General features: G+C 37.9%; 5 protein-coding genes and 1 long non-coding RNA gene across 17 annotated transcripts; 3 read left to right on the top strand and 3 right to left on the bottom strand.

The window, feature by feature from the left end:
• Positions 1-59,775: 59,775 nt before the first annotated feature.
• LOC121666003 lies at positions 59,776-145,656 on the bottom strand. The gene is made up of 4 exons (XM_042031052.1): positions 145,638-145,656; positions 144,956-145,597; positions 112,064-112,140; positions 59,776-59,928 (listed from the first exon to the last, which is right to left on the bottom strand). The coding sequence occupies exons 1-3, from the start codon at positions 145,654-145,656 to the stop codon at positions 112,085-112,087; spliced, it is 717 nt and encodes a 238-aa protein (XP_041886986.1). The 3' UTR covers positions 59,776-59,928; positions 112,064-112,084.
• PKN2 (protein kinase N2) lies at positions 145,588-201,071 on the top strand. The gene is given in 23 exon segments (XM_042030261.1): positions 145,588-145,702; positions 145,704-145,886; positions 169,741-170,041; positions 177,934-178,085; positions 182,479-182,596; positions 184,154-184,299; positions 184,395-184,608; positions 187,401-187,586; positions 187,874-187,983; positions 189,928-190,071; positions 190,210-190,285; positions 190,609-190,783; positions 191,029-191,158; positions 191,620-191,756; positions 191,848-191,923; positions 192,006-192,097; positions 193,073-193,249; positions 193,831-193,893; positions 193,989-194,065; positions 195,415-195,557; positions 196,816-196,923; positions 198,517-198,597; positions 198,679-201,071. Coding segments are annotated over 23 exon segments (3,141 nt in total). The 5' UTR covers positions 145,588-145,654; the 3' UTR covers positions 198,883-201,071.
• Positions 201,072-203,629: 2,558 nt separating this feature from the next.
• Positions 203,630-229,031, bottom strand: GTF2B (general transcription factor IIB). Of its 4 annotated transcripts, none has more exons than XM_042030275.1 (7): positions 228,575-229,031; positions 223,085-223,191; positions 212,978-213,111; positions 206,854-207,000; positions 206,588-206,717; positions 205,723-206,004; positions 203,630-204,129 (listed from the first exon to the last, which is right to left on the bottom strand). In XM_042030275.1, the coding sequence occupies exons 2-7, from the start codon at positions 223,113-223,115 to the stop codon at positions 203,996-203,998; spliced, it is 858 nt and encodes a 285-aa protein (XP_041886209.1). In that variant the 5' UTR covers positions 223,116-223,191; positions 228,575-229,031; the 3' UTR covers positions 203,630-203,995. The 4 variants fall into 4 exon arrangements, with proteins under 4 accessions (XP_041886209.1, XP_041886207.1, XP_041886208.1 ...); XM_042030273.1 differs by lacking the exon at positions 228,575-229,031 and adding an exon at positions 225,613-225,720; XM_042030274.1 differs by lacking the exon at positions 228,575-229,031 and adding an exon at positions 224,708-225,374.
• A 415-nt stretch (positions 229,032-229,446) lies between these two features.
• Positions 229,447-254,988, bottom strand: KYAT3 (kynurenine aminotransferase 3). Of its 9 annotated transcripts, none has more exons than XM_042030264.1 (15): positions 254,796-254,988; positions 250,373-250,473; positions 247,131-247,189; positions 245,795-245,939; positions 242,967-243,116; positions 241,673-241,759; positions 238,833-238,955; positions 238,621-238,741; positions 234,607-234,683; positions 233,706-233,795; positions 232,942-233,128; positions 231,863-231,936; positions 231,353-231,439; positions 230,309-230,385; positions 229,447-230,041 (listed from the first exon to the last, which is right to left on the bottom strand). In XM_042030264.1, the coding sequence occupies exons 1-14, from the start codon at positions 254,971-254,973 to the stop codon at positions 230,323-230,325; spliced, it is 1,542 nt and encodes a 513-aa protein (XP_041886198.1). In that variant the 5' UTR covers positions 254,974-254,988; the 3' UTR covers positions 229,447-230,041; positions 230,309-230,322. The 9 variants fall into 9 exon arrangements, with proteins under 9 accessions (XP_041886198.1, XP_041886199.1, XP_041886197.1 ...); XM_042030265.1 differs by lacking the exon at positions 230,309-230,385 and adding an exon at positions 252,374-252,418 and having other exon boundaries at positions 254,796-254,811; XM_042030263.1 differs by lacking the exon at positions 230,309-230,385.
• A 4,412-nt stretch (positions 254,989-259,400) lies between these two features.
• On the top strand, positions 259,401-261,179 carry LOC121665687. Its single transcript, XR_006016456.1, has 2 exons — positions 259,401-260,328; positions 260,726-261,179. It is a non-coding gene; the product is annotated as an uncharacterized LOC121665687 (long non-coding RNA).
• Positions 261,180-276,476: 15,297 nt separating this feature from the next.
• Positions 276,477-282,634, top strand: LRRC8B (leucine rich repeat containing 8 VRAC subunit B). Its single transcript, XM_042030262.1, has 4 exons — positions 276,477-276,534; positions 277,350-277,449; positions 278,108-280,266; positions 281,229-282,634. Exons 3-4 carry the CDS (start codon positions 278,134-278,136, stop codon positions 281,499-281,501), a joined length of 2,406 nt encoding a protein of 801 aa, XP_041886196.1. The 5' UTR covers positions 276,477-276,534; positions 277,350-277,449; positions 278,108-278,133; the 3' UTR covers positions 281,502-282,634.
• The last annotated feature ends 5,724 nt before the right edge of the window (positions 282,635-288,358 follow it).

The following is a 288,358-nucleotide window of genomic DNA, read 5'->3' as shown; positions in this document are numbered from 1 at the left end:
TGAAATGCTCTTCCCAGAGACCTTTCAGAAAGGCCTTTCCCTCTACACAGCTTCCAGAAGAGTTCCTGACACTCCAACCTGGTTACTGTATCCCTGTGACTACTGCACTAGCCCTGTTTCCTGCTTCACATAGCCCTGCCTCATGTCACCAGAAGGGACAGAACTGTCACTGAGGCTCCTCTTGCTTCTGAGGGAGTTGCTAGACCCAGGGGCATCAGTGATGTCTGTGCTGCTTAGAGAGTCTACTCCCATTCCCATCCCTCATCTTCCATTATTCTCCAGTTTATAATGCAGTCTAAAAACCTGGCCTTCATATGGCACTGTATCTTCTAGGGAATTTACAGAACCACTGCCTGCACAACCTGTACACCTCAGCTGGTCCCTAAATGCTGGTCCATGTATAAAAGAATGGAAAGAGAATTTGCAAAACTGAGTCTTGAAAGAGTTTGAGTGTACTAATGTGCTCTCTTGAAACTCCAAATACAGCACAGAGTAGAACCACAGAATAATTGGTGTTGGAAATCACCACAGAAGGTCACCTCATACAACCCCTGCTCAAAGCAAGAGTCAACAAGACAAGGCTCAGTCAAGATCTAAATCCTGCAAGGAAGCAGGGTAACTTGTTCCAGTATGTGATCTCTAGCATGGGGAAAAAAAATCCTTATATTTAATGAAAATGGTTTATATCCTAACTTTTATCTTCTGCCTCCCATCCTGCCACTGCATCTCTCCAAGAAGAGTCTGTCTCTGTCTTTTCTAGATCTTCCCATGAGGTAGCTGCAGATAGCAATAAGATACCCCCTTAGCCTTCTCTTAGAGATGAGCAAATCCAACTCTCACCCTCTCCTTGTATGTAATGAGCTCCAGAAGGCTTCATATGTAATGGTTCTGATTACTAAACAAAATTTAATTCAAAGAAGCTTTGGTAGAAGACGATTTCTGAAACTATCTAAAATCAGAATTGAAAATCACTTACCAGCATCATTTACATTTTTAAAGCACAGCTCACAGCTGTCCTAGTTATGTTCTTATCAATCTCTTCTGGACAAGTATTCTCAAGTCCTCTACCTCATCTAATGTTTTCTAATTCTCCTCTCAAGAAAATTTACTCTCAGGAAGTCATTGAGAGTTCACAATCTAATTAAACAAAAACGCTGTATGATAAAATTTACCACAGATGCATCAACAACGCTCTTTAAGTAGAGCTAAGATTCTCAAATTTTAAAATTCCTGATCAAAATCTAGGCCACTTTGGAAACCTACAAACAGTATGTCCAAAGCAAGGAATAATGAGGTTCTATCCTTGTAAAATCTTCTGGATCTCAACACAGTTCATTACCATTATCACTTAGAACAAACCCATTGTTTTAATCAACATGAAAGCAATGAAGAGTTTGTCTGCTATTCAGAACATTTTACATGACTGATATTATGTATGCACTTTGCTTAGACATTTAACTCTCACTTTTTACTTCTCAGGGAAAGGTGACAATTTAAAGTTCACATTCACTGGAATACTATCAGGTGTAAAATTCCACACCACTATAAAATTGCTCCCTTTTTAAATAGTATCTTTATGTCATGTTCCATGCTTTTAATACTACTAAGGTATTAGTAAATTACTAATTACTAAAAAAAATTACTAAAAAAATATTTCAGCCTTAGATATCAGAATCCCAGACCACATGTTAGATGCATTACGGTTAGATGTGGTCCAGTGAAATGCTTTTATGCCGTACCCTCTTTCAGTAGATCTTCATTTCAATTGTATCAGATTTAGATGTAAAGTTAAAAAAAAATAAGACATTTATAATTAGATTTGCTCTGGTCTATTCTATAAATTCTAAATATTGTGCCACTAAATTTTTTCCCCCCAATATCTCATTTTTTTGGTCAAGCCATATATTCAACAAACAGCTGGAAATCCACACCCTGCCCTCCTTCCCAATACATATCAGTTTAGAGACAGAAGACTAACAAATGAATTTGCCTTGTAGGGTGGAAGAAAACCAAAATGTTGCCACCATTTTATTCTGTGTGGAGAAGCAAAATTCTTATATTAGAGTAAGAATAGACAAGGACATGGAGGCACAGTACAACAGATTACAGACATGACCCTTTAGTGTCCAGCTGCAAACAGGAGATCTAATGTTGGGTTCGTGAGGCTCTTAATTGAGACCATGAATCTCAGGTGTGGAACTGGCTATGAAGAATGACCATCTTCTCTTACATTCATCACTACTACCCACAACTGCTAAGATCTTTCCTAATTTTTCTAAGCTTTTTCTAAGATTTCCACTCACTGTACAGACAAGAATGAAGAAAGCTTCAGGACTGGGGGGAAGGGGAAATGAGTGCTTAGAAGCCCTGCTTCTCCTTCTCCTCATTGTAAACTGCTGTAGATTGCCCATCCAAAATAACTGATTAATCCTCAAAAAGCACTGAATGATTTCAAATGTATTGATGCACAACCCTTACCAGTGCTTTTATTTAAAGCCTCAAAGATACACAAATTGTTATTTAAAGAGTACTTCCTGGAGAATTTATAACATCCAAATCTCCCACATAGAGAACAATAAGGTTTCATGAAAGGAATGAAGAAATATAGCCATTTAAATTGTTCAACATCGTTAAGATACTCCTAACTAGATACTCCTAGAAGAAAAATACTACAGTTTCACAGACAAAATATTAGTTCCTCCTTAGACAGACTTTAAATAAGGCTTAAGTGCGATACCAATGACTGAAATATGCTCATGTTTCCTTAGCTTCTCCAGAGAGCGTTTCCTCTGACTCTAAATAGGAGTAGTCTAACGGCTTTGACTTAACTGTGTTTTTGAACCTTGAGAAAGTAGGCTCTCTTCTCTGATGTCTTCTTTTGATCTGATATTAAGAGATGTTCAATTGCCTGTAAATTCTTTCATTAGCCACTACAGATCAGATTTTCAGAGGTACTGTGTACCAGAACTCTGGCTTCAGAGGGAAGGGAGTACACAGGAAGATGGTATCTATGTACAGTCCAACATCTTCATCAATTATATATTACACTGAAAGGGACCAAATCATCAATATCAAGTATCCTGCAACAGGAAAATCATCAGGCCCATTTTACAAAAGTTGATGTGCTGAAGTGCAGCTGTGCCCAGTTGCCCAAGCAAGTAAATTTCTTTGCTCTAAAGAGGTGAACTCAAAGAGCAGGGCTGATGCCAAAAGCCAAAGGGCAAAGCTGTGAAGAGAGCGCAGAACTACCAAGCAGTAGTTCTGGAGTTCAAAGCACGGGGAAGGATTAGTTCCATGCTGGGCACGTGAGGAACAGCAGTTGCAGTGGGCTAAGGAGATAAAGACAAGGATACAACTATTTCCTAGGCACAGCACAACAGTTTCTGGAGCAAACATTCTTTGAAAGCTCATGCAAGTTCCTATGAAGTTCCTTTCACAGGAAAACACTTTAGGTATTTCATTGAATACACTAGTCACATCAAATATTACCCTGGCTCAGGCTGAAATTTTGCTCAAATTCAACTTTCTGTAATACTTAGATGTACACGGACCCTCTGAATTTCAATAAAATGGTCCAATTTCTGCCTCCTTGAACCTCTCTCTGCAGTAGAATTTCATAAAAACATCACACTCGTCAAGACTATCCTCTGTATGTAAAAGCAGATTTCTGGGAAAGCACAGAAGGCTATTGGTGAAATTGCCATTCTCTCAGGCCCAAGTTCTGTAGACAATAAATCAGTTGGTTAACATGTAAGTCAACCCACAGACAGCTCCAGGCTGCCACAAGCAGACTTTTCCTAGTACTTCCACTGGTTTAAAGTTTATCTTTGCTCCCTTGCATGTCATGGTGTGGAACAAAAGCTCACCTATGGCAAGCCTGCTCTGCTTGCTGCTTACTTTTTAAAACTTACCTTCCCTTTTTGTCCCAGCAGCATCCTTCAAATTACATTTCTTCTTAACATTAACAACAAAGCTGATATAAAACTGTTCCCAAATGGTTGGCATCAGGTCCTGCCCTGTTATCTGAATTTCTCCTGCTATGGAATACCCCTAAAAATATCTTCTTGATAGATATAAAGGATCTGAGTGTCCAGAGCTGCTCCTGCTCAGATGAGCTGGCATAACAGCCCAGAATTCTATTCCACAAAACTTACAACTTCAGTTTAATATATATCAATACCTGTGATTAAATGGTACCTCAGTGTTATGAAAGGTTTCACACTATCAATACGCATTCATAGCATGGATTCCAGGATACTCCAGTCCAGTTGCTTACTGCTGCTGATCCCACTTAGCATGCTAATTCCAGCTCCTACTAAACCAGTAGGAAGACAAGACCCTAACTTCTTACAATTCATCTCTATATTGCTGAGGCCATTTCAGCTCACTGAGATGTTCATTCAGAGAAGTTTTCATTACTCTTTGGTTAATGTGGCAGTTAATGTCCTTGAGCTCCATGTTCCTGTGTCCATTTAAAAATGTGGGAAAAAAATGGGTTGCCCTTATTAAGGATACAATCTCATAGTCAATCATTTGAAAAATCTTCATTTGCAATTGCTTGAGTGGATAGTGAAACCATTTCCTGAATGATGCTGCTTGCCTTTCAGATTCATCTCAGTATAGAAAGGCTATGTTAACTCTGGATCAGTGTTCTTCAATAAAACAGCACAGCAGTAAACACCAAAAATAAGAGTTTCATGCTTAAGGTACTACACACTAGAAAAATGTAATGTTCTATCAATGTTTCGTGCTGTTTTATAGTTACCTGATATATGTTGGGCTTTCAATCCTTTCTATGCCCTGAGCATTCATTACATTTACACATTTTACAGTTCTCTAGTAATTTGCAATACATTTTCCTGAATCAGCTGATTACATTTAATGGAATGTTTAAGACACAATATAAAACCATAAATGCTTTTGCTTATTCTGGGGAAAAAAACTGTGCACGTAAATTGGTTTTCATATTAAAAACTATGTTGGTGTACCCAGCATTTTTGCTTCTGCTATACATATTAAAATATAACTAAATGCCTCTTATGCAATACTGCAGCATAAGTACAAATAACAAGCATTTGTACTTTACAAGCAAGCTATATGATTAAGGAGCTATTAATGAAGTGAAACAAAACCTCAGTGCTAGAATGTAATAGTCCATGAAATTCTTATGGGGAGAAAGAGAATCTGCAGTGAATAAATATTAACCTAAATGCAAGAGAAAACAAAAAGCAAACGAAAAAAGAAAGCATTTTTAAAGCCAAAATTTTGGTCAAAACTGCTGACTACTTAAGGAAAGTCTATTTGCATACCACAGGGCTCCATCTGCTGTGGAAAATATAGGCTGCAAGAATGATTTAATATTTAATAGAAGTAGTGGCCGTTGTTAATTATAATTTGCACATTTACAAATCAGCACTGATAGCAATACAAATTATGAAATATAAGGGTGTTATGCTGGATACTGGGGAAAATAAGATGACAGACAAAGTTAATGGAGTATCCCTAACAACAGCTCTGTCAGAACATATCAGAGAACTAATCCAGTTACAAAGAGCCTGCAATGGAAAATCTATTTAAAATATTAAAATGCTGTTTGGTAAAAGCTTTTTCCTAGTGCATTTTACTTAAACAGTTGGTTATTGCTCACGGGTCATTAGTTGTACACCCAGATGCATTCTGCAAACTGCCGTTCAAAAGAACAGCAGAAATTAAATAAGAAATAGATTTCTACATCATTTTTCCTGAAATCTAGAATCATCTTACTGCAGATTACAGACAGAAAAGTAGTATCAGCTACTTCCAAGATAGGTGGTGTTGCTGTTACAATAACTAGAACTTTCCTTTCATTAAAAAAAAAAATAAAGCAACATGCTATAGAGAACTTAACTCATTTGAAAAATTTTCCAGCCCTGGAACTCACTCCAAGCAGATTAAGAGACCAATATGCAGAGAAAGTAATTCCAATACTGAAAACTTGGTTCTAATTTAAGACTTAACATTACTTTGATTTCAACACCGAAACTATAAATTGACTCTTATTTAGTAAAACCACAGAAATTACCATTGATTGTTTTCATTAATCTCACTTTTCTCATCATCATGTAATATGGATTACAGATAGAAACCATTAATGCTTTAATAGCAACTCTGCTCGCCAAGTCATTCATGCTGCTACTGAATTCTATGTTTTAACATCAGGTAGGTGGTCTGTAATATAAACCATGAGGCAACCCTAACCCCATTTAATTCAACAGGTATCTTAGCATTTATGTCACCTACTAGATACAAGGCAAAACTATATACAAGGCAAGAGCCTGTAATATTCACAGTACACAGTTCATTGTAATACATTTCAGCTAATTGTGCTCCTATGGTACAGACAGATCATATTCAGTCTGCAGAAAGAGATACAATAGCTGTCTTCTTAAAGCCCAACAAATTAGGAAGTACATATTAATCTGAAACTCTGGCCATGGGTCACCCTAGACTGATCTAGCAGTGTTCAGCTCAGATTCTGCTGGAAAAAGTCAAGAGTACCACATTTTAGCTGCAGCTTCTTTTGTCCATGTATTGGATTTCTTTTTATTTTGTGTCCACCAAAGGACGGATGTGGAATTAGGCAATTAGATATGCTGATGGAAATGGTCTGGGTGAACCAAAACTCTTGGGCACAACACACCAGTTATGATAGAATCATGAACCTACAACCATCTTTCTGTTCCTTCTTTGTTAGTGAATATTGTTTGTTCTCTGATCAGAAGAGTTGCATTTTGTCTTCACCTGGTTACTCATACCACTAGCTGGATAATTAAACAGTTAACGCTTGTTTTGCTGGAGTGCAATTTAAGACATGCTTAGGTGTATTAACTTGAGTTATACAGTGTCAGTTCCCCTCCAAAAAATGCTATTTTTGAGCATCAAGTGAAAGCCAGTGTTTTAATGGTAAAAACCGTATCTTCTGCTGCAGAATCAGTATCTGCCCATTTTCACCTCCTCAATTCCTCCCCTTAGTTGTGATTTCTATAATGAAATCATTCTCCCACATCTATGCCCGCAAAGAGGAAAAATAGCTTTTTCTATTTATTAATCTGAGTCTCTATTTATTGTGCAATCAGAAAGGTGATTATAATATTGTCAAAATTAATGCCCAACAATTGCATAATGTACTCACATTTGGATTTTTTAGCGAACTATTTCTTTGTGCTTTTGGGGCTCTATAAGGATCACCAGATCTTTTACAAGATGTGTCATGATGGGGGAGATTATCCAAAATTTTAGGCAGCCTGTTCTACAGCAAGCTGCCAAGACCTCATTTGACCACTGATGTCCTAGTCTATAGTAGTTGAGGGCAATCTCTGCTTTTTGTTAGGCAATAATTCCACTTCACAAAGAAAAGATGTCGCAAGACACAATAATGATTACTGCAAGTTCCTCTCTTTTGCAAAACACAAAAATCTCTGATTAGCAGAAGAGCTAAGAAATGATAAAATAAAGATAAAATGGTTCAAGCAGAGAATGCAATTCTGGTCTATGAAAACCAGGCCAAAATAGCATCACTTTCAGATATTTTTACATTCTTTTTGTGTCATGCCAGCAGTGTAAAGACTATCTTAATACATGGCTGAAAATACCCTTGTCACCAGCAGCTCCTCAGATCCCTACAATACCTAGATCACCTGATCTCAGTGCATGAGTACTATGCAGAACAGGCCAAAGAAGAAACACAGCAAGAATATGAAATATCTCTTTGGCATGGTTAGTGGAGCAGTTCTTCGGCAGCTGTTACTCAGTTTAGTGCTGTTATCTCTATTTATACTAGAGACTGTTTTTTCCTTCAGCAATCTCTAGAATCAAGACATCAGAAAAGCCTAGAAAAATCATCCATTGTTTTTTCATTGTGTGAAGTGTTGATCTGGTAAGCACATGAGATTCCATCCTAAATCATTAAAAAAATACCATAAACGGTTTACTAACTCATCATTATTTCATATACACTGAGGAACAAACAAAGCAGTGTACAATATTCTGTGGGGGGTAGAGAAACAAGAAAATTAAACTTCCTACAGGTAACAAGTACTAGCACAGCCTATGCGTGTTGTTCATCCTGGCCCGATGAGTCTGTGTCATTTTAACATGTACATGCTCATTTATTACATCATGGCTCAGATCAAACAGCCACCCAGATTGCAATTTCCAGAGCTGAAAAAACATATAACTCCCATTTTTTCTTCAGAAATCTCTTGTAGTAATAATTTTCACTCCGGGTCAAATATACACTTAGCAAAACACATCTAACAAATTTATGGGTTTTCCTCTGGAGTCAGCAAAGCATTTTCACACAATAGTCCATAATGAGTATAAAGAACCTGCTCTATTTACTAGGCATTGTAATTTCTTGCTCAGAAAACATGAAAATAGAAACACGAATAGTAAATTTCCTCCCCTACTTGGTCTCTTGATAGCAGCACAAAAGGAATAAATGATTGCACGGATGGCAAAGATGTCCACTTTTGCATAATTACTGGTCAGGAAAATGAAAGGTTCTGTGACACAGACACCACTATTTCCTAGTCCAGTAGGTCAGTTTTTCCTGAAAGGTACCTAAAGCTCTAGCTCAAGTACATTTTGTTGTAAAGAGTAAACAAAGTAGCTAGAATGGTACTTTCTGAAGAGCAACAGTTTTCTGCAGAATGACAGGCAATCAGCTCCATGGAAATTCATAGCAATGTGGCATCCCACACATAATTATAAACATATATATAATAATCATAATTTACATAGTCTTTGCTACTAATTATATTTGGGATCCCAGAAAATCTTGGAATGCCTCAGAGCTGGGAAAGTTCGACATGTGGCCAATACCAAGTTAGAGAAAAAGTTGGGCTTGAACAGTGGCAGAAACGGACTTGAATGTTGGACGTGAATGCTTCCTGCAGGCCACAAAGCAGTTTGGAGGAGCCTAAGTTAGGATGAGGTTTGCTGGTAGTCACTCCAGATTAGATATGAATGGTGTTCTGAAGGTGAAAAAACTCATGAACGCCTCTCAGTACCATGCCACTGGGAGCTGTGACAACTGTTATTTCAATGGTCTCTTGAGTAGCAAATATTTTCTCTGGCTTTCTTGCTTTTAAGTTTCCCAATATAATGTTTTTGCTCTTTGCAACAGAACCCAATGTGAAATTTCGAGTTACAATACAATATACTTTAAGATATTAAGGAAAAGTAAAATTGAATTAATTCCATTCACAGATTATTTTAAACTTGCAATGCATGGAGGAAAGACTGACCTGGGCTCTTTATTTCACTGCAGCCTACCAAGGAAAGAGACACAAGGGACAGAAGAGAATCTTCCATTCAGGAACTACAGAGTTAAACCCAGAGCTTTAAGTATCTTCTGCATTACACATGATTACCAGCTCAGTTTGAAGCCACTCCCCCTTGTCCTATCACTACATGCCCTTGTAAAATGTCCCTCTCCAGCTCTCTTGCAGGCCCTCTTTAGGTACTGGAAGGTGCTGTGAGGTGTCACCAGAGCCTTCTCTTCTCCAGGCTAAAAAACCCCAACTCTCTCAGCCCATCTCATACAGAAGGTGCTCCAGGCACCTTCTTGATCTCTGGAGAAGTTCTGTTCTAATTCACAGAAAGTATATAAATAAAAGTACCTGACAGAGAATGTCTTAACTAGGCACAGGCACATGTGGAAAATACAGCAAAAAGGAACATATCCAACTGGAAAAAAACCAGAATATACAGCATCATAAAAATAAAATTATGGCTGCTGAAAGCATGTCTTTTTATTATTGTCAGTGAGTTTCTTCTACATGCTTATTGATACCTTCACCTCTCATACTGCTGCCATATAACTCTAGCCATGACATTCGTCCATGTTGTTTACTCGTGGCACCCTTCCCTTCCTAATGGGTCTTTTCTCTTTATTTAGATCCAACATAAAAGCATCCTTTCAAGTTTGTTTTTAAAGTGAAAAAAAATTTTCCCCAACTGAATCAATTAAACATCTAATATAGGTGTCTAGCTTAGTGCTTTAGGCTTCTTATCTAGTCATACATACAGAGCATACAGAGACACAAAAGAGTTCTGAATAATCCCCTTGAAGTTTCACTAAAATTTTACTATGCCCATAAGTCTCTCACTTATACCACACATCTGGAGATAGACCCCTAAACAGTGTTTGAAAGGACGGAGTGAGATTTTCAACAGCATTGACCTAACTTTACTGCAATTTAAGTCATAGGAATTTTACCATTAACTTAAATGTGACCATTTAAGGCAATGCTAAGTGCATCTGAAAATCCAATCTGTAATCTTCTTTAAATTGATGGCTAGGCAAACTGGACCAAAAAAAGAGTAGCTTTACAATCATTACTTATTTTTAAATCTATACATCAGCCACGTGTGAACATGATATAGTCTATGCACATGTAAGAATAAATGCATGCATACATATAAATGAACTGAATTTTTGTGTTGACAGATTATTTGCCAAGTTAAAGCCAAATGTGATTTGAAATTACCATGATATTACACCGAATAAAGAGGATTTATAATGGAAATACTAAAAGAACCTCTGTAATAGTGATCCTGCCAGGCACTCCTATAACAACATATATTTCATTCTTTTCAGTTAGTGCTGTTTTTCTCCTTTCTCTGAATGTTTGAGAACAGTAAGTGAAATGTTAATTTTTTTAAGTCAGAACCATCTAGCTAAACCATCCAAATCATTTTTGTATACAGAGATTTTATTTGTAATCTTTCTCTGCAAGCTGCTTTGTTAAATCCTAATGACAACTTTTATGCATAATGCATAAAATAAACTTTACCAATGTTTAACACACTTTTATAAACATGTAAAACCCCTTCAGAAGTGAGATGACACACTGCAGGGCATGCAGTTGCAGTACACTGGGAAACCACACTTCCTAGATGACTGAAGGCATCTGCTCCGTGCCATTAATTTCTCAACATCGAACACATGTAGTTATCTTAGAACAGCGGTGCATCAAATTCTGTACTTTTTTTATTAATAGACAAGTGCGTTTTACTGCATGTGTAATAAGTGTGCTGTTCACATCTACAATCCTTTTCTTTTTTTTCTAGGAACATTTGTATTTTCTAAAGGAATGGGGAGAGAGGAAGATAGCAAGATAGCTTCTTACTTTATCAAAACACTTTATTTTAGCAAATAAGTATCTATAAAAATATATGCTAACAAGGAATCACTCAAAAATGGATGGTATAAATCTTCCTTATGCACGAGGCAAAGGAATCAGAATAATAATAATGTATCACTAGCCCATGTCACTGAAATGATTTGTTTTACTCCTTTAATCTTTACCATATCTAAACTGACTATAATAAATGAATAATTACTCTGAATGCAGTAGAGTTAATTGAAAATCTGCTTGAAGTATAAAACCAAGAAATCATAACAACAAATACAAGGTTTAGCCAGTGTTTAGGAACTTGTCTTTGTCAATAATTTTTAAGGTTCAGTGTAAATGATACTGTTTACCATCGTACATCATCTAACATTACTTCAGAAAGTCATGAATTATTTCAGACTTCCATGAATATTAACAGTCTTTAGAGTCATGATATTTCATCAGCATACACCCAAGTATTAAAGTCTTATGGGGTTTGACTTTTCAAAATGAAACCAATTTAATTCAAGTTTGTTTTATTCTCAAAACCTGATTTCTAAGTCCAGAGAGGTGTATACTTTCATGCCTGTGAAGCTCAGGCTTTTCTCAAATGTCAAAGGTATGGCACCTAAAACAGGGACAGGCTGATTCTCAAAGCACCCATCTGGACATGCACTTCCTATTGTGTGTCCAAAACAATTGGAATCATGAGAGAAGCATACACTAGCAAGGGGAAGACAAAATTTTGTGTTTGCTTCCTGCTTAAAAACATAACAAAATCAGTCCTTCCTTGGAAACTGTACAGTTACATACTAATTAAGTGGCCAAAAAAAAATAAAAAAAAGAAATATTGTCTGAATGAAAATCACTGCTAAAAGATAAACCATTCTCCTGGCCAACAGAAATTACCTGTTTCACCATCTTCTAAAACCTGTACATCCAGAATTTGCAATGAAGCTGACCAGCATGGATTTCTCTTTCTTGAAAACAAACACTTAGTAATAAAGGCTTACAAGAGAGCAAGTGCACTCACCCAGTTCTGTCTCCATCGAACCTGACCTGAAGATTGCTTGTTTCACCCCTACAACTGTTGTCATAAATTTGACTAGGGCTGAGATTAAAAAGAAACATGATGCATAAAGTAGCTTCAACACAGAATACACAAGAAGAAAAAAAGCTGCCACCCTTCCCATACACACTCTCGTGCAGCATTGCTGTATCACTTTATTCATAATGCAAATCAGAGGCACCAGATTTGAAATTAGGTTACCACAGCAGAGGGCAATACGGCTCTCAGGCAACCACATATGTCCTTGGCAAACTGCAGCATATATACAATTACTGCACAACAAAGTCACTATGTTGGCTGCAAAACAGGTTCTCTATAATCAATAACTTCACTCATGTAAAAGAAGGATCATATTTCAAGTGTTGCTATTATACTACTGTCATCTCGTACAGTGAACTCCCTATTTACATAGTATTGCAAATACATCTATATATCTATATTTATATTTACTGTATAGGTTATAACCAGCTTGCACTAACATTATAGTAAATATTCCATTAAATAACTGAGTTAAAATAACAAGCTATGAGACATGGCAGTGCCAAAAGTTCTTGCTGACAGTCATCCCAGGCAGATGCTGATTTTTGCTCTGTGAAGGCTTTCCTTTCTACTGGTCGTATTTTTGTCATCTCTCTCATGGTAGCCTCTCACTTTTCGAACAGTGATTCCAGGTTTTGAGTATGTCTGCACACAGGAAGTATCTATTATCGTATGACAGGTGCCTGACAAATATACATAAAGCTTCTTGGAAAATACACATTTTACAAAATTTTGAATAATCAGAATGTGCATCATGGAAAAAGAACCAGTGCAGTGTGTGTAAACTCAGCCTAAGCAGACCAGACCTAACTAAAACTGGCAAGCTACAAATACTGTCAGTCCTACTTCTGCAGTTGAACTGGGAAGGGGGATGGCTGAGGCAGCAAGGTTATCTTATTCCATTAGCCAGAGAACACGTTTTCTCTCACTAAAGTCCAGAAGTTGGGCGCAGTCCTCTGACCTAACCTGTATCCAGATGGCACAGCAAAGGAGATACACGCTCTGCCAAATACTTGCTGATGGCAGAGTCAGGAAGAAATCCAAGACTTTTGGGTTCAAACCCAGGTTTGTGGAGGAAGTTCTAGCGTCTCACAATATGACTACCTATTGTTCTTTTGCCTCAAAACACATTCTATTCCTTGTTGCCCTGACATGTCCATGCTACTCCTGCACTCCCTTTCTTAACATCCATCTTCTTCAGTTCAAATCTCATTTCCACTACAACAGGTTTCTTTTTTACTCCTCACCTCCAGTTCTCATGCTTCCAGTTCTGAGTTCAGCATATTCTTCTGCTTTTCTCCATGTTCTGTTAGATTGACCTGGCAGAAATTTCCCATGCCCAGGATCACAGTTGTACCTGTAGCTGTGGGGACAATCCTGTTCAGTATCCCTAAAGGCCTGGACCACGGCATGCTCATTGGAAATTAATTCTTCAAGGAATGTAAATAGCAAAAATAGAAACATATTTAGGATAAATTTCCACACCAACCAGCATGACCCTGACAAATTCCAACATCCATGGCAGAAAAACAACTTTTCAAGAAGTAAGAATATTCTTCAAGCAGACAGAGAAACTGTCTCCTCATAGCCTTGTACTTAAAAATGACTTGAGTGTTAGAGCTTAGTCATCAAATATAATGTGTTTGGGACAGATGCCTGACATGGAAAATACCAGATAAGATAGGGAAGTTTGGTAGAGTTAGAAACTACTAATTCAGCAACAGCAAGAAAAGACCATTAACAGTGGCTTATTTCTAAACTCTGATGGTTGTGACAACATGATGAGAGTCACACGTAAATGTGTGACTTTTCAATTGGCAGCAGGGACTCAGTGCTTGTAACTAGAAAAGAATGAAGACCGTGCAATCTAAAGCAGACAGAGAAGGAAGAATATGTCTTGTGTGGCACTGTATGGGGAGCCCTGAATCCTAAAAGGCACAGACTGTGACAGTGTGAGCTACAGAACCACTGGCTGGCACTACAGAGACTAGCAAGTTTTGGGCAGAGATGAATGTGGAAAACTCATGCTTGGTCATCCATTAGAAACTGATATTACCATAGGAAATGTTGTCCTCTGCCTATGGTCCCCTGCAGTTTGAACTCTAGGCAGGCTGACGCTTATCTGACAACCACATTCTGCCTGGGCAACCTTTGAAAATAGGAGGATTTTTACTTTAGGAGTTGGTTTCTAATACTAGATATTCACTGAAAAAATTCCATTGAAAGAATGTCTTTAAAGCAGAGAATTGAAGGAAGATATTACTTTAATATTCAGAGTAAAGGGTAACATAATTAAAACTAGATATTAAAATTGCTTTAAAATTTCCTTACAAAAACCCCAAACAAACAAAAGTATAAGAATGGACAGTTAAAATCCCTATCTAGAAACGTATACCTCCTCAACTCCCAGGAGAATAAATGCAGCACTACCAGTGTAAAAGAGGTGTAAGCAGACATAAAATCTATTCTTCTGAGTTCAGTTTTCTTGACAAAGTGTAGCATGTCATCAAGAGACTATCTTATTCTATTATGAGAATTGGTAAGGCCTATTAGAAGTCTGTGGAAATGATCCCTAATAAAAAGTCTTCATAAAACAAGGAATTCTATTGATTAAATTGTTATTGCATGAGTAGACATACGGTAAATTTTCAGCTCATTGTAGTTGAGAAAATCATATACATGGGTCAAGATATGCCTTTTAGAAATTGTGTCTAAAATTAGTAAAGAAGGAAAAGATGATTTCTTCTGAAATAATTTTATTTTTCACAAGAAAGCAGAAACATATCTATCAGAAGAAGGATTATAACAAAGCAGCTGGAACACTGGAACCTCTGTAATATATTGCACATTTTAATCATGTTTGATACAACACTCTTTATATAGGTATCAATTACACTAATGACTCTTACATAATACCCCTGGGTGCCTAAGGGATGTGTATTGTCACCTCCCTTTTGTCATAAAAATAGAGAGTAGTTCTATATACACACTAAAGTAGTTTCTTTCATTTTTACATAATGAATGAGTAACACTGTAAAAAAAGACATCTTATCCCATATTAGTTTAGCAAACAGAAGAGACTTCACATATGACAGTGCTAAATATACTCTTAAGCTGCTAATAAAGACAAAGCCTGAGGGGAAAAATTCTAGTGATAAGCAATGCCAGAAGTTTTTATTTCTGGATCTAAAGTAAAAATGTTTCACTTAGGTATAGCCTTAGAGGCATCACAGAAGAAATCAGGTTTTCCAATAATTTTTATCTCTAATAAAATCACTGCAATTAATTTGAGCATCATTACAGCACTGAAAAAATGCTTTTAAAGGTACTGTTACTTGTGTAACTTGTCTGTGTGCACTTTATTGCATACTGAGGACTGAGAGGTTTCATCTGTAAATGATCTACACTTTCCCAAGCAACTGCCTAGAAAACATTACAGACTCCACGGTACTCTGTAGAGAGATGGCAGGACACAAGACATTCTCAGGAAAAGAATCAGAGAATTGGATAAAAGGGGAAACCAGTTTCATCATGGATTTATGAATTTTAAAACATGCACTTCAGCATTTTCTCTCTCTGAGCTGGTCCTACCTTAAATGCCTGCGAAAGTAAAATATCCCCTGCCTAAAAGTTTTCCTAATGCTCACATAGGGAACACCAGTGGGCAATGACAAAGGTGCTGTTAGTGTATGTAGACAAAGTGTGGCCTCACTAACAGCGCTCTACCCAGATTAATCTATCACAACGTGTTTTCCTCATCAGACCTCTGGGTTCTCTGACAACCTAAATAATAGCATGGCAATTAAATTTATCCCAACTTTTCCCTTAAGTTCAGCTGCTTATGAGATTTTTACACATTTTTCTCTATCCCAAAGTTCAAAGCCCTGTAATGTATCTCAGTGATAATTAAATCCCGGTAATACTATGAGCTCGCAGGAATTTCATGGTGTTTGTGCAAAGGGGAGCCTGGTAACAGGGTAGCTCTCCAGAACCACACGTTGCTGTGTGATGCTGTGGAATTTGCTGTCCTCCTGCAGCCCTATCATTTGAAGAGTTTTTTTATCATCTACAAAAACTAAAGGAACCCCACAGGAATCTGAATATGGCAAAGCAATTTGTACTTGTGCATATTTTCCCAATCTTACTTTTGACCTTCTGAGATAATGCATAAAAATATATGTTGGATTGCTTCAGATGATTTTTTCATTTGTAATTATTTAACATTGATTTTGATTCAGCTATGAAAACTGATGTGCCTTTCCCATTTAAAAAAAAAAAGTAAAACTTCTGGATATTTAAATATTAAAAAGTGGCAACTGCATATGCATAGCAAGTAACTACCTCTCCAAGATACTTCAGAAAAATTGTATTTAGTAGAGTACTTGTGATAAATTATGTATTTATCATAACAGGGTCAGAAGCTGTTACAATTTACTGTGCTTGGTCAAAAACCCACTTTCATAAAAAGTACTTCAGTGTCTCAATGTACTTCAGTGTCTCCAATGAGAACTTGGATGCACCAAACACATTGATTTTCATGGAAGGCAAGTTAAACATCTGAGGTCAAATTTTGCTGTGACTTACACTGGTATAAAAAACCCAAAGCATAGTCATTCTACCAATTTCCATATATTTTAGTCTTTCCTTACAGACAAAAATATAAAAAAGTAATGTGGAAGTTGGCACATATTTTTGAAGAGCAGGCTATGCACTGGGTACATCACGCTGCTGTTGTGCTAACGAGCAATGCAGGAGAATGGCTTCTAACAAAGCAAATGGATGAAAGCCAAGAGGCTGTAAGTGAAACACTGGCTTTGCATCTCATAAAGCTGAATTTTAAAAGTTGTGGTTCACATGCCTGAACATATATTATGTGATAAAAAAATCGTTTCTCAACATTAATTCTTTAATTATTATAAAATTACTACATTTATAGTTCATCCTGCTGTCACCAGTAATAGCTCCTGGAATTATTTACACTAAAGTTTTTTGGAGGCATCCATAAGAAATTCCAACATTGTCACTGCTGTAGGAAACTTTAGAACAGGGATAAAGAGGAAGTTCTTAACCCACAGAACTTTCCTTTCTGTGTCACTTTACATATTGCCGAGATTTTGCATAATTATAAACTTCTGGAAAAAGAAAGGGTCCTGTCTCTGCTGAGCAGTCAGCAATTACAGAATGTCAAAACATTATCTGCAGACCAACACTCTTTGTAATCTATAGCTGAGTCTGTGCCCAGGCAAAGAAACTGAACAACTGTCCTTAATGTACTGGGAGCCCCAGTGCCAGCCAGCCTGGAGGGAGCAGAGAGAGAAAGATGCCTTGGATCACTTGGTGGTACCCCTCTGACCTAGCTCACAGTTCAAGTAAATCGTGCCAAGAAAGCAGGCTTTTCCTACTGTGTACTCATTTAGACCTAAAGTTTATCACATTTCAAGAACAAAAGTTCAGGTTTCAAATTCTCGTCGGGGCCCAGAGTAATTGTTGGAGATCCATCTAGCCATACAAATGTACTTCTCTTTTTCCACTAAGAAGATATTAAAAAATTGCTGCTGTCTATGATTGCTAACCATGAAATGCATTGAATGAGACAGAAACCAGCAGAAAAATTTAGCAGGTGATTGTATAATTAAAGGCTCTGCCATAGTGAATATGCAAAAAGAGACAAGCATAAGTATCACAAGCAACCTACAATCTGACATTTCTTGATTTACAAATACTTGCCTGCAGACTCAGCACTGCAGCATGACCACACTGCTTTCATATTGTAAAGGTTACAAAGTCTGTAAGAGTAGGGAATGCAGTGCACAGGAGATGCTCAGGAGAGATTAAACTTACTAACTCCAATCTTGATAGCTATCTTGGCTATAGCACTTTGAAAGTGACTGCCTGCAAAGTCTTCATGACAGGTAGGGTTAACTGGCCCACATTAAGCCTCTTGCTCCTATGACAAGACAGCAATAGTACCTATTTTAAAGTTAGATTCCATGCCTTGATCTCATACTGCTGTCATTGCTCTGTTGACCAGTCTTTATTATGCAAAGGTAATCTAGAAATACTCATTTTAATATTATTCTTTCAAATGGAAATTAATTCACAAAAAATTTTATACTCACTTAACAAATTTTAAACTCACACAACAAATCCTCATTTCCTCATCATAAAATTCTCTCACCAGTAAATACTAAATAAATGATTTCCGTGTTCAATGCATGAGCTCCAGAAAAAGGTCTGCTTCTGTTCTAGGCCATAATCGCTTCAGCTACATCATCTTTGCCATTGTGCTAGCCAATGTATGGTGGGTTTTTTGGCTAATAGAGAGTACAGCCATATGTGAGGTACAACTGGATGTCTGAAACACTGAGAATATAAGCCATAAGACACTGGAATAGACACAAGATATTACAGTGCAGCCTTTTAAATACTGTTCAATATGTGTGTGTATACAAGCATTTGCTTTGAAGTACCTATTCTGAAAAAGAAGGATTAGCCAGTACAAATCACTAATTTTATTATATACCGGTGGAGATGAAGATGAAGGACTTTACTGAAGGGAAGAAAAATACAAAATTCTAAAGCAATTCTTAGTAGACTGATAGAAACTTTCCTTTCCTTTTTCCTAATATGGGGGCCATATATTTTCTGGAGATACATTTCTACCTACTCTTTCTTGGATCAGAGCAAATGAAGTTTGATTTCTGCAAGGACATTCAGTTGAGGAAAAAATTTAAGCAAGAACTGAGTTTTCATTAGTTAGGATTTTCTTTTGAATTTGAATTTATTGCATAACTGATTTTAATAAATTTAACCTCATCCCTAGTCTTCTGTTGGTATGTAAAACTGAGGGGGAATCTGCTTACATTTCTTTAAATTTTCTATATTGAATGAATTTGGCCACATTTACTTGTTTGCTCATGTTTCACATATACCTAGGTTATACTGATAATACCACAGAAGCAACACTGACTTTATTGCTCTCACATTACACTGAAAGTGCAGTAGAACTTGTCTGCTACATGTGTACTTTGGATTCTTTAGTTGTTTGATCACATTGATGAAGGGATATGCAATCAATCTCCTACTAAGACAGTGAGTAGTATTGGCCATAACTCATTACTCCATCAAAGGATTTGGCATTTCAATCGATGGGAAATGATGTGTGATCATTCTAATTTATTATACATCATTTCCCATCAATCGGTGTGCTGAAGCTTTGACATAATAAGTAGTTACAGACACTGTCAATCATTCTTGGTCAAATACCTCTGAATGCTGCCATTTGGTGCAACTTCAGCTATTCATCCAAACTGCAAATATTCACCCAAGGCATTCAGCAATCAGACTGTAACTAGAGGTCCATAAAAAGACTCACAAAAGTGCCTAGGAACATCTCAAAAGCTTTAAGAATACGTGAAACTGAAGACAAAAAAAAGGCTTATAAGGAAAGTGCACTTTTGAAAAATGCATAAAAATTGAGGAACCAAATCTGTAGTGAAACAGTGTCCAGCTAGGAAGAGACTGAAGAAGTGCAAGCTTCAGTATTGCCCTGGATTTTGGCAGGATCCTCTGCTGTGCTGGCCACCTGTTAGGAGCTAAATTCTACTGATTTGTGTCAGTGCAATTCCTTTTGTCTTCTGTGGAATTGTAAAGGCATGTAAACCCAGGTCACAATTAATATTTCCCCTACTGATAAGACTAAAACTCTTTAAATCAGCCCCAAGCCTTAAACATCCTTCCCTAGCCAAAAGTCCCTTTAAAGGGGAATTTTTTCCAATCCAGAAGCATGACAACACCCACAATCACAGTCAAGTTACTTATTAGAGCAAAAAATCCATGCATTCAGTGATTATTTTTCGTCTGGACTTACTCTGGGAATCTGCTTGGCCACTACACCTGAAGGCCCCTGCACCTGTTTTCTACTAGATCAGTATGACACATAACAGTTAAGAGGTTCTTCTTTCATATGATTGTATTAACCCACATAGTTAAAACACAGTGGTCCTCCTGAAGAAATCACTATTCCTTTTTAAACCAAGCCTGAACTTTCTCTTTAGAATTTGCCTGTATTTAATTCAGTCTTGGGATATGGAGTACACTGTCAACAAAGACAGATAAAGCATTTGTGATAGCAAAAAACCCAATGAAATGTTATCTCAAAACAATATAACAACTTTCAAAGTCACAAAATTAAGCAAAAGCTGTGTGACTAATTCCTACTGCAAGCTAGCTAACATCTTTAATATAGCAAGTCCTCCTGTGATGTATTTCAGACATCAGACTAGAAGATTCAGCAGACAAGCTCTAGCTCCACTGTTCACTTTATCCCACTCACCCTTAGACATTCTCCTCTGCTTTCCTAATTTTCTCCCTACAAGAAAACTCATACTGCTTCTCTAATGCTCCTCATCATTTTGCCCATCTCTTTCTTCATATATTGTCTTGTCTTCGTGTGTGACAAACATTAAAACTATCATATTGAGTTCCATGTAGCAATATCTCATTATTGGTGAGCTGGTAAGAGATAGTTTGTATGAAACTGCTACATAAAAACAATACATGGAATCCTTTCTCTCTGCCCATCCATCCTTCCTATACTTTTCATTAGATTTGTCAGTCTAAAATAATGCAATACTGGACAGCTTAATGTGGCCCCTAAATTGACCGGTTTATTTATTCTGTTACTATGAAATATTTTGATTTTCCTTTCAAGCTCTCTTCACGCAGCTCCTGTACACTCTTCCAATCCTCTTACCAGCCTCCAGCCTGATCTTCCCTGACAATGACAGTGCCCTGAGAAAGGCAACCTGTACCAACTATCAGATCTTGAAAACAAAAAACATTAATAAAATAAGGTCAGGTGAATACTTTTTTTAAAATATGCACATATAATTATTTTGGTGAATTTGTTATGGTTTTCTGTGAGAACTGTTTCTGAGAGAGGCATCAGACTTCGACTTTGTCAAGCAAGTTTACACTCAAAAGGAGCAATCAACAGCCCATTCAGCCACTGTGTACTCACTAATAATTCTGAACTTGCAAACACCAGTTGGAAATCTCGTTTTAAGAGTTCTAGTACCTTCTCTTTCAAATAGAGAACATAACTGTTACTATATCTAATCAACATATACAGTGTGATATCTGAAATTAGAAATTCAAATAAATGCAACAATCTGCTTGCCAACGATCTCCAGACCAAAAATTATTCAGATAAAGTATTTGGTGAATAATTTTGAATAGCAAATTCATTTGAGAAAATCAAAGCAGCTCACAGAGAATTCACAAATGAAAAAAAGTTATACATGTTAAATCATTTATTATGAAGTATTTTTCATCTCTGTTCTGTTATTTGTTTTTCCATTTGAGGCAAGGACAGCTTCAGAAAGAGGGGCATAAAAAGGCAAAAAAAACTCCCAAACCAACCTATGCTTTTCTTACTTGGCATCTTCTAGTAATTCTTGAGTATTTACCTATTTTTTGAGAAGGGAAGAAGTTAAATGTTGACCCACCCAAGAAGAAAAACGTCCACCCTAGTGAAAAGATTACACAGAAAGTTCCAGCCTGATGAGATTGGAAATGAAAGGCCTCCTATAGGTCTCCCAAATGCAGGTCTCATAATTAACAGACTTTTAACTATAGCTGCATTGCCAGGTGCAAATTTAATAAAAGATAATAAATGATAGATGAACTGTATTTCCAGCAGCTGTTTGTAATCCCAAGCGAAAATCTTCATTAAGATAGTGTTAATGTTGTAAATGGTTGTCGATTAATTTAAAGTATTGCAAAATACCAAACATTACTCATTTAGAAAAATCAAGCTAAGAAACTATGCTGCAAATAAAGTTTTAAAACATGAAGTTTTAAGGCAGACAATCCAGAGATAGAATTAATAATGTCAAACCTTCTGCAGTCCTCTACATCGCCTGCCCTGGGAATCAGACGAGCTCCTCAGGAACACTGCTAAGTACTCCCTAAACTCCAGCTGTAAGAGGAGGGTGTGGAGCTACTGGAATTCAAGACTGCCACATTTTGTAGATCCACTGACACACAACAAAAATGTCATCTCTGGCACCAGCTTTGCTAGAACTCCTGATCTGAGGAAGCTTCCAGACTCAGAAAGGTGGAGTTCTAAACAAAACCAGCTCTGCTGACACACTTTAAAAGGTAGAGAAAACCATGTGTTTTCTTATATTAGTCCCTTTTATACAACTTTAAGATAAACTGGTTTTGCAGGGAATAAAAAGAATACACTGGATATACCTGACCATCCCCCATTAAAGGTGCAGAGATGGAGAGAGATATGAACTCTGACCTGCAGGAGGCTCCCTTCTTGACCCACAGTGTTTGGGAGTTTGTGATACCACCAGTGTATAGTGCTCTCCTTTAGGAAATCCCACAAAAGCCCTTCTCACCTAAAGCTTCCACCCTGCTCATAGAGCTCCAGCCTCAAAAATGCCATGAATGGAACATCCCCACTTGCCCTGAAATTTACCCCACACTGAGCTATGTCAAAGAGCCATTATCTGTTACATTTTGTGGCAAGGGTTTTTACAATTCTTCAGCAAGAGAAACAGCACACAGGAACACCTCCTCCACACTCCGACCTGCTCATCAAATAGAAAGACCAAAAAAAGAAAAAAAAAAAAAAAAGAAAAAAAGTCTGTATGTGGGTTTTATACAGTGTATTCTTCTTTCTGTGCAGTCCTTACAAGAAGACAGAACCCAACATCCGACATCACCATCCATTAGAAAAATTCACCCAAGAACTTCTCCTGAAAAGAGTTACAGAGATAGCATTAAGCTTAATCTCTACAATTCATGTTTTAATTCACATTTTTAATACATTTCTAAAATAAAAACTAAAAGAGACCACCAAGCTGCAAGATATACTCTAGATTTGGAAAATCCACTAGGTACTATTAGCTAAATAGTCTTACAGATGCTTAGTAATGATTATTACTTATATGTGTAGAAATTCCTAGGTAAACCTACCGTAAATATATTTGTTTCCAAAAGGAGCTGGTTCTTCGAAGGCCCTTCCCTTCCTTACTTACTTTTTTATACTTAACAATGTACAGAACAGTTTCAAATGACACTCAAGTCATGACCAAAGATGTAAGCTGCTTTCAACAGCTGTAGTATCTCAGTTCTCAACTAAAGCAGAGCTCCCTACTTCTAAAGAAAGTAACCTCCCTTTTAGTTAACTTTCTTTCCCTCCCTTCCTCCACAGCTCAAAGGTTTAAACCTCTTTACTTTCCCCCTTGGGAAAAGAGGAAGTGAAATTCCATTTGATCATCTGCATTATGAATACATGGGTAAAAAGAGATGCAAAAAATTAGTTTGTGTTGAATAAAATGATCAATCAATAAGCCATTATAATAATAACAATTTAAATTAGAAAATTGTACTGTATACTTGGATCTAGGTCTCTCTTTATTTATCAAATGCACTATATAAGAAATAGTTCACAGTTGACCTAAACATTTTTTGTGTCTTTATACACTATATGCACACCTTAAAATTACACATTTTCATATGTACGGAAAGTAAAATGTGTTGTGTAGGAAATTATTTTCCTGAAAATAATTTTTTGTGGCCAAATTAAAATTGTCATTTCGTACGTCCCTAGAAAATGATGCACTGCCATTTTGGAAGAAAATTTCAATAAAGCCAATGTCGGGTGCAAGTCAATTCTTCCCTGGAATTAAACCACTGCCATACAGAATGTCTCCAGGGGAAAAAAAATTTATGGGAATTTCACCAGTAAAAATCCAGTACAACTCCAATGATTTCATTGGATTATTTCTCTCTGTATTTAATCTGTATAAGGAACTTAACAATTTGGTCCAGACCAGACAAAAATATAGGGGAATATAAGAGTAAATCAGTAACAAAATACAGGGAAGCATTGAGACGCTCGGATTATACCATATCATGCAGATAAAATAATTTTAATTCACGCAGAATGGCATGCTTAGGTGATCTTTTAATGGTACATACTGTTTATGAGGTCTGCACCCAAATCAACTAAATGAGCAACCAGTAAAATGCTTCTGAAGTTTCTCCCTATTAAATTCTGGAAAACAAATCATACTTCCATCAAAAACTGAGTTAAAAAATAGAATCAAAATATTAATAATTTTTGACAGGCCTTGCATGGTCTGCACTGTTAGACACCAAAAATGTGATTAATGTTAATATAAGGTCTCATATGTAAAAGTAAAGAAAAAGCGTAAATCATGGCTGCACAAATGTAATCTTTTATGTATAAGCAACAATAAATTATGTAACAAATTGATGGTTTTAACCTAATAACTGCTTGCATGTTGTGCAATTTTCAATTTTAAAATTGCAGTACTTTAACCCTTAGTATCAATCCTTGGGTAGTGGTACAATATCCAATAAATGCAAACTGGGTGCTCCTCTTTCGGACATGGTTCCTTTTCTTGACTTATGGATTTTTTTAATGCATTAGTTACTCTGCTTTTTTTTCCCCCCAAAAACCCAAATCTCCAGTCTGTAATTAGCCCACACGTGAACCACATGAAGAAGCTGGCACAAGCAAGTAGCAGTCACTTTAAATGACATATTACAATGACACAGAAGGAGCAATTTTGGTGTTTCAAGTTAATAATATGAAAGATTTGCCCTCTAAGATACATTACGTTAAAAACCCACTACGTAGCCACATTCAAATAAGATTCTTATTTAGATCAGAAAGCTTAACAACTTGGAAAAAGTAATTCCATACTATGAGACACCCATTTGCAAAATACAAGTATAAATTTGTAACACATAAGATAGGTTAAGGCACCAGAGTATATTGCTTTGCCTTCCATACGATTTTTTACTTACAAATAAAATGCATGTATTTTAGGTCTACCAGAATCATTAAGGGGACAACCAAGCTTAGAAACAAAATGACCATATTCAAATATTGAACCCACTCCACTTATAACTCAAGTCTTTCAAAAGCAAGGAAATTGAGTTAAGACATATGCTCCCCTTAGCTGCATGTGCCTATGCTTTTCCCTTAGTTAAAAGAAGGCATTACTCTCTACAGTGATTTCTGCTTTGCTTCTACAATGCCTTTTTCTTCACTTTTATACAACCTTTTTGTTATTTCACCTTTGGAAAAGGGAAAATGCATTTTGTAAATAACTTTGAAAAGTGCTGCCTGTTCTGGAGAAGACACAGAATTTGCTTTATTCTTTTACCTTTAGAAAGATTTATGAAACACAGTTAGAAGACAGATTCAACCACAAGGCAAAACACCTTGTTTCCAAACCCTGGAAAATTTCTGAGGTATTCAAAGCAGAGGTTTTTTGTTCAGTCAGTTACAGAAATAAGGGCCAGCCATGAAAATTAGATCTCCAGTTAGATTTGGAAACACTCACTTCCCACTAAAGTTAAGGCGTTCTGATCTGCATTTAGATCCCTATCTTCTACAAAGACTACATTAATTTAATGTGCCATAATAAGAAAAATTCATTCTTGCCACAGATATTAAAAAATAAAATTCAAAGACAAGCCATTCTTCCAAGGAAACAAGGGCCCCATCTGCTGATGTTTAAACGTACTACATTAACACACACACTACAATTCTCCCACAGACAAGGTACTGAAATGAATTGCAAAGACAAATCACCACATTAACTGTACTGCATTCTTCTGGTACCTTTTTATAGGAAAAAAAAAGAGGTTTTAGGCCCTTGGGTCAATCAGTTTCCACCAATTATGAGAGCTTTGTCTGTGAAAAAAAAATGGAAGACTAGGAAGGAAATTCAGACACGAACTTGAATTTGCACAGCAAAAAAACAAAGGAATATGGCCAGTCCTATATAAAGCATAACAAAATTATGTCTACATGAATAAAATAAACAGTTATAGAAAACAATGAACTATTACTATCTAAATGTCACCTTCAACGCTAAAAACATGAATTATCAAAATGTCCAAAACCTCAACAGAGATATTAAAGCTGATCTCTAAGAGCAACAATGAAAGGAAGCATCTGGGAAATGTAAAAGTCAAAATTTTCTGAAGTTTAAAACATCTTGTTAAAGACTCTGATAGTTGTTTATTGAGAGTTCTTAAAACTAAGCACTGTTTTGTTTACAGAAATCCCATACATAGCAGATTTTACATTATGTTGGGATGAAAAATGGCAGTCAGCTTAATGAAGACAAAACAAATGTCCTTATTATGGACAAGACTATTTCAAACACTGTATCAACAAAGAGCCAGCAGCTGAATTTATAATCTCATATGACTATATTCTGCAATAAAAACGTCCATAATTTTGGAAGTATTAAACATCTTTGTTTACATGGCTACAACATAGAAAAGACCCATGCTGGTACACCAGGACGAAGCATGTGCTTGACCTCTCTCCCCAAGCCCAGCAGCACAGCAAATGAACCTCCGATTAGAGCTGGAGAAAGCACTAAAGAAACTTGCTCCTGTTCTTCTCTCCTGGGCTAGCCAGAAGTGCGGCCAATGCAAGTTGAGTGTTTAATTATATGAGCTGTCCTACATCCCAGAGCTGTAACTCTACTGGGAGAATTCTGGAATCTGCTTTATCCCTCCTAATGGAGTTTCTGTGCCATAGACCTTGTTTGCATTTATGATGCTGAAGGTCACCACTGTGCCAGACAGCAACCACTACAGGACAAAATCCCACGAATCACCATCTTTCTCAGGAAATAAGAGATGTACAATATATTTCCAGCAAATATTCTAACATAATGATAAAAGCTAAGCAAGTATACTAGACTTGCATGCACCTTACAGAATTCTGGTTTTGTTACCAAAACCCTACAAAAGTGGAAATGATTTCCTGCAGAGCAATGGTCAGAAGGCAACATACGAAACATCTCACTGCATGGATAAAAACAATAATTAGACCTCAGTGCTAGTGAATTCTTCAGTAAGTATGAATATAATCGGCACAATAAACAACAGTGTCTTGGCTTTTGACTGAATAAATTAAATTTGAAGTATTCTGAATATAATTTCAAGATGTGATAACAAAGTTTAAGGCACAAAACTATAAATATAACTTCTTTTTCAGAGTATAATTAGATATAGTGTGGTTTTCTGGTATTTTCTTATAACTGTTTCTTTAGTAGAGTTCCTTCCATTGGCTTTTGTATTATAAACTGACTTAGAGATGTCCACAGTGTGCCTACTGAAATGTACTTCAAGTTGAAATATGTTAAATGAGGAATCTGTCCAGTGGATTATCTAGATAACAGCACATGAAACAAAGTTCCAGTTCCCCAGATATGGCATTTTCTCAAAATGAAATTTACCATTTACTTTAAGCACTAGCTTTCAGGTGTTTTTTATTAAAGCATCCCTTTTTGAGCAGGTTGTTATTTGGTTGATCATTATCACTCATAAAAGTGAAAAACAATTAAAAGCTTTCACAAATCAGCTTGTTCAAAAAAGTGCCTGTGAAAAAAAGAAAAGAGCATTCTCATTCTTGATCACAGATAACGCAAAGTAACTTGACTATCCCCCTTCATTAGATCATACATCAATCTCCAACGTGATAATCTATGTTGGGAAAAGTAATTATATCTGCATCAGTTATGACCATGTTAAAAACAAAGCCACCAGTACTGAACATTGTCAAAGGTGAATCTGCTGCTTTGGGTGAAGCTACATATAAGACAATGAGCTCATGCCACTGGTTACTGCTGTTGGAAGAGGAAAGGATCAACTCTGACATCTGCTCACAACTGTGCTCCTCACCACACACTCCTGTCTCTGGCTCCTCCTAGACCTGGGCTCTTTCTTTTGCCTGGGCTAGGCAAAACAGCGGAAAACTGACCCACCAAACAAAGTGCAGAGTAAATGATCCACCTACAAAATCACACTTAGCAAGGAACTCCTTGCTAGGTTTTACCCGTGGCAGGAGGGGGCAGGACTTCAAAATTCGGAATGCCTGGGGAGGTAAAGGCAACATCCCCTTTTGGCAGTGATAGCACAGCTGGGATCATAATTTGATCTTGAACTTCTAAGCTGTGCTTCTGCATTTGTGCAGTGTTCAGAAACCAATGTACTTTGAATAGTCCTGACTGTAACACTCTGTCAGCGCTCCCTCACAGGCATGCCAGTGTTTCAGTGTTTGGGTTTGTACATCTGCCTGGGAATTTAATCTCATTGCACAGTAGATGAAGAATAAAACTGGCTAGGAATGATAACATTTAGAAAGTACTTACTTCAACTGCAATCTCAAAATCTAAATAACTTTCTAAAAAAAGCAAGAATTTGGGATCTTGCCTTCATAAATGCTTCAGTCAAACACTAGTAAGTCCAAACCCAGTATACAACTGAGATTAGCTCAGCTGGTTAGAGCATGGTGCTAATAATGACAAGGTTTGATCCCCATATGGACCCTTCACACAGAGTTAGACTCAATGATCTTTCTGGGTCCCTTCCAGCTCAGAATATTCTGTGATTCTGTGATAATGATCAGGATAACATGTCTCAGTTTTATTGGCTTCTATGGGGTGAAACATCTAACAAAACCCCATTTGAAACGAACAGTGTTAGGACCTACCTACATTACAAGCACCACAGATGAAGCAGCAACTCAGGTGGCTGTCTATTTCAATGCTTTACCTGAGCAAACAGCAATATCTATTGCACTACACATACACAGCTGCTTTGTAAATCTCAGCTACTTCCAGTAGGATCACACATTTAGAAAGGCAAGTAGTTACACTCCTGATAAGCAAATCCCTGCTTTCTATTACTTTGGAAGACATCTTTTTAAATTAATGCAATGACTTGCTTATAATTCCTTAATGTTTTAAACTGACATGATTTTCATCACATTTTCCCCTTTTAGTCATATGCACACACATTGTTTTACATAACATTTCTTACAATTGCTCCATTTCTATTTTATTTTTCCTTTTGAGAAGCCAGTGAACATTCTCTGTGGAAGATGAAATATTGAACAAAAAAAATACATACTTCAGATAAACAGAAAATGAGATCTATAGCCCAGCAGAACTTGGAATACATAATTTTGAAAATTTGGCGAAATGCTTTACAAACATTTTTTAACAATTCCTGGTTTATATTTTGATCAGTTCAATAATTTTTCCTCTTTTTTTCTGCTTTCCTCAACCCATCATAACACATTTTAGCTTTATAAGAGAAAACACAGCATTCCAGAAATCTGATTGGCAGACATAAAGGCTGGCAGCCACAGAGGGTGTCTTTTTGATTTAATAACTATGACTTATATCGTTGTTTTGAAAGACCCATGAAACAGAATGGAGCTCTCCTTTCAAATCTAGTATTTCTATACCACTGCTTATTCTTGGAAGAACCAGCTCTATTTTGGCTACTTTTGGTCTCTTTTGGAGGTATCTATTGATGCTTACTAACATGTTAATGAACAGCATTGCAGTGGTAAAAGTACTGGATATGAGGCTTTTTTGGGGCTTATTAATACTTCTCTTTTATCAGCCAGAGGAGATGCTGTAATGTGACACCTGAAAGTGTGCTGTCTCTGAAGTGTTCCCAGTCACTGCTGGACCACAGAGCAAAACAAGGGGCTGAAATGAACATCATCACAAATAAGACTTAGACAGACTTTGCAAACACATAAAAAGGAAAAAGCTGAGACTGAAGTTACAGGATAAAAGGAAAGCTCCTGTTACTTTTGTCTTTAGTTAGGATTTTACCCAAAGCCCTCATGTTTTAAGCATAGGGCACTATTTGCCATATACCTAGACTTCATTTAAAAAGTAAATTTACCCTTTATTTATCAATAGTTTTACAACTCTATCTCTTGGGACACATATAGTTTTCTTCCAGTTTCTTCCAGCAACGTGGAGTTGCTAAAGACTAAACAAAAACCAACAGCAATAACTAACCTTTAAATAGGAAAAGATTTAGACATCAAACCCACAGATAAGGAAGGGATAACCCTCAGATAACTTTCTTTTGATAGGGATATTGAATTTGAGTCCCCAGGTATGGATGGAGATGTGTGATTTTAAAGTCTGTCTTATCTTCTGAGAACTTCAGGTACATCAAGAAAACACTTGAAAATGTATTTTGTCTCTGCATCAGCAATTTGGTCCAAATGTTTCTCCTGCCAGGGAACTGTAACTACTGTTTAGGTGATGGCTGGGTGGGAGCTTTCTACCACTCAAAATATATCTTATCTCATACTATGAAATGACCCTTAAAATTGTTATTGCATTAGATTATAATTGTAGTGTATTTAGCTGTGAAATTGCATGGACGTTTTTGTGCCTCTACATTTGAGTAGTCTCCCTACTTGTTAAGTCAAACAGCATTTTGTTTTCAGTGTTCAGTGCTGACTATTCGTGGAGACAGAAGCATGCATGCACATGCACACTGCCTCTCTGCTCTTTCACAGAGAATTTACATCTGCCTCTGCTTGGGTTCTATTCTCTTCCAGATCAAGGCTCTCTGCTCTTTCCACATAGAGGAAGCCTTGCAATAACAAATAAGTATGTCCAATAACCTAACAATAATGGAAGTATGCTCAGAGGAAATTGATAGTGTTGCCAACTCTCATTATTTTCCTATGAATCTTCTGATATTTGCTATTCTTCTTAAAGTCGTACCTGTTGAAATCATATGAATAAATGTGAATCTGAGCTTCCATTAAAACAAGTGTCTAGATTTCTCAAACATGAAGTAAAACCTGAAAATATTAACTGAATGTACCCAAGACAGCTAAAACAACCAAAGGTAAACTAAAAATAAATGAAAAATAAGTGGGGTGTTTAATTACATCATAATTTTAATATAATTTTGTAATTTCAACTCAATATTGAATACTTGGATTGACAAGTGGAGCAAATTGGCTGAATTCCTCAGATAAATGCTCGGTGCTACAAAGTACAGAGCAAGGGCAAGAAGAGGGAGGACTACTTCTACTTTGGACATGAATCAGACTCCCAGGAAAGTGGTTTTGCCCTAGACTTGGTGTAGTAGCACTAACCAGAGCTTCATTGCCAAGTCCACCTTCGCTACCCATGCCTTGCTGTACCATTCTCCCAGGGAGTGCTACGCTTCAAGGACTGGAGCTTGAACTATTCAAAAAGCATTTACAGTTTTGTACCTTCAGATATTTTTTTTTTTGTCTATGGATCCTACAAGTACAGGTGTGGTCCTTCAAAAGAACCCAAAATTTTCTCTCTGTGCAAGCAAAAATTAGTTTTTATTTTTAATAGCTATAACAAAACTGTACCTCATCTGTGAGCCAGTATGTAATGGAGAAACCCCCAGCAATACAGAGAACTGTTCGCAAAGGCTCTCAGCAACAGAAGATCTGGTAGTCTGAGAGGATATTGATCTTTCCCGTATGAAATTATTTTTTTAAAGTAGTTAATAATGCACCTAAAATAAATGAAGTTTATGTAACCCACCAAGCTGGCAGTTTAAGCCCCAAAAAGGGTGTAGATGCTAAAGACTGGAATGACTGATACTTAGAGAAACAAAGCATTTTCTTGGAAGGAATTTTTAATTGATTTTATAAACTGAGAAAACTGGCTTGATATGCTTAGAATACAGTGACTCACAGGCCTTCAGTCACAATCCCAGTCCCTCTCCCAGTGTGCTGGCACCCGTCCCTTTGCACCAGAGGTGCAGGAAGGCAGCCTGGTCCTCAGCTTCTCAAAAATATTTAACACGACAGAATTTACTCTATCTCACACAACCTTGAATTCAGTGGGAAACAGGTCATGCTTCCTCCATTCTACTTCAGGAAATCTTATTAGTCTACAATGCATAGTTCTTCATGCAAATTCAACAAATACAGAGAGGGAGAAAAACTAACAGAAAATATCTTAGCAGATGGAGAAAATTGAAACATTACCCTTGTTTCTTTGCCAGCACAGATCCATTCTGACAGGTTGGAAATGATTTATGGTTGGGGGGGCATGGAGGAAGAGAGTACAGGGAGAAGGAAACACACACTAGCAGAGATATTAATTGCTGTACAACGTTAAAATCTTTGCATTGTTTTGCATGCATGCAATTAGTTCCAAGAATTCCATATGCAGCACTGTTTGCACGCTGATCTCTGCATGAGACAAATAAACCTCAAGGGTATGATGCATGTTAGAAATTGCTTTCAAACCACTGTAGAAGACATTGTGGTAAAGAAATTATACAATATGGCAACTCAAAAGCTGCATTCAAGGCAACAGATTACCTTTGAATATATGAATAGGTAAATACATCAGCATGTCCAAGATTAATACTAATCATTACTATTTTAATATATAAAATGTTATGGATATTGCTACACAGCAGTGATCAGGCAGATATCTAGTCTTTGTAAATTAAACTCAGATATTTTTCTGCATCTAATTGATTTTTACATTACATTAGGCAGCCAAGGCTGCAACCTTCCATGACATAGTATCTAAATAAACATTTATTAAAATATTTTAATTAGAATAAGAGGGAAAATACAGTTTCCAATCATGTTTTCAGAAGGAAAAAAATCAGACCTATTAAGAATTAATGTAAACATAAGTGTAATGTAACATTTAAATGCAATAATTATGCCACATGATTTATACAATGTGAGTTATTTCTAATTCCTAAACTTTTTAAAAAGTTATTATACTAAAGCATTTATTGCCTCTTGCATCTTATGGCTTTGATCTCAAAAATAATAAGGGACACTCTAGAAAGTGAATAGTGATTTTACAAACTGAGGCATATCTGTGTTGAGCAAAATTTATCTTAGAAATGCACAAGAGTTAATGGTCATTAATAACATTGCTCTGCTAAAGCAGGAGCACCTCCTCCCCTAAAATGTGGAGGGGCTTTATCTGGTCTGGCTGTAAATGACAAAAGTGACTGGGCTTCTGCCATTTCCCTTGGAATTCTAACCAGGCACAAAAACTTATTCCCAGGGGATTTGGATGAGATTGTTAAGAGTCTCCAAATGACTTATAATTTTTTGCTATATACATGCATATACCTGTGTGCACAGATATTTTGGCTTCCTCTATTCTATTTTATGGAACAGTGAGTTTCAGATCCTGACATGATTTAGCACAGGGAGATAGTCAGGCACAGTACACTGGTGTAATCTATAGCTTAAAGTACTGATAAGTTGTCACACCTTATTGAAAACATACATTTCTTGATGGTATAGTTCCACACCAACAGCCATATACACATGAAAGGGAATCAGTTTATACCTCACAAACTAGACAGAACTTGGTGTGGAAGTGAGGGCAGCATCTTCTTCACTTCAGCCAGAAGCTGGCTATCACATGACTGTCACTGCAGGGAAGCAACAAGGGAATCTTCTATGCCTATTAGTTTAAGACAATACCAATCACCAGGAGCTGCTAGAAGAGTTTCTGGCTGTAATATAAAAATTGGCTCCCTGTTCTTGAATTGATATAATTTTATAGAGATACTAAAGATGCTACAAAAGTGACTGGTTAAGGAAGATGGGGCTCCTGCATTTTTTACAGCAGTAATTAAATCCTGGGCCATGGAAAGAGCTTTTGAAATGGGTATTTCAGTAAAAAATGTATGCATGCCAGTGTCATGCAAACAGAAATGGAGGCTCCCAAGGAAAACAGGTTGATACAGCTATATAACTGGTGTTTCCCTTGATGACTTTTGACCAGTTTGAAGTGAATCTCAAAGTACTGGGATTGGTAAATGAGAGCAGGAGTGTGCCATTTCAGTCAAACACGCAAACACAGTACCTAAAACATCAGTTCACTGACTTCGGGTCGTACCCTTTAGCAATACATATACTGATTTCTTAATTCAGTAATTGAATACAGACACCTTTATCAGACAAAATTCAGGCAATTTTACTCAATGGCTTATTATCTTAACAATTCCTCTTGTGAACCTTGCTGCCTTCATTGTCCAGAAATTTCTCTTTTGAGAGATTAGAGTTGCTCCAAGAGATCTCCAAGAAGGATGTTATTTTTGTGTCCTTCATTGTAAAAGTATTCACAGAGAAGGAAAAACACTAGTCCCAATCTAGATCTTCCAGAACTGGATAAGGAGAGCAGAAAAGGACTCATTGTGAGGCAAATAAGGAGATGTGAACATTTTCCATGAATAAAAAGAGTACATTTATCTCCCTCTTTAGCTCTAAGAGGCTAGTTCCTATCATTCCTCATAGCTTTCATTCCCTTCCTTTTCCATCAAGTGTGTAAACTACCAATCATAAAAGTCAAATGTCTAATCTTCCCCATTCCTATCTTCTCACAGACTAGAAGACTGCCACCCTGCTGGCACCCTTCCATTCCAGCTCCAGTGTCAGCCGCTGCTCTGTTACTACATAAAGCAGAAAGCACGAACACATCCTCTCTGCCACTCATTTCCAGGGTTTACTCAAAGGAACATACACTCACTTCTAGTCTACACCTTACTACCATCTACCAATTACTGTTCTCTTTGTTCTCTCCTAAATAATAACAATAAAAAATAGAAATAATAGAATAGAATTTAATAGAAATAATAATATGATAATATAATGTTGTTTTATTTTATTATTATATATTATAATAATGTATTATAATAATATATAATAATATATTTTTATCCTTTATACTATAATATCATAATATCATAATAATACAATAATAATAATAACAACCACCACCACCACAAACCACTATGTCTTCTTTAAGGCCAATATTTCACAACACAACATGGTTATAGTTAGTAAATTCATATTTAGTTTCCTAAATTAGTAAGCACTTAGATTTTAAATGTGAAATGCTCAGCTGTTACAGAGAACATTTAACAGCTTAACTTTAGTCACTTGTTTATTAAAGTCTTAGTTTTGGTTCTCTTTCACATATTTCACTTACACAAATACCATAAGTTACTCAGCACAGAATGCCTCTAATATCTTCATACCACTCAGTAACAGCCTTCCTGTGTTGCCTTTGCATCCAAAATTACATATATAATCCTATAAATGCCTTCACAGGAGGAGAGGGTAGGATTCAGGCACTATCATCCAGCATAAAAAGAAAAAAGAATTGACACTTCTGAAGTGCTTTTTAATCATAACTTATTTTAATTAACATTTGCTATTTTACAAATGTTTTACTGTAAGCACATATTCTCAATGTTCTATGCTTAATCTCTGACTAAATTCTGTTTGACAACTTTTTTAATGTTCTACATCTGAGGCATCAGAGGCCTTGCAGATTTTAAAGATTAAAACTCTGCTGGGGTTCAGAGATATGAATATCCATTTCCCTGAGTTAGCACTGACGGACTTGAACACATCATCTTTTGACAGAACTTGCAGTATGTGGCAATTTTTGCATGTTTATTTTTAAGGCAGTTACAGTATAAGAGATTCATTTTGGCAGCCATGTTATCTTCATTTTTACCACAGTGGTAACAAATACTGTGAATTTCCAGCAAGAAAATCCCTACGAGTTTTCAGGGTTGTTATCTTAATACTTACCACAGTACTTGTAAGTATTGCTGCACTAGATGAAGACTTGTGAGCCATTGTGTTCAGCAGCTCCTTTCCAAGTGAATTACACATCTCTTATAAACAGTCATGGAGAAGTACAAGCTCAGAAATAATACACTGTGTAGTAGCATTTTTGGCAGTCATGGACTTCTCAGAACTGTACAATTTACCCACTGATTGCCCTGTCATTATAATAGGTAATCATTAGATTTATCTTTTATATCATTTGTAACATCTTACAGTATTATATGTGCATTTATGTAGCCTCATTACTGCCAGGAGTCCTCTTTAACTGAGATGATAAGTAAATAAAGTAGAAATTACACACCAACAGGAACCTGGAATATGTTGTTTTATTGTATGTCTGAGCTCCCTTTAGCAATGCTAATCTGTGCAGCAGTTACCATTATTTCTACCTCAGTGAGCACTTCCTAATTGCTGTGTTATTGCTTGTGAAGAAAATATATTATTAAAGTCCACAACTTATGACTTGTTGCACATCTATACATGGAAGGAAAAAATCTTCTCATTTCATCAGACCTTAATAGGTTTTGAACAGGATGATCAGCTGAGGCTATTTTTCTCTTGCAGATCTATTCATTACCGTTTCATAATGTCAGTGGCTCCTTCTAACAGTCAAGACGCATCCATAATTTATTCAGAAACCTGAAAACATTACTAAACCGAATCTACTTAATTCTCTATGAATTAGCTCAGGCCTGTTTTGGTAGCAATTTGTAATGAACAACAATTATAACCCCAAAGGAATCAGTATTCCTTTTTAGTTGTTAATGTTTTTTACTCAATTATTGGTCCTCTGCCAGATAATGATCCATAGAGCATTAGAAATGTGTATTAATATTATCTTTACAAGTGCAATAATACTCAGTGGAGGATAAAGTTTTGATGGACTCCTCTCATGTGCTAGTTAAAGCTCTACATTGTGTGGGAAAAAAGTCAGCATTAGCACTTTGTTCTGATGGGACTGCTAAGGACAGGGTGACCTTCAAAATTTGGCAATATAATCAAAATGGCAAACAGCAGCCACTGAAATTAACACAGAAAGTAACTTCAGCATCTTTTCCTGTTCAGAACTACTGAGATGTCACAGCTATGCAGAAAGCAGACCTAATTAAAACATTTTAGGAAACAACAAAATACTCTACATTCTTCCAGTTAAAAGTAAGTGTGATGAGACTTACTTCTTTCCATGAGCAAGCCAGCACTTGAGAATTCCTGAAAAGATGATGAGCCTTCATTCAATGGCCAGACTGCAGTATTCTTCTCTGTCTTGAATACTGAGTATTACTTACTTCTACAGGATATCTGGGGTAAATCACATGAATCTTTTTTAAGAACTGCATTCCATAGATTCTACTCAGGATAGTACTGTGCACTTATCCTAAGAATAAATACTTGCCATTTCTAAGTTGTCCTAATTCATAGCCAAGGTGTGGCTGAATACAGAAAATAAAAAAGCCAAACACAGCTCTTGTAATTTAAGGAGGCTTCTGCACAAAACAGAGAATTTTGCAAAGTAAGAAGAAGAAAGTCTAATGTCTAAAGTTTCAAACAGAACTCTGCCATGTTGATTGTGCTAATGGGCTTCAGTACACTGGAAAACTGTTTACAAGTATATTATTGATGTTCCTTGCTAATGATCTCACTTCTTGGATTTGACTCCTGACTACTTTATGTCATTCCCAAGTAGCCTGTATCACAACACTCTTGAAGCTGAGTGGATGGGATTTTTGTTTTTACTATTAAGACCCCAGAGAACTGCAAAAACAAAAAAAGCCGTTCAATAGTTAAGGTTCCACTTAAGGCCCTGTTTGTTTTTTTCACAAATACATCGCCTATTTCTCTTCTCACCTGGAATGAATAAGCAATAGAGAGAACAGACTGATATATCTGTCAGCACTAGAGACCAGCTTCAGGATTTCCACAGTACTGAAAGACCTAGGGGACCTTTAATAGGATCTCTCTAAAACACCTGAGAATCTAATTGCCACTGTCTATGAAGAGTGTTAGGATCCTCAGTGTTTTTAAAAACTCCAAGAGGTACCTCTACATCTTCAGGAGCTTAAATACCTTGTAAAACTTGCCATAAGGCCCTCAGCAGGTAGCCTCAACAGCCTCATATGTTCCTTGGTACAGTCAAAGAGAGATAAATAATGGTATGTTTTGATCAGAGCAGTAGCAAACATTCAGTGTCTTATGTATTTTTTTCCCTTTTACATGGAGAAGTTGATGACAGAGCCAGGTATTTCTTTGATGCAAAGCTATTTACTTTCAAATATACATATATGTCCTATTTCCCTGAACACAGCGGGAAAACAGCAGAAGCTCAGTGCAGTGTGCTGCTTTTCTGTAGCCTGTGCTGAAGGGCTCCCTCCTACCTTCCTTTCAGGGTCATATTGTCTTCATTTCCTGCCCGTCCTCCCTCTGCCATACTGGCTCTGTTTACTCACTCTTTCATCTATGGCACTCAAATGTTCTCATCCTCTTCCTCCATAAGGATGATTTTCCCAGTTTCTGGTTTTGTATCTGTTCCATAATGAAAGTCCTTTCTTCACATAGGTCAGCTCCTGTCTAGTCTAGCTTTAGCTTATATTTTATGGGGTCTATGACTTCTGATATTTATCCTAAAAGTGTGGCAGCTCTCACACATAGCACCGAAGAGGTATCCTTCACAAAAAGCTACAGGTTGCATACTTCTTAAAGATTGTTACATCTAAACAGCTTTGAACCCAAAAATACGCTAAAGATTTCACTCTTGCGTTCACATTTCAAGGTATGTTTTAACAAAAAGCACCCCATTAAAACCTCATGTATTAGCATTTTACACAAGTTGGGACTTGCAAGAACAAATTTTACTCTGAATTGCAACAACCAAGTTCCTTGCTACTTTAGTTCCTAACATTAACTTTGTATCCTCATTTAAAGATATTCTCCATCAGGAAAAGAAATTGTTAAGAAAAGTATGGCAACAAGGAGACTCAAGTGTATGATGGGAAGGTGCAGCTCACAGCCAAGCTTTCTCTGTAAGGAGGAGGAGTATGTAAATGCAAAGCACAGAGCCAGCCTGGAATGCATTTTGATCCATCTGAACTTTAGTAACACATACAGTGGCATAGCTGAGTCTGCACCAGTGCTGCCAGTAGCACACACAATGTAGCTGATATCACAAACCATGGACATTTCTCCTAGAAATGGATTCACACGTAGTTCTGTCACAGATTGCTGCTGTGGAAATCATGGGAACCTCCTTCCTGCACATCAAATACTGCAATCAGTAAAAGCACCAGGCACTAAAAAAATAAATAAAACTCTCTTTTTCACCTGAGGCAAAAGCCAAACCTTGCTACTGTAATACCCAAATGGGTATCATACCCAAATGGAAATAATTACTCCTTGGCTTTTCAAATGTAAAACCAAATAGGTTACTTTACATGCAATTAAAATTATACCATACACTGATAGTTGTGAAAACTTTCAGGCTGTAAGCACCAGTTCCTAACAGAATATTGGTGATTATTATCGCACTCAAATATTTTATAAATAATATCTGAGAACACAATAAGATTTACAAAGTTCCTCAACAGGCAAAAAGCACCTCTCCTAGGTAGAGACTGCTCTTGCTATGCCAATATGATAGAGTATCATGAAGCATCTTAAAAATATCCAGCATCTTTTTAACAGGCTAAGGTTACTTCATTCACTTACTCTCATTTTGAAGGCATGTGAATATGACTGTTTTCAACAAGGAAACACCAACACCACCTACCATAACTCTTCTTACTTTATAGTGTCCTTATCAAAAGTAATGCAGAAAACCCCCTGGCATTAATTGTTGTTATGCTTTTTTAAGGGCTGATCTGAAGATCAGAGAGAAACCTTTAAGTATGAAGAAGCCTTTTGTTTGATGATGTTTGGGCTCAGCATGACATCTTTTTTCTATGTCCTGCTTTTATTTTGAAAGCAAGATAACAACAAAACTGCAGTTAGACCTGGATAATAAGTGAAAAATGCAGGGAGTCGCAACATCACACTTCTCATTAGTGACAGTCTGCCTAGCAAAATGAAAGGAATCATGAGCTGTAGTTAAATACTACTTCAGTTTAACCCTCCACTAGTTATCAAGTAATTTCATGAGGATATTTTCAAGGGGGAAAGTCAAATTGACAGCTTTATATGATGAAGACACATAGAGCAGTAGGAGATAACAAAGTTTATTGTTTCAAGAAGGCTTTTTTCTCTTCCCCTTCTGGAACCTCTTAGTAATTAAAACATTCATCGTCAATCTGGTGACAAGACATTTGAGCTTGATTTAGTTATGGATTGCTTTGGTTTTGAACCAAAAACAACAATGACTACATGGATGTTCACACTGTCTTTTCTGTTATCCTTCCTGACTATTTTCTTGTCTATGTGAGTGGTGGGAACAGAAATAGAAAAAAGGGAAGGGAAAAAAAAAAGCTGACAGAAAAAGAACTGCCTTGAACAGGAAATAAGAAAATCACTTAATAGTCGTGGACAGAACTAAAATATGTAAAGGTCCTGGAGACCAAACATTAAGGAAAAAGATAAAGGGTGATGAAGCAGTATATCAAAACCAGTCAGGCCTGCAGCACGTTTGACACTGAATGAAAAGACTAAATTCTCTAGTGCTGGAAATAACCAGGGAACAGGAGTCAATCATGGCCAAAATCTTTTCCCTGGTGATCAGCTACTGAAAATTCAACAAGGCACTGGGGAATTCCATCAAATGAAAATTGTGTGTTTGCTGTATTCACACACAATGTGGGGACCAAAAGGTTGCCACCAAAGAAGAAACACAAAAGCATTTTTCCTAACAGTGCAATGAAATTGTCTGCTCAGAATCGACAACACTTTTAAACAAAAGCAAAAGCAAACAAAAATACAGTGCTATATTAAGACAGAGAAAGAATTAAGTACCTAAGTTAAGGGCACCCTTCCAATCCTTAATTCCTAGCTCTATCTTAGAAATCAGAGCTCCAAAACAGTGGAGCAAAAGCAAAAAGGAAAAGAAAAATTTAAAAAGAAGTTATCAGGGACCTGGAGAGATTTCCTTTTAAAGAAGAACTGATGCTTTCAGAAATGCCTAATGACCAGATTTGGGGAGAAAGCAACTTTTCACTTCCAAAGTAACTTGGGCCTTGTCTATACTTCAGATGCAAAATCACCTGATCCACTGGATAGACTCTCATCTCCAAGGAGTGTGGTGCAGAGACTTTGAAGTGAGCTAGACCACAACCCAGAAGCAAATACTGCATGACAGCACTGGCCTGAGTTACTACGTCCTTCTAGTTTACTGTTCAAACACAGGCTACTGCATCTGCCCAGCACCACAACGCTTTGCAGCAGCATCACAGCCTAGCAAATTCAGCATGATGTACACTGCAGCATCTATTCCCATGGACACACAATAGCTTGTGTTTCATTGCTCTGGGATTAAATTTTGGTTCCTGACAATGTTTACAAATGTGTGTGTTAAGATATAGGCAGACTCCTAAAAAGTGCCCCATGAAGTTTAAAAAAATTGGTCACAACTTTTAGTGATTTTTATGGGTAAAAACCTCACAGGCAAAGTTACAAACAAAATAGAGACACTTTAAACCAAATATTGGGCAATAGCAGTTCATCTAGAGCTGACTAGAAATGTGGACAAGAATGAAAGGGGAAATGCAGGTAGAGTAAACACACTGAGGCAAAGGTATACAAAGACAGGAGTTACAGAGAAAAAGGAAGGGGGCAAAGGTTGTATTTACAAAACACCACAAGAATGGTCATGTGGGTCAAGGGGTTAAGTGCAGGTACCCTGCAGCATGCACATGCAAATCAGTTCCAAAAGACATTAGTTTAAATGAGAAGTATGATTGGAAGGGAGGAAACCTCTCATTCTACCATAAACTTCTCCCTATTTCACTGAAGCATGAACACAGAATAAAGAAGGGGGGTTCAGTGAAAACCTCATTATTAATCAGCCCTGTGGATAGTACAGTATGTATAACCCCTGAGATTCACACAGGCACCTGCCTCCAGATTGGCTGCGTATGGGACAATTTATCATAAGTGAACATGTAGGAGTGGGGGAAGACACAGTGGTCATTGCCTGCACTGGAATTTATGATGGAAAGGAAAGTTAATTAAGTTCTGTGGTCAGTGCTAAAGGGAAAAAATAGAAGAGCTCCCAAATGCAATTCCTTGCTGGAACAGATATTTTGGCAGACTTTCCTAATTACTGTATTAAACTGTTAATTTGGCAAGAGAGAACCAATTTTATCCCAGTAAGTTTTCAGGGAAAAATGCATAGAAACAAAAAAAGTTGTGTCATCTGGACTTTCGTTGTCAAAAATAAAAGTAAACCTGGCATACTCTGCAGTGAACATGACTATACTTAACCACTTAACTGAGTGGCAGAGTGTGAGCAATAGCAGGGAGAGCAAAGTAAGAGGCTTCTGAAATAAATGGGAATGCACTAGATTAAGGAAAAATGCAAGGCAACTATATGTGTAACCACACTGGGCTACTACAATTCATAATGCAGGATAATTCCATGAGAAACATCAAATGACTAGCAGAGTCATTATTGCTTTGTATGATATTATCTGAATTTTTCTAGTTTTAACAAACAAATACATTCTTTTTATGTTGCATTCTTATATATTCTTAAGTATATATATAAAACATCAAAGCGATAAATAATCCTTATTAAGACCCGAAATCCTCAGGGCAAGACAGACATCAAGTACAATAATTCAGTCAACATCCACTCCAGCCACATGACCTGGACTATCTGTAAGATCCACAGTTTAAGTGCTTTACATGGCCCCAGTTCTGAAGCCAATTCTAAAACGCGTGATTAGACATGGGCATGAAACAAGGTAAGGATCTGCATTCACATGTGCCAGATACAGTTACAGACCAGAGCTTTGCTTGCAATAGAATAGGGACCAACCTCAAGAACAAGGACTGTTTCTGGTTATTTTTCCATGCTATTTATCACTCCATTTTTCATGTACATGTTCCCTGGTGGACTTGCATTTCCCTTGAAGAAGAAGTTGATCATAATCCCAAACCTCCTACCACTGCTAAGAAGCAGTGACTTAGTGCAAGGCAGAAAATAAAACTGCAAGACCAATCACTATGAATAAAATCTGTAAGCCACTCCTGACTAGCTATCAAAGCCAAACAGGATAACCCAGTAGTCAAAAAGGTCTGAGAAGAGAGAAGTCCTGGATATGCTACCCCGTGAAACAGATACACAAAATAAAGGTGGAGCTTTGCAAATTTATAGCTGATAGGTGAAAATGGGATCCAAAACATATCAAAGTGCTCTTTGCTGCACAAATATGCCCTCAAATTAAAAAAAATCCACTCCCTGGACAGGCAGAGTATCTTCAAAAGCTACAGCATGACAACTTACTTATGATAGCTCATCTCAGTAACACAAATCGTTAGCAGCTTCCCAAGACAGGCATCAGGAAAAAAAAAAATGCCATTGATTTGATTTATGAAAGGATAGCAGTTGTAGTTTTTCTTGTATTTATTTGCTGTGTTCAGGCAAAAACTCTTTGTTGGACAATCCTGATCCTTTCAACTTCATTAAAACACAAGTTCAACCAAATAATTTTTGCTAACAGATCATAAGTGCACGCAAATGATCTAAAAATCCACCCCTTGATCCTGATGTGCAAAGAGAACAGGGGAATAGACTTCTGTTTTATTTAACCTATAAATAAAAATTTAAATTTGAAAAAAAGCCTTAAAAACCAATACAAGTACATGAAAAAAAATCAAATTAAAACTAAAGAAAAGATTCAGCTACAGTGGATTTAGTAAGGGAGGAATGATTTTTGTTTGTTTAATTTTTAAGCCTTTAATCCTTTTCAAATTAAGGCTTTTTCCATAAGAAGCAAATTCAGTGGGCAAGAACACTTGGTATCTTCAAGTACACTTTTTTTATGGTGAAACATTTCATTAAAAAAAAAAGTGACTTTTACTTACAAGGATTTCAGGATATATAGTAGCATTATTAGTATAAAACTTCACTAAATTACATCATTTTAAGTTAATGATTAAGTGAAAATTACATGGAAAACTATATGCACATTTAGTGACAGGATTTGGCTCTCTACTTCATTTTTCTGATCTGAAGTAGAAATAGAGAATTTTTTGCTTAATTTTAATTCATGTCCATGCCTTAAACTATGTTTTTTACTTGACTTTCAATGACTACAGTGTATGAAACCAAAATATATTCCTCTTTATACATATTTTATAATTTGTTTCAAGTCGAATCTTAAAAGGTATTTAACTTTTTCTCCTGGATCCTGATTTTAGTTAATGGCAGTGGAAAAGTCACTGTCCTTGATCTAGAATTGTTTAGTAAGAAGGAGTCAAGGCTAGAGGCACATGAAAACATGTCAATCAGATGTAATTGCTCTCTAAAAGAAACCCTATCAAACTGAAGAACGAGAACTAGCACTGAACACATGGATTCACTGCAACACCTAATCTATTAATGAGCTCAGCTTGTTATTTTCAGGCTCACTGTTCAAAAAGTTCAACATAAGAAACATGAGAGTGAAGGACAGTATTGCTTAAATAGTAGTAGAGAATATTTACTACAGGTGGAGCCAGTAATGTCACCTGTAGTTAAGGTTTCCCAACCACTTCCCATGACACTTCCCTTGGCACCATGTCCAGCTTTAACTGCTTGGGCTGAAATTTTCTATACAAAATGTGTACAGAAACATTCTTCTTCATTAACAAAGCATATGCCTAGTTGTGTGTTGGCAACCTACTACTCTTAACAGTTACCATCCCTGACTGCAAAGGACATGCAGTTGATTTAAAGAAATGTTCCTGATGCTGAAATCTGAGAGCATAAATTGATATGCTAATTTGATCTCTATTGAGATCAATGCGAAGGGATCGGTACAAGCCCCCCCTTGCTAACATTCTAATGTCCACATCTGCTTCAGGTTGCAAACTAAATGCCCAGTAGCACTGGAGAGTATTAAGTATGCTCCTGATGTACATCTTCTCTTTTCTTTTCATTCAGCAAAATGAATTCTTATGATCCATAGCAAAAAAGGAGTATTATCTCATACTCAAGACAGATGAATGGCTGAGAACTTCATTTGCCTCCTCCTTTACCAAAGGATCTTGAAAGTTCCTTTGAGGAGCTTAGATGTAGATTCAATAAGCAAATGCATGAACTTGGGAAGCAAATACTATAAAAGAAGATGGATTATTTAATGTAAAGAGTAGCATTGGTAAGAAATCAAACACACAGACTTGGATTTTCATGAGCTGGGTCTTGCTTACGTCATAATGTTAAACCAATCAGATCAGAGGTTCTGAAACACATTTTTCTCAGGTCACCTTGGCAAAAAGATGGGTTAATAAGTAGTGCTTCTTATGAGACACAGTCTTTTTTTTTTTTTTTTTTTTTAGATATTGCCATTGTAAACTATTTTAGTTACTAGGGGTAGTGAAAATGCCTTTCATCTCTTCTGGTTTTTTCCTGGGAATTCATTTTTGTTTAAAAGGTCTAAAGTTCATTTGAAGGTGATGAGTAGCTTTAGAGACTTGCAGTAAAGAGTCTTCACAGCACAGGAATGTCCTCTTAACCTGTTCTGGATTTTCCAGCTACAGTAATCTGTGACTGCATTAAGAGCCCAAGTGGCTGAAAAGACGAACGTGCCCTTTGTGCTCTGACTGTCTCATTTGTAATTTCTGGAAGTGTTAAAAGCTTCTACACCTGACCAAAATCAAGAGGAACTCCACCAGTAAACAAACATTATCACATACTCCAGTAAGCATCCTGAGAAAAATCAGGTCCTGAGTAACGCAATTCCTGGGTAAGTCTATAACCATCATTCTGCGGTTCAACCCTCTGTTTGTAAAATGGGCATACAACTTTCTCCTTCTACAGGTTTCATGAAAATTAATGTATAACATTTGAGAAGCATTTTGCATGGCAGTGGTGAGCAGCCCAGATAAGCCTATGTGGAAGTGAAATCTTCTCTAATTAGAGCAGGATATGAGTATTTCCCAGATAATATAAGTTTGGGCCACACATTAAACAACGACGGTAAAATGCTGAACTCAGAGAACATAACCCATCTGTGCAGTGAATGAGGTGGTGGAACTGTAGGCAAAAAACTAGCATGTGATCCAATAATTAAAGGCTGTTCATGAAACATTGCCACAAAGCGGGGAAATGCTTTTAAAGGAGCAACCTTAAGGCTGGCATTTCCTGACTTGAAAATTTCATTTAGCATTTCCTTAACATTTTCACTATTTCTTAAAAAACATAATATAGGCCCACTTGGAATAAGCGCAGGCATATATTAGATTAATATTTTCTAAAAATCCTTTAGCATTTCCTGGGAAAGACTGCTCTTTCTCCTTCTATCCAACAAATTATATTTTAACAGTTATACAGCCATAAGGACTGCTTTAAGGAATTATGCAGTTCAAGATTCTTGGTTTAAATTCTATGGTGCAAAGAACAGGCTGTTTTATGTTTGTGGAAAACAAAGGAAATCAGGAGAAACAATGAGGAGGCTTTTCTGCTTGCCTGACAACACACTTCTATTATGACCTGAAGATTCTCTAATATCCATCCCAAATCCTGTCATGCTCCCGTAAATGCTAAAAAAAGATGTAATTTGCATGAGTTTGTATGCTAGACATTTTTATATCAATGTTAACTCACTGAGAAAGACAGAGGCTCAGTGTGCAATCCCAGAAGAATGAGTAAAGGACAACTCAACTGAATACTGCATAAGGGCACAAACTGTGGTGTCTCCTAGTAAAACCTAACCAGTGCATGCAGCTGTTAAACAATGCAGTGCAAGGGAGCTTGTGTGGTGAATCGACACAGATGCATGGACTTCAGTTCTTCAAAGGCAAGTCATGCCATGATGCAAAAATACCATGCACAGGAGAGCTTTTCTCCACGCTCCAGTTCACATGAGGCTCATTTTCTAGATCTGAAGAGTGAATTTTTACTAAATCATGTCACCAGTAAAGGGTACACAAAACTCAGTTTGTCCTTCCTCTATAGTTTCTCTACACCTGCAACACATCTGTCAAAATTTTGTTTTGAGAATCACTAGTAAGAAGCAAAAATCCATTAGCAGACAAAAAGCTTGTCTGAGATCTAAACTAGCACTCAGAAAAGTCAGTTGGCATGGGATTTGATTTCCATATGAACATTTCCCCAGCCCACAGGCTACTACAAAATCATCAGTCAAAGGACTTGATCATTTCAGCTATATTTGTATTGTTTTACAGAGCATGCCACAAGACAAAAGACAGAAGTCATTGAGACTTCTCACCAGTTTAGTATCATTCCTAAGACAAGTCATCATTCTTTTGGGTATCTGGCAATTTACAAAAGTTAAAAAATGAAATGTCCTTCCAGGCAGGTTATGTCACATGGTGGACAACTGTGTGTTCTTGCACTTCTCTCTTAGGAATATGCCTCTGGCTGGATTCATAGACAGAATACTGGAAAGAATATTGAGTAATATTAATAACTGCCCCTAAATACCTTTGGCAATGGGGATCTAGGGAACTGGTTACATAATTTAAATTTAGAAACCCACTTAAGTGATTAAGCTAAGCACTTGTACTGAACAGGACCAATCAGAAGTCTTTAGAAATTGTTAATAAAATTAGCCTTTTGGGTGTACCATAGAATAAACTGATAATCAAGTGAGGAAGTACATGGCACAGCATTAAGGTAGAGATTAGAAATTTCTTTGCTGTACCACTGCTGTTCCATCCCATCTGTGTTCAGTACCAGTGTAAGAAAGCTCAAAGATTTATATGACTCTGGTTTAGTGCAGAGTTATACAAAACAGTAAGATAGCAAAATGCAAGGGTGATGCAAGGTAGAACTATTTTGCAGGTCATCAGAAAGCTGGGGGGTGGAAATTAGCATTTATTTCACGTCTTACTCCTAAGATTCATATCTGTCATATCTCCTGCAGTGTCATCTTTCACCTCCACCTTCATGAACCTGCACACCAAGTAGCTGCTCAGCAGGTCCCTGCATCCCCAAGCCAGTGCAGCTGGCACCACGAGTCACAGGGCAGGAGAATTGATGCAGCTCTATGCAGCCCTGGAAATCATCTGCTCTCCCCAGGCAAGTCCATAGCAAAAGGTGCTTCCTATGCCAGACTCACCTGAGCAGCAGCCTGATATCTACCAGGTTTCAACAAAAATATCACAGAACCAACTTTCAGAATACGAGAATATAATCATGTTTAGACACCAGCAGATCTCTGAGACCCCACTGCAGAATTCATATGCTCCTTTATTACCAGTTTGCTTCTAAAGTAGCAAATATATAGATTTCTATTTCTATAGGGTCACAGAAGAACATACAAACTTATTACACAGTTCTGATACATTTCAGATAATAACTTTATACAAGCAACAGATGTGATTTAATAGAAGTCAACTGCCTGCTTTTCCACACAGGAATCAGAGGGTTTGAAAATATCTTCATAGAAAGAGAAGGCAGGAGGGAAGGCAACAAATCTTCTGTTGTCTGATTGCTGTAAAACATGCTATCATTGAAATACATTTAACTAGTCATCTTCTGTTTGGGGAATTCACAGTGACTGAGTTCCAGTTCATTACTTTGAGGGCTGTGGTGCTATTGTCAGGGCCTCAAAACCAGTAAGATGGCCTAACCCTCAGATTAGAGAGGCTACAATAGCAGAAAGGCAATTATACTGTAGGAGAAATGTTGTCCACTAATCAGCTAGCAATCAATTACTAGGAAGAGAAGATAACCCCATTCCCACTCAAGCTCTTCAGTATTAATAGTGCCATCATGTAATTACTTTAGGCATGGGCAGGTGCATGAAAGGACAGACTCTATAGTACACTGCATCTAAGATTAATGAGTTCTGTCAATTTGCCCAGCAGACATCTGATTCTTCAGCTTTATGCAGCCACTAGTTTTACACATGCCTCAAGGGGTTTTTTTCTGAAAAAAGCAACTACTAATTTAAACATATCCAAAAAAGATACATTTTTTTAATCCCCGATTTTACCAGTAAGACTGTACCAAAAAGGTTTCTAATGTGATTATTGATACAGCATATTTCCCTATAGCAGTTATTCTTTACTTTAGTCAGAGTAATGAGTGAAACACAAGGTCCTACAAGCCTTGAAACACAAGGTCCTACAAGCCTTTTTTTAGGAAAACTGACAGCATACAATCCTGCAGTCACAACATCCTGAATTTCACTCACACAAACAATTCCAATAAGTAAAAAAAGAGAGAGAAAAAGAAATGTTTCAGTAAATAAGTCACTGCTCAGAAACCAAGACAAAGCAAATACAGAAGCACTTTACTGCTAAGTTAGCAAACATGCTGAATGAGCACAGCTGCCAAAAGCAGAATCATTCTCTGTGACAAGCTACAGCCCACGGAGTTAAGTCAGAGATACATAGGCCTATGGGTCAAGAGAGATATAGCTTAAAACAGAATTTCTAACTGGGAAGTGGTTGCTTTTTCCTTTAAGTTACATCTACTGGAGTAAGCAGTAAAGCCAGTTTTTAAAGAGTTTTTAAATTAAACACTACCTATTTTTAGAAACATCTTCCATGTTTGGGAGTTGCATGAAAAACTCCCATCCCCAGAAAAATATGACTCATTTGGGATTTTAAGAAACCTTCACTCTTACTAAAACCCTGTTTCAAGAAGTTGCTTAAACACTTGCTTAAATCTTTCAAAAATAATCCAAGATATTTAAAGTCATTTAGCTGCTTAAACATGCAGACAGTCTCTCAAAGATCCTCTTAGACGTCTCTCTGAAAGTTCAGACTCTTAAATACCTTTGAAAATCTGGCTCAAAGTACTTGGTTGTACACACACACAGCCCTCATGAAATAGCACATTGAACTCCATTTGTAGTTTTAAGTGCAATCATTCAATAATAACAATAAAATAATACTAAAAAAGAAAAAAAGGGGGGGGGGAGGGGGCCTGGACTCAATATCAAACATGCAAATACTGCAGCTATGGAGGTTACCACTCATCAGCCAAATTGCATTAACTAATCAGATGCAAGGTCCACGTCTGTGAACTGCAAAATCTTAACCTACTAAAATACACAGGAGCGATGAAGCACTAATTTGTTTTTCTCCCACTGACCTGGGTTGAATTTGATCCTAAAGCACCAGTGCAGCTTCTGCAATACCAATCTCACTGATCTCAATGGTCTGGAAACAATCTTTCTTTCTTTTTGTTTTTCAAAGTACTTCTTCCAAAAACTTAAGCCCTTAAATATGAGCCTAAGCCAAAAACATGAAAAAAGTTTTTCTGAAAGCTTTTCTGTGACAGGTACAAGAACTGACCTATTTACTTCTCTCCAAAGTCAGTGTCATCCTATTTGTTCCTTTTCTGTCACTTCTGTTTGCTTATGGAAAACAGCTAGCAGTACCTACTTTTTTACCTTCCATTTAATGTCACAATTGACCACCCATGAAATCTTTCTCAAGACTACATTTATTGGATACTAGATTCTGCTAATTAATTCTCTGGATTAATTTCTTCTGAAGTAATGCTATCAATTGTTTCCAGTAAAGAAAAAGCAGGCCAGCAGTAACTTGATTTTCACATAAATGGATTAAACTTACACAAATGCAGTGGCTAAAGATATCATTGATCCATGTTCATTGGCTGCTGTTTCAACTGTTATTTGATATGGTAAAGGACAGCAGAGTGGGAAACGGTTTTGATCTGAAGCAACTGTTTCTAAGAAGATACCAGCAACTCTCACAATACATAACTTACAAAATGTATTCTATGCACTGAAAAGCACTAATCCCTAAAATTGTAACTATTTCTGAAACTCATGGTTTGTTCCTGAAAGATGCTCAAGTTGACAGAAGACGTTTGAATTGAGACCACTCAATATGCAATAAAAATGTGTGGGAATTGCCAGGGAGAGGAACTATTCTACAAATTGAAAAAAGGCAAAAAATATTAAACGTCCTTGAAACTATGAACTGGATATCATCAGTTAATGATTTAACATAGAAAGGGAATGACTGCTGCACCAGTCAACATTAAATGTTAAGGAGAGACCCTCAAAGACATAATGACAACTTAGGGATACCTCTCTTTCTGAAAGCTAATGGGAAATCATCACCAAACTTGTTTTTTTCTATATTTGAAAATACCCTCTTTTCAATTTCTTGTAAAGATACTCTTGGAAATACTGGTTTGGCATGTTTTATTTGTTATGTAGTGAGTGTTGCATGGTGGCATAAAATCCAGATGTCCACTTTTGAACACCTTTCTTGACTTTGTTCAACTTTGACCACAAAATAAAGCTGAGTAGTTTTAGGGTTGCTTCAGTTCATGTCAGCTGACAAGATGTTCAAAGGGTATCAGAGAGGCTATTCCTTTCAATCTTCCAAGGTGGGAAATGGACTGGACTGGAAAAAGAACTGACTATTCTATTTAGATTCTGCTCTTGTGCTCTCTCTTTACCAGCATGACTTGTCACTGACAGAGTAGGCAGTTTTTAGCAAGAAGGTGCAGGAAATTAAAGTTCAAGAAAAGAAGGAACGAAAAGTGAGTGGAAAACAAATCTACAAAGATTATTGAAGATACTACTGAATCCATACAAACAGGATTTCATCTCATTGAGTTTTATGTTTGATAGCAGGCATTCCTAAATTTATTTCAGTCAGCTACTGCCATGAGCAGCACTAAATAAGCAGCAGATAAACTACTATCACTTCCTCTCGTCTTACCTCAAAACTTTCTGCTGTATAACCTCACTCCCTCTGGCCCAGAATGCCAACACATGCCCTTAGCTACCTGCACAGATTATTGACCCCTACCTAATCTTTCCATACCAGTCTTGGCCATCCAACTTCATTCCAGATCTGTAAGTTTTATTTCTCCTAAGGTTCTTGCAGGTGTTGCCAGTGCACCAGAACACTCACAGAGAATAGAAGCCCATAGGCATAGAGTACAGCTCTATGACTGGGAAGCAGTTCCCACATCACCTGTACTATGCACTCTTCAGTGTGGGAATGAATTTCCACAGATTTGCCTGGGACGCTCACAGACAAATTCTCATTTATTTTGCACAACTCATTCCCACTGGCTTCTAGAGACAAAATGGGTTAAATATACACATTTCTGTCACATCAGAAAGTAACCCTAAATTGTGCTTTAAAGGATCTAGGTGGCATTATTTGGCTTGCCTCTGCAAAACTTTTCCATCTATCTTGAAACATTTTGTTTCATCTTTGCTGATGGTTTTACCAACAAATCTAACATTGAAATGCATTGCCTCTGCATCTCATACAGACTCTGGGCAATATCAAGCAACCATTCTTTGGTATTTTTATTTACACAATTTTAGTAAAAACACATTTTTGCATTGCAGAATCTTCTGAAGCTGCATAGAACTTCAGTATTTTTTAAAATTTGCTATAAATTCAGCTAAATCCCTACTTTTCTTAGTAATTAACATGTACTAACTATTTAAAATATTTTCATACCTGTAATATTTACAGCCAGAGAGGTCTTCACATACTGTGTTTTTCATTCTCAGTAATTCATTAAGAAAATGTTATGGTAAAAAGAAGAATCTGCCTCGATATTGTGAGCATTAATATTTCTTTTTTATTGAACTGCTTAAGCTGTCAGTGTTTATGAAAAGGCTATTATTGTAGGAAACTCGCAATGTAAGTCAAAGTATGTCATGGCAATAACAAAAATAAGACTGACAAAGTTTCTAACTGTTTCAGTTTCTGCTCAGCAGAATATCACCAACTGCTTAATATACTCCGTTCATTTGATTAATTAGCTTCATAAATTAGTGTAAATGATCCTTTTATCTCTGTAGTATTAGCAGCTTTCTGTTTTGAACACGTACTCTGCCGGCAAAAATAGTGGTTGCTTTTTTAATAAGTCTGCTCCTCACATAAGAGTTCGTGTTTTCAGAATCATATCTATTAACCCGTGAACAAATAAAAATAAATAACTATTAAAATACTATTTTTACTCATGTCAGCCTTGCAGAGACAGTAGCTAAAGAAAATCAGGACAAATTCAACAGATGCATTATGAAGAATTAGTTTTATAACACAAACGCAAACCCCAAATCAAATCATTCCATGAGCAAAAGAATTTCCTGTATTCTGCCTACAAAAGATAAGGAGATTACCTGGCTATAAGTGAAAGCAGAGTTAGACCTACTGAAAGTGTTATTTGTGATAATTATGCTTGAGCTAGAAAGCATCTGAGCCTGAAACTCAGAGACCATTTGAGAATGCTGAAGAAGCAGTTCAGAAATTCGTCTTTGACATGTCATCTCTGCAAATGTAATGGGGAATCACAGACAGAAAAAAACAAAGAATCTGCCCCTATTTTAGCACTACATTTTTCACAGTACTGTTTAAGTATACAGCAAAGGCTGAAACGTTATGAAAAAGAAATAACCTAATCTTGCTGTATGTACTTACTTACCATGTCATCAGCCAACTTTCTTTCAGCCAGCAGAAGTGAACTGAATTGTTGAACAAGCATGGTGATGTTTTAATTCATGCTTCTCCTCCCGTTTGTCCCACTATGAACAAAATATTTACAGACCTATTTCATTATGCTTCACATTTCTCTTTAAAACCTACTTACACCGCACTCTCCAAAGAGCACAACTTTCCCTTAATGGTCAGTATGGAACATCACTTCTGATCAGCTTTTTCAATCCTTTTGTGGGCACCAAAAAGCCCCAAACAACTTGTCTTACTTGTCAGGTGCTAGAATAACTCACACTTCCTTTTCATCATCCATTTCTACTCAATGTAGCTATATGTAAATTATGAAAGAAAACAAATCTCACTTTTTGTGGAAAGCTAGAGAGCTATTGTTTGTAAAAATACCTCACCTGCACAGTAGGGTGAAAGCAGGTAGAGTTTCCAAATCCTTTCAAAATAGAAAAAAAAAGAATTTGAAGAATACTTCTTAAGACCATATGTTACAATTCATGCTTAAAATTACCCTTTTCATGCAGTTAGCTATAGGGTGTACCAGCGGTATTTTCTATTAGCACAGAGTACTCATTGCAGTGGGCTTTGATCAACCCAATTCCTATCTGATCTACCTAATTTCTAAGAAAGTGTCTGTTTGCTGCATGACTCCTCTGACAGCTAGGATCAGCTGTTAACATTACATGAATACTTTCCAAGTATCAAATGCAAGAGATTTCAAGCAGAATATTTTCAGTAACACCTTTTCTGTTTGGTGTACAGCTTTATTGAATTCCAAATTCAGTGCACAACTCTCTTGTCTCATCAAACTTGAAGGAAGTAGACATGAACCTGAGAAGTTTAGAACTGCACTGCTTGGGTTAATCATATGTTTGTAAGCTTTAATGTGCCTGCTTTTATCAGACAGACATATTTTGTAAATAAAATTACACAGAGAATTGGAACTCTACCATAAATTTAATGTTTCATTATCATTATACTTTTTTCTTTTTTCTCTGTACCCCACTGATTGAATTCCCTCTATCTGATAACCATATTGGACAACTTTTGCTGACTGCATTTACTGGTTTGTTGTGATTTTTGTTGGTGGGGTTTTTTCTGTTGTGGTTTTGTTTTTCATAACTAACCTGTTCCTCCAGAAGTGCTCTTGAAAGGAACTACACACCACTGGAAGATCCATTGACATAACTCTAAATAATAAACTGACATAAACAGGTAGGATAAGGACAAGAAAGGAGTGAGGAAGATTTCAAATAGAAACGTGAAACTTCCTCTACAAATCCAATTGTATCATATGAAAATTCAGGTTGAAAGAGACCTCGGGATGTCTGTAGCCCAAACTTAAGCTCACAGCAGAGACAGATTTGAAGTCAGATCAAGTTAAACAGGGCTTAATCTAACTCAATGTTAAAAACATCCATGGATGGAGACTGCCCAGTCTTTCTGCATAATCGATTCCTATGTCTGTCTGTCCTCAAGAGGAAACAGTATACCCTTACATCCAGTCAGAAATTCTATTTTTTTTCTCCAATTTATGCCTATTGTTTCTCCCCCTCTCACCATGCCCCATAGTCAACAGCCTGGCTCCACCCTGCTAGACCTCTGCTGTACTTGTCCCTTTTTATCAGTGCCCTTCCTGTATTGAGGGGCACAAAACTTGGACCTGGTATTCTTGATGTGGTCCTCACGGCCTGTTGTGCTAAAGACAGATAAATTCTAATAATATTCTGGAGTGACCTCCTTGCCTCTACTGCCACATCTCTTCTAGCTTTTAAAAAGCAGCTAAAAAGCTCATAACAACAGCTCTTATTCAGAGGTCTGCAGCAGAAGAGGTGTTACAGGCAGGTGCTCTGCCTGTAAAAGAAGTGTTTCAAAGGATGGCAGAGGACTTTGTCATCATGAATACATTTTATAGAGACCTTTTTATTTTTTGGTTGGAGTTCTACATTGGAAAAAGGAGCAAGTTCCACAAACACCCACATCTGCTGTAGAAGGGCTTGCTCCTCCACACTGCTTTTTTTTGCCCAGCAACTGGAGGAGACAGGCTTAGTTTGTAAGGCAGCTGCTCCAAAAAAAGGCGCCTGTTCCAGGCCATCTTTACTGATAGTTAACTTCATCCTTCTAGAATTTCTGCAACTTTTTAATGTATGTTACAGTATCACAGAATTGATTTTTTTATTCTTTCTTTTTGTTCTCCCCCAACACCTCTCTACTCCCTTCAGTTTCAGGAGATCACGATTTTATATTCAAAGAAAACCATTAATAATAATCACTCAGAGAGATTTACCAAGGCAACCTGGAGGCTCCAATTCCCAAGTTCCACTGAATTTCTGAGGGAATTTGGCACCAAACCCCTTCAGGTTCTTTTTTAAAATGTCATTCTTAAATTAATATTGTGCAACTGGAAGTATTTGCTCGGAGTATAAAAAAACCACTGCTGTTCTGCTAGTTTAATTTTCTAAACATTTCTTGTCACAGACTGACTCAATAGCCACATCAGGGTAAACCTAAGTGGAGTAAGAATAAGCTTCTCATTCAGTCACACAGTGCACTCCTGCTTGATTGGAATGGATATTGTACATAATATGTCCCTGCAGATGTTTTCTCCAGTGGGGCACATTGAATTTCATTTAAATGCCAAGGCTCAAAATCTAAAACAATGTGACTTTAACAAAAAATCTGATGAGGAATTTGATGAGAAAATGGCAAGAATTCCTGTGGCATTTGGGTAACAATTTCAAGCCTTCATTTTAATAGAATAAACAGGATCATATTTCATTCAAAGCTGGCAATGAGATGAGCTTTGGGTATTACATTGATATAAACCAATAAAGAATTTGCAAATTTGAAGCACTAATTAACAGACACAATATTAAATGAAAAAAGTTTGCTCCAGGGGCAAATATATTTTGAAGACTTTAAACTTTTATTAAAAGACAATTTTGAATAGCTTCTTCTGCATTTGACTATTTTGTTAGTTTCAAAGAGGGGGAGTCTTATGTTTTAAACTACCATGTTTAATATAGTTGGAATATAAACGAATAAAATAACAGTCTCTCTTCTGCCTTTCTGAAATAATAACTCAGTGTCATGTCACTTCAAAAGAAAAATACCGCAGAAGTTGAACCTACACAGCTGAGAGCTGTGTAAGAGGATGTTAGTATTTTACCTACATTGAACTCCAACACTATTTCTATTGAATTTTTTTTTAAAGTCTTACAGTGCTGAACCAAAAAGCACTCATATTTAGAACCCAACCATACTATTATGAGAGCCCCAGTAAAAATGTATAAACAACAACAACAACAAAAATTGGAACTTTTGGTTTACAGTTCACAAATGTAATAGTAAGAGGATTTTCTCTACCTAATTGCAATGCTGCACATAGTAGCCTTTTTGATACTACAATATCCAAGACTTATGTATCTAAAGACTCATACTTCAGAAAATGGGAATGTCAGCTAGAATATTAAGGAATGAAATCTATGAGACTGACCTTCAGATAGGATATTAGAGACTGTTTTTTGAAACAAGTGGTTATTTCATCCTAAGCATAATACCATCAAAATCTGCTGATGATAAAGTCACCTGCTCTGACAACTCAGCAGCTGTGCTTCACTTAAAAGCTGTCACATATTTAATTCATTAGCAAGCCAGCTACCTGCTTGCTTCAAGAAATTACGGATTTTTTTACTTCCAAATGTTAAGGTACTATTTTTTCTTTTACACTCTATGGGATAATTGTGCACCAGTATCTAATCCTATAATGGCAGGTCCATAGTCCCTTATATCTTATCTTCAGTGATGCTTCCATTTTTTCCAACTACTTTCATTTTTCTTGTCTTTAATACAGTTGATTGTAGTACCTTTTTTCTTTCTTTTTTTATTTAAAGGAAAATTATGAGGTAAGTGTTTAGAAAGGTAATTGATCTGTAGTTTAGAGATAAAAGGCCTGATCTTTCCTTCTGATACTGAATGTGCATCAAAGTCAAGTTGAAGCACTTCACATGCACTGCTTAATGAAAACTTGTAGAAAATGGAATATAAAAAAAGCCATTAGCTATAAAAATAAATGACAGGAGGTTCTGCAACCTATTCACTGACAATTTGTGTATCACTTGGATTCAAAATCTATGCAATTTACATACAATGCATATATATTTACATACATGCAATACTGCCCAAGTTTTATGAACAACTATTTTGTTGTGTGTGTATGCCCATAACTCTGCATCTGAAAAATGCCCAGAATAATTTGGGGCTAGGATCCAAAGTGGGGAAGTCTGTATATTTTTAGAGAGTAGAATAGAAAGCCCACACAAAAATAAAAGCAAAGTTCGAAAGCAGAATGAAATCTGTTCCTCCTTCTCTACATCAATGCATATCTCAGAATTACAGGACATAACTCCACATTAGATTAGTGATCTTTCATTTACAAACAGAATATCCAAGCTCCCTCATGCTTCTATCCCAAATTCAAAGTCTGGTCCAAAAATCAAGGGAAAACCATCTCCTTTGGAGGCATAAAGGCACTGTGAATAAGAATACACATTCTCCATGACAGAAGTCAAAGCAGAAAGCTGACCCTGTCCAGATACAATCTGGATGAGGGAAGAAAAAGAGACTCCCTGTCCTATGTGTCATGCTGGATGTGATCACACATGCTCCAAGACGTGCAGAGTAGGATAGTCATCGAACCATAGAATCATAGAATAAGTCGAGTTGGAAGGGATCCATGACAATCATCAGGTCCAACTCCTGGTCCTGCACAGGACACCCCAAAAGTCACACCATGTGCCTGAGGGCATTGTCCAGACACTTCTTGAACTCAGACAGGCTTGGTGCTGTGAGCACTGCCCTGGAGAGCCTGTTTCAATGCTAAACCACTCTGGGTTCCCTTAAACCTTTTCCTAAAGCCATGCCCACATAAGCTCACTACAGCAGTCACTGTGATTCCACTGGTAACAAACATTATTTATTTGCTTAGAAAAAGAATGTGATGTGAACTAATGCTTCAGAAGCAGAGTGAAATACAAAGGCTGTTGTGCAGCTATTCCACAATAACAAGAAGCTATTAGAGAAATTACCTAATCACAAACCAAGAGAAAAAAATTCAGGTATAGAGAGCAATTACAATATGGACAAATAAACACATGGCTGCAGTAAGCTGGAGAGGGTTATTACAGCTTCTCTCTGCTAATTCCCCCATTGTTACCACATTACTAAGGAATATGTTATCTTATATTTACCTTGAGTTAAGAGCAATCAAGCCTGCAGTTTGCAGCGTGGTGCTGCTAGTTCATGTTTTTGCTTTATGGATGCAGTAACTTGTTTGCCTACCCATCTCATTACAGAATTAAATAACAGATCATTTCTCTATTAAAAAAAAATTCTGTATTAAAAGCTATCTACTTCATATCCTTCTATAGTCCCCACTGCAGTTCACTGGTGAATGCAATTTTCCAAGGAAATCTATCATAGCTCTAATATGTAAGATAGTTATTGATCTGTAAGTGAAATTATATATGGGTGAAGACATTTGCACCTGTACCTGTCACATTATAAGACACTTCTGAGTAACTGATGGAAGGATTTAAGTATACTTATTGAACCTCCAATACAGTACTGAATCATTTAAAATACTACAGGAATGAGTGAAGGATCATGAACTGGAAGAACCAATTCAGCCTGCACTCCAAGGGGTCTAAATGCCCCAGGAGAACAGATGGAATACAGCTGCAGTGCTGTGGGTTGCTCAGCAATCTGTTTGCCAGTGACCACAAAAGCAAGTAAGGTATCCTGCTGTGCTAAGAAAGGAAGAGGGAACCATACTGAAAATAGTAGCTCATTATCCAGTTCATCCCTTTACTATCCAAGGGAGCAAAACAACACAGATAAAGCAAAATCGCAGTCATTTTGAAATAGAAAATTAAGTTTTGATGGGGAGGAGAAAAGTTAGCAACATTGCAATAAAAGGATCCCAAATCCAGCCCAAACAGTCCAGGCAAAACCCCACAACACAGAACTGTGAAGACTCAGCCATAGTGTATCCGGTTCCAGGTCAGCTCAGGCAGAGTACTCATGATTAACACAAAATCTTCAACAACACAGCTAGAAAACTTTACCGTAGAATGTAACACTGATCACAAATTTGAACCTTTAATTGTGAGTGAAATTTTTTAATTCCATTTCATTTACACCTTAAAAAACCAGGACTCTAGCACAGCAGAGGAAAAACATATATTTGTGAAGCAATTTCTGACAAATGTATCCATAAATATTAGGTCTTTCCAAACTAAAGCTGCAGTAAATACGATTGGATGTCACTTCCTTTACAAAACATCCACATTTCTTTATACTAAGTACTACTAGGTACTCTTCTACATAATAAACAACCTGAACTATACCAAGGAAAAATTACAAAGATAGAAGTTTTAAAATCACAAAACAGTATTTTAAAGGTACATTAATAAACACTTCATGTAACTTACTTCTTTCTGTAGTCAGCTAGGTTGAGATTTTGCCAGCCATAAGAAAACAAATGGAATATTTATCCAGAGAAGGGTAACTTCCAGAGTTATGATAAGGTCTAGATCCTGCAAAGACACCTACTTTGTAATGTCAATAGGAATATGAACATTTTATGAGGGTACATAAGAGTGGGCAAGATTCAGGTCTTGTAGAAGATAAGATGTACTGATGCTATCAATTCTCATGTACTTTTCTGGATTAAGGGAGAGCTTTTTCCTAAACCAGGATCTATGAGTTCATGCTTTTCACTTTGATTAGAATACTTTTAACCTGTTCTGAAAACAGCCAAATTAGACAAACTCTAAGTTTAGTATAAAAGGCCATGAAACCTCAGTCTGAACAATTCACCAGACATGTCTTAGCCAAAGAAAACACAGCACTTTAATTCTGGCAGAATTTACTGACAACTACTGAAACCAGCACTGCTGAAATCAACTGGTCAGCCCAAGAAGTGACTGTATTTGTTACCCAGTCACCTTTCTCTGCTTTACATTCAAGCTAATAAATCATCGAAATTCTTATATTAGAATTAGAAGTCTTTAATATTTCTAAAAACGGTATCCTAAATAAAAACAGCCTCAAGAAAGCCACTGAGGAAAAGGACAAATGTCATTGCATACTTTTGAAAAAAAATTCCTTCAGGCTGTTTAAACATCTATGATTCTTGAGTAGCTGTTGGAACCTGGAAAAACAAGGGCACTTTGAATGATTCTCCTTTAAATACACAGTTTCAGCAAAACAGTACCCTAGCTCATTCCCCCAAAGTAGCTTACTTTGCATAGCAAGCTATTGATATAACAGAATAATTTATTTCATAATAATTGTAATTTATACCTCTTAAAATTCTTCACTTCTGAGATGCTGGCAGAGATTTTAAATATATCTAAGAGAGCAATTCAGTAGCATGGCAGTTGAGCATCTTCAATAGCAGTTCAGCTCTTTCCCAGAGTCATTCCAATAAGACAAGCACACTACTGGAATCATCTGGTTCTAAGCAGCACAAGCAGGTACTGCTTCCCACCAGCAGGCAGCAGGATTTTCAAAAGAAGACAAAAGAATAGTCAAGTGTTCCAAAATATAATAAAAATTAACAAAATACTGTGATATTAACAAAATATTGTGCTTACCTTAAATTTTCAATAATGGCATATTAGAACCAGGTCAGGCTATCCAATCCCAGTTCAGCAAAGATTTTGTTCAATTTTCAAAAACTTTCAGTATTAATTTAATTCGGCTCTCACTGAAGTCAGTGGGAACTGATAACAGGTTTCAGCATCAGAGTCAGATAAACCTCAAGCAATTTTAGAAATCTGAGCTTAGAACTTTGCCACCTTGGTCATTGCTCAACATATATTCAAGTACACGTGTACAAATGTTTCTTGCCTTTTCACTCTTTCTCCCAAAACACATGTATGAATGCACAGACACAACAAATGAAATGAAGATTTTAACTACTCATGTGATTTCTATCTGTATGAATTTGTCTCATTCAGGAAAAAAAAAAAAAAAAAACAAAAAATCCGTGAAGAACAGTATACAAATTTATTTCTATCACTTTTTGCATAATCCAGCAAACTTTGTAACCATGCATTTCAGAAAGCACATCTTTTAAACTTACATACATATCTGTTCTGTAACATTGTTCACATTTTCACAACTTGGAATGTAGCCTTTCAATAACCCAAAAGAATATGCCTGTTTATAAAACAGATACAGTGCTGATTAAGCTAAGAAATTACTTCATGGGTTCCAGCACTGCTGCTGGGTTAGGTAGAATGTTTAGAATAAAGTTCCTATGATGATTGCCCACTGACTTCTCTTATGGAATAAAAAAGCTGTTCTCCTCCATGCTGGGATTCAGGCTCAGCTCTCTGAATTAAAAAAGACATAAAATTCCACATAAGTAAGTGTTTCTGAGAAGAGAAAAATGCTCTGTGTGTAACAAGCAGGCACTTCTGTGAAAAACACAAAATAGCCATATACACAAGATGTTATTGCTAGAGAATGAAGCCATTGCCCAATTAGAATACCTCAGAGAAAAAGTGGCTTAGAAAAACCCATATCCCAGGCAATCAGAATCTAATGACCACTTGTTCTGGTTTGGCCAAATCTAGAAATATATCCTCTGAGAGAAGGCAGGCTATAACCACCCCTCCCCCACCAGGTTCAGGAAAAAATAAATTTTCTTCGAAGGAAAGTGAAAGAGATAAAAACTAACACACAGGAAAAGGAATAATGATGCTAAATAATAAAACCTCTCACTCTGCTGAGAGAAACCTGGGAAAATTTCAGAGTCCTTCCATAGATCTCTCTGTCCCCCTCCTTGGAGCTGGGACGGGGTGGTGGGCCCACCTTCAGGGCCAAGGCCTCAGTGGAAGGTCCTCCCAATGTATTCTGATGTTGAAACCGTCCAGCAGAGAGAAAAGGGAAAAAAAGTCCCAGGAAAACAAAAGTTCAACTCTCCTGAGGAAAAGGAGCTGGGGAAAAAAAACTGCTGAAAGCTGGCTGGAAAGAAAAGCAAGCCGGGTGCTTCCCTTCCCTCTCGCTCAGTTTAAAGGCATAAAAAGGCACAAAAATTAATTTCTGGGCTGAGGGCAGCGATATGGGATACACATCATAAAGTCACCCCAAGACACCACTTAAGGGAAATCTTTCAATCTGATGCCATGAAGATTTTTTGCTTTTTCTTTTATACCCTTTTATACCTTTTTACAACTTCTGTATTCCTAGTGCTTTTTCCCTACATTTTTGGACTTGTTGTCAAGCTGAGAGACTAAACATTTTAGAAGCTTTGTAGCTAGGGATCAGTGTGCCCCAGACCCCAAGGTCCTCTCCAGAACATATTCTGTAAACTAAGATAGAACCATCCAGGGGAAGGCTCCTTGGGGAGGGGCGCTCACTCAAGCCTCTCATTGGGGAATCTTTGATAGATATGCTAATTAGTAAAACCTATAATGCTATACCCGATCTTTTGGGGGGATATTCGGCGGGGTGCATTTCGATGCATTTGACCTGGACATGTGCACCTAAGGATCCTTAAAATAAATACCAAGGTAAAATCCCTTTTCCCCTTCTAACCGTGTTTGACTCTTGATTTTAAGACCAGGAAAAGGCATCAAACCTCTCAACTCTTTCAAAACTCATAATACTTAGAAATACGTAGAGCTCCACTTGCCAAACACTCCCTAGACTGTTTTGCTGTGGTTTGCATTTCAGGATACAAATTTCTGAGAAAAGGGACACTCTCTGTCCCTCTTCTGTACTGTGTCACATTTCTCAGGCAGTCTTCATCTCTCTGTCCTTTTCCATACAGCCCTCTGAGAACAGGGATGGGGCAATCCTAGATATACATACAGACTGGGGAATGAGATGCTGGAAAGCAGCGCTGGAAAGTGGAAAGTGACCTGGGGGCCCTGGTCAACGGAAAGTTGAGTATGAGTCAGCAGTGCCCTGGGAGCCAGGAGGGTCAAGCGCATCCTGGAGGGCATCAGGCACAGCATTGCCAGCCAGGCAAGGGAGGGGATTGTCCCGCTCTGCTCTGTAGTGGGGCAGCCTCACCTTGAGTCCTGGGGGCAGTTTTGGGCACCACAACATAAGAAAGACATTAAACTATTGCAGAGTGTCCAAAGGAGGGCAACAAAGATGGTGAACAGCCTTGAGGAGAAGCCGTGTGAGGAGCGGCTGAGGGCACTGGGTCTGTTCAGCCTGGAGGAGACTGAGGGGAGACCTCACTGCAGTTACAGCTTCCTTGTGAGGGGAAGAGGTGGGGCAGACACAGGTCTCTTCTCTCTGGTGACCAGGACCCAAGGGAATGGCCTGAAGATGTGTTAGGGAAGGTTTAGGTTGGATATCACAAAAACGTTTCTTACCCAGAGGGGGAGTGGGCACTGAACAGCACCCCAGGGCAGTGCTCACATCACCAGCCTGACAGAGTTCAAGAAGTGTTTGGACAGTGCTCCTGGGCACACGGTGGGGATGGTGCTGTGCAGGGCCAGGAGCTGGACTCGATGATCCTTGTGGGTCCCTTCCATTTCAGCATATTCCATGCGATTCTGCTCTCATCATCAAGACCCATGTTAGACCCATCATCAAGACCACATTTCCCTCCAGGATATGGACCGACTTTCCATACATCCATGCCTTCCCCAGCTTCTAAGTTACTCATACACATGTAATAGCAAAGCCAGCAAACATGCAGGTTTTTACAAGATTTCCACATACAGTTCTTTTTGGGTGAGCAGAAGAGTCCACATCCATTTCTCTTTCCTGAACCTCTTTCTGCGTTCAGGCCTCATGGGTCAGCTCTCTCTCAGACACATACTTTCGAATAACCAACAATTTTTTACTAACAGCCCACACTCATTTTTTGAAATGTGTTTTTCCCTTTTCCCCTCCAAATCACTTGCTTGCCCATGGCAGGCTCTACAATGAATTTACTTCCTCATACCTTTCCCTCACTAAAGCATCCTTTAAAATGGTTTCTATAATCTTTTTCCTTATAACCCCAAGCCACTTTTCCACTGGTGTCCTTACAAGAGCCACAAACAGTCTCTAGCACATAAATGGAAACCAATTAGGATTCAAATATTTTACATACACAGAGTATTAAAGAAATTTTTCAGTAATGATTTTCCAGTAAGACTTTACTGTTGAGTTTCTTTTGACTACCTTTACTTTGCATGGAAAATGGTTTAATGAAAATCAGCCCTACATGCACGTCTGGGTGCTGCCAGAACTCCCCTGTCAGACTCCAGCACGCTAAGCAAAACCTGATGTAAATGTAAGCAAGTTTTGCAGTTTCTCCAGGACCATCGTTTGGGTGACAGAAACTTTTATGTTAACTTCCCAACATTTCTTACAAGCATTTAACATTGATTTTGCTTACACAGGCAATGTCTTGTTAAAACCAGCAAAAGAAAGAGAATCAAAAGACTCTCTACACAGACTAAGCTTTGATTAATCCTGGGTAGCTCTTCAGAGGTTAGAAACTAAACAAATATGTGACTTTGAAATTAAAATTGTTCAACGAAATTAAAACAGATGCATGCTATGCTAATAAGAGAAAAGAGAAGATGTTACAAAAGATACAGTGGGTTTTTTTCAAGGCCTGAAATATCAGTTTCAGTCAGGATTTCACAGTTAAATGTAACATAGTATGGGGGATAAGTTCAATTTACTCCTAATATAAGTAGGAGCTTAAAATGTTACATAGAATTTTTTTATGCTGAATATTACATTTGAGTTAGGCAAATTAGTCATAGTATAAAAACATAAACTGAGGCAGAGGAATTAATGTTCTTTGCTGAAATCACACAGTATTAAGCAAAGCCTACTTTAAAAAGACATAAACTACTTCACTTAGAAATTATTGTTGATGAAAATCAAGTACATAATTATAATCAAGTAGTAACAAGTTAAGCTGTCATGTGCGAGCAAAACTGGAAAACACACGGGAACCTGCAGGCTTGTTTTCTGGATGCAATATATATGGGCTTGGAGTGCTTTCCAAATTATAAACTCTCATTAAAGCATTATCTAAAATCAGGACATAATCTTACAGTATATTATTTGCCCGGGGCAGTCATCTTATGCTATGAAAATAGGATACATCCTTATGTACATCCTGTCCTGCTACCATGTTTTTTGTGACAGTGTGCTTCTCCTTCTCTGTCTCAACCTGACCTCTATTTCCTGTAAACCTGGCTTAAGTGATAACCACCAGTGGTGGTCCTAATGGATGGTCTGGTCATGATGGCTGCATCCAGCTTAAAGTGGATTCAGGGCAGACAAAACAACAGAATAGCCAAAGGCTAATCTGAGCAATGCACTCTCCAAACCACCATGCTGGTCAATGCCCTACTCAAGCCAAATCTGGACAAAGCTAACATCTGTAGACAGTGTACAAATATGACTACAAGTCAAGCATCTTATTCCATATACTTATGAACAGCCCAGGGCCCATTGAGCTCTCCTGAATGGCAATGGGCTGCACATCAGGATAAGTCCCTGAGTAGAAATGCTAAAATAATCCTTATTGTATCAAATACTTGGTAAGTGAACTGGGAATAAGCACATGGAAACTTTGAAATCTTACCTAAGTGAGATAGAGAAAAGATTGTGCATATGTAATCCTTTAGACATAAATCATTCACCAAGTTTGGGACTAAATCTGGATCCAGCTGCAACTAAACTCCCCTCTGAGGAGTTTAGAATGAAAGGGGGGTCCCTTCTGAATCTCATGACTCAACAGGAGAGTCTCAGACAGTTCTTTCTGACCCTGTTCACAAGCAGTAAATACTCACATGTACCTTACCTTGGATTTTTGTTAAAGCAGTCACATTTACCATAGAGCTTTGTTAATGCACTGCCTGATAAAATGCATTGTTTCTTCTCTCTTGTGAGCAAAGTGCATGACTCTACCCATGACAATTTTCCACCAGTTTAAACAAAACTTCATAATGAAGTCTAGCAATTCTTTAAAATGCTACACAATATTTATTCCTCAAACATCAACTTTTGCTATGGGCCCCACCCTGTATGATGCTGAGTGCCCTCAGTTCCAATTTGACAATCACTTTGGCTTAAAAACTCATAAAATTGATTACAATGCTACATTTAACTGATAAATGCTTCAGGACAAGTCGTAATTTTATTTAGGATAAATAAGAGCAAAAGGTAAAAAGCAAAACAGAAGTGAAAACCACTCGTTTCCAACACATTGGGCACTAGCACTCCATTTCACTGCACTGATGGAAAACAGCCTAAGAAATAAAAAGGAAGACAATGAGTCTTTTAGTTGCAAGCTCCATCCTATGTAGTCATTTATTTCCTTCTGAGATTGCTCAACAGACAACAAAATCTCTTAAATTGGTAAATATTAAGGGAAAGGAAGACAGTATGTTTTTTCTTTGACAGCTGTATAATATCTAGACATAAAGGGAACAGCTGACTGATATTTTTCATGACAAGCTGTATGAACAGTGAAGTCATATGTATTTAATGCAAAGTTAAAAAAATAGCCAGGTTATTCAGGAGTGGCACAAAGGATAGTTCTCTCACTTCGAAAAGGGTGTTTGTACATACTGTGAACTGTAATCCAAATGCATGACATCACTATACGTAAGAAAATTTAGCAGGATTACTTCTGTAAACATTACATCAGCAGGTTTTTTCCTATTTTGAGCCTGAATGTGTCAGAATCTCTACAAACCAGACTAATTAACAATTACTAACAAAGCCTGTTTACATTCTAATACAATGAAATGGAAAAGAAGTCTCAGAAAGCTTATCCATTAAAACCCCATAGTACAGGTTAATTAATTTTCAAGGCTAAAAAGTGTAATTAGATTATTTTATTTGACCTCTTACATAACACAAACTCTGAAATGTCACTTAGTTCTCCTTGCACTAAGTCAAACAACAAAATACCACTGCATGAATGCACATCTGCTCTACCTTCCTCAGAACTGTACTTCCGCAGTGTACAGAAAAATGTGTGCAACTGAAATGGGAAAATGAAAGGTTTTAATCTAAAACAGCAGCATTTCCCCCTCTTACAGCAAAACACCGCTTGTTTGGTAGAAGTAGTTGCTCTGCAGCCTGCACTAACTAGACCACTTGTTAGTGTAACCTGTCCAATTTCGCATTCAAAACTGCAAGTGGTATCCAACATGTACTGAGAGCCCAAGGATACAAGAACTAGAGCTGTAGTGACTGTAGCTCAATGACTCTTGCTATGCTGTATTTGGGGTTTGCTCCATTACAGAGAAACAGATTTACCGCAATTTGTGGACATGCATTCAAGCTTCAAGCAGCAGATAAGTCAGCTCAAGCAATGATGCATTAAAGTATTTATTATACTAACAGAATGATCTCTCCGTTATTGTTCATGTGGATTTACTGACAGGAATAAAGAATGAAAAGTAGTGACAGGAGAACAAAACTGACAAAATGCCTGAGACCAAATGTTGCCTTATGTTAATCATGAGGCCATAAATATGCGAGGTTTTTTGGCTGAGCAACTTTTATTGGTTAGCAAGAAGAGGATTTTAAGATTTTTCTTCTCTCTCCATTGTAATTTCAGCATTAGTCTAACTTCAGAACTTCAAGACTGGCAAACTGAAGTAGACAGGCATGCCTCCTACCAAACCAACTTTATACAGATGCCCAGTAAATACACAGGCTTTTTAATGACTGAGAAGTGGGAGGAATCTACAGTCAAAAAACAGGTCGTGTACAGATTTCAGTACTAAAAGCTCCAGCTGACACATTTGCTAATCAAAGAGAAGGGTCTGAGACATGTTTTTCACAGGAACACACAAATGAGCTACAGTGGAGTTTTCCATGTTGCATATATTTAAGTACCGGTTTTGTATTTAGAATTCGATGTCAATAGTGGACTGTTTTGAAACACACCTTAATTATATTAATAGTAAATATGATTGATGAGGCTTATTAAAAAATCTATAATTAGAATGTGGGGGAGCTAAATATTAAATTATTATTTTTTTAAAACCGTTAAGGAGAAAATGCTGATAAAGATCTATTAAAAATACTTCTTCAGGAGCAAAGAAGCTATTGAAGGCTGACATTAAATAAATTCAAGAACAGTAGTAATGGAAGGGAGTTTTAAGGTTTATGCTTTAACTGCATTAGAGAATTCTGAAGAAACAAAAAAAATAATCAAGTGGTTTTTTCAAACTGCAGCATAACTCAGCTCTTCTAGCACTTCTACCATACACAGTGTTGAAAGCTAACTTTCCCTTTTAGTATGACAGGTGGAATTGTCACTTAGGCCATCAAGCCATTAAACCAGTTTTTAAAAAGTATTTTGTAGATTCTGTAACATTCTAGAGAGTTTCCTGGTGCCTTTTCAATCAAGAAAATCTAGCTAAAATTGTGCTATCTGACCTTCCGATTAATGGCCCTGCTTATAGCCTGTCATGCTAACACAGGATTTGGGGAGCAGTTAGGATTCATCTGGAAGCAATGTAATTTCTGCCTTTGTCTTTCCTTTCTGGACGCTAATGGCTTTAAGTCAGTCCTCTTCACTCAATGTATGACACATACAGCCATTCTATTTCAGTTGTCCATTAACTTCAAGCATTATGACAAGAACAAAGCAGCTTCTCAAAGGAGTTCAGCTACATGTACTGAATTTCTACAAATCCACTGCTTATTAGTTGCTGTTTTCAAGTGCCACTAATGTTTACCTCAGTGCAACACTATCTATTATAATTAAAAGTGGCCGCTTAAACAAATGTCACAGGTTACAAGGCTTCTGGATTCACCATTAATGTTACTGTTCAGTTTCTCTACGTATTTCTGTCTGATTTTTTTTCCAAAAAGTTATCTACCTTTTTGAAGCAAGAACTATGGAAAAAAATCAACAACCAGAAACCTACAGTTTGTGGTCTGAAGTCTAAGGCCTGAGCATGGCACTTGATATTGCTTCCTGGAGACCATGCGAAGGACAGACTATAGAGAGCACTCCTAAGCAGAAAGGAATACATACATTTCCATGGATACTTACAGGATCACTAATATAAACTACTAGGGGGAATAGATTCTATCTGGAGAAGTGACACCTGTAATCCTGCAAGCTTTTAAAATAATATTTCTGCTCCTTAAATATTTATCACCAAGATGCAAATAAAGCATCTGTAACACCCTGTGGAAATAACATGCATTGGATGGCTTTAAGAAACATGTTTGACTGTAATAACTTTACTCAGTTGCACCAACCTGGCACCTGGTCAATGTCTGTATTAAGACTACATTACAAAGCATTTCAATTGCATTTTTATTCACCATACTGTTTTAAATAAACAAGAAATCTCCCATCTCTTGTTATTGGTACACTAATGAGATAGGAAGTCTCTAGGTATTGCTGAGAGGTTGGAGAAGCTCTGAGCTTCTCAAAAAATATTCTTGTTGGAGCCTCGCTTACCAGACAACACAGTACAGTTCCATTTGAATTTAGACGACATTTATGTCTATGTGGCAAAGGTGTTTTATTCTGACTCAGCTGTATTTGATCTGATTGGGTTCTGGTGAAAGTTAACAGTAATCTGCCTCTTCCCTAGCCAAATTTCCCCAGGACCACCCATGTCTGTGAAATGATACTTGCAGCCATGCTTTTCTGTGTTCCTCAGTGACACAAAGTTCTATCCTAAGCCTCAGGCACTGTGAGAAGCCAATTTAATTTTGATTCTCTGCTACTTCTTTCTCTATATCAGACAGCAAGCAATATTCAAAAGATGCCTTATTTCAGAAGAAGACTAAACCCTTATGTAGAAACTTCTGTGTTATGCTAGATTTTCTCCTTATTCTTTCTGGTTAGCCCTTCATCCGAACTCCTCCTTGCAGAGGGTTATATGCAGTGCAGCAGTATAATGATAGCTTTGCCCTTCCATGAACAATCATCTCCTTCTAATGTGTTTCTTAGGACTTATTCCCTATTATCCTTTCTTTCTCCATCTACTCAGATTTTAAGAAAACCCAGTCATCATTGGGAAATAATTGAGTAAGACATCAGATGAGTAAGTATCAACAGGAGGAACCTGTTCTCTCTGATCCCAGACCTCTCTGATATTCTGAATCCAACAGATGAAAGAAAATTGCTGCAAGCATTTCAGGCATTCAACCCTACAAAGCCAACTACTGTCTGTTCAGCTGCAAAGTGCAAAGCTGGTGGTAGAAGTGGAGATAGGATAGTGGTGTCTACGACAAAAAGACAGCTGAGGAAAAAAAAACCCAAGCTGTCAGATGCCCAATGCACTGCCAGGCAAATCAAAATGCTTAACCTCATACAGGCTGATACCTCAGGTGCTCTGAGATCAGGGGAATGCCATGTAGAAGATTCTCCAAAATCTTCTATGCCAGTTAGTTGCCATTACAAATATAATTTTGTAGGTGAATTGGAATTACAGGTTCAGACATCCAAATAAAATATAGAAATAACCCCCTAGAACCAGACATAAAGCAATGTGGTTTTATCTTCCTCCTGAGGATAAAATTTTCCAGAGAATGTTTGCCCTTGTAACACAAGCTAATAACACAGGCTAACAGCAGGAGATAAGTTTAAGCTCTCACAGCAAGGTATAGAAAGCAAAAAGGAATCAACATAGAGCTCCATAGGTGGCTGCAGAGTCCCCATGGATTCTTACTGCTCAACTTCCTATTTCACTCCCACTTTATAGCAATGTGGTAAGAGCTATCATCACCTGAATCATTCCGATACCCTGTTTCCCAAAAGTACTATCTGCCTCTCCCTCTGTTCCAAATGCCTTCAGGCCATCCCCTCTAGCAGCTTGCTGCCACCTGAACAAGGTTTAGCTTACACTCACCCATGTAATTGGAACAGTGTTCATTTTACACTGCTAAAGAAGACTGTACATGATTGTCTGTGTAACCACAACCAACGCAACCAAAAGGCCATGACTGGGAAATATTTGTCCAGCTTGTTTTTGTTGTTGTCAAAACCCTGTTAACACATATTTCCAGCTTGAACCATATAACAAATAACTATGTAAGAATTTGAAAATGCACAAGCTTTTCAAGTCACTGTTTCTTAAATCTGGGACAGAATCAATCCCCTATTGTCACCTCTCTTTCATCTTCACAGGGTGCAACTACATAGTGCACGAAAAGACTTTATTATATTCACAGACAATGCAGCTGTGTAATAATGTTAGCTTTGTCCTTAAGTGCAAAATCATTTTTTGCTGACATGTGTGTCTTAGGACCCATAATACTCAGACATCTGAAAATAGTGATTCATTTTAAAAATTTCATTTGAACATCTGCACTAAACAGAATTTACAAAGAAAGAGACATTATTCTGATCATACAACTTCACTGCTTTAAGCAACCTACACTGTTTTGTGCTTCCTACAGCTCAGAGTCACCCACAAGGGATTATACTAAAGGCTAGTTCTTTTTCTGCATGTTGCTAGACAATTTCCAATCACAATAAAAACCTAAACTTCAAGGTAAAATTCCATTCTTAAGATTGGATCCATGTTTAAACGCCTAAAAAAATCCAATCATTAAATACATGAGAAGGAATTGTTAAACAAAAACAAGCTCAAACCAGAAACCCCAAGGGTATGTGCATGTGCCGGGCTGGGGGTATTAAAAAATGCAATGAGTGACGGAGCATTTTCTAAAGCCAAGTGCTTTCATGTAATCCTTGAGAACTATATACCTGTGTATGTATATGCCCATACAGATGGGGCAACCCTAATGGGGCAACCCGCCCTCATCTGCTCTGGTGCAACTCTTTCTGATACCATAATTGAGGCCATGTAATAGAAGGAAGTTACACTAGCAGAAACAGATGACTCAGGTTCAGATGATTTTGGAAAGCATGGGAGAAATAGAAAGGTGAATTACAGCGTAAAGAAATCAGCTTTTACATGAAAAATCAGATGATGGGTTTATATGATGCATGAATACTACCCAGTCACTCCATAACTTTTGAAGGGGGCTGCATTAAAGGCTGAAGAAGATATTTACGGAGATAGTCACTGATATCAAATGCAGAGAGGAGAAATAAGATCAGGAAATGCAAAAACAATATAAGAGACAAGTCTTAGGAAATATACTTACCAAACTGATGACAAAATTAGCTTGGTTATATTACAGTTAGGCTTTAGCATAAAATGGGCAATATAAGGTAAAACCAAATTTTTTAAGACATTTTTCTAGTCTGCTATAAATTTAAAAAATCATAGATATGGATTTTAGCTAAAATAACTAGTATTAGATAGATGAATAATGAGACCCCTTGTTCTAATAACATACATCTTACCATAAATGTTGCTAACAGTGTAGTTTATAATGAAAAGTGGGACTCAAGAAAAGCTGAATGGAACAACTAGGTTGCTATAAGCTAACTGTGACTAAACAAATAGCTGGCAGCATTTCATTCTGATTAGACAGGGTCTGCATAAATTAGAGAATTACAATTATGTCAGGAACTACATATAAATGAAGCTGATTGCAATACATCAGGAAGTACATTGTTACTATTTACTATGAATCCACATACATAAAAACTTTGCTTACTCTTGTTTTGCTCCCAGCATGCAGCGCATATTAACCTGTCCAATTTCACATAGTAACCAATTGTGACTATTACAATCCGTATAATTTATCAGATTTAAAAAAAAAAATAAAGAAATCCAAGCAACACCTTTCCATATGGCCAATTAGTAAAGTCATAAAATGCAGCAAATATATGATGCTGTATTGAACATCTGTGCTGGTTATCCTATGGGAATTTTTAATAAAGGACCAAACAGCATATTGATGTTAATTCTATGTTACCGGGACTTTAAATAAAAAACTAAAATAAATAGCATCCATTAAACTGATCATACTGTTGTAACTCAAATTGTGTTTATTATGCTAATGGAACATGAAATTAAGAAAAAGACCTTTATGCCAGTGGAATTAATTAATGAGCTTTATGAAGGCATTGGGATGTAATTTATTTCTAGATAAGTAAGTCTAATTTGCAGTTCCATGGGTCTCTGCAATGCTGATTGTAATAGTTATTCCTGCAGATGTGCTGCTCACAGCATGTCTTTCCATTAGAACTGAACACCTCATTATATAAACTGTACCTAATTAAACATAATACAGTGGTGACTTGTTAAACTGGCCTTTTTAAGTCAGCAGCTGCCTAAGCTAATAATACCATATACAAGATTTATATCATCTACCATATAATACTGATATTAAAATATACTGCCCAAGGGATTAACAACTAATTTACCAGTATGTAGCAGGTACACTTCAGATTCTGCAACGGAGATTAAAGACTACTAGTCTATAAAAATCAAATGCATTAAAGTCTATTTGGAGTACTAAATAACTGTAAAAGTTTCTTAATAACTTTTTTCTTCTAACAGTTTATTTTGAAAAAACATAATCAGAGAATGACACTTCTCCTAGGTTCTTTCTCCATACCTGATGGGGAATTTTTCTCATGTGGTCTGAATTATTACAATGTTTGAACACAATTAGGTATGTGCATACTGCCTTTGTTTCAGGCAAAACAAAATGAGAAACTGCAAGACAGATACAGCTATTTCTTGAATTTTGCATGTTTGATTCTGTGACTATTCTGTTTGATTCTGTGACTATTCCATACATGTCCTTCCCACCAAATTGTAGATCGATCTCGCATTCAAAAAATGACTCTATGAAGTCTATTTTGGTCAGGAAACAAGAAAGCCAGAAAATACACTGAGAACAGACTTGTTTTCTGTTTCTCTCTTCTTCAGAAGCTGAATCCACTGTCACCCTATGTTCTAATGGAGAGTAGCATTGCTTTTGTTCTTCCCATTTTGCCAGTCACTGTAGGAAGTGGATACATTTTGCTCACAGATGTATCAGCAGAAAGATACAGCTACACTTTTTCCCCACAGAAGCCTGTGATTCTTCTTTCCTTTTTTCTCAAGTATGCAGAAGTGGCTCATTTTCCACTCTTACTCTATGCCATAACTGAACCAACTGAAGAGATGTGAGCAGTCCTGCATATTGCTGCCATCTCTCTCACTGAATGAAGAAAATTAGGCTCAAATTCTAAACATCTAAACATAAATTTCTAAAATTTCTAAAAACATAAAATTCTAAACATATCTAAACATAAGCCACTTTAAGCAATAACTTTAAAAACATGTATAAATTTAGTCACAGCCTTGAGTCCATTGATATCCAGTATCAAGAATCTAGTACAAAGTTCAAAAATGTCACCGTGTTTATTCAGTATGGACTTTTAAAGTTTCTGACAATATTTGCTCTCTTGAACAACCTTTTCTTCCACAGAGAAGTTAGAAAACACACAAAAAAGTAAACATGGTCATACTACTTGAAGCTCATCACTTTGTGTGGATTCTCTTCAAGTTTTGGAGGAAAAGATTCAGAATTAGATCAGATTTGTTCTGAGTCACTTTCTCTGTCTTACTGAGCACATAACAAAAAGTGTTTATATTTAAGTGTTCTTAAATAAACCAGTGTTTTATCTTTGTTTTCAGTAAGCTGCGACAATCAAACCACAATCCTCTTTTAAATACTGCTGCTCCAATACCAAACTCTGTCACTCTCATACATCTTAATATCTGCACTGTCATACTTTACTTTTAAGGTTTCATGGTAAAGAAAGTTTGACAGTCATTCCCCTCTTCTTGCCACAATACCTATATTGTTCTGGGCTGTAGTGTGAAACACATGAATCACTGCAAATTAAGGTAAAATTACAGTTTGTTCTAAAGTTACAGATTTAGAGAAGAAAGATCTGTCCTGTCTTAAAGGATGTGCATCAAGTAACAAAACTGTGTGCAATTTAACTTTATTGGCAGAACATGAAGAACAGGCTCCCAGACTGAAACAGCTTGAACACAACCAGCTTATGCTACTAACAGAAAGAGGATTCTTGGGGTAGAGCTGACAGAACGACAGAAGAAATTCAGCATTCCAGGATAAAGAATAAAACAGGGAACTTACAGTTAGAAGCAAAGCCTGTACGAGAAATACTTTCACTGTTTCCCACAATACCTCTGTTTTTATCAAGGCTGCATTTTAATTTCCTGGAAGTTACCATTTGCTTCGTGCTTTCAAGAGAGTCTTCCAACTATTTCATTCTTGTACTTAATTCTTGCTTGGGATTTTTATTGCAAAATCTTTTATTATAAATAATCACTATACTAAAACAACTTCCTTTATTTTAAAGGATACTGTTTCAATTCAAAATCAGAACTCTTAATTTTTTCCTAAAAGTCCCATTTAAATTGCTTCACTATCTCTCAGTAATCAAATATGAAATGTAACAGAACAGCAACATAATTTACTGTGAGCAGAATCAATCAACAATAAGAAGAAAATAGGAGCTTGTGAGCACCATGGGTCCATTATAATTATTATTTTTAATTAAAGTATTCCAGATACACATTAATTTCCTTTGCTCACTACTTTTATTGTTGGACTTGCCTTCAAAAGGGAACTGTGAGCACTTTGAAAAATGGGTTGAAGGACTCTCTTGTTTCACAACAGATTGAGTAGTTACTTCTCCATTTGCTGCCAAAATGCATTTTAGTAACGTGTCACAGCTAAACTCCTCCATGACTCACTACATATGTCCTCTGTCTCTTAAAGCAACCTAAAGCTAGGAAAATATTTTCTCCATACCCCACCAATGAAAGTATAGAAATCTCACGAAAGGTTTAAAGACATTTAACTGGATCTTGAATTTGAAAAGCATTTTCTAAAGTGTTGCTATTTTAAAATTAAGAACATTTTTTAGTGTCTCTGAAAAGAAAAACCCTGTCATTGTGCTCCTGAGCTATATAAAAAATTTAAAAATATTAAAGACAAACAAAAGTATGATAAAATACCAACCCCTTTAATGAGATCAACAGAAGGTTTATGCATTTAATTAAAATTTCAACTATTTTATAGAAGAATTTGACAGTTTCTTACCCTGCCTGGTTGTGGTGAAAAAAATAATTCTAAATACAAAAAGAAGGGTGGAGTCACAAGACTACAGATGTGACTGAGTTTTCAATTTACAGTTTCAGGAAATCAATGAAATTGAGAGAAATATCCTGATAGTTTGATGCTTATGTGAGCTGAGCTTCTAAAACCTTTCTGAAAAAGTCACTCTCAACTGGTCTCATCTCACAGGTGCCTAGAAAGATGGGCTTGAGAACTATACTGCCTATTTAACTTCTGACTTTTACAGTTAAGCAGTTACTCTGGAAGCATAAAAAGGATCTCAGACTGTCACTTATAGCTGGTTTTCAACCTCCTTGGGAGATGCAGGAGGGCAAATAATTGGGATCAACCAAAGTCTCTCAGGAACATTCCTCTCTAGAGGGAACTAAAAATACACAGTAATATGGTCAGCAGGAAAAAAATTATTCCGTATTAAAGACCCCACAAAAAGTTATATTAGTGAATTACTGCTACCATAAAGTCAAAAGAAGCTGTTGGATGAAAGAAAATGTTATGAAATTACTCATATTTTTCCTCTCAAACCAAAGGCAGAAGCTTATTGACCACTGCCTTGCCAAAGACTTGATTCACAGATGCTCTAAAACTTTACTCTTCCTTCTGAAATTCTTCAAAACATAAAAAAAGACTTTTAAAATTTTTTAACATACCATCAACTGAAAAATCATTATTCTATGGTGAATCGGGATAATTGCAGGAGACATAAACAGCACCTTCTTCCAAATAACTCTACAACAAAGCAAAACCTCCTAACCCACACTCAAGACAACTGAAAAACAGGAGAAAAGTGACAATCCCTAATGCCCTGCACTATTGCCTCTTCTCCAACAGGACAATCATTTTTTGAAACTCTGAAAAATATTGAAGCTCTTTTTTAATTTCTTGGAAGACAAAGGGGATGTGTATGCATGTTGCTTTGAATTCTTTTTGCTGCCAGAACTCGGATACTGTAACACTGAGAGGTCACGCACACACTTTGACAGAACAGAACTGACAGGTTTGCTAATTGCCAACAAAGTTACAGCACTAATATCTTTTCAATTATAACAATATTTTCATGATTTGAGAGGTCAGTCTCCATTCCCCACGTGCATACCATAAAGAACACTAATGAAATGCTGTAAGCAGAATTCAGTTGTTTCTGCTCCCATCAGGGACAGAAATCTCCACTGACTTCAGCGTAAACAGAATCAGGCCCTTCATGTGCGTATTAAATAAAGCAGACACTTCTGTCTCAATCTTCTCTGAATGCATGCTTTTGATGCCACAAAGGAGATAAGACGATCTGATAAAAGTAATAGATGAAAGTATATTATTATCTATACTATCTCCATTATAAGATATAAAATACTCTGTAGTGTCTGTGTGTATTACCATAAGCTACAGTGAAAGCTGACCTGTTTTCCAGAGGACAGATTTTTAAGCATGATGCTGAAGCAATTTTTGATGACATACTTTTCTACAACATTTCTCATGCCACTGAAGATTAGATATGTCTGCAAAACATAATATAAATACAGCACCAGAATTTTATCTTATCCCTTGGCCACTAGCTATGAAATAAATGTTTCAATATCGGTTTCTATATAAATATGAATCAGTAGGACTTCCTTGGAATTCTTTTAAAAGACAGACATTGTTATTATTGTCATGTCACTAACAACAAGAATTACTACTTTTTAATTGCATGCTCTCTTTCCTCCCTCTCCCTCTCCCTACAATATACTTTAAAAGCACTGGCATTCCGAGTTAGATTTCACCAGCTTTGGAAGCAGATTCTCATAGCACCAGGGTGAAAAACAGTAAAAAATCCACAGCTGGAAGGACAGCTTCCCCAGTGATGGAATACCCCCATTTGGTAGGTCACAAATCCACAGGGAGAGACAAAAAGGTGGGGTTTGCACACCAACTGGCCTTTGTGGAGAAGAGACACGTGAGCTATTCTCATGCAGATGGTGCCTCAGGAGACACACAGGCTAAGCCAGTACAATCAGGTGACATTGTTTTCAAGACCCAGAACACCAGTGAATGACAATTTAATACATTAGGAGGTGCATTGGAGTAGTACTACAAGACCTTAGCTAGGCATGTGTGATGTGCTCTGGAGACTTTAAACTCCACAAGGAAGGGCTTATACAAGGTGGAAAAGAAAGGAATGTTACTGACTCTACAAACAGGGAATCAAGTCAGAAGGGATTTTAGCAGAAAGCTACTGGATGATTAGCATGTGAAGGAATCCCAGGCAGAGTGGATCCCAAAATAACACTATTGCTTGCCAAACACCTCCTAGTCTCTGGCCTGCATCAATTACTGAAACACACACACCATAATACTCAACAGTGATCAAAATTATTTTTTCTGAAACTGAGGCCATCACAAATTCAACACAAAACCTGTGGGGAAGACATGTAGTGGAATAAGGTAAGGGAAAAAAATGGCAAAGATGCTTTTGATTCCTCTTCTCTGCATAATGAGCCAGATTCTCAGCTAATGCATAGCCTCATTTTTCCATTCATACCTATTGGGCTCTGATATTCTCTACAACTGGTATGTTTAACAGCAGGGTAAGAATAAACCTATAGACCCAGCCTTAGTACTTGCCAGACCCACACAAGCACATAATGTAGTGAAAGGTCATAGAGCTGCCCACATTCATACCCTTTGACCAACAATAGCACTACTTCTGCCACCCATGAGCTCAAAATTTGCTCCAGCCACCAAATTGTTAAGCTTTATGATTGAGTCCTCATACAAAAGAAAAAAAGCTCAGTTAAATCTAGAAGCACACACATAAAATCTGACCTCCGGTGAGAAAAAAGAATGCATATTTGTGCCACTTTTAGCTTTTATTGGTTTCCCACCAAATCTCTTAATACTTCTTCTGACTTACTCCAAATTTTAAACTTTTGAATAACTTCATTTGCAGCTTTGCTAATTTTGCTGCTCTGGGAACACAGCAAAATCTGGCTGCCACAATTGTGGCTCTTTTGTGTTCAAAACTGCATCACTTATGTATTTAAAAATACATATGATATTTATAAAGCCTATTCAGAACATTACTAAATTGTGCCGTTTTCATGTTTTCATGACAATTTATATGTTTTCCATATGGGCAAGTGCTGACAATATGATACAAGCTTAATGGAACAAACTGCGGCTTTTCCTTATTGTCTTGGCATCAAAAATCTGCATTTGCATAAAAATAACTCTCACCATTATTTTCCAGGGATGACTTTTCATTAATGCAATTTTAAGGGCAGTTTTCCCTCATTTTACTTAAAAATGTATCAGAAGTTTTCACTGCTTACCTTACCATTCTATCACCACTGTATTTGGGAACATTACAAATCTACTGAAAAAAGCAGTTGACTTCCACAGAGCGCAGAATTATTCAGATGAGTTTCCTATAACTTAGTGTGAGCTCCACAAAAGCCTCAGGTTTGGGACAGGAGGGAAAGATGCCTCACTCTTTTTATCCACAAGCAGACAGATACTTCCACACCACTCCTCTACTTCTGTTTTCTCCCTCCAACTTTCCAAAAGCAGGAAGAGCTAATGCCTGCAAGCATTAGGAGAAGCCTGTGTGCTAGAAGTCTAAGGTTGAAAAAACTGACAGTAAATTATTTCCTTAAAAGTTCTGAAAGACTCCAATATGGCACTGAAAAGAACTACTATTCCTACACTCCAACAGCAGATGTACTTCAGCCATCTCCATCCAGTCCCTGCTGCCTCCCTTTCCCTACCTCACCACAAGCTGTCCTTGCCTTCTACTTTTGTTCTCTTCCAGTTACTGCAGTCCTAATGTAGAGAAATTTTCCCCAACCTGAAGCTCCTCAGAAGGCAGCCAGATGAGCCAACCTTCTCTTCATTTAATCCAGCTCCTACACACGCTTCACAACATGACAGACGTTAAATTTGCCATCCGCCAGGCCACTGACAGCAGTTTCTAGGGCATAAGAGACACAGCTGATGGACGAGATCGTTAGAGGAAGCCAGGAAGCCATAGGTAATATCACAAGTGCCCTGCTGAAAACTGACAGTTTAATGGCTATGATACTTCTGGTTAATTTTATGTATCTTGAGTCTAGGCCTTGAATAACTACTACTTACTACCAAGAAGCTAAAGTGGAAAATAGATTTTGCCAGAGTTAGTAACAAAGGCTAATGCTATAGAAGTTGAGGGTAACTCAGTCACAGTGTAAAACATTTTACTTTCTTAAAACTGAATGCTATGCTGATGGAAGAAAACCAAGTTAACTCACCCAAGATAAAGCAGCTGGTATCATACACAACCCTTCTCCTAGGGAGCCTTTCTCTGGGATAGGCATTGGGCAATCTGTTTAAGAAGCAGGCTTAAAAGATAGCTGGCTCAGACAGAGTCTCTGAACAAGCTTTCTATTAACTAACTAGAGATACTCAGCCACCAACTGGTGCTTCTTCCTTCAAGGAGAATGCAGCACTTCCACCAACTGTTCTCTTTTGAGGTGACTCACTTTGGTGACACTACTGTCCCTAGACACACATATACTTCCATTTGTAAATCTCATACGTGACAGGAGAAAATCTGCTGCATTAGAACACTGGAACAGTTCATGGGTTGTCACTTCCTTTTTTTAGCAAGACTTATTTTTTATCAGTAGTGCGGGAAATGCACTTCAGGACAGTTTTACCGCCTTCTGTACACATCCTCCCATGCTCACAGCAAACTGACACTTTGTACTGGTTTGGGCTGAAGTAGTTATTTTTCTTCATGGTAGCTCATATGGGGCTGCATTTTGGATTTGTGCTGAAAACAGCATTAATAATTCAGGGATGGTTTAGTTATTGCTGAGCAGGGCTTACACAGCATTGAGGCCTTTTTGGCTTGTCACCCCACCCCACCAGTGAGTAGACTAGAGGTGCACAAGAAGCTAGGATGGGACACAGCCGGGACAGTTGACAGAACTGATCACAGGGATATTCTACACCATATGTAATCATGCTCAGCATGTAAATCTGGGGGATGAAGAAGAAAGGGAGCCATGTTTGGAGTTATGGCTTTTTGTCTTCCCAAGTAACCACTTTGCCTGATGGAGACCTCTCCTGGTGACAGCTAAATACCTGCCTGCCCATGGGAATTGGGGAACAAATTCCTTGTTCTGCTTCGCTTGTATGCACAGCTTTTGCTTTACTTACTAAACTGTCTTCATCACAACCCAAGAGTTTTCTGACTATTACTTTTCTGATTTTCTCCCCCATCCTGCTGGTGAGGGAGTGGGCAAGCAGCTGTGTGGGTGTGGGGCTTAGTTGCCAAGTAGGTTAAACTATGACAAACCCAGAGGAATAGGAGTGCAGCTTCAGCAGAAGTCTCCATTGTTGACATTCTCCAACTGATTCTATCCTGTTTATTCTGACTCATGTTTTCTTCACCCATTGTCTTAGTTTTCCTTATTTCATTACATTTCCTTTAAAAGAGCTTGTGGCTGCAATCTAAGAAAGTTCAAGCAATAATTCCTTTCTTCTTTTTCTTTAGCAGATATTTTAAGAGTAGATCTCTCAACAGCACTGATAAGAGGAGCATTAACAGCAAACAAAAGAAGCTTCTGAGGAACAGAATCTAACAATGACTTCTCTTGGTTTACTTCTGGATTGTTTTCATATTAGGCACAGTATACATATATAGTTTAATTAGGACAAAGTCTCTGCTTGCTTATGATCTCATCCTTTGCAAAACTACCATGCTAGTAGTGTTGAATAGGCTATAAATCACTCTGATGTTCACACTCAGTGTTGAATTTCTCTCACCAATTAAACAGGGGTATGGAAAAGCTCTGGATCCAAAAGTTCACATGATGGAAAATTTGGCACAGAGGTGAATATTCTCTATTAAGATGCACTACACCGAGTAGGGAACAATATTCTGCAGTAGTTCATTTGCCATCTAAGTAGAGTCTTGATTAAATACCTGTCTGTTCCTCTTATGAATCAACAGCTTGTATTTCAGGCAACTGATTGCTCAGTTACAGAGAGAAAGTTTGCAGACAGGAAAATGACTTTATTCTGTGCAATATAATAGAACTACTAAAATTAGGTAAACTTCCGGGAAACTGGACAATGGAATGCAATAACCACCTATAGACTTAAGTCTTCAAACTTAACAAAAATGCTCATTTCAAACAGCAAGATGTCATCAGTCTATGGATGATTTTTGCTTTTTCATGGAGCATCAAAACCTACCAAGTTTTATTTGAAGTTTTCACTTTAGTTCCTTATGATTAAAATGACTTAATAGTCACAGTTCATAACCAAATAATAAATTTTAAAATTGTACTGCAGTAAGATGAAATGGTACACAGTAAAGACCATTGACACTCTCCTAAAGAATTTTGTTCCTGGATAGAAAAACAGGATTTTTTCTTTATTAGAAAATTTAAAAGTAGAAGAAATCTGCTCTGGGAAAATTAAAATAGATATTTTTGCTGTTTATCCAGGCTGAATTAATAGTGCTAATACTCTCAGGGTAACCTGACCTATTCCAGTGAATGTAATTCCTTGCTTTTCAACAAACCATTTGAAAATTAGTTTTTCCCCTTTATTAATTATATATTTAGTCTATTTCACTTATATCACAAGCTTCAAAGGTTCTTTTTCTTCTGGCATTCCTCTGCATTTCACCCTTAAAACTTGCTTTGTTAAAACATCCATGCCAAAAGTCACTGTGCCATTTATACATTTCATAAAACAGGACCACAGCACGCGCATTAAAAAAACCACTGAAAATACACATATTTTTGGGAATTATTATTATAGGTTGTGGTCACATTGCTTTAGTACTTACAGAAATTCTACAGTGTTTTCAAGTGGACTGAAGGGCTTGACCAGTTCTGGTAATGGAAAACAAGCCAGAAGAAAATGTCACGTTTTAAAAAGTTCCCTACAGAAAGACCAAGAGTCAAAGTCATGTTTACTGCATGATTTGGAATTACAAGCATTCCCTTCTGACTCTACTTTCTTTCAACAGATGTATTTGAGGTGTACAAACACTGAAAGTCTAGACTCCTTTTTACATAAATTTGATTTTTCTACCTTAATTATTGTTGATATTGTACATCATTTAGATGTGATTATGTTATATTTAAGTATTCCTAAATGAACTCACATTAATCTAGTTACCTAAATTAGAGTTGAAAAATTATTTTAATGTGACATCCTGTTAATTTGTTCCTTTGGTACTTCAGCTTTGCATCCCCGGGGCAATACAACCATATCCCATCTAATGCAAGAGTTTCAAAGCTCCAATACAGTACACAAACTTAGGATCACAGGAATTGCTTAGGATCACAGGCTACTTAGTCTCACATCCTATCTCCTGCACGGAAGATGCTTCAGGGAAAGGTATAAGAAACCCACCAGTAAGCAATAACAAAACACCACCTGCAGTGTGGTCATCCAACACAAAATGAAAACAGTGATTTTAAGCACAGCTACCATAAGAACAGAGATTAAAAAAATAACAATAAGTAATCACTTCAAAGAACACATGGATGTTTCTGTTACGTAAATTTCCATTCCAGTGACACTTGATACAACTGAATAAAAATTTGTGGGCCACTTGGAAACACTTCTTAAACAGCACTATATAGAATAAATGCACATTTTTCTCTCTTGCCCATAGCTGTGTCCTGAGAAATAATTTTAGTTGTAGCTCATAGAGCTTTGTTTTGTCCTTGACAGTTAATTATAGCTACCCAGTTCATCAGTCAGGCTTGAAATTTGGATAATCATACCTGCAATGTAGAATAAACCTGCAAAGCAGCTGTGATTTACAGAATTATTCACTAGAAAGTACTCAGATGTTGGTGGATCAGCAAATCCATGCTTTGCCCCTGACCATGAGAACAGAATAGAGACCTGTGGTTGGAGGTTGCAGTAGTCATGAATGCAGTTTTGGCTCATGGATGTTGAAAAGCTGAGACAGATTTGCCAGATTTTCTGGCATATACCAAGTGCTCAACAGCACAAAATGCAACACTATCTGAAGTGATATAATAATTGTACTTCAGAAATAGTAGCTGACAATGTAGTCAAGAGTTGCTTCTTAGAGGGATTTTATAAGTGTGATATTTCTTACCTTTTGAATATTTAACCTTACTCTTGCCTCATGCATTTAGCATCAGGGTTGTTGAATGACTGTGCAGAAAAAAAATGGAAGTAGAAAAAAGCAGCACTGCAAACAATACTGTCTAGTAAGAAATTATTAAAGAAAGCTGTAAAACCTTGATTGTAAGAAATGTATTATTTTGAAATCTCCAGAAAATAAACTCAGAATATAAAATAACTATAGTCCTCTCATAAGTGGGGCATTATTTACACTGTAGGTGTGTAAATACTAGCAGACCAAAGTTCTTCCATATTAGTAAAGGATAATTTAAGGAAGGTGATCTCTCCCTCCCCTTCCATCTTTCTTGTAGAAACAAATTATTTCCTTTTACAGTATCTTGCCTCATCCTTCTCTGAGAAGTTGGGAGCTTGAGCTTCCAGCCAGGCTAGATAATCTACTAGTAACTGTACTCCTTAGCATAGCCAAAATTGACACAATGTCTCTTGTAAAAACATTCACTCTTCTGTTTTAAAAGGCATATTAATACACACACAGCATTTCTGTGAATCAGATGCAGAATATACTCATTAGTTGAAATTGGTTTTATGGCTCTTTTCCTTTCCAAGGAACTTACTGCTTTGGCTGAATTTTGCTTATGGAGTCATCCCATTTCTGCTTCATAGAGATTCAAAAAAGCAAAATCTCCTGGGAAAACATACAAGGCAGAAAAGGGACTTGCTCACCAAGATCAGATTCAGTTGTGAAAGGGGGAAAGTCAGTTTCAGGGTTTTTTTAAAAAAAGCTGTTTTGACATACAGTCTTCCTTTGTACATAAGACAAGTAACTTTGAGAAACTGTTTCACTCTACCACATATAGGGCCCTGCAGGGCTTTTTCAGATGAAAGGAAAAGATGGCAGTGTGATCTGCACAGGTGTCCACAGGAGTCTAATCAGAGAACACTGGGACTGCAGAAGGCAGGCACCAAACTACAGAACCATTACTGCAAATGAAGACAAATAGATGGAAACAGCTTGGTTTAACGGTCAGACCTTAAAGTGAACTTGTAAGATCTATATGCAATAAAAGCTTTTAATGCTTTTGCACTGAAGCAATTGATAAGAGGATCAGTGATATACAAGGGAATATGGAGTACCACAGTGCTATTATAGTATAGGTATTTCTAGCAGGAACACTATCTTAATGACTTCTTTGTAGATGTTTTAAAATGTAGTCAATTGTTGGAACATGCATGTGTGTGATGCCTACAGTGTCATCCCTAAACCCAGGCTCAATCGGACATGTAGGCCACAAAGACTGATGGAGCTTTGACATCTCCCACCTCTACAAGGCTGTCTGTGACCCTGAGCACCTGAATGTTTTCATAAATCTGGTCTATGTCTACTGGAACAGAGGGACTGATTTCTACATGGAACAACACAGCTATGTATGAACTGCAACTGCAGCTTCTTGTAAAAACATTTAATCTCTTTCTAAATAACTGCAGTTCTGAAGTACAGAATCATAAAATCATTAAGGTTGGAAAAGACCTCTAACATCATTGTGTCCAACTGTTAACCCAGAACCACCGTGTTCACCACTAAACCATATCCCCAAAACATACAAGAAGTTAAGACAAAACAACCTTTCTTTATCATTTCCAGAGAAACTTGGTTCCCATTTCCAAATGGATATTTACTGAAAAACACATTCAGAAAATTGAAGCAAATCTTTGGAACATGGGTACCCTTAAAGCAGTAAAACTTAATCTTCCAGATCTGTAAAAATAAACATGTTTCCTTAATAAATATTTTCAATTGTGTGCCGTGCAAAGAGTCTGTTAACAGGCTCTTGACCCTTTCCACCAAGAAAACATAACAGAAAACTCTAGGAAAACAGAAACACACCAGTGCTGGACACACAGTGGGAGGTGCTCACAAGTCCAGTGCAGATTGTAAAAGGTGTCTAACGGAAATTGTTCAATTTATTACTTCTTATTTAAAAAGCAATATATACCTTTGCTCAGTGCCTGGGAACCACAGAATTTATGTGCAGGTAAAGCAGAAGACTGAATGTTCCTCAGCTGGCTGAACTTACCCACTCTCTTCACTGAAAACCAAAAGCACAGAATTTGACACCCCCTGAACCTGTAATTAATCTTAGTAAAAATTCCTTCCGTACCTGAGACATCACTGGATAGAATGTTTGCATAACAGCTCTAAAATGCTAGTACTATGGGTGGATATTCTATTCATTTTGAACATAAATATAACCATATATGAGACAGAGCTTTGTTTGAAGGTCCCTCATCTAATGATATTTTTATAAGTTTAATCAAACACAGTAAAACAGTGGGATTTTTCCACTGAGGGGTAAAAGAATCACAGTTTCATGAATTACCAATGGCATGAGATGGCCAGCTTAAGACATCATAAGGATGCTTGATCACCTTTGAAAACCTAGAGCAGGCACGCAAGTTACTCTCCACTCTTGAAAAAATGACTTGCTCTCTGAAATAGCAAAATATAGAGCTTATGGCAGTCATACCACAAGAATAACACAGAGGAAAATAATGAAGATACTAAGGTGTCTAAGCATGGTAGAACTGTAGCACAGAAGGAAAAGGGCACACTGCTATTCAAAAGCATTGACTTGTTTTGCCTTTGTGTTTCAATGGGGACAGGCACAAGGCATCTTGACTTGTTTTAATGAAAGACGATTGCACTACCCACTATCAATCCAGAAAGCAAGAGCTGTCTTTGGGAATTCAGAGCACAAGGAAACTTGCTACCACTCCTCCATACGTAGCTTCTTGCAATGAAGTTAAAAAGTGGCTTTTTACACAAGCCATGTTACAAGATAATTTCTCCTAAAAAATAAACTCATAAAAAATGTTCTTTAAAAAATGCCTGATCTATGTTTTCAGCCCACATAGATATTAAACCTAGTTTCCTAGACCCTGAAAAGCTAATTATGCATTCAATTAGAGTTTCTTAATAAAGATTAAAACTCTGAAGTCTATTACAGGCCCATATTTAATTCAACTGCCATTTTATCCATGCCATGAAAGTGTGAGTGGTAACAATGAATATAAATTATAATACATGCCATAGAGTGAATGCTATTTGTCCAAGTACGTTACTATAAAGAATTAAATTTTGCTATCGGTTCCATAATCTAGTTAAAATTGGTATTCTTTATTTGGTCTTTCAATGTAGTCCAATTTCCTACTTTGAAAAACAAATTCTAGGGAATAAAGAAAAGAGATTAATTTATCATTAAGACTCTGCTTAATTGAAGTCAATTCCGAACAAACTTGAATTCAATTTCTACTCATTAAATTGAATGTGCTCTGCGTTTCTCTCTGCATTGCTTTGAGCAAGCAGCTGAGAACAAGGGACTAACATCAAAATTATTAAATTGAGGAGATTTTATTTGGTCTTCACATGCCAGAGCTGCTTTGATGAGGAGCTGTTTTGGCACTGAAAGGAAACGAGAGCAGCTGGAGGAAAAATCAAATGAAACTAAGCCTCGGAAAATTGAAGAAAACGCAAGCTTAATAATATTTAATAATTAAATTTCCACAAACAATAGCGGCAAATGAAGTAATCTGCAAAGTCTGTGAACTCATTTGCATAATTGATGCCGGTCCCCTGTAAATGAATAATGAAGATAATAAAAGATGTTTCTAAAAATGGGCACAATAACAGCAAATTTCATCAAGCCGCGCGCTCTGATTAATCTGCTCTTGCAAATCAGCAGTGAGGGGGGACGCGTGATTGCCCGCGCGGCGGCCGGCAGCAGGCGGCAGCCTGGCCCTGGCCCTGCACCTGGCCCTGCCGTGCCCTGCCCGGCCCCGCTCCTGCCCCTGCCCCCGCTCCTGCCCCTGCCCCCGCTCCTGCCCCTGCCCCGCTCCTGCCCCCGCCCCTGCCCTCCGCCGGGTCCCGCGGCTGCCTGAGACTCGGTGGCAGCGCCGGTGGCCCCCGTGGGCCGCCTCCGGCGTGTGGGCGGCTGCAGCCCGGCGCCGCCGAGCCCGAGGCGCCCCGAGGGCCCCGCGCCGCTGCGGCACAGCTCCGGGGGGAGCGGCGGGGCCAGGGGCGCTTCCCGGCCGCGCGGCCGCGGAGCGAATTTGAGCGCTTATGCGCCCCTTCGCCGCCGGGGCTGGCGGCCGGGAGCAGCCAGGGGACCGAGGCTGCGCTCCCCGTGCCGGGAGCCGCCCGCTCTGCCCCGCGCCTGGGCCAGTGCAAAGCTCTGCCCTTCAGGCTGCCCTGAGCAAACAGCGGCGTCCTGCTCAGCGATCTTCCCGCAAGCCCAAGGCCTCTCCTCAAAAACGCAGTTTCCAGCCGCCCGGGTGAGGGGGCACGAGCCCGATGTGTCACTGTCTGGTGGGGCCCTTCAAGGCTGAACAAGGTCTAGCTCGGGCCACTGAGCACCCCCAGTTTCAGCTCAGCCTTTCAGTCCTACCAAGCCTCCCTTATTCCTAAGAATAAGCCTTGCCATGTGCGTAACCATCCAACCTGTACACTGATGGAGCCCCTCATGACACAACGCATCGCCCAACACTTCACAAATCAGTCTCTGCTCTACACAGATGAAGAGTAAGTGCCACAAACTGTTGGCCAGGTTGCTATCTGGCTCAGTGTTGGTAGCCATAAAATACTACTTTCAAACGTACTACTCAGTTTACCCTGATTTAGCTACTCCCACGAGGGTCCAGCTCCACAGATTTCACTGGCATTAATTAGTGCTTTTCACAAGACTGGAATTTTTCACAGATTGAAAAATATATATATATATTTGAGAAAACAGTTATGCTGATTCCTGAAGCTGATGTGTAGGCTGGCAGTGGACACTATGCATTGGAAACAGGAAAGTATTCCAAAAAGCAGTATCTTTTTAGAATACAGCCACTACACTCTTCTAAAGCATTTAGAAATAATCATTTAGGAAGAAATTACTTCACTGGGATTACTCATAGGAATATTTATAGGCTCAAGCTCCAAACTGCTAATCTGTAGATATAGTTTACTATTAATTCAGTGCCTTAAACAAGTGATCTGTCAGACCACTGAACAATTTCATTGAATGAGAACTTTTCACTGTATGTAATAAATTTAAGTGCTTTATAGCCAAAGTACAAGATACTCTCTATTTTAATTGCACAAATTCTTTTACTCAAATTATGGGTCCATCCACCTTAACAACTAGAATTTGTTTGAAGTAAAGGGCATGTATTTCATTACAGAATAGAAACTTCAATGCTAGACACTCCAAGGAGAAGTCTCTTATATCCGCCTAGTGAAAAACAAACAAAAAAACCCCATCATTTTCTCCTGTTTATGGTCATTTTTAAGCTGCAGTTCCATCTACTTAATTTGGTGAAAAAAACACTACCTCACTCCCTTAAACATAAAGAAGACTGTCTGCCCTTTGTGGCAAGTATACCCCCTTCATCTTTCCTTTTGCATTGATACTAAACAAGTGTTTAAATCTAGTTATTAAATCTATGTACAGCACTATATACACATGAAATACAGTTTGATATATCATAATTAATACAAAGATCTCATGGGCAAATTGCATTCAGTACATACAAAAGCAGTTAAGCCATTCAAACTAGAATGAGCAGTTTTTTCATGAACTTGAAAAAACTACTACAGACCCGCAGACCTGGCTGGCAAGAAAGAAAAAGGTTTGATTGTGTTATTAGGCATGTAGGGAATTGTTTCATTGGTGAAATAGGGACGGATCCTCCTATACAGAATACAAATCTGTATTTTGCAGCAAGGAATCTGCTTTTAATTCTATCCTTTTTTTTATTTTCTTCTAATACTTGAGGAATAATTCCATTCCCAGTGTAAGTCAGGACAGCCTTAGAAGTGTTACAAATTCAGCAACTTTGTCACTGAACCTAAGGATCCTACTTTTGGCTGCGTATCAATGAAGCACAACATCCGCTTGACATAAGCACAAAACAGGCAAGAGCCAAAGGGAGAACTGAGGAACATAAACCAGTTTTGTATGAACCAGGAGTCCTCCCACTAAACAGTACAACAAGCATGGAATAGGACTAAGGATCCTGAGTCCAAGGGGTTTGTAAATGTAGGTGTCAAAGATGCCACTAATAAGGGAGACTACATTAAAAAAAAATGCATGAATGGAACTTTGGTTTCGATTTCTGATAGACATGATGCATTTGGGGTAAAAGCTAGCTATTATAATTATGAGTTAAATGTGAGTTTAAAGCAGACCTTAAGGTCACTCACAAACTGAGTTACACTCATACTGGTGTCAAAGCACCAGATGGAAGAGTTCCGGTTGATCTTATTCCTATTCTCAACTTGATGAAATTCTGAGTCAACAAAAGGACTGCCAAGATGCGAAATAATGAAAGGGCCACAATGACAAGGAAACAAAAATTGGTGTTGTCATTTGCATAATATGTATTGCTATATTCCATGTGGACATGAAGGAAAGAAGCAAACAAGACTTGCACTCTGAAGGATGTTGCAGGTCAGGTTCAGTAGCAGGACTGATTATGCAATGATTGCCCTGAGTGATATTTATGAAAAGAAGGAAAGAGGCCGCAGGCACTGAAAGTCAACACCAAGTGCTCAGAGCATTCACAGAGGATATGGGATAAAGAAAAAGGACTTACGTGTGTGTCCCAGATGCCAGGCAAAAGTATATATTCATCCCTGTTCTAAACTACAGACTCATTCAGGAGCTGAGGTTTGTCTTTAACATCAACAGTCATTCTTGGGCCAAAACCATATCCCAGAGATCAGTGGTAATTCTGAAAGGGAACTTGTTGAGAAACTTTTGCACAAACAATCATAAGAGTTGATACTTGAACCTGCATTTCTCTGTGGCTGGCACATTGCCATCCTTTCCACCATAGTCTGGCCTAGAAATTATTCCAAAAAATATTCAAAACTGGCATATTCAATACTTTCTTATCAATGATCAAAGTTTTCTGATAAAATGTAGTCCCAAATAGCTCTAATATACAGTTAGGTTGCAATGTGTAATTAAATAGAAATTAATTTATTTTCACAGTAAAATAGCCAGGCAAAAATAATAATTCCACTGAACAATTCTGCTTTGCACAGAATCCAGACGTATAGGTATACCACTTGTCATAATCATAGAAAGATGAGAGAACCAAAATCAAAAGGAAAGTTTTTTAAACATTTCATGGTTTGATCCAACAATCATAAGGAGGATTTACTGGAATTCTTAACAGTTAAATATTCAGACTTTGATACCAGGCTATAACTTGGCATGTAAGGACTCAAACAGAAATATAATTATTGGGGTTTTAGATCAGTTTCGGGTAAAGTTTAGTTAATTTTTAACTTAAACAACTGTCATAAAAAATTAGGTTTGCTTGAAAAAAATTCTTATGCTTATATAGCAAAATTTTGATATTTAAAATATACATTTGCTAGCAGCTAAGTCAGAGTACTACATGTTGACGATTCAAATATCATGTACTCCAGAATTTCTGTGGCACAGGCACAGCTAAGTATTTGCATGTATCTCATCATACTGACAGTACTCAGCATAATTAGTACAGGGTTTGTTTTGTCGGGCTTTTAAAAAATATTTCCAATTATTTTAACTAATACATTTTCAAAATTTTTTAAAACCCCGAAACTTAAGGGTTTAGTGTACTTTTCAAAAACAAGTGACACCAAAAAAACCTGATTCTATGTGAACCTTAAAGCTGGAAGAGCATGAGTGGGAGCTTCTGAAAAAAAGGCAGATAGCCATTCCAATTTATATGAAAAAGTAGTTGAATGAAATAGTGAATTAAAGGCAAGATTCTCTCCATTGTGTCTTTCCTCACTGTCAGACAGACCTCTCTTTGAGCCAAGGCCCAAAGGTGGGATGCAATGTGTGACAGATTCACAACTACTTCTGTAGCCTCAGTATCATGATTCATTATTTTGTGTAAAATGTGTTCAACAGTACGAGTGTCCAAGTGCGTAAAGCAAGAGTGTAGCATTGATGTGCCTTCTAATGTGGAAAGTTTGAAAACTGTCAACAGGCTTTGACAATACCCCTTACAATAAGAAGAAATTGAGAAGTTCAGTAGGATAGTAGTCACAGATTTTAAAATCAAAAAGCAGATGTTTGATTGATTTAAGTAGTACTTGCAAATGATAATATATGTTGATATCAATCTGATTTTATTTTGAAGAATCATCTTTTTTTTCCTCCTTTTTTTGAGTGCTATCATTATTACTCTGTTAGAAGTTATTATCAAAACATCTTTGTCTGACAGTAGGACTGGGAATAATTAGATTTAGTACAGTCCAGTCCATTCTAATGACTCTGGTGCATTGACTTAAGACCTGACCTTTGTTGACTAATTAAAAGGATTCTGTATCAGATGCAAGTCTTGTGATTGTTTTTGATGCCCTACAGCACTTTTAGTCAGAAAAAGGATTCTAGTTTGCTGTTCTCTGCATGTTTTAGTTCAGGTGTTTTCCATCTTTGAAGAGAAATAAATATGTTGTTTCTTTGCTTTTCCATCTAAAATATTGCTTAAAAATGTTATCAATTTCTCACCTCAATGAAACACTGATTCAGAGATACTGAGACTGTGTGATATATGGATAAACTTAGATTTTAAAAAGCAGGAACAGTTTTTATTAACGTTTTTTTTTTTTTTCCTTCCTTTCTCCCTCTCCTCTACTTTCCCATTCTTAGAATGCCTATGAATCCGATATTCTGCCCCACCAAACATTCCAGTATTGCATCTACACAAACCCCACCCAGAGAGCATCCTGAAATACAGATCTTCAGCATATCCCTGGTTTTGTCCCCCAGTGTTCCAAAGACTGACAGAATTTAGCAACTCTTGCAGGAAATTGTCCCATTTTAAGTTTCACTTGGTCTTAGCTGACAGTTTCCAGGCAGAAGCAAAATTACATTGCTCTTAATACAGATTGGATGAGCTCTCATTGCAATGGGAGGAAAGGATTAAGGCTCATCCTTCTTTCACCCCTGATTTCTACTGCTCCTAAGTGGAGTTTGTGGGTTTTATCTGCAGAGCCTCTCAGTAAATCCAGCCAGTGTCTTCATAGGCTAAGTCAATCTGGGAAACTGTGTTGGACTTTTTGTACTCTCTATCATTCAGCTGCCATGTTTCCCCCTATAGTCACAGTTAACCTGCCAATGTACTTGCTATGAAACAGGGTTTCTGCAGCCATTCCAGCTGGTTTTTTTCATTGCATCTTGAAATTGTGTATGATGGTCTTCCATGCTAACTGGCCCTAAAGACTGTAAACTTCAGCTAAGCGTTCTGCCATATTTCAAAGAAAAGAAAAATCAAAAATTGGCCAGCTGACAGGACTTCTATCATACTTTTGGGTTGGATTTCTTCCTATGGGAGATTTCTCTTCAAACCTTACACCATTACATGGTCTAAGTTGAGTTTTGTGGCAATTTTCACATTTTAAATGTTCCTTTATATTTGCTATTCTGTTGCTGCTACTAGATTAGTAATGGAGAAGACAGATAAAAAGGTGTCACATAAACTTCTGACCTGGCTTAAAGATTGATGAAAGTATCACTAGAGACTGTATTTCTTCTACCAGTTCTCATAACTGGGGCTCATACTGTCACATATTTAGTCATAGCTGGTGACATTTAGTTATGCAACATGCTTCTTTATTTTAGCAAAGAAGATTTATTTGTTGCACTCTATTAACTTCCATGTAACAGCAAGGAGCAATGGACAATCACAATAATCTTACTAGAAAGCTAATGTTGAAGGGTTATTTTTCCAAAAAGTCAAATTCACTATTTAATTGCACAAACAGCATTATATAGAATGAAGAAAATCTAAGGGGGAAATCTTCACCCAAAAATAGTAGTGTCACTAAAAAACATTCTGGGGCAATTTTCTCTGGCTTGTTCAGCATCATCAAACCATTAATTCTACATGGAACTTTCAATGACACTCCCTCAGAGGAACAGTATTAGGCATTCACTTGTATGATCTTCACCTTGTATGAAGAGAATGAATAAAAAATGAAGTTCTTCACTGTGAACTATTCCTGACTAGCTATTTTCATTTTAAAAAATGTTTATTTTACTTTGACAGTCTGAAGGTTAAATTAACTCTGAGTTTTCTGTTCTATGGTGAAGCTAGTGGGAAGACTCAGAGCATACTACTGGCTCTTAAGATGGTAACGGAAGCAATAAAATATAGCCCAAATGTTAATACTCTAACACTATTAAATGTCTGTCAGACTCATCAAAAACTTTCTGACCAGTGATGCTTTGTTCCGTCAAGAGCATACAAGATCTTGATTATTGATACAGAGCCATGGGAAATAAAAATGAATTAAGATGCTGCTTCAAAATAGACATTCTCAGGGATGCATTTTGAATACCATACAATGTTTCCTATGTATTCCACAACATGTGGCTATGTAACTCCAGTAGAGATACTGTTCCTGAGCCAGACACAGAAAGGATTTAGGTTCTTCTACACATTTCGTGATTTGATCCCAATTTACTGCCGTTGCCTAAACAAGAGAGAATATTTTGACCACTCTGACTATGAAAAAAGCATAAAAGTGCATTGCCATGCATATACCTTTGCCCTTCTTAATAAAACAGTGTAAGCGGAATTTGGGACTCTGCATCACAAATTTTGTAATTGCCTTCTCCCTATCATTAGTGAATCTTAACTGAATTCACATGGATGGAGAGTTATCTAAACAGTGAGGATTTTTTTTAAAAGGCTGAAATTACCAGCCTTTTAGCTGAGGTTACCAGAATCTTTGTGGAAAATAGCAGTGAAACTGCCACTGCAGTCATGTCACAAAATACACACTGCACTGGGCAGCTACACTGAGAGTCACACCAGCTTCTTCTAGAATGAACCTGTAAAGCAGACCAGTAGTGGAGATATTTGCTACTAGCTCACAGAGAAATGAGTTCAGAGCCTTTTGAAATATTTGGTCCATGCTCTAGCTGATAAACCACAGCCTATTTATTATACTATTTATGCCTCATTGTTCAAAATGTACTTGCCTACTATGAAGGGCTGCTGCATTGCTAACTGAATGAAAATCTTAAATACACAGAGTCCTATCAACTCTTAGTAAAATATAATTTAAAAGTATATCTGCAGTTGGATATTCAGACTGACTAGTTGTCTTAATTTATGCAAATATAGCCTATAGCTAAAAGCTTTGTGTATTTGTTTCCCTATGGTATTAGTATTCAAAAAATAGGACATTCTTTCAAGGGCATTTTATAAACACAGAACTGTAATTTATATAGCAAATTAGAACTCATAGAAAATCTGTGCACTGAGCCACAGATTAACATATTTAATTTCACTATTACCTGCAAACCTATTTTTTCCATGCACTGCTCTAATTAGCCATATAAAATCAAGTCAGTATATTGTAAGCAATTATCTTAGTGGGAGTAGAAAAAGAAACTGAATTAAATATATGGTAAGAGATAATATCTTATGGAAATTAATATACTCATTTGTGTCAAGAAAAATGTGTTCTAGCTAAATTTTCTAAGATAGTTTGGAGTTCAAACATATGACTCATGTAGAAGTTGTAGTTTTATAGTTCCTAAGATGTTAGATTGTGGATCTGCTTTTAAGTTCCTTATTAATGTGCCAGTCCTCATTCTTTGATATCTACAGATTGTCAGTAACTACTGCCTTCTCATATTGTAAAATTTCTCCTATTATGAATATTCACTCCCCCTACAGTCAAATGTGTAAACTGTTAGTAACTCTGTATGTTAAAAGAAAGGTTTTTCCCATCATTTAAATGTATCAAGCATACCTAGCTCATATTTTTATTATTCCTTTTTACTTTTGTAACTATTTACTTGAAAGAATTAAATGCTGCTGAAAAATCAAAATGCAACCTTCCTTTCATTGAAATCAAAAAGTAATCCTATAAACAGTAATTTTTTCCTTATCATTTTACCCTCAAAAAGTATGAAAGCTAAAAATGATTTTTAAGGAGTAAGAAAACAAAAAGTGATCCATGTGATAATGAACTTCAGGTGTTTCCTCCTAATACAGTTTCCAGTTGTGGTGGTATTCAGACAGCAAAACCGTTTTCTAGCAGTAAGAGCATTTAGCTGATCAAGTTGCTGCAATTCAGAATTTTACAATCAGTTTCAATTGTGGAGTCTGCAATATATGCCACAGTTAAGTTCCTTTTAAAAGAAGGATAACACACTCAGTTCTGCTTACTTCCTGCTCATGATCTCAGAATATCCAGCAAAGTATAATACTAACTACATGGAAGTCTGATGACTGCATAACTCTCTTTTGGCCTTAAAGCAACTCTTCCCCATTTCCTGGCATAGAAGTTGCTGTCTGACATAGCTGCCTTATACCTCTACTCTGCCCTGGGAGATAACATGGAATCTTATTGCTTGGAAGGACCTGCCTAAAAAAGCAAACAGAAAATAAAACCTTTTAGAAAAGGTACAAAAAACTGAATTACAGTTTTGCCTTCTTGCCTCCAGCATCACACAAGAATAGCTAATGCACAAGAAACTTCCTGGATCTAGAACTGTGAAGAAAAGTTTTCCCATCTCATGAAAATTCAAAGCTTCCAGATGCTTTACTGTTTCCTATCTGAATAAATCAGTGAACATTACAAAAACACAGTGCACACAGGCACGTTCTAGTTCTTCTCTTAGTATTCTCTCACATCCCAGCTGAGCACCATGGCCACTTGAAATCTGGGGTAAGTTGTTCTCAAACCTCCCACTGTAGCCTTTTTATCTTCTATGAACAGAAAATCTTCATTTGAAGAACCTGTACCTGGACAGAATATCAACTACTGACCAGCCTTAAGCAGCTGTATTATATATATATATAAATAACCACATATATACACACCCACATACATTCTCCTATGAAACAGCTGGGTTTGGACAAATCATCATGTCTAGTGAAACTCATTCTGTTTTACAAATCCAAAATAGTTTCCCCAACTATAGGAGGAATAATTCCCAATCTTCTATATTAAAGTGTACAAGTAAAAGAAGTGTGTATAAAATATTTTTATTTAAAACTTTCCTTAACATTGTAGGACAAATTGGCAACATGGCCTCAACCCAATCTGTAAAAATATGTGGAAGAACTTCAAATGTGACAGCTAAACTTGCACTCAACATAAAGTGCAGTAGGAGTGACAGAAAAAGTGACAGACAAATTAAAGAGCTACCTCTGTTTAAGCAATTTTTTTGTGACAGCATTTTAAAAGTTTGCTGGGCAATTACTCTAAAATGACAGTGTACTGCTGAGCGGGTAGTACACTGAGTACATAAAAGAACTTGTCAATAGCTATTTCAATAGGCACTTTCACAGGAGCTTTAGTATACATCATTACATCATAAAAATATTAATTTATATCAGCTTTTACAGATGTAAAATTGTTGCTGCACCTATTTTGCTAATTAACACTGATATTTATGCTTTTGCATAAATGTTACATATTTCAGAGATGGTTCATTTCTACATGCTAGTTACTAGTCTGTGGATTGAATTAACATGCTTGTAGTAGCAGAACCAAAAGACTAAGTACCCAAATATGGCGAACTTTTGGGTCAGTGATGCACTTTTACATTTAATTTTTCTTTCTCAGTTTCTTCAGCTATCTAAGTCCACCCTTTGGGGGCTGTAAAGAAATTATTTCCATGTTCATTTTATTGTATTATTCATTTTATATTATTTTATTGTGCATATTCATTTTATTGTATTATTTATATGTCAAGTATGAGTTGTGATTTTTTTTTAAAAAGAAAATGGTTTGCTTACAACGCAAATACAAATGTGGTCATGTAACAGAAAATACTCAAGTAATACTACTGAAGAAATATTTTGCATCTTCTTTATATTACATACCTTCTGTGTGCTTTTTTTGTACATATTTGCTCAGTATTAATAATGGACCACTTTGGAACATAGCCTTGCTTTAGCAGTTTAAAGATTCCCTGCATATTTCAGTAAAAATGGAACAGGTTTTCTTTTTCTCACATATATCAGAGGTTTTTCAATCTTTTTAAAGAAGGACTGTCCTAATCTTCCCAGACAAAGTATCGAGTTACATTCTTCATCACATTACTCTGGTTGATGAGGTGTTAGAATAAGATGATCCAAACTTAGTTTATATCAGAATTATTCAAGTGATTCTAACGCCTTTAGTAAAAAATATTAATCCTGGATAAACTCTGCTGATGGAGGGTCAAGGCACAGATAAATAGGGTCTTTCACTTCCATGGTACAAGTTGGAACCTACTCTACTTTAGTATTGTCCAGAAATTATCAGGTGTAAGCTGGCCTGAGTTATATTCCTAGTAGGAAACCAGTACTAAAACAGATGGAGATATACAATACTACAGTATTTTGTTATATACTGAAAGGACTTATGAGCCATCCAGGACTCTGTCCTATCTCATCAACACTTCTAATGTTAGTGTGGAAATGTGGGGGAAAAGGTAAATGCTATCCAAGAGGACTTCCTATATCTCACATTATGCTATTTCCTCAGTCCCTCATATGGGTTTGTACTTGGTGTCATCTCATGGCTCAGGTTTGCATGCTTGACTTTGCATTCTGCTGCTACAGAACAGAGCCAGTGTGAAGGCCTAGAACCAGTCACATGAATTTTCAGAAATTCTTAAACATTTCTAGTTCTAAAAAGCAACATATTGGGATAGTACTGATGGAGGTAAAGTCAGTTCATTGTTTCCTTAAAATTTTTAAACAACATAATACAAACCAGTCCCTGTAATTAAAGGTAGGCTATAGCTGGAGCAAGCATGTGTCTCCCAATAGTACCTGCTCAAACCCACACTCAGATCAGTTTCTTCATTCAGACAAAAAATATGTGGGGAAGATATTTCTAGTGAAATCATACCCAGTCCTGTAGGTGAAGTGCACAATGGAACTCTGGTGCATTGGCTGCAATTTTTCTAAAGTCCTGTAACTATCAGTCTCAATCCCTGCCCTCTTCCTGCTTACAGACATTGCAGTGCTGAAGAGTAGTTCACAAGGTCTCATGCACCATTCAGAAAATACATGAAATTTTGCACCTTAAGATTCTCTTTCACCTCAAAACCCAGTTTTATTCAGATACTGCAATATCTAGATTCATACCAGTAAGTGCAGCACTACCACAAAATGATACAACACTTTGAAGCCCAGGTCTCCATTAAATCCCACAAAGCAATATGCAGGAGGTGTGGTATTATGTTAAAACAGTAACCTTAATCTTAAAATATTTATTAAAAACTGGCTTCTAAATTCTGGAAGTTTGAGCTACATAATGTCATTAGGTTTTGACCAGCAGCTATATGCACAATTCAAACACAATTCTAAACATCTAGTCAATAGCTTTACCCTATTCAAGTATTGAAAGTCATCCTCATTGATTTGTAAGAAAATGACCAAAACTCACAACACAGCCAAGAAATACCATACAATAGAGTACTTTTAAAAATGATAGAATGGTTATAAAATAATTCACAGTGATGCATATCACCACACATAAAATGTGTATTTCGAAGATTTGTACCATCTCTTCAATCACAGTCATAGGAAGCAAAATAATACAAAAGGAACAGTACAGAATTCAGATAATATTGACATTAAACTACGTATTGGCTACTCCCTGTGTTGTAAAGTAAACTTAAATCTACATCACTAAGGAAATTAAGCAGTAAGAAACAGATTTCCTCTCATAAGTGTGGCAAAACTTGCAATACACATTTCTCTCACTGAATTACCTTCTTCCTAGTTACGACAGTTCAACTGGAGTGTCAAAGAATGGCTTTAGTAACACAAGAGTTCAAACTGCATTCAGGCAGAACTCCCATCAAAATACATGGGAATCTCTCCTACAGCTCTGTTTCTGAAAATGCATACGCATGTGCCTGTTGAAGTCCACAGGCCCACATGCTTAAAATTAATCCCACATAAATTTGTGGGCTCAAAGCCTAAAGAAGGAGTACAAAACTGAGCCTTACAGAAACAATGGCTCAGAGATTCCAAAAGGAATTGCTTACAAAAACTTACATTAAGACTGCAATGCTTAACTCTTCTAGTCTCCTTTGAAAAATCTCTGCATTTACCCCAGCTATTTTCCTGAGTAGTTCAAGCCTTCTGTGTGCCAGGAAAAAAAGAGAAAAGATATCCTCACTTCCTTAACTACCTCCAGGACTCGTGCACTACTATGAATAGTTTGTATCCAGGTTCTACACTTTATCAAATGGCATAAACATCTAATATGATAATGCTAGACCTTTATTCATTAGTGCTTTAGTCAATGGGGACATATTTGTAACAGTAAGACACTGTCGCTTCCAAGGGAAAAGATCATTTTGTGACAGGTAAATTATTGCTATATCTCATTAGGAATGTTATGTTCCTGTGCTAAGACATACCAATTGCAAAGTGGTAATCATGATAATAGCATCAAGATGTTGCTATATATAATCCAGAAATCAGAAGAATGTGTTCCCCTTGGGCCTGCACAGAAATTTCAGTGCAATTATTAATACTTTACAATTAATTTCTGCTAACTTTTCTCCCATAAATCAATGGTGCACACCAATACTGCAGAAACAAAGTATTCCTTTAGATGGGCAGCTCTTCAAGATCCCAAGCTTATAAATGCCAGCTGTTTCTCTAGTTCAGAATCAGCTGTATCAGTATCATCTCATTCAGCAAGGAAGTCTTAGAAATGTCTCTGCCCAATGCTAGGGAGCACCAGTAGTTCCATTTGACCTGCAGTGATCCTGAAGATCACCTGAGAGCTCAGTTGCTCTTACAAGAAATTCTCTGTCCACAAGCACTACTGACTGTACCAATCTTGAGTGGGATTGGTTGTATACACACTGACAAAGACAGACACTTTAGACCTCACATTTAGATCAGAAATACTGACAACCTTTTCTCCTGTTACACAGCTAAAATAAGCCACAAGTAATAAAAGTACTTCTAGTATCAGGCATTTTAAATGCAACTAAAATTTCCTGTTAAAAGGAAGTCAGTTCTTTCACCTTGATTTACTGCATTGACAAAGGAACCCCTCCTGATTTACATTAGAGCATTTGAATGAAAAATTGCTATTACATATGTCAAAATGTTACCTGATAAATTTTTTTAGAATCAGAGATTACACCACAAATATTTTTAATGAAACCTAAAAACAGACAAGTGAATTTAAGCCTTTAATTCATTAAGAGCTAAACTTTCAAGGCTGAAGGACATATGTCACTTCTGGGGGATTCCTAACAAACCTAAATTTTTCACCATGATAGAAAAATGTGACAAGAGTAACAATACATGGTATTATATACTGCTACACAAGTCGGACAAATTACATCTGCTACTGGATAGATGTGGAAAGAGTCCACATTAGAAAACTTCCTGCTGGGTCACAAACATACATCAGTAATGGTTTGTTTTCAGCACAAGAAAAATTGCCATTGTCATATTCCAAAGTATGTGTAAATTGTTTCATTATGAACTCCCTGTTGGTCCCTATTTATCTGAGAAATCACTCAATCTAAATTTATCTTTTCTCTGTGGCAATGCCACGTGTCGGTATCACCAAATTTTGCCTCAATAAGACCAATATTTCTTTAAAAGACAGACTGCACTCAATCTTAAGCATCCTTGCCATACAGTAGCTCTTAGTTTGCCCTCATTTACTTTGATTTGTAATCCAAGGCTCAGAGTTTCATAAAGACAAGGCCTCATTGTTATTGATTCACAAGGCAATCAGTCTCTACAAACTTCCATCATGCTTGACAATTAGACATGTATGTACATGAACATATTCATTTTGAAAACATTGAGAATTATTGAAAACTATCCCCTATTTACATGACTTCCTGTAGCTTCAATAGAAAGAAATCCTAGTCCAGATTAGCAATGATAGATCTACCTATTCCAGCTATCCTCCATTCACTTCATTTTCATTTGATTTGCAAGAGAACTGACCTGCTTAAATAATGCCACTTAAATGTACACAAAACCAATATGTAGCCTTGTTGGTTCTCCTTTTTTTTATATTTTTTACTCTTCCATCTTATCTTTAGCATCTGATGGTAACAGGGTGAGAGTCAAAAACTCAAAAAGAACAGTGAAGCAACCCCTCAGCCATCACACAGGCTCCAATTAGCATGAGAAGGTGTTATTGCTGTCTCCAAGAGCTCCACCAAGGAAAGCTTGGTTGAGGATGTAATTTTTCACGCTTAGTGCCATGAAATGTCAACCTGAAGTAAAATCAAATCCACCACACTTAATGTCACAAACAGCTTTATTATACCAAAAAGAGCACAAGGAAATTCTGAGGAAACAGAATTAATCTAGGTCCCCAGTAAATACTTACCTGCTAAAGATTAAAAGTATTATACTTGAATTTATATGCATTGGAAATATTATAAGTTTGATTTTCGTATGTACACATCTGCCCAGATTCAAAAGGGGATAGAATTGTTTAAAACAAAACATTTCCTTTCATTTTCTTTAATTGGCAATTACAAGCAAGCAAGGCATCAGACAACCCTTCCTACCCACTAATTTAATCTCTGGGGAATAGGAATGTATTTTGTATCTTGCCACTCTTCACTGAAAACCTGGAGCAATTTCTATATTTTCTTTAAGAAAGGAGGTTGAAAAACGTGATGTTACTAGAAAATGTGGGGGTCCAATCTTTCCTGTAGCCAGCTTCTCCATGTTCTCACTGGCCAAAGTAGCAGCCATCTTAGTGTGACTTGCATAGGCAAGCCAAGCCAAGTCAGGTAATAGCTGTTGTCTCAGAAGAAAGCAGAAGACAGTATTGCTTCTCTAATTATGCTAATGAAGGGCATCCTTAAAGCATACAATTCCTTCCTCTTTTATTGGGTTTTCCAGAAGAGGATATCTAAGGAAGGGCATAGCAGAAGGGTGACTCTTCCCTTCTGTTATGTGTACTTTTTTAAAGAAACTATTATTTACTGGATGGAAAAAACACCAGTCCTTTCAAATCGCTTTTTATAATGGGATTTTTCCAGTTCTTCTGCACCAGGTTTGGGTTTCGGTTTGTTTTTGGCTTTTATTTGCATATCTGGAGGAAATAGAAGTCACAAGTGCTGAAAAATGATAATTTACTTCCAGGTGACTGGGAGATCTTCCAAATTAAGGGAGTATGTCGATTATATTTCTGCAATATGCAGAAATTTAAGCATTTATCTGGAAAGCCCGTGTTAGAATATGGCTTTGACTCAGCTTAAACTGAGTAAGGGTTATTTCCTATGAGAGGAAAGAGAACCTGAGTTTGCCATTGCCCTTCTCCTGCCTCAGTGCTGTTTTTCCATTCAAAAGCATGTGATGGAGAAGCTGGAGAGTTCCTGGAGCAGACTGCCGCTCCCCACTGGCAGCTGCTAGGTCCTAGCTAGGCCAGCTGTGGCTAATTTAAGAAGTCACAGGTGCAGCAATAACCTAACAGCAGGAACTAAGTCATTGTGGTTATTCTTTTGGATATACAACTGCAGCTACAGACTGAGATCTGTCTTGGGTATGAACTTACATCAGACCTGGTAAGACAGTTAAAGTAAATCTTCAGCAGGGACCTTGGAAGTTATAGAGGAAGAGAAAATGTAGCTGTACTCTGAGTTTTGGACATATGTGGTATACTGTGTTATTCTGGAGATCCCCTAGCCTAACATAAATTAAAAATTAAGAATATTTGTAATGAAAAGCAGTGACTTTAGCTGCTACTGGCTTTCTTTCCTGTTGGGAAAAGCAGTTTGTGAAATATCATTAGATAGTTCCTTGTAGCTGCATGATATCTGTTTATTAAAACCCACTGATGTAATTAGGAAGCAAAACATTACATTTGCCAATAAAACTATTACTACAGAAAAGCACATATCGTCACAGTTATTATCTCCTCAAGGGTGTGTTCCAGAGATACTTACATTGGGCCAATGAATAATTTGTGGGTTTTCTGTTAAAAAAAAAATACTGTCCTCATGATACTCAAGCATAACTTTAACCCTCCTATGGATAAGCATCTAACAATGAAGAAAGAGATTATGCATTTGAATATAAGAGCCTTAGAGGAAAAAAAAAAATTTTTTTTTAAATCCAAGTCAAGAGCAATAACTGTGCACACAAGAAATGCATTCAAAACGTGGTATGCTTAATGGTAGGATCTCACCTATCCCAAAGCTACCAAAACCCAAAAATCTCTTTATGAAGTACAAGTGTGTAATTCAGATGGAAAAAGAAGAAAGTGTTCACCTTGTGAGAAAAGAAGCACAGAGACCCCATTAAAGGAGATATCAGAGATGGAGAATGCAAGCTAGGAAACCACTACAGATAAAATGGAAATAAAAAAGCAGCCACACACATTTGATTTCTGAAAACTTTTGAAAAGGCAGCAGTTGAGAAAAACAAAGGGGAAGAAATCAAAACAAAGCTTGTTTTCTGACATTTCCCTGCCAAGACCAAAAAAATACAGATGGGGGGGAAAAAAAGCATTATCTGAGGATGGTGTGAACACACTAATTGGCAGGCTGGAGAGTGAGTAACTGAAGGGACTTGCAAGGTGAACAACATTCTGAGTGCTGGGAGAAATTACTTGTATATTAATCATTCACCATCTGGGAAAGAATTAGAACACCTACCCACTCCTCAATGATCATAATTTCTGGGGTTTATTGTAGTGGGAACATTATTTAAATTAAAAATATGAACAAGTTAAAAATATTTTGTTTCACAATACATTTCATTGCTATTATTATTCTACTAACATGAAGGACTAAACAGAAGTCCTTTTACACCTGAATATCTTGTTCTATTTCAAAATTCAGGTAGTCAATCAATTTATTTCTAGCTGTACACTTTAAGAAACATGTTTTGAATGAAAAATATCCTTTTTGAAGCTGCCTTTCTCCCATCTCCAATTTTGTTAATTCTAGCTGTTTGTTACAGCACAGCTGTAGCACACTACAAGCACGGGGGGGTGGGGGGAAGGGAGGGCTTTGCAAAGGGCATCTAGTTCAAGGTTGAGATGAGATAAAGCCATAACTTGCTTTAGACTTATCTATGTCTCATCTCAGCTGTGCGATATGACTCTCTCTTCTTGCTGAGCTGCACTATCGGATTCTGATACTGTGTATCAACTGACACGCTTCTTGAGCTTTATTCTTGCCACTGTGATTTCAAAAGATGGCTACAATGAAGTATGAACAAGTATTTAGCAGACTGAAGGCAATTTGGAAATAAGTTTTAAAGTAATCTGTTTTACAACCATTAATCAGCTAAACCTGCATCTTGTAATAAAATATTTACACTTATTGTCAGTGAAATTAAGGTTTCATTAATTTCCAGTTCATTCTTAATTGTCTTGCTATTTTTATGTTAATCCAGACTATTTTAAATATACCTAACTGTTTGAAGTGCCCAATGAAACATTTTCAAATGTAACTAATTAGAGAAGCAACAGGAGCATAAATTAAGTTAGGAATAATCTGCAGCAGAAGACAACTTTAGGGCCTTTGTTTTGGGGAGGCAAACACTGCCTTAAGCACAGGAAATGGCTAGAAAATGCGGAGCAGGTTTTGAGAAGATTTCAGCTGAATGCTGGAACTACTAGGTAGTGATATTACCCAAGCCACCAAATATCAAGAGGCTTGCAAAGGTTTCCGCTTTGGCCCACTTCTGCATATAAGTGCAAAAGCCATTACGTTGATTCTAGAATACTTTTGTCTTCCTGCATTACAGAAGCAGCTAACAGAGCTCTATCATTAAAGACTGATCAGAGCTTTAAGCTTCAGCTGGAGTAAGTCCAGAGATGCTCACATCTGGTTTTATGCTTCAGTGACCACCGAGTCTCAGTAAAGAAAATTAATAGCTTGGATTTTGATCCTGTTTTGATTTTGTGCCATAACCATTGAAAGAAATAGTTGTCTTCTGTCTCCCACCAACCATTCTAAAATGTCTTCTTAAAAGAACATGAGTTTATTTATGAGAACAGCTTCAAATAATTTAAATTTTGTGTTTGGAACAAAGGACACTGCATTTAAAAGTAAATTCCACTTACATTGCTTCTGCAGCACCCATACCTGACATACTTTGTCAGTTTCTGATTTATAAATCTTAAATTTATAGCAGACAATTGTGGGCCCAGAAATACCATAACTGTAAAATATTTGCTTCTGATTTGTTTTACTCAATTTCTTTTATTAAGTCTTATTAAAGAACAACTGGACATTCATTACAAATGTTATGCAAAATCTGTAAGTTTTGTTACTCCACTACTTTTTTGATAGCAAAAATAAATTTTCCTAAAACAAGACTGAAAATCATTTATGGACTATCCCCTGCTCTGTTTTCCATTTAGCATCTAAAAATTCAAGGCAAACCAAAGCTTAACTCTGCACATTATGAAAACTACTACTTAAAATTTATGTTTAAAATGACCTATAAAACTTTTCTTCTAAACCTCAGCTGAGGTATCAGTTGCTTAAATATATTCATCACATTTAGCAGACTCCTATCATCTCTCCTCTTCCTATTTAATTAAGAATTACTTCTGCCAGCAACAGGAGAATCAGAAGAGCTTTCTTTTGAGTTATTCAGAAAGTGGTAAAATAACACAAGCAGATATAGCAGCTGACAATATAAGCAGGGTCAGTATTAGGACAAACTGGCCAAAAAGAGCAGCTTTTGGCATAATTTTAATCAGTCCTTGGGTACATGAAATGTCATGGAGTTTCATATGAAATTAAATTATCCCTTTCTCTTAGCTTATTTTTGTTCCAACTAATCCTCTAACTCTTTATTAAACATTATTTTTACCATCTGCTCTGGGTGAATGTTCAACACCTTGCAGAAGAACTCTGGGCTGATTGGTTTTTATGGGCAACATGATCTGAGTTTTATGCACATACTTAGGATTATGTCAAGGACAAAGAGGATGAATAATCCATTAACTATAATAAGCAAGAACCCGTATCAGTGCAGCTAGAACATGTGTTATGTTTCAAAAGCAAAAGATGAATTAGAGGTATGTGGATCATAAAATACCCATAACCCAGGACCCTCTCTATACCAGGATATAATTTCCATACATACGCACTCCACTAAACAGCATTTCTGAAAGTGACGTTTCATTCTTGATGAATCAGACTTTATAGTGCTGACATGGCATTTGCAGGCCTACAACATGCAAAGAAATAGCTCTGCTGAATTGGGCATTTCCTCTAAGATGGAACAGATGGTAGCAAAATATGTGCCCCATGCACAGGTCTTTCAACCACATCTATGTGGTCAGTAATAGAACTTTATTTTCATACTTTCTGCAAGTGTCTAAAATATATCATCAAGGAACTGCTGTTGTTTAAAGTGACAATCTAAAAATTTACACTTAAAAAAGTAATTGTCAAAAGTTAGTCAAATGTTGCTATCAATTAGATCCAGTTATTGCTTCCACTCTTTGATTACCACGAACATTAAAATAACATTATCACTATTAATTATAATATTTAGTGTAATGAGTATCAGCCCACCAAGACTGCATTTGCCACAAAACACATAATTGTAAGAGTTTGGTTCCTTGCTTGCAATATTTCATGTAATTACTCACCCTTTCACCTTTCCACATCTTTGCAATAATTTTTCTTCCTTTGGCTAACCTTTCAGACCAAAGTATTTACCTTATCTTCCACTACAAATGTATAAATATAAAATGAACAATTATGATGGTATTTGTATACAAATATATATTTGTATTTGGTATATGTATACATGTATATATATGTATACATTACATACATAAATATGGTATTTGTATACAAATAACAGTATATTAACAACAGAATATTAACAACAGAAACTATCTGGACAATAAGTCTTTACTCATCTCCTTGCAGAAGGTTTGCACCATATGCAGTATGCTTTAAGGCATAATGACTGACTACTCTTCTAAACATTTTCAGCAACTTGTTGAGAATTATTTGACTCACAGTGAGCAGTATACTTCACTGCTGTATCATTCCATACATGAAGGGAAGTTTTTCCACTGGTGTAAGTCATCTGGATTCTGTTGATTTCAGTAGAACTGTGTTAATTTTAAGTCAATGGTGTAATCTATACACTTTTAGAATCAGTGAAATAGTGAGGACTCTGAGAGAGGTAGTCATTACAAGCTACTGCATCTGTCCTAAAGACTATGAGGATTGTCCACCTGAGAGCTTTGACTGGCAATAGAAGGTGGTATTAAATCCCAGTATTCAAACGTCAGTACTACACATGCTTTGGCTGACCAGGGACCTCGACTTCTTTACCTGTTCCTATAGTACACACTAGGAGCAAAACAAGCTTAGAAGCAAATCACAGAAAGCATGCTCCATGAACCATGCTCCAGACCACTGCCCTCATAGCTCACTGGATTAAACAGAGATCAGATTAGACCCTAGATCATATACTGTATGGGGACCTGCTCAAGTTGCTTACCCTAATCTAAATCCCAAGTGTCCTAGGCAACAGATGAAAAGCTACACAATAATTGCATAGCTCAGGTGCTTGGTAAACTTACTTTCCCGTACTTCCAGACTAGTGACCAGCTTAGAAGCAAAACCTAGTAATAAATAAAAAATAGTACAGCTGAAAGAGCCCAAAACAGCTTTATACTAAGCTACAAACAGTAACGTAGTATCTTCCTCTCCAATTCCTCTAGCCATAGGCAGCATTCAGGGATAGTCACAGGTGGGCAAGGAAGGATCCAGTATTTTTATGGCACAGAATTTCCCATGTAAGTAATTAGCTGCTTAACACACACACAGAATTCTTCCTAGACTAACAAGTCTTTGTGAATCCCCTGGTTCAGAATACAAACTTCATTACTAAATGAAAGAATAAACATACACATAAAATTCAGAGTAAATCCCATCTAAAATATGATATTTCTATTCTTAAATAGACAGAAAAATGGGTTCCACTCAAGTCTAGTCAGAGGTCTGGGCCACTCAGCAGAACACATCCCTACCAGCTCCTATCCTAATCACTGAATTTCAAAGACTCTTCAAAAGTACAGAAGGGAGTTAGTTTTTTACTGCTTATATTTTCATTAAATCTCTTTTTATGAAAGTAAATTAAAGTTACTTCCCAGTACCAATTTTCAATCCAATGGGAATTTTAAAACAAAAGATAAATGTAGTATTCATTCTTATCTAGAAAGTGTCTCTCCCCTCCCTAAATCTTATTACATACATACATGCATGATTTAGCTGAAGTAGAAGGACAGCGGGAGATGAAGAAAAATCTTGTGTAAAATAACAACTTTGAAAGTATAAAAAGAGGAAAGCAAAAGAGTGATGTAAAGTGTTAAAAGGTAATAAAGATTTTATGTATTTCTTAACTGTTAGCATGAGTAATACACAAAATGGATTTGTTTTAGGTTACCAGCTTTTATCCAGATTATCCAGATGATCAGCATCTGGTTTAAGTCCTCAATGTAACCATCTGTAGTAATGTCACATGAAGGATTAGCCTTATCTGACATTTGTAATGAATATATGGATGGAAAAAGAGGAAGGAGTGTGACATGGAGTACAATTGTTAAACCTTAAAATCAGGTGAAACCACATCTTTATTTGCTGATTCTAACCATGGGGTTTTTTTTACTTTTCAAACGTTAGCATATATATTGAAAAACAACATATCCTTATTGATGTTTTAAAGAAAAGCAGGCAAACTGAGAAAATATATTTTTATATTCACCCTTTTAAACGTAGTTAGAACAGTAAGTAAAAAGAAAGCCTACTTCACCATGTTCAGTTATGACAGATGGGTATGATCACAAAAACATCAAAGGCAGGCTTATAATAATCCTGTAAAGTGGTAAGTGCCTCCTGAAAGGTCCTGAGTGCCTTCTAATCCTACTGAGGATAGGCTGCAAGTGCATCAAGAGGTAATGGGAGCAAGTAACAGAAGTAATAGTGGGCTTTCCTGTCCACATGAGGAACAGTGTGTATTAAAAAGATCTGATACATTAGGAAATAACCTGATTTATCTAAACACAGAAATCAGAAAGTGGGAAGATGAGTGTTTATTTTCCACTCTCTGTGAGTAAGTATAGCACAGCCTTAGTCGCACATTATGCAGCCCTATTTCAGAAAACCTGGCTTCTCTTCCAGGCTTTGTTATTTGCATAAAATTGCACAGTGCCCCAAGTCAATATATTTACCCCTTGGCATCAGTGTCTTCTTTCCACAAATAGTGAAACTGAAGTGACCTCAACAGATCATGAAGTTGTGCAAAATTGACAAGACATAAGAAACTATGACCATGATTAGTTTAAATGCATCAGAATGCATGATGAAAAAGCCAGGGTTTAAAGCAGAAAGAAAAACTCAAATCCTACAAAATTTGAGTGTTTCCCATTTGGGTGCAATCAAATATTAAGGATAGGGAAAAGAAGAATAAAGGATTCTATCAGCTTAAGGCAGGTAGCACTACCTTTGGAAGAACAGCTGAATTGGAATGACTGCTGAACAGGTCAAGTTCAACAAGAAGAGTCTTTTTATTCAAAAATGGCCAGGTGAAAGGTCTCAGTGAAGACCAGGCTCTGTGTTTGGAGGCTAGGTGATATGAGAACACAGTACTGCAGTGGAGTGTAGCAGCTAAACAAACAAGGTATGTTGTGACAATGCCAACCACTCCTCCCCAGTTTAAAACAAGCTTGCTAAGTCACAATGCAAGAGCACCTTGTGCAAAGTCACAGATGATATCTAATGCAGCCTGAGAACTAAACCTCAGCCAGTTTTATCTCATCGCAGTGAAACTCTAGAATGCTCCTATTGGTCATACAAGACATGGATATCTTATTTCCTTTGGTGAAATGGCCACAATTAATAGCTGATATTAAAAAAAGGCTTCTTCATATGTGTATTATTAGATGTTACATGTCCATGGAGCTCAAGGTTGGCGTTTTTTTCTGATATCCAGACACCTGTTACCAGGCAGAGTGTCACTAATGTCTACATTTTATAAATGTGCATGAGACATTTTTATAGCACATGCTGTATTGGCACCATTGCCCAATAGTGCATGCAATTACTTTGTTGTTGCTGTTGTTGCTGAGGGCCAAGCTCTAACAAATTAAATTTAGAGAAGGGAAATAGGCTTACATGCAAATGGAATTAAATGCTGACACAAGGATAAAACAGCCCTGGATTTAGACAGGGCTCTCCCCCCGACTTTTTAAACAATCATTAGATTTAAATTGAACAGACAGATTCATCTTTGATTTAACTCCACTGTAATCAATGGAACTGCAGCAGGGATGAACCCGGAGCAATATGTTTTTGACAGTTTTTATGCAATGGCTATCCAGAATGAAGTGGATGAAACAGATTAATTTTTTTGCTTATAATTTATGAAATTATTTCACCATCCCCAAATCCCTACATCAAGGAAATTAGTTGGTGCATAAAAATGGATAAAGTAGGCAGTTGCATGCCAAATACCAACTGCTAACCACAGGCTCTGTACCCAAATACGCAAAGCCAAAATATTTATCTGACTTACCTGTGATCCAGAACAAGCTCCCTAATGGTGTAAGCACAGCTGGATAATTGTACGGTTTCTCCTCAATGTCACTTGAGCTGCATAAAAGGAATGAAGTACATTTACTATCTCTATAATATTAGTATCACAAATAAATAGCTGCTGAACATAGAAAATTATGTTCTTCGGTGATCTATAGAAGTCCTAGGAGGAATGATGACTGTTGATCTGATCATTGCATTTTATGAGAAATGCATTTCAGTAAACTTTTAGAACCCCTGGTTGCATTTTGTGCCTTTGTTACATGACTGCTTCTAGATATTGCTTCCTCCCTTCTCTGTCTCCACTGGCACATCTTTGGAAAGAATAAATTGTTTATCAACATACTTTATAAATTAATGTAGGACCAAAGGACTCTGACAACATGCACTGTATATGGAGCTAATGAGGAACTAGGGACTATTGCTCGTACCAATCTGACAGACGCTGATTTTTTTGCAACTTTGTTTTTCGGCATCAAATCCTCTTCATTTTTCTCTCTCTTCCCAGTTTTTCATTGCTTCTTTTCAGCTGACACATCATTGCTTATTCATGGTCTCATTTTTTTGGTTTTGAGAATTCTTTATTCAATGGTAAGTTCAGAGGTACAACAGTTTGTTATTCCACACAGCGACTTCTCTGTACTAAAGCCATCAAATTATACAGAGAACTTCTGTATGGGTGTGTAGTATACCCTTCTTGTGTCACAGTTTCCACACTTACATTATTTTTTCTCACAAAAATTCTAGCTTCTTTTTCAACGTGTATGTACATATAACGCTATTTTTGGTAACTGCTAATGGTTAACCACCTATACATGAAGAAAGCAGAACAGACTTCCTACTGGCTCCTACGGCATGGTCACCACCAGTCAGAGTTTGCAGATGATCTTGAAATATTAGCGTAAGACAGTGCCTTTTACTTCGAGGTCCACAACAGGACACTAAGGTAAGTGCATTGTCAAAAAGTAAGTCCATGCATCAAACATTCATTAACTGCTACAGCAGAGATATCCTCAGCTGGCAGAGTAGTCTTGGTAGGTAGGTACTCTAGGCAAAGATAGCAAAGCAGACAAATTTCAAGAAGCAAAAATAATTTCAAAGCAAACTCACTTCAGATCAAACAGCCCTAGTGAAACATGCATTTCCTTTGTATATCTTCACTTACCTAAAAAAAGAGGTAGGAATCTAAACACGCCTAGCATTGAACTTGAATTGGGGGGATTACTGATCTTTGTTTACATTTCCTGTTCTGTAGCAAATCAGTAGGGACATAGAAAAACAGTGCTTATCAGTACTATTATACTAAACAAAAGTGCTTGAATCAGGTCTAAAGTACATACAAACTTCTCTTCCTTTCCCCAAATAGATGTATTTCCTCCAAAAACACATAAAAGATATTTGTTACCACCGCATTTTCCTTACTGGAGTTTTTTGAAAGTATAATCAGAATTACTTTGGCAACATGTAGTCCTATGAAAATATGTACAACCAAGAGAATTACTGTGGCATCATGTATTTTAATGCAAAACTAGTTCCAAAAACAGTTATGAAGATATAAGTCAATAAAAAGTGTGAAAAGTAACTGCTTTTATAATACACATCCAGCTTTAAAGAGAAAGAAAAGATATCACTTTTGCAAGTATGTCGCTGTATAACGTATAGGAAAATTAAGATTTTACATTTCAGCTACTAATACTTTCCAGAACACGAAGCATGAAAGTCTGAGTACTCCCTTTTTTCAAGCAGTAAAAGTTTCAAGTTTTTACCCCATTCATATTTGTTACCACATTCCCATCACTTATATTTCATCGATTTCAAAATATAGAAAATGGTCCATCAAAATAAAACATTTTATCGATGTTACAAACTGTATTACAATCCTTCTACATTTTTCACCATGGAAACTATAGTAATTTTCAAGTAATACACCTTCATGCTTACTTTCTGGAGTTCCAATTCTAAACATTTCATTCTGTTCAGTGACTTAGTATTATCTGGTAGTACCACACTCTACAGCATTCATTCTTCTTATGTGAAAAAAGCAGAGTTAGAGATGGTAACTGATGTTAGCATGAATCCAGGAATCTAAGCAAAACTACAATACCAGATGACTGTTAATTAAGAAGTCAAATTGGCATTAAACTGCCCCTTTGAATATTGCTAATATTAGTAAGAAAGTTTTCAACTCAAGCATTATAAGCCTGTTTCTTTCCCTAATCTTTCAACAGATGTAAAACAAAGAGCATCTTAAGGAGAGAAACATGCATCAGATCCATCATCTGGGAAAAAATTTGCTGGATTACTATCAGCCTTATAGACTAACTTAACTGCTTGCCTGCAAACTTCAAAGTTAGTGGTCCATTAATGTTTAGCTCTTTCTTCTACTCTAGCTTTGAATTTCTTCTTTTTGCCTACCAAAATACCTGAATTGATCTATGGTTGCAAGAATATGATTCTCCATGTGTTTCTTGTGTCTGCAAAGAATCAGTTTCAAAACCAGTTAGAGAATTCAAACTGAAGGGAGGCTGTCCATAAAATGAGTTAATCAATGCATGAACATACTATAGGGTTTTACACTGAAATAATAAATACAAGAAACTTATTCAGTACTCTTTAAAATGCTCTTGGGTCCTGCGGGTCCCCGGCTGCTGTGCGGGGAGGGCTCTCTGTGCCCCGAAGCGCCCGCTGGGCTGTGCTTGCACACCCTGCAAACGCCGGGGGGGCGGCTGCCTCTGCCTGGGCCCGCCAGCGCAAGAGCCGGCTCAGCCACAGCTGCGGAAGAGCCGACTAAACCACAGCTGCCAGCGGGGCGCAGCTCCCGCATGGACATAATATCTACTAGGAACACTCCCTCTTCATTGTTCCCCAATGCCAGAACTTCATGAGTCCATTATCCAAACTAAATGATGTTCCTAAAGTTTTATATTCCTTTGGGAAGAAAGTAGTAATATGGAGAGTTGGATAAGTCCTTTATACAAAACAAAACAAAATATTCAAAATATGCAACTGTGTAACCATCATTGATATCTAATATGGAATTTAAAAAATGGGCTCATTTTGAGAAACTTTCCCATTCATGGGAAAGCATCCACAACATAGAGAGAAAGAACAAATGCAAGTAAAAGGAATCAACCAAACGCAGAATCTGAGAGAACTTTCAGTGAAAAGCATTTTACCACCCCTAATATGACTAAATATCCATCTTGCAAATAAACAGTCCAAGCAGTGGGGGAAAAAATCAGTAACAATTTCAGATCAAATTAAAATGAACCATCGGATGACACTGAACTGTAAAACAGGAGAATCTGGATTCATTTTGCAGAGCTGTGTCTGACTTGTTATGAAATCTCATTTGCTGTACTGTCTGTCTCAGTATACTTCATTCCCTTTCTCAGCTCTGGTGAACTACAGAAGTTATGGACCAGTTCTCACAGTGGACACATCTGTGCTAAAATCAGAAGAGTGACAGAGTGGCGTGAATGAAAACATTCCCAGTCTAGCTCTACTCTCACTGGCCTGGTCAACTGTCCTAGTGAGACTTTAGTTCTTCCAGTAAGTATCCATGATGTCTGGCAGATTTTTGCATCCTGTGCTGTAGTCCATGTTTCCTGTCAAAGTTCCTTGATAAAGTTTCTTTCAGCTATGCCTACCAGTCCTTCACTCCCACCACTTATGTACAGTGTGCAATAGTAATTTTGCATAGGTGACACCTAGATCTAAATGGGTGCTCTTAAGCACTACTTTATAACACGTAAAACTAGGTGCTGCTGAAATACAAGCAACTTTCTTGCACTGATGATTTGTTGACAAACTAGCCCTGCTTTTCACCCAGTTTGCTTCTAAAAAGCACTTCCTGCAAGTCTGGGTGATTCATGCCCCCTCTGCCTGAAGCGTGGATCCCTGCAGTTGGTGCACTGAGCAGTCCCAGTCAGTGCGAGCCCTCTGCACCAGGCCCTGCAGACAGACACCCCCAAAATGCACCAGGGAGCTGATGCATCACCTCCTCCTGCAAGCACTGCAACAGCCACTGCACAGGTGGTTGCTTAATGCCAACAGTATGATGCATATTTCCTGTGCTGAGGAAAACTGCATCTTTCAGGAATTGCATCAGGCTCTGGCAAAAAAATAAAACAGCAAGGGAGAACATATTTCAGTATGAGTGAGCTAATTATAATTTTGGCTCCTAAAGCTTTTTAACAGCCAACATATAAAGTCCAGCTGGCATGTCCTTCCGCCTGCCTGAAGGAAATAATCCCAATTTATAGCATAATCAAAAATCATGTTTCTAAATTTTGGGGGTTTTTTTTAAGTTACTGCCAATACATCAGCCTATGGAAAAGCCTCAGATTGCTTTCCAAGTGATGGAGTGCCAGGAAGAAAAAGTTTCATTGTACACACATTTTACTGCCTCTACACTGGTTTAAAAAGCACACAAAATTGCGTGGCTGGAAGTAAGGGGAAAAGAAGTATCAGTTAAGTAAGGAATTTGTGAATCACATAGCCCTGTGCAAGTAATGGGCCATTGTTAATTTTCAGATTGTTGTAAAGCCATTGGTGAATTTGAGACAATTCAAAAACCAGTTCCAACAGAAGGAAGAGGAGATTGGGCAATCTGCTGGAATGAAATCCAGCCCACAGAAACAAAATCTTGCAAGAGCCCAGCACTGAAGTATGCTGTGAGAATAAAACGTATATGAGCAAGTGTGCAATATAGTCTTTTAAAGACCAATGTCATTTGGTATGAAGGCAGAGGGTGTTGCACAGCTCTTGAACACAGGTTTGCTAGTATATTAAGCTCTTACTTCTTTCAGTCAATTATACTCTGAAAACTTTGAAACTACCACAGATGTACAGGGAAGAAGCAGCTGCATGGATTTTCACTCACTATACCTGTAGTAATAAATCAATCAGTATCTCTCAGAAAAATACTATAGCACTACTTGCCCTGGAATAGCATTTTGAGTATGCACCTGCAAAGGCAGATAAATTTTTCTACATCTCATAACTAAAACACTGCACCACAAATAGCAGTTTGCAGTGATCAAAACAGCATTTATGTGTCTATTTTTAAGTGATGTTTCTTTAGCAATATAATTATGATTTTGATTACTTATGCATCAACGTAAACTAAATGAAACATATTCTAGGTTGTATTGAAAAAAATGAAAGTGACCAAATCTACAGACTATTAAAATGCACAAGTCTTAAATAATCAACAACATAGGCTTCAGCATGACTCTTTTTGTATGCAACAAGTTTACGTAGTAACCCTAAATGAATTAAAGCCCAGACATGCCATCTTGGTCAGAAATCTCACAAACCAAGGATAGGGAACCATATTTACTCTTCAACTGATAGTCACCTTGTGGGATCTGTAGCACATGAAGTTTAAAATGTAACATTTACTTAGCTTCTGAGACTGGAAGTTGAATAGGGTACACCTCCTGCAATCTATGGCGCATTGCGACTTGAATGCAATTAGCTATGCCATACTCATCCACTCTACATCTGTATGCTTGCTATTCAAATTCCTTCAGTCTTAGTCAATGGTTGTCCAAGCCATCCTGTCTAACAGCAGAATCTAGATGGAGGACTTTAGGTGTTGGAAGAAACAGCCAATTTCAGCAATTTTCTCCAGCTGCAGAAATTCTTTCAGTAGTTCAACAATGTGCAACCTTTAAGCATGCTTCAGATGGAAACGAAAGCAGAATGAAAACCTGTCTCTACATCTTGCCTGCTACTTCAGCCTTTAGCCTTTTTAACACCAAACCCTTCAACTGCTCCTGCTGCTTCACCTCAGAATGCATTATATTATTACACTATAAAGGATGTAGTTTGAAGTACCAGTATTTTATGACCTCCAAGTTCAATCTATTGCTACACTGTAACGACATATATATCCATGACAATTGTCAAGCCCCCATCAGTCTCCCAGTACTAACAGCTAGTTATTTACTAGCAACTACATCCAGAACCCTGATTTTCTTTCAGGACCCCTGAGGATTTTCCCATCTTATCAGTTAAATACAAAATTCCACACATCTTTATATCTTGACTGTCTGGGTATCTTAGCTACATGTCCTTTGGAGGGAATACTTGGGTTATATGAGCTCCTGAGGAGAGGATGCCAATCTCCAGGTCTGGAGCGGCAGGGATTGTGAGGATCCATGTCTTGGGGTTGGAGCAGATGACGCAATGTCCTTGCTTGCAGCAGTGCGCTCGCACTACATCTGGTGAAGACAGCACGCATCATCCTGGACTGTAGTAACAGCATAATCAGCAGATTGAGGGAAGAGAAACTCATCACTTGTTAGACCACATCTGTAATAGTGTGTTTGGGGTTGGGATCTCTACCACTCAAAAGACACAGGTAAACTGGTATGTCACCAACACTGTCAGGGACAGAATACATATATGTATCTCCAGAATATATGTATATATCCAGAATATGTGTGTGTATGTGTATTTTTTTTCTCATTTTTATATATACATATACAAAGACAGGCTATATATATACATATATATATATATACATACACATGAAACAGAATTCATGGAGGGTAACTAACTGCATAGAAACCACCATAAGCATTCTTGACTCACAGTTGGCTGTGTGCTAGAAAAACATTTAGATGATATATTTGATGTACATTTTCATATCTTTCCCTTATTATTTTGCTACTTTTAGAAATAGGATATTGGGCTAGACAGACCTTTAATGTGATTCAGTATGGAAGTTTTTATAAAGACTATTTTCAACTGTTTCAGTAACATGTTAAGTTTACTATCACAAATATCCAGAAAGCATAATTGAAAACAATCCCAATAATTTAGAGCGGTTTGGATTAGCTCCTGTTTTCCATAAAGAAAGTATGAGGTTCAGGAGACTGGAAGACAAGATGAGCCACAAGAGAATCTATCTGCAGCCATGGTCCACAAAAGTCTGAGAACTACCAAATCACTAAGTACTCAAAATTGTGTGCAAAATATGAATAAAATATTGATTTCATTAAAAATGTTAAGGACTACTTAATTCAACAACATTTTATATGTTTGCATATTTATTTCCAAATTTGCATATCTGTTTGCATATATCTTGTAAAGCTGAACGTTAATTATACTTTAAAATCGCATATAAATTGTAACCAAGAATGTTGTATGAATTTTTGAAATAAGAGACACGCTCAAGTACCATTAATTATAAACTGCCATTTAAAGCACACTGAAGCAGACCTCATATTGAAAAAATATTGAGCCCTTGACAAATAAAAAAGGCAGCAAGAGTTATTAACTGGTCTAGCTGATTAAATGATGTCTCCTACAAGCATAGCATAGATTTTTTTTTCCCTCTTTCTTCATCCAGACCATGGCTTACTTTTACTTAGAAGTGACACATGACAATTTGCTGGCCAAGGTAAAACTGCTATAAACACTGTATGATTCACTGGTTTATAGCTTCTGTTTAGGGCAATTCTCTTTTTGAATTTTTATTCATGTAGAAGTGGCAGTAATATATAACAATAGATAAAACTTCATGGGCTACATTAATGGACTAATGTCAAATGAGGTGAGTTGATTTTCTCACATGCTAATTAGATATGTGAAATGATTCTGAGTAATTTAAAAAGCAAGGCCAAATCTCAAGCAGCTTCCAAAAACCTAGACTTGCTAAATAGACAAGACATGATGATCTGACTACCACTTAAAGTGGTAATTAGAGACAGTCAAATTTCTAATAGCTTTAGATATAAATCCAAGGTCAGGTATCCCAGTAATCACTAAGAGCCAGGAGTTTCCTAAAAAACTGTTCCTTAAGAATATTGCAAAAATATTATTTTCTCTTGTTAATTTTGAGAAGATGTATAGAAGATCCATTAATACTTAAAGAAAATAATTCAAACGTACAGCTTGCATGGAGAAGGCTCCACAAGTTTATTAGTGCAAATCAGTGTTGCTGCCCTTAAAAGTTACCTACCTCTGCAACAGGCTGTCCCCTTAAGCAAGGACAGCAGAAAGGTAAAAGTCTACACCTCTCTCTAGTCACTCCAAACTGATATATTAATTTACATGAACAATGAAGCTGAATTTGCATTAATCCATCAGGCTGAAAAGTATATAAACAGAGATGCAAACTCCCCTATCTTGTTGCGCTACCTTTGCCTCAGGGGTGGAAACATCAGCGCAAGGAGCAGACAGACTGAGCAGTGAAGTCTCAAACTTCTGCATGTATTATGCAAATGAGACCACGTCCATCAGCTTTAGTGATGTTGCACTACAGATTAAATCTGGCCTGTATAGGTCTGGCCTAACATTGGCATGCTATAGCCATTCACACTCCTTGGTCAAGCAAGTGAACTTTCTTCCAACCTGCAGAAGCCACTTTGCCTGATCTGTATTTCCCACTAGAAACATTTCCCACTACAGCAAGAGGGAGAGCCAAGACATGCCCTATGGAGATACAGTTCTGCGGTTATCTCTATGTTAAAGTTTGATTACAGGAAAATAGCCAAAGAGCAGCCACCTCAGAGACATAAATATCTCATTTAATCCTGTCTTCTGAGAGACACCTATTCTGCCTGCACGTTCTTTCATCTCCAGCCCACACTTGAGACTAAGCAAGTGGTTCCCTTAGAGGACACACATACTCATAAAGAGGCAGAGAGGCCTACTGTTAACATTTCTTCCACCATGCAAACACTGTTCGCACTTGCAGAGTTGAGCAAGATTTGCACTAAAACGAAACTAAATTTTCATAGTTGTGGATTCGTAGTATAACATGTCAGTGGTAAAAAATCATGGCCAATTTTCTTGCTCTCTGCAGGAAAATAATTTGAAACCCCATGAGTTCTGACTTTTGATTTTTCAAGATTTCCTAATTTTTCTGATTTTTCTTTCCCTTTTCACAAAACAGTCTGCAGAGGAAATAAATGCCACAATTCCTGTGACCTTTCATAAAATCACATGTCATTACTTCCAACAGTAATTGATTCTCAGCCTTGGTTCTCCTGTATCGGTGTAGAACTTAAGAGAACTTAGTTTTAAAGTAGCAACCAGCACAGCAGTATAGAGCAGGGAACTTCCCTCATAGCTAAAAATGCAATGATTAACCTACCAGAAGCCATTTGATGCTTTTCTTCCAATGCCCATGTCCTTCACCTACAACCATGGAATATTTATCATGGAAAGAGGGAAAAGAAAAAGAGTGCTTCTGCTTCTTGAAACTAAGACGTTTCTACAGCTGTAATTTTTCGTTCTAATGAGGATCTATAGAGAATGAATTACTAAAGCACTACACAAGTACCAAATAGTTCTCCCTCCTGATTGATTACACTCTAACTGCAACAAAATCTCATGGTTGAGGCACTAATGAGTATTAGATAACCCATCTGGTTATAATAGGAGCATGCTGGAGTGCCTGTAACAGAAGGACATCATATTGATATTTTGTTACAGAAGGGTCTAGAACTAGATGTTTTTAAGAATTGGGATCCAAACAAAGATCTTTGTAGTAAAAATATCAATTGCAGGGATAAGCCAAAGTCCTGACTCAGTGTTATGCACTCAAACTTGTATGACTATAAGTATTTAAGTATTGAATCAATTTCTTTTGCTGAGTTTTCATGACTAAAGCTATCTACTTAGCTAAACACAGAAGTAATTTGGCAGCATGATTTAAACACATGCTAAAATAATACAACTTAAACTTTAATTTCCTCTGTTCCTTTATTATGGCTTGGTACTTTGATACAAAACAGCAATTGTATTAAATTTGGGCCTCAATAACTAATGAGTAGGTGGTAGTGGAATTAGTTAATACTGATTCAGAAATGTTAATATAGCAATTAATATTTTGTGTCATCTTCATTTAATTTTAGTGCAGGCAGGTAGTTCAGTAATGTTTGAATCATTTTATTTTGGTGTATTCAAGACTTGCAAGACTAATACATGTAAGCTAATGTCTTACTTACATATTTTTCTTGATTTTTCAAGTCAAAGAATCTTCTCAAGTGTTTTATCAGCAAATTCATTTCTTTACTGAAAGCAGTATACACATTATATATGTAAAGATGCACACATCACCTCTTTATTTATGCAAAAACTACAAATACCAGTGTAGTTGTTGGAGATTTTCATATGCAGTGTGCTTTAACTGCTTTAAAATGGACAACCTGATAAATGTTCTAATTCCTTACTATTTAGCAGCCTATTTTCAGTGATTCCCAAATAGAGGCAGGAAGGCAGGCAAGCAGGCAGGAAGGCAGGCAGGCAGGCAGGCAGGCAGGTAGGAAGGAAGGAAGGAAGGAGAGAAATTAATTTTGTCCTTTTTCAAATTATAATAAAGAATAATTAATACAGAAAAAAAAAACCAGTGAGAAAGTAAAGGGAATTTTTTCAGATAATTGCCATGCCTTGTCATTGTAGTCTTATCAATAGACCATATCCTGATCACACTTCATAAAGAACTGCGCAAAAGTAAGTTTCAAATTTCACAGTTTGATCTGATTTTCATTAAAAAAATCTGTACTTGTTGGAAATACACCTGTAACCATTAAAATGTTAGGTAGCTGCATTTGGAAATGAGCTACTATCTTTTGCTTTCAGCTACTCTTATCATGTGTCTCCCAGTCTTGGTCTCCCTAAAGGTACAAAAAAGTCCAAGGGCCTTAAAAGACAGCACATCAACTTTTGGACTTACTTACTGCAGCTGTAGCCAAGAGAAAAGAGATCTCTGAACATAACAGTGATCCACAAAGGAAAATACAGGGGTTGTGTCTTTTTGCTGCTTTTATACATTCAGCAAAATGCCAAGATGATGATGTTTTACAAGTTGCTTAAAAGCCTACTTTCTGCTTTTTGAAATACAAGGGAGACTAGGTTTTAATCAGCACTAACTGGAAGAGATGGAAGTACTGAACCTCTGTCAATTTTTTTTCTCACAACTGCTGTTGCTTAGCAGTTGAGACATACTGAATATACTTTTGTTATGCTTGTTGTAAACTTGAAGACAGCATTTTCTATAGTGTATTATCAATTAATTCTGCTCAGTTCTGTATACTCTGCTTGAGGAAAAATAATATATAGACAGCTTGTGGTAACAGTCCACCTTTTCATGCACTCTTACATGCACAGAAAACAGTAAGACAAAAAAACCTCATTTGATAATCTCAGGAAAGGAAGTCTCTAATCTTCAATAACTTGATTTTTGCAACTACCAGGCTAATCTATTGTTACAATACTACTTCATCCTCAAAAACCCTGCTCCATGTGGAAGCAGCGATGTCAGCATTGCAAAAGAACGGCTGTATGGCCATTTTAACAAGTCTACCATCCACTTTACAGCTAAGTGACACTTTTTTAATGGTTAAAGAAACTCTCACAGTGAAGCCTGTCCAAAATCAAGCAGCAGTTAAGCATATCACCTGAGATGCTTAACTTTGTATACCTTTGGGGTTTTAAAACTGGCTGTCTATTTCACTCCAACATGACATTAAAATGAGACTTACGGAGAAGGAGAGAGAGAGAGAGAGAGAGAGAGAATACAGGCAATAGAAATCATTTATTAACTGGATATGTCACAACTTCTCCTGAATGTATACAGTGTTGGCAGACTCTGAGAAATTCCTGTGGACGGATCTATGCAGAGCAATCTAATCAAGGAAGGGGTAGAATCAATACCATCCTGTGTATATAATAGAACAAAGTCAAAGTGCTAACTACACCGAAAGAGGTTTTCCTTCTTTTCTTTCCCTATACTAAAATGTCCATTTCATTGAAGATAAAAAACCAATGCTATCAGCTTATTCAAAGACCACCAACTGTACTAATAGAAAAGGCAGAGTTCTCTTGCTTTGAGAAGTATCTGCAATCTATGACACCAGAGAAGGCACAGAGCTCTATGACACTTGTATTTGTAGGATTGCTCAATTTGCCTCTAAAGTATGAATGCATCTATGGCAATCTAGTTTTCAGATAAGTTTTGCAAGCACAGCCTCATATTTCCAAATTTGTACCAACCTAATTAAAAGGAATAAAAAATGAAGATTGCTTTCTTAATGCAAGATACTTTTCTAAAATGATCAGTATATGAACATAAATGTATCTATCCTCAGAGTAACTGCTTGGCTGAGATGAAACCAATAAACAAAGAAGCCTGTACGTGGAATTCCCCCCAGCTCTATATTGGAATCCCCTGGAAACTTTTGTCTTAGCCATGTTCTGAAAATTATTTCAGCTAGGGGGCGTTCAACTAACATCTTTTCCATGGCGGCACTTCAGACATCAACCTGCTCCCAGCAGCCGTGACAGCAGCGTCCTGGTGAGAGCTCTAAGTGCAAAACCCTAGTATTCCAGGATTTAAAATTTCTCCCTTGTTCTGTATGCAAGGGCCTCAAACTTTACTGTGAAGCTGTAGCAACACGAATAAATAAGAATTAGTGTATCATACAGAAACGTGTCTGCCATTTGCTCATGCTATAGCTCTACTATAAGCACTCTAACACAGGAATACCCCCAAAGCTTTCCTACTGTGAATCTAACAGGGATGTGCATTGTACCAATACAGTTAAGCCATAATGCACAGAACAGATTACAGCAGCAACAATTTTCCCAGTGTAAGTTCATGTACACAAAACTCCTACTGGCATAAAATAGAGATCGCACCTCATGTTACCCCAACTTTCCTACTTCCTACAAGTGACAGCAGTAGTATATAACTATAACCGTAAATACTTACCAATGCAACTATTTTGAAATATTACATTTGGGGTATTTATGGGGGCAAAAGCTTCATATCAATTAAAGCTTAGCTTCCCTGGCCACATGTCACATGCACCTGGCGCACCAGGACACCAGCATCTCCACTTCGCTGCGTGAGTTTCCTTGGTGAAAGGTAGTCAGAGGAAGTTTCATCACATGTCTACCCACCAGGGTCTGCAAGAGAACTTTTATTCCTCCCTCTTCAACAAAGGAAAGACATGTGCATCAGCACCTTTTAAATGGCTTAAATAAGGGACACAGATTTCAAAGTTTTGAACCAACAAGTAAGATAAATACACACCTATAAGCATGGGTTCAAATAATGGTAGCTAGACACTGAAGTAAGGCAAAAATTTGCCTTCAGAAACTGTAACCTCTCCTATACTGGTGATTCCCTGGCATGTCATAGGCTCAGCTGATTGTCTTGGGGCAGGAGGTCTGGTTAAGAAAATGCCTTAACACCCCTTCAAGTCCATATTGCATGAGATTTCTTTTGCTGTTATCTCCCCCTCTGCAGATAAATAACAGAGGAAAATACATATTGCAGCAGGTGACTCACTTTATTAGTAGAAGCCCTGTACTAAATTTTATATATGAGAATTTCCGTAATTTCATGGGTATCCCTTTAAGAAAAAAATAAGCTGAACTTTCATTGTGCTGTGGGAAGTAACAGCACATCAGCAGTTATGGTATTACATATGGACTTTTGCTTCCTCCTGGGAGTTGTTTTCCTTAGAAGCAAAGCTGATTCCTATTTTCCACTTTGCTGATAGCTCTGTTCCTGCATAGTCTGTACTAGAGTGGGAACCATAATGCACCCTTCCCTCTCCCTCCCACCCCTGCATACCTACACACTTCCTCTTTCCAGAACAAAAGCTTTTTCCAGTTATTTAAGGAATCTCACAAAATTATATTTCCTATCCTTGTATAGGGATCTCCAGTATTATTTCCAAAACATACTTTTGAAGGGGAAATTGTTACTCAGGAGCTGAGGCTCAAGCCTCTATCAACTTTGTATTTAATGTTAAAATAGTCATGGGAGAAAAGCTTTTGGGGAAAGTAGTACTCCCTACCCAGTTCTGGTTGCACTGCTTGTCTGAAAACAATTCGATTTCAGAGGATTACTTAGGCAAGGATTCCAGAATTCAAACCTACTATAAATTCTGGTTACCTTCAGACATTACTAGTTACTGTTTTATAGAACTACCATTGGGGATTTAGTTCACAGTCTGCAAGCAGTAATGACAGAAACTCAAGACAGGTCAGGTTACTACAGCTTAGCTATCAGACCCTTGAAAATACACTGTATAACCTCCAGAAAAACAAGCTTCCAATAAACACAAGAAGCAAGTTCCAGTCTCTGATTAAGAATTCTCTTATCTCTTAGCCCTGGTTCACAGGCTAATGAGATTACTTTGAGAAAGCTGTTTTTAAGTGTCTCCCCTTTATGCTGTCCAGAATTCTGCAGGCTGTATGGCTCATTAGATGTTTCTCATTATACTGATTTGGCTCTGCCATAACCTGTCTCTTTGCTGCCTGAGTGCAGGAACGCCTCACATTAAATTAAAGGGCCAGAAGCACAGGATATTCCAAGAAGGACAAGGAGGTGGCAAAGCTCACTGATTCTACAGGGAAATTGCTTTCTTAAGGGAAGTGTTTCATGTACTCAGGAAGTCTGGAAGATGTACTTTCTGGGAGAAGGTGTTTCAGTGCTGATAGAGGTGCTAATACAAACTGTGTATGAGACTACTGTTATAATTTTAAAAAGATATACAGCCAATCCTTCAGCCTTTCTGTTCCCCCAAAGTCAGTATTTTACTGGTTTTAGAGCTTTGCATTGACACAGTGCCGACCAAAGGCAAACACTACAAAATACAAGCACAGACCCAGCATGTCACTTTGCAAAACAAAAATAGAATGGGGAAGGAGTGCTACAATGTCATGCAAAACATTTCTAGGCCTAATTAAAAAAAAAAAAAAAAGACAGTTTTAGATGGAATGAATTGTCCTTAACCTAGAAAAAGAAACCTATTCAGGGAACGGGAAGAAAAACAGTGCCATAGACGATTACATTAAAAAAATGCCTTAGCTAAACTGTAGCATTCTATAAATGATTGAATTTAGATTGAATGAAGAACGAATGAAGACCTACAAGCACCTGAACACTGAAAATTACTGTCTTTTGCTACCATCCATAAGAAAACAGCCTAAAACTGGAGGCCAAATTTTTTTTAAACTATTATATTTTGGAACTATTTTGGAACTTTGCTTACAACATTTAGCCACACGCAGAGAACAGGAGTGGTGTACTTGAGATGAAGGAGTTGTGGGGCACTGTACTACAAAACACACAGGGCCACAAACTGATCTGTGATTAGCACAAGGCAGTAGAACAGCCCTTCATAATCAAGCCTCAGAATAGGATCGGATTAAGACCAGAGCTGCTCTTGTCAGTAACAACTTTATTAAGCAAAGCCTTGACATTCCCCCACATCTAAACAGGAAAAAAAAAAAAAACAAACCAAAATGAAAACCAACAAACAAGCCATTTTATTGATTATGCCTTTCTTCTTGAAGAGTAAATTTTTAAACAGCACGGTGGAGCTTAATTAGTACCACTGTAAGCCTAGCTCAAACTTGCAGTGAATTCAAGAAAAGCATTTTCCATTTACTCAGTAGGCCAAGTTTACAGCGAGCACACCCCTGTAAATGTAGTCAAGTTGAAAACAATGGCACTGCTCATACAAGTACAATTTTGCACAAATAATGCTCATAGGAAGGAAAGTGTTCAGGATACAGCCCTATTGATAACTTCTGTGGCACAAAATCACCTCAGCAAAAAAGAATCAGGCTACATATGCTGAAGGTTAAAAAAAGAGGAAAATATACTTTGCTATATAACAGACAAAACTAGAGTGTCTTTGGATATTTCCTTATCATGCAAACCCCAAAATATGGAATGATTCACTCAACACTTTCAATCATCCATCCAGCATGAAAATAAGTGTTTCATAATAATTTGTGATGGTTCTGAAACAATAAAGAAACATGCAAATTATACCAATACAATAAAGACTTGATTATGTAACTGTTTTGCCTCCTTCACTGCAGCAATAAGCAAGCAAATAGAGACTGAATTGAACACGATTTACACCACAAAAGAATATTCACTTGTGTTACTGCTTCAGCTACTTAAAATAAATAATTTTGGTAAATCATTGTCATTAGGAGACCCTATTTAAGGTCTATATCACAATAATCTTGACACTAATTTCATCATGTTTGTGCTCCGCTTCCAGAATTTCAAGATAGAATTGCTTTGCTCTCAGAAGACAGTGGAATACTTTTTACAAAATGTGTTCGATAAATTTTTAAGAGTGTCAGCATTCCATTTTTCAGAACTAATAACTTGAAATAATCTTCCCTAAGTATTTCTACATGAGAATACCTATGCATATTAGAATTTACAAGTCTTTTTTCAACCTCATTACACTCAATGGAAGTTAAGTACAAGCTTAAATGTGTTCTGCTATTTTTCTTTCTGAATCAGGATATTTCACTATATATTTTAGACAAAGACAGAAGAACACTGAAAACTATGTATCAGGCAGCCTTCAGAGTGCACATACAAGATATGCTATACAAATCATGGCAATATGCTAATAAAATCAGTTCTTTTCTCATGCTGTTGTAAGAAAAGACACCAACAATGTTGTTTATGGGGGTGATCAGAAGAAAAAGACACCTTTTATTCAGCTACATGAAATCTAAATTTAAGAGAACATTTCTCTTTCCTGGTTCCATCTCAGAGCAATGGACTTTCCCACACCACAGTGGATGAGAATCCACATTTAAAATTTGATTCATTAATGGTGCTAGAAGTAGCATTAACTCATCCTCCAGTCCCTATAAGCCGTGCCAGAAGGGGTCACAGAGTACTGGTGCTGGCCAGCAGCCAGTGACAGCATGGCGAGTAGCCAGCCATTCTGCTATGAACTGGAGGGGGTTCCTGAGGGAATGTTACAGTTTTTCTGTATTTCCACCTTTATTGCAGCTCAAGATCTCCGGCAGAGTTTGCATGTACAGCTTATGGATACCAAAGGCTACGCTTTTATTTCACTGAATGCTTTCATAAAGAAACCAAATCAACAGTAAGACTTTTAAACAGCTTCAGGAAGCTTAGGTGCATGAATTTCTTTTGGCCACATCACATCCATATCCATGACTTTGAGAAATTGATAATTTAAGGTAATTCATGCTTTCCTTGCAAGCTGAGAAAAAACAAACATAGGAATTAGTAATACTGTCTTGTCTAAGTTCTCTATTTAGGAGGAAAATAATCTTCTTTGTTACAGTTTCCTGTACTTTAACATTCTTACCAATGAATTACCATATTTGGTCCTGAAACATTCTGCAGCAAGATTTGGAAAATTTGTACATACCTTATGAAATGAAAACAAGTTACACATGGCTTCTGAGAAAATAAAATAATTAAAGCCTGTACATAAGAAAAAGAGGCAGTATGGGTTATGGAGAAAAAAAAATGCACCTTGGCATAGTACAACAGTAGGCAATATCACTGATAAATCGTTTTCTCATATGTATTTATAAAGGTCCATATGTAAAAGCACCTGCCCACAAATGCACAACACAAAAATCCACAGTTCTTGGGAAACGGACTTTGTATAATCGGAGAGAAAAACTTTACTGCAGCATGCTTGAAAATAGATTGAAAATTACTTTGAACGTTTCCTGAAATGCACTGTAATATCAGTACAAAGCTGACTGCATCAATCAGGTATCTCCAGATGCTTCATTTGATTTTTCAGAGAGATGAGAAAGCAACGGAGTGACTAGACCAAGCAATTCCAGGTACTTACAGCACATTAATCAATTTGAAATTAACTCCTTTTGTCTGCTGCTGCAATGATTTAGAAGACATTTCCTAAACAAATAGATAATACTTTCTTTTCTATTACAACTGATCAAACTCTGAGACTTATATAAGAATTTTTAAAAAAACCCACCACACAACACTAGTGCTTTTTTTTTATTAAATAGCATGCTTACAATTGTGAAATCATGGTTACAGAAGTTCAAATAAAGCTTATTTTTTAAATTCTATCTGACCTTGGATTTGACAAAACTGAATATGGGTCAAGATTATGAAAGGCCTTTCATTACATGAAGTTATCTAAGTATTGTTCAGACTGGTTTTCAGGATGAAATACTAGCTGAAGTTTGTATTTACTTCATGTGTATTTACTTCATGTGCAATCAGTTTAACCTTGCTATTTGCACAGCAGATGTCTTCTTCACAAGACTACAGAAGCTATTGACTATAAATCTTGATAAGATAAGCTGTTCATTCCTTCCTTGTCAGAGCACTCCAGAAAGTCGCATAAAAGAAAACAATTACTGAACAGAGGCAAATACTAAACGTTGATCCTTGAGTTCTTATGGGGTCTTCTATATGGCAGCTTCTGACCAAGTCGAACCAGCAGAATTAGAACCCTTGTAGGAAAGTCATTATACAGAATTTGATTCGCTTGTGAAATTTAATTCGTATGAATGCCAAGACTGCAGTAGCAATTTTTCTAATTGGCACTATTTCTGAAATCTCAACAGTAAGAAGATTAAATGAGCATAGTAATTCAGCTACTTCCTTTATCCTTGCATCTTACCCATTCAGTCATCAGTGACACAATGTGTGGCTATGGCGGGAATGGAAAAACTTGTATTCCCCATCCTAGTGGGGAAGAGAGTGGCCAAGACTGCCAACTCAATAGTTTAAATTAACAAAAGCTTCCACTGAGTGCTTTCCACTGTCTCTGGAAATAGTTTCGGAAAGCAGGTTCCATGCATTTTTCTGCTTTACTGATTAAGGAAGTTTGTTCCACTTACAAAAACAACATCAAATCAACGTAAGAAAGACTGAGGGCTCCAACTTCCTGTTAAAAACAGAAAGGTATGAAAAATACACAGCGGATGATATTTTGGCCATGTGTGTCTTCACAATAATGGTTAAAAAAAACCCTAGATAAGGTGAACTGCCCTGTAGAGAAGGGAAGATTGTTCCTTGATTGGAGAGTTATCAACACGCTCTAGGCAAAGTTTCTAATTCATCCCAAAAAAGTTTGGCATTTTTGAACTTAAATTAGTGGCCTTCAGGGAACTCACTATAAGGAGAAAAGTATTATCTTTTTAATCTTTCTCCGTAAGGTGAAACAAAAAACCACCACATCTGTTATTTCAATTGTCTTCTACAAATGAACTTTCTCAAAATACAAACCTGATTCTGCTTTTACTTATGTGATGCTAATGAGCTGGTCCTGAACCTTCTCAAGTAGATAAAAAGTCAGATTATTTCCTGGAGCAAAACTGACTGTCTGTGGGATAAAAATTCACTGATGCTAAGCAGCAAAAGATGCATTACAACTAAAGTCCTTTTTTTTATATAGGATTCCATGCTTTGGCTTACAATATTCTACAGCCTTTAGGCATCTGGGAATCTCAGAAAAAATAGAAAAGTTATCTGCAACTCTACCTTAAAAGATAACTTATTGGATAAAATAACAAATAATTGGCAGATCACACAAGAATGCTAAAAGATAGTCCCATCTTTAATGCACATGCACATAGGGACAGGCCTCAAAAACAGTATTAGCATTACTATACATAAGTTAGTCAGATAATCTGTGTATATTCAGTCCAATAAACTGGATTCACTTAATTCAAATGGGATTCTGCAGTGGCAAGACCACAGTGCAGTTCAGTCTCCTTTGCCTGTATGCTGTTGTTAAGTCTTTCTGAAAAGCAGAGATTCCTTACTGCATTTTCTGAATTAAATGAAACAGAAATTACAAAGGTATACAGCCCCTTTAGTACTTGATTAGCTATCCAACCAAAGAGTGAAACCAAGCAAGATGATATGACTGATTATACTGATCCATTTGGATTGTTACTTGTCACATTATTCTTCTCCAAGTGACCACAGAGACTTAACACAAGTAATGAAGAGCACTATTCTTTGGTTGCTTATAATCAAAATTTAACAGATCTGCTGGTGATTTTCCTGCTTCCCCTGTCAGCCCTCCCAAATTTCTTTTCAGCAAACTAATACCCAGTTATTTTTGCCAAGTCTTCAAGTGTTTACTAAGTTAGAAAAGCATGATATATCTGTTTTCAGAGGCTGCGAGTCCACAATTTTCCATATCCTCACGAGTGGCAGACCCTGCTATTTGAGCACCACAAGCCAAGTGTTCCTTCACAACTGCCACACACGGTAAAACAATTGTTTTGAGGTAATTTCAAAGTCACCTCTTGTGTGGAAGAAAAGAAAATAGTCATAAGATCAGATATGCAACCTTGTGAAGATGGCAAGTTACATGGTGACAAGGTAGGTGAGCTGTAGAATTAGGTCTGCAACTGGAAAGCATTTCTAATAGCCCTGGAAGCAGCAAACAATAAATGTCGTGGTGCACAGGAAATTCATGTGCAGAGCTATTTGCAGGAGAACATGCAGAGAAGTAAGTGATTACTGTCTTACAGCAAATAAACATGACATAACATTATCTTAAAAGGAGGCAAATTTCAAACTAAGGTAAACATAATCTACCCATCCTTCTTAGCAAAGCCTCCTATCAGCCTTAGGAAACAATCTCACCACTAAAAAGCCACAGGTGCTGTTTCTGTTTCTCAGTAAGTCAAGTACATTCCCTACAGACTGCATCCTCATACAGTTTTGTAAAGTAACACAGGCCTGTTACCTGTTAACAGATACAAAGTCATATGATCCAGATGCATCAGCCTTCCAGACTCTTAATTTGTTCAAATCAATAACTACCAACTTTTAACTTTGATTCGCACAAGACATTCTGATCATATAGCAGCTGTATCTGCACGTATATCTCAGCTCAATCCCCACAAGGATTTTTTGGGGCTTTTAATCAGAAGTTGAATCCCTTGTCTTGTTTGTTGTGGGCACAATATATAGACTTTTTCCAGAAAAGTGTTATTACTTAGGACCTATGTGCTTCAGAAGGACATCCCTTCTTTCTGACAGAGCTTTCTACAATGTCCAGTTTTACACTCCAACATGTAAATCTAATGCTAAACTCCATGCTAATCTAATGCTAAAAGCAGACTGAAATATGCTACTTCTAGGGAATGTTTGCCTCCATTGCAAACCCTTATTCTTTTCTGTTCCAAATCACCTTGCATATTGCAACCCACTTTTTGCTCACAGAAGAGGAGAGAAAAATTAAAACCCGTAATTCTACTTTAGGAGAGTAACAGGAAAAAATTCAGTTTAGAGAAACAGGAAAAAAAAAAAAAAAAAAAGGGAAAGAAAAGAGACGCAATTGAAAAGATAAGAGAGATCTAAGAGTCCTCAAACACCTAAATTTTTCCCTACTATGCCTGGTTCGTATCTCCAGCTGCCAGTCTGTCAAGTCTGACAATTACTGCTGTGACTGGAATCTGCTAAAGAAAATAGGATGCTATGAGCAGTCATGTTTAATTAACGAGTGGTAAGTTCATATTAGCAATAAACACAAGAAGTGTCAGAAGTCTCGGCAAAAGCCAAGCACACTTTGCTGCTCTGTACTTAAGCTGTCCTTTTTACTGGTTGTCTTTACAACATAGCAGAGACATTCAGGACTTCTACATAAGCATTCTTAGCCATGCTAATGAATTACCACGTGATTGCGCCTGTCCAGAATAAGAATGCCTAATTCTGATTCAGATGTTTTGCTTCACTGAAGCTTTGATTCACAATTTCATGGAAACATGAATGCAGACATAGAGAGCTTGATGGACTGAAAAAATGCCTCTCAATGTGGACTTCTACTTTGCTAGTAGTAAATCTAGAAAGGAGCACCAATATAGTCCATTATCTGTTCTACAGTCATAGAAGAGATGTAATTAAAATCTTTTCAGATTAGCTACAATATTGGGACTGAAATTATTCCTGAAGACCAAATGGTATCAAAGGTTAAAAGTCCAAACCTGAGTAGAACAACTGAGTAGAATGCTTTTTTATCTGTCATGGAAATAGGTAAAGACAAGAAGTCACATGCTGCTTTCCTTTTTCACAGTGCACACCACTATAGCAGACACTTTTTTATTAGAGGTGGATGTGAAAATCAGTTAATTAGCTAAGAGAAGGCCAACCATGGAAACACCACCAAAGTTAGAATATGATACTCAATAAGAAATGTATGAAAGAAAGTTTAAGAAGGGGTTAAACCTGACTGAACTAGAAAAATCATCAATGGTAAGAATGCACTGAAAACAAAGAAACAAACAAACAAAATGTGGCATTTATTTCTTTGGAGGAGATAACATCTATATGATGAAAAAGGGTTGAATAATCAGTAAGATCAGATTTTATTACAATCCAAAATGAAAGAGGTTAGCCATGCTTGGAGATCTAGACTCGCTCTTCGATGAAAGAGAATAAGTTATTTGCCCAGTTAAGTCACACAATCCGACATTAAGCTTATGAAATAAGCAATCTGATACAGTAAACAATGTAAAATGCAAAAATGTTCCCTTTAAAGATTGACAGAATCAAAACTTCATGGCATTGGTCTAAATAGGATGGTGCATAAGACCAAAATCTTCAGAAATTTGGGAGAAAAGCAAGCTCTTCAAGTCCAGGTTAATACTAAAAACCCCAACCACTCTGCAAGTCCTGAACTGTCCTATGGAAGTTGTTCAGAGAAAAGGCTCAGATCAGATGGATCAGCAGACTCTCAGTAACCTGCAAAAAGATAAACATGCCCACCATTTTTGTATCCGCCCATAACATTTTTAAAAATACATACTCTGCTAGAAACCAAGGAAGCACTACAGAAGCAAAGATGAAGCCTAAAGAAAAAGTGGTCAATGCCAAATATTTATTTACGCTATATGTGGGTAACAACCAGGTTCTGATGAGCACATTTTGAAAAAAAATAGAGGAGTATACATTAAATATTGTCTCCTTCAGTGCACATGCTGACTGTTTCCTGGGACTGCTGCTGTTTGGCTCAGGCTTAAAACAATTATGTTTAAATAGAAAAATAAGGCATTTTTGATGGGATGAGAAGTAAAATGGTATAGATGTTTTTCAGTATCAAAATCAGTACAATAACACAACAAAGCAACCCCAGAGAGGAGCAAAACTGAACCAGTACAAATCATCATAAGGCATTCTGCCTCAGGAAACAAGAAAGATTCCATATACATATTTTTAATTAATTCAAAGGAAATTTCTACTGTTTTAAGATAAAGCACCATTCCATTTCACAGCAATTAAATATTTCTTCATGAACTATTATCAGGATGTAATACCTTGTATTTCAAACTTTGCAAATTCAGCCAGAAATATAACAGTTGAGGTTAAAATGCACGCTGCAAGGAAACTTTACTTAGCATGTAGGGAAGTTACACAATTGTGATATTTAATGGCCTGGGAAAGGAAGATAGGAATAGCAATCTGCAATTTTAAGTGACCAAACTAATTGGGAAGAGGAAGTCTGGAAAAGTGCACTAAAAGGTCTATGTTCCATTATTCAAGTGAATAATAAAAACAACAACAGTCTTGGAATACAATGCACCTCTTCCAGTCTTACAGAGCAGTTTCTCAATACTAAAGGAGTATTTAGACATGGAATGAGGAGAGAATTAATCTATCAGGAAATTAAAGGTAGCAGATTAACCAAAACTAAAAAATTAGTACAAAAATAAAGGACAGGGGAGTCAGCAAGTCCAGTGCAGCTGTTATATTTTCAAGAACAGCCAGCTTTCTTTTATAAAAATCTAATACTTAAAATTTGGGTTTAGACTACTTCAGTTGGGCCTTTTCTTTGCTTTTTATTTTTAAATATTTTTTGTGTTCTGCAGGACTTCAGCTGCTGGTTGCACAGTTTTGGGCTCTATTGATAAACAGAAAAAAAATACCAAACAATCACCCTGAAAGTGATTCATTGTTCTATGATTTTGCATTCTTAAGCACCTCAGTTCCCCTTAAAGCCAGCTGCACAAGGGATCACAGCAGTGGGCAGCAAGAAATATGCAGGTCTCCTCAAGAGCTCCCTTCTTTTTTGTTTATTTTTTTGTCTTTTCAAGGTGTTCAAAGGAAGAAGGCATCAGAGATGTCTCGATTAAAGCTCTTCTTGAACATTTTCCTTTTGAATTTTCTCCCTGTTTTCATATGATTGGGAAACACAGGTGTTTTCACCTTGATTGGAGTAAGAACTCCAACCGCTTACAAAGTATATTGACATTAACGAGCCATTCAATTAGTTCATTATTATCATGAAACATACAGCAGCAATGCCAGTTAAGGCATCTGGATGAAACAATCTGCAACTGAAATTTCTCTCACGTTAGGACGCGAGATGCTGGACTTAGTACATGATTCACTGTGTATTTTAACTCTTTGACAAAGAATCAGAGACTTCATCCTTATTGTATTATTTATGCAATCCAGCTTCTCTGTTTTCCCTCCCAGGCCCAAGAAGAACTCGAATCAAAGATAGTAAGGCGCTAAAACCAAGATCTCAAAAGCAGTTGAGACACTTGGACACATAAGGCTTGCTTCCATTTAAGGAAACAGTGAAAATCCTCAGAAGAACCTGGAAGGAAAATCAAAGTTTGTCCCTTGTCACATGTGCAGTTCCCTTGGTAGAGTGCTTCGTATGTAAAAAAAGAATTCAATCTTAAATTCTCAAGAGGTATAATCATTACCAAAGGATAAGAATCACTAAAGAAAAATAGCAGTTTTAGCAGATTGCCACTAGATGGAGCAATTTAATATTAAGATTTCCATTTATAAAGATTCTTTCACTAATACACCTTTCTCATTACCGATTTATTTTTCGTTTTTATGCTAAGGACACTTAGAAATGCTGTGTCCTTGGATATTAAGCAAGTAAGAGGAAAGCTGCATATGAATAAACACTAATGTTTCTATATTTTGCCTGTATTGAAGCAAAGACTGGAAACAGTGTAAGGTAAACTGCAATTCTAAAGTGCTTCAATTAAACTGTTCATTTAATTAATCCACCAATCTACACTCCCTAATCTTCAGAAACTTTTAAGCATTAAGAAATATTAAGCAGTTTATCAGAATATTATGCTCTCTATTCACCCAACACCAGAACTTTTTGCCAGCAGAGATTATTCTACCCTACCCTGAGCCTTAGCCTAACTATTATGTATTTAGAATTCTTCTGTATTTTAGTATCAAACTGAGAATTAAGAATATTTTTTACTGACACAAAAGGAAAAGAGGCTTGACCTCACTAGTCTGAGTCCCAATTTACATCAGTTGTATCTAAGATGGCTGTAGAACTACAGTGCCTTCTGCCAGTGTAAGACCAAAAGTTGAACCTATGCTTACTTATATTTCTAATGTTAGTTTCAAGCAACAATTTACAGTTGTTACTATCCAAAATACTTCCTGATGACATCTATCTGTACCTTGTGAAGGTGATGTGTATGTTTAAAAAACAAAACACTGGTGTTTTTGCTGAATGCAGCTCTGAGGCACCAAGAAAGTAAATCCTCAATGATTACATGGGTCTTACAATCCTTCTTAAATACTGGATTTGCTGGGAAAAGGGGAAGCAATAAGCAGAGCTAAGGACAGCCTGTGAACAGCAATCCCCAACTGGCCTCTGCTTCACCTTTTTCTTTTAAAAGACGCCTGTTATACTATACTTACAAAATATTCATGTTTTTGATTGGTAAGTATGATAATCTAAGCATCATGAAAACAAGTTATACTGTCTGCAGCATCTAAAGTCTGCAAACATGATAATACAGTATACAATTTTATTATCCTTCTTATTATTGCACTTTTCTAATGTTAAATCAACCTCTACCTGCATAGCAGGTGCAAATAACAACTGGATTTACTGTTGTATTTAGGTCCATAGTGAAAATCCATGCTTTTAATGTCTAGATGTGGCGCTTTCTTCTAACAACTGTTACTATTATCTATCATGATTAGTGATAAACAAACCCCAAACATTAGGCTGTTTATGCAACTACTGAGGTAATTGTGCATTTCTGTCTTACAGAACTCAGCCATGGTTCTAAAGATTCTGAAGACATATATCACTGATATATCCCCATCATGTCCATCATTATCATGACCACATCTAGCACAGGTTCAATTAATCTAAACTCTCTTATCTCAATCAAATAGTCATTAAGGACATTGCAGTTCAATGGACCTCAGAATGAAGAGAAAGCATATAGGACGGGAGGAGGGTAAACCTTATTTTTTTGTTTTGAGATTATTACAGTTCATTTTTATGCCTTGCTCCATCACTGCACTACTTCCAGGGTGGAAAAGGGGTGTATGCAGGCAACATAAGAAAGCAAAGAATGAGAGCATGCTGCATTAGCTAGAGACATTTCTAGCACTTGTGTAAAAGCTACCTCCATTAAAGCTAACATGTTAACACTGCAGCAAGCAAAGACATAAATGAACATAAAGAATATCCACATTATCTTATTTCAAATATCAAACCAGTATACTTCAGACCTCTCCTCCATTAACTCCACCTCAGTGATTGCCTCTGGCTGACTGCTCCTTGACAGGGCAGATACAGAAAATAGATCAAGGCTCCTAAACATTTTTCCCCATGTTTTTCAGTAGCTTCTAGCCTCATTTTTCTTATCTATAAGGAACAAACAAGTTCACTAACTGCAAACTACCTGCTAGACAGCAAATCAACTTGAAAGCCTTTTATATTTCATTACGTGATTATAAAAAACAATTCAAATCCAAGGCCAGACTGAAGTGTGGGATTTTAGTGAATGCATTTCAAGCAACTTAACTCAAACTGATTCAGCTTAGTCCTTAAGACCTCCAGTGTTTTCCCTAGAACATAAAGCCCATGACATTAAATCCTTACAAGAAAACACTTTACACTTAAAAAAAACCACTGGCTTTTAAAAAATCTTAATTTTTTTTTTAAAATCTACGTATCTAAGGAAATTAAGAGAAGCACAATAATTTAATTAGTCTCACAGATGCCTAATCACTTTCCAGTCAGAAGAGTCACTCCACAAATAACTTTGCAACTAGGCTTCAGTACAGAAATCTCACCTAAGCTTTTCTACATTGTGGTTTTTTTCAGAAAACATGAGAATGCCAGCAGATTCATTCGCACAAGAGAAAATACCTTTGAAGAACCTGAAATGCGTGGAAGTTACAGCTAGTAAAAAAGGTACATCCCAAAAGTGACAAGTGTCATGAACTTCCCTGCTCGCTCATGTTAAGACCATCCCTCTCCAGGGGTGGGGGAGAAAGAAGAAAGAAAAAGAAAGGAAAAAAGAAGACAAAAAAGAAGGAAAAAAAAGAGAGAGATACTAGTCTTACTTCCCCTTATGCTTAAATAACACTTAAGGGGAATACAATGTAACAAGACATCTCTGAACCACAGGGTTCATAAGCAGCAGAACATAAATAAAAGCAAGGTAAAGTTGCACTAAATCACATGACAGCAAGTTTGCCACAGCCTAAAAGCAAAAAAATTGAAGGTGAGGGAAGATAGGTAGTTAAGACGAGGAAGAATGAGGGGGAAGTACTAACATGTTAGGTATCAGAACGTTTTTCTCTTGATATTGTTTGATGCAATTGTCATTTTCTTGGAAAGTTATTAAGCTCTCTTCTCTCCTGGGGATGTCAGTCCCAGCAGAGCAAGAAGAATGCAATTAGAGCTAGCTACAAACCTGCCAGGTAACTCTTGTTCTAAGTGTTCATTAGATGAAGATGGATCTGCCCTTTTAATTCGGAGACATTGCATACTAAGTACAAGTTAATAACTACTTAGGACTTCATTCCCTGACAGAGTTACATATGCAGACTACTGTCTCTGAGAAGAGATAAAGACATGGAGAAAAAAAACAGCCATCAAGCTGATAATGACCAGAAATCATTACCATCTAAGACTGAGTGTCTGATGAAGTCTGTTTCAGGACCATTTGACATCGTTATTTATGTGTCCACGAACATATCAGAGTTAAGAAAACATGGATGTATAGATGCTCTATCACCAGACATGTCATACACAGGACTTACTTCCTGTTTTTGTCAGTCTTTGCTGCAGATTTCAAAACAGCAAATCAAAATTGGTGGTTGAAGACGACCGGAAGTTCCCAAGTCACACACATCACCTTCCATAACAGAAGGTGAGATCAGTCTGTCGATAGCATGATGCAGAGGAGAATGGACACAATCCTCTGACTTCTGTACACCCTGCTGCAAGCTGCCAGCAAATCTGCAGTCTAATATTTCTGGAAGCAACAGATTGCCCACAGGCAAGTCAAACCCCACATTACAAGCATGCAAGAGATATCCCTGCAGCAGCCTTTCAAGTACAGATCTCCTTTGCAAAGATTTCTCTGGGTATGCCATGTCTGACTCATCCTCTGCAATACATTTCCCTTTCCTCCAAATGCAGACTGGGATTTCAGCTAAAGTTGCAAAACTTTGTTTTATATTTGAAAAGCCTTTTGCAGGAACTTGATTTTCCTAGAATCATAGGAAGTTGCACACCTTAATGCTGCACAAGAAAGTCCTTCAATTATCTCCTGAGCCTGAATTTTCTGACGTTTACTCATAGCAACTTTAGATCACAGCCAGCCACCTACATTCCCTCAGAAAATCAGCCTTCTTCGTAACAGGATGACATATTTTGAATCACTCTTGAATTCATTTTGCCTTGTTTTTGTAGCAAGCTAAGGTACTTTCCCCTAGTCACCATTTGAAGTAACGTGCTTACAATTTACAGAAATAAAGCAGTGAGACCAGGAACCATCCAAAGGTTACCTTGCTTGGACTGATCTCTCATCTACGTTGTTAGAAAATAAGGTCTTGATGTTACCAGTGCTGCACTAGGCCCTATTCCCTTCAGTGGACTCAATGAAAGCACAAGAGTTCTTCTGGGCAGTTCATTTGCAGAAACAACACCAAGTATAATAAGCTGGATCCTACAATCAAGTTTAATTAGAATCACTGGGACTTAGCAAAGGTGTAGAGATCCATACTGTTGATCCACTTGTGGGCTCACAGCCTTAATGTACAGACATAATGCATTTTGTTATTACTTCAAATAATCCAAGTTGATCTCCTCTAGAGAAATGAGGTCTGATCTAAACAGCTGGTTCTGCACAGGCAGGACTTTCCTCGCCTCAAGGTTCCACTGACATTAACTGGCATAAGGCTGACTTTTCCTCCTAAGAGAAGGATGGAAAAGAAAAACAGGAGGCCATAACAGGAATGAACCTCCTTCCCCTGGAGCACTCTTTTCTCACTGACTGCAAGTCTTCCCAGGGTCAAGAATTAATAAAACAGATAGTAAGATAAAGTCTGCTGCACTCCACACCTCATAACATCTGCCTACGCTTAGCCCTGGGTAATAGTATGTAAACACAGAAGACAAATTTTAAGCAGAAAGTGTGCAGCAATTGCTAGGAGGGTTATGATTACATCACAGTAATCCACATAGAAATTCTAAGATTAGTTGTGTAATTAAGAGTAATAAAGGAATAGCTTAAGTACACATGAAATTTGCAAGCACCACAAGAGCTAAATAAACTTATGTAGTCATTTTAGTTTTCTGTTTATGACGTGTCATAAACTTGTCCCCTTCACTGCCACTGGTACACCAGTAAGAGACTCAGAGAGCCCGCATGCTCTCAGGAGCCTTTTCTGACACGGAATTCCCTTTGAGAAATCTGAGTGAAAGGCAGGTGATTAACTCCTTAGAACTACTATGGAAGCAGTGAGTTTTCAAAAAAACGAAAATTATCCACACTTTTGATTTTTTTTTCCATTTTATATTTTCTCCTTTATGGCATTTTCTTCAATAAATACCAGCAAGTTGTTGGTCTAAGAAAGATTATTATATACATTTAAATTTCCCTTAAGGTTTAACCTGACCTAGATATATTTATTCCTAAATCTATTGGAAGATGTAGTATTGGAAGCTTTACAAAACAAAGACTTCTCCTATTCCCACAATTATTTGTGAAGCAAAACAGGAAAATGGAAAGTACTATTCTTCATTAATATACTGTTTTTTCAACATCTCCAGGCTGAAGTAAACAAATAAAGAAGGCAAAAGATGGATATATTCTCCATCTCATTTTTTTCTGTGCCTCATAGTTCCAGAACTTCATAAGATTTTCAAAGGATCCAACTTAGAGGTCAACTACGCAAGAGTAACACTGCTTTGTCTAGAAGTCAGGGACTAATGGTTACATTATTAAAAATCTGTTGTGGTGGTGGTAGTGCTTTGGGGTTTTATTTTTAAACTAATGTTGGGGCTACACTTCTTTTACATAGTTAGTTGTCTTTATTCCTAAATGAAAGAACCTAAAATACTATCCCAAAGTAGATTTGAAGTGTGAATTTTAGCATTCCCGCTTTATGAGACAAGGATTTCCATGAACAGGTATCAATATTACTTGCAAAATTAAATAACCTTTAGCCCTCCCCATTAACAAGGTCACTAATCCTTAGAACTTGTTCTGTGCTTGAAAAGGTGGTGAGCTGGCCTAGTATTGCTCGGCCCCACTCATCTAAGGACACATGTAGAATCATATCCAATTTCTTCTTTTCAAGAGTTTCATTTTGCCCATCCCTAGGCACATCTCTACATTGTTTTCCCTCTAGACCTACGTCACTAATTTAAACAAGCAAGATTAACCAGAAGCTTAAATAAGAAATTACCTTTCTTCCTGGTAGAATTTTGCCAGTAGTAAGTACAATAATATAATTAACACCTACCTGGTGCTCTTCACACGTCAATGCTCATTTCTATACGCATCACCAAGTGAAAGTAAGCTCTTTCTTAGGTGATATATTGTACTACTTAGAACTATTCTAAAAAATACATTTGATGCTGCTTACGGTGTCCTGAACATTTATCTAAAGAGTTCTGTACTGTGCTTAAGGGTTCACAAGGTCTGTTTTGCACCAGGAACACTGAAAGTCTCAGCTATTCGCTTTTCCAGGTCTTCATGACGAGGACTTTAATAACACAACTTGAAGAACAATTAAAGGCCTTAGCCAGTAATACTGACATCCGCTTCATTCGGTTGCTCTTCTAGCTTCTTAATTGACAACAGGGATGAGCTAACAGAATAATGGCTGAAGAAATTGCATTCACATATTTTAAGGCACAGGCTGAACTCAGGATTCCATATAATGCTAAATTCTCGGACTTAGCTACTTAACTGCCTTCTATTTTGGGACTCATTCGGAATGTTCCCTCTTGCTCAGTAATTTACTATCACAGTACTTAAATGCAGAGCTACATTTGTCCAGGACTGCCTTGTGCTTTCCAGACTCTGAAGGAAGAACGACTAAGTATCAGAGATTTAGCTAAGCTAATATTGTTTTCTCAAACCAGTTTCTCTTTAGATTCCTGTGCCACTACACTTCCATCAAAGAATCTAGGACCGTGTCCTTCCAAGACAAATAACATTGGGAATACAAAAAAACATTACAGGCCTTGTCTTGACAGGGGTAATAATATGCTCTAGGCTACACTTAATAGGCAGGCTAGGTTAAGCATGAACCAAACCCAGTTGCCTGTTCTAGAGAGAATCTCAAAGCTTGACTAACTTTGCTGACACTCACTCATATATCTATGAGTTTTCTCTGGGGCACAATCTGTGTTTCCCTCTGACCACGTCTTGTAACCTATACATGCAAGCACATTGATTCTCCTCCTTTGCAATGGGACTAGGCAAGGAGACGAGCTGCAGTAATGGACCACATATATGCTGACAAGTATATGAAGTCACTAAGTCACAGTAATCCAGTGATTTCTGATTACTTCTTTATATCCTTCAACATCTGTTCTTAAAACCAGTTCAAATGAAGTTTTAACACAGTTTGGAAACATTCTACCATGGTCAAAATGAGAAATTATTGCATAAAAGTCTTCCTCTCCCCATCTCCCCCATCCCGTTTGTAAGCACTGTGCCCAAAACTTCACCATGTGCCACACACCATTTCACGGCTGTTGACATGAAACCACTAAAATAGGACTGCTTCATACCACTGTCACTGAAGCTGTGCTAGCGCAGATTTTACTGAATTCCAGTCTTTCTAAAATAGTGACTTTTAGATGATCAGCAAGTAAAGTTTTCCTCTGAGCCTGTAAATGACCGGCCACCTAGAACAGAAATTAAGCCACTGGCTTCACGTGGACTAAGTCTAGACATAAATTTGAGTATGTACAAGATTATGAACTGTATGAAACAGCTACTTAGATATGTCAGTGAAACTGTAATTTCAGTAAAAATGGGTATTGATACTACAGAACTATCTTAATATTTCTTTTACATGAAACTAACTGTGTGCACATGTTCACAAACTTCTTTCCTACTGCATGATAGCACTTTAGATTGTCAGGTTTGTTTAGTGCTCAACAGTGGAAGTATAAGAACACTTACAATGTTTCAAATTTGCTAGGAATAGTAGTGATAATTTGTTGTTGACTTTTCCCATTCCTATTTCCTCGAAAAAAAAAAACAACCCAACCCTCCAAAGTTTAACTTGCATTCCTAGAGCAAACAGACTACTGTTGGCCTGTAGCCATACAGAGATGCAGTAGCATACACAGAACAAATGCTGATGATGCTTGCATGAAGTTAAATCCATTGAAAATGCCTCAGCTTATGAATTTGACATGAGCTGCATAGAGTAAAAAAAAAAACCGAACAGCTATAATTGCTTCCACAGAGCATTTTGCAGTAGTCCAATTAGGTGAATGTAACATCCAATATTAGGCGGAATGAGAATGCATGTGGGTATAGAGTGGACAACAGAAAGCACATGTTTATGGATAGGTGAGAAAAAACCACCAACCCTCCATACAGACAGGAAGCTGAAAATAAATGGTCTTGTCACATGGCGCCAGGAGGAAAGAAAAACCATTTCCTCCCAGACACTCAAACCGATTTTGAAGCTCTGAGAAGCTTATTACTCTGCAGATTAACTGAACAGTGCCAGCCCCCAAAAAACTCACCAAGAACCCCAAGTACAAATGATTAGCCCTTTAAACTATTAAAAACGGCATTTACAGCCCCCACTCACCACAACCTCCTGGGCCACTGCTCCAGGTCCCCAGGGCGGCAGGTGGCTGCTTGAGACAAGCGTGACCTCTCCTTCCTGAGCTACCTGCCTTCGCTAACCAACAGAGAGCTTCACCTGTCTCCTGGGCCCGGGAGAGCCGAGCCCCTGCAGCCCTCAACACCAGGAACACGCCACACGCCCCCCAAACCCCGCCACCACAGGACAAAACGACAGGATTCCCAGCGCTGCAGCCTAAGGGAGGGGGAAGAACCACCAGCGGAGTGTGCAGGGAAGGAGGTGGAGAGGCCGCCGCGGGGAGTGAGGGGCTGAGGGGGCTGAGCAGCCTCGCGCCCGCCTTCCCGCGCTCGGCGCCTCGCGCCGCTCTGCCCGCGCGGGGGAGGTGGGGCCGAGCGGGCGCGCGCCAGCGGCCGCCTCCGAAGGAGCGCACTCTTCCTCCCCGCACAGTCACGTGCTCCCGGAGCCGCAAAGCAGCGACGCCTTTGCGACAGGGTGACAGCCAAATGGTGCGACATCGGCGGCGGCCGCAGGCGCAGCAGCGGCCCGAGCGCTGCCAGGGCCGAGCGCCGCGCCCGGGCGGGGAGCGCACCGCGGGCACCGCACGGCGGGGAGCGCACGGCGCCGCTCCGCACCGCTCCGAGCGCGCTGCTCCGCACCGCGGGGAACGCGCCGCACCGCGCCCCACAGCCCACCGCGACCCCCATGAGAGTAGAGGGGGCAGCGGCGGCCCCCCCGCACACGCCCGCCCGCCTGCCTTAGCACGGAGCGCTCCCCCCGCCCCCGATGCGCCCTTAGTCCCGGACCCGGGCCCGCCTCCCTCGCTCCCCTCCCCGCCGGCGGCGGCGGCAGCAGCAGCGCCCAGGTGCGGACTTCAAACCCCGGCGCAATGGCGTCCAACGCGGCCGAGAGGGAGATCCTCTTCACCGAGCTGCAGGTAACCGGCGAGGGGCACCGCCCTAGACCCGCTCCCCTCCCTCCCTGGCGGGGAGGACGGAGGAGCCGCCGCGCCCCGCCGCCCCCTGCCCGCCGCACGGCGCGGGACGCCCACCCCGGGCTGGGGGGCCGGCGGAAGCCCGTGCCCACCCCAGGCCTCTTCCCGCTGCTCTCCCCCGGGAGCGGAGGCGCCGCCGCCCGGTCACAGCCCCACCCCGCCGCCGGCCGCGACCCGCTTTTGTCTGCGCTCGGCTCCCTCCTTCCCCCGCCGAGCGGCCGCGTCCCTCCGGCGGGGCCTGCCCGGGGCCGCGCCCCCCGCCCCGGCCTCGGCCCCACCGCCCCGGGATCGCCCTCCGCCCGCCCTAAGGCTGCCCGCGCCCGGAGCCGCTACGGGGGCCGGAGCTCTTGCCCTCCCCCGCCGCCCGGGGCACGGCGCTCGTCCGGGCCCGGCCCGAAGGGCTCCCGGTGGCCACCCCACGCCCCCGTCAGGGTCAGGCAAAGAGCCTCTCTCTCCCCTGGACATGGCACCGCGCAGGAGCCGGAGCAGCTTCCTTCTTGTAGGCCTTGAACGCCGAGCTTGGGAAGAGGAGAAAATGGTGCGATCAACGTTATTTGTCACACGGCAAGGGTTCTTGTCACTACAAAAAAACAATCCCAAAAGACCCCGCAACACTGTTAAAGGTTGAAAGCTCAAGGGTTAGAGGTTTCCATCCCTGTAATCTGACCGGTTTTGGGTGCCTGTGCAACTGCTACTTTTCTGCTTGTCAGCTGCAAGGTTAGATGCAATTCCGGAGCTTCACTTTTTGTGCTCGTCTTTAAATGTCAGCACAACCTGCTACCTCTTCGGCTTCCTTGTTCTGAGGAAAGCTTGCTTTTCTTTTCTTTTCTTCTTTTTTTTTTTAATATACATCACTAAATCCATGCAAGCTGTTACGTTTACCCACACAGAAAATGTGTCTCTGAATTTATTAGTTGGACAATGAACCCAAGTAAGAAGTCCATAAATGGAAAGTATTGAATTTAATGCTCAAATAAAAATTAGAAAAGCATGTTTTAAAAAACAAATTTTATTTCCTAAATGCTGTTAAGTTCTCCTGTAATTTTGACTGTTAGAGGTGTGCTCACTTGAATAGCAAAGGAAGGGAAGGCACAACAGATGTAGGTGTATACTTAATATTGTAGCACGTGAGATGGCTGAAGGCTAAGAATCCATCAGAAATGCTGAACTTTAATCAGTGGCTTGTAAGTGCCTAGGAAGAATCACTATGTTAATATAAACTTGATACGATGACATATAAGCTGGTAAACCTGTTTGAAGTGGTGAGCTGTGTGAATAACTATAGTAGTGTTTCAAGTAAGCTAAGTGGAAGCAACATTTCTGTAAAAGTACCCAAACTGGGGTTCCAATTACTTTAAACAGAAATGAGTGGAGATTTTTGTTTTGGGAGATGGGAAGGGTTGGTTTTGGTTTTGTTTTGTTACTTTTTTCCTTGAAAGGTAAGACTGACAGTGATACTAATTTTAAAAAAATAAATAACCCAAAAAAAACAACCCACCAACAAACCTAGGGTGGATTCGATTCTTTGATTGCACTGTCTCTTCCATTATATATGGTAACTTTTGTATCAATAAATAGTTTCTTGCACAAGACAGAAAAGTTAAAAAGTTAACGTGGAGAATCCCAGTGGGGTTTAAGCTTTGTGAACTGCTAACTTTTAGGTATTTTTAAGAGGAACTTTCATATCAGAAAGAACTGCTGTAAAGATGGTGTTTTGTTTGCAGTGCTGTGTATTAGCAGTGAAAGGCAAAGGCATCAATATAGTTTTGCTTGGGAATACCTCTAAACAAATTGCTCTTCATACACCTGTGCATTAAAGTTGGTTTAGTGGTATGGTCAGAAAGTAAAGGGAACTGCAGTGAAGTGTGAGATACGCCATTTCACTCACATTTCTTCAGGAGGGAACTTCCTCAATCGTAAGAACTCTTAACTTGAAAAGTGCTTATATGTGAAATGGACTTTTGCTTGCATATTGCAATCCTGCACAGAAAGATGAGGAAGTTGTAGAATTCATGGCTGCAGTAAAGGTTTAAAGGGTCAAGTACATGGGTTGATCTAGATCACGGGTCATGTGTGGTTTAGATGTTTTGTTAATACATGTGAAAACTTACTGAAAACAAGCTAAACCCAGTGTAAATGCCAAGCTTGTTCCTGACATGGACTCTAAAGTGAGTATCAGTCAGCGATCAATACAACACATTGCTTTGTGCTGTGTTACGTGCTGTGTGCACCTGGTTATGACAGGCCTGTGTACTCCAGCATGCTGTAAGAAAACTCTTAGGCTGGGATGAAGTTGATAAAAGTGGATCAGTAGTTACCAATCAACTGAATGCTCCTGACAGAAAGATTGGCAGACCGTCACACCTACTGACTAACAGGATGTGAAGTGGATTCGGAGAAAATATGAAAAAGAAAAAAGCAAAATAACTGCTTGCTAATAAGAAAGTGGCAGAACATAGATGTGGTACATGTTCTTGTTTCAAAGGCTTAATTAAACAGGCCTTAAGTAGGCTCTAGATCTCACTTCTCACAATGAAAGTTTTGCATTTTAAATAAGTGATGCCATATCTCATAGAGCAATTTCTTATAAGCCTCTGCTAGCAAATATCCACTTGATATTTCTGTCCTGCTTTTTCTACAAAATATTGTATCCATTCTTCTGTATTTTATTTTACTTTGAACATTTTACAGACTGTTAGTGGGATGTGGAAAGTATATCTTGCTATTTAGCAAGTTTTGAGCTAAGTTTGTTCAAGGTGAAAAATGCAACACTTATTCCTCAGTACTTAGCAAATGCAAAATACAAAGTAAACTTGGCAGTAAGCAAATCCTCTCTTTAGTTTGTTCTGGTAGCTTCACCAGCAAAATTGCCTGAGATTACTAAAGATTGAAAGATTACATAAAGCCAGATTACCCTTTTTTACCTCCTTTTATCTCCAGTACAGGTTCTTTAGTAGGAGGAGGAATGAGCTTGGGTAAGAACCAGTATTGCTGATTGCCTTCCCTTCCAAAATTCTGCTGTCCTTCTCTGGGTTTGCATCCCTTAGAACTTTGTACACCAGGTAAACTAGCCTCTCTAGTGCTTGCTCTCAGGTTAATTGCACAGTCTTTAACTCTTTGCTTCCTGGTGGAAGTGGCAATTCTGTTTCTTCATAAGACTAAACTCTAACATATGGTGCTGTAGGTTATTAAATAAGGTATCCATGAAATAAAATATTGTAAGTTTTTTATTGAAAAAAGTTTGGTTTGTGTTTTTTCAAACCATTATTAAAAAGAAAATGGTCTTTTGTTAAGTGTGTGTGCTTTCTTAGCAGTAATGGTAGATATCAGTGTAGTAAGTTGGTATGGCTGGGTTAACAGAAATTATTGCTAAGTGTATTTAAATGAAACTATTGTGTATCCACAGTGATTACACTTTTGTCCTTCTAGGTGTTCACTACCGCGTCTTTTTTAGACAGTACTAAACTTGGGGCTTTTATTGTTAATGTTACAGGATTTATACTACAAAAATTTTTGCTTCACTCAAAGTTGTGTTTTGCAAAGCAATACTTGCTTAATATCAGGGGAAAAGAGTATATTACTTGGGTTTATTTGCTTAAATGAAATTGTTTGGTCAAGATCGAAAACTTGGTCTATGCCCCAAAAAGAATAAGCACGTAACAAACCCTCAGTTACTTCAAATGGAAATATTAAAGGCTCTACCTACTTAACTTTTCAAACTCAACCATAATACATACTTTTAATATTACAGAACGTTGTAAAAAATGCCTTTATACTGGTCAGCATAAAGGGATTTTTTAATGAATATCTTGTTTTAACGCCCTGGTCACCTAATTTCCTACAGTGCTGTACTTAGAGATCTTAAAGCATAAATTTCCTGACAGAATCGTGTTTAAAGGCCACAGTAAATTTTTTTTTAAATAGTGATGAACAGTACCACAACTGAAATATATGTAAATTATGATTATATGATGGCACATCCGGTATAGTTTGTCGTTTGTTTTATTTTTCCATTTCATATCTAGGACAATAGTATTTGTAAAACTAATGTGACTGAACAATGCTTAGTATTTTGTTAGTCTGCATGATACAAATTGGACAGTTGAGTCTGAGGTTATACTATTATGTTTTGTATATAAATGTGTATAAAACTGGGCACTTGTACTTACTAAACTACTAGCTGGGATTCTGAAGACCTGTATTTCATTCCTGGCTTCTCTGCTCTCAGCTAGGTGACATTAGGCAGATGACTTTGCTTACTCATGTCTCAGTTTTCTCATCTTTAGAATAGAGGTAACAATGCCAGCTTTTTTGGAGTTGGAAAGTACTGGGTATATATTATTAGCTGTGGCCAAGTGCCTAAAGACACCGTAAAAAGGTACAAGTAACCTAATTAATCTGTTTTGAAGAGGCATTTTAATTGGGCTGAACACTCAGCAGTAAGACTGCCTTCAAATAATATTCAGCTACGACAGATTAGCTTGAAATAATTTTGAATGACTCTTGTTTCTTCAGGGGGAGAGAATGTTACATTCAGGTGAAAATATCCTGAACTAGTCAACTGCAGTTTAAAAATGAAAATGTGTGTACAGCTGCTTGGGACTTCTTAGTTCCCTGCAAATGCTTTCAGAACTGGTGGATTTAGAGAAGCACTTCAGGGTTTTTTCCATTTGTGGATGTATATTATTCTTTAAACAGTCCTCTATTCAAATCTTGTATTAGCAAAATATGCATCCTGTTCTCAGTGGAACATAAACAGTCCTTAAAATACCTTTTGGTAGGTGCACGGGTGGAGTTCTTGGTTTTGTTTCGTGTTGGGTTTTTTTCCATTTTTTGAATTCTGTCAGTCTGCCTAGTAACATGGGAACTTGTATATGATGTAGAGTTGTATACATTTGACTGAATTACCTTTATCAGAGCAGCTGTCTTTTTAGGACCCAGATCTGTTATTTTAACTCAAGATAAATTATTAGTGATGGCTAGTAGAAAAGTATTTAGTTACATGTGTAATAGCTCTTCTGGAACAGTTTTATACATTGTGAAGGTCATTCATTACAATGTAACCTAAAATCTGCAGTAGAATAACTAGATAAATGTGTCCTTTACATTGGGAAAGAGTGGTTTAAGGATTTAATGTTGGAATTAAGAATTTCTTCGTCAGTCCTGAATTAGAGACTAAGACCTCTACTTAGATTCAGAGTAACAGTCTTATATGTGTTTTATGTGTGTTATGTGCAGTGGAGGGCTCAGTGTGCTTTCTTTTTTTTTTTCTTTTTTTTGCTTTTGCTAGAAATCACTTGCACAACTGGTATGAATTGGTTGATGGTAGGCTTTTTGTTTGTTTTGGTTTTTTGCTGCATGGGTCCACTAAGTGAATGGGTTCAGGAACAAGCTGAGCTGAAGCATCTCTCACGAGACTGCACGCTGTAGCATGGGCAAAGCATTTGTAAGGTACTTTCAAGCTTTAATTATTAATGCTTGGTCTGCAGTTCCTGGCACAAGCAAAAGAGCATCTTTGCTAGTGTTTGGTGTGGGTGCAGGAGGTTCTTTTTAAAGAAATGAGATTTATGTAGTAGAATCAAACCCATGGCTTCTGTTACTTTGAGATAAGATTCAGAAGTACTGTATTGAAACAGAAACTAATAGTGCCATTAGCTAACAAAATGCTTTAGGCCTGTCCTTACAAGTTACAGTAGATCTGATATGTTAGTTTATTTGAACTGCAGCAATACAATTATGTCACAGTGACACAAATCGACACCATTTTTGTTACTGCCGTTTTATAGCTGACCGGTTACCGGTTTGACACCCCACCAGTGAATTGAACTACTTGCATGGCAGTCTGGGAGTACATCCTCTGGAACAAAGTACTGTTCTCTGGGTTTTTTCATAATTTTGTGGGATGATTTTCCAAACTTTCAGGAATTCTGTCACTGTATGTCAAACAAAGAAGTTTTGTGGCATCCATCAGCTTTACTGTTGCAAATTCTGGTAGCTGGTGAGGATGATACGGCTGAGGTTCTGTGATGAGGAGACACTCACATGAACAGGATACTAGTGTGCATTTGTAGGCTTATGTTCAGCTAAATGGACCAGCTTTGCTGGGAATTGTGCTGCTGTTGTACTCTGGTTAATAGAAGAGGCTGAAAGGAAGCTATATGAGCTAGTGCATTTAACTTCTTGGGTAGGGTAAGTTGAGAGGGTTCATGTGATTAGTTACTCTGGCTCAGTTGTGGGACTGCCAGCTGTGTAGTGGTGAGCTGATTGTTTTTTAAGAGCAGGCCACGCCTTACATTTTTCTTGATGTCGGGTATAGATACAGTTTCCTATACTCTGTATCAACATTATGCCCACTGTGGCTGTACTTCCTGTTTACTGCTGCTGCGGTGTACAGAGCACTTCTGGAGTAGATGCACAGAGATGGCAAGACTGTGCTCTCATTAGTGGAGTTTGTTGCTTCCACTGGGCAGCCAGGAAAAAATAGGAATATTAGCAGAAGTGTGTTTTCCTAGGCCAAGTATATCTATACTAAAAGCCTTTGTTATTTTACTGTAGATACATTGCTGGCTATCAGATAGGTAACAAATAAGAAATGATGACTGGGAAGGGCTGGGCTGTGAAAGTTTAATATACGCAGCATTTACCTGTTCTTTTTTTGTGCCATAAAAAAAGACCCAGGGACAGCTTGCTCTGGCCCAACGTACAAATCAGGATTGGTAAAAACCTTAATGGGGACATGACTAAATTAGCTACCTTTTTCTACCTCCAATTCCCATGCATTCCTTTAAGCCTTGTTTTCCTCACTGGAGATGTATTGGTTTTTAAATGACAGAGAATTTCTGACTTCTTCTCTAAATAAGTGCAGATCAGAGAGCTTGAATCAAAAACCTCTAATATCTGGTTCCTGCCTGTGGTGTTATGTATGGGAGTCTGGTGCTTAAGCAAACTTTTTTTTCTCTTCAGGGTTTTCAGACATTTGTTAACTTGCAACATGGTAGTAGGGTTCATAGATTTTAAGTTTCCGTTAAACCCAAGAGCATGTTGGCCTGAAAATGAAAATAGCAGAATCACTTCCGTTTCTATTGAGAAGAACCAGGGAGACAGCTTTCCACTAACTTTCCACACTTGTTATTAGGATGTAACAAAATACAATAGGCAGCAGATCTATAGCCAGGAGAAGGCATAATTGAATCTGCAATACCAAGGTACTAATAGATTATATTCAAGTTCTAAGATAAATCACAGGAATATTGTGGGGCTCTGTGTTACTGTGATGGAAACACTTGCAAGCAGATCGGGTCAGAAAGGAGAACTTTTCTTGTGGATAAATACAACAATAATAGTTTTCTGAGCCTTAAACCCAGAGAATATTGCTCAACTCTTGGAATGTGAGGGCTGATACACCTTTTATTTATTTTTTTTTATTTTTTTTTCTTTAGCTCTTAATACTCAAAGTACTGGAACGTCACTACCACATACATTTTCTCTAATGAAATTTAAAAAGTAAATACATGTACATGAATTTCATAAATATATATGCAATATCCTATGTACTCATATTTGTTAGACTATTAAAATAAATAGGTTATTAAAATTAACAAGAAGTAACAGTAAGTTTAATTGTTATTTACCTGAAATAGTACTTGTAAGTAATTGCAGTACATTGGTGTTCTGAAATTATTCTTCTATTCAGCTGCATGGATGTATATTTATTTTTATAAATAAACTTCATGTAACTTTTGAGGAGAAATTGAGAGTTGATGATTAAAACATCAGAAAAAATGTCCATTTTTTTTTTTTTCGAAGTCCCAAACACAAACTGTGTAATTAAATAGGTAACAGTAATATGGTTTAGTATATCACTGCTGCTATAGTTGGCCTGTGAATTTAAGAACTTTAACATATGTATTTTTGAAAACTGTCAAAATTATATTCAGTTTGATTTTTTTTGTTACAATAAGATGTAAGGCAGGTCTGTGACATAAATTAAGGATGGAAGAGTTCTAGTTGGTTCATTGATGACATCATGTGCTGGAACTGGAAGCTTTGCCCATACAGACTTGAGTCTGTTGCTCAAAGAAAGTGTCAGACTTTGTCAGCTGGTATCACTGCTGAAAGAGAGAGTATGTTCCATATTGTGTTGCTTTACATTTGCACAGGCAGCTATATGGTGAACAGATTTTGTTGTTTTGTTTTAGTGAGTTTTTTTCACCCCTACATTAGTTTTCAGTCAGATGAGGTTCACAATTGCAGTTCACTGTGTGGCCATAAAAAGATTTGTACTGGTATATATGAGTGAATGGTCTGGGGCAGGAACAAACTGTTAGGGGAGGTCAGAACTGCTGGTTCTTTAGGGTGCTTTTTTTTGCCTGCCGTGGTGGTTCATGCAGTGAAATGTTTATCAGATTACAGATTCACCGCTAAGGACTGTGAAGAGTCTGATTCTGCTGCTGGTGTATAGGCAGACAATGAACAGTCCAAGCACAGTCTGTGGCAATTCTTCTCTAGCTTTGCATTCCACAGAAAGTCTCACAGTATGCATGTGACGGCGAAAACCTGTTTGTCTGAGAAAGCATTAAAAATAGAATTGGTTTGGACATCATGCATGGATGGAAGACGTAGTTACATTTAGTTTGATGTTGAAGGCTGAGAACAGTGTTAAGGTTTTGTAGCAGTACATGAGGTCAGTGTAGGGATATAACCCCAACTTCATTAGCTAACTTTCAGAAGTGGTAAGCCTTTGCTGTTAAACCTCTTATGCACTCAATGCAAGAAGTAGTTTTGAAAAATCTTGAGTCTTTTTGTTATTTCTCTAACTGAAATGGAAGAAAAAGTGAATATATAATTGAAATGGATGGGGTTGAATTTTGGAGTGAAGGCAAAGTACTGTGCAAATAATACTATAAACGTACTGTCCATAAAGATAATGAAGAGACTGAGGTATTATATACAGCTTGGTATGAATACATTTGTCAGTTAATGAGTAGCTCAATGACTGTGAAATATTTGAATATTCAGTAGGGAAAAAAACCCCTGACAACGATGAGTTGAATGTTTGCAATAAGAAAATATCTCTGAATGGTCACATGAGCATCAATTAAAGCACTACTTAGAGGACTTTGAACTACTGTTTACAAGACTGATGCTGTGTTTCAGAGGTCTAGCCAAATTTGGGGGAGAAAAGGCCAAAAAATATGGTGCAGAACAAGTTTGAGGTAACAAAATGTTTTCAAAGTTCTTATGTTGAATTAATTACAGAATTATCAATTCCTTCTCATTCTCCTTGTACTTACTGACAAACCTGAGCATATTATTTTAAATTTGTGTTGTTGAGGTGAAATATTATGTTTATTTTAAACAAGGAGATTGTTTTTGGTGATTCCAGGTGTTCCAAAGCTGTCTGGTAACAGGCTTATTTCTGTAATGTAAGCTAGAAACTTTATGCCAGTCCTTAGATAAATGGAAGAAACTTGCTTGGCTCTGTTTCTACCTTTCTTATTTCTCTTCTGCAGGAAGAGGAACATAACCCCTTCCTTTTATGAGAGATTTTAGGACTTGCCCTATTTACATCACTGAGGTTGCTAGATATGAGATGGAAATTTCTTTTTCATCATTGTGATAGATGTTATCACTTGGATTTTTGAGTAACATAAGCCCAAAAGCATCCAAAGTTATTGCTGAGAATTTAGAAGGAATGCAAATTGACTGTGTGGCCTGTTGCTTTTTACAAGCACAATATGTAAAACCATCCACTGCTTTTCAATTTCATATGTTTATTTATATGGGAAGACACTGCAAAAGCAATTAAGTGGAATGTCTTTTAAGAGGATGTTTCCTTTATAGATAGATCTCCATATGACATGGCAAAATTCTTTCCTAATACTCAAATTTTGTAAGCTAAAATTATAAGATAAATGATGACAAAGAAGTGTCAGCTTTTCTGAAAAATATTATTAACCTCTAAAGTTGTAAGGGTGTATGCTGCCTGCAACCCATGCAGACCATGCAGGGAATTACATGGTCATGATCGGATGGGGAGAGCCAATACAGTAAACTAGATTCTAGCAAAAGATTATAGAAGACAAAGTCAAAGTTTCAAAGACTTGTACTGAAAAATACACAAATAAGCATACAGATCTACAGAACATTTTAAAATCAGCAAGGCCTTTTTGTAGACATATTCTAAACTTAGTGGCAGCAGTAGGAAAGTAAAAGTAGTGTAAATCGTACATGCCTGACTACTCATGTAGCATTCTTGAACTGCTGCCCATTTGGGACTCTGCAATCTCCTTTAATGGAAGCATGTTTTCTTCAATATTTGAGTTTGTTTGTAGCTTATTTATAAGCTCATATGAAGCCGTTGTTTTAGGCTGAGAATGCCTGGATGCCAAAAGTTATGATCTGCAAATTATATCTATAACTAGAGGTCCTCAGAAAGTTTATTTAAATTTTGTTACTGAAACTTAACTCATTATTTAGGGAATTTTCTTCAAGTAGTTATGATTTGTGTCTTTGGTTTCTCCTCTCCTGAAGAGATGGGAACATGACATTTTGAAATTTCAAACAGATAGTGCTTCAATATTAGAACAAAATAATTTCTTTCAGAAGGTTTTTTAATTTACTCTACTTCTTTATTCATGCAAGTTAATGTGAGTCAAACTAAGTATTCTTCTGTTGGGCAAAGATTTTAGTTTTAACTATTCATTTTTATCAAGCTGGTTCAAATATGATTCCTCAGCATGCAAGCAGGCCACTTCACAAAGTAACATCTCAATGTGACTTTCTTCCTTTTCATTTTGTATGTGCATTTTTCAAATAAAATACTTACGTATGGCAAAGTACGTGGCATTCATCAGCAGTTAATTTTTGTTTTGGGGGCAAACTCCTTTCTTGAATTCTGCCTTTAGTTGTAGCATACTACATAATGCAGAAACAATTTACAATTGTTAATTTAATTGCTTTAGAAATTGGTGTTCATCTGTATTAGATGCCATACAAGAGAGCAAGAGAATATATTCTCAAGTTTTAATTAAACTAATTCTAACAGATTTTTTTTAAAAATCCCTAGCATTTTCTTAAGTGCAGGAGGAAAAAGAATGATGGCCTGCTGTAGAGGGGTATCCAGTATCATCATCTGTTTTTCAGGTTAGCAGCCAGCACTAATTTGAAGTGTTTCTTTTTGATGGGAGTAACTCAGTGACACTGTCAGGGCAGCAGTTTCTGTGCACATGGAAATTGATTTCTTTAGGTCCAGTGGCATTCTTGAACCAGGTGACCTTGGGTATGAAAGAAAAGCGAGGGAGATCCAAGTTCTGCTAATGGTCTCCCATTTTTGTAATTTTTTTTTTCTTTCAACAATAGATTATACTATTTTATGAGCTCAAAAGTAGCATTTCCTTGCTTATGCATTTGCCTCCCTTCCCATCTGTTGCATCTACTTTAATTAGTTCACTGTCAATTAAGGGTTTATATAGTACTTCAAGTAAACAGATTTTTAAAACTTAACTGCAGATACCCGTATTCTGAATTGATTCACATACATTTTCTGAACTATGGAGATGAATTATTTTCTTCTTCATTTCTATCTGGCATGTAGTTTTTTCTGAAAATTCTTCCACTAATTTTTGTCTTGCACTTTGCCAACAATGTACATTGAAAATGTCAGATGTTTCTAATTACTTTTATTAATTTTTCCACTGTTATGAAATAATCTGTCTACTGTCCTGAAATATATATGTTTCTTTATTGCAATGAATATACTTGAAGCTTAGTACATAATGAAGTCCAACTACTGGGAATTCCTGCAAGCCTGAGATACAAAAGCAGTGAGCATTTTAGAGGCATATACTGGGAGTGAACAGAGCTGCCTCTTCCTCACTCAGGGTTAGCAAAAGGAAGGGCTGGCTGTGGTTCTGGCATCTTCAGCAAATGGGGAGAACCTGTGCCTAGTCAGAAGCATTGGCTGTACCCCATAATGTTTATAATAATGCTAGTTCATTGTGTCCTGGCTGGGTAAAACTGTGCGAAGGGCATGAAAAAGAAACCAGTAATGCTCAGAGAGGTCAGAGATGTTTAGAGTTGAGGGGATGGTAGCCTGAGCTAAATATAGTAGTTTAGCTTAGTTTGGAAAACAGTGTAGACAGATTGGGACCGTACTTTATTTCTGTAGTTTAATTTCTTTTTTTATTACAGAGACTGATTTCTATTTTTCTCCTGTGACTCTTGACATCTTTAATAGAATATTTGAGAGAGCATCAAAAAACCACACCCCACTCACAATCGCCCCCTTGCAAATACAGTTAGGAAATAGCCACAACCCCGTAATATTTAAATTTCAGAATATGCAGGTCTCTTTCATCAAGTTGGAGTCATCTTCCTGCTGGTATTTTTCTGTCAAAAGTTAATTTGTGTATTTTTGTCTCCTAAAGGTGACATGCTTTAGATTAGACAGGTCATTGTAGAGGAATACATTGTAGATACTCTTGGGAATGCAGCAGGTTAAACTTCAACCATAAATAGCTTCTGACTGCAGTACTTTCTTTCCTTAGCTTAGGGCACTTCTTCATGAAGGTTCTGCTGAATGTCATATCTAGTAGTTCTTAGTTATTAATAAAAGAGAATATTGTACATTTGCTTAACGTATTTTTCATGCTACAGTTTCTAGTAGTACCTGTAGGTTTTTCTCAGGCTGCTAACTGAAATGCTCCTGAACTAGAACGAAGTGGAAAACTTTTAGTCTTGAAGAAGAATGCCGCAAAAGTTATGAGCATACCAAAATCAGATTCACATTGACAACAAGTACTCCTAGGATGTTTTTTGAAATTGTGTTTATGAAAACTTCTATGTGCCCTGTAAAATAGGGTGAAGCTTTTAATATTAAAAATGGGTCAGTTTAAGATAAACAGAGGTTACATACCACATTCAAGGTTCCGTTCACATGATTGCTACTGGAAAACTCATAGAATGCATGTGTAACCTTACCCACTCTGAAAGAGGAAGGGTATTGAAATCACTAACAAGCACATCTCATTGTGGATTTTCTAAATACTCAGCAGTATAAAAAAAACCATCATTCTCCTAATCTAATGCAGTTGTAAGGTGAGACCTTTTTGCCATTGTAATGTATACTTGGGTTTATAGGATACCCTTTAATATTTAGTTTTATAGGTACGCCTATACATGATGCATTGAAAAGCTGTTGTTTTGTTCTGCTTTGTTTCTGTTATGTTACAGGTCTCACTGGTGCATTGGTTATTTTGAAACTAATGCTTCCCATTTTCTATTTAACTGATACTGAACTGTGCTGGTAACAAGAGCTAGATGGAAGAGAGTCCTATGCAAGTAGGTGTGCAAAACAGGAAACAGCTTACTTGGGAGATGGTGCTGAGACTGAACATAAAAAGTAAAACTTGTTCAATATGCATTAAGAAATCCTTTGCTAAAATCCTAGGCTTTTATTCTACACTTCTCACTGCAAACTCCACATGTAAGTCATATGTTCATTTTAGGTCATAAGAAAGTAGATTTACTTAGAGTAATTGCAGTCATTGGGGAATCAGAGCTCCTAAAAACTAGGAAAATGTAGAGAGGTTTTAAAACCAAAGCTTTAGGCAGATTTGTATTTAGAAATGTATTAAAATTTTTTTGTAATCCATATAGTAGTAAGTGAAATCACCTGCCTCTTTTTCATTGCTGTTGCATGTAAAGCAGTTAAGTCAGGCAATTTTCTTCTGACTTCTGTTGTAGATTAAGACAGGATTCTATTTCTTCATTATTCTATAATGCCTACGGAATTTTTAAGTAGAAAATGGACATTAAGAGCCAGTGAGAATCTTTCTTCCATATTTTAAGGGTCAGAGAAAGAAGGATTGCAAAAACACTATTCAAATGTATCACAATGTGCATCAGTGATGCTCTGTAAAGTCTCAGATAAATGGGGATGTGAAGTAATGCTTCTATAAATAACCCTCTGTTCATACGTGAACTTTTACTGGAAGGATATGGAATGAGATGCCTGCATCTCTGCAAGTGGAATTTTGGGTGTGGCAGGCCCAATAGGGAAAACTGATCTTTTCTCTTGACCACCTGTAAAGGATGAGGAAAGGATTTAAGGATACTTTCCCATCCTTCTTTTACTGCTGGAGGTGAAAGCAGGAGCAGGATTTCCAGCTGGTTGGAGTGTAGGCTGTGAACTTCAGTAACTTCAGATATAACAACCCAAGCTACTGTGAAAGAGTCCTCAATCCTGGAGTGTAAAGACATAGATCTTTGGCGTAAATACAAACATACATCCCTTTCCTGTAGTAACAGATTCAGCTACCAAGTTAGGAAACCCGTAAGCTCTGGTGAAGCCACTGTTGCACGCAGTCCTAGAAGGCAAAAAATCTGGTTCCTTCACCAGGATCTAGTATTTAGCCACTTGGCCTCTTGCCTTATAAAACAGATGTTAGTACTATCTCTGATATGTATTGCTGCATTTGTAATGTACTAAATAGTTGGCTGCTAAAGATGATGGCTTAATTAGAGTGGAATGTAGACTCTCAACTCTTCCATTAGTTTTGCAATGGCTAAAAATAGCTCTTGTAAAATATAGTAAAGTTAAATGGACTAATGTATCCGTTGTCTGTGCTGAAAGTTGGAATTGCCAGAAACAAAGTAGTTTAGAGGGTTTTTCTTTTCAATTGCTAGTTATCCATCACAGAAATGAAGATTCTCATACATGGACCACTTCATTGTACTTTTCAGATTAAAGAAATTCAATGTATTGGTCTTTAACAATGTCCTGATACTTGCATGTGTTATTGAGAAATTCCTGTTTATTATCTGAGGATTTCTTTTGCATCATTTTAATGTTTAAGATTTTTAACCTGCACTGAAAGAACAGAGGAGTTCCAGTTGTAGTGATTTGTTTCTATACTAAGACATTTTAGCATTCTTCTCTTGCAGTTTAGTTGAAGTGTGTTACACTGAAGTACCACTAGTTAACAGATGTGGCAACAGCTGATACTGTGATTTGTGGATGAGCAGAATGGTCAATCTTTTGCATTACCTGAGACAGATAATAATACCATTTTAGTGGTAGCTATTTTCTGATTCATTTTTATCATAATACAAGAAAAATACCTTACCAATGGGATTGGACCTTATTGTCAGTAAGTATCAATAAATTAGGGTTTGGGTTCCATGAGGTTTTATTTTTATATTTCTGTAGTAACTAAAACTCCTTCACAAGCAGAAATTTAATCACATATGTTTGTCTTAATGTTAGCATTACAGCTGTTGAAAATGTATAGTTGCAATGTTAATTTCACTTTAAAGCAAGTATATTTTTGGATGCATGCGCAACAAATTATCACCTTTGTACAATGTACATTGAGTTTGAGGATGAGTTATCAAAGTCAGAAGACATGATTGTGACTCATGTCTGTTGACTTGACCTTTTCACCTTTGAAAATCTCTTCTACCAAATTAAATATCGCATCCTGTAGTTTGGATAATATAGTGACATTATTTTTTCATCTTGAGCTACATGTATAATGTTACTCTGCTCAGAATGTTAGACCAAATCAGGTAAATGTTTTATATGAAAAAACTGCAATAAAAGTATTTATATTGGGGTGACATAAAGCAAAATTATACTAACTTTCAGTAGCAGCAGAAATTCTTGAGTTTAGGTTTTTGCTTTAACATACACTTCAACAGATATCTTCCTAGTTATAGTGGAAGTAATATGGGGAAGGGGGAGAGTGTTTCTCCCTGGTGGACAGATTAGTTTCTGTATTACTAGTACTTAGAGGCAAATTTGCCACACAACATTTGCATGACCTTACCTTTATCTGAAATAATTCTGTTTTCCTGAGTAACTTAGGTTAGACTTCAAGCACTTCAAAGCATTAAAACAACTTCTTGCACCAAACTTTAGCTTATTATAACTACAGAGAAGTCAGTCAAGTCAAATGATACAAGTCTAGTGATAAGAATTTCTCTCAAGCCTCCTTCCTTGTTTCAGTCTCTAGCAGTAATTCAAAATGAGTGTATGAATTTCTAAAAGAAATGGATACCGTGGGTACCCTTATGTAGGGTTTGGCAAGTGTATTAAAATACACTGTGTTTTAAAAGTACATGCTGTATATATTCAAGAAATAATTTTAGGCCACTAGAATGAAGTTGTTTATATATTTATATGGTACAAAAAATTGTATTTGTTCTCATGAAGAAAACAGTAACTTCTATGTTTTTTTTGAAAGTGTTTCAGGTAACAAGCAAAAAAACCAAAATTCACGGATACCTAAGTCCCTCACAATACATATTTTTGCTATCTGTTTTAAAATTTAAGGGATTTTTATTTTAAAGAAGCCTCAAACTGTCAAACAGACAGAGAAATACTCATTTCTCTGCTCTTTACCAGTCTTCATATTTTTATGGAATCTTGAAATTTTTTTCACCAAGACGTGTCAAAAGAACACTAAATTTTGTTGTTCAAATTTAGAAAATGCAAAACAAGTTTGTGCATGAAGTTCCTGTGTTGGCAGTGGGAGGAAGTAGGACACAGATACCGTCTGTTTTCTCTGCCCGGTCCAGTACAGTAAGTGTTCAACTCCAGTTCAGGATCTGTGACTAAGGGACTTAGTCTTGTAATATTTTGTGTTTCTTTGAACTTGCTTTTCTTTTATTTATTGAACTATCATTTAATCCACCCATTTTCCTCATCTTTTCAAGGAGAGTGGGTATATTAACCACATTATTAATACATGCCATGATAATGTTACAGGAATTAGATGAGAAATTTTCATTTCGGTGCTTTGACTGCATGCATCTTGGTGAGGCTGCGTTTTAGGGGAATTACTTCAGTCTTCTTGGCACAGTTCTATGATACATCATTATTGGCCATATTTTCAGCATGCAATATGGTATTAATATTTCATAAAATCTTTTTCCCTGTATCTTGAAAGGGATTGTTTATATTTTGGCATTTAATAGAGCTTCACCTACCATTTGTGGTCTGCTTGAAACCATACTATTTATGTAAAATGTAGTTTTCTTCTGAGTATATTATTCTCATATATGATGAGAAGCTAAATGAAAACTAAGACAGCAAGGTCTCATAGAGAATGGAGGAGAGGCATCGTTATAGGCATAATTTCATATACTGATCTTCTTCTTGGGCACATGTTAACAAAGGTTGTAACAGCAGTCCCTATTAATGAGAACTGGGATTTTGCTGTTTCTTTTACACGTCTGAAACTAGAGAGGGTAAGTTTTGTTTCCATTGTGCTGGACTCTATTGAAAGTTTTTTGGCTTGGAGTAGGAACTACAGATAAAAGTTTGGAAACTGCTGAAGTGTTTGTAGCACGCCTTTTGCTAGAATATCTAGTCATGCCTCTTGGATACTGTAGCCATTTGCTGATCTCCCATTTGGGTACTCATCACCTGTGTTGTGCCTCCATCGAGTTCTTGTGATTGTGAGAAAGGTCAGCGTGAGGATTTTCTTTCATTGCCATGTTTCTTTGCAAGCCTCCTTGCAGGTTCTTCTAGCATAAAATCTTCAGGAGCTGCTACAACGAGAAGCAGCTGAAGGCAGCATTTCTTAAAATGTTTTCTTTCCCTTCTGTAGCAAAGAAATCTCTCTCTTACGCCCCTTTCTCTACTCAATGTTGGCACAGCACTGCGTGGACACCACTTCTAGTTCTGTAAGCAAGTCTTTACTGCTGTTGGAGCACCTTTTAGTGGCCACGCTCTATATGTTAGAAAATTCTGGCAGAATCGGGGATTGTTGGTGCTGAAAGCTAGATGTTAGCAAGGACTCCCCACGGAATTTTATTACCTGTTTAGATGAGGAGCTCTGGCTGAGTCAGGCCACACAGTTTTTCATACAGGAGCTGTAGGACCAAGTGCTGCAGCCCAGCAGCTATTGTGTGGGTAAAACCAAACATTCCTCCTGAAGTATTCATCAGGACAACAGCTCAAACTGGGAGAAAGTGGCAGAAGGCACCAGCTGATTGAGGATCTCCCTATTTTAAGGAACACTTTTTTCCTTTTTTTAAAATCTATTTCATCTTGTAAAGGTGCAGTTGGGCGCTCACTGCTTGTGCACAGGAACTGAACCCCATTTAATCAGTGCCTGCTTGAATTCATCCACGTATAATGTAGTGGACTATGGATATTTCTCCCTTAAACAGCCTGTTGTTACAAAGCAGAAAGCTGTGACTTAGATTAAATTTAAATCCTGATTTGTGACATGTTAGCACAGCAAACTAATGCCAAAATCTATTAAGCCTCCAAGTTGGTTTTTTTTTTTTTTTTTTTTTAGTTCTTGACATTGGGTGAGTGCTGAGATCTTGACCGTAATCACATTTGCTTCTGAGCAGGAGGAAATAGTCCATGTAGTTCCAGTAATACAGACAAGCCATCACATCTGGTTTCATGAATGACTTCGGGGGGAGGGGAAGTTTGCAATTGATTAACATTGTTCCTAAAATCAAAGACTTACTCTAGTTTCAGGAATTACTATAGAGAACTTCGGGGATCTTGGCAGCTAGCTCAGAAAAGCAATTCCCCCCCCCCCCCCCAAAAAAAAATTACTCAGAAAATTATTATACTAAGATACTTGCTAGTTCCAAATCTGAACTTGTAGCTCTTCAAAATTAAATTACAAGTTCATATTTGTCTTTCTGGGTTATGATTTTTTTAAAATCATACATAAGATGAAAGTCCTATTTTTATATTTGAAACAGGTATGCTTATATTAAATAGCCAAGCATTTTTTACTATATTTGTCAAACAGGTTTTTTTATTGCCTAAATGTCTATTGAAATGCTTACCAAAAGTCAAGAGCATATGAAAAGAAATGCTAATACCTTTAGGAAAAAACATAGGCTGTTTTACTGTGAGTTTCGATAAGGTCTGGTTTGGGATTTTTTCTAAAGGCAGGCTTAGTGTGTGCTAGTAGCATGTGAATGTGAAATGTGAATAATATTGTGCATGAGCACTCACCAGCTGTTAAGCATGGTGTAGTTTAAGGCTCCACTTACCTTTCTATAATAGCTTGTAATAGAAATGAGGAATCTGAGTTCTTGCTCTAATCAATATTCTCTATAATGAATATATGATATAGCACAGTGAAGTTGTACTGTGCTCTTAGGAGCAAGTCTTCAGGAGTTATTAATGCCCAGAGTTTAATGTTATCTTCTAAGCGGGGGCAGTTTGAGAATGTCGTTTAGAATTCAAAGCCATTCAGTTTACACAACTTAAGCAGGTTCTCTGATATGTTCAGCTTCATGATACTCTCTTCAGCAGTACCATTGCCACTGCCATGCAGTTTATATGTTTTATTCTTAAATGGGATTTTGGTGATAAATGCAGTATGTCAAGGCACCTGCTTCACCAGTTACTTGGTTCAGAATTGATCTAAAGCAAAAGTGTGCTTTTGAAAAACCCGCATGGGTTTTCATAAACAGTATTACTACTTTCTTTCACCATGTCAGCCAGAATAGTCTGTATTATTAAAAGACATGCTCAGACCACTACTCATTATTTTCAGCAACTATACTTAAAACATCCCAGAAGTACAGAAGTCGAAGTCTGGCATCTTGAATTAATCTATGTAAATAGATAGTCTTTGAGCCAGCAATCAAAGTGAGGTTGAGTCTGTTGCAGTGGGAAGGCTGTGTAAGTGGACTCCTTTTTTCCTTCTTCCTTTTTTTTTTTTTTTTATTAAGCAGTAGTATCTAATTTGTGGTCCTTGATAGTAAACTTACCTTCAGTTTCATTACACACTGAATTGTTTCAGAAATCTGCAGTGTGACTCCCAAACATGTATTTTGGTACTGCAAAGAGCTGTGCAGTGCTGCCTGTCATTGCTGTCCACACCTCCCACGGTGAGTGGGTGACGCTGCCCTTTGCCGCTGCTCGGGCCAAGAACCAGGTCCCCGGCAGTTTGCTGTGGCACAAGGCAGAAGGATGCTGTGCTGAGCTGTCCAGTACTGGGACCACCCAGCAAAGATTGGCCCCTCTCTTTTAACCAGCAGCCAAAACACTACCAGAATTTAAAAAGAAACTGAGAATCAGTAACTGGCTGCCCATTCTTTTGCCTTGGATTTTAAAGCAGTGGGGTCTGTTCTCTGTTTTGCAGCAGGAATGGTTTAGTCATTATCTGCTTCAGAGCAGTTCCACTCTTAAGATATTTTAAGTGATTTGGATAGGGAGAGTAAAGGGAAGAGTTGTGCAAAATTCATTGATGGCTTCTTGGCATAGAAAGGTGAATGATTTCTTCTGTCTTTGCACTCTGCCTGCTTGAGCAGTGCAAGGGAAAGGACTTGGGCCCTGCCTCTAACAGTTGTTTCTTTTAACAGTCTTAATTTTCAGGTTGAGTGGACAGAACACCTACAGCCTAAAGGATGTGAAGTTCATCCTGGGAAGGAGTTTATCCAAATGAGAAAAATTGTTTTTTGAAAGAACATTCAACTCTAAGCAGAGACTTGTAATAGGATGTCATCTAATAATGCTGAAATATCCTGTATTTTAAGTTACTTCAGTTTAAAAGTATAGTTTTGAGTTTGGCATTTGGGAGGTGCTTTTCTTAAAGAAAAAATCCTACCTCATTTCTCTGATTTAACTATTGGACATTCTGTTCTGTTGTGCTATTATAATTATTATCTTCATCTTAAACTGGAACACTTTTGAGGCTGCTCATCTTTGCAGCATGAGCATCTGTCTGAAACCTTTGCTGCATCCCAGCAGCAAAACACATTAGTGCAGGGCCAGAGCAGCTTCACTTGCAGAGCACACTCTTGCTCTGCATTCACGGTGACCTTCAAGGGTCACTGAGTGCACAGTTGGCTCCTTGGAAGAATTTATTTCACAGTGACCTTTGTGCCAGGTGACATATCTGGATAACTAGGTGAGGGAGTACTTTTTGCTCAAAAGTATAATTACCTCTGGATGACAGGACAGACAGAAGAAGTATCGTATGTGGCTTTTGGGGGGATTTAAAAAAGAATTTTTAAATGTACAGGCAGTGTGACCAGCTTTCAGTGGTAGTATCCACACTATTGAACTCTCTACTGTCTCAAAAGCAGATTGAAGAAAGCAACTCTATTCTGAAACCCTTAAATCCAGGGACAAAGATGCTGCTGAGACTGCTCAGGCTGAGGAGAACTTTAACTCAATTACTGAAAATTTGGAAGGCAAATTACTAATGATCATGGAGATTTAATTTCATTGAAGACTTACTAAGAACTCTATCTGGAACAAGGTCTCCAAAAACCTGTTTATGGGAGAACATAACATGACTTTAACAGATGGAATATAGGGCTTGTAGAGGGATGAAAACCTCCCCTGTAACAAAATACATTATTGTTCAATGGATGAACAATTAACTGAAGTCTCTTTAGTAAACCACAGTGAATAATATTTCTGAATTATTTATCTCTTAATTACATTGTTCTGTTTGAGAAGTGTACATACTTGGCATAATTTTAGCAAACTTTGGGTGCTATTACAGCATAAAATAAAGGTTTTCTTTTGGGTTTAGGGTGGGTTTTGGTGTTTTTGTTACTTGATTTGGCTTTTTTTACACTTCTCATTTGTCTTTCTCCTTTGAACTTTAAAAAGTGTAGCATCGTGCTTTAAGGAAGTTTATTTCCAGAAAGCTTGTAGAGCAGGCATGAATAATTGTGCTGTAAAAATGCATGCTTTTTATTTGCAGACTTTTTTTACATCTCTTTTTTTAAAGGCCGAATAGTATTATACTAATCTTGATGCTCTTTTTTGACATCCTTAATTTTTATGTGTTAGACAGGGAAGTCAAAGATCTTAATCTGATTTAGATATACTTACTACTTAAATAGTTTGCCATACAGTTGTTATATCAATTTATTTTCAGTTTCCATTTTCTCAAAACAAAACACTCAATTCGTATGCATTCATTTCCTTCATTATGGATATGAACCTTTGTACTAGTTGCTTTTTGCTATTGATTATTCTATTCGAAAAAAAAAAATTGATTCTATTTTATATGCCTATATATGGAAACAATGCCATGTATTTCCCAGTACAGCTATTAATAGCCTCTCTACATATGCATAATTATTTATTTTAATCTGCACTGACAGAAAAGCACTCACGAGTGCACTTAAAGTAAATTTGCATGGGTTTTTTTCCCTTTCATTTCTTACTTAGTTTGTCATTTCTAAATTGCTTACTTGTTCTCTTTTTAACTGATAGTCAAATTCTGCAGCAAGATTGGGCTTCTGACTACTTCAAATACTTAAGAATCTTTGAGTTATTAACTTCTTGTACTAAAAGTAGAAGCTATGGGTAGAAATGTTTTAATGAGAGATTCAGGAAACCTGTAAAGTTATAGTTGAGGACTAGTAGATTGGATCTTGCTTATGGAAGGCAGTATTGCTGGAATATGCACAGATTGAAATAGCTTGACCAACATTATCTGTTGACACGTAGGGCCCAGGCACAACCTTCGTGATCCAAATTCTTTTGTATTACAAGTTACTGTGGAGTATCTCTAGTGGTTTTGTGTTCTGTGCTCCTTGAACTCCCTCCTGAATGTTTTCTTCTACTGTTTACTCTGCTGTATCGTTGTTTTTTCCAACAGCAAATGGTGATGACAACTAGTTCTACACCAAAAACTTTCAACATTTTAATTATGCTTTAAAATACCTTTTTGTCCACTCCATTTTGCAGAAGTCTAGACAATTTTGTCATTGTGTTTAGGAAAATTTGCTGGAATTTTGGTGTTTTGGGTATATATGTGCAAATCAGGCCAGACATTTATTAAGTAAATTCTGAATTAGAGCGGGATCAAATTCTAAGTCCAGTAGTACCCTTCTTTGATCTGCACTCGTTTAGCTCTAGCTGAGATTTTTTTGGGTAGGATGTAACATCTCCTCATTGTCCAGGGTCTGTGTGTAAGGCACAGAAATCTTATGACGTATGTAATTAATTGTATGTGGACTTTGCTGATGTCGGTTCTATAGTGCACCCTTTGTGCTCTTACTTCTCAGTGATATGCAAATGTATAGTAGGCACAGTGGTGGCCTTCTGTGTACTGAGGGTCTGAAGACTTTTCATCCCCCGCTCCCTCACTACACCAACTCCTGTTCCATCACTGCAACGTTTTTTTTCATTTCAGCCTAGCTTGCCTGCACAAAAAAGTAAGGTTTGATTTTTTTAATCATTATTACTTTTTAAAGTGAAAGGCTTTACTTGAAGGATTAAAAACATAAAAAGACCTAGCAAATGTATTTCCAGTAACAACTTGACAATCTTCATAAAGATGCCAGTATTTCTTTAAACAATTGCAAACATCAGTATGGTTTTATAATCTTTTTTTTTTAACAATCTTTAAAAGGAACCTATTCTAATGAATGTATAAAAATTCATCCTAGATTGTAATTATTAGAAGTTAGTCTTTTTTCCTCTATCCATCTTGCTTATTAAAACACGAACCTATAAATTACAAACATGACTTATTAGCTCTGAGGCATATAAATGCCAGGCAAGCAGCCATGACAAATCCAAAAGTATTTGAATTTCTTGGCGTTAAAAATAGGCATAGTAAAGATGTCACTAAATTTAAAAGAAATCTGTTGTAAAATATAACTCCAGTTAACATGTCATATCTTGTGATATTGTTGCTTTAGGTCAGTGGGAGTGTAACTTGTGGTTAGTGAATGGCCTTACAGAGTTAACGTACAAGGACCTGAGTCCTGGTCACTTTAAGTGTGTGTTGTCAGAAACAGTGTTGCCTGGTGATTATATTACTGTTTTTCTTCCTAGGGGGATGCCAAAGGTCTCGTAACTTCTGAGAATGTGAGTACTGGCCAGAAGTTGGACTTCTCAGATACAATGGTACAGCAGAAGCTGGATGAAATAAAGGACCAAATCAAGCGAGAAATAAGAAAGGAACTTAAAATCAAGGAGGGAGCAGAGAACCTCAGGAGGGTCACAACGGATAAAAAGAACTTGGCATATGTGGACAACATTTTGAAAAAATCGAATAAGAAGTTAGAAGACTTGCATCATAAGTTACAGGAGCTAAATGCACACATTGTTGTAACGGATCTTGAAGATGTTGCAGGTACCATGCGTTGCTGTGAAATCAGTTTTTCTTTGTAGCTGAGATAAGCTCTCCCCATTTCACTTGAAAAAATTGCTCTGTGAACAAGCAAATCTGTAGCTGGTGAGCTTGTTACTTACATGTGTCCCTTTGTTTTGATTCACAACTCAGTATCTAGTACCTTTGAGTTTTAAACTGTTTTCTAGGGAACACAGTATTTTATGGACTATGAGTTCTTTACTTTCAGTTCTTAGTATATTAAAATATTTTCTCAGTCACTGTAATGTTTCCTAATAGCTTTTCTCACCGTATGAAAGTAAATTTCATGAACTCTTCCAGTGACTTTCTCTGAATTATACTGTAGTCATCAGCACTAATGCACCTCTTTATTCAATGGGGAAAATATTACAACATTTATACTTAAAATTTTTGTTGGTTTTTGGTTTTTTTAACTTAAGTCTTAAATTAGAAAATGTTTTTCTGTTATGCTGTTATTATCAAACATTTCTTACAGTGACATTTTTTACAGTTTGTTAAGTCTCTGGCCTTTTCCACAGCGAAGCTACCATTTTAAAGACAATTTGAAATTGTTTTCAGAGAATGGCTGTAGTTAATGGTTTTAATTAGTATTTTTTGTGGCATGGCAGTGAGTCAATACTAATTTTGAATGTTATTTTTTAAAAATACCAGGGTTGGTATTTTAAGATGGAATGTTGTGAAAGTAAACAGTCCTCTTTCAGCTTTGTGGAATGACCTGGGAGATAACTGCCAGCCTGGTGATTTCACATTGCACAGACTCCTCTTGGCAAAAAGTTAATGAATGTGCGCAAGCCATTGAAGGTTCATGTGAAGTGAATGCCAAGCCTGAGGAAGCTTGGGCAGTAGAACAGAAGTCTGCATCATCCTTGTAATGAAAGTTTGGTTACAGTGAGAATTTAGGAAAATGCTGGCAGGTGATGTCAGCAATTCATAGTCTGGCCCAATGACATACTGCAAAGATGCTCAAATATCTGTAGTGGCCTGTGCAGTATTCTCTGGATTCCCTGCTCTTTTTTGCTTTTTATCTGTGCAAGATACAAGAGGTGAAGCAAGGACACAGCTGGAACTAGTAAGGCAAAGTGGTTGCTGCAGCATGAAATGAAAATGTATACAATAATATATGCTTCTAGATAGCCATTGGGCTTTTGGTAGGCAGGAAGCATTCTGTTCCATGTCAGCCAAGATTTATGAAAATGGGCTTCGGTGTTGCCAGGAGTGTGGCTTTTAAAAGAACAGGAAGAGTGGAACAGAAAGGGAATTGTATACAAACTGTATAGACCAAATATTAAAAATCTGTGCAGAATAAATTTGCAAAATCCATCTAGTAGTAGAACTTGAAAAGTGTATGAGCACAGAATGCTCTTTTTGGAATGCTCCTTTCCAAGTGTAGCAGTTTTAAAAGCCTTATCATAATGTGTTAATGAGCAATATTGTCATGTGCGTGTCTCAGGAAATGCAGGAGAGATTCAAAGGATAAAAGATCAGGGTTGATGTTAGGTGCTTCTACATGCTTTTGATGCATGCTAAACTTCTTATGACTGTGTTTTTAAATTCCACTCTGTTCTAGGTGTTACTGGTAGATAGGTCGTATAGTCTTAATCATGGAAATATGCAAGAAAATACTTACTAGTTCTGATGAGATCTTAATCTTCTCTGCAAAATATCACATCAGGTATTCCTATGCAAGACCCATTTTAATAGAATATTTTGCATAATGTTCTTGAGGAAAAAAAAAAATGCAATCTTTAATTCCGTTAATATCTCTTTTTAGATCAAAAATTTGCAAGCGTCCACCCTCCAAAGTTGAAATGCTTGAGGTTTTTTTACTGTTTGCCTTGTAATTTAAGTTCTTGTCTCCTTCCTCATTCATGGTCAGTAGTTCATGGAGGGGGAGCACTATCAGTAAATGTTCTGTCTGTCTTGAGACTAATGGCTGCAAGTCGTCTTGGTGATATTCTGATTTTTAATACTGAAATCTTGGGCTTGAAGTAAGTTGTTAGTGAGCTTGGCATTTGCAAAATGATATTGGTAATACAAAAATTATGATGTGCCAACTGTGCATGTGTGCCTGTGTGTATATATATACACACACACATAATATTAAGGAATATTGAGGAAGTATGTAGATACATAACCCTAAAGGTCGCTGCCATGTGGACAGGTCACAGATATCTCACTTTGAGAATTCTTGTGTTTGCAAGAATATGCAGTGAATTTAATAACCATTTACTGGTGAATATGGGAGCTCCCCAAATAAGTGCATTGTTTCCAGAGGTTATCTTTAATCGTGGTTGGTGCTTTTCACTTTAGCTTGTGTTTGACCTTCTTCTGGTCACTTAGTAACAAGTTATTTAAAAGAGAGAAGGAAATATATGCAAAATTTTTCGTCTCCACAGATCGTGAATGCTGAAAATAAGGTAAAGAGGGTTCAAGAGCTATGGCAGTCAAGGTCTGTGTTCTCTTTGTGAACTTTAATACTTTTCAGTATTAAAGCCCTGTGCTTTTCCCTGTCTAACAGAATATATTGTGTAGGTTTTTTTGGGTTCTAAGTAGCAAAGTCAGGATTGAGATTCATTGAGCTGATCCTTTTGACTTGTCAGGCCTGAACTCTAAAGATTTTTTTGACTGTTTTGTTGACTGGCTGAAAGATAATTTTGGTAACTCAGAACAGTCATTTAATCTTTCCTTGTTCCTGTATCTGAAAAGTGGGTGTGAACATATGTTTGTAAAGTGCTCCTAATTCAGAGCTGAAAAGTGTTACGCAGGCAGTTGTGACTCTTTCTGTTGTTTATGGTATCAAGCAGTAACATCTATTACTTTTTAACAAGCCACTAATTTTTAGTGTAACTGTTTTGTAATCATCACAGTGTAATCAATATATGTTAAAACCATTAAATGTAGTGTTAACAAATCTAATGTAGAAAAATGTGTTTTAATAGCATTCTGTTCCAAGCAAGTTTAGATGTTTTTATGGTAGTTTGCCTAGAGCTGAAAGCTCACAATTATTTGAAGAATTGGTACTAAACTTTGCAGTTTAGTCAAACAGCTATATTACTGCATGTGAGGGTAGATCTGACAGTGGGTATGTGATGCAGAAACAACTTTTAGCATAACATAGGTGTACTTTACCTTATAGGGGTTGCCGATGAATCTAAGCTTGTTTTAGAAGTGGGACTTTGTACCCAAGTCTGCCCTTGCTGTGCAGTGTATTAGTCATACAAAGATGGGGAATTTAAAAATGCGTAGGTCAGCACTCAAAAGTGAAGCAGAATCCAGCAATATAAAATGAGTAGAACAAGCCTAGTGACCATTACTGCTGAAAGTCTGAGAGATGTAAGGTGTCACATGGGGATGATTACTTCTATTTTAGAGATGAGGAAAGTTTGTCTTGAAAACATGCTTCTACACAGTAGCAGAGATTAAATGGGTATTTTTGTGTTTGTGCAAAAAGTAGCAGTACAGATGGTGGTTTCTAATATAACTCTGGGAGGTTTAAGACTGAAATTGCTTACATATAGCAAGTTACTGATTTAATTAGACATATAGCTAATACATAGAAAATCTATAAATTGGGAAATTAGTCTGTTTCATAGAGTTGAAGTTAAGGTGGATAGAGAGGTGCAATGATAGAAAAACCTTTGAACGAATTGATAAAACTGGATAAAACATGGAGAAAATAAACTCAAAGACAAGTTCATCCCTTTTCTTCCGTTCTCCTAACTAGCATGGAAGCTATCCACTTTACATCAGATTTAGCTGTAGGTGTTGCAAAGAAAACAAATTGTTTTGTTTAAGAATATGATTAGCTGACTGTTTGGGGGATTTCTTTGTTCTTGTGAATGACTAAGGTAATCTGTTAGACACCAAAGTGTCCACATAAGACCAATTAATGGAAACTGGTAGAGGTAGCAACCAAACTGGTATAGGTAGTGACGTTTTAGACAGCAGACTCCACGTACAAAGCTCATATCCATGAGAATTTCATGATAACTTTTGGGAACCTCAATGTAGGGTAACATTATTGATGCAATTTGAAACAATGTCCTGACACTTTTTTGTAGTTAAAATTAGCTATTACCTAATGGAAATAACAAGTGAACCTCAGAAGTTTCCAGGAGGTCAGCACTGGATGTTTTCTGAGTGCAGAATGTCCACTGCTGCCTTGGACCTACTGATGGCTTAGTTCACGTGCTGATCCACCCTTCTGTCTCCCTGAGAATAGCCTGATAATGCATCTTTCTTCCTCCCTTCAGCAATGCCTAAATGCATTGCAGGTATTTCTGTTGGGTATGACACTGATGAGGCTAACAGCAATGAAATATCCTCAGATAAGATTAAAATTAACTATTTACCAAAGGGTACTTGCTGCTAATTGAGTACTTAAGCAGCATGCTGCAGTACCATCTGGGAACCCAAATTCAGAAAGTTATGTGGGATCCTAGATTTCACACTGAGCTTACTGAAGAAATAGCATATGTAGCATCTGGGGAGGAGATCCCAAAGGAATGAGCAGCAGTCTCAGAAGAGTAGAGTTACGTAACTACTCTTTATAAATATAATTTAGATGGCAGTGATGGTAAAAGGCAGTTTAGAAGCAAGAAGGTTTTGCTGGTTGAGTGCGTACAAACTCAAACTGAAAAGGTTTTCAGAAGAGCAAAGATCGCAGTTCAGATAAGCATTTCAGACTGGAAACTGCCATTGTCCTCATGTAATCCAAATATTAAAAAAAGAAATCAGTTAAACCATCCTTATTAAGTTATTTTAGGTCTGATGAGTATATTTTTATGAAAACAGTATATTTCAGGTGCTGGGGAAGCAGCACTGCAGCTCTTCCAGCATCCTGGATGTGTGCTAACAAGCTGCAAAAAACTCAGTAGTGTTAAGCAAAAGCATTCATAGTTCTTCAGCATAATAGCATGCCTGCTTGTTGAAGTCAAGTTCACTTGAAATGCATCTATTACTTCACTTGATATTCACTGTCAAGAATATTTGGGCCTAGAAGCCCGAACCTGTACCCCAGCAAAGCCCTTGCTGTCTGATGCAAAGCCGTACTTGAATGTATCCAAAACGGCAAGTCTGGTACTGCCCTTATTGACCAAAAAATGGGGCAAACTGGAGAACCTCTTCTGTTCCTCAGTCCCTACTTTGAGTGAAATACCAGTTTGGTATTAGTACTTAACTCTTGTTTAACTTTAACCATATACATCAATCCCATTGATTTCAATTGCCTGGATGAATTTATTGCTTATTTGTACTATGAAGATAACTAAATGCCTTCAGAAGAGATTTGACCCCCCTCTGTATAGTGCTTTACACAAATAAATCTGAGATAGCTAGCCATGCAAAGTCATTACAACCTTACAGAACAAAGAGAAGGAAACAGCTAATACAAATGCAGCTTGTAGTGTCGCTGCTAAGACTGTCAGTGCTTTCTGCAATAGAACCGGTTTGTCTGGCTGATTTAAAAGTTAATATGAATTCTATAAGAAGCTGCCTCGAGCTGCTTACTGAGTAGTAATGGGGAGGGTGGTTGGGGGGATGGTAGAAGGAGTCCCTTGGAAAGCATCTCTGAGAAGCTATTGGTAATTTTTTTTTTCTTCTTAAAAACATGATATATTAAGAAACATATTGTTCCATATTTGGGAGTTTGGTGAGCAGCTATTATGCCTGAAGGCAAAAAATTACTTCTTCCTTGCAATTAGTCCATATTGCAGAAAATTTTCCTTTGCTGTTAGTTACTAACAAAGCATGTAGTACAACAATTTTAACTAAGTAGTAGAGGGTAGGTTACACCCACAAATACAGACCAACTCTTGAGATGACCTAGGTAAGTGATGTGGTTACACCTTCACAGCAGAGACATGCAAAGGCGGATAATAACAGCTGCCTGGGCAGCCTGAAACATGGTATCTCTAATTAGTCCTCAACTTGCAACTTGAGTGTTGTTTTAATGCAAAGGAAGGCTGCTTGTGTACATCTTCAAAAGCTGTGAAAACAGACTTAAGGAGCCCCACAGTCTTCACAGGGATCATCAGAGGGCCAGGATCTTTAAGTGGTAGAGGCTTGCATCATATATCTGAAGTTGGTAAATATTCATTTATACGGTGAATCTACTTTACAAGGAGACTTGACACTGTGACTTTCAAGTTCATGTTTGTTCTCATTTTGAATAGATTATTAGGTGAGGATTAGTTGAAAGTGAAGACATAAGTGATAGGAAAGCATTTTGTTAATCTTTGTTTTACTAATAACAGATTTAAGGTAAAGCTATTCAAGTGCAGTTCCACAGGGGAACCAAGCCTAAACATTGCGGAGAGGATCAATGACAAAACAGCTGAGGAGTAATGCAGTTTTTTGGTGTTTTCTTTTGTGGTGGTTTTTTGTTGGGTTTGGTTTTGTTTTGTTTTTTGGGGTTTTTTTTTAACATCTGGTATTTTCTGTCCTACCTTTAAGTAGTGAGGATGCAGTAAGAGAGTTGAAGTGGCTTGAAGTGAAGAGTGAATTAGCAGCAGAGGAAATTAAAACCCTTACATGAAATCTGTATGTAGCCTCGGCAAAGATTGCAATTTAGGAGGAAATTACCCAGCAAACCTGGAAGCAAAATGTATTAAATCTCCAAAAGCAGTTATCGGAAGCTTTTACAGAAGATATATGAAATGGCAGATAAGACATTTCCCCATGACACTTCATTAGTAAAAATTTGTAAGTTACTAGTGCACTGCCGTGTTTTCTGGTAATTGAGGATTTCAGGAACTTGGTTCCTCATCCTAGTTTTAATACAAGGAGGATTTTTACAATTGGGGAAAAGATTTTACTGTTCATATTGAGTAAATACTGTCTTCCAGGAGACCAGTGTCATTTGTCCATAGAGAAGGTGTTCTCTCAGTTGTTCGGGTAGAAGAAATAAAAATTTTTAAAAATTATTACGGTGGAAATAATTGGTCCTCTTTTATCAAAAGATTGGAAGAAAAATCATTGGAAATGTTAGGGAAGATAGTTAGCTCTAAGGACAGGTGTGTTGGAAATAGTCCAGTGGCCACTTCTTTTTCAGTTTGCTAACAGTTCATGTTGCAAGAGCTGAAATTGAAGCTATATAATAGACTGGTTATGAAAAGTTAAGGAGTTGGACTTTATAATTTCATTGATAAAACTAACTTGCATTTCATTAAATTAATCCAACAAGATGGAGACCTAAACACAGTAATATTGTCAAATGAAAAAGATTTATCCTTCCCACAAATCAGTCAGTTGTTCAATAATCTGTCTGCCTATATATCCAGTTGTCCCAGAATTCTGTTACGACTCCAGAGCAGAAAGCATTCAGCTTTACAATAAGAAAAAGGCTTATTTTATCTGTTCCTAATTTTGACATAAACACTGTCTGCAGTATTCACACTGAAATTGATGAGGTGCTACTCAAGAGCTGTATTCAGACAGTGCTCATTAGAATCTACTACTGTTATCCAAGTTTGTTTTTAAAACACTTAGATTTAAAATCAAGGATATAAGAAAGCTTAATGGAAAACTGCATTTTTAATTGACTCAAGACATTCTAGAAGAAATAAGTCTTCTTTGAAATAAAAATAGACTTAGCTGCAAACCTGCCTGTTTGCCCAGTCCCGGAAGTGATTCATGTGAATTAGGACGTGTGTAGGAGTCACAGGGCATTCGGGCGGCTTTTCATGTTAAGGCGCATTTGCAGTGCTGTTGCAGAGTAGCTCTGGACAGGAGGGTCAGTTTTAATTCTCAGTGTTCCAATTCTGTTTAATCTGTAACTTCATAGAATAGAGTATAAGGTGGGTTTTGGGGAGTGGTTTGGGTGTTTTCTTCCTGTTTTTTTTCCTGCACACTTATATCTCACCTTTAATTCACAGATTGCCCTAGCACTCCTGATACTCCAAATAGCGATCCTCGGTTTTCTACGAACAACAGATTGATGGCCTTAAAGAAGCAGTTGGATATAGAACTGAAGGTAAAACAGGGAGCAGAAAATATGATACAGATGTACTCAAATGGCTCTTCAAAGGTAAGGCTTTGGAATGCCTATAGATCATTAAATGACTGTGGATTTTCATATTGCTGTAATGTGACTGTACAATGTATAAACAGTATGCAATTTCAGTATTTTTAGTTTGGGCTATATTTTTGTTAAATAGTTACATCAAATCTACTACAAATTACTATACAATTTTTTGTTGTGGTTTGATACCCACTGAAGTGATTGTTTTATCAGTTTGTGCAGATGCAGCTCAACCTAAATAATAAATCCGGCTTACTAAATTTAGTACATCTAGTAATCTTTGACCATGTGGGATTCACTTAGCAGCAAAGCTTGGTAGGACACTGACTGGTGTCTGATGTTTTTCCTAGCTCCACTCAAAAAGGTAGATCCATTAGTTTAACATTTTAATGTGCATGATAATTTCAAAAAAGGCAGGATTGCCAAGTGTGTTCTGAACTGGTCATCTAGTTCTAGTTAGCAGTAAAAAGATCTGTGCCAAATGCTTCAATAAGATGTGTGTAGTATTCTGATAGAGTTATCATAACCTGCATTGGTATACATACACATAAGAAACACATGGAAATTTTTCTTTATGAAAGTGTAATCTAGCAGTAGCTACTGATAGAATAAAGTGAAATTAAAAATAAAGCCACACTTATTCTTATATCTGAATTTTAAGTACTTGCACTCACTCTCTCGATAGCGCCAGAATTTTTCCAAGGAGGTAGAGGGAAAGTGTTTGCTAACCTCTAAATGAGTTCAACTTATTACATATTCTTTCCTGTGTAATAAAATACATACTCTAAGAATCCCTTAATTCAAGTGAAACATCCAAACCTTTTAAATGAAAGAAAACAAAACAAAATCAAAAAAGTCAACAAAACCAAATCCAGAAACTAACAAACCCCTCCCCACAACACATTTTGTTGAGTATAAGGCGGTTGTAGTTCTCAAATTAGAAAAAAGGGAGGGGAAGATCCTCTACTTCCCTGCCCCTTCACCTTTCATTCATTACTCATTAGCTGTTCTTTCCATTTACTTTTACTAAATCATTAAGGAGATTAATTTCCAAACTAAGAGTAAACACAAGAGTAGCTCTAACAAATAGCATGGAGTAGCTTGGTTAGATGTTTTTGTGTCCAGACAGTAGTAAAATCGAAATGTTTTAAGATCTTAGCTGAGCCAACACTTACCTGGGTCAGTGAACTTACTAAAAGGAAGTGTTTGGCTTGAAGAGTAGGCATCTGGGAATTACATTGCTCCCCTTTATAACTGATTTTAACCAGAAAGTGTTGGAAAGGAACTTCATGGTTTTGACTGAATTTGGGCTAGGTGTTGGTGAAGAGGCAGATAATTTTGTATCTGCCTACTGTATGACTTCCTTATACCTTGAAAAGATAGCAGGGAGCATTGCTTTCTCCCAGAAAATGAGTTTAGACTCAATGGACCAGAGATGCCATCAAGTTCCTTCTGTCCCAGGTAGCCTTATCTGAAAGTGACCTGTAAATGTACTAGCTGGGGGCAAATAGAAGAAATATCTGGAGTGCACATTATGACTAAGGCCCTGGGAATGCTGTCCATCCACCACAGTCCCTCAGCTCCTGAAAACCCTTGGAGTCTACATCCTCTGGGGCCATCTACTTAACATCAGGTACACTTAAATCTAATAATCAGCTGACCCAAATGGATCAAAAGACGTACATAAATTAGGTTTCTAATAAACCCTTGGTAAGTCACCTTATAACAGGCTGAAAAACTTAACTAAACACTCAGGCTGTAATATTAGACATTGTTAGGAGACTTTGATCAGACTAGGTAGAGAAGATAAATTCTGGTTTGCTTTAGATTGAGGCATGTAATTAAAATTTATGATTGAATCTTGTATTTGCAATTGGTAAATGCTTAAATGAGCCTACCAGATTGGGAGTATATAGTAACTGGGCTGGAGAGAGCAAACTGGAAAGCACAAAAGCATTGCCAGCCACTTCAACAAACAGGATGGAAATGGTGGGTATTCATTCTCTCTTTTTTTTTTTTGTGCTCAGTAGTGAGTTAGTTTGGCAAGTTTGAACTGTAGGCTTGAGCATGCTGATTATGTTTTTAAAAAGCAGAGTTTAAAAGAATCCAAGTGTCTGGATGGGATGGGCAGAAGGGGCAGAAAATCCCCAGTTTTAATCCAGTCCCAGTTATCCAGTAGTTCTTTAAAAAGTAGTCATAGGACCATCTTTAAACATATTAGACTCATTTGTGACCTTTCTACAAGTGTACTATATGATCTAATTTCAAATCCGTTGTATTATTTTCGGACCTAAATTTAATGGAGGGAGGTTGTAATCTGTTTTCTAAAAATGAAAAAGCAGTCTGTTAATAAGCCCATCATCTCATGGGAGGCTTTTCCCTTTGTACTTTACTTGCTGCAGTAACATTCAGGTCAACCTATTTGGACTTAAACATTTCAGAGATAACGATCATCTTTGCTTGGTCGTGTGTAGGTTCTCTGAGATCCCATGACAGCTTTGCAGATCAGTTTTACAGGCAGTGTCATTTCTTCTGTACTCAGAAGATGCATTGAAATACTTTGTATTCAGGCTCCAACACTAAAAGAGCTGCTGAGCATTACACATACATTTTGATTCTGAAGATGGGATCTTCTGTCTCTTTGAAACATAAGGATATCTCTGTAATGCTGGATTGCCTCCATTCTACACATTGAAGGGCTAATGTTGCTCCTGAGCAAGCAAATCTATTCCAGTAAGAGACTAGGAGCAATAATCAAGAGCAGCAAGATCCAAAATAAGATAAAAGGGAAGATACAGACAAAGAAACACTTACAGCATATTTATACATCAGAGTGATGCATGGATAAGGTTTAATACAGCATTCTAGAGTGACTTGTAATCTGTTACTTAAATCTTATACTCTGCTAAAGTCAGTGATTATTTCAAAATTTTACATCTGTATTTGAGAAACTATTGATTTAGGAAAGTCAGTGTGATCATTAATTGGATAGGTAACATGGAATCTTAAAATATGAAAACTAGTGGTTTTCATCTCTCTGAAATGTTGATTAATACTAAAACTTAAAATCAAGAGTTATGACACTATGGTATGCAGAGGGGGCACAATTTCTTTTCATGCAACCAGAGTCTTCTTATGTGTAGATCCTGGTGTATCTACCCTGCAGAATGTAGGGCAGCATTAAAATATCTGAGTGAGTAATACGTTCGGTGCAAGGTCATAGAGGAGCTCTGTGAAGGTAAATTTCTCAGCATACAGATTTTTTTTACAGTATGCTTCATGGTGCCAGTATTTCCAGCTCTGGGAGCTTTAGTGCAGTTCTTTGTCTTGGTTATGGCAAGAGAAGAATTTAATTTCATTAACTTCTTAAATAATTGATAGCTTCATTATAAAATTAAAAATACAAGTATAAACCATGTCCGTGGGAAAGTAACTTATTAGCGAGGTTATAGAGCGGCTACAAAATGAGTTAACCAAAATGCGCTTTGGGCTGTGACAAGGGTGGTACACATCTGCACTGACTGCTGTTAATTACTCTGACTGATCGGTACTGCATGGACAGGACAAATACACCGCCTTAAATTTTCTTATACCTTTTTTTGTGTTGTTGTTCTTACTTGCAAGTCAGATCACCTTTAAGCTGTCTGGTAATTCCCAGAACACAGAGAGTGAGCCACATGGCAGCCATAGAGGTTTATGAAAGCTCATCTTCAGGAATGTTCTCTTCTAAACGGCGTCTTGTGATACTGCTTTTGAAAACAAAACTTGGTTATCTTAGTTTATTTAGATTAAAAAGTACTTAGGTTGCTGAGGAAACAGCTTATGAAGTAACCCTTGTTTGTTACGTATTTATTAATGCAAAAAATCTTCAGCTTTCATATGTTCAGAAAAATGTACTGCAGACATAATGTGCTATGTAAGCAACTTCATATTTCTAATTTCACTATTGGAAATCAGCTCAGATTAAATAGTACAATTACTTTTATGTGGGCTTAGTCTAGCAAATTTGTCTATTACAAGAGTTCCTACCATACTCAAAGAAAATTGGAGACATTCTACATAGTTTCAGAGGTATTTTGCACTTAATAACTTCTCCTTTCTTTAGTAGCAGCTTACAAAACATTAATCTACACATGTAATGTTTCTAGATCATGCCTCCTTTACTCACCTCGAAACACATACAGTTTCCCTGGGAGAGGCTTACAGTCTTTAATCAACCAATGCCTCTGTCCTAACTTAATTTCCACTAAAATCCTAATGTGGTTAGTTTGCCTAATGCTATACCAAAGGAAATGCACGGATTTAGTTCTTGTTCCTAAGTATGTGTATTTTGAAACTTTCAATGTGTCTTGTTCCATGAAGAAGTTTATGATTTCAACTTGTCTGTTTGTTTTAATAGGATCGAAAACTTCTTGCAACAGCTCAGCAGATGCTTCAGGACAGCAAGACAAAAATAGAAGTTATAAGGATGCAGATTCTTCAGGCAGTCCAGACCAATGAATTGGCTTTTGATAATGGTGATGGTGTAGAAAGGAAATACGAGTCATTAATGTCAGAATACCGTATAGATATATACCCATATGCACACAGACTTACCATAAATTTCTATTAGGAGTGTTTGATAAAGCTTGCATGAACCAAAAGTAATCAGAGACTAGGCAAAACTTTGTGTGCATTGGGGTGCCAGATGCATCTGATTGGAAGGAAAATACCTTTGTCGTAATGAAGAGAAATACAATCTCTCTTTAGCATCGTTTTTATGCCTTATGCAGTCCATTTTTACTTTGTGGTCTACCTTTTCCCTTCATGAATGCTTTCTTTTGTCTTAATAATTAGTGATTTTCTTTAAAGCATATAGTCTTTATATTATGATGCCAAAAAAAAATCTGATGCCAGTACAAAGCCTGCTTGTCATACTTAAATAGATTGACCTTATTATTCCTAGTGGGAGCACAGACGGAGGAGAATTTTTCCTGGTTTTGGAGGTATTTAGGCTAGATTGAGTGCTAAACAACTATATTTAAAACATCAAAAAAAGTGTTTTTAAAATTACCTGGCTTGAAATATTCATGCTGCATTTCTGAAGTATTTTTAAACTTGGATTTCGTTGAAAATCTTCAAATAACAAAAAAACTACCCCTGAGCTCTAATAGCATGAGTGTACTAGAAACTTATGGGCATATGGGTATATCTCTATTGAACTTTATTTGTGTGCATTTCTGAATATTGATGTTGTATGACAGTGCTTGTAGTCAGGGCCTGGATATATCCTAGATAATGAAAAATGTGTATGTGTGTGTTCCGTTTTGTGGTGTAAGAGGTGTTTGGTTTCTCTGTTTTTACACACCACTTCTTAACACCGCATTTTAGCACATGGGTTATGTATATCATTTGTTAAAAAGAAAAAGAAATTCAAGCTAGAAAGAGCTTTCAAATGCCTTTTTGTGTTTTTACTACTCTTAGGGCTTTAAACAGAAATGAATATATCCAGGAAATATTCTGTTTAGGATATCTAAGCGCTGTAACATGTGGACATTGGAATGGTTAACCCAGACCATTTGGCAAAGGCAGTGTATGGAATCTCTTACATTTCTCTGCTGGCAGAAGCCAGATTCCATGGGATTTCAAGTGAAGCAGGGGGATTATCAGAAACTGATCAGGGATCTACTTGGCTACAGAGTAGTTTAAAAGATAAATGCTCACAGTGTAGTTGACAAGTGTTGAAGTCTCAAAACCTCCTTGCCAGTTGAATATTTGGGATATTTGGGTTTATTCCCTTTAACTTCCCTGAAGACATATTCTTTTTCTCACATCCTCTAGCAATTATAGCTCTTCAGGGAGTAGGAGCTGTTTATTGAATTGAGGCTCTGATCAGTTATTTCTTCATTCAAATGCAGATGCTTAAAATGTCACTTTTACGACATATTTCAAGCTTCTCTTTGGACTACCAAATATGCATCTCTCCTGGTTTTTTCCTTTTTCTTCTCTGTTTATATGGAGAAGGGGTTGATATTAAAGAAATTAAACCTGGTTGTTATCTTCAATGAAGGTTGTTTGTTTATATCTCTTCGCAGCAAAACCTGTGATAAGCCCTCTTGAACTCCGAATGGAAGAATTACGGCATCATTTTAGGATAGAGTATGCTGTAGCAGAAGGTGCAAAAAATGTGATGAAATTACTTGGATCTGGGAAAGTTACCGACAGAAAGGCACTTTCAGAAGTAATTTATGTCATTACAATTTCTGATACTTTGTTTTAAAGGTTCTTTAAGGAAAAAAAACTGAACTATTTCAAATTTCTTTTTATTTTAAAAAGGCACAAGCAAGATTTAATGAATCAAGCCAGAAGCTGGACCTCTTGAAGTATTCACTGGAACAGAGATTGAATGAACTTCCTAAAAACCATCCCAAAAGCAGTATTATTATAGAAGAGCTTTCATTAGTCTCTTCACCCACATTAAGTCCTCGTCAAAGTGTAATATCTACTCAAAACCAGTATAGTACACTGTCCAAACCAGCAGCTTTAACAGGTATGACTTAAAGAGCTTTTTTCTTTTTCTTTTTTTGATCTTAATTAATAGTTTAAAACAAGCCTTTAGTGACAACTATATTTCTTACTGGACATATTTAATTGTTGTTCTTTTCCTAGAAAAAGGCATTTAGAGTTTCCAAGTGTCTATGCACTGAAAAAAATGCAGATAAGTTTCTTTGATTTATTTGTTGACCTTTTTATAATCCTACTGAAAATGTGAAGTTCTGGCCTTTAATAGGTCCCTATGGAATTATATTGCTAGCGTTTACCAAATGCCTTTCATCTTTAGATTATCAAGTACTTATCATCAAGGTGGATAAGTATCATTATCCCCATTCTACAGATAGAAAAATAAAGTTGCAGCAGGGTTCAGTGAGTTGCCCTGATCATACAACAAGTAGGTGACAGAGCTGGAGATAGGCACCCAGCTTTTCTCCCAGTTCCTGTTTTACCCACTGGATCTCACTGGATTTCTGGAAGGTGAGATTTATACTACCAAATCATGCATTACCTTTGTAATCCAGAGAAGGAGCTCCTAACAAACATGCATGAAACCGTTGAAGACTCTTGTTTGTTGGTGTCAGTCGTTTTCCTTGTTAATAAGATGGGGGTGATTTTTTTTTTTTTTTTTGAGAGACTTAGCCTCTTGTGAGGGACCAGTACATTTATATATAAATGTGACTTAGGAACTTCTCATAGTTTGGGTTGACCTGGAATTGTCCTTCATTTGAAAGTAAAGTTTCAAGAGATGAACGATAGTTTAACAAAGGTCTTGAATATTTGCCTCACAGTGTTCTTAAAGAAAAACATGCTTTTGACTGCTTGGGGGTATGTTGCTGTTTGAAATTTATTTAGTAAATGGTCACATGAGAATTCCTAGAACAGATAGGTTTGATTTTGTGCTTTGTTTCCTAACACATTTTGCGTGTAACTATTAAGCCTACTATTAACATAGTAAGTTTATTACAAAAAAACCCACCTGTAATTCAAATGTTACTCAGGTTATACATGTATAACTGAAACCAGAATTTAGTTTTGAAGTACAGTAGGGTTATATTTTAAAACAAAAAGAGGAAGTCTTCTGCTAACCTACAATAATAAGAAGAATAAGAATAAGAATAAGAAAAAAATGGAGCAAGTCTATTTCTCTTGCATTGTGGTTTATCAGTACCTCAGCCAAGAGTCCTTGTAAGGTCGTGTGGTAAGAGGAACTTTTCTCATCAAATGAAATCTCAAATGATCAGTGACTGTAGGCAGGAAGTATCATGCCTTGAGTATAAAACAGTTTGCTATTTTTTTCTTTTCCTGTAATACATAATCAAGGATCAGATACATTATAGTCACAATTTCTCTTTACAGGTGATTTACTGATACATATGAAAAGTTTTTAACAGAAATTGACAAAACAAAGCTACATGCTTGTGAAGTTCTTAGTAGTTTCACTTTCATATTGCCCATACAAAGAGCTTTTATATTGAGCTGGATTTAAATGAACAGTGTCTCTGTGTTTTGCCTCTAATGCTTTGTGAAAAATAGAGCAGTGCTACTGTCATACTTCTTAACGTGCATCAACATAACTTTCTGATTTGCATCCATTCCTTATACAAGAGTATAGCTTTTCTGCTTATTAATATCTTTTTTTTTTCTAAACAGAGTTTGGGAATGAAGTATTCTTTTACCTTTTAACCTGTTTCGGAAGCCAATAGCATCTCTTTGTCTTCATAGCCTAATGCTTAGCTGTCACTTACGGCTGTTAGCTTCCTACAGGTTGGGATTTCTTCTTAGACTGGTTTCTTGGTGTCTGTTCTGTGGGCTATGATGTTGCCAGATCATTTCTAGGTTAAGTCTGACTTAAGTTTCTGTTACAGAAGAGTACTTTTAAGTTTCATGGTTAAATACATTTGCTATCAAAAGAAGACTGCATTTCAGAGCTGCATTTCTAGCTGACACTGATTATGAACTGGCTGATTTCACCACTTCTAGCAGCTGATTTTGCCAGTCGGTGGTGTCACAGTTTTAGACATTATCTTGTACAGGATGAAGCCAGCCTACCATTCTTGTACCATCTGTGGTATTCAGATGTTTTTGTGCTGCTGGAGGAAACTCTTTTCAATTTGAACAGCAGCCTCTATACCTCATTTGGTTAAAGATGTAGAAGATTTGGAAGAATAGCTTGTTGAAGAATAGCTTCTTGTCTCAGCTTTTGTAAATCCAAATTCACTCAACTTGGAACAATACAATGATTTTAAATTACATACTAACTCAAATTTGACTTCAGCATGCAGCAGGCAAATGTGATTTCTTAGTGTGCAATTTCTTACGCAAATCTGTAGTCTCAATACTTTGTTAATTTTATCCAATATTAATTAGCTATATAAAACTCATTAAAAATTCTTATTGCTCCATCTGCAAGATTCATTGTTTTAATAAGAAACTTGAAATTTGTCAGTCTTAAAAAGTGACATTGCTAACAACTTGAACCCAAGTCAGTTAGGTCCCAAGTGAAGAAAACAAAGAAACTTCTGAGACACAGAACAAAAATTTATTTTATGTTACCTTGGTGAACTGTTGCTCTTTTCTAGAAGGTTGAGTCCCACATAGTTGACTTTTAATGCTTTTATTTTCAATATATATGTGTGTCTTGGATTTGTCTTTTGATTTCATCTGATATTTCTGTTATACCCTGTGGGAGTCAGAATGTGAGCTATTGCCATCAATCAGTCGTTAGTCATTCACTTGGTTTACTTAAGAGCAGAAGTCTTTGATAAATCATTGTCCATCTTCTTCTAGGTACCCTGGAAGTGAGGCTCATGGGCTGCCAAGATATTTTGGAAAATGTCCCTGGTCGATCAAAAGCCACATCAATTACATTACCTGGTTGGAGTCCAAATGAAGCCCGATCATCTTTCATAAGCAGACCCAGTAAAAGTAAAAGTGGAAGTAGTAGAAACCTTCTGAAAACTGATGACTTGTCCAGTTCAGTATACCCTTACTTCTCTTATTTTTATGCATATCTTCTATTTAAATTTTCATGGGCATGATGTGTTCTGTAATTTAAAATACTAAATTGATTCAAGCTTTAAACGTAAATGTTTCTTCACCTGTTAAGCTGTTAACAAAAGCAAAAGCACAACAACACTATTATGCCCATAAGAACCAATTAAATATGAGATTATATTTCTAAGAGAAACTTACAGGAGAATTTTTTGTTTGTGTAAAATCCTCTTAAAGATTTAAGCTGAGTTTGTGTACTTTACTTACAGATGACGTCTGTGCTGTACTGAAGCTGGATAACACTGTGGTTGGTCAAACTAGCTGGAAACCGATTTCCAATCAGTCATGGGATCAGAAATTTACACTGGAACTAGACAGGGTAAAAATGTGGCCTGATTTCATTGACAGCTGTAGTTGATTCTTTGTATTAATTTTGTGTTGCTTTTTTTCTCCCCCGTTGCTGTCATTTTGTTCAAATTCCGTAAGTGCAGTATTCCCATCTTTACTAGAGTGAGCTCCCTGGGGTCAGGCTGTTGTGCTGGGCCAGCATTCTAGAAATCTTTTCCAACTTACAAACTGATGTAACATTTTTGCCAAGATCTAACCCTTAGTGGGTTTTTAGATTGTGATAGATGTGGTTTACATTCTTATTTGGATCATCAGCTTTTATTTATTTATCAGTAAATTGCGATATCAAGTACAGTTTGGGTGTTTTGGTAAAACCATGTCAGAGAATTTTTACAGTGTTTTTATAGAAGTGTTCTCATCTGCAGCTGGTCAATTCTTCAGGAATAATAAATTCATTAATAGTTCTTTCTTATAACTTTAAATGTTACTTGGAGGGCACAAGTATTGAATTGATACTCTGGAAGTAGAATTTATGTTATATTTATTTAATCAAGCATTTTTTTTAGATACCTGATAGTCCTAGTATTTTAAGGTACAAAGATTATTTTTTTCTGTCAGTGTTAAATATAGACTGAAAGTTACACTATATTTTAGGAGCTTAAATGTTACACTATATTTTAGGAGCTTAAATGTTATCTCCAGTACATGCTTACTCCAGTACATGCTTCTCACATGAGAAAAAATAAAAGCCGCTTTCCTGTTTTTGCTTTTTTCCCGCTGAGCCCCAATCCAGATTCCTTCCGTCTAGGAAGAAAGCAACTTCAGACTTGCAGGTAGAGAAATTCAGGTTACAGGTAGGAGTAATGCAGAAAAAAACCAAGCAGCTGTGGAGCCCTGAAGCCTCAATTATTCTCAGATTAAGACTTAAACTACTTGGTGTAGTAGCTGCTCCTGCCAGCCTCCTATGAGTCATGGTCTCTGTTTAAGAGCTCGGCTTTGTGGTGCCAGAAAAGGACTTTGCTTCTGCTGTTCCTGGCCACATATCCTGAGACTGGCTCAGCAGGACAAAGCATGGTGCTGGTAACACCAAGGTGGGGGTTCAATCCCCATATGAATCATTCACTTAAGAGTTGGACTTGATGATCCATGTGGGTCTCTTCCAACTCAGAATATTCTGTGAATCCTTATGTACTTGAAATGCACAATCCAAACCCCGTTATTGTTTCATCTGGTGCTTCTTCCTGACTTCTACTTCTTTTAAAATGTATCATAACTGTGGTAGACAGTAAACTGATGTATCAAGATGCAATTAAACTAGTAACATACAATGCTGCTGCTACATTGTATTGCAGGATTCTTCACTTCTGGGACAGGTTTTTTTAACACACATATAAGACACCCTAAGAATACATGAATCACATTAGCAAGATACAGCAGTAGGTCCTGTTAGTTTAAAGTTTTTGGTCCCTCTTCATGACCATGTTACAAAAAGTGTATGCGTTTCTAGAGATACTCTATATGGTTTTTCATCATTGTGTACATGCAGGTACTGAAATGTCTGCAGGCATGAAGTTAAGTTGATACTTGCAAGTAATGTGGAAACTACTAAAATTGGGGTTTCTGAACACAAGTTAGACTTTGTTGTCAGAGCTTGAGCTAATACATCTCAATCAAGCAGTGTTGTTAGACTGACCCAAAAAGTCTGGTGACTGTGGCTTTCTGCTTCTACTCTCAGGGGAAATTTTACACCTATGCTTGTATTTGTACACTGGAGATCACATCTGAACTGAAGTGAAATGCTGTGATCACCCTAATGAGAGCTTGTTCAGTCTGACTGGTTAGCTCTGACAGCCAGTTAAAGTAACTGCTCTGCATCTTGATCCTTGAGTTGCTTGATCTTAACAGTTGTACTGTGGTAACTCTTGCAGAACAATTACTAATAAGTGATTTCCTGTGTCTGTGTTTCCTGTCATAGTCACGTGAATTAGAAATCTCAGTTTATTGGCGTGACTGGAGATCTCTGTGTGCAGTAAAGTTTCTGAGGTTAGAAGATTTCCTGGATAACCAGCGGCATGGCATGTGTCTCTATCTTGAACCCCAGGGCACTCTGTTTGCAGAGGTAAGACTGTTTCTTTGAAGCACTTGAACATCCCTGCAAGTATTACATTGCAGAATAGTTTAGCAAGTTTTCCTTAAACTTTTAAGAATGCATTTTGTTGTGAAACTTGAATTATAACACACGTTATTTGAACTGCAGGTTACGTTTTTTAATCCAGTTATTGAAAGAAGACCAAAACTCCAGAGGCAGAAGAAAATTTTTTCGAAACAGCAAGGTGATTGTTCAATATAAAATTTAAAGCTTAAAAATTGTATAGATCTGTGATACTTTTTATACAGAGGTCTAATGTTTGCCTGCAGATAATGCTGTTGATAATGAAGGATTTGGCATTGCACTTAGAAATCTTTTGTATTTGAATTCCTTATTATGCATTAGCATTTAATTGTGAATAATTAGAAATTGCTAAGGAGTATGACAAATTCAGTTTGTTCTTCATGAACTATAAACTAATTAATATGGGCTTTTTTTAATTACTGGTTTCGGTAATGAGTAAGGAAATTACTTGCACTCTGTTTTCTTTTTTCACAATATCTATAGGCAAAACATTTCTCAGAGCTCCTCAGATGAATATTAATATTGCCACTTGGGGAAGGCTGGTAAGAAGAGCTATTCCGACAGTGAATCACTCTGGCACCTTCAGCCCCCAAGCACCAGTGCCTGCCACAGGGCCAGTGGTGGATGCCCAGCTCGCTGAACTGACCCTGCCAGCTGGGTAGGTCACCCCTGCAGCTTTGCAGTGCCCCTGAGCGCAGGAGGGAGCAGTGAGATGCTTCTGCCCTAATGTACACAATGTGTGCAGAGTCTGGTTGTCCTGCAAGGCTGCAGACTGTCCATGTTTTAGTTGTGGAAAACTATTTTATAGCTTGATCCACACACACAAGGTTTGGTTTAGGAGAAATCTACAGATAGTAAAATAGTCTTTGCTATACACTGAGGAGTTATTTATTTTCTTGTCAGTGACTCTCCTGTAGCCAAATTGGACTTTGAACTTGAGCCTGAGCCTCCACCTGCTCCACCCCGTGCATCTTCCCTTGGGGAAATATGTGAATCTTCCTCTGAGATAAAGGCTCCTGATGTGCCTTCTCAGGCAAGTAACTTTTAAGAATCTCGGGTTATACAGTTTAACAAGGTTTTAATATTGGCATCTTTATGATGGATTTCTTCCTTTATATATCAGCACATGCTCCCTTAACTTCCACACACAGATTTGTCTCAATAGAATGCTCTGATTGCTCTTGGTAGCAAACTTTCTCTGTGGTTGGTGTGTTTAACACTCCCTGTCATTGGTTTCACCACAGAAAAAGAAACAGAGCTCCAAAACTATTAGAGTATTCAGGATAAAATGGTTTTATTAAGAAAGAACAGAAAGAACTGGAGCAATAGGTTTCATCAGTCTGTTAAAATCTTACTTACCTGTATCATCTGAAAGTTTGCCATTTTAGTCCAGGTATTGGGTGTATGAAGAATTTCACATGCTTATAGCAAAATTTCTGCATTCATCTGCCTTCACAATCAGTTCTAAATTTTCAGGTTTCTTGTTCTTCACAGGATGAAGTAACAACTTTTGATTTTGAAAATGGCAGAAATAGTATTGTTCCAAAACTCCAGCCTGAAATAATCTGTGAGTCTGATGTTCCCCATGCAGACATGAAATACACCAACACCAGAGAGCCTGAAGATAGAAGGTGAAAAAGCAGTGCTTTTGCTGTTTTGATCTGAATAATATTTCTTACAGCTAACAAACTAGAAACTTTGTGACTTTTTTTATTTACATAGATCACAACAAAGATTTCAGTTCAGTCTGAAGGATTTCAGATGCTGCGCTGTATTGGGCAGAGGACATTTTGGAAAGGTAAATGTCAAAAGGCTGTATCAAGTGTCAAGGCTTTATCAAAAACTGGATACAGCTCTTAAATTTATCCCTTCTGTTTTAGGTGCTGTTGGCAGAATACAAAAACACAAACGAGATGTTTGCTATTAAAGCCTTAAAGAAAGGAGATATTGTGGCTCGTGATGAAGTAGACAGGTCAGTTTGTACAATATAACACGTGGATTCCATAAATCAATTGTGTGCTCTACCAGGCAGTTGATGAATTGAATGGAAGAGCAAAGTCAGTTGGCATCTCCCTGCATAGTTGGCTGCTGTAGTCTTGTTCTGGGGCAAGGAGGGAGCAGAGTAACCTCTGGTTTGTTTTAGTGCCCTTCTTATGCCTGAACTACAGCTCTGACTTAAAGCTGATCCTCTTTTTGATTTTCGGGTTCTCTTGCAATTATTTATTTCTAATTACTTCAATCACATTAGGGGATAACAGTGACTGTTTTCTTTACTGGCAGAACCTATGTTGCTGTTTCTCAGCCTGTAACATACTGTCATGCTCTGTCCATCATATTTTCCCTTTGTATACTCTACTGTTGGGTGTTTTTCAATCTTTTTGACCCAAAAATCAGATTTTTTTTTTAAATTTGCTTGGAAGGGAAGGGACCATTACAAAACTGTTTGGTTTTAGTCCAAGAAGGTGTTTTTACAACTGTTTAAGAGTGACTGTATTCATTTGCAGGAAGAAGGATAGCTATATGAACAATAACCTACAACTTAAACAATTGGTTTAAGGAAAAATAACCAGGAATTACTAGAGATAGATGTCTATAATACTGTCACTGGTTTTCTACTTTATGTCTTGTAAACAATTAAAATAAAAATTCATTGAAATGAATGTCACGTTATATCAATGCACAGTTAATGCAATCTGAGTATTTGGAAGGAAAATTGTCAGGGCACAATTTTCATGGACTGCTAGGTTTCCTCTTTTCATTTGAGAAAGCTAAATATAAATGCATGAAATCCTTGTATTAAAATCTCTCTCGAAACAAAATAAAAATTTCTTATCTGATCTTGAGGAATAGAGCAAAAAACATAAAATACAAAATACCAGTAATTTCTGAGAATTGAAAAACTGTGGTTCAGCACTCAGTTTTAAATTGTTCCTGATTTTGTTTGCAGCTTGATGTGTGAAAAGCGAATATTTGAAACTGTGAATAGTGTAAGACATCCCTTCTTGGTGAACCTTTTTGCTTGTTTCCAAACCAAAGATCACGTATGCTTTGTAATGGAATATGCTGCTGGTGGAGACCTGATGATGCACATTCATACTGATGTCTTCTCTGAACCCAGAGCAGTGTGAGTATCTTCCCTTCCCGTGGCATTAAGTGAAGGGCACTTTGCTCAGTGGATAAGAACTAAGGGCTTTATCACCACATGCCACCACATTATGTCACTTCAGTAAATGCTGCTTAAGTTTTTAAAAGGGTTGGCGATTCTAACTGATTTTGGTAGAAAAAGACATGCAGGTTTAACATGTCTGAATCTACACTGAATTCAAAATCTATATACAAATACTTAATTTTTATGATACTTTTTTTAACATTACATAGAAAAGCTGAATGAAGAGCTAAAATAGCAGACAAGGCTAAAAAGGAAAGAATAAGCCTATTTAGAAAACCTTCAATACTATGACAGTGAACACTACAGAAAATTTATCCTCCAGCCCAAGCAAACATACTACAGTTTGAAGGCTACAAGTTTGAGCATTTTTGCCATCTGACTTTAAAACTCTGGCCTTGCATAAAACTAATCCGTGCCAAAAAAAGCAATTGTTAATCTTCAAAGGATGGCTCATTAAAAAAAAAAATCAATAATAATGGACTTCACAGTCTGAAAATCACAATGAAATTCCATTGAAATTTTAACTTTTTCAACAGATTTTATGCTGCATGTGTGGTTCTTGGACTTCAGTATTTACATGAGCACAAGATAGTGTACAGGTAAGTAGTCATTTCCAGCAGATGAATTTCAGCTGTTCTGAACAGGACTGAAGAAACATCAAGTGATGCAATTTTGTTCTTAAATGTTCATTTAGAGATTTGAAGTTGGATAACTTATTGCTGGACACAGAAGGCTTTGTGAAAATTGCTGACTTTGGTCTTTGCAAAGAAGGTAATGGCCGTTAAATTTTCTTTCTAGGGGAATTCCATAGTCTGTCCTACTCTTGACTGTTCCTTGAGAGTTTTGGACTGCCAGATGTGTAGAGGGTCTATCTACCGTGTCATTTGAAGGAAAAAAAATATATCTCTGATTGTACAAATGTGGAGATAGGAGGAAGTTCCTTAGTAGGGAAGTATGAGGAGCACCTGAGCATTGCCCTGTTCTTTTTATTTATTTTTTGTCGGTTGTGAGCATCACCTATTCTGACTCTTACTTGATCACATCTCTGCTTGTTAACAAGGCACACTGCACATTTTACAAGTGAGTAGAAAAAGCCTTAGGTGGTTTCCTCATTCTAAACATGTTGACACTGTACAACAAAATCAAGTGCTATTATAATCCAGGCCAAGCTCTTACTTTTTGACAAATTCATTATCTATTTTTTTAGCTCAGAAATAGTTGCAACTTTAAGTATATGGAAATGATGTGCAAAGTACACTATAGCTAAAATTGAGATATTATCCCAAAAGGGAGGCCTAGAAAGTTACTTCCAAGCATCTCACTACTGGCACCTACCAAATAGAGGTAGCTATTACAGTGTTTTTCTCAAAACCCCATTGTGTGGGCAAAGTTCCTTTTTCATTTTGCGTAGCTTGTCTTCCATATCTTTTCCTTTTAGGTAGCCTAAGGGGGAATTGGATAAATTCAGTAGGTCTTCAAACGTGAGTGCCAGGGCAAGTCCTGTGACTATAGCTACAAATAAGTTCTGTAAATGGCAAAACAAAATGAGAAGGAAAGCTCTTTCCTTCACTGACTGCTACAATAAATGGTTTTCTCAAGTTTTCTGCAGCAGCTCCCCTTGTCATGTCACATCAGGCCTGGTGGTGCTGATGTCCAAAACTCTGCCCCGCTGGCTAATCCACAGGGCTTATTTTGCTCCAGGTTCTTTCACTACACTCCATGTTTTACTTTACTATATGTAGTTTGCACTACAGAAGCATCTAGAGGAGCATGTTTGACTAAACTAGTGTGTACTGCATTTTCTTTTGCTAACTGATAGAAATGGAGAGTAAGATTGTTTCTTTCCACAGGTAAGTGGGTGACAGAGGTGTAACTGGAAGCTTAATCTGGCTCACTGCATATAGTGAGGGAAAGAAAAATTTGAACAGAAGCACGTATGAAACAAAGGCATAGGGAGGAAGAAGGAGGGAATGTTTTACCTCATTGGCCTGAGCCTTCAGGACACAGGCCCTGGATCTACAGTATCAGTTGGAGTTGCTCTGGAGAGAGGTTCTGCTTGGAGGAATAGGTTGTGGAATGGCAGAAAATACTGCTTGCTTTTCATTATCTGTAACTTTCAGGAATGGGATTTGGAGACAGAACAAGCACATTCTGTGGCACACCGGAATTTCTGGCTCCAGAGGTGCTGACAGAAACGTCCTATACAAGAGCTGTAGACTGGTGGGGTCTTGGTGTTCTTATCTATGAGATGCTAGTGGGTGAGGTAAGTTCTAGTAAGGTACAGTGGAGTCATAAAACTAAGCAATGTTTGAAAGGTTACAAAACTCAAGGTACCAGCCTGTCAACATTTCATATGCCCTGTATCTGCCACAGTATCAGTATTCATTATGCAGCATGCATAGGCATACCCAGATTTACAGTGAGCGTCTTAATGTGTGTCATCAAGGAAGAGAAGTGTGAAATACTGAGCAGCTACTCACCTGATATTGGCTGCTGTAACACTGGAGAAGTTGGCAAGTCATGTCTGAAGCTTGAATTACCAGCAATTGTAAAATCCAATGAGTTGTAACTGGTCAAAGACTTAACCTCTAAATCTTCGCTTTATTTTTAATTACATCATTATGTCTTAAATCAAATTCCAGTATGGCACATTAATAGCTGTGTCTCTAAGTAAGAGTACAGTACAGCTATACATACAGTTTGGGGGAGCTAAGTTTCCAGGATACATCTGTTACCAAGTCTGGATGTCCACAGCAATACCAGTGTTCTGCTTTCAAATACTTTTGAGGAAAAAATAAGCTTCTTAACTCCTGTAGTTTGAATGGAGGTGAACTTTAACACATAAAACTGGATAGCAGTGAAAGATTATGCCAAAGACACTAAAACAGGAAGCCCCAGTTCCATGTAAATGAGCTGGTATAAATAAATCACTATTGAGAAGTTTTATTTGCCATTGCATATAGTGCTCTACCTTCTGGTCTGTTTTGTAACAGTATCTCCCAGGTGGCACAGTGATAGCTCACATGCTAAAAATTCATAATTTTGTTCTTTTTCAAAAAAAGATGATCATTCAGCTTACTTCCTTTCAGGTAAAAAAGGACAGAAAGTTTGTACAGTGTCACATACATCTGTCTGGCCACTTCAAAACAGTTTAAAAACCCTTGAGCTGCAACATGCTAAAGATTTTACAAAAACACATTAGTCTTGACCACACTATTTGTGAATGATAGCTACCCCAAAGAAGAGCTGAGAGATACTTTCCATGTTCCCTGTACACCCTGAGTTCAAAGAAGATCCCAGTTTAAGGTGTTTCTACATCTAAAAGCACATTTTTAAAGCACAGTCCTTCAGTAGGAATTATGGGATAATACCAGCTTGCCTTTTCTCTCTTCGTTATGGAAAGCCATGTATCTGTTTCTGGGAAGGAGGACTTCATTTCCAAACATTCAGCTGAGTTTATGTTGTTTTCAATTGTGATTTTAAGCCTGTTTATAGTATTTTTAAGATTATTTTCATTATAGTCTCCCTTCCCTGGAGATGATGAAGAAGAGGTGTTTGACAGCATTGTAAATGATGAAGTGAGATATCCACGATTTCTGTCTACAGAAGCCATCTCAATAATGAGACGGGTAAGAACATTTTAATAATTAATATTACAGTATCACCCTCTTGCCCTGCTTCCAACAATTACTTTTGTGAGGAACAAAATACTTCAGGAACCTGCACTTTGTGTATTTTTTTTTGACTTGCTTCATTTATTCTGTGCCATGCTGCCTGTCACCTTAAATGGAAATTGTCTATGCCATTCCACTTTATTAGGAACAAGTTTTTCTTTTTAATATGTAAAACACTTGAGGCTCTATTTTCTCTCTGAACTAAGTTTCCTAGTTTTACCTAACTTGAGTCGTTCAGCTCTCTTTTCCTAGCTGAACACTGCTGCATTGACCTATTTGGTAGATTAACATTGTCACATGAATATTTTAATTCAAAGACTTCTAAATCTTTTTGGTTTCATTCCAACTGCGGCAGGGAACACTCTACACATGGCATCTGCAGTCCCATTCTTGGCAAGGAACAGCTGATTTTGGTTATGGTTGTTATTTGTGCTATTCCTTAGTGAGATGTGCCTGCTTATCAAAGGCAGGCAGTTGAACCTGTCTAAGTTAGCACCTTACCACAGCTGATAGAAAGGCAATACTGGAGAGGTAGTTCCAAAGCCTTTGGAATCAGCCTCTCCACGTAAATGTCTGATGCTGAGTATCAGTTTAGCACCCATTTCAGCAATGTGCTGTAGCACAGTAACTGTGACATAACTATCTGAGTAATAGCATAAATATTCAGTAACTTAAAACAATTGCTTAGCCCCAGGGAGTGTTTGCCTAAAGAAGGCGAGTACAGTTTTAAGGCAGTACCTGGGGAAGGTATTTTTGCTGTGAAAAGTCATGTCAGTATCCACAGGGGACAGGGTGCTGCTTCACTGCACCCACAATATGTGTACCAGGAACTTTGTACTGGCACTTTACTAGTTGGAGCTCTGTGCATGCTCTTTCCATCACAGAATTTCATACACAATATAGTAGACATTATTTTTTGATGGCTGCATCATGAATATCAACTCACCCTGTTACTGGGCCCTGCCTGGCACAGGGGACTGCTCAGAGCAGTACAATTCACAAGTGGGAGCATCAAGCTCCTGGAGTTAGTTAAGAAACCCTTTCCTTTGGCTGAGTGTATGAAGCAGCTTGAACCCTCTCATGGTAAATCAGCTGCTGTGAAGGAGCTGAGCACTGAGACAGCAGAGTAATCTCTTCTCTGAGCCGAGCAAGAACCACTGGCTTATGTAAATCTGTACCCTCACAGCAAAGAGGAACTTCACACTCTGAGCTTCGTACTGAGCCCTTGTCCCAGATCACCTCCAGTACCAAGACATCCCCACTGCAACATGGCAGCACAGCTCTGCAGGGAGAGAGATGAGTCTGCTCTGGCACTGGTGCTGGCTCAGCTGCTGCTGGAACTGTGCTGGCAGGCTGAAAGAGCACTGCTAAAAGCTAAAGCTTTGTCTGTCCCTTTCTTCAAGGGGCAAGGATTGGCCATAGGTCAGGCAGTATGAATTTCACTGTCCACCTCATCTTGGTGTTGCCTCTTACATAGTAACACTCATCCTTCCTCCTTCCTATCCCTCTCCCTGATTTTCTCCACTGAAACCTTGCATGTTTTGTCAGCTGCTACGAAGAAATCCAGAGCGGCGTCTTGGAGCTGGAGAGAAAGATGCTGAGGATGTGAAAAAGCATCACTTTTTTAGGGTAAGTACAAACTAGTATTATTTCTAAGGACACAAAGAGAGTAGAGATGGGAAACTAAACATCAGTTCATTTATTTTACAGCAAATAGATTGGCACGCTTTACTAGCCAAGAAAGTCAAGCCTCCTTTCGTACCCACCATTAGAGGACGAGAAGATGTTAGTAATTTTGATGATGAATTTACCTCTGAAGCACCTATCCTCACTCCACCTCGGGAACCAAGGATACTTTCAGAAGAAGAGCAGGAAATGTTCAGAGATTTTGATTACATTGCTGATTGGTGTTAATTTACACACACTGTGAAGCCCCAGCTGACTGGCTTACGAGAATGCCTCTCTCGGAAGAGTACCGACCCTTCAATTGCTTTCTGTGCCACCTGTAGCTTCTGGGTTTTTTTAAATCACATGAAGATCCTTTTAAGTACTGTTTTAACACTCTTGTGAAGAGTGGCCTCTTTGTATATTGTTTTTTATCTGAGCACTGGAAAGCAGGTCTGTGGCGTTCCTAAGCTGAGGTGGTGAACCCAGGCTGTGCTGAACTTCCCGCACATGGGCACACATGGATCTGTACAGTTTCTCTCACTCTTCCACAGCAGATAATACCGCTTTTTAAAGTATCTGCCTTAAGAGGGAAAAGCAGACTTTGAGCTAGGTAATCTCCACTCAGCCACATTGAAATAAGTTGGGATATTGGTGACACTCACACAGAATACGGTTCTAGTCGGAGAAGGCAAATGATTTCAGCTAAATATTGCGCAGTCTTGAAAACTACACATTTCTACACCTTCATCTTGTGTTCTTAAAATAATGGTATTGAGAACAGATATGCCTTGTTTTGTAAATTTTCTATGGTATTTATTAGGAAAAATGTTAAAGACCTTGCCTTTGAGATAACAACTGTGTAAGTGCTTCCGTTACAAAGAAAAATCCAGAAAAATCCGGAAAGTTTACCAAAGTCACTTGCCAAACAGTTTTGCCTTCAAGCTCCTTGAGTACAGCTTAAGGCCCTGGTTGGGATGAGGAATGTAAGGAGGACGTTGCTCAGTGTAGCCCCAGAGCGGAGCAGCTGCAAAGGCCCAGGCCCGGCCCCTTCCGTACTCACCTCGAGCCTTTCTAGTGCCCTGAGGGGGCAGAGAAGTTCCCAGTCCCTATCTAACCCCCTCCAACCTCCTCTGTCTGCTGTACAAGATCATATCACTTAGAAAACTTCAAGGATTTTCAATGTATACATGCTGTGAACATGTATATTTGGAAGTTGTAATGTATTCTTACCTCCAGGCAAGTAATTTAACTGTACCACTTCACCAATGTTGCATAGTGGCCAAGTGAACAAAAAAACGTATCCATGTAGGCCACTGACCTCCAGCCCCTGGATTGGCAGTTACTGAGGATAAAAAGCAATATGTTGTAACAGAATGTATGAATATTTTTGATAAAAACAGTGTATATTTTATAAACCCCTTAACACTAAAAGCTGTACCTCAAAAGCTGAGAAGTAATTTAGACCAAACACTGTGTGTATTTGCAAACCAAGACCTATTTTTGGCATTTGCTGTTCTGTGGGCAGACATTAACTCTTGGAAAATAAATTTCCCACGTGGTCCTTACCTCGAGCACTATTCAGCACTGGAACCTCACAGGTTCATCCTGGCCAGAGTTTGCTGTTCATGGGCTAAGGCAGTGAGCATCGCACTCAAATGAATTAAAAACTGGTAATTTTATTAATTCAAAGAAACACAAACCACTGGAGTATGCAATACTAAGGTGGTGGTTTAAAATCACGATGCTGGACAGACCTGCAGGGTCAGGCAGGGGAGCAGCTTAAGGGAGAAAAAAATAAAATAATGGTTACTAGGTGTAAATCAGGCCAGTCCCCCACAGGAGTGGGGCAGGCACCTTCCCCAGTGCTACAAATCACGTTGGGCAGAGTGAGTCAACTCCTCAGCATTCCTTGTTTCCAGGTTCTATATTGACAAGAAACATTATGCTCCTGTATCTAGCTGAAACCAATAGTTTTGAGGTACAGTCAGCTCACCCTTTTTGGTTCCCAAATATATATATACAAGCATCTCACAGGGTGCTTAATACTTACAAAAGTATCCTCAAACATACCTTTTTGTAACTACATCTTGTACAGAAATCTTTTTTTAATCTAAGCAAATCACTAAAAAAAAAAAAAAAATAATTAGAAAAAATTAGAGGGTATGTTCACCCAGTTAAGCTGAAAAAAGCACTAATTTTATCTCTGTAGTTTTTTAAATATTTTTAGGCAGATTAAGATTTAAACCCTAGATTGTAAATATATTTTGCTATACTTTATCTGTATGTGGCTGCTCAAGCACTTTGTAAGGAAATTAGGATATTTTAGAATGGTACACTATGCATTAAAATGAAATGTGCCTTTAACAAATGTCATTCTAAGTGTTTTGCAGTCATTAATATCACAAATTAAAGTTCTAAATAGAATAATTTGTAAATTGTGTCGCAAACATGATTTTGCTGTTTCTTGAAGTGGCTGGTCATGTTTTCTCCACAGGTAACTTCAGAAAAGAACTTACCATCAGGAGGGGACCCAGTCTTTTGGTGGGAGCTCAGTGTGCTTCCATTTTTTTTTTTTTTTTTAAGAACATTACAAACTGGCTCCTGGCATCCCTTCTTTCTGAAGGAAAGCAGTCTCTGGCTTGGAGCAGTGCTGACAGGAGCAGACCTTGTTAGCTGGAGTCTGGCCTGCTTGACTCAGCATTCTCCCTCACAGGCTTCCTCTGAGGGCAGGGGGGACACAACTCTCACCCCCGCTCCTGGGTACTGCTTCATTACAGTCTCTTTCCTACCCACCATTCCATAGCAAGCTGTGTAACCAAACCACAATCTATACCTACCTACCCCACGCTGAGCTCATTCTTTAGACAGAGGATGAAGCTTTCTTTTCTGAGTGCATTTAGAACAGAATTCTTTACTCTTAAGAGCCACATGGAATTTCACATGACGCCATTTTGCCCAGAGACAGACACTTCATACCTGCCTAAACAAAATTGTTCCAGAGTTTTCAAGGCTCCTGAGTTTCAAGGATCTAGTCTGAAACTGCCGTTGAATTAACAGAGGAGGTGCTTGAAGATGCTCTGCCCTTGCACTTGTGTGTGGGGAATGCAACCCTTCAGCCTCCTGCCTTCTCCCGGGCTGGCTTCGAGCCACCTCCCTCACACCCATCCCCGGGTGAGCAGAGCCCCCCCAGCCTGAGGGCAGCCACTGCCGGCACTGCAGGCCCTGCTCCCGGGCAAACGCTGCCACCCTGGGCCCTGCCCCCGGGCCCTGCCCCCGGGCCTGGCTGACACAGGCAGGGCAGGAGCTACCAAAGGGGTCAGAGCTGCCTAAAAAACAGTTCAGAGCTAGGCCTTTTTTTTCCTGGAATGCTTCACATTAACTACAGTCTACTGCAGCCAGTAGTAAGTGGCCTTCAGAATATACCTGCCCCATCAAGCAGATTCTCAGTTCTGCCTCTTTGTGCTGCACAGTTACTGCCAGCTCCACAGCCCAGCAGACACAGAACTGCTTGTGGAACTGCAGGGTCAAGGCAGGATTGCACATCCCTGCCTCCATCTGCTGCACTTCAGAGCTTTGCAAAGATACACTTAAATTCCTGTCCAGACAGCCTGTGTTGTATGCAACAATTTCAGCTGCAGACACTCACCCCTCACCTGTCAAGTGCTCATGCCTAATGCCTGAAAGGATTTAAGTATGAGCATTATGGGCAATGTACATGTCAGTCACTTCTAACCTTCATGGGGTAGATTTAACCCACGAATCTATACTGGAAAGCAGCACTCACAGAAAAAGCAATTTCCACCTTTGCATTCCCAAGATGTAACAGAGCATTAAAGGTCAGGCCCATCCCATTCAACACATCCCACCTTTACCCACAGAGGAGGCAGGCAGAGTAGCTCAGACCAAGACCAGGAATAGCCAGGTAACAGAAAATGTTGCAACAAAGTCAAAGGCAATACCTCAGACGCTGAATCCATACCCTCCAAACTACTGGTCATACCCCTTCTAACACTGACACCAGAATATTTCTGCAACCAACAGCTCCTGTGGTGCAACAGGACTGTACAACCTTTGTTACTTGTTTGCATTAAAAAATGTTCAGTTGTCATATTTCCAGTCTACTGGCAGAAGAGGATTACAGCTCAACTAGCAAGAAAACAGTGAGGGCTACTGGCAATTAGTGCTATTAGCACTGCACGTAGCCTTCCCTCTGGATGGCTTAGGAACAGATGTGCAGCAAGCTGACCCCTCAGCTGTTCATTTGTATGGTTAAACTGAATTTGCACCTGTGATACAAAATGAACTCAGGAACCAGAAGACTCCCAGTTAAGCACATTTGTTGCTTTGTACATAAAGGGACACTGTCAGGAGGCAACCAGTGTTCAAAGTTCTTAGTCTGGGCAGGGCTGAACAACTTTGGGCCTTCACTCAGCACCTGGCACACCATTTCAAACAGCAAGCGCTCACTGAGAACATAACCGCAGGCCAGACTGCAGGGAGGGCTGGCAGGTCAGAAATTTAACAGAAACTTACCCTAGAAATACTTCTACTTTTCTCTGTACAGTACTAAGCATCATGAAGTTACCAGGAATTCAACTAGAGTGAGTCCTCATGCTTCTCTTTAGCTGCTTTGTCATTATGTCAAATTCACAGAAGAAAAGCAGAGACATCAGTGAGAATCAGGGAGACTGTGCCAAGGATGGGATTAATCATTTCACAACCAGTTTAGAAATATCCTGCAGCAGTTGTGCAAAACTTGGAACAGCTTTTCAGCAACTGTTTACAGTCTGGGTGCAAGCACCTGCACTACAGCTCCCTACAACTACTAAACCACTCTAGAGATCAGAAATTGTCCAGAAAGTGAGCATTTAAGCAGCCTTGTGACCAAGCCCACAATCATGAAGCTCACTCCACCATTCCATGGACTGCATTCCAGTTCTCAGCATGTACAACAGTACGTGCATGTCACATTGCAGTCATACCCACAAGATGGTGTTTTTGGAAAACAGTTTATTTGGGAATTACACAATATTTTAAATTCTCCAAAATACATCTTACTGGATCCCTACAAAAGAAATCTAAATAAGTACAACGATATGAAATTAAATTTGTTGCAACAGTTATTAAATATTTACTTCCACTAATATATACATACGAAATGCCACACAATGAGCTTCTTTACCCTTGGAATGTGTGCTGCCTTCCAGCAGTTATGCTCCATCTCCATATCCTCCAGTTCCACAACACGAAGACCCAATATTAACACTTTGTACATCCTTTATTATAGGCAAAAATAAAGAGTTTGTTTTTGTTGGTTTTTTGGGGGGAGGGGGTTAGCAGAAATTAACCCTCTGCAATCTCACAGCTGTGGTAGCTTGTCTACTGGGGTATCAAACTTGAAGTCTGCTGGGAAAAGATCAGGAGCTCGAGGATAGATCAGCCTGTATGACTGTCTAATCGTAACATCAGCCACACCAGCAATATCTCCAATTTCTACAACAAAAAGCAGAGAAGTGATTAGTTTTTACTTTTGCCATTTGAATTGAAGAAACCAGCAAGCATAACTTATCAAGAGGCACTAGACACTTGCTTCATTTGCAACTCTCCCAAAAGCCTGCTAGAAATGGTTTTAACTGTGGTGATTAATATTTTGCATGTATAAGTCTGTCTTCTCATGTGCCACAGTTCAACTTAACCTATCAATCTTGGAATAACATCAATTTCAAATTGGCAGAGGGCTAAGAGTGCAAAAGTCATTAGAAACATCTACTGCAAGCTCTATATATGACCGCCAATATTATAACAAATCATCATCAACTTCTGGATCTTCATTTTTATGCTTTGATGAAATATAAGCAAAAGCAAACAAAAAACTGAGTCACAGACAAAAAGTGACACCTTCAATTAAAGATTAAATACATTAACCTTAAAATGCACCAAGAAATAAGGCAGAGACACAGAGAACTGTCTAACAAGCCAAGGGAACACTTGTTTAAGATGCACAGAAACTTAAATTTATTCAAGATTTAGTCAAGTTAGGATTTAAACCTTGAACTGCATGAGAGCCTTCAGCATTGTCTGAGAACACTGGAACAGTGTGGAGCCGTGGTGTCCATGGCAGGCAGCTGTATTTTAACACTCACTCTTAAGAGATACAATCCCATAGCTCACAACGAGCAAGGATGAAGGCACTGAACTTCCTTGGCTCCAGATCACTCACAGGCCCAGGAAAGTGCCAATATGATGGATGCTCCGGGGACATAAGCAGTTACAAATGCAGAACAAAACACCAGAACCTGACAGATAAAAGCTATTCTTTATCCAAAAGGAATTCTCCACTCAGAAACTGCTACATTTTTAACATTTCTGATCTGAACTGGACAACTCAGTGGAGCACTTGGATCTATTTCTCACATCAAGTTCTATCCCCTGCAGTCTTAGCACACTTCTTTCTCCAGGCATTGCTACCCTGTAGGCCTCATTCCCTTGAGCTCCAGGGGCTGATCCATGCTGCCCTGAGGCTCAAGAGCCCTGAACTCCTTACTGGCTCCCCAGGGGCTACCCTACCAGCAGGGAATCTGCTCCAGCTGATCCACAACAAACCCTGCAATGCCATATTTTCTGTCCTTACTACAGGCTCACAGTAAGTCAAGGACCATGTACTAATGCAGGTGATTTCCTGGCTGTAGGAGTGATTGAAGATTCATTGTAATCCCAAAGCCCAAGTGCTCCCTGTAACTGCCCCCAAGTTTGCATTTGAAGTATTTTAGAGCCACAGAATGGACATGTGCAAATATTAGCATGGGTGAACTTAAATTATTATGGTCATTTGAATGCACTGGTCCACTGCATTCAAGAATCCAACTTCTAATACCAGAAGAAAACAAACTCGGTTTACACTGAGCATAGCCAACTACTCCACGTTCATTTTGGGGACTGGGAGACCCTGGTTTGGTCTTTGCTGTATGCAGTTAGAATGGAGCTTATCACTGTTTGCACAGACCTCATCCAAGTTTTACACTAACACTGAATTTTCTTTCAAGCAGGAAGCTTTTTTTTTTTTTGACCAAAAAAGTCAAGTTTTACCTTTTTGTGTCCTTTTCTCTGAAGAAGCCTGTGATGCCATGTAAATTGCTGCAGCTGCTACAGAGATAGGGCTTCTTCCAGGAACCAAATCTAATTCCACAGCTTTACGGGCAATATGTGTTGCTGCCATTTGTACTTGTTTGGGAAGACCCAGATTAGAACAGAATCGTGACATGAAGTCTCCAGTTGTAATCAAATCCACACTGGTTTCCAGAGCTTTCAAAATAAGTTTAAAACACCGGCCTATTTCCTTCTTTGAAATCCTGGACACTGCACATATTTCTGAAGAAAGAGTATAAATTAAATTTTAGGCTTCACAGCATTCGCTCCCCCAAAATAATCAAACTTGATTCTCAATATATTAAGACCCACAAAGATGGCCAGTGTCCTGAAGGCCACCATCACTAAATAAGCTCTGAATGTTTGTGAAACTTCAGTCAGTGCACATTTATCATAAGGAGCTAATTAATACAGCTCACTTAGTAAGGGAAATTTGGTACTCAATGCTAGAGAATTGCATCTCTGTCAGGGAAAAGTGGCACAAATTTACTGCAGAATTGCTGGTTCAAATTCAGTTAAGTTCAGTTACAACAGCCCCCCCATCCATCCTCTAATCAAAGCAATGCCTTTTAAATTTCACCAACACTCAAAGTAACTTGCAAATGCTAAAACCCCCATGCCCAAGAGCCTACTACACAAATATAACAAATTCCCACAGACCCTTCTGCCCACCCCTGAAAGGAGAGCTACAGCTGAGAACAACCCATTTGACAAAGTCCAGGAATAAGAAAACCAACCTCCTACAGTGACAGTAACTAAACCTTTACTTCACAGCAAAATTGAATCTGTATCACTGAAAACGTACCTTTAAATGTTCTTGGAACCCCCTCTTGCCTACAGGCTATGTAGAGACAAGCAGAGGCAATAGCATCATTACTTCTCCCCTTCAGGCTCTTTTGCTCATACACTTGCTTGAATAAATTATTTGTTCGATCCTTCAACACAAGAAGACAAAATTTAATTAACTCTATGCCATTTAATTAGCAGCAATATCAAAAATTCACGTGCTCATTATATTATGCTAACTAAGTCAATGCCAGAACAATTTAAGAAAGGGAGACATGAACTTACAACTATATTTCTAGGGAGGTTGATTCTGTCTGCCATGTTTGTAATTTCTTTAAAAGCGTTCATCATCGCACGATCAGAGCTGCTCATAGTTCTGCGATTTTGGTACTTTGAATTCCCAAATTCATCAAAACTTGCTGCACCTGTGCCCTGAAAAGAAAAATTTGTATTGTCAATAACACATGCAACTTCCTGCTCACTTCAAGAGCAAACATCTTCCAGCTTTATACATTTTAATTCAAGGCAACAGTTCCAACAGTCTGCACAGAAACATCACTGAAAGCAACTCATTCAATTGAGCATTGTTCCACACAACAGGTTCTACACTTTGCACCAGTCTCAAATTGTGAATTGCTTTCCAAAGACCACAGATCACATGGGGCTTTTTCTTTCCTCATGTAACAATAGTTACAGAGTAAAAAAGAGTAAGGTAATATATAGCCAGTGTGTGCATCTCAATACTCCTGGCACCAATGCTGAGGTCCAAGATGATATTCTATGCAACTCCTGTGTGTCCTTTGGGCTGCATCTGTGGCAGACAAGTAAGCCAGAAAAACAATTTTATGGTCGGCTGGAGACCAGTTGTTACAATGATAACCACCAGAGTGAAGGCCTGGGCAAAGAGAACACCCAAACCAACGAACCAGTCAAACCCAACTTGATACCGTGCCTGTTAGAGGCTGCAAGCCTTAATCAGAAAATGGAAATATTTTATATATTTTGACTTTATGGGAAAACCACAGGCCTCTTAAAAGAAAGGCTTGAGGCCTTCGGAGAATTAAGAGCCTCAAACTCAACCTGGCAACTTCAAAACAAGCTTCCAAGGTATACTTTTGTTTGTACCTTAAAAGTGATAATGCAGATTGCATACTTCTATTAAATATACAAATTTGCCCAGCCAAGAGGGTCTAAAATGTTTAAGGTTTTCAATTTGCCAGCAGTCCAAAACAAGTCTTTACCAAATTATGCCATGTCAGATTAGTGATAGCTGATGACAACACATCTTGTAAGTTCAGAACAGCAATGTCTGTAATTTACATTGTCTACATGTATGTTTGCTGTCACAGTATGCAGGGCCCCCCCAGCTCTTTCAAGTGGAAAACACTTCTTCACAATTCCATTACGTGTAGAAACCTGGATTTCCTGAATCTGCAACATTTATTCCTTGCTGGTACCTTCAAACAATTTACCTGGGCAGGGCATCCAACTTTCACTGCAGACAGATTTAGTCATTTAAACAAGCCACTGCGGACACCAACTACTGCACTGTCATCTTGCCAAAACCAGTAAACATAAAGCAGGTCTTGATCTGTGACTGACTGACAACCTGGCTAAGCACTTGCACAGAGTTCTCAAATTGAATATTCAGCAATGTATTGACATGTCCAGGCTGTACAAAGTGGGGTAAAGACAGAGTGAAGAAAGGATACAACACACCCTGGCATCTCCTCCTCCTTCTGAGCTGCCCAGTTTCTTCTTTCCTGACCCATGTTCTTGGGACTGCCCTTCTATTTTAACACATCTCTCTGAGGTGCACTTCTGCATTTTATACAGCTTCTCTGACTGACACTAATAACACTCGCTCTTGACCATTCACTTACACTGTTCCCCTTCCCATGCCCAAGGCCTCAATGACATCCCATTTCCATCAGCCCCAGTGGATCCCTCCCTGCTCACACACCTTGATTCACTGTGGCAACCGAGGACTTCGGCACAGAACCCTCCCTCACAAGTCTCCCTAGCTCCTTCAACAGGTCTCTACAACAGATTCCAGAACCATTCTGGTTTTTTCCTACTACTTCAAACATCCTTTCACACAAAATAAGCACCCAGACATGATCCTGGCACCAACACAGCGGAGGTCTGCTCCAAAGAAAATCCTACTTCCTTGGCTGGATGAACACCTCCAACTCTTCAAAGGTTCCCAGTATGACAACAAGGTAAAAAAAGAACAAGAATAAAGCACAACAAACTTCAGGCCAAAAAGAGCAATGCTAGGCCTTCCATTCAAAAATAATGCCAGAACTTCCCTTGGCCCGAAGTATACAGAAGTCTCAGGTCAAAAGGCTCCTTGCTGGCCATCACTCACACCCCTGTTCCCTGCAGTGTGTTACATTTGTGTTTATCATGGCCTCCTACACCAGTGCTATGCTTAAATGCTTCCAGGAACTGCATGAGCTCAAACTCTTGTAAATGCCAGAAGAGTGAGCACAAACAACAGCAAGTCCCCAGTCCTTGTCTAGTCAGGCTTCATGTCAGGGACTACTACCAGGAAATACTGCTCTGTCCTGGAGCCAGCAAGTATTCCCCTTCACCACAGGGACTTTCCCTGGTCCACAGATTAAGGAGAACCAAAAACATAAAAAAAAACCAAAACAAAACAAAAAACCCCACATCTATTAGGTGCTGTAGAGTAAAACTAGACAAAGATTTTACTGTGCTGATATGAGCACTCTTCAAGAGCCATCACCAATATACAACTCAACTATCAAAGGGGTGGAAAACACTCTTCCACCTCAATTACTTACATAAACCACAAAAATTCTCCCTGCATTTGTTATTTAAATGCACCATCTAACTTTCCTTCTGGAGCTTTCAACCGAGGCACAATGCTTTGTTGATTTCAGCCCTTGACAACCATGGTAGGAGTCCCTTTCCCTTCATGGAAAAAACCAGAAGCCACACAGTTTCAACTGAAATTAAATTGACTTTATGAATTGTGGATCAGTCTGATGGATCCTTTCTTCTTTTTGAATCATCAGCCCCTCATATCTTCTCATTGCTCATCAATGTAGCACTTCCAGATTCAGGCCATGCAGTTTGACAGCAGCCAGCTTCCTGATCAACCAAGGATAGGAATTCTATGCCAAGAGAGTGCATTAAATCTTTCTTCAACCAATCTAAATTCTCTTGGAGTTGCAGTTACTACAGAAAGGAATCAATTAACTACCAAAGGTGACAAAAGATGTTTTCCACAAGATAGGAAACAAAACTTACAGTTTTCTTTTAGATTCATAGAAAAGAGTTCCCTATATCAAAGCAAAACTAAAAGCTGCTTGTTCCATTTTTTTTTTAATTTTATTTTATGTTAGAACTATCTGTAACATTCTGGCAATGAAGCCACAATTAACGTGAGACTTCACCATGCCTCCAATTGATCTGCATTGTAATCAGATCAACTGTAGCACACAGTATCTAATTTCAGAGTTACAGTTCTGTGCCAGTATCCTGAAGACCTGCCTGTGGAATTTAAACCACTTCCATCACAGCCAACTATGCTATTCACTCTCCTCTTCACAGGCAAATTAATCTTTGTTCCAATGCAGGCTGCTGCTGCCTCAGACAGATGGGTTCCTTGAGCATTAAAACCAATTAGGAATTAATCCCTTTACACGGGCAGAGCAGCCTCTGCTGCTATCACATACAGACCACACACCCCCTTGCAGGAAGGGGCCCCAGAGCAGCACCTCCTGCCTTCCCAAAGGAAAGAGGGACAAACCACTCTGTGGAGCAGAACTGACCCTGTTCTTCTACTGTTACAAGGCAATACTGTTGTAACTGGTTCAGACTCCACTTCCACCTACATTCCCAGGAGTTGACAACAGATCTCTAACATGATGTGCTATGAGAATTATCAGTGTCCTCTCTTTCAGATTTCCCACAATATGGGTTGTGTTTTAGGGTTTTTTCTAGTGGGGGTCTTTTTGGGAGGGTGGAACAGGTCAGCTGTAAAGATTTTATTATCAGCAGTCCTACCTCAAGCAGAAAGAAATAGCCCTGGTCCTGTCCCATATGAAAGGCTAAATCTATCTCTGGCACACAAATACAGGGGTCCACTCCAGGCCATTCTAAGAGTAGTTGGTAACTGGGAAAATAATAACCTTACCTTGCTTCATTCTCTGGAATTCACAACAGTTGTTCTGTACCCTGTCAGATACTACTTACCCTTACATGCCTACACCAATTTCACCCTTGTTCAACCACTGTACATATCTAGGTCAATCCACATCCCAGCCTACTGCCAGCAGGGACTTCAGATGACTGCTTGAGAAATGTACTACTTCCTTGAGTTAGTTATTTTTGCTGCAAAATTCATGCCCTTTCTGCACTGACAGAAGATTTCTTCAGCATCTTCTGATAAAAGCCATTCTCCTCCTTGCAAATGACTGAAAAAAAAAAGCAGCCCTAGATACAGAGTTCACATCAATGAACTGACATCCCAGAGCCCCTGCTTACCAGCAAGACAAACACAGGAACTCTTGTACAGAAACATCCTGGTTTGTCAAAGGGACTCTCGATTTCCCACAGAAAATAATGCACCTCTTCTGCAATTCCTCCCTGTGCACATAAAGTATCCACAGTTGGACTGACTACCCCCTCTACATTCCCCAACACAATCTGCAGTTCCAGTACTTTTTACTTGGTTCTCCTCAGTTAAATCACGCCACACTAACAGCCCTGCATCTTGTCCTCATGGACTGGCACTCTGCTCCAGCACGTTTGGTCATGCCCCTTCTGGGATGCTCTGGTTCACAGCAAAACTGTTTCATTAGTTGAATGTCCATCTCCAAAAATTTTTAGTTTTCATGGGCAAACAAACTTTTCATAAAGGTTCTTTGTGTCTTTAATTCTCTCACTAAGGCTGCCATCCCTCTTTATTCTAAATTAGAATCTGAACCAAAGGGAAGAGGGTTAACAGCACAAGTCACTGATCACCTGGACACAAAAATCTGTCTTTAGCTAAAATACCTTTTGTCTTTTCCAACACACAGATTCTAAAGGTGCTCCGGTCATTCTACTAACTGAATCAAACTGAGCTCTCAAAACAAACCTCGTATTTACACAGCCCCAAAATGAGGAACAATATGAACCTGGAGCAAACAGGCCATTTCTCCATCTGTCTATAAAGGTATAGATCTTTATCACAGTTGACCAAATCAGCGACAGAAGCCCTCTGAACCGCAATCTTTCTGATCCTATGCAGGTGGCATTAAAATTCCAGTGACTTCTACAGGACTGCTTCACAGAGCCACTTAGCAGTGCCAATGTTTTTAATGGAGCAGTGCAGAAATCTGTTTGCCTGAATGGACTCCCAAAGCCACCTAAAATCCTAAAATGTGATAGGCAGCAAGGCTTGGAGTTGTCCAAACACAACCATCTACTTGGACAATTCCTCAGAGAGAAGGTTTCTTTTTCACTAATGGTGAAACATTAGCAGCCCATCAGTATTCTATGAAGAAGTTGTCTACTTCTTTGCTTTGAAGAATTCTTGGATGAAAAGTATGTTGGACACTTCCCTACACATAGCCATACATATTTAGGCACTTCATCCTAGCAACACCACTGGGACAAAAACTTGTGAGAAATCCTGGTGTGCATGTAACACACAAAGCAGCAAAACATTTTTAATAGTTATTTATCAACAACTGCACCACTTTTCATGAAACATTCAGGAAATCCACAAAAATTTATTTGGATCTTGCAGTAAAAAATGAAGCAGAAAGTACAACAACTAAAACTTACCTGGGTCACTACTTCATTAAAGAGAATGCATTTGTGTGACTAGTCTTGCTTCCTCTCATGGGAAACAGCAAGATTATGATTGCACCACGAAATTTCAACCCAAATATAGATTGAATATTTTCCTCTGGGGCACTCACACCATGAAAGAATTCTACATTCAGTGCATTAACATCAGTTGGAAGAACGTGTACAACATGAGATCTCCAGGTCTCCAATATGAATCTGACACAGATTTTACTACAAAAAAAACAGGCAGCACTAGGTATTGAGATCTCAAAATTAAGTATGTTATTTCAGAATCACCTCAAATACACTTGCTAAGTCAAAGTATACTTCTTTAAAAATTGAAACATCAGCTTTCCTATTTATAGCAACATATCAAAGGGTAGCAAGTAACCTCACAGTACTGCAATTTTTTTTTTTTTGCAAAGGTTAGCCCTTTCCTTCTATTCACAGGAAAGGACCACTGCTGAAACATGCAAGTTCAGTTCAGGCAAAATCTCTTCATAAATACATATGCTGAATAGTTTCCCTATGGACATACAATCTGGTACTTGGCATAAAAACACTCAAACTTAGTAAAATTTTGTATTTCCAGTGTTACCTTGCCAATCATTGTACTCAAGTCACCATCACTGAGCAAAGGATTCTGAGTATCCCCAACTCGAGATGGGTCTTTGGTTGCTTTGTCATTGCTGAATGTTCTCCACTCCGATCCCACATCTATGACGCGGTCACCTGAGAACACATAAAGCAACACAAAGTCTGCGTTAACACACCACTTTAAAATACTGCGTGAAACATTAAGTCAGACATCTGAGCTCTGCATTGTAAGAAGGCAGTCTGCTGGCATTCCCAAACACAACAGTAACTGGCAGGACAATGAACCAGAACATTCAGGACCTACAAGTTAAAGCAGTGGAAAAAAAACGCAACTAGAGCTGCACAGAAGGCATAAAAAACTAAAGAAATGCATCCAGAACACAGGAACTGTAATCTTTATGGATTACAGTTATCCATAAAGAGTATCATGGCATTTCCAATACACAAAAGGAACCAAAACCTCGATTTCAAGCTGAAGTCAGGACTGCCTATGGATTGTTCTCCATGAGTCAGGTGTAACTTAACAAGTTCTGTCACATTTGCCATGTGTTCATAGTGCACATGTAAATTATCTATCATGCACAAGCCCATTAAGCTACAGTAAATTACTTCTGTTGCATCATTTCCAGGTCCTTTGTACTCTCAATTTTGTACCTTCTAACCCACCATTGACATTTTGCAGATCAATTTTTGTTTTTGAAGGCAGATCTGACCCTGCCCAATTCCAAGATGCTTGACAGTATCAAGATAAAATATATATACTCAACTACTTCTTAAACACAATCAACCCTGCTATACCTGGAAGAGTTTCAGTACAGATTCAGAATAAACAGGAAAAGCACCACATTCTTTGAATGAAACAACTTTCCTTGCTGTCCTCTGTTAATCTCACATTCACCTAAACCTTTCCTACAGCAACTTATCAGTTTGAGAAATAATTCTCACCAACATTCTGATGCAGGCAAAAGCCCTACAGTAAACACAACAATAGACATTTAGGTGGGTAAAAAAGAAACACAAAAGAAAACACATAAACCCCAGCCCCAAAGCCACTGCTGGCAGCACAGTTCACTGTATTCACAGTTCTGATAAAAGCTGTATCTCAAAGGTGTTGCCTCCAGAGCAATACTACAGAATTTTTAAGAATACAGCTACAGAAGAACACTTTTCTTAGTGCTCTGCAGTAAAGCAGAATACAGCTTTGTAGGATGTCAGAAGAAACTTCAGAATAATTGGCACCCTTCTTTGCTAAACCGAAGGAAAAATTCACCACCTTTATCAGTGTTTAAGTGTGTTGTGAAAGAAATGTCTGCAAAAACAAGTAGCATTGACTGCCTAATTTCCATTATGGAAGTTTTAGAATGAAACCGCAGAGGCTGATTTAACCTGGTGAAAACAAACAAGATAGAAAAAAGCACTCTGCAAACAATGGTAATACAAGATCCGAAGCTGGAGAAAATGCAGAAGCTGTGGATAGAGTGGTGCAACTGCAGAATTACCCAGGGGATATAAGCGGAATCTATTCTGACAGAGTAACTCAATTTTTAACATAAAATTATGCAAGGAGAATGCCTGAAATTGAAAGCTGTGAATGAACCAAAAGAAATTGCTACAACAAAAAATAATAACTTTAAGTTAAAGGTATTCTCATCAGTATCTGTCAGACATGCTCATAGCTATGGCTCCACCTTTTTTTACTGGTCTAATAAAAGCCACAAGGGAGAAGAAAAAAAACAACTATTAAAAGCTACAGGGTTAAGGACAGAACGGATCTGTGCTGCCTTTTACTCTTTCTGCTATAAAGGTCAACCCCCACACCCTTGGCAAGCTTAAATTTGCAGACAGTGTGCTCCTCTGGCTCCTGGACTCTCTGTAAATATTTGATTCAGTAATGCTCCTTCTATGGCCTAGCAGTAACTTTACTTTTAGACAAACCCCCAATACTGTTTACAGCATCTAAAAAAAGCAAAATGTACTTAAAATTCTGGCATGGTATAAATAGAACACTGAGTACAGAGCAATGATGTAATATTTTTCCACACAAGTGGGAATGACCTAAATGACTCACTCAGGGATCTGCCTCTTGTAAGTTATGAACCATTCCTGCTCTAACAAAAAAGTTCTATATCACTGTCTGCTTTGGCAAACACTTTACAAACAGAAGATTGAGACTACTATTTCTGAGTAAGAAAAGATTAAGTAGAACAAATCACTGAATATAAAGCATTTGTGTAGTTAAGATGCAGTATGCAAATACCTTCATTTTGCCAAGAAATCTGCTACTGCAGGAAAGAAGTTTTTCTGTATACTGTCAGTATCACTGAAAATATACGGAGGTCCTAGGCAGCACATTCCATCTTTCAAAAGGCTTTTACAAAAGTGTGACACAAGCTACAAGTATTAATGAAAATGGAACAAATAAGCCCAAAGGTTTCCATAGATGGAAAATATATTCAGCTACAAGTACAATGGGTTGGATTACCGTGTTCAACAAGAAACAAAAACAAAACACAAAATGTGGCATTTACTATCTTTAATTCTTCAAAATACAAAAAACCACTTTGGAACTGTGATATTAGTACAGATGCAATTAAGCCCCACCCTAAGTGGTCAAAGCAAAAAACTTTAAAGCACTAAACTTAGTCTTACATGAGAGTATAAAAGCTCCCAATCAGTACACTATAAAGTTGTCTCTCTCACATTATTGTATTGTTTTGGGCAACTCTATAAAGCTGCAATAAGGATTGGAGTGGTCACATACTCCCTTCACTACTTCCTTTTGATGCAGTCCTTTTGAACAAAACAGCTTTACTAGATATAGTTACATTAGACACTCCTTTATTTAATTTTCCTCAAACAGATGAGTTCATCTTCTCAGCTTCCTTCTCTAAGTACATACAAAAACAACAGTTTACAGGACCAAATCCTTGCGAAATGCATCTCCAGGCTGATATACTAAAGCATCTTTCTGAACAGATGAATTTTTCTCCATTGCTCCATTTCTTTTCATAAACTACTCTTCCAGTATTCAGTTTCTCTTTAAAATACAGTCTAACAGACTAACACATAGGCTCCAGTGCAAACACGGACTGCCAACTTCCCTGACTCAGGTTACCCATCGTCTGAAAAGCTCATTTAGTAAAATGGAGAAGTGCTACTCAGAACGGAAAACCTCAGGCCAAGGTTACTTTTCTTCACAACTGACAAATGCAAAGAGCATGTGCTACAGAAATGCAAAAGCAAACTCAGGTCAGACTGAAAAATAAAAATAGAATTTTCAGCAGTTTTCAAAAATTAGCTTGAAATATCTATACATCAAAATTTATGTAGGTTTACTCCTAACCTAAAAATGAAGTCATTTCTGAGAGGAAAATATTTTCAATCAACAAGTCCTGAATTTTCAGTTACATATTTACAGAGAATACCAGCTATTTTAACATTGCACTCCACTTGCAATAACTCATAAAACATATGTATTTTCTTCTCCTTCTGCGTTCTGCATTATCTGTTATAAGAAGACAATATAGCTTAAAATTCAAGATGTCTAACCAAAACAAGAAATATTCATGAGCATATCTAGTCTTGAAACAGTTCTGAGAAGGTACATTCATAAGCTCTTTTCAGAGGAGCTCTAATGTTAGCTGTACATTGCATTAAGTTCTGTGTATTATTAACTAATATTTTAATTTTAACATAAATACAGTATTGAAAGTTTGTTAGTAGAGAATGTATCATTCTTACAGTTAGTTAAGGAATCTGCTGCCATCTAGTGAGCACATATATCATACTTTTAATTAAAAGCATTTTACAATGCCAAATTTAAATATATATATATTAGGATTACCCTAAGTTTCAGTCAGCCCCTTATTAAGCAGGGTAATCAGGTGTTGCAACAAACTACAGTGAAAAAACTAAAGGAGCAGATTACAAGGTGGGGAGAATCATGAAGACATGAAACTGCACAGAGCCAGGCTGAACAGTCTGAGGTTAAGTTTCAGCTCTCAGCCTCTCCTAACTCCCAAATCACTTTTGCAACCTTCTGCTGGACTTGCTCCAGCAAGTCTCTCTCTTCCTGGTACAGACAAGGACAGAGTTAGACACAGTACTCCAAGTATCGACTCCACATTCTATTTATTAGCTTACGGACTGCCCCATACTTGAGTAGCACTCAACCTTTTTTTCTACTTTGCAGCTTTAGAACTTCTATTAAGGACCAAATGTATAAAATGTTACCAAAAAATAAACTCATGAGGAGGGAAAAAAATGAACACACAATTTTACAGTCCCAGCTTTTTCTACAAAATTTCCAGCCTTCTATAAGACAGTAGTATTCTTTGTAAAAGTTATCTTGTTTTCAATGAATTGTCAACACCACAAACACATCATCACAACCAGCAACACCAGTCTATTCACAACACAATTAAAATAACTAAAGCAGGCTTTCAGATGCTAAACAAACACAAAAACCCCACAGCCAAACAAAACAAAAAAGCCACAGATGATTTTTACTAGTTGCCAGACATCAACAGCATCGCACCAGTACCAAAAGGCAACTATGGATTGAAAAAGACAGTACAGAATGACTGCCTACAGCAGGCAAATGACTGCTACAAGAACAAAGGCTCAGCAGCTCCTGCATATCAAAATGATGACAAATCTAAAAGGACTTACAGGCTTCCTAATCCATCAGCTTCCACAATAATTTTGGAGGAAGCAAATGAGAGTAGAAATGTTAAATGATCAGGTGGACAAGTCTGGTCAGCTGAAGTTACACCTCTCCAGGACTTGAGGCCTTTCAAAGATTAACAGCTCAAGTACTTGTGAAGGATGCTCCAAACTACAGAATCTCAATTTAAAATGTTGTGCCTGATCTACCCTACATCACAAAATTAGAGACTCTTTTTCCATCAGAGGAGTTCAGATTGTTTTTAGTCCTTATTTGCCTAAATCACTTTGTCAGCTGGGTAAGGAAGCAAGTAAAGAACCATTCCCTAAATAGGATGATTTAAAATGTTACTGTTACTCTAGTAGAAAAACCTAGCTCTTCACCTAATGGAACTGCTAGTGGCTCTCAAACCCCTCTGGTTGCCAGCCAAGAATCCACCAACTAGAAAGCCCCCTCCACCCTCCAGGAAATTTCATGCTAAGAGCAGTGCTTATTTCAAAGCCTGACAAAGGATGCTAACTTTTAACATGTAAACTCTGTTTCCACTCTTACAAGCATTACTGCTGAACACCTAGAAGTATCACCCTTACCTTTAAAGCTGAAAAGGGTTAGAATTAAAACAGACTATTTGAAATGCTGGCTGAAAAAAGCAAGTAGGGTATTTTCTTCATATTATAAATTGCCTGTATTAAGTATCCATGAATGCTCATGCAAGAGCCAACTATTCAGAATGTCTTTAAGCATCAGTATCCTCTATAATTAGCTTTCCCCTGAATGCGAAGTCTTTTTGCAAGACCAACTTAGTAGTTTGGACACCAAGCATGTAAAAGCTGCTAATACACATTCGTATCTAAAGACTTTTGCCTACTATTTTAAGCAATACTTCGAATTAAGAATTCATATTGTAGTTTTAAAGATTGACAATACTTGCAGAAAGGAGTAAACCTGAACACAACCCCAAGTACTAAAAGATTTTTCCCTGTGGATGTAACTGCCCTCTACTGGATCCAAGTCAGAAGTACTTAAGCACCTTCCCCACTTACAGGATACTACAAACAGCTGAAAAAAATGGTTTCTTTGGTTTTCAGAAAAAACAAGCAGCTATACAGAAGCAAGCAATCTTACCCCTAATGACAGACATCCTGAGTAATGAACTGGCCAGTTGGGAGGCAACTGTGAAACCCCCTCCTACTTGTTTATTGAGAAGAAAATATCTGCAGTATAGTCAAATCTTACCTATTCTTCATGGACCACACTTGAACTTACAATCTAACATTTCAATCTCAAACTTTTCAGAAGTATCAGCCAAACAACTACGCAGACAGAATTTTGCAACAGCCTTACCCCGACCACAGGCTGTTGAATATTTTTCCCTAAATTTCTTCAACTGAACTCTCAGGTATACATAGAACACGGCATAAGTATCTGAATATTGGTCATAATCTGATTCAAAGCTTTAACAAGTTGATACGTGTCCAAGGATCCTCATCAGCTGGAGACAGACTTCTGCTTTTTTATCAAAGCCTACCCAAAAAAAGATCCATACAAGAGCACTGTTCCTCTCTCAGCCACACCTGCCTACCAAAGCAGAGTGCTAAGTTAGAGAAAATCACTTACTACATACTGAAAATAAATTCCTCGCTGCTTAACTCTGGCACACTAAGACAACATTTAATGAAGCTATATAGAAATTTAAGGAATGTCTTAGAAAGGTATTCCTAATACCTGAGATACTACACAGCAGTACATGCCACTGGACTGGTTCTTATCCTCCTCTGAAATTCACATCACCACCTTGCTACAACAAGAAAATTCAGTTCTTTGTCTTCCACTTTCACTCTGCTTTCTTCAGCCCCTTCTGGCACATCAGCTGATTCCCAGCCTTTTTTACTGCCTATAAGGTAGTAAACAAAATATTTACCTGTCAAGAAAGAGGATTTACTAGCCTTCTGTTCTTGAAGAACATGCTGTTCCCCCCACCAAGTCTGTCTGGAGAATGAGATATGGTGAACATTTTAAATTAACACAGTACTAAGTACTTCTCCAATCCCTAAGAACTCTGCCCATGAACTCCCCCACCAGCCCAAGAGCCCTTACTGTAGCACATAGCTTAGAATGAATGGAGAAAGGTAGGGATAATAAAATACAATTCTTGTGACAGCAAATAAACCTGGACAGAGTTGTAAAGTCTCAAATGCAGGTCAATCCAGGCTAATATCAAAATTCCATGGATAATTGTAATTTAGGTCTCCAAGTGCCTTTCATGCAAAAAGCAATTAGCAAAGGGAAAAGTTAACAAGTTGGAAATAATTACCATGAAAAGACAGAACACAAGCTAATCCACAAAAGGTAATAGTGAAAGGTAGGTGAGAGTTTATACAAGACTGAAGCAGTATTTTGAAACAATAATACACTCAACACCAGTCTCAGTCATACTGACATTACAAGACTTAATACTGCACAGCAAAACACCAGTTTGCTCAGAACACATGGAAAATACTGTGCAAAAAACCCCAGCATACTAGATTTAACTTAAATTTCAATCTTACTGAGACTAAGAATAAAACCTACAAGTAGAAAACAACTCTGATTAAAAATCTCTCAAAAAATCCCTTTAAAACACAGTACTCACAGCATACAGCTCTGCCTAAAATATGGAATTCACTTGATAAAGAGATCAGCTCCCCCTTCTCCTAGCCTCCTGCTCCCCCAAAATTTTCTATTGCTTTACCCTTTCAACTGCAGACCTGATAAATACAAGATCATTTATTATAGTAACAATACTGATTTAATCTCCTATTCCCTGAAAACTATCTATTCACCAGCTATTTTATCCTACAACACAGTTCTACAGATAATAAATTTACACTTTTTCCATAAATATGCAACTTCAGTACTTTACCATAGCAAGCAAGAAAAACATCAAATGCAAATACACTTAGTTAACTCAAAGACTATTAGCTCTGTCTACAGCTAAACTGCACACACACACACCAAAAAAAATAAATTAAAAAAAAAAATCAGTGAAGTCACACCAGTATATACATTACAGTAGTAAAGCAAGAGCACAAATTCAGCATTTACCATTCTGTCCCACATACACCAGCAGTGCTCTGCAGACACTAAAATCATAATATTTTTAAAGAAACCTGTAGCACTTCTTTGGCCACACAGTATATTGATTTTTGGGTGGGGGGCTTAACTGTTCTAAATGATCCCCTTCACTAAAAAAGATCTCAGTAACTTTTAGTCCACCCCAAAATATATTTTCAGTGGGCTCTGCTCACTTGTGATCATGACGCATGTAGGCCTTGAAACAAAACTTTTCTATGTAAAAACAAGAAATGAAACTGTTACTCTCCTAAGGGGAACATGTATCATCGAATCTGCAACAAATACAGAAAAGTTGCATTTGGAACACATCAAAACTAAATTTTGTATTCACTCCTTTAAAACATCCCTACTTCATAAGCATCTCCAAAAAACAGGCATCAAGAACTGGATCTGGTTTACACCTCCTCTAAATTTCTTATCAGATCAGGTGAGAAAATACTGAGTGCTCACACTTCTCTTTGGTCATGTGCTCTTCAATTATTCATCTTGATCCTATTTAACTGGTTTTCCAAATTACCTGCTGGATACCCTAGCTAAGGAATTGGACACATACAGGTAAGCTAAATAGCTGAAGGAATGTAACACAGAATGAGAACAATCAGCACAATGCTGTTAAAGCGTTTTGGTGACAAATCTACAAGAAATGCTAACTTAAAAAACATATTTTATTCTACCAGTAATGTTGGCTGTAAACTGCACTAAGACAATTACAAACACATTAAAAACTCAATTCAGCAACAGTTTCTATTAATATTCTAATGATCCTGCTCATTGAAAGTGCTAACAATTTGAACTAAAAAAATCACCAATGCTATTAATTCAGAAAAGCCAGAGGGATAAAACTCTTCAGGCAAGAGTACCTTGTAACAGAAAGTACATGAAGCGAGACTTCTGACAAATTCCAAGCTCCTAAAAATTACATTTATGAAGAAAAAGCTTTTCCTCTTCTCCTAATACCAGAACTATCTTAAAAGTTATGAACTGATCAAAACGGGCTTTTCTAAACTTTTGCTCAACTTCTATGACAACCCCACAAAGAGCTGAACATGCACCATGACACTTACTATCATATTTCAGTAGGAAACACTGCTGTGGATATTTGAATTTTTAACCAGCAAGTTTATTCTGATTCACTGACCTTTATCAAAATTTATGCAATCTAAACCAGCCCTTCTTTTAACAAAGCAGATTTAACCCTTCCTTTAGGTTTTAAATGGTTTCATAATTTTAAAGGAAACTGGTACTCAAGTTTAACATTTACTTTAACAAGTTATGTTATTTTATTTTAGTTGCTTGGCTAAATTAGTACTACCTTTGCCACAAATTCCTTAACTTTCAGCTTTTTGTGAAAAATTTTAAGTTTAGCAAGGCAAAACAAAACCACCACAGTCTAGGAGAGAGGGATATAAACAATTTGAAACATTTAGCACCACTGGATGAATCACCCAAACATGCACCCTCAAGGAGGGTTTTTTTCTCATAATGGCATGCCTAACAAAAAATTAACAGAAATCAATGAAGTTTAAAGAATTATCATAATCCAAGTGTGGAAAGGTTCCCATGATAAAAGGAATAAAGACAATAAGGTGCACATAAGATGCTCATCCTAGAAAAGATACATAAAAATGTATATGCAGCAGGTTCTATGACAACTTCCTCTCTCTCATTCAAACAAAAAACAATGCCTAAAAGGCCCTTCATGTTAAATATTCCATTACACTTAGAAATACAGTTTAGTCTGTAGAACTGCTGCTACACAAACCAAGTAAAAGAGCTCCACAGAATTCCAGTCTCAAAAGCCTTGGGAGAGGTAATTAACAAACACAGGTGCTGGCAACCATATAAATCTAAATCCTTCAGGGCAGAAGATAACCTCTAGCTAATGGGAAACAGAGGTTGGTTGGGGTTTGGTTTTGTGTTGTGATTTTTTTTTTCTTGTAAGCAAGTTATTTCACAGAGCACTTTTATAACATTTCTTATACTTTCCTAAATGAAAGAAGAGTCATGATTAAAGACAGAATACTGGACAACACGATTACTCTAATTCATATTACAGCATATTTTAAATTCTCAGTCTTTAAAGAGAGTTTGATTCTTTTCATAGTGCAAGAAGTTACCAGAAAACAGGCTATTCAAAACAGTAAGCTTTTAGCCAACGGACCATCACAAAAAAACCCCTAAACACTACACCCCCCCCCAAAAAAAACCTCACAAAACCAAACAAACACCACCAAATCTACCACCCACACTTGGGCACCAAGGGAGAGCAAACCTACACACATCATTCGGGTTATACGGCAATTTATAAAAACATGAATAACTACTTACCTACTACAAGCCCACACTCAGAACAAATCATATCACCAGCTCTGTAATCCTCCACTAAAATGGAATCTGGATGATTTGGGCAAGTCACTCTTGGCAGTACATCCAAACTAAGAAACAAATGAGAAGTATCAATCATTATTAAAAAAGCAGGCTGCGTATCAAAAAAAAAAAGAGTTCCTTGCTGATAAGAATGCTTTAATAATACAGTATTTAATGACTTAAATTATAGAATATTAACGTAATTACCTGAGCTGCACTTTTAATTTAAATGCTGTAACACTACATTTGACAATCAAGACTTCACATCACCTTAAATTCCAATTTTATTGTAATGTATCCTATACCAAAACCACTTCAACTCAAAACATCAAGAATCTATGTAACAGACTTGATTAAACATAGCATAATTCACAAACTACTGCTAAATGAAGTCTCCCAAGAAGTCAGTGGTGATTTCTTCATTCCAAATGAGCATTTTCACTCCTTCTGATCAGAACAGTATTATTTACCAAGTCCTTAACTCTGGAAGTAGTGCACATACAACATGTATGTTTAGAAAACTCTCAGCTCAAACACTGGTTTATTTTCAACTATTTGAAGAATAAATCCCATTTTTAATTAAGCAATTCATTAACTGTGAGATCTTAACAAAAAATAATCAGCTCATAAGGCAATTATATGACAACAAGTTCTGATAACAGGGATCTGTCTCTTTCACACCCATGGATCTTCAACAATTACAACTTCCCATAAAGCATTAGCATTACTTACTACAACAACTTTTAGTTACTGACCAAAGTAACAAAAAATTGTTTCTAACCAAATGTTTTAAAAGTAAATACCTCATACTAGCAACTGTTCAGTAATTCTACTAAGACCAATTATTTCAGAAATGGAGTAACATGTGTTTACAACTGGGATCCGTTATTCCACAAAGCCATTCCGCTCAAGCTAAAAAGCACAGAGTACAGGAGTTGATCACAAAAAATTTATCACAGCTTCTCACTAACCCCTATCTGATTAAACCAAAAAACAACTTGCAGTCCTTTTAATTGTAAAAAATTTCCAAGTAAAATTATTCTGAGTTCCCCCATTTTCCACTATTATTTCAACCTAATCTATACATTCCATCTTAAGTTTTTAGATATTTCTGATGAGTGTAAATACAAACAACCCAAACACTTCAATCCACTGTTCACAAAAAATATCTACAACTTGAAACCAAAACTGAAAATCAACATCACTATTCATATTAAAACCTCCAGAAAGCACACGTCAACACAAGATCTTCAGATGTAAATTATATTCAAAATACTACCTTAAAGCTCTTTAAACTACTTTCCTCCTCTCTATTCCCAGCCAGTAGTTTCATATGACAACACTGTTGACAAAGCATTCACAATCACCTGACATTTGGCATTACACAAAAGGCTAGCGACACACTAAGCAAAATAAAAAAAAAAAAAATCCAGACACCTCAAAGAATACCAGTGGTGTTTTGTTTCAGGCTTTACCTTCATAAAACATTGCAAAAATTTGTCTTCCCATCCCAATTTTACCTCGGTTTATCTAGACATATAAACCGTACTCCTTGCAATGGGTTCAATTTACTAAGCCACCTACACCGAAGGAAAATGCATGGCACGTGTGTAAAGGCCCATCTCAGCAAATAACTCCCGAGTTGCAGCAAGACTACTAGGAAGCACTTCCTAGATCCTAGGACAGGTTTAGCAGGAGTTAAGAGTCACTCCAGCCGACTTCGTGGGCCTTTCTTCATTCCTGACTAGAAAGAAAAACTCGATACGTCTCCAGGAGAAAAGAATTCAGAGCCCGAAACTGGTCACAAACTGGTGCCGGTACGGATTTAGGGCGGGAGGCTAAAAGCAGTTTCCGAGGCCCGATAAGGCGGAGGCAGGCCGGGGAGCTGCACCTCAGCTCGAGGCGGTGCAGAGCAGGAGGGACCCGGGGGGCCGCGCCAGGCGGTGCCCGCCCGAGGGACACGGTGGGACGAGCTCGGTACCGCCCCAGGCCCAGGCCGGAGCCGCGCTCGGGGAAAGAACCGGGCCGGGTCACCGTTCGCACCGCGCTGTCGCTAACGAGGAGTCCCGCACTCAGGTCATAAATGCCCCAAAAACCTCGGCGTCCCCTGAGAGCGCTGCCCAGCAAAAGCAGCACGAAGACGCAAAGACGGCGAGCTCGGCCCCTTAGAGGCCGCTCAGCCGCGGGCCTCCCGGCGCAGCCCAAACAGGCGCGGGCTCCCCAAAGTCCGGCCTCCCGCCGCCCCAGGAGCGGCGCACGGAGCGGCCCCGACAGACCGGGCACCAGAGCGGAGCCGGTGCGCCGGGCACCGCGAGAGCCGCGCTAAACCGGCAGCACCGGGGCCAGGAAAGAGCGCCGATGGCCGCCGGTCCGTCCCCGGCCGGCAGTGGGGGCAACGCGGCCATTTTCTGCCTGTGCCGCGGACGGGAGCGGTGTGGGAGCCGCTCCCGCTCCTCCCTTGGTCCCCTGCGCCCAGGCCGCCCCCGTACCGGCTGGTGGACGCCATCTCGGCGACGCTGCAGCAGTGCCGGAGCCTGCGGGGCGGCGCGGCCCGGGTTGTTAAATGCCGAGAGGGGCGGGCGGCGCCGCGAGCGCTCCTACGGGTGCCGCGAAGGGGCGGGAGCAGGGCGGGCGCACGGCGGCGTTGTGCGGCTGCGGGCCTGAGCCGAGGCCCTGTCCCGGCGGGCAGCGCCAGCTGCGGGACAGCGGCTGGAACCATCGGCCCAGGCAGCAGCCCACAGAGCCCCTGCACAAAGCCCACCGTGCCGTCCCCGGGCCGTGACTCCGGTTCAGCTGCTCTTGTGCACACTCCAGCAGTTTCCTGAATTCCCACAGAAAACAAGTGTAAATAAAACTGTCCCAAGCTTGCACAAACGTATATGGGGTACCACGTGTCCTTGGCTCTGCAACTAAGCAGAGACCAATTCCCTGAAAGGGGAAGGAGAAAAAAAAGTTTAGTTCCTGCTTGCTGCCATCGCCTGCTACAGCTGTTGTGGTTTGGCACTGGGCTGGCGGAATGACGAGAAAAACGCGGCGCTTCTCTGGGCGGGCCCCGCAGGTGTCGGGCGGCTGTGTCCCAGGGAAGGCCGTGCAAGCAGGCCCTGCCCAAACGCTCGGGCTCACTCAAGCAGACGCAAAGCCCGCTGGTTTGTGCGGGCTTTCCTTGTTACCCCGCACACAGCTGCACGGTGTGAGCAGCTCCCCTTCTGTCTCTCCCACTCGCATCCACCTTAGCAGCAAACATCGGGCCAAAGAGGAGGGGAAACCACAGAAACTATTGCAAGACCAAAGCCCTCTAGCACTGGACTCGAGTCCCGGCTTTCACTCCACAAGAGATTATCCGTATGCAAAATTAGTTTGTACAATGAGTAGCAACAACAGGTTTTCGAGCCCAAGCTATAAAACGGGGGGGGGGGGGGGGGGAAAGTATTCCTTTAGTATGAGTCTACCCTCGCTGAAAGAGAAGGGACAGGAGTGTCTATAGATCTTTGAAAGTGCCATTATTTCAATGCTTCAAAGTGATCAGTATTGAAGTCTCTCAACAGTTATAAATTTGCTATCTATTTATTAATCATATACACAGGACTTTTCACACCAGTTAAGCCCATGTCTCCACTATATAAAAAGAATATTTTTCAAATTACCAGCTCAAAGGAAGAAATTCCCTGCAGTTGAAAAGTTCTCTAATACTTGCTAATATTGAGTCAAATTAATTATCACACAATCTCCAAACACTTCTTTACTAACTGAAGTACTGTGTGCTGGTTGAAAATGGGCTAGTTTAAACTTGAAAACAAATTTCTTAGGATAAAAAAATACAAACCTTTTGGAATATAAGAAAGCTGAACTATTAGAGACTAGAGATGCTGAGATACAAATTTAAAACTTTTTTTCCACTTCCAATGATTTTTTTCAGAAATGCTCAGTAAACCCAAATAATGAAAGAGTAATGAAAAATCACTGTAACTGGCGATGTAATACAGTACGTGATACTAAGTTTCTCCATAACCTCAAAATGCGTATGGGGCAGTGACTGCAGCAGATGTGCCCCATCACCACAATGAGTACCTTCAAGCTTTCCAGGTTTGTCTTGGTTTCTTCTATATTCTGTTCTACAAACAAGATGTTCTGCTGCCAATCACTGTCAGCCCTCCTAACCCTATTCTCATTAAGTTAGAATTGAAAGAATTTAATTTTCACCACAGAAGGACAGTAATTCTCAGGAATGTTGCAAAAATACAATAGATGATATATCATGACTTCTTTCTTCCTTGTCTGCAGCAATTTTTCAAGCACTTTTTCCACAAGCAGCCGACAAAAAGTGGTTGATGTGGCAGATGGAAATATCACTATTAACAGTCTCTGTCAACAACAGATCATTTTAATACTACACAAAGTTTACCTTGCTGTCCCCAGCTGTTCTTTCCCATCACTGTAGTTACAACAATAATCCTAGTTTAAAACTTGCTTAATTGGTCATTCTGGAGTTTCTTAAAATTTCACACCAAGTATCTCATGCTGCTTACTGTCAGTAATAAAAGTGTGTAATTAAATTGCAATTCTTACATTCCTAATACTACCAACATCATTTCAACAATAATGCAATGGGATATTCAGATGCCTTTGCAAACACAATGAATAGTACATTAATGAAAACAAATCACTGGTTCTTACTTGTATGTCTAAAGGACCTTTGCAATGGTTTGTTGATTTATTGTGCAGTTCAATAGCCTGTTGCAATCTCTTAGTTCCTGCAACACCACAGCTCCCGAGTGCAACTTGCAACAGATTTTAAACTCCTTGTAAAACAGAGTGTAGGTTTCACAGAAACTTAGTGTCTAAAAAAATAGTTTATACTGGAATTTAATGTAGGAATTTCAAAATTAAATTAATGCTGAAATTTCAGCTAAGTCATTTTAATTGCTGAATTGATTCTTCTATACAAAGATTACACACCACTTTAAAAATACCAGCCAACCATCTTCTGATGAGATTTGGGGAATGACAGTGCAAGACAGCTACAAAGACTATGGAAGTCCCAGCTACTGAACTCCCACAAGCCCAGACCCAAGAAGTATTAATGAAAAAAACAAGCAGCTCCTCTCCCAGTCCCGTTTCTATACCTTTTTTTAGGTCCTGGCCATGGTCACAGTCTAATGGAATTCAGTTAAGAGCCAAGCTATGCAATCACAGAATGAGTAAAACATTGGCAAAACAAGTTACTGAATTTGTTCAGGCTTTGCACCGTAAGAGCGGTATCGTTGTTTAAGCCCAGCTGGCAACTAAGCACCCCCCAGCTGCTCACTCACCCACCACCCCCAACTGGTGGAATGGGGAGAAGAATCAAAAACAGTTTAAAAATTGAAACAAAGTAAAAATGAATACCAGTAGTAAATAATAATAATGATAACAAAAAGGATTAAAAAAAAGAAAAACAACACAGTTGCTTACCACCCACTGACTGATGCCAGATGCCATCCCTGAACCCCGACTGGCTCCCCCTTCCTGTTAACTCCCCAGCTGATACACTGGGCCTGTCATTCGATGGTGTGAATATCCCTTTGGCCGGTTTGGGTCACTTGTCCCAGCTATGCTCCCTCACAGCTTTTTTTCATTTTTTGCACCTCCTCACTGGCAGAGCAGGAGACACAAAAAAAGTCCTTGATTTATGATAAATGCAACTTACCAACAACCAAAAAAATCAGTGAGTTATCAACATTATTCCCACACTGAATCCAAAACACAGCACTGTACTAGGTATTGAGAAGAAAATTAACTCTATCCCCTCAGAAACCAGGACAGCCTGTGAGAAGAACATAGAAAGATCATGGAGGACAAAGCACACAGCCTTAAAAAGTCGCCTGCCTGGAAACCCATCTACAGATTAAAAGATTGCAGAAAGAAGTGAAAAAGGTGGCAGCTAGAAAGGAATTCTCCATATTGACTTCTTTTGAAACAATTCCTTTATCTACTGTGCTTGAAATCAAGCTAGTTGAGCTCCATAGAACAGCATTAGGCTCACCTCCATGGACCCCTAGATCTAAAGAGTTTGAAGTAAGTGTGCTGTGAAATTGCCAGTGTTGTAACATGGAAAGAAAAAGAATGACGCAATTAATTATGTCACTGTACATCTGATTGTAAAGGAGCCTCTAAAGCAAAGTCTTCTATAGTTTGCTTTGTAGATTCATCCATGTAATAAATACATAGGTAGACATAAGGAAATAGAATTCCTATTCTAGATGCTACTTTTATAATTTTATTGAGGACTGACTACTTTCAGAACACCACACATGACTATTGTGGAAACTAAAATAGTAATTATGTAACTTAGCACTTTTCACTTTATTTAAACTGATGCAATTTCTGCAGACAGAGTAGGTAGACAGGTATGTAGAAAGTCTCTGCAAGTATCTAATATGAGCCATGTCTTAATCTTCCTCTACTGTAGGTTTTTTGGTTTCACAAAGTACAATGTTTGTAAGTCTCTCTCTAGTTCCCATGCTATCTCATACCAAAGACACCTCCCCTTTTTTACTTGTAAAAAATACCTATATCATTTATTTATTTATTTTACACAGAGTCCTATAAATCTTTTCTTTCAGTAAAAGAAATTAATCCCATTGGGGTTTCTTTAAGAGAAAAGCAAGTTATTTCTAAAAGACTGAAAAATACCTCTGAGTTGCATTATACCTATTTCTGTAAATCATTGTTTTAACTCCTCAGCAGGTGGCAGCAAAAAGTTATTTACAATGTCATATTAATTCTGTACTGTATTAAGTAATTTGTTCTTAAATTTCCAGTAAAAAATCCCTACTATTAGATAGTTATACCATATGGAAAAGCTAATAAGAAAAATCAGCCTGTCTGTTTATTCCAGTTCTTCAGGATCACTTCAGCTGCATCTAGTGTGCTGTCCTTCTGCAAAACAAGGAACAACACTATTACTGCAAGCATGGATTTCTTAAAAAGAGTCAGTCATGATTATATCATCTCAAATCAGTATTTGGTTGTTTCAGTTGCATCCTGTAAATATCCTGTTAGCCACTTTTTCATTGACAGTTACTAGGTAGAAATCTGGACTACACAAAGAATTCAATGCTGATTCCTTGAAAATATTTATTAGATATATTTAAAAGATGTCATCTCAGCATTCATACTATCCCATTTAATGAAAGCAATACTTACATAAATTCGTGGCATTAATGCAGTGATGTAATTTGGCAGCTCTGGTTTGGAGACATGCTAGCACACTTTCCTAATCCCTGTGAGTACAGTTGGGATTTTTTAATCTCCACGCAACCATGTTATGCTGTGAACTACTTAAACATAACCCCTCCAAATTGCGTAGCTTGCCTCCAGCCTGGTGAGTCATAAAGGTAGCCTAACTTGAAATAATTAGTGCTGTTTATCAGCCACGTGTACAACCAGTAAGTTTCATCCTGGTTGTTACTGGCTCAGTTTATATCACAGACTTCACACCTCGTCAAAAGAAGTAAGTAACAAAAGGGAAAAAAAAGCCTGGTTCAGGCTAAGGCTCTCATCTTTACACAGAACAGTTCAGGGTTTGCACATGTTCCATTATGCTGGCTCTGTCACAGAACAATTGGGAAACATCTTAGAGCTTTGGGCTTATCAAAGTTTATGTACCTGTCCCCAAAGTCTTTCAGTCTTTTCAAGAACAGACGTAACAGTTGGAAGAATATGTGCAAAGAAGGTGCTCACAAAATGGCAAAAATCAGCCAATTCACAGAAAAACATGTTTTCTTTTGTAATTTGAAGCTCGTGTTAAATTCTTTATTTTCAAGCAAGCGAGCTAGATTTGAAGGTGACCACTGTTTTTGCTGTTGGACACTGAATGGGCATGGGGCACATACTCTGCTATAGAGTTTTCTCTGCTCTGGATTATAGGTATCACATTAATTGATAGCTTACCTGTCTCAATAATTTTTACTGTCACCACTGGTCAAGAATGTTTTTAAAAATCAATACAGTAAATTTAAAATGGGGTACCCATCCAGTTGTTTTCTGCAGTTGCCCTTCTCAGCCATGCCACCCACACTGATGGTGTAAAGTCTCTCAGCAAAAAGACAATTGAATATACTTTGTGCTGAATTTTACACCAAGCTTTCTGTTCCTAAAAACATTCAATACAAGAGATCCCAGGAAAAATGTAACAGTCAGTCTCTTGCAGATTTCTGTACTGCATTGATTTTCAGGACGCAAGTTTACCTTAATGAAGCAAAAACGTATATATTTTTCAAACTGTTTCTTTGTCTCAGGACCACAGAATGCTGAAAGAGGAATTGCTGATAGCTTCTGAAACATAAAACAGAAATAGCATTTGCTTATTTAAATGTGTACAAAAAATCTGGTTTAAGCATGATGATTTTACTGTTCTATTTCTAGAACTCTCCCTCCCAACACGAGGGAAAGACAAGGTTCGGTTTTGTATGCACTAGCTAGGCCTTGCTAAATTCAAATTACTTTTCTTAGGCAAAATATTACAGAGGTACTTCTGTACAACTAACACGTGTGCTGAAAGAAAAATGCTGGGATGTAGCACAAACTACAGCATACATTTTCAACATATTTAGCAATATTTTAGTCATACCATTATCAGCAACACCAAATATTTTGAATGAAACATCTCTACAACGTTATTTAATAACTACAGTTGCACTGCTCTTGCTTTCAATAGAAAAGCATTTCTAAAACTACAGTATGACTAAGATGTCTTACCTTAGATGTTATCATCCATTTGACAAATTTGTAATCATAAGGTTGTTTCTCATTTACATCAGAGAGATCCACATCTAAATTTAAAACAAGTATGTTGTAAGATTTCCTAGACTCCAATGGGAAGGCATTCATTAACAGCATTTTATTACAGTTAATACTTAAGAATGAAGATATATGTTTTTATTTTAATATATAATTTTTAAATTATACTGTAAGAGGTAAAATAGACCAACACATCAAACCTTTCCATTCTGATCTGAGCACTTGCTTTCCATCCAGAGCAAATTCAGATATGCAGCTTGGAAGAAAGCAATACTCCAAGAAGTCCTCAAGTCTGGGCTATTGGGGGATCAGGGCTATGGAGGGTACTGAAGAGTGCATTTATTGCATGGACAGCAATACTCCCTGAAAATGCAGTTTTCTCATCTGTGAAACCAGAGTACCTAAAACTTTCTGACACATGATCAAACTGTGAGATCCTGCTGTGTTTAAACATTTGTCTGAATGACAAGTCACATGTAGACCAGTTAGTGAAAAAATGTGGAACTGAAAAAACCTTCCCCTGTGGGATTTCTTCCTCTGAAGTTACCATAACCTGAATTTTCAAAAGGTTTGTAAATTGTAGTAGCATTTTACAGTGTTTAGAGATCAGAATGCTTCAAAAAGCCTTTAGGGTATGACTTCAGATTAAGAAAAACAAAGAAAGAAACAAAAAAAGACCAGAAAGAGGAAAATACAAATGGTATAAACTCAAGATATTATCCAGGTGCTTGCCTCTCAAACATTTTCATAATCACAGACATTTTGAAAATAAAAATGTTTATCTACCTCCTTTAGCCTCTCTAAAAACTTGTCAAAGCTTTGCAAGACATGGACAAGAAGTTAGGATCACAAATTCTTTGCTGAAGCTCATAAAATCCACCTTACCAGCTAAGGTGAAACTGAAAATTTCAATCTCAGTTAGCACACCTGGCAACATTATCCACACATGAAATGAGAATGTAGTTTAAAATGAAATCTGCGCTTTCAGATAAATCAAATTTACTTTCCACACACTCTTTAATAAATTTTATACTGACTTAATGTAGAAACATCAACAATCATAAAGTATCCTCCATCTGGAATGACAGGCTTTAGTCCAGCCTCTTTCAGTAGCTCAGCCATCCGATCACGCTTGCTTTCCAGCTCTCGAGACAGTGAGTAAAAATAGCAGTCTGGGTCATCCATGCGCTTATAGTCTATCCAAAATGCTTGTGCCAAAGCCTCCTGGAAACATAAGGTCCAAAGTACTCGTGAACACTCAGTAAACTCACAGACACTCACACACTTCCTACTGAAATCATGTGGATTTTTCTTCTGGCCCTTATTAAGCATATCAGCACACAAATCACACAAGCTACATCTGTAATCTGTTTGTTACTTTGTACTTTGGCAACACCCAGAACACCCAATCTTTTGCTAGGCCCTATCATATACAGAAGTCAGAGTCCTTGACACAAGGGTTTACAATCTGAATTAAAGTTCAATTTAAATTTTTGATAATAATGTACCATAGAATACTACACACTAGTAGACAGAACTTTCATTTGTATTTGCTAGGAAACACTAAGATTGTCATGTTTTATGCAAGAAGTAGTTTGTAGGTGAAAGATGAAAGAATCTGCAAGACTGTTGGGTTTTTTTAAATGTCTGGTGAGCTGATCAAATTTTTTTCCTCTTCTTATACCCCAGAATATGTATTTTGACAACTAAAAATTCATTGTTGTGATTATTGTTTTATTACAGTGAGGCCAACAGCTTTCTTACACCAGAAAACAACCTCCTCTGCCCCATCTGTACCTACCTGTAATGGAGTTGGGCAAGTATATAGTGTATTTTGGTGAACAACTTGCAAATGCTTAATCAGGTACTCAGGACCAATGGACCAACCAAGCTAAGGGAGGAAAGCATGCATATATTATACTTACGGCAGTGGTGCTACTAAAAGGTAAAAAATCCTAAAAAATTAGCCAATGCCTCGAGTTTTTCTATTTTAAGAATTTCTTTTGATAAATAATGTTAAAAAGAGCTGGTTTACACAAAGTTTGGTATATGATACCTTTAAAAAATGTGGATTTGAGACAACAGTTATAGTTTCCCTTATCCCTATCCATGATAGGATGCTGAGCAAACTTTTAACTCTTCATATAACAAGGGTTAGAAATCAAACTGAGCATTTATTAGGAATGTTATTTCTAATCCGTTTAGAACCTCTCCATCTCTTAAGCTCCTGTGTCAAAGCCAGTTTGGACATAAAACAAAAGCTCACTACTGAATCATATATGCTGTGGTTTAGTTTGAACACAAGTGATGAAGAAGAATTTAGTTGTCAAATAGTTAAATATTTTTTGTTTACTTTCTGATACATATTTAAAAGTCAAGATGGGAAAACTGGGAACTCAAAATATCATAATATCCATGTTTTCTCCAAGAATCTTTACTGATTTTGAACAAATTGTACTGTGGTGGTTTTTTTAGTAATTTATGCTCACAAGAGTTTATCAATTAAGAGACAAGAAGATAATTAAGACATGGGTGTTAAAGATAGGTAATTGCTCCAACTGAATGGTATTGTCACATTTTGGAGACATGGAGATTTGCCAGAAGCTTTCAGAACTCAGGTCATAAAAACAGAGGCATTTTTAGAGTAATAAATGCATTCTCTTATTTATGTAACTTAACTCATTTATATTGATTCCCCTTACCTTCCAGCCAGTTACACTGTATGTTTTCCCAGCACTTCCTATGGTTACTGTTCTTTCCCACATACCTGGCAACATAGCTGTACATAAAATAAAATTAATTTGGTACAGGTGCACTCATATATTCCATGCAGTTTGAAGAACTGCACTGTCCCTAGCTCAGAGCTGTATGTTCATTGCAGCATCTTAAGCAAACAACAAGAATATTCTAAAATGATAGCAATTGTAACAAATGAGAAAGGATATATGGGCCAGTGCTTTTTTAGCATGAAAAAAAAAAAGGTACAGATTAACGAAAGGAGAAAGAAGAGACAGAAAATAAGAGGTACAGTTTGAAAACTACATATTAGTTATCCTCAGCAAAAATGCATAATTATCCATAAGAAAGATATGACCTAAGGAGTGGCTACCCATTCACCTCAGGACAGCTTATTTCTGATGCCTGATAACAGCACTATACACAGCATTAACTCAGGCACTGCAACCCACCTTACTAGAATTGTCCAGTTCAGTGTCATTGGCTGTCTCAGACATCAGAAAAAGAAAAAACTTCTAAGACTTCTAACCCAGAACCAAACAAAAGAACATCAGAAAACTAGCAAAGTAAATAAATTATGCTGTATTGTACAATTTGAACAGGCTTGAGACTGACTGACAATAGCAGTTAGCTAAAATATCTGCAAGTATTAAGGGACCCACAGAGGCCTGTCTCTGTCTTTGCAGTTGTATCTGATAGGAGACCAAAATCCTTTGTTTCTTTTCCAAGGAGATGACAGAGCAAAGGTCTCTTCCTGTAGTTTGCAAATATTTTTCTGTATACAGCTTCTGCAAAGCTCTATTTGGACTCTAACTCAATTTCAAGAGAAACAGATAAATCTAGACACACATAAGTCTGAGACTCAAAGTTAGACAAGGTTGCAATTGCAGTAGTCACCAACATGTGTCTTCACCTCATTTGTATACTAGAACCACTACCAATGAATCTGTCAGTTGCTAAATCCTCTCTCTAGCGAGACCAATGAACAAAGATTTTCCAAACGAAACCACTGAACTTCACAAGGAAGTTTTTGCAGCAGTTATCAGCATTAGACATGGTATAAGTCTTTCAGTTATTTGAAAACATGTATTGCAATTTTTTGAGCAAACTTACCAAGAAGAAAAACTGAACAGCATGAAAGAAGCTGATTTTCCTATTACCCTACCCATACTCAGCTACTGTGTGACCTTGAAAAGAAAAAGGGCGCTTGAACAGATGTGTCTTCTACCAAGCTAGGCCAAGAGTATAGGTCACTTCCTAAAGGCACCCAAACTAGCTCTCACAGACTGCAAAAAGAATTGGCTTTCAAAGCTAATGGCCTCCAGCAAGTCTGTTTTGCCTCACAGTCACAGGAATTCAACCTTGGAGATAGAATGTGACAGCATTTCAAACAATAGCAGCAGTACAAGGGCACAGAGAAAGAAGCAGCTCCATTGCTTTTAAAAACAAAAATCGAGAGGGTAATTTCTCTATGCCCTATGGCAACCATATATGACATCATATGACATCATATGACACCATAACCAAGTCTGACTACAATTTAAAAACTAATGAAGTGCAAACTAACACATATAATAAGCCTGTTACCTGGGATGGCACTTAGCTTGTTGAGCGGCTTGTTCAGAATCCTCAGTTATGAGGTGCAATCTCTAAATCTGTCAGTGCAACCCTAATCATTATGCAGAGGAAGTCCACGTTTTTACAGAAGTCAGATGATGAGAAATATGATGAAGTGTTCTACACTACAGAAAACTGCTTCAGTGACAGCACAAAGACTGTACTAATTTTATGATCTGTGGCTAGCAACCACTGCTAAATTGTATCAAGGAACCACTATCAGATCCTGTAAATTGACGCAATATCCATTTTGTATCTCCCACAAAAAAAGTGTCACTGCATTGGATAGAATATGTAGAGGTTATTATGGAAACACAAGAGTTTATAAATAGTGAAATAACACACTCATTTTTTATTGTATTTTTTTTGTAGACTTAAAAATACTAGGAAATATGAGAAACTTAAGTAAAAAAAACCCAGGTCTTGTTTCTTTCACTGAAATAATGTTATTGTTTATAGTGTTAACCCTGAAAGTTCTAGAGTATTTTTAACACTAAAGTTAAAGATGATGTCATGGGATCTGTTAGAGAACATGTACCTAAACCTAGTTGATTAACTTCTTAGGCTTTAATTTGCTTTTTCTTTATACAGTATTTTTACATTTTATGCTAAATTACAGAATGCCTTTTGTTCTACTGGAAATGTTTTGGTTTGAAGCATTAAGATGCTGATGACAATGGAGTTACTGAATCTTAAGAATTCGCTAGTTGTCCATAAGATGAATAGTAACTGACTACGTTTGGCCCTGCTGCTGCTGAAAATGGATTACCTTACACCACACACAGAGATTTTGATTCTGAAGACAGCCTTGTATGAAATGCTAAGGCCACAAAACACCTGCTAAGCCCATGTAGAAATCTTTAACTGACTTCACTTTACAACGGGGACACATCAGTTACTGTTAGGTAACTTGTCAGGATCCAGTGACTCAGATTACTGTCACATTAATGTACCCAAAACCTTTTCCTTCTTCCATGTCTGAAGGTCTTCGAGAAGGAATCACTATCAAGGCAACCACAACAGCCATGGAATTAGGTCATCCTCAAAACAGACTCAGTGTACTGCAGCTGGATGATCAGCAACTGTGCAGCTGAGTTAACAACTATTGCAAGATCATTTAGATATAATTTTCTTTCTATTCATAAGAATCTCTTTTTACAATAATGTAGCCCCCATCAATGGATAGTTTCTTTTATTGCCACTCTACAAACATGGAATTGAAGCATAGAAGAAAAGCATTCAACCAGTGGCAGAGCCAGGAAAAAAGGCAAGTCCTTTCATGTCTAATTTATACTTATGTCTTGATTTCATTGTTTAATCTCAACTATATGCCTCTGTTGCACACGACTGAAATGTACCTTCAATACAACAGTAAGTACATCAGAACAGGTAGTTCGTGCAAGATGCTACCATCAGAAACAAAACATCTGTACACATGAGAAGGAAGTTTTGGACTTTTCAAATACATCAGCAGAGCCAACTCAAGGCCAGCACACTAGAAACTTTCACAGAAATGCACAGCTGCAACATTATAGAACTGGTGTTCAAGTAAGGAAAGGACTTCAGTAACCTGCACCAGATTAAATTGTTCTGAGACAGTGGGAGTGATTACAGTAACTTCAGTGAAACTTGGATCACGTAGAACAAGAGGATCAGGAACATAACACCACTATTTGTTTTTCTGTTTTTTTCTTGCAGTGGCGCTTTACCCCTGTAGCAACACTGCCTGAAGATTCAACAGGCTTTCATACTGCACTTGCAGTGACTTACTTCACTGAATTCAATGGCCATTATTTAACCCTGTCTCTGCACTTCAGAGGGACAGTGCTCATGCACTATCTCCACAATGACCTATATACTATTTTTTAGTTTTTATAATTAGTGGAGCAAAAATAATTGTGTTCCCTGTTGTTCATTTCCCTCACTGATTATCTCTACAAAGCTTTGAGAAGGAAGTTCTAATTCCTGTTCCTTCTACTAGCTCTTCAGCAAAGCACTGTCCAATACACATACAGTACCAGCAGCTATACTTGTCATGGCCAACAAAGTAACTGAATAGGGATGGCAAATTTATATGATCATAACTGACTTACAAGCATCGCTCCCACTGGTTTCTATGGATATCTGCTCCAAAGTCACTTAAGAGCTTTGGAAATTCTATTTGGAAATTATTCTTTAAAGTACTCTTTAAAAAAGTTTTGGACTTTTTTAGTTCAGTTCTAAGGCTCTCATCCTTAGAACCTGAACACTGAAAAATACTCAAAGCTTGAATTTTGAGGTTCTTCCAGCAAGCATTATCCTTGGGAGACAAATTCACAGCATCATTCCACAACCACTTCTAAGATGCCACAAAAAATCAGTACCTATTTTAATGTGTTTATTCCCTTTATACACCAGCCATTCATACACCTCATCGCTGATGCACAGGGTGTCATGTTTAATACAGAGATCAGCTATTACTTGGAGCTCTTCTCGGGTAAACACCTGGGATACAGAAAAAGTAAGGGACAATGCATTAATCACAGGATTTAAGGCAATCTTTGAAATTAAAGTGGTGTTAAAGCAGGACTCTTACCTTGCCTATAGGGTTGTGAGGGGTATTCAGAATAATTGCTTTTGTTTTGGAATTAAATTTATTTGCAAGTTCAGCAGGATCTAAGACCCAATCAGCACTAGATGCAGAGTTTCCATCATTTTTCTAAAAAAAGAAAACACAAACCCCAAAACTACACTAAGTTTATACATTACTTTAATACATGTTGCAGCCTAAAGAGAGGTGCTCAACTTACCACCCTTAAACACTTTCATAAACATATGTGACAACCTATCCAATTTGTCTTGCTAGGAACAGGCAGGGAGGCTAAGAGCAAGGTAAACTGTTATCACAGTGGCTGCCCTCTCCTGGCCACTGACTGTCTTAAGGCCCCAGCAGGAATTGGTTTCCAGGATCTCACTGCACACCTGCTGATTATTACAGCGTGTAATGCAGAAAGCCCAGTCACAAGGTCAGGAGAGTTTACAGCCTTGCCAGACAGTAGAGCAAGTGTGTGCCTGGTTGACTGGAAAGACTGATACCACTGGAGATTCAAGGTCTTTTCCTCCTCCTTGAACTAATGAAAATGGCCAAAGAGTTAAAAATCTGCACGACTGAGGCTTTGGAATTTATATACTACACAGCACAAGTGTCCCTGAGGTATTATGAATGGAGAAGAAGTTTGGGCCAGTGGTACAGAGAACACGGGAGCATGGCTACACTACCCTTCTGACACCTGCAATGACTGCGAGAGGGCCAGACTGAAAACACAGATGTGAAACAGAAAATACTTGGAGGTGCCCTGTCATTCAAAACATCCCTAGAAGGTGAGCATCCAGAGGAACAGTCTCACCTAGTCCCACTATAGCCCCGGAGGTTTTGTCACTCTGTGTCATTCTGATTTCATGGTGTTCTGTGTTGGTTTAACATAGCCTGGTTTTTGGTGGGGACGGACAAAAAGCTGCTTGAAACTTCTATGTCTGGCACAGAGCCGGTTGCTGAAGGCTCTGACAATGGGCAGGTTACTAGCCCAATTAGACAAGTTGGTAACGCTTCTGTGATGACATATTTAAGAAAGGAAAAACCATGGGAAGCTCTCTTTTCTTTTCCTGAGGGGTGGTGAGGCAGCTGCCAGGACCCATCCCGGCAGGGGCTGTGCAGCTGGGGCTTTCCTGAGGCCGGGACCGCACGGCTGGGGCCCTCCGAGGGCCGGGACCACATGGCCAGGGCCCTTCTGAGGCCAGAGCCACTCTGGTGGTGCCGGCAGGGACCACATGGGCAGCAGCGAGAGACGTGGCGAGCAATTCCCCAATGCGGAGCCCAGATGAGATCAACCTCTCAACTACAACTTACAGACACCAACTTTCTTCCAAGTCAGAGAGAAAGGAAAAGTGAGGACACATGAGGAAAACCAACATGGCAGCACCGTGGCCAGTGAAAAAAAGGAGAGGGAGGAGGTGCTCCAAGCACCAGAGCTGAGATTCTCCTGCAAGCCATGGTGAGGATGATAATACAACAAACTGTTTCCCTATAATTCATGAGGTGCGTGGAGGGGTGCAGAGATCCATGCGCAGCCCGTGAAGAAGAGTACTCACGCTGGAGTGCGTGGATGCTGAAAAGCTGTAATCTAGTGAGGAACTCAAACAGGGAGAGATGACCCTTGCTTTTAGAGATAGAGGAAGAGAGCCTTCGCTTCCAAACTAGAACAGCTCATCCTTAAAAGACTAAACCTCATGAACTAAAATGACCCACGCTAGGCAGTTAAGGGAAGACTGCTTGGCCTGTGGGAAGAATTCACATTGCAGCAGGTTCAGGTGGGACTGCTGCTTGTGGAAGCTAAAACCATGCTAGAAAAGTTCACAGAGAACTATCTCCCATGGGAAGGATCCCACGGCACAGTGGAAGAAACTCTTTTCCTTAAGCATACTGAAGAAAGATTTTTAAGAAGTGAAATACTTACCAAAACCCCATGTTTTTTCCCTTGCACGGTAAGGGAAAAGGGGGAGGGACTGGGAAAGAAAGGTGTTCTGAAGATTTGCTTTGGTTCTCATTACCCTTTTTACTTTTAATTCTGTTAATAATCTTCTTTATACTGTTTAAGTTTTGAACCTGTTTTGCCTTAAAGTGGGTGGGGTTTTTTTTTCAATAATCTTTATCTCAACTCATGAAAATGAAGTTTTCAATTCCCCCTCCTCTGCTCAGCTATAGCAAAAGAAAATAAGTAGATAGTTTCTTCGTGGGTGCCTGGCACTTAGCCAGCTTCAAACCACGACACATTCCTACAATAGTCCTGCCCAAAGAGCCCTTCTCAAGCAAGGCTGCCAGTTGCACAAGGCACAGTTTGCATCCAGAACAATCCTTGCAAGCTGTGGGCATAATGCCAGCTGTACAAGTTCACAACTCGCAGCCTTTTTAACAATAAAGGAAACAGTGATTCTTGTATGTATAGCAAATATGTCTACTGCACGATCAGTCCTTATTTAGCAAGCATATTTTGGAAAAGAAACTGTATTCTGTCATTCTGCTGAAGGGATCAGAAACCAAATCTTTTGAAAACCGACTGACAGAAGAATTGAACTGATATGTGATCCCCCTTCCATAATTTGCACTGAAAACTGAAGAAAGCAATTTTAATCAGCTTTCAGAATGCACAAATTAAAGCAAATAAGAAATATTGTTGCACCTTCTCCAACACTAATAAAATAATCTGTTTTGGATTATCATTGTCTCAGACTTGCACTATAGCAATCGATCTCATTTTTACGTAATTTGAAATGATGAAAAACAATACAGAAAAGCATCACATAGAAGGTGTTCATCAAACTGTACTGAATATGGATGAGAAAGTTTATATAATCAGTAGTTTTTTAAAAGTTACTCACACATCTTAGTGGGATAAAAACAGGCTTTGCACCCGCCATCTTTACCATTGGCTCATAACAGTCATAAAATGGCTCTATTATTATTACCTGAAATGAAAATCATCAGTATCAGAAACAAAGAGTTTACCATGCATGATACCATCATATGTCTACATTTACCTTGGTGGTATAACTTGATAATGTTTCTGGCACTCCAGATGTAATGTTATAACATTGCAGAATATTCCTCCTTTCAGAGTATAACACAATAATGCCCTCAGGCTAAGTATGATAAGCACTATGCATTTTTGACAACATACACAGGCTGTTCTTCTATAGTTTCACATTACAACTGTTGAGTTATAATAAGAAGAATGTTTGAGTCCTACACACAGATTTGAAGGTGCAAGGTAAAGATGCAAAGATGGGAAATAGCAATGGCAAATTACTGAACCACAGCAGAGCTGCTCTAATTCTGCCCATGAAATGCCAAGATTTCCAAGTATCCAGAAATCTCAGAAGAACAGTTAAGTCCTCAAATTTTATCAGACAAAAATTCTCAGGTAAAGAAAGAGGACAAATTCAATAAAAACTGCATAAAGGCTAGACAATAGGAAAACAAAACAAACAAAAAACCCCACCAAAAACAAAGGCTAATAGAACTATTCCAAACAAAAGAGAAGTGACTATCAGAGCAATAGAAAAGCAAGATGAGAATACAATATACAAGTGAAACAAACAAAACACTGAAAGCAAAATACAAAAAGGTTTTGTCCACTATGGACAGAAATATTTCTGTAAAATGACTTTTATTATCATTGTCAAAAAGGCAGACATAGTGATGGGCTGAGTCATCACAGCTAGTACAGTAAACTAACAAGCCTTTCTGCTATTCATGCTGCTACCATGCAATGGCCCAAAACAGAGCCTGATACACAATGGTTACCCAAACACCAACAATTCTTTGTGCCACCCTTAGTTGTCTGTTGCAGACAACAGCCCACATTTTCTCAAATAAGAAATTAGTGTGTATTGTGTCACCTAACAGTAACAGCGATAAAGAAACTGCCACAGATATCCTACGTGTGGAAAAAAACGTATTTGTAAGTTGATGAATGATAGGAAGACATCCAAAGGATAGTCTCCTAATCACAGCTTCAGAAACCATAAATTAGATGTACAACTATAAAAAATCAAACTAATGGGGACAGAAATAAGCCCCAACATTAACTTATATTTAGAAGTGGACAAGTAAGAAAAAGAGAAAGATTCTCATGTCTGCGAGTATATGTGAATACTTCTAATAATAACTTACTTCATCTCCCTCTTCAATTAGTGCCTGTATTGTACTAAAGAGAGATCCATAAGCTCCCACAGTCACCAGGATATCTGTGAGAGGATCTATCTTTCTTCCACAAACCCGCTCGTACACTTGAGACAAGGCTTTCACCAGTGATGGATGTCCCTGTTCAAAACAAAAAAAAAGTAACTGATTGGTGTGTTCCTGACAATGTATAAAGCCTGTGTTTCGACTTTTTTCCACATGTATCAAACTATTATATTGTGAAATACAAAAATACAACAGTGTTAATGGCTGTTAACAGGTATCAGGGTTTGAACTTTTGCACACTAGGAGAGTGTTTTCGATTTATTTGTATCTACTAGGAAATTATTTTTCTATCTGGTGCTTTTTAATTTCTTTTGTATTATCACATCTCGGAGTAGGTCCAGGTAGCCTATAGCAGAGCAAGGACAAGAAACAGGAGGAGAGACGGGAATACTCTGACACCAATTCACCCTCACCTCCTTCTGAGTCTCTTTCGGCTCCTTTTGTTTCCTTCCTTATCTTTCAACTAAAAGTATTTGGTGCAAGGGAGATCTTTTTATTTTATTTATATATGGCTGATAAACAGCACTTGTGATCAAAATATTTATTCATATAGTCACACCCCAAATCTCAGAGTCCCCTCCAGGGACATGGCAGTTAACATACTCTCCTCAAAATGTGCAAAGAACAAGAAAACAAACGTGCAACAAAGATCATATACAATATGGAAATAAGAAGGCAAAATTCTGTTTATTCAGGAAAACTGCAGGATTCTTACTTTAAAGATCTTTTTCTTTTGGGATACCTGGTCGAAATAGAAAACAGCTCCTTGAGAAAATGTAACTATGTAACAAAAATCCTCTCAAATATTGAACATTATACCTCAACACACAAGGCATTAAATCATGCATCTTCTGTAAACAAAAACATTACCATAAATTAAGGCTTACAAGTCATTGCTGATTCAAATGACAGCCATTTCTTGCCATGAGCCCATCAGCAAGACAGGAATGCTGCAGCACCCAAGCCACATTAGGCCACTCTACAGCCCTACAGTCATTGAGAGCTCCAAGTTAGCTGAGACAATGGCTCAATTATCAGATGGATCGGCATCATTCATTCTCATCCCTCCCACGTGTGCTACCACAAATATGAAGTACAAAGGTTGAAGATGGGAACATTAGTAAAAATTCCTCTTTAATTACTATCTGCAGTATAATATATCTGTCAACATTAATAATTATCATGGGAATTATCAAACCATTTAGATATAAAGAACAAAGTGACAGGAATAAATACTGAATAATTGCATGTGTTAGGAAAATTATATTTATGCTTGATTTGCAAATAGTTTTAGAGAATCAGTCTGTAAATATTTCTCAGAAGGTAGACTTGACCTGGTTTCAGCTGAGATAGAGTTAATGTTCTTCTCAGTAGCTGGTAAAGTCTGTTAAAGTACAGCAGCCAGACAAGACTGCAGCCTATGTTATCTGTAACCTTTTCCACTGTGCCAAGGCTCCTCCAAAACCTTGTCTGCTTGGTGAGAAAAGACTTTTCAGATATCTTATTGTGGGTGATAAACATACTAATGCTTAGCCCAGAAGTTCACTTAATTCAGGATATCCTTTGTGTGTATCTGACATAAAATAATTGCTTTATTCTTTTATTATGTGTTTGTCTATCTCTATGTACGTATCTCACACTTGCAGAGACTCTTTGTACATAGCTAAAGGTCCCTGTTGATTTTGTAGCTTAACCTCAGACCTGCCGTGTCACCCTGGAGCTGCCCAGTGATGACTGGGTCATGTCTGGCTGTGGTTAGCATTGCTGGGTCTGACCTGTGGATTGACTCCTGGCTTGATCTCAGGTGAGCTGGGCTGCCTCAGCCAGTATCTCTGGGCATGCCTTGCTCCCTGGGGCCTGGCTGCCCAGACTTCCACTCTGCTCACTGCGAGAGCTTGTCCTTTAGGAAAGGGCTGGCCACCACTGCTCCCTGCCACTTCTAATGCATGCAGACTCTCAGAGAACAGGCAAAAAGTTATGTTGGAATATGCACACAGTGGTGCCAGAACTACCAACACAGGTGCTGGCCTACTGTGCTCTTTTGCCCCTGTTGCATAACATGGTCAGCTAGAAAAATATTAGATAGACTCCTTAGGGTCATGTAGCAGTCCTGACATGATTCTCATTTGGGCAATACAGTTTATCACAAAACAGAATACAGACAAACCAAACAAGGAAGTGGTCATACTGAAACAGTGATAGTCCACTGGAATACCCTGCACTGGACAATGATAAATGCCACATATTCACACCTGGCTCAAGACACAAACTCTACAAGCCAGCTTACAGAATGGGTAATGAATATATTCCAGGGGCAAAAACTTCCTGTTTTCATCCCTTCCTAGTTTCCACTGAAACTTACTAAGTTCTGTTGGTGAATCTCTTCTTGATCCTAGAGGTGCTGTCCCAAGTGGTATCAAGCATTTCTTTCTCATTCTCCCATTGTACTGTCTGATTCATGTTTACACTGACCAAAATCAGAGGTAAATGTATAACCTACACTCTTTAAACAGAATCAACTCCTCAGAGACAGTCTATCCCACATCTGCTCTACCATTTTGCTCTTGCTGAAGGATTCTGCCTTGAAGAAGCCTACACAGAGGAATTTCAATAGTAACAGATAAGGCTACTAAGATCAACTTAATTTGGGATATAACACTATGATCTACAGATAAAACTAACTTAAAGTCAATTTTTTTTCCCTGTAGCACATTTTCCACTGAACTTGGCTCCTCGAGTTCCACAATACTTACAAAGCCTCGGGTGTATTGGTTCAGTCTGTCAACTGCTGCTACCTTTGCCAGCTCTTCTTTAACATAGCTGGGAGGGGATATATCAGGAAGGCCTTGACCGAGATTAACAATTGAGGGATCTGCTGCCACTTTTGTAAATTCAACCCTGGAGGGAAAAACATCTTAAAGTTAACATACCAGATAAAATTATCTTTTAATTCATTATCATTAAAAGGCAAAAAAAAGTATTTCAGTTTGCCAAATTTACAGCTGTGGGAACGGGTTTAAGTAGAGTGCTCACGTGGAGAGCTGAGGGCTGAAATAATGGTAAGTGACCACAGGAGTCAGAGGGCACCCAAGAAAAGGTTTATGTTCTGCATCTACAGAATAACTTTTCTGCCAGCAGAAGTGTGCTCAGATGTGCACATGCATACACAGTTACTCTGGATACAGGCAGAAACGGAATACCAGGCACATTAAATGTCTTAAAGGTTAAATTCAGCCATCTGAAGGTGTCATTTAAACTACCCAGTCACCTTGGAGTGCTATTTTTAAGTAATTTTAGGCAACAGACTGTTTCCAGCTGCTTATTAACTGTTCCTAGTAGCCTGCAGGATCCTTGAACAATTTTTCCTTCCTCCCTTCACAGGTCAGCTTTACATTTTACTCTTTCCTCCCTACCAAAATGTTAACAGGATTTAAAAAACAAAACAACCCTCCCCCCATCATAACCCTCCCCACATAGCATCACAGTTCTGTCAAAACTGAATACAAATTGCTAAAAATTAGCTTGAGGCTGAATAATCAAAACACCTTGTATACATGTACACACAACTAATACAACACACATAAACAACTAATGTAAGCCCAAAATAATGTTTTCATCAACTAAGAAAATTCCATATTTATCAGTGATGGCAACAGTGCTTTAAGACCAATACCTAGAAAAAGATGTATTAAAAATAATGAGCTAAATTATAAAGACAAGTATAATGGCTTTTAAAAAAAAATCTGACTTGCTTGGTAAGCACAAATCAGGTGTAATTGAAATACATTACTCAACAGAATTACCATTTAAATTTGAAAATCAGCTATACTACCACCCATGAGTTAAACTTGTCTTATGTGGTTTAATAGATGAAGAGAAGTCCAAGCCTAATACTTAGAGCTCAAAAATAACAACTAATCATACCTTTAATTGAATTTCATTCGCTGCTTCTGAACAGGTGCCAAATATATTCCAGCAGAGATAGCAACTGCCATGCATCTTATTATTGGCAATAATTATCTTCTTGAAAGAAAATACATCAGCCAAGGACATTTTTCTGAAATTTGAAGATATTTTCCTCTTACTTACCACACATTGCTATCAAGGCCTTCAATTCGTCTTGTATTTTTGTGTCTGAATGGCATTGTCTGCAAGATCAAAATATAGACAGAAGGGTTTTGTTAAGAAAGACAATGTATGATATTGTTGGATTCTGCATGAAAAACCTCATTCATGCTTTCTCAAATATACTGTTGCTAGCTGAATTCAGTAGTTACACAAAATTATAGACATGTTCTTTCATTAAAGCTTCCATAATAGCTTGAATTCAGACTAACAAGAAAATACACAAAAACGTCCTAAATTCTCATTCATCATTATCTAAATCCACTAAACTTTTAGCAAGGATGGAGGAGGGGCATAATTTAGCTCAAAAACTTTAAAAGATGACGTTAAAAAAAAAAAAACAGTGTACATACTTTCTTTTTCTTTTCTATGATACGCTAACAGCTTAAAGACTGTGCTATTTCTAGTCCAATTCCTGCTCAATCCAGTTTGGAAAGCATGCATTTGCAATGTAATTTTATTTGTTAAATTCATGCATAAGAGGAAAATAGCACAGACATTTCCTATTTTCATTCAGATTTTTAAAACTTTAAAGTATCTACCTTAGAGCACACCAAAACCACATCAGAACATATTTTTGCTGTATATTCAGACCTTCAATTAAGGTATTGGAAAACTTCTGTAAAATAGGTTTGCAATGACTACTCTATACAGAGGCAGAGAAAAACCTACTGACAATTGTGATATTTTTAAGCTAAAAATGGAAAGGAAGTTAGGAAAAAGAAAACCAAATTTATTTCTATGTGCAAACAAAAAAAGTGTAAGTTCATATCTATCTTTGCAAACTAGCTTGATACCAAAAAAAATTACATAGAAATTACATAGTCACTCAGCACCCCAGACACTCCTGTTTCTTTGAGTCAAGATACTGATTTGTAGTTACTTTAACCACTGCCAGCTGTGGTATTACTACCAGAAAGATTAAAAAACCGTATTCTAGCCACCACACTCCAAGAAAATGTCTGCATTACCATTACACTCAAGTTTCAACTTTGAGTCCATGGAAATGACTCCCATTAGACGCAGTATGCAGCAGGTCCGTGTTTGCACTCAACCTGCTTACAGTTATGAAGCCACCACATACATTGTGATAGGAAGAATGGGAAGCTATAAAATTATACAGATACTTCTCTGCTCCTATGTCTTCTCAACAGATCTGATTCTGACCTCATCTGTGTGACATGAACACCAGAGGAATCAAAACCAGGACACCTCTTATTTGTCCTCAGGAAGAAAACATTTAAGATAACTAGACAGGTCAAGTCAGATTTTTTAACATAGAACAAGAGGGAGTTAAGGGAAAATCCTGACTAGGTAATCTGTATTGCATTTGTTTTAAAACACACATATTTTTTTAGAAGAGTAACCCAGTTTTACAGTGGATGTCTTGGTAAATACGATTAATGTTTGGCTGTACTTTTAAAAATACAAACAACACAGTACTACTTACACTAAGACACACACACACATCTTTTTTTACATGCTACACTACTTCTTGTAGTGGAAGGAGTAAGACTCACCTTGAATCCTGCTAATTAACAATGAGAATTCTGTATGCTGCCATGAGTAAATTTGTTCCATGGACTACTTCTTCTTAAATTGCTTCAATTTGCTAAAAGCTAAAGGCTTATCAACTGCAGGACTTTTATAATTAACTATAATATAAATCTTAACTGCACTGAGTAACCTTCCCTAGCTAAAAATGTATTGACAATAAAATAAGCCTTCGCCTTACTGTTCCATACTATATAAGTTTAAATATTCAACAATACAAGTCTTTCTATTTCTTTCTTTCTTGTGCCTTGGAACTAGTTTTAAAACAGAATAGCAGGACCTGCTTTAGTTTTCAGGTTTTCACAGATTCAGGTTACAGTGGGGTTCAGGTCAACCTCACTACTTTGGGGAAGCCAACTAATTAACTGAGATTTTAAAATGAAACCTTCAATGGCCTTCTTTTTCCCAGAAGGTCATGACAAATGTTAAAAGTTTTTTTCTTTCAGCCCAGTTATGTCATCACCTGATAATCTCCAAGCCATTTCTAGGTGCAGGGCTAGGATTTCCATGAGTCAAAGATGGGTGTTACGCAGGAGAGCTAGGTCTTCATCAAGCTCTAACTGACCTTCTGCTTTCCCTAACACTTCCTAACAAGGGAAGGACCTGATAGAAAGCCAGGTGCTGCTTGTATTTATCTTTTTGCTTAATACAGAGAAACTTGTAATGAAATTGAATGGCAGTAAGTTTAACAATATTGGAAGCAAATACTCTTACATGGTACATAAATAAATTGTAGAATTCAATGTCAAAAGCTACAACTTAAGCCAACATCTTAAGAAAAATAAAAATTAAAAAAAATCAAAACACATTTGAGGACATTTAATGTGAATATCCAACTCAATTAAATAGAATAGAAATACATACAGCATATGAAAAACTGACTCAGGCAAAGCTGACCTGCAAAGTGGCTTGCACACTAAAAGAAACTTTTCATATGGACAAAATATGTTACAACTGTCCAGTACAATGACTCAAGCATCTGTTCTGAAGGATCTGGTACGTGCCTTAGTTGACCCAATTTGCTGACTAGATGAACTGGGAACACAATTTACATTCCAGTGTTCTATATGGAACGCAGAGCGTCACCTCCAACTGCCTGCCATGTTTCAAAGCTGTTTTCTCTCAACAAAACTGGACGACTTAAAATGAAGTTACACAATCTTACAAGCAGTTAAGATGGGAAACTGAGAAGATTCTATATATAAAATTAAGTTTGAGGTACTTATAGACCCCTTGTTATTGCAGCATCAAGAAGCAACATTACTCTCATATCATTAAAGGAAAACTGAGGTAAAAAGAAATAAATTGTCTTACCAAAAGCCTGTGATAAAGCTGAGACTGAACCTGTCTCCTGTATCTCAAGCTTCTCTCTAAAAGCTAGGCAATCTTTCTGATGTGATATGTGCTAGATGTGGCTTTAAAGACTGAAAAGTATACACAAAGCAATAATCACCAAATTCTGTTACGCTAGTGTGGTTAATATTTGACTGATTCAAATATCTTATTTTGTTTTTAATAGTAAATGTTTTTATCTATAACAAGGAATAAAGAAAACACAGCTAATGCATATATATTTGCAACATTGCAAAATTAGTGCATCTCTAAAATACTGCATGAAATGGTTTTCTCTATGAAGCTGAAGGAATACTTACTGCAGAGGCTGAATGTTTGATGGATCTGGAAAGCAAATCTGTTCTTAGCTGGCATGTTCTAATGCCACAGCAACAGAAGTTTCGTGAAGCAAGAAACATGCCTGCATAATAAATAAGTGACCTGAAAAACCTTACAGATTCTAGGAATGAGTTCCTACACATCACTAAGCAATTTTAAGATAAGATCCTCTCCTCTTCCCTCCAGTGATTTTGTTCCAATTAAGTAAGCGCTAGTAAATTACTACCTCAGCACAGCTGTAAGCATAGAGGATGATGCTCTCTAACTGACAGGGCTGCAAGATGTTTCTGAATGTCATCTCAAAGGAAGGTTTCTTTATTTGACAACACTGATCTTCTTTTCTTTGAATAGCAACTAAGACTAAATGAAATTCAAGCTTCAAAGTCTCTGTTAGAATTCTAGTGAAAATGTGTTTGTGTAATAAAAATTGCTATTAAACTTGCCAATATAGACAGAATAGAAAAAGAGATGAATTTTTAAGAAGTTACACATCTTTAAAACTGGTCTCCATTTCCAAGTCATTTCAAATTAGGTATGCTGAAATCAGGATAATTAAGATCACCAGTCACACTGGAGAGGGAGGCCTATGCACATTATGTAACTGCACTAAGTTTTGTCACAGTGCCTTGGCAAACATTAAATATCTCCCATGGCTGAAAACAGCTAGAAAATACATTCTCTGTAGAGTAACAGATCATTCACTGACTGGAGAAAATGTGTCCTGTTAATTAATAACTATAAAAAAAGAAGTAAGAACTGGTACTTCAGGCAACTATTTCCAGAAGATATTTTAAAACATAAATATTAGATGACATTGCCACAATGACTGGAGTGTGTTAGAAATCTGTAACTCACAAATCTAGCTCAGAAACACAGTAGCCATAGCATTATAATTATTAACTTTGTTTTCCATAGTTTACTCATTAAAGGCTATATAACTCCTGTTCCACCCTGATTTGACTACCTGAGAAGAGGAGGAGAACAACAGAAAAATACTATTTTTATTAGAAACAAAGGAATGACATTGTCTCTTAAAATAATACCGTGCAAGCCTCGCAAACAGAAAGAAAAAAGTTAAATTAATACCACAATAAAATATTATGTTTTCATTAAGAATGCTTTTAGTCCAACAAGAAAGTGTCCTTTACACTTATTAATTAATAGAAATGGCCAAAGATGCCTCATTGAATAAGTTTTAAAAGTCTGCTGAGTTTGCCTTTCTCTTAATCCAGTGCTACAAACTCAGTCTCACTTCTGAAATTAGGGTCTTTCTCACACAGTACTGAGTTGTGGCTAACTCAATTAGACCTTCAAAAATACCCCCATAATCCCATAGGATTTAGCAATCTGCAAGTAAACAGTTGATGTTCATTTACAAGAAGAAACTCTGCTAGTCTGAGGGCTAACAAAAGTAAACAACAATTAAATCTTTGACACTAATCAGCAGATACTCTGAAAGACACAGAAGAAACACATGTGTTTTTAAAAGACCTGAAAATCCAGTTTAAGTGACTTCTAATAATACCACTTAGCATATTCAAGGTTATCTTTGGGAACAACTATGCAAAATCAAAAAGATTATGAAGGTCTCTATTTCTCTCCTTGTTTAAGCTTACAAAAACTACTTGTGTAACATAATGATACTATCTTAAAACATGACCATGACAATGGTGCTATTCCCCAGGGTCAGACCAACGACAGCATTACTCTTGCAGCCCGCTGTGAACACTTGCAGTAGTTATTTAGCTGAGAGAGGCAAATATGCATATCTTTGCCTGTTTCATTTTGTATTGAGAAATAGAAAAATTAAATAAAAAACTTGCAAGCCTTACATGCAAAACTAACTTGAAAGTTTTGTAAGAAAAATTATTGACTGTTGTAAATATTTCCAGCATTAGCGCCATGGTGCACGGAAAAACAGAACCATTGTTCGATACAAGGCAATCATACAAAAGTGCCCCACGGCATGAGCAGCAGCAGACCTGTATAACTGTGGCATGGTCAATCTCTGCAAGCACCTAAAATACCTGAAGAAAAAATTATAACCACTTTTAATACCAGAGAAATGTAGAAACTGTGAAAACTTTATGAGGAACATAATGGAAAAGACTTTGCTCAACAGGCTCTGTAAGAAGGGACATTGGCATGTAACACTTCTCCCACCGTTTCTATCTTTGTGACACTTTTCCAGTGAAAACTGAACAGCATTTGTTCAGAACCAAGAGACAAGACTACTGGCCATTAAATGAAAAAGCCTCCTATAAAATACTTTTATGACTTTTTTTTATTTCTAAAAATGCCTCTTCCCTCATCTGTAACTGAGTGCCTCCACTTAAGCTACTCTAGGATGTAAAGGGAAAGGCCTCCTTAATATAACCAGATACTCTACCACACACTGATCTCAAAAAAAAAAAAAAAAAAAAAGAAGAAGCAAGGCCCACTCATTTTTTCCAAACACACACATTCCCACTATAATTTTATATGGCATGTTAAGACATATCACAGGCTAAAGAGAATTATTTCCTGTTTCTTCTAGGATGCGCTCTCAATGATTACCCCTGTATGTGTTTTAGCACAACCAAGTATGTGTAAGGCACATCAGTGAGATGGTTTATAATGTCCTAAGCTAAGTTTTTATCATTGGGATACAAAGTTTCTTCCAGATCAGTGAAGTTGCACAATGCTGGGCAGCTACAGAAGTACTGCAAACCCCGTTTCAACTCTCCAAAATTTGTCAGGTTCCTCAAACACAGAAAATGCACTGATCTTTGTGGGGGAATTAAAGGTAATATTAATTTCTTTCTTAGTCTTATTAATGTTTCTTTTTTCAATTTTGGAGCCGGACATCAACTTTTTGGCCAAGAGTCATGTCTGCTAAACTCAGAAATTAAATTAGGAATTCTTTTCATCCCATTTAATTTTCAGTGCTCTGAAGCATTCATGTAGTCAGTCCTCCTGGAATTCAGGCTTGCATATCCGTAGAGAAAACAGGAAAATTAACATGTTAGAGGAAAAGGGATAACAAATGACTACTCTTGCAGCTTTCTGTATTTTTAGGGGAGTGAGAAGCAAGCAAGGCTACCAGAAAGGTCAGTGCAGTAAATGTTTTTTTAGTGGGACTAGTAGGAAGACACATTCTGGTTGCTAATGGGGTTGAAACTCAGGTTTGGTGACTTAAACTAGACTGGAAGATACAGTTGGACTTTGTAATGGGAAGTATATGAATACATCTCTGTACTAACAATTATTTAGTTCATGCTGTGCTTTATAACTGCTCCAGCACAGATACAATCTCTGAGCTCTAGGCTCTTCTGCTCCCTTCACAACTGCCCAGCCTCCTGATCATACAGCACTCTGACCTTGGGATGCTGCTGAACCTCTGGGGCATTTTATGAAATGTTAAAATTTTGTAATTAGTTGATTATTCTCCTTTGAAACAAAAGGCCAAATGCTGCTGTTCCTTCATTTTTTAGTTTCAGTTATTCCATCTCTATAAAAACCATGTCACAGAGCTTCAACAACTTTTGGTTAGACCGCTTAAGCTGCTGCATTTTTTCACATAACAAATAGTCTCATTTTACAAGTGACAAACTTTACTAGAAACACTGAAAGCCTGTCTGCCACCACAACAATGTTATAATGTAAATATAATCCCTATTATGTTTGTGTTGTGCTTAGTATTTTTTGGATATGCAAACCTGGAAAATGTTACACCTTAGCTAAATGCTGTAAAGCCTTTGAAGGACTGTCTCTTACTGTCTAGAGGATGAAAGCCTTGGAGAAAGAGAAGGTGCCAGCTTACCAGTAGAGGCCTCTCCAGAACTTTTTTCCTACCATCTATAGGCACCAGATGGCTTACTGGGCCAAGAGAACTGTTGTCAAAATCACTGTACTCAGGGAAGTTGGGCAAGGGCACTAAACTTAAAACCTGCTGTATGAGAAAGATATATCATAGTAGTCAACATTTTGTCCTTTCTTCTTCCATAATCTACAAGGAATGGAGCAAACTGTGTGCGGAGAAATAAATTTTACCATATGGATTAAGGAGAGGGACGAGGTTGTGGGGTTTTCTCATACTTTTTTCCCCCTCGTAGAGCAGCTCTACCATTTTGCCACTCTGTGTTGCACTTACGCTCCCACCCTCGCGTGTCTTCAGCCTGCAGCACTTCCCGTGCGCAGCACAGAGCTGGGGAGGCCGGAAGCTGCCGGGCACCAGCACCGCCCGCCCTCACCCACAGGCCCCGCGGTCAGCGCGGGGGTTCCTCGGGCCCGGCCCGGCCGCTCCGCGGGACAACAAGCGCGGCCACCCCGAGCTCGGGCTGGGAGCCGCCTCCGCCGCAGGCGCTCGGCAGAGAGAGGCGCCGAGGGCAACACCTCCGCCCCGGCCGGCGCCGCCACACTCACCGCCCCGACACCGCCTCCGCCGCCCGCCGCGATCGCTCCCGATGGGGAGGGGCCGGGGCCGCCCGTCCCGCCGCTCTGAGGGGCGGAGAGCGCCCATCCCTGCAGTTCTTCCAGTCCCAAGGCCCAGAGAGCGCCCGTCCCTCCTGTCCCGCTGCTCTGAGGGGCGGAGAGCGCCCATCCCTCCTATTCCCCCAGTCCCGAGGCCCGGAGAGCGCCCGTCCCGCCCGTCCCGCCGTGCGGGTGAGGAGCTGCTGAGGGAGAGAGGTCGGCGCGTAGTGAGGCGCAGCGACGGGGCTGAACCAAGGCTTAGAAATGTCTCCCCGATACCAAGTTGTGGTGGGTTTTGGGGGGTTTTTTGGGCCAGAAGTTGAATTACGATTTTTTTTCTCATCTCTTCGTGCTCGACGACATCTTGGTATGGAGTTACATACATGTACGTAGCATCTCCCAAGTATCATAGAACTTGGCGCTCTGTTGGGGTAAACTGGGCCAGCTGGTTGCCTTCTTTGGGCTTTGGTCTTTCTGGAGGGAATAAAGTGTCAAAATCGTAAACCATTATCTCATGCCTAAGTTAACCACTTATCAGGAAAAGAGTGAGATTTTCCAGATCTCTTGAAGTATTCCATAAACTCACAGAATCTGCCTTTTAAAGGTTCCCCTTAACAATCAGAACAGAGACTTACTCCATTTGTAAATGAAAAAGTTCCCTTTAATCAACTCCTCATCATCACTAAATTTGATTATTCAGTTAGAAATATGTATATATATTTGAAATGTCTTTGCAGCCTACGTTTCCTGCTATTATAAATCTTCACTAAACTGGTTTGCCTTAATAGCAACACCATTGTACAGATTGTTTACATCATTGTACATCATTGTTTAAGAGAAAGACTGTACAATTAATTTTGTATGCTAAGTTCCATTGTGATTCTGCAGAGCTGAAAGAACCCACAAATCAGATATTATAAGGGCCTGGCATGACATTGTGTCAAATTCATTTCTTGTTCAAAAATGTTCAATAATACAGATAAATATTTTTTAAACAACTGTACAAGCCAATGAGAAAACACTTTCTATAGCAAGTCTTCATTGTTTCCTTTTAATGTGGATACTAGAAGGATCTCTGATGTGTCAGTAAGAATCACAAAGAAAAGGATTATAGGCAGAATGCAGATCTGAAATGGTATAGATACACTATTTGCATATTATTACCATATGTATTGTGCTATATATATAATCATTGTGTATATTCATAGAAAATGAAAGAGTAAAGAGCTGATTGAAGAGAACCAATTTCATAGAACAAACTAGAACACTCTGCTTGGATGTAGAAATACTCTGCCAAAGCCAGAACAAAACAGCAAAATTAAGAAACAAGTCCCAGCAATTATTTTAGATATTAAATAAGACACACAAAGAATTTAACACTTTCTTCATTTTTTCTGTAATGCTTTCTGAGAATTCTTGTCTCAAAATGCAGTCCTCTGGCAGAGAGGACCTCTGCAAGCATGCACTGAAGAGCAGCATATCCCAACCTCTGCTGTGTCATGACAAGCTTCAAAAAGGGGAAAAAAGAAATTTTAGCCTACTACTGGCCTTTTGTTCCATTGATGCACGTATTTTTCACAGACTTGTGTACAAAGCAGATGTCATGGGGTAATCCATGCACTGTGATATTTCCCGGGCTTCGGCACCACCCTTCTACTCTCAGCCCGTGATACAGATAGCTGAAGGGATGTTGGTAAAGTACTCCTGATTCATCCTCAGATGATGAAACAACCACTGTTTGAGTTCTTACCCTAAGAGATGCTCAGTGTTTACCAGATCAGCAGACACAGTCAAGAATACAGGAGGTTTTGAATATTGTCTGCTCCAGCTAGCACTGACATTTCCTCTCTTGGAAGACTGTGACTCCTCTTGGTGAAACAATCTTTTGAGCATGTGAGTTAATAGGATCCATGCAGGTTGACTAATGTGGCAAAGACAGTAGTGTCTGTTCTTTTAGTTACAATTCTGTAGCATCTGGAGCAACAGTTTTGGTCTAAATTTCAACTGAAGTAATATGAAAAACATATAAGAGGTCCAACTTTTGCAACAATCAAAGTCTGCTGTAGTGAACAGCTATGAAAATTGTAGTTGCTACCTATGCGCAGTAGCAATTTTTTCAAATTCTTCCCCCAAAATTACTTTTATTTTTTTTTAATGTAATGGTATTTTGTGCTTTAAGCAGGAAATCCTCACTTTGCATATCAGTCAGAAGGTCTTGAAGGAGGCCTGTCTCATCAGTGTTAGAGAAACTGAGTAAGCAGTCCAGCCTTCCTACACTTTGAGCAGTGTGAAGGTCCAAAACTTATGTTTCAAAGATCACTAACTTAAAAGAATTTTACAAGTTCTGGCACAGCAGGGAAAACAGGAACATTGAGCCTAATGATTAAATACACTGTCTTATGAATGCAGCATTTGACAGTTTGCATAAAATTAAATCGTTCCTGAAACCCAGGGCTCAGCTAAAGTGATAAATTTAGGTGTGGTGAGGTATTTGCTTTTTTAGATTTATCTTTCATACATTAAAATAATATCTATTTCTGTATTTCAAAAGTAACTTTGCCATCACCCAGATTGAACTTATCTGACCTTTTTTAAGCACCCCACGTATCTCATACTGAGGTTCAGTTTAGAAGCATCTCGCTCATTTTGTAACTGCTTAATAACACCTCCTCAATTTTTGATAAAAGTCTACCATGGCAGCTTAACACATTCTCATTCATTAGAAGTAAGAATTAGTGCATTTTTAGTCTAATTTCTTTTCATATAATCCAGCTCCATTTTTTTTTTTTTTAATAGGAAAGGAGGTCAGGAGTTTCTACACTTCAAAACTCATTAGTGAGGCAGTTCAATTGAAGAGGAGAAAATTACTTGGCAGAATTTGGGTGCCCAAGCACGCTATTAACAGTCCATAAAAAATCAGCTGACTTCAGCTGTGTTTTGTCCATCAGAATTTTCTACCCTAGCTGCAGTAGATAAGACTCTAATAAACCTGTATCCTGGTCAAATCAAAGTAGAGATGAAAAACATAAAATTTAAATCAGCTTTTCCTTGACATATAGCCAATACTTTCCAAAGTGGTATTATACAAGTCATAAAAATAAAACCTTATATGTGACAGTTCCAAAAGGCAGGTATGTGTTGTAATTTCCTTTTTATATGAATTTAAGGCCCTAAAGATTTTTTTTTTTTGTCAACAAGAAAAGACATTAAATTATTGATGGGACATACAAGTCTTTGTCACAGACTTGTTTACTAACAAGAAATGGACAAAAGCCTATTTTTCTCATCACAAAATCTGCTGGACAGCAGATGAGAGAATCTCTTTCCTCACAATTCCTGTTCCTAGTATCTTCCTCTATTCCTTTCTCTCTCAGAACTGCACAGCTCTGCTTTTCAAGTCCTGCTTTTCAAACAAAAGCACAGAAAGACATGCTGGTGTCTGCAGAGTTCAGTGTCCTGTACTCATGCCTATGCAGTAGGTTAGGCAGGACACCCACACACCACTCAGCTATAGATAATTTGGAGTCTCTCGGGTGGGAGGGACCATCCTTACCCCTAGCCCATGGCCATGCTGTCACTTACAGTCTACCATGTTGTGGCTGTAAGACCTGCTCAAGAAAGAGTCTGAATCTTGTCTTTTGCAAATCTTTATTGAAGAAGTGTTCTGAGGAATTAGTGTGCCATCTTAAAAAGAATGCTGATAATACACATGAAGAAGTACAGCCCAAATATCTCACAAGCCCAGCTTTATTCCTAAAGGCTGAGTCCTGCCAGCATCTGGATCAGGGAAGGGGATGTGACTCTCTGCTCCCGCACTGTGTGACTAACACTGGATTGCATAAGGGAAGTCTAGGAAGCTGGAAATACTTCAGGGAGAATTTCCTATATTACTCAGAGTATGGAGTATTAAACAAATGCATAGGACTTTTCAGTCATGTGGGGTGAGCTGTATGACTCGTGTCTGACTACATTGTTTTGTGATTAAACATTCCAAATGTGTGCCAAGGAACTCCACATAACAGGCTGTGCTGTAAGCATTTATTTTGATTCTCATTCAAAAATAATGAGTTTTTCTTTTCTTTCCTGGTAGGCTGCACTGTTACAATTTGCTTATCAGATTGTAGTTACTGTATAAGCTTGGCACTGTTTTAAAAAAGGCATCACGGCCAATTAATGTGATCCTGGAATTCAAATTATACTGCTTTATTGCCTCTAAAGATCTAATCTTAGAAGGTGTTGAGAGGACTCCAATTTTAAATGACCTCATACATTTTTAATGAAAGTATGAGAAAGAAAATTGAATGCAACTGCAGAGTGAAGCAGGTGTTGGAAAGCTCTAGCATTTCTTAGCAGTATCCATAAACAAATCAATATTAATTTATTTGGACTTTTTTTGTACCACCAATCTGATCTTAAATTGTGTCTATTTATCTTTGACTTCTTTATAAAATTAAATATTTTTATGTTGTGTGGGTTTGTGGAAAAAATTAGTGTTTTTCTTCTTGTAGAATCATGGTATTAGTAATAGTGAAAGAGGGTATGACAATGGAAGTCTTTTCTGACAGATTCCAGAGGTACCTTCTTTGTATTTGAATTAAGGTAAAGATACTTTGGTATAACAGACCTTCTTGTCTTATTTTTTCCATGTTCTTTAGAAAAAAGAAAGCAAGTTTCTGTTAAGATCTAGCAGAGACAATTTTTTTCTTATGGGTTCCTCAAGTTACCAGAAAGTGATTCTGTGAAATTTTTTCTGCAGGGGCTACAGATAGTAAAGAACTGATGTGTACACTTCTGGAGGGATATGGGGAATAATTTGTTCAGATAAATCACTGACCAACCTCAAAATACACATTCAGAAAGAAGACTGAAGGGAATGAGGAAAAGATCCAGATTGAAAGTGTGCTGTAAGACAAATAATTTGCCTTTGGTCTTTCGATCTAACAGCTTCCCTGAGGATCCGAGTCTGCAAGGTGCACAGCAGATGATTTTTTGTAAGAGCAAGTTAAATGGGAAAGAGCTTATACTGGTTGATCCCAAAGTGGGTGTTTCAAAATGATGCAGAGATAAACCCTGTAACCAAAAGTGTTTAACTGATCCGGTTAGTCTGGGTAGCCCCAAAGGGGGGAGCAACATCACACACAAACCAGGCTGCAGTTCTGAGGGAGCAGCAACTTCTGGTGAAAAATTAGCTGGGGACTATAATCAGCAACAGGAGAAAATTTGAAGGGAGTAACCCTCTTGAGCTGTCCCAGTTGAAATCATGGCTGCATGTGTGAGGCCTAACAAGTAAAGGAGCAGTGGTGACATAAAACAACACAGTAAGGAATTCCCTACTGGAGGACTTCTCATTTCTAGCAAGCATGAAGTTGTCCCCAGACAAGTGCTGAATTCAAGAAAATCAAGACTTTACAAGAGTGCTGAGGAAACAGAAGCTGGCATTAATGAAATATTTACTTGGTGTATAATTCTTTCACCCCTGTGCAAGGTGAGTGCAATGTAAAAAATAAGATAGCATAAGTGAAAGAGACCTAGGACAGTTGAGAGAAACCAGGATCTGCATAAGAATACACTGAACTGTATTTCCTGTGTTTTCTGCAGAAAATTATGTGATGTAGTGTTTCAAGTGCTATATTCTTAATTGCTTATTTTTATTACTTGTACTTGCAATACTAGAATTGTACAGTGGAGTCAAGGCATTTGTGAACAATAGGAGTGAATGGTATTTGAATCCCAAAGCACTAATTTTTTTTTAATCATTATTTGTTAGTAGCATTCTAGCAGACACACAGCAATTATTAGTAATGCACTATTAAGTGTCAAATGTGAGTTGATAATGCCTGTAGGGCTACTAGAGCCAACAAACATTTATTTTGTGTTCAAAGGTCTTGGAAGACAAATACTCATCTTATGCCGTCTACTTGGAGTCCACCTTAGAAGTTCCTTGGAAAGTCTCAGACAGAGACTTTACAATTAATCAACAAGATGCAAGGATCACCAGGAGGCAAGAATGCAATACCATCAACATGACACAGAGAATCCCATTCTTCAGCATTAAAAAACAAGGCATGACTGGAAAACATCCTGCTTAGGAAAACATTGCTAATGCCACCTTATGCTGTTGGGTTTGCTTTTTTGTTTCCTTTCCCTATTGTTGTTGCTCAGGGTGCCTCCTTAATCCTGACATTCTGGTTTCTTTATTCAAGCCTTTTATTTCCTCTCCAGACTCTTTGAAAACACTTTTTTTCAGGTGAAATATTTCTCATATGATATTTTCTAACTGGAACTTCTGTGTGCTTAGCACAGGCTTTGTTTTGAACACAGATCAAGAACCACCTAGCTGTTTCGTGTTTTATATGGTGGCTCATTCCAATTAACCTCAGTATGGCTTTCAGCACTCTTACCTGTTCTACCTTTCAACACTGAGTACCACCTTGATCCAATCTTTTGACTTTTCTTCTGTGGAACAGAAAAAGTCTCTGTCTCTCTGTCTGCCTTTTCAAAGTAAATTTCACTGACATGGAATATTGTTTTAGAATTATATCTGTATTTTCTAGTACCCTTCTTCCATCTTCAGCTTATTCATTTTCTTCCTGTGTTTTGAAGTCCACCAAAAGCCTTCATTCAGCAGAGTATGTGAACAGAATCTTTGTTCAGTAAAATGCTTAATTATGTTTTTCAGTGGTGTTTTTACAAATTAGTAAGGAGCACGTGTAGTACTGCACTGGGACCAGTTACTGTCCTCCTGAGGGGCAAGAATTAAGCACAGTCTTACTCATGTATCTCTGCAGTTCTCTCTCCCCTTCCTCTTAACATTCACCCTCAGCTGAGGACAATGTTCCAACCACTGAATGACTTGAAGGCAAAAGCTGTGTCTGAATATGGTAGTTACCATCAAGCCCCCTGTAAAATGTCATACTCTGGTTATTGCTAGCAGTTTGGAACAGATGGCCAGGTAGGAAGTGTAGCACTCAATTAAAATTCACTGTAGCATCATCCTAGTTTTCATTAGAGTCATAAGAGGTGCGGGCAATTCTTCTTAAAAAAAACCTGTTCTTTTTACTTTCTGTGGGGCCGTATATATTTACACTCTATTGAGAAAATAATGGCTGCTGATCTGGGTAAAAGGTGCTTTGAAATATTGTTCTAATTTCATCTGACATAAAGCTGTCAGGGTTTTGGAGTGCATATGGAAGGTCAGACCCTGGGACTCCCAACTTTCACATTATCTATGACTCTGAGATACTCCTGTCTTGAGAAGAAAGTATATTGATATTTCTGTCCAGTTGATACTGGATTAAACTTTATGAGTATCCTATTCATCTAATGAATTAGTATGAGCTTTGCTAGTTTCGTACTGTCCCGCGCAGTCTGGGAGGGGCAGGGGTCTTGCGGAGCGAGAGGCGCAGGGTGTGTGCAGGTCCCTCCATGCAGGCAGAGCTGTGACTGCGTACAGATCCGGCAGAGGGAAGTGTTGTTCTAAAATACCCGACCCTGCAGGGAGCCTTTATTGGTCACTGCGAGCCACGTTATTGCACCAGGAAATCAATGATCTAGAGCGTATGGAACATGTGATTTATAAATTCTCAGTAGAAGACAAAGAAGCTTTAGCAAATTCCAGAAAGAGCAAGTGAGATGATAATCAGGATGTGCCAGGGAATGAAATTAAATTATATTAATAACTATGAGTCTTACATGGTTTTTATTCTCTTTAGGAGAATAAATGGTAGTATGGAGTTTTAGGAGTTAAAGAGTTGTGACCTGCTTGTTCATGCTTCACCTAACTATGAAGCTGTAGCCTTTCATATCAAAAGACAGGATCTTGAGAATCAGATAGTCAGAAATGCATTTGGTGATCACAAGGCAAGTTGTCATAGGGTGCTCTATCACAGAACTGGCTCAGCTTCAGATACTGCTGCCAGTGTGATTGCCGATCAACATGCTGCTGCTTCTGCAACTCCAAGCACTGTTGGAGGGTTAAAAGACAAGTGTAATATCATTTCTGTAATATTAAAGAGAATTTTCAATAGAAAATATTTCAAAGTGAAATGTTGACTGTATTACCCTTTTAAATATACAGCACTTTGCTATATAGCTTTCCCTTTCTTACTTCATGAGATTTCCCAAAACTGTACCAGTGAAGGGGTTGAAGCAGATGCTCTGGATACCAAATAGTCACACTGAGCATAACATTTGAAATCATTATTTTTATGTGCATATTCAAAGTTGTGTTTGTGACATCTAAATACCAAGTTAAAAAAGATCAGGGGATGGCATGATGTGTGAAAGGAAGCTCAACTTTCACAGTATTGTCAAGCTGTTGTTTTTCAGTATCTTAAAAATGGCTGTCACAAACAACTAGAGTGTTGGAGCTTGAAGAACATTTTCCAGATAATGTTGCTTGGAAAAGACTGAAAGAAATTCATCCTGAAATAACTGTCACTAAGCTAACCTTAAAGATGAACTTGATCTGCTAAGTATACAGTCAGGAGCTGCACTGCTAAAACAGTGCTGGTTTTGAGTAAGAGCTTAACAAAATATTTCATTTGCTCAGATACGATTGCTCAGAGATTGGTGCAGTGTGACTGCTGGGTTGAGTCCTCCCCTTGTGCTTCCCCAGGAGCTACTCAGTATCAGAATAAAGAATTAAACCTAGATAATTGTGTTGCAATCTTCTGCTCAAGCAATTATGAACTGTATGAACATCAACCTCTGTGTTCTGACTTAATTCAATACTTTGATTTTTAGCACAAATAGTTCTTGGTTTTATAATTTAGTCAAACATTAATTTGTCTTCCTAGCATATTGCTGACCAAAAGAAAATGTGTCAGGTCCTGGAGACAGACTTTCATTTTTGAGTTAGTAGAAAGCAAGATTATGAGATGTACTTTTATTTATTTTGCTCACGGACAGGGGAAATAGTCCCAAGTAAAACAGATTAAATAATTCCTCAGGGAAACCCTAATAGAGCAGAAAATTTGTCTTGATGATACAGCCAGCTAAGGAGGCGGCAGGTCACGAGACAAAAGGGAATTCATCTCCTGGGAAGAGACTGGCCTGCTCTCTGCTGTTTACCAAACCTCACCAACGACTCTTGGAGCAGAAATTGCAGACAATGCCACAATGTTGACATCTTTGTGCTGTCAATAGCTGCTTCTCTGAGGTTAGATTACTATCAACATACATCACCCTAAGTGGAAACTATCAGCCTAAAGCAAATTTTCTGCTAGGCTACCACCATGACTGCAAACTAGAAGAACAAATGGTGTTTGTTTTTTTTTTTCAACACACGTTTGCATTGGTATTTCTACATGTTTGGATTAAAAAGTGAGGTTCCCTTTTGCTTTAATTACCTTCACTTTTGGCTCCAGTGCAATGCTTGTGCTTCCTCAAAAGTATGATATATTTTAATGTCTCTTTTAAATTGAAACTAATACTAGTAGCTAAATGTGTACTGAATACACATTTGAAAATTGTGAATACAATTTGAAAATTGTTAACTTTTGCAAAATTTAGTGACTGTGCTGTTTAAAATGAAGGTGGTTTTGTACAGCTGTGAAGAAAAGGATTTTTGTGTTTTATGGAGGAAAAGCAATATTTTGAAAATAGTCCCTTTTCCTGCAAAATTGGTGACTGGACAAAGAATAAACATTACCATAACAGTGCGAGTGTAAGGAGTGCAATTATACCGTAAATAGAGTTTATACTAGATCCTTGCAATGGAGTTACTAATAATGAAAATATGTCAGGACAATTACTTGAATAGGTTGAGCTGTTTGCACGACTAAGAGGAGGGAGACAGAGCCCATTTGTCCCAGTTCTTTGCAGAAGTCTAGGTAGGAATCAAAATTTTCCTTCAGGCTTTCATGCCTTTACCCAGCAGAACCGGCCTCTTCAGACATCTGGAGGAGGGAGTTGCGCTGTCCACTGGATAAAGAGGGGGTGAAGTAGGAAAGTCAAATGAATCAATGATTAAGTTTTTTTAAAACACTGTTTTTATTTGTGAACTTTATTATATCTGTATCAGGTTTTCAGTGGAATTGAAGAGCCATAGAAGAGTTTTGCCGCACAGAATTTTGCCTGTTTCTGTCAGAAAGGGTGGTGGGCTTTGGGTGTCCCTGGCCCCGGAAGGAGACCCCCGTTGCTGCAGGACATTCTCAGCGGCTGTGCCGAGTCTGGGGCGCAGCGGGGCGGGAGCTCATCCCGAATGCACCCGCGCGGTACCGCTCCGCAGCATCCCCAGCCCCGCTCCTTCCGCTCGGACCCAGCGGGCGTTGGGGCCACTCCGGGACCCGCACCCCGTCCCACCGAAACCTGCGGTGGGGTTTAAGTTGCCTTTCACAAGTGTCACCTTCTCTATTTTTATTTTCTAGCAGCCAGCATTAATGGCTTTCTCACTTCCTCCACCTCCTCCAACGGCTCGGGTTATTTAAACGCCGGCACCCGGGGGGGGGGGGGGGGAGGTTGCTGCCTGCGAGCCGGCACGGCCGCGGCGCCGTACCGAGGAGCTCTGAGGTGGACGGGCACGGCTGCGGTGCCGGGAGCTGTCCGCAGGGCCGGTGGGGCGGCTCCGCAGGTGAGCAGAGGGGCTGGGCCGGAGCCGGGCGCGGCGCTTTTGTCCGCCGCAGCTCCCCCGCCCCCGGCCCGTCAGCGGCGCCGCCTGCCTCGCCCCATTGGCTGCGCGGGCGGTAACGTGACACCGGCGGCCAGCGGGGCCCGCCCCAGACGCGCCGGTTGGAGCCGGTGCCTCGCGCTGCGCCGCCAGCTGCCGCGCGGACGGAGCGCGCGGACCCAGCGCCGCTGCGCGGGCGGGCCGGGGGTGGCGGCGGCGGCAGGTAAGGGAGGGGCGGCTGCCGCTGACAGGTGCCCCGCGGCCCCGGCGTGCGAGGGAGGGACGGGTGGAAGGAGGGGGAGCAGCACGGAGCGGGGCTTTCCGAGGGCAGCTCTCGCCGTCCCCGCTTTTCCCGGGCTTGCCCCTCCGCCAGCGGAGCGGGAGGGCGCTGCCGTCTCGCGGGGTGCCCGGCGCCGCTCGTCCGGTGGCCCGGTGAGCCTGCGCGGCGGCCGCCCCTTCCCTCGGCGGCGCCCGGCAGCGGGGCCGCTCACCTGCCGTAGCCCCGCGGGCCGGCCGAGGCGGAGAGGAACTGGGCGCGGGGCGCCGAGCGGGTCTGTGGCCGCCCCGGGGCCCGCGGGCGGGGCTCGGCGAAAACCGCTCTGTGCTTTGCGTAACCGATATCTGCGCGTGTCCTCGGGTGACCCGGGCGCTACAGGTCGCCTGGGGCCGCTTTCCCCCGCCCCGGGCTCCTCCGTCCGGGCGGCAGCTGTCACCCTTCGGCCCCGGGCGTGGAGGCGGCACCTGCCCTCGAGAAAGTGGCAGGCGGGAGCCAAGTCCCAGCCTCCCCGCAAGGGAGAGAAGAGTTAACTCAGTGTTGAGGCCTGACAGTTCTGCGCATCGAACAAGAACCGTCCTATTTGTTGTTGTCTTCCTTTCCTCTGTCTGGCCAATGCACTTCTCGTCTCAGCAACTCTGATCTTGTAGCAGCCCCTTGCGTGGCAGCCTCTCTTTGCGCCCTGGCTGAGTTGCGCGAGTGGCGTCAGGCTGACTTTGTGCCCGTCTGCTCAGGGGTGAAACTCAGGCAGCTTTCCTGGCTTCGGGTCCCTGGTGAATGCTGCAGTTGACCAGTTATGTAGGAGTGATTAAAGTGGACTTCCCTAAAGCTTAATTTTATATTAAGAATGTTATTAATTATGCTGATAAGGTAAACTGTGTTTGATTTGGCCTCTAGTGTGGTCATTTAAAACTATACCTGTGAGGTAGTCCTAGAACAAGCTAAAAGCTATGTGATCACTTCTGGTTTCAAGTATTTAAGCTATAAGCTCTGCTGACTCACAGCTTTCTTTCTTTGTTTGTTGAAAGGATAAGGTAAGGCATCAGTTATTTCAGGTGTCTTGGAATTTTTCCTTACATACCTTCCTCGCAGGGGGGGCAATGAATTAGGCCTTATTGATCTGTATTGTTTAACTTAAACTTTCAAGAGAGCAGTGAAGGAAAAACCCATGAGTATTAAGTAGTGAAATATTACAGTACTTGTAGAATTTATTAAGTATTGTCTATCTATATTGTATGTGTTTTCTTTACTCTGTGTAGCTCAGCTGACAGTGTGGGGAATAGGAGAGTTATCCTAAGGAGCTTTTCTTCAGTATATGTGGCCCTGAGCAGGGCAAAGGACATGAAATGAAATGAGAGCAGAAAGGAGAATGATTATGGCAGAGAACCAGTAGTTAGTATATAATACAGGGGGGTTTTTTTAAGGGTTTCCTTGAGTGTTTAAAGCATTCTGTTGTAGTCAGATAACAAAATGTTTATCGGAGTTTTACATTAGCACATATTATTACATTCTACTGAATTTTACATTGATGTAATGCAATTGACTTTCGACTTCAGTAGGATTCATGTAACTTTTAGGAATTTGCTTGCTCCCTTACACTTTTGAGAGAAGGGAGTTGCTGGTCTGACTTGTATTTGTCCCCTCTTTCAGGGAAACAGGATTTTCATGGGGAGAAAATTGCCTTTTGTTTATTGCAAGTTACCAATACAGCTGTTGTTTGAAGTTAATGAAAGCATGTTGAATAATTTTTAGAGAGGGACCAACAGTGCTAAAGAAACATCCATCAATATTTCAGCATTGTAAAATGAACCTTGTAGAGCAGTATGTCACTGTCAAACAAGTATTTTTCTAAGGGATTTCTGAAGGGGGGTGAAGAGGGAGGGAAATCTTGTCTTGCTTTAGCTGCTGCTGTGCCTGCTCTGCCTGATGCGCTACAGGTAGCAAAAGAGACTGTGGCACCAGTAATACTGCTTCAGCTTACAATACCTACTGCTAAAGCCATAAAGCTTTACTCAGCTAGGATTAGGAATGGATGTTTCATGTGACTAAGGGGATAAGGTGTGGTTTATATGGGTCTCAGTGCTGCCTATCTAAACGTTTCACACTGCTCTCTGTATTCTAAGCGCTAACCTGTGGGCTGTATTTATCCTTAGGCATCCTTATAACAGCTGTTCAACTGTTGTCTTGTAAATGGTGTTATTCTGCCAGTTGCTCTTGCAGTTACTCTTTTTAAAGATAAGTTAGCAGTCAGTGCTGCGGTTATGAAGCTATTTGGTTCAGATATCCTAGGTAGCCATGTAGAAGGGTGAGAAATGTAAAGTGGAATTAATATTCTAATGTTTACGTATGTTGTCTTTAATGTTTAAGTGGTATAGGTTATATAATTCCAATTAGAGTTTTACCAGACTTGGTGAGTGGGCTTCAGTGTATTGTACCTATGCATGGGTTTGGGGATTATTTTCCCCAAGAGTTGTTAGTGTGTTACAAATGAGTTCTGGATTTAATTTTTAGCTACTTGAAATCAAATTGCAATTCAGTATTGAACTAAAGTGTCATAATACTTATGAGTAGTTTGCCCAGCTATCTGATTTAAACTTACTGATATGAAAAGGCTGTGTTTTGTAGTGGTGTAGTACCTTGGAAGGAAGGCAGATGATGCAACTCTCAGTAAAGCTGTTACAAATGCAGTTTGAGGTATAATGCTGACATACCCTCTTCTGATGTACACCTGAGAGGATTCTAGGGTCTTTCAACAATCAGAAGCGAATTGTGGAGAATTTGTTATGGACTATTTTCAATTTAATTCTCATTGGTGTTGTTCTGTTTCAAAATAATGTATTTGCACACACTGAAATAAATTATGTGACTGCATTTCCATCTCAGCTTCTAAGTACATTTGGATGCTGTAAACTGGAATGCAATTTCTTATACTGAAACTGAGAATTTAGTTGACTGTGAGAAACTGAACGGGTTAAAAATGCTGGTAAAGGGGTCTAGTGATGCCAGTAAGAATGTGGTAGTAACACAATCTGGTTGCTACTTATTGTTAGTGTGATTTAGACATTGTTACAAACATTTTGTTTCTTTGTGAGATAATACTCTGAATTGTGATTTTAGTTAGCAAAGTTTCAGTTTTGTGGCACAACAGCTACAAAACTGGTCATGTAGTTTATTCAGGCTTAATTAAAGTGACATTGATTTTTTAGAGCTCTTATTTCAAACCCCAGAAAATGTAACCCCTTATTTCCCAGACATTATTGTTTTAGTTTTCTGGGGAAAATATCAGTATTCTGTGAGTAGTTCAGGTTGTGAAGTATTTACTTAGTTACTTTCTGTTAGCTAAATAAAATCATCTGCATCCAAATATGAGGATCTACTGAGCTAAAATTTAATAATTGCACATTGTGATTTTAATGCTGAAGTATTAGTCCTTTGAACTAATTTTTCCATCTGAATGAAAGCAAAATCTTGGTGTGCATTTGTTGTGTAATCCAAAATATTTGAAGGCGGGAGGGAATTTGAAAATTTTTAACTAAAAACTGTTTCTAGGCTGTGTTTAAATTATTTACAAGATGAACTTTAATTTTCAACCCATGCCAATGCAAGTGTGAAACTGATTATTACTTTTCCAGTGCCTTTGCAGTACAGGAAAACTGTTTTCCAAGTAAACACTTTTTATTAAACATTAACATTGCTTAAATACTAACGTTGCAGTAACACTGACTGCAAAGTTGGGAAAATTATTGCTTAATTGAAGCAAGATGGGATATGTCAATACTCAAGTGCTTTACTGAACAGGAGTTAAAAGCAGTGTCTGCTTTGCTTCAAATTTTGATTCAGTTTCTTACAAATATGGAGCTAGATGTTTTTTACTTCAAAGTTCTTAATTGATTCAGGTGATGATAAAACCTTGACTCTTGTTTTTGTAGTTCTTAAACTTGGCTTCATACCCAAGTGTGTTTCTGATAATGCTGCTGTCATTTTTATATCATACTAGTCTAGCCCATAGAGCAATTTCAAATACAAATTCACATTCAGATACAAATACTTTGACTAGTAAAAACACTTTCTCCAGCCCTCTCCTCAAATTAAGTCCAAGGTGTTAAGGATTGTGTTCTAGCTGAAAAAGGCCACAACCTATGCTTCTAGAAAGGCCTGTACTAGTGAGGCCAGCTGTTGGGTCTCTTAAGACAGCCTACTCAAAAAAGGAAATTTTGCGCCGCAGGAGACTTGCACAGCACACTTGGGTTGATGGAAGTACAACGCGTGAACATAGGTCCTGAACTAACTTGGTGTTTGTTCAGGAAACAAAGCAGGATTACTGTGGATTTGCTGCAGAATTCAAGTCTGATCACTTGTTTGTGCTTCTGAAACTTAGCGTTGTCCTAGGAGATGCTTCTGATAAGCACAACAGGGCTTTCAGCTCTCCTGATCCCATGCATATGGGCAGCTCTGAACTGTAGAGTTATGTTCAGGCATGCAGTTGGGACACTGTCACCCAGTATGTGCAGTGGGGAATTTGTCTTTCAGCCCGTTCCGTTTGTTAAAAGAAGAGAAGATGTAGCTGGTTGCTTTGTCCTATTAGTAAATCCGTAATGCAGAGTAATATGAATAGGAAGAGACTTAAGAGACTGAGGGAGTTGTGCAGCCAGATTGCACTCTGCTGGAGGATTGGTAAAGCCTATTCAATTTCCATTTCAAGCAGGCTTGTATTGACTCCAGAGTCTCAAGTTTTTTCTATTCTCACCTGGGGGGGGGGGCGGGGCTGGGATTCCTTAAAAAGGTAATAAGATGGGTTACAGGAGAACTGGCATACAAAGAGTGCCTGAGTTTGCATCAGATATCAATTGGAAATTTATCTGTTCTCATTATTCTGTTCTAGCTGTTTAGACCAAACATCTAGAATCAAGTGTTTCAGCTTGTCAGGCTGGCTGTCAAGAGTAACTGTCTTTCCTGTTAAACAAGATGAAAACCTGCCGCTTCTGAGAGGAGATATGAGCCGCTACTGAAAATCCAAATCAGCTTTCCAATGTCAGAACTAATAGAGTGAAATCAGATGTGTTTCTGTATTGCTGCCCTGATAATTATATTTTCCTAGATGCAATTAAGTTCTTGTCTGTGGAAGTAATAATATTCCCTTCTAGAAAGTTCTCCATTAATCTTATGCAGCATCAGGAAAACTTAAAACTAAAAGACTATTTTTTGACCATTCTTAAATCTTGTAGCTATATTTGTACATGGTAATAATTATCTTGCAGGGACAGAATATATTTGGTGTATATTTTTTGTGACCTCAGTTGCAGTTTCCATTCTCAACACCTGCTGTCCTGAGGCAATACTGCTTGGTCTTAGCAGTCTATAAATGTTGAAAAAACATCAGCATCCTTTTTTTGGCCAAATGATGAAATTTTAAGTTATTGTACTAGATAACTGTTCATATTTTAGAAACAGAATTATTCTAGGTAGAATGAGGACTACAAATACAAGTTAATATTTCTGAGATTGGACAGAGGTGATAACTGTCTGACTACTATTAGAAAAAGGAAAAGTGTGTGTGCTTCCAGCTCTCAGAACCTAATAGAAGCTTAGTACAATCCAGAACAGTCTCTCTAAATACTTAGTAAGAAATTATTACTGTATAATATTCTTCATTTAAATACTTCTTAGAGAATAGCAGAAATGTTACCATGATTTTACAGTTGCGAAGTTTGAGTTGGAAAGAAGTAAAATTACTTGCATGAAGCGATCCAGCTGTCAGAAGTTATTAATTAAATATTGGGATGAAACAAGATATGTCTCTATTGTATGATCAATACAAAGCACTCTCTTCTGAACAGGTGCTTGCGTTGATATTCATTGTAGTCAGTATTTTAGAGGCTGATATGTCTCTTAAGTTTAACTTATAACCTTAATTTATATATTTTAAAAATGCATCTCTGATCTTGGAAATAGTACTGAGACAGTAAAGCTGTACAAAAGAGTGCTTACTAGAAATGCTCACATTTGATTTGGAGTCCAGATTCTGCTTGGTTCATTAGGGATCTTAGAAAGCACCATGGCTATGAATGGAGTGGTAGGTTCTGGACAAGTAGACAGCTTGTTCTCAAAGAGATCCATCATGGTGATGCAATTACATGAAAAAAAAGCTGGTCTACTGTTCATTTTACTGTATTTTTTTACCATTAGTAGGCTTATCTATTTAACACTGTAACATACTTGTTCAGAAACTTAGGTTTGTACCTACTTACTAATTTTTCTCCATTTTATTTTGTAGGGTTTTTGTGTAAACTGTTTGTCTCACCTATCTCTTTGCTTTTAAACTTGGGTTTAAACTGAATCTTTTCCTCACTAGTACAGGCCTTTCTAGAAGCATAGGTTGTGGCCTATTTCAGCTAGAACACAATCCTTAACACCTTGGACTTAATTTGAGGAGAGGGCTGGAGAAAGTCTTTTTACTAGTCAAAGTATTTGTATCTGAATGTGAATTTGTATTTGAAATTGCTCTATGGGCTAGACTAGTATGATATAAAAAGCACACAACATAACTTTTAAATACAAATTTTATAATGCAACTTCATTACAGAGTTTAATCTTCAAAGTAGTTGACTTGTTTTTACCCTCCCATCTGCTATTGAGAATTAAGTTTAAGTAACTTCATGCACTTGGGCAGACCTAACAGATGTGATTCAGTACCTATAACGTGGCCCACAGGTATGTAATTTTAATAACTTAGGCAACTGGAATGTTTGAATGTAGTCCATCTCCCTAGTGAGTGTTGGACCAATGACATATTTTACAAAGTTTACCTCTGAACTGGCCTTCCTTGAATAGAGAAAATGCTCAATACTTGCATATCAATAATACTTAATGCAAAGTTAATGTGGCTCAAGGAAGACATTGGTCTGTTTTGGAGTGCTGCAGGCATAGGAAAGAAATGCATAATGTAATGTATCTAATCCTGCACAGTCAGATTTCAGGAGTAAGTCTTGTGCTTGTAAAGCAAATCAAATTGGAGTAAAGCATATTTTCAATTAAGATTAGACTGCAACTTTATAAAGACTTTAGACTAGGTAAAGTATTTTTCTTGCATTAAGTGTACCAGAGAGAGAAAAAAAGGTGAAACTGCCTTTAAGTTGTTTTTAGACCTTTTGTGTTGAACCTGGGAATGTTCAAGCTTTTAGATAGTTGAGGAAACCGAAATATATTTGCCATGTTCTAGTCTTGTTTTTCTCAGCTTGAGGAAGATATGGCAGTGGTAGAGTGAGGTAGTAGTTGCTTAATTTTAAGGGTTTTTTTTAATCAACTTATGTGCTGTGCAGTTAACTCTGAAGCAGTAGCAGAGAAGGGTAAGTCTTGTAAAGTAAAAATATTAGTGTAGCCCAACTTACTAAATTTTAAACTATGCTTGCAGTTTTTTCCCTCAGAAATTACTTGGCTATATAGACTCATGTAAGCCTTCCCGAGAGAGCAAGGACTGATTCTTAAGCAGCATAAAACTTTGCTATTACTATTCTATAACTTATGTTCAGCTGTCTTGAGAGCAGGAGTGTTTAAGAAGGGCAAGGGCCTCTAGTCAGTCCAGGTACAGATCATTGAGATTGTCTGTAGTTGTAATTTCTGAGTATTTGGAAGGACTTCGGGTCTTTGATTATTTGAGAGGTTGATATGGCAAACTTGTAATAATGTTAGTGTAGTGTTGAAGATCCAGTGGTTGAGGAATATGCTGGTTATTGTAGAGTGTGGGAATGTCTTTGGGTTTGTTTTAAATACAAAAGGATAATCACTTATACATGTTTAATTGTCACCTGTGATCTCCTTCAGAATGAGCTGAAAAGAAGCTTTCTCTAATCTTGTTTGTGTTGTTCTGCATTCAGTGGAATGCAGATTCAAAACCACAATCCCTATCAAAAAGGTCCTACAGCTGAGTCTGTGCGTGCACACAGGTGACCAAAGTACAGATTCTGAAAGACCATGTATCACTGCTTGAAAAAGGGAGAGGCAGTTATGTAAATGCTTCTGCTACGAGTAACTATGGCAGTATCATTCTTTATGGAGTCACTTGCAGCAGAACTCTTGCAGTACCTGGCTATTCATTGTTTACAGAGTACTTGAGAAAGGAAGCAGTAACGTGCCAATAAAAGGAGAAGTTTTTGCCAGGAAAGATCTGTTTTGGTGATGCGTGTGTATGGGTAAAATTTGTTTATTTTTTTTTCCCTTTGGGAATTTTCATGAGGATTTATTTGCAAGTGGAGGTTCAGGCTGTGCATGTGAAACCATAAGCAGGTACTGGGAATCTCATAGGGGAGTCTCAAAACTGCCTATGAAGCCAAACTGATTGTGTGTTTAGTTTATTATTGGACTTAATTTTCCATCCAAAACTTGAGAAGAAAAAGTGATCTATTTAAATTAGGTAGAAGCTAAGTTAGTACTGTAGTTCAGGAAGGACTTTTGATAGAAAATTGATAAAACAGCTACAGTACATAGTGTGTCAGCATCTCCTTATCTAATTTGAGAAGCAACTGCAAGAGTCTAAAGAGACTGGCTGAAAACTTGGTGGCTGTGTTTGAGGGGGAGGGAAAAAAAGCAAGTCAGGGGCCATGGGAATACCTGTCAAGGTATGCTTTAGTTGTATAAATCTATCTTGATTAAATTAGTGTGTTGGAAACACAAGTTAAATACCCTTGAGGGAGGACAAGAAAGGCAGTTGCCTTGCTGCAAAGATATCTCTAACTAAATGTGCCTAAAAATTATGTGAGCAATGACCAAATGACAGAGTAATGCAATGCCAAGTACCCTTTTGGCAGCTGGGGGTGGTGGTGGGTATCTGATGCTTATAGATAATATTTTTCAAAATGAGAGCCTTTTACTCACATTCTGGATATGTTTCTGTTGATCAGATTTAGTAAGTCTTGAAGTAACTAAAAATTACCTAGATATTAGTGATCTTTTTTACTTTATTTTTCTGGCCTATGTCTCTGTATTGGTCTGGTGTAACTCTCCTGAAGTCATCATTTTGCCTGGGGCTAAACTTCATTCTCTCTTCTTCTAAGAAAGATTGCCAATTGAGTTAGGCCACTTTGAAAAGCTTTTATGGCTTTGATATGGGTTGAAAGCTGCTGGAGATGAGGTTTATCAAATCCATTACAGTTCAGTGTTATTCCATTTGATTAGTCACTTTTGGCATACAGATAGGATTTGAAAGAAAAATGTCTTCAACAAAATTATTATCAATAATTCACATGTTTACATTACAGTTGTTTATACTGCGTACTCCTCCAATGGGAAGCTTTATTTCATACACATAGAACTGTAATGGATACACCTGCTTCATTGGAAGGCTTCAGAAAGTAGCCCTTCACCAGACCAGATTTCAAGTATTTAAATACTCAATACTGTGACATTTACTTCCTGCTAGAAAGTGTTATAATACCACAGCAAGGATGTAGTCTTTTTTCTGGAATCTCTGATGGGGACTAACAGCTTTCCATTGCAAGGCAGAGAGGTGACAAAGCATTTTTTAGAAACAGACTTCACAAAGTTACATGAGTCAGTCTCACCCTGAGTTCTCAATCTGTACAAAAACAAAACACTTTTTTTTTTAATTAGCATTACACCATTGGTTGAAAAAGGTGTACTGAGTGGTGCAAGCTCTCAAGTATACCAATATGCTTTTCACAGAATTGGCTTAAGTTTCATTTTCTGTTTTCCTTTTTGTAAATTTTAGGGAAAATACTTTATCAAAGAGTGTTAACTGTTTTATTGTACTCTGAATTTTGTCCTTGGTACTGAATAGGTATGCCTTATTCCCCAAGGAATATATTACTTACTCCTGTAAGCATTTAGTTACATGAATCATCCTAAAACATTAGTATCTCCCCAAGTCCCTGATGAGGTTTACATGTTTGTCAGGAAAAGAATTGCTCCCATACTCATGTTCAGTAGACCTTTCACACTATGTTAAACTCTCAGCCAACTTAGTGATAATTTTGACTTTTTGAGTGTTTTTCTTTATTAAAAATTTGCTATTTTTACCTTTTGATCTTACTTTTTTTCATCGTTCAATATATTCATCTCTTAGTGTGTTCTTTACAACTTCAACAGAGGTCCCAAGTCTTTCATTTTTATAACAAAGTTCAAGTAAGAAGAATTGACTGGTTTTAATTTGAAGTTGGAAGTGGAAAAAAAAGTTTATTTTCTTCTGTTTACATTCAAATCAAGCATGTTTGGCTTGAGTCAAGATGTGATCCAGGTATTCTTTGCAGAATGAAAGCCTTAATTTGAATGGGTTTAGTATCTCTTTGTGCTTTTATACCAACAAATTTATATTCAAACCACAAGAATTATATCAAAAGATCTCATTTTAAAGGCATTTGAGATGTGCTTTTGGAAGTTGAGGTGGAGTGATTGAAGGAATTGCTATTTCCCAGCTGTGTAGAGTATCTCAGCTGCAGAACTTTTAACTTTACTTAAATGCAATAACTGTTGAGCTTTTTTTTCTAAGCTTTTAGTGCTCAGAAAGGGGACAGTGAGAGAGGCCAGTACTTTATCTCTACTTTAGGAAAAGCAACTTTCAGATAGTGAACAAGTAAATAATTTGAAGGGGGTGGTATCTTGTAGGTCCTTAGATCTTTTACTCTTAGAATGTTTGCTCTCTAAAATGCTGTTGTGGAAGGAGTAATGAGCTACTGTTCTAATACTCACAGTTTTTGGACCAAATATTTCACAATCTTATGACAATTTATTTTCCTTCCAGGAGTGTATTGTAACCATCCAGTCCTTATTCAGCTGCTTTCCCTTGGGTGGGCCTGGTAAGTTTTTGTATTTTATTATAAATAGCTTTGTCAGTGCAAGAAGGGTTAATTTATTTTCAGTCATTCTTTCCACTTGAATGTGGAGTAAGAATAAGGTTCAGCTATTGTTTGACTTTTTGTAACAGTTTGTCAGCTCTGTTTAAAATTGAAATGTACAGTACCAACATATTATAAATGAGAACCAGCATGTGCCCAGGTGGCCAAGAAGGCCAGTGGCCTGGCCTGTATCAAAAACAGTGTAGCCAGGGGGACCAGGGCAGTTCCCCGGGTTGGGAACTTGTGAGGTCCCAACTCGAGTGCTGTGTCCAGTTCTGGGCCCCACATGACAAGAAAGACAGTGAGGGGCTGGAGTGAGCCCAGAGAAGGACAGTGGAGCTGGGGAAGGGTCTGGAGCACAAGTTCTGTGAGGAGCAGCTGGGGGAGCTCAGCCTGGAGAAAAGGAGGATCAGGGGGAACTTACCAGTCTCTACAACTGCCTGAAAGGAGCGTGTAGCCAGGTGGGGGTCAGTTTCCCAAGTAACAAGTTCATAGTTGTTTGGGGGAAAAAATTACTTCCTCATTGAAATAGGGCTAGCTGTAGGCAGTTTCCCCTCGGTGTTTGGGGATTTTTGTGTTGATGTAACTGCAAAGCTTTTATTTCGCATTCTGCATGATCACATAGGAGTACAGACTGTTCCATTTCATGTAGCTGTAGCAATGCAGAGCTTAATGGATGCACAATGAGGCAGCAGTTCTAATGCAAGTTGAAATGTTTGCTCTTTATTTAGGTTAAGGCATTGCAAATAAGTATATTCAATATTTTCTCCATCCAGAATGAAGACAAATGTAAAGATGGCATGTCCGAGGAATTTTAAAAGGTGTAGACCTCCTGACTGAGCAGTGCTGTGTTTTTTATTCTCTTTAATTAGTAAAGTAAGTATGAATCAAACCTATGCTTCTGAGAGTTAAATGTGTCACTTACATATATATAAACAGCAATATTGAACAATAATAAATTGTGCCACCTTAATTTTTATTCTGCCAATATGCTTAATTCTCTTGATGGGAGAAGATGGGGAATTATACATAAGAATATGTAATACAAAATGCCTTTTGGGGAATTTGTATATTTTTAACTGGGTAGAATTATTTAATCTGGTAGAAAGTTCTAAATTACAAGAGTCATCATGTTAATGTACCACTCTGATTTTGGAATTCTTCATAAATAAGAAATCACTTATGTAAGTCAATGATGGTAGTGAAGGCCTGCTTTAACTTATACCTGCTTGTTGCTTCTACTGGAGCAGTGCCCAATTGTTTGGTTAAAATATACCTTCTCCTAATCTCTCGTGCTAGTTTCGCTCTCTAAGTTTTTGCATTCCAAGTACCTTTCCTTAAAATAAATCCATGAGATGATGGCTGGGGTCAGGTCCCAGAAGTTCTTGGATCCTTTCACTATGCTCTGGAGTCCAAGCCACATGTTACACGTATTTAAGACTGTGAAAATGGTAATAAACTTCAAGTATTTAATGGTGAGATAAATTGTTTTTAACAATTATCTAAGAATGTCTTTTCTTTTTTCTTCTACCAGCTGCTGTTCTCTCACAGGTGAAAGTCATGATCACGCTAACAGAACTCAAATGCTTAGCAGATGCCCAGTCATCCTACCACATACTAAAACCATGGTGGGATGTCTTCTGGTATTACCTCACCATGATAATGCTGCTACTTGCTGTGCTTGCTGGGGCTCTCCAGCTTACTCAAACCAGAGTATTGTGTTGTCTTCCTTGCAAGCTAGAATTTGACAATCATTGTGCTGTGCCTTGGGATTTAGTTAAAGCCAACCTTAACATGTCAGCTAGCTCGACAGCACCGATAATCATCCCGCTTAAAATCCAGAATTATCTCCATCGGCAGCAGTATTCCTACATTGATGCAGTATGTTATGAGCGACAACTTCACTGGTTTGCCAAATTTTTTCCATACCTAGTGCTTTTGCATACCTTTATTTTTGCAGCTTGCAGTAATTTCTGGCTTTACTATCCTAGTACAAGTTCCAGGCTTGAGCACTTTGTAGCTGTTCTTCAGAAGTGTTTTGACTCTCCGTGGACAACGCGTGCCCTCTCAGAAACAGTTGCTGAGCAGTCTGCGAGGAAGTTGCCGATAGCCAAATCAAAAACAGTGATTTCATCACCTCAGTGTTCAGGAGACATAGGGGCCAGCAGACAGTCCCTGCCATATTCACAACCTGGCTTGGAAACAACTGGAAGAGAAAATTCAAGTGTTCTTGATAAAAAAGAAGGGGAACAAGCTAAAGCTATATTTGAAAAAGTGAAGAAATTCAGAGTACATGCTGAAGAAAAGGATGTCGTATACACAGTGTATATGAAACAGATTATAGTGAAAGTCTTTGTAGTTGTCATAATAGTAATTTATGTCCCCTACTATTTATCCTTTATTACACTTGAAATTGATTGTGTGGTTAATGTTCAAGCCTTTACAGGCTACAAAAGGTACCAGTGTGTTTATTCACTAGCAGAAATTTTTAAAGTTTTGGCTTCATTTTATGTTGTTTTAGTGATCTTCTATGGGTTAACTTGTACTTACAGTTTGTGGTGGATGTTAAGAAGTTCACTTAAGCAATACTCTTTTGAGAAGTTGAGAGAGAAAAGTAATTACACTGATATACCTGATGTAAAGAATGACTTTGCATTTATTCTTCACTTGGCAGATCAGTATGATCCTCTTTATTCCCAGCGATTCTCAATATTCCTGTCTGATTTGAGTGAGAACGAACTCAAACAGATAAATCTTAACAATGAATGGTCAGTGGAAAAACTGAAAAATAAACTAGTAAGAAATTCCCAAGACAAGACTGAACTTCACCTTTTCATGTTAAATGGTCTTCCAGACAGTGTCTTTGAACTGACAGAAATAGAAGTCCTAAGCCTGGAACTTATTCCCGAAGCCAAACTCCCTTCAGCTGTGACCCAGCTTGTCAATCTCAAAGAACTCAATGTTTATCATTCATCACTAACGATGGATTATCCAGCAGTCAACTTTTTAGAAGAAAATCTGAAAACCTTGCGTTTGAAATCTAGTGAGATGGGAAGAATTCCGTTTTGGGTCTTTCATCTAAAAAACCTGCAAGAATTGTGCTTAACAGGATATTTCATGCTAGATCATCACAACTCCATATACAATGACGGCTTTCAGGGGCTAAAAAATCTGAGATCCATTCACTTAAAAAACAACCTTTCCCGTATACCTCAAGTGATTACAGATCTTCTGCCTTCTTTACAACACTTGTCTATCAACAATGAGGGAAATAAGCTGATAGTGCTAAATAACCTGAAGAAGCTGGTAAACCTGAGAACCTTGGAATTAATCTGCTGCGATTTAGAGCGCATTCCCCATTCCATTTTTACCCTAAACAATTTGCATGAAATTGACTTAAAAGAAAATAACCTCAGAACAGTGGAAGAAATAATTAGTTTCCAACATCTTAAAAATCTTTCTTGCTTAAAATTGTGGCACAACAGTATTTCATATGTCCCAGTGCAGATTGGTGCATTATCAAACCTGGAACAGTTGTATCTAAATTATAATAATATTAAGAATGTTCCATTGCAGCTATTTCTTTGTAGAAAGTTACACTATTTGGATCTTAGCTATAATAAGCTAACCTCCATCCCTGAAGAAATTGGTTATCTGACCAACCTGCAGTACTTGGCTTTGACAAAAAACCACGTAAGTAGAACTTTGAATTACTACTCAAAACCAAAAATAGATATTTAACCTACTATTTCTTCTGGAACTGCCTCTAGCTTGAAGTGCTTTTGTGGTGTTCATGATTAAAGCAAACCCAGAAAAAAGGGGTGGTGCTTGTTTAATTACTAAAGCTTTGGAATCAGCAAAGCTCACCTAATACTATCCTGGTTTGTAGCAGCTTAAGGGCTTTGGTTCAGAGACAGTATAGGTTAGCATGGCTGCAGAAACGCATCTTTCCTTGCCCTGCAGCTGTCAATCCTATGCAGTATTTTAATGGAAGTGAACAGCATTTAATTTTTACCTTAAAATGTCAAACTGAAAGCTAAAGTTAATCAGCAGCTGGTTGATAAGCAGCTCAGGTGTATGATGGGGAAGAGGGAAATAGTTATGGTTGGTAACCTCATCAGCAGTGCTAAACTCTCTGGCTCATTAGTGTGGGGCTCAGGCTTGTGACTTCTTTTGAGGCTTATAATTGTTTTCATTGGTGAGGCTTGTTTTGGATGTTACATGTCAGTAGAGTGGGCCAAGATTACTGTACTGCACAGGTAACTGCTTGTACAGGTTTCACAACACAGGAGCTGCTAGTGTCTCTCCACAGCCTGTGCTTGTTCTTAAGTGATTCTCAGGAGACAGTGGGCTCTTCCTCTCCCCTGCCCCCTGCGCTCCTCTGCATGCACGCATGGATGTGCTCCCCCTTCCAGGCTTGGTGTGTGCCAGGAGCTAAGCAGCTTTGTAACAAAACAGGTATAATAAAACCATTGTAGTGCTCTCAAGCACTTGATCACATAATGATAGAGAAATTACAGTCTTCCTTTTCCTTTCATAAACTAAGAGGGATTTTTACCCTAAAATAAAAACTGGAAATGTCAAAACATGCAGCTGTACCTAGGCTAACAGCTTCTAATGTACTTTATTTTTGTTCTTCTCTTTTCTTTTTCTAGATTGAAATGCTGCCTGATGGATTATTTCAGTGCAAAAAGCTGCAATTTCTTCTTCTGGGAAATAACAGTCTGATGAATTTGTCCCCTTTTGTGGGTCAGCTACTGAATCTTGTTCACTTAGAGCTCATTGGAAACTATCTTGAATCCCTTCCTGCTGAACTGGAAGAATGTCAGTTCTTAAAGCGAAATAATCTAATTGTAGAAGAAAGGTTGTTAAAAACACTTCCCCCTCGTGTAAGAGAGCGTTTGCAGGCATGCTCAGATAAGTCCTAAGTTTAAAATGAAACTCTGCATCATTGCATTCTACAAGTCTTGCTTAATATATCTCTAAAAATCTGTATATGTAGAGAGGAGTGAAGGAAAGAGCAATTTACAAATCAGTCTTAAATGCATTGAACTGAGTCGATTGTATTGGAAAAGAAAATTTTACTTAGATTCAAATAAAAGATGCAGCCTTTTACAGGTAAACATGTTTGAAAATTTTAGAACATGAATTGTTGTTTAGGTTCTACTGATTGAAATAATTCAGCTAAATGTTTATGGTAGTATTGATGTGGAAGAGCTGATTGCCTGGCTATAGTGAGAGTGTATATACTTTTTTCCTATGAGAATTTTTTCTGTTGATAGTGATGATTTTAAACAGTTTCATCTCCTGCCATATGAGGTCTAAGAACTGTCTGGAATTAGTTTCTAAATATGAATTCTTCTCTAACTTAGGATGTATTAAATTAAGAGCTTAAACTATTTGAGCAGTTTATTTGCATGGGGTATACTGAAAGTAATTTTTCATCATAACTTAATTTTTAAAAGCTTTTGACAAGTACTAAGCATTAATTCTATAATTGTGGAAGATGCCATTTGAATCTTACTATTAAATACCTAGAACTGGTTTCAGCATTTTGTCTTAAAAATAGTAAATACAAAATTAATTGTTGCCTAGAAATTGGGAAGAATCAGAAGAATCTGAAGTGACTATTGTGCGCATGTCCTAGAGAACCAATCTTACATTACTGATCTTCAGAGACAGTGATGGCAAACAGAACACAATATAGTTGCAAAGTTGTCTTCGGTATGTTGTGAGCATCACAGGTTTTAGTGTAGTGTATGTTTCTGATTAATATTTTTATAACTTCTCATTACTGACTGCCTCAGTGCAGCTTCTCCACACCCAGTTATTGCGGAGAGGATGAAGGACATTTGTATTAGATAGGGACAGAAGGACACAGATAAAACAAACTAAATAATCACACATCTTATATGCACTTAGGAGGAAAAGACAGGAAGCATTATAAGCTTTGCCTCTTCTAGGGATGTAATAATTTCATAAATCATAGTGGTGGGATAAACTCTTATGCCATCCTTAATACTTGCAAAACTGGATGGAAATAAAACGTTTCCTGACTTCATTCTTCTGCTGTGCGCTGTTTTATTATATTTGAAGTCTTAATTGTCATGATGTTTATCATGTTCACTAAAAACATAAGTTATGCCCCTGGGGAAGGAACAGGTTAGCATGCTTTCCAAAAACATACTTTAAAACTTTAACATAGTACAAAAAGTTTTGGAAAACTAATCTCAATTATGGGATTAATAAACAGATGAAGTAAACTGTGCCCTTAATGACTTTGTGTTCAAGAAATGTGCTAACAGACTGTATTCCAGTTTGTAATAACAAATCATCACAGATAAAACTAATTTTAGTATTAGACTACTTTTAGTCATCTCTTGCTCCCATTCCACTGCCAGTTTTGTGGAGTGTGAAGTTTATTTTGAAAGAAAATGCCCAAACAAATCTGATCAACATGAAAGTAGATGTCTTTGCAGGAGCAGTGCAAGAGGTGCATGTTTATCCACTGTACTGATGGCATTCCAAAGACCTTTGTAGTGGGAGCACTTTTCTTCTCAGGGAACCAAAATGTGGTAAAACTATTGCTTTCTATGTAGTTCTAGAAACGTTTAAACTGGTTACTTGTGTTTATGTGCAGACTAGTGCTGCTGGAACAGTGTTTCATAATGTCCGTATGTAACTCCCCCAAACTCTGTCAACTAATTTTGAGTTGTATAACAGTCCCATAGGAATTGACATAGTTCACCAACAGAGCTAGTACATGTGATTAAACCACAGTGCATTGATTTACACCCCTGTGGCAAAACTTGTGTTAATAATTGCAATAGGCCTGTCTGGACTTCATAACTTAACATTAAAGAACACTTTATGCCAGAATTTGACATGTTATACTTGCAGTCTAATAATTTATATCAGATTAAATGAGCATTTTCTTTAAAGCTTTTTTTCTGAATTGGAAGGCTTTGTTGAAAAAGTTAAATCAGCAAGTAACTGACTTGGCCAATAGCTTCAACTTTTTAAGAATGCATCAGTCCTTTTACGTAATCAGTCAAACTGATGAAGGCAAATAATTATCTTAAATGTGCATTTTACACTAGTTCTGTCAGGAGTGAAATAACAGAAATAACTTGGAGAAAGGTACTTCATTTCTAAAATGGTAGCTTCAAAGGATTTGAGAAATTACCCAAATGCATAATTAATAGTAATATTGTTTTATAGGCTAAATGGGTTACATTTTTTGCAGACTTTATTTTGTCACTCTGCACCCCCTCAAGAGGGTTGGATTATTTTAGCTGCATGTTTGGGCGTTTGAAAAACACCCAGACAAAAGCTGGAAAGTGTAAAGGCTATAATGTCTAGCCTTGCTTTCAAACCACAGTGTGCCTTTACTATCCCTTTTGTACCATGAAACCTAATCCAAGTGCTTAGAATTGAGGGTGGAGACAAATGTAACCCTGAATTCCTTGAATTCACTTCAGCCATCACCTTAATACTCACTATTTCTTCAAAACAAGGGAATTTTCAGGGAATCAATTTATGAATCCACTGTCAAACTTTGTACAATAATACTGTTGGCAATCTAGTCTTTGTATAAAAAATAATTTTCAATCAAAAAAAGGCTTTTCAACTTGTGTTGTATTGTGTTTAAGAACTTTGTATTGTGACCTTCCGTATCATCAACATTTTGTTTAAAGATTAAATTTTTGTTTGCATTACAATTCTATGAACTGTTCTTTATTTTTTGTAAGAGATGTTGCTTTTAATGCAAAGCTCAGAAGTCTGCTTCCAGCTATCTGTATCTGTGTGGTAGCAGGTCTATCTTCCACAGGAAAGTGTGAAGATAATGAACAGTAGTGGGAAATGAACACTATGCTCCGTGTCAAAACAGTTTTCATATTCTGGACTAGGAGAGAAGTTCTTGTGTTGATTTAGAACTAAGCTTCCTTCTTAATTGTTGCTACAGAACCTTTTCCAAGTCTCCCACTTCGATTTTTGTGAGCTGGGTAAGTATCAAATGCAGACTGGAATTATACTGGGAGAAGCAGGTTGGCAATGATTCTCTTCCCAGCTTGGCACATACAGCTGTTCTGTGGCTAAACTGCCATAAATAATGCTGCTTGTGGTAAATCATGAATGTATTTCAAGTATTGCACATGATATGAGCTCAAACTAGCTCATTTCTCTTGAAATGTGAGATGATACCTGATGGCTTTTTCTGTGGGCCTGGGTTTGACTCCATGTTTTTAAGGAAGAAGCTCAGATATGCAAGTAGTGTTACATTTTCAAGTGCTAGCTTTTTATTTTTCAAAATAAGAACCTTCCTAGTAAGTTTTACAGAACTGTAGCCTTTTCTTGTTGGAGATGAAATGAAATAACTAATAAAAAATGATGCAGCTTTCCTGTTTCGAGGAGGTAGTGTTAGTAAAATAAGGCAGATAATGATTTTTAAAACTGTTTTTTTCATGCCCCTACAGATTCATATATTTTGTTTTCATGGCAACGTATTGTTGCTCTAATAGTTTAATTTTTTTAGTCAATAGATTTTCATTATGTTAACGTACTTCCTTGGTTATGTGGCCTTTCCGTCTTCCATAATGTAAACTGAGGTTCATTCTGTAATCACTTCTAATAAGTAACTCTTTCTCTTCCCTTTCTACCCCAAAAAATGCCAGGATTATTGAGAACAATGTAGGAGCAAATACATGGCTGCAAGTCCTGAAAACTGGAGGCAGTGCACATCATCCTGTGGATTGTTTCTAGGATGGATTTTGCAGAACTTTGAGTATTTCTGGAAATTAGGAATTAATCAAGCTCTCACACTTTATTTGGCGTTGTTGGGTGGGCAAGTCCCTCAAATGTGTGAGCATGATAGTGCATTTCCCAGACTGCAATGCATGCTAGCGCCATCGTGATAGTGAGTAATGTAGGCTGTGGCAAGGGAGGGGGAATAGTAGTTGATAGAAAGAAGCAAGCAGTGATATTATGGTCCTATATGCTTTCAGGATACAGCAATGGTTCAGGAATTCCTGTGTCTGGAGAAGTCTCCATCCTGGCATTACATGGAGATTTTATCCCAGTGCTCCGTTGCTAGGACATGTAGGTGATGGAGGGGGCAGTAGCAATCCACTCTGGACTGGGCTGGCATCTGAAAGGATTTAGGCATTATGTCAGTTTAGTGTGTTTAGTAAAGGAACCATTATATCTTTGTCTTGTTGTTTCTTTATGTTACTCCATTTATGTGACTATCCATTCCCTCTTAGTTCAACTTCTAGTAACCTGTAATCTGTTGTTATTTTGTACAAATGTGCACTCTGCTTTGTAGGAGCCAGCTAAAAGACTTTCGGGTAGTATGGATATGCAAGTCATATGTATTTAACACTTGGAGAGGTGGAGAAGAGAGGATGAAAATGTGTCTACCTGCAGAGAGAGGGGAGAGGAATAATTGCTCAAAGTAACAGGAGAGATCTGAGAGACTGTTGTTACTACTTAGCCCAGCAAGGCTCTTGGGAAGTGTAACTTGCTCGTAGGCAGTTCTGGCAGCGTGGTGCTTAACACAGGGAGGTATCAGTCTGTAGTGCTTGTGGGCCTGCAAGTTAAACAGGTACATTTATTACTTGCTGTTGCTTTTTTCCTCTTGTAAAAACACTATTTCTAAATTTACTGCTACTGTTTACAAATGTTACTTATAATCCACTGAATGAAAGTTACTTCTTTTTCTTTTCCCCTCCCTATACTTGCATATCTATCTATTGCAGAACCAATACTCTCGTCAAAAGATGTTGCAAAGCAAGTATTTGAAAAGTGTGAAGGGATGAAAACTGTAACAGGAGCTATGTAGAAAAGCCAGTCACTGCAAGCTCCCTGGCAATGCAACCTGAAAATCTCTCAAGTCAGGGTTCAGGTTTCTAGTGTATGGATGGCAAGGGGAAAAAGGAATGTAGCTCACTATTCTTCATTGCAAACATACCTAACCTGCAAGTAAATAGTGAATTGATTGATCATTTGAAATTGGCCTTGCTCAGTAGCAAAAATGCATAAAATTGTCATGAGACAGTTGGGTGGGGTTTTTTTTAGTGAAGGTGTTCATTATAGCTAAAGGGGTGTGTTCATCATCATTGGGGAGGTCCCAATCCTCTGACCTCTGTGCTTTGGCCTTCTCATCTAACCATTGTTTTGGCTTTTGCTGGACCTTATGCTGAGCTGATTCTATGCAAGAGCCTGGCAAAAGACTTTACTAGTGCTTTGTAAACTAGTGTTTCGTTTTCTAGGGTACTAGTTTTCTGCTGGTTTAACAAGCTGAATTAGTCTGGTACAGTCTGGCAAGTATCAAAAGTCAGTAGAATGGGACAAAGATCAGGGCCTCCCCTTATGATAACTGCTTAGGGTGCTACTTTGTATTTGCTTGCAGAGTAATTATCCTCAGCTGCCTGATTGGTTTTTTTATTATAGTACGTTATTACAACCAAATGGCCATGACTTCTTTACATGAATTATAATATATATATAGCTGCATATATGCACATACACAGATATTGAATCCTGATTTAGTATTAAATAGGCTTAGGACACACTAATATACTAAATATGCTTATTTAAAATAAAATATTAATAAGTGGGAAGTGTAAGGATAGATTAAAAAAAGCTCTTGAAGAGTTTATAAATAGCATGTCTTGAACTGTTATCAGATAACAGATATGCTCAGTTGCTGTGGCTGCAATGGTTGCCTAAAAATTTAGGAACAGAAGGGAAAATAATCATACTTTCATGATGTGTAACCCATGATTACTGGCAAATATGTTGGCTCATTAATCCCTAACTGTCAGTTTTCCTTGGGTTGCTTGTGTTTTATCTAGGTTAGTGCTCTATTATGGAGCAGTGATAGCTTTCTGTGCTCCACAGAAAGTTTTCTGCTACTTAGGGATGATTCTGGTTCTCCAGCAGCAATTGCTGCATTGTTGTATTTCAGTGTGTGTTAAGGCAACCCCAAGTTGGCATTGCTTTTAATAAGGTGGACAAAGTGGCTGTGTCAAAGCAACAGAGGCCCTCCTGTAGTGGGGGTGGAAAACTGAAGAGGGGAGAAAAGCTAGAGCAGGAGCTAGTCCAGGTGTTGTAGGGCAAGCCATTTTCACTCCTGAATCAGTTCCTTAATCTGGCTGATGAGAGCTACTGCTAGTTTTTCCTTCAAAGCAGTCTGTCTCATTAAAGAAAACTGCTGAAGTAACTTGAGGGCTGTGCAGGGGACTGATTCTGTAAGGTGCTGAGTTTTCGAGTAACTGCTTAGTGAATGTGCTTGACTTCCACCCAAAGCCAGTGGAAGTTCAAGGTATTCATACCATTCCAAATAACTCTTTCAAGTTATTCAATTCGTTCTTCAAGATGCCTTGGTAAAAGAATCTTTTAAAACAAAGATTTGTTTTCTTTCTGTTCTGTGGATATAAATTATAACATAAGCATGGAAAGGAAATAGATAAGTTTTCTGGTATAAAAAATGGCTAGAAACAAGCAACAGTGTCAAAGGCAAGTACATATGACTCTTATTTGATTTAAATCTTTTTATGCCAAGTGTGTGTGGTTTTGCTGGCTTGAGAAATAAATCCACTGAACAGTCAGAACTGATAACATATTCTTTCCTGCATTGCTTCAGAGAAAACTGATAAACTTAGGTACAAAGTTTTAAATTTACTGAGTCATGCTTTCAGCTATAGCTTCCTGTTTTTCTGGATTTAATAATACTAGCACCTTATAAAGACAGATTGATTTTTATTGCCATAGATTTACACAG

This window comes from Corvus kubaryi, unplaced genomic scaffold (genome assembly GCF_017639235.1).
Source record: "Corvus kubaryi isolate FWS band 111438036 unplaced genomic scaffold, C.kubaryi_AGA036_p1.0 37334, whole genome shotgun sequence".
Lineage (NCBI taxonomy): Eukaryota > Metazoa > Chordata > Aves > Passeriformes > Corvidae > Corvus > Corvus kubaryi.
This window is presented reverse-complemented; position numbering and strand designations above follow the sequence as displayed.

What these genes read in the sequence shown, in the direction of transcription:
- GTF2B (XM_042030274.1), bottom strand. Translation starts at nt 224,745, where the DNA reads ATGGGCCTTTACACACGTGCCATGCATTTTCCTTCGGT. An exon ending in TGAGTGTGGGCTTGTAGTAG is followed by an intron (nt 213,112 to 223,084) that starts GTAAGTAGTTAT and finishes ATGTGTTCTCAG; the next exon opens with GTGACCGCGTCATAGATGTG. An exon ending in GGTTCCAAGAACATTTAAAG is followed by an intron (nt 206,005 to 206,587) that starts GTACGTTTTCAG and finishes CTCTTTCTTCAG; the next exon opens with AAATATGTGCAGTGTCCAGG.
- LOC121666003 (XM_042031052.1), bottom strand. An exon ending in CAGTGGCCCAGGAGGTTGTG is followed by an intron (nt 112,141 to 144,955) that starts GTGAGTGGGGGC and finishes CCTTTTATGCAG; the next exon opens with CTCAAGTGACATTGAGGAGA.
- KYAT3 (XM_042030264.1), bottom strand. Translation starts at nt 254,973, where the DNA reads ATGGGCGCTCTCCGCCCCTCAGAGCAGCGGGACAGGAGGGACGGGCGC. An exon ending in CTCACAACCCTATAGGCAAG is followed by an intron (nt 238,742 to 238,832) that starts GTAAGAGTCCTG and finishes TCTGTATCCCAG; the next exon opens with GTGTTTACCCGAGAAGAGCT. An exon ending in GAATAAACACATTAAAATAG is followed by an intron (nt 234,684 to 238,620) that starts GTACTGATTTTT and finishes TTTTATGTACAG; the next exon opens with CTATGTTGCCAGGTATGTGG.
- LRRC8B (XM_042030262.1), top strand. Translation starts at nt 278,134, where the DNA reads ATGATCACGCTAACAGAACTCAAATGCTTAGCAGATGCCCAGTCATCC. An exon ending in TGGCTTTGACAAAAAACCAC is followed by an intron (nt 280,267 to 281,228) that starts GTAAGTAGAACT and finishes TTCTTTTTCTAG; the next exon opens with ATTGAAATGCTGCCTGATGG.